Source organism: Choloepus didactylus, chromosome 22, assembly GCF_015220235.1.
Source record: "Choloepus didactylus isolate mChoDid1 chromosome 22, mChoDid1.pri, whole genome shotgun sequence".
NCBI classification, from domain to species: Eukaryota; Metazoa; Chordata; class Mammalia; order Pilosa; family Megalonychidae; genus Choloepus; species Choloepus didactylus.
Window position 1 is genome coordinate 11,747,462 of NC_051328.1, and position 251,050 is coordinate 11,998,511.

At 43.9% G+C, this 251,050-nt stretch overlaps 9 protein-coding genes, 1 long non-coding RNA gene and 1 pseudogene across 14 annotated transcripts; 9 read left to right on the forward strand and 2 right to left on the reverse strand.

Moving 5' to 3' along the window:
- Positions 1-18,016: 18,016 nt before the first annotated feature.
- LOC119518444 lies at positions 18,017-23,102 on the reverse strand. Its single transcript, XR_005213776.1, has 3 exons — positions 22,814-23,102; positions 20,338-20,676; positions 18,017-18,632 (listed from the first exon to the last, which is right to left on the reverse strand). It is a non-coding gene; the product is annotated as an uncharacterized LOC119518444 (long non-coding RNA).
- A 73-nt stretch (positions 23,103-23,175) lies between these two features.
- On the forward strand, positions 23,176-24,065 carry LOC119518442 (metallothionein-I, hippocampal). Its single transcript, XM_037815579.1, has 3 exons — positions 23,176-23,334; positions 23,599-23,664; positions 23,845-24,065. Exons 1-3 carry the CDS (start codon positions 23,307-23,309, stop codon positions 23,934-23,936), a joined length of 186 nt encoding a protein of 61 aa, XP_037671507.1. The 5' UTR covers positions 23,176-23,306; the 3' UTR covers positions 23,937-24,065.
- Positions 24,066-29,165: 5,100 nt separating this feature from the next.
- Positions 29,166-30,380, forward strand: LOC119518443 (metallothionein-I, hippocampal-like). The gene is made up of 3 exons (XM_037815580.1): positions 29,166-29,332; positions 29,906-29,971; positions 30,151-30,380. The coding sequence occupies exons 1-3, from the start codon at positions 29,305-29,307 to the stop codon at positions 30,240-30,242; spliced, it is 186 nt and encodes a 61-aa protein (XP_037671508.1). The 5' UTR covers positions 29,166-29,304; the 3' UTR covers positions 30,243-30,380.
- Positions 30,381-33,988: 3,608 nt separating this feature from the next.
- On the forward strand, positions 33,989-35,188 carry LOC119518645 (metallothionein-I, hippocampal-like). Its single transcript, XM_037815920.1, has 3 exons — positions 33,989-34,160; positions 34,717-34,782; positions 34,961-35,188. The coding sequence occupies exons 1-3, from the start codon at positions 34,133-34,135 to the stop codon at positions 35,050-35,052; spliced, it is 186 nt and encodes a 61-aa protein (XP_037671848.1). The 5' UTR covers positions 33,989-34,132; the 3' UTR covers positions 35,053-35,188.
- A 9,977-nt stretch (positions 35,189-45,165) lies between these two features.
- Positions 45,166-46,362, forward strand: LOC119518869 (metallothionein-I, hippocampal-like). The gene is made up of 3 exons (XM_037816290.1): positions 45,166-45,321; positions 45,891-45,956; positions 46,134-46,362. Exons 1-3 carry the CDS (start codon positions 45,294-45,296, stop codon positions 46,223-46,225), a joined length of 186 nt encoding a protein of 61 aa, XP_037672218.1. The 5' UTR covers positions 45,166-45,293; the 3' UTR covers positions 46,226-46,362.
- Positions 46,363-60,987: 14,625 nt separating this feature from the next.
- On the forward strand, positions 60,988-62,153 carry LOC119518870 (metallothionein-I, hippocampal-like). The gene is made up of 3 exons (XM_037816291.1): positions 60,988-61,125; positions 61,709-61,774; positions 61,953-62,153. Exons 1-3 carry the CDS (start codon positions 61,098-61,100, stop codon positions 62,042-62,044), a joined length of 186 nt encoding a protein of 61 aa, XP_037672219.1. The 5' UTR covers positions 60,988-61,097; the 3' UTR covers positions 62,045-62,153.
- Positions 62,154-64,941: 2,788 nt separating this feature from the next.
- On the forward strand, positions 64,942-65,504 carry LOC119518619 (annotated as a pseudogene).
- A 6,231-nt stretch (positions 65,505-71,735) lies between these two features.
- On the reverse strand, positions 71,736-72,940 carry LOC119518620 (metallothionein-2B). Its single transcript, XM_037815864.1, has 3 exons — positions 72,785-72,940; positions 72,150-72,215; positions 71,736-71,968 (listed from the first exon to the last, which is right to left on the reverse strand). Exons 1-3 carry the CDS (start codon positions 72,810-72,812, stop codon positions 71,877-71,879), a joined length of 186 nt encoding a protein of 61 aa, XP_037671792.1. The 5' UTR covers positions 72,813-72,940; the 3' UTR covers positions 71,736-71,876.
- Positions 72,941-77,856: 4,916 nt separating this feature from the next.
- Positions 77,857-79,561, forward strand: LOC119518623 (metallothionein-2-like). Of its 2 annotated transcripts, XM_037815867.1 has the most exons (4): positions 77,857-77,907; positions 78,385-78,526; positions 79,085-79,150; positions 79,330-79,561. In XM_037815867.1, the coding sequence occupies exons 1-4, from the start codon at positions 77,872-77,874 to the stop codon at positions 79,419-79,421; spliced, it is 336 nt and encodes a 111-aa protein (XP_037671795.1). In that variant the 5' UTR covers positions 77,857-77,871; the 3' UTR covers positions 79,422-79,561. The 2 variants fall into 2 exon arrangements, with proteins under 2 accessions (XP_037671795.1, XP_037671796.1); XM_037815868.1 differs by lacking the exon at positions 77,857-77,907 and having other exon boundaries at positions 78,266-78,526.
- Positions 79,562-121,870: 42,309 nt separating this feature from the next.
- NUP93 (nucleoporin 93) lies at positions 121,871-237,873 on the forward strand. Of its 3 annotated transcripts, XM_037815828.1 has the most exons (22): positions 121,871-121,970; positions 143,572-143,764; positions 151,078-151,195; positions 190,343-190,405; positions 196,125-196,253; positions 211,274-211,348; positions 213,768-213,857; positions 215,395-215,534; positions 222,670-222,802; positions 224,172-224,329; positions 225,425-225,590; positions 225,882-225,975; positions 226,832-227,023; positions 227,614-227,740; positions 227,846-227,918; positions 228,207-228,251; positions 229,815-229,931; positions 230,655-230,773; positions 232,764-232,881; positions 233,337-233,420; positions 234,858-234,986; positions 237,609-237,873. In XM_037815828.1, exons 2-22 carry the CDS (start codon positions 143,586-143,588, stop codon positions 237,717-237,719), a joined length of 2,460 nt encoding a protein of 819 aa, XP_037671756.1. In that variant the 5' UTR covers positions 121,871-121,970; positions 143,572-143,585; the 3' UTR covers positions 237,720-237,873. The 3 variants fall into 3 exon arrangements, with proteins under 3 accessions (XP_037671756.1, XP_037671757.1, XP_037671758.1); XM_037815829.1 differs by lacking the exon at positions 213,768-213,857; XM_037815830.1 differs by lacking the exons at positions 121,871-121,970; positions 143,572-143,764; positions 151,078-151,195 and adding an exon at positions 176,956-177,020.
- LOC119518605 (proteasome subunit alpha type-1-like) lies at positions 156,752-157,977 on the forward strand. Of its 2 annotated transcripts, XM_037815832.1 has the most exons (2): positions 156,752-157,322; positions 157,381-157,531. In XM_037815832.1, the coding sequence occupies exons 1-2, from the start codon at positions 156,856-156,858 to the stop codon at positions 157,529-157,531; spliced, it is 618 nt and encodes a 205-aa protein (XP_037671760.1). In that variant the 5' UTR covers positions 156,752-156,855. The 2 variants fall into 2 exon arrangements, with proteins under 2 accessions (XP_037671760.1, XP_037671759.1); XM_037815831.1 differs by having other exon boundaries at positions 156,846-157,977.
- Positions 237,874-251,050: the final 13,177 nt, after the last annotated feature.

The following is a 251,050-nucleotide window of genomic DNA, read 5'->3' on the forward strand; positions in this document are numbered from 1 at the left end:
GTACTTGGGTCAACCACTGTGCAGCTGAAAACAATTTAAGTGCTACATTGTATAACTATGATCAAATCTTTCATGCTCTGTCTGCAGGTTGATTATGCAAATTGAAATAAAATAAAAAATGTTCAAATGTTATGATTGTATAAATACTATTTACTGCAGAACCAAGGGTGAATGGATCCACAGAGAAGGAGATACAATCCCATCTTGCTAAACTTGGACCACTTGATGGAGCAAGTCAGAAAGATGTTTTCTTCTGAAACTTGCTCAGAATTGGGCCAGATTTTAGTTTGTTTAATATTTGGATTGTTATTTTCCTGAGTGGTTTTTTTGTTGTTGTTGTTGTTATTTTCTGGTATTTCTAATGGCCTTTTCCTCCCTTGTATGAGTACACAGGCCTAAATAACGTTTTTTACTCTGTCACTAAGATCTCCCATTTTTAATCATATGTTGAATTATCTTATATTCGTTGACTTCTTTCCTGACTTATTGAACAAATATAATTCTAGGGTCTCTTTTCATTGCTTTTTTTAGGTTAGATCCATTCCTTCTTGGATCTCATATCAACCTGTATTGTGGGCACCTTTTCATTTTGCTGTAGTGTATACTCAAGCAAATTTTTACCAAAAGGATGAATTAGGAAAAACTTTTGCGGTCTTTAAATGTCAAAAGAATTTTATTTTCCTCCCATGCTTGATTGATGGTTTGACTAGGTATCAAATTTTAATATTGTTTTCTCTTAGCACTTTTGAAGGCATTGGTCCAATGGCTGCAATGAACCCTAACACCAACTCTGACTCTCATTCTTTCGTACAAGACCCATTTTATTTCTCATTGGAAGCTTTTAGGGTGTTTAGCTTATCCTCGACACTCTCAAATATCCAGGATGTGTCCCAATATGGATTTATTCCATTCACCCTGCTCGATGTTTGCTGTGCCTTTTCATTCTGAAGACTTTGTCTTTTATTTTTCCCAGAAAAGTGACTATTATTTCTTTAATCATTTTCTCTCCTGCATTCTGTTCTCTCCTCTAGAACTTAACTATTAATGGTTACTGGCTTTCCTAGATCAATCTTCCATGTCTCTTACTCTTAATATTTTCTTATATTCTCACTTCCATGTATTTTTGGTCTTCATTCTTAGAAATTTCTCAACCTTTTTGTGATCCTTTTATTGATTTTTTTTGTCAGTCATATTTTAATATGTAAGAATGCCTTCTTCTCTGTTTCTTATCATAATACTCTTTTTCTTTCCTGAATCTCTCTGATGAGTTCAAATTAAAAAAAAAAAAATTATTGTTGGGCTTTCTGTTTCTTGAACTATTTCTGTTTCTTTGAGTTGACTGTGGACTCTGTGGATGTGAGTGGGGCTTGTTGGCTGTCAGACTTGGCTTCAGAGGGTCCGGTGGGGAGATGGCAGGCAGCTCCCACCCATCAGTGTCAAACATCCATCAGTGCCAAATCAAGAAGGGCCTCACTCTGGGCTGACCCGGTTCTGAGAGCCCTGTCCCCTCCTAGACTGGGTACTTCATTTCTTTGGAGAGTATTTCTCAATCTCAGCCTGGGGTAAAATTGTGACTCTGAACAGACAGAAGTGAAAGTGGCCAAGCCTGCCACGTGGCAGTTCTATAGCCAGACCTGCCCTCGGTTCCCACCCTGATTTCTTTTCCTCCTTCCTCTTCTGCCCTCCCAGCCTGACCACCTCCCCACAAACAAAACACGCGCGCGCGCGCACACACACACACACACACACACACACACACACACACACACACAGAGACTTCTCTAGTTTGTGATCTGAAATGTGGCTTCTTCTGCTCAGTTTTACCCATAAATGAAATTCAGTCTGCTGCCGTCTTCTGGAAATGTGTTAAAATCTCTGGCCCTCTGACGTACAAGCCAACTTCCCCCACACCCATTCTCAGCTCTTTTATTAGTTTTCTTCTTCATTTGTCTGTCTCTAGCTTCTTTCAGTGGATTTGCAGGAGGAAGGAGAGGTAAACCCACGTGCTGTCTACCAGCCTGAGCCGAAAGCCTGAGCTAGGCTTTGTATTGGCCTTATTTTTAGTCTTTGCAACAACCCTGCAGGATAGGAATTATTTTCATTTCAGAGCTGAGGAAACTGAGACTCAGAACTTAGTCAAGGATCTCTCGCCAAATTCAGGCAGGACTCGTGGATAGGGGCGCTTGAGTCTATGGGAAGACAAGCGGGAGAAAAGGCGGCTGGCAGGGGAAAGTGAGCAGACTGGTTATGCTGGCCCTTAGGGCTAACACCTGAGCAGCGTGAGGAGACACCTAGAAACAGACTTTGGCTCAAGAAAAGGAGGCGCTTTCTCACGGGCAGAGTCGCTGGAATGGGAGCGGGCTGTGTTCCTCCGCTGCCCAAAGCAGGGAAGAGACCTCCGCGAGGCTGTGCGGGGATCGCACCTGCTCAGGCCACACCTCCCCGGGGCGGGGCGCGCGGGCGGGGACTTGCTGTCGGAGCCCAGGTCGCAGGACGGGGAGCGAAGTCCCTCGCTCGGCCTTCAGGGGGCGCTCCAGGCCCAGAGGCAAGGGCCGCGGGATTGCTCTCTGCGCCCTGGGCAGTTGCACAAGGCCTGAGGGGACCGTTCCCATCCCTTGGGCTGGGGGCCCAAGCGTGCCCAGAAGGGGCGAGGACCCTCAGACCCTCAGACCCTCAGACCCAGCTGCTGGCAGGGGTAAATCAGGACGAGCTCTCCATGAGCCTAGCGGGCCACAAGTAGTGAAGGCCTTCGTGGAAACGGCCCAGGATTCACAGGACGTCATAAACAGGGGAACAAGGCTTTTAAAATAATTTGGCAATGTATGTCAAAGAAACATCAAATCGTTCCTCCCATCTGACCCAGGAGTTTCACTTCTGGAAATTTATTCTAAGGCATTTACCACAAATTTGTGGGGCGGGGAGGACCCTCCCTCACAAACAAGTTCATTGCAGTACTTTTTACAGTTATGCAAAACCGGAAACAAACTGATGGCGAAGTCTAGGAAACAGTTCAAGTAAGTTATGGCCCTTGCCACAGTAGGATATGATACAGTCATTAAAAATTCAAAACACAGGAAATGATTATGGTAAAACCTGAAATCAAGAACAGGCTACAAATCAGTTAGGCAGTAATTTATTTTTAAAGAAGCCATACAGAACACAAAAGACCAGAATGAAATATACTAAAGTGTCAACACTGGTTATGTTCAGATCATAGATTAAAAAAAACTTTTAACTTTTCCTTCTTTCTACTTTTCTGAATTTACTAAAATTCTCTTAAATAGCATGTTTGAAAAAATACACATTGTGGAAAGGAAAAAAAATACACACACACACACACACACACACACGCACACACACATACTTTGAACCAAAAATTCTTCCGTAAGGAATGATGTGTCCTAAGGAGAAAGAGCTACCAAGATGTTTATAGTGAAGATTTCAAAACAAGAAAAATGTCTCAAAGTAGGCAAGCGATTTAATAAATTGTACACTGAATCCATTAAAATAAAGTTGTAGAAGTGAAATTGATGTCATGAACAGACAGTCATAATCTCTGGATAAGCTATGGGAAAGGCATTTATAAATCATGGTGTACTGCAGGGTTCTGTTATATGTATTTTTTTTTTTTTTTCCAAAATTATCTAGCATAAAAAAGAAGGGAGAAGAGAAGTGAGGAGGAGACAGAAGAGGAGGGAATAGAGGGGAGCTAAACACAGGTGGGGAGCTAGGACCAGGTGGGGAGCTAGGACCTGGCAGGGAGCTAGACACGGTGTTTTTGAATCTGAAGCACAAATGGCCTGAATTGTCACATATACTTCCAAAGACAAGGAAAAGATAAAATGCTTGAATAGGGTGCATGACTGTGAAAGACACAGGCTGAGGGCTCCCCTCGCTCTCCAGGCAAGGGCCTCATGGTCCACCTTCCTTGCAAATTACTTCCCCAAGTCCTCTCAGATTTGAGACCCCAAACACCTTTGGCAGGGAAGCAGGGCTGGGCATGACTCTCCACCTTTGACAGAGGGGTAAAGAGGGGTCCAAATACGTCAGTGACTTGCCTAAGGGCACCCAGCAAGTCAGTGAGAAGTCAGAGATTGGAAAGCACTTCTTCTGATCCCCTGGCTCCCTTCCCTACATGCTTTAGCTGCTAAAATCTTTGCGGGTTTGTTATGAGGATAAAGGAGGATAAAGCAGGATAAAGCAGGATTTCTCAACCTTGGCACTACTGACATTTTGGATGGGATGATCCTTTGTCGAGTGGGCCGTTCTGTGCAATGTAGTATGTTTAGCAAAATCCCTGCCCTCTACACACGAGATGCCGATAGCACACACACAGGCGCACACACACACACACCCTAGCTGTGACAACCAAAAATGTCGCCAGGCATCGCCAAATGTCTCCTGGGAGCAGAACCATCCATAGTTGAGAACCACTGAAGTCAGGAGAGGTGGGAGAGAGCGAGAGCTGCCCCAGAGTCATTTCTAAGAGAAGGCCATGCTGCCTGTCCCCAACCCTCCCACCCACCCACCTCCACCACCTCCCCCCTTGGGACAGTAGTGGGATGGTGCAAGGAAAGGGGGGAGAAGGGAGACTGGTTTCTCTTAAAAGGCATGAATTTACTTATATGACTTCACTTACATGAAATAATGAGAAGATATAAATTCACAGAGGCAGAAAGAAGATTACAGGGCACCAGGGGTGGGGTGGGGGTGGGGCACGGGGCGTTCTTGCTTAGTAGGTACAGAGTTTCTGTTTGGGGTGATGGGAAAGTTTCGGTAATGGATGGTGGTGACGGTAGCACAATCTTGTGACTGTAATTAACACCACTGAATCGTATGTTTGAAAGTGGTTAAACTGGGAAATGTTATATTATATATACGTTACTACAATAAAAACTATTTTAAAAGAAAAGGCACAGAGGCTACCACTCCAGGCAGACTCCACCAGCATTTATCTTCCTATGTGTGGATTGTTAAATCTATCGGCTTCTCCTCACTGCTGTAGGCTCTTGGGGAAGGGGGCATTGTCTCACTCATCATTGTACCCGCTGTTCCTAGCACAATGTCTGCATGAAGAAAAGCTCAAGAAATGTTTGTGGCATGAAATGAAAGAAACCATCTCCACGTCACTCATCAGGCAAAGCAGGATAGTGGGGGCCTCAGGGTAACTTCATCAATACATATTTAATTCAGCCTGACTGCTTTCATGACCCAGCCTTCCAGGGGTCCTGCAAAGTCAGACCCTCTCAATTCTCACATTGCTTCATTCACTCAGCAGCATTCAAAGGAGACTTCAGGTGTGGGCAGGACTGTGCTAGGTACAGAAGAGGGGAGAGGGAGGAATCAGCATTCCCAGTCCCTGACTTTGGGGAGCTCAGAGTCTTGCAGGGAGATTGAATAACTCTCCAACAGGGTAGAAAATATCTAGACAAACCTCCACAGAAGTTCCCAGGAGGGGAAGTTACATCTGACTGCAGGCAGGACTAAGGACTTCCTGAAGGAGGCGGCGTGTGAGCAGGGCCTGGTAGGACAAGGGGGATTTTACACATGTGGAAATTGTGGGCAAGACATTACAGAAGGAGGTAACAGTCTGGGCAGAAGGATGGAGGTGGAGTGGATTTCTGGGGTAGCATGGATTACATTTGATTGGCACAGAGAGAAGGGGAACCGGCCATGGAAGAGTTACTGTCTATTGAGTACCTATTAGTGCTAAGCAGTTTGCATGAAGAATCTCTTTAATTCTCACCACAACCCAGCAAGGAAGGGGTATTATCCCCACTGTCTAGCTTAAGGATCCATGGGGGGGTGCAGTCTGGACTCAGTACCAGTCTGACACCAATGGCAGTTCTTAAATACTTCAGCTCCTACTTACTGCATCTAGGAAGAAGATTCTGGCAGCAGGGCCAGAGTGGTCTGGGTGTGGGGGTGGGCAGTGAGGGGTCCTATTGTGCTCCATTTATGAGAGCCTAGAAGCAAACCCCAGAGAGGTCCCAGAACCAGGGCAGAACCCAGAAGCAGGAGCCCTAAGGGCTTCTCCATGGGCCTCAGCTAAAGTGGGCCCTTTATCCCACAGCTTCCCGCCTCCAGGCCACAGAGCTCTGACCTCAGTCTTGTGCAAGAACCAAACTTCCACGAGGGGGTGGCCCTTGAGCCCTAACCCACCTGATGCTCGAATCATTCAGCTGCAGCCCAGGATTTGAGTTTAATGACTAATTGCCTAAGCCCCTCACTGATGAGAGGCGGCAGGCTGCCTCTGTCCCTATTATAAGGGCAGTTCAGCCCTTTGGAGAACGCCTGGTATGACAGCTCCTGCAGCCAAGAGCAAACTCTGGGAACTGAGATACTGATGCAGTTTGTAAGGTTAACTTAGCCACTTGATGAAAGGTGAAAGCATGGAGGCAGCCCTTCCCCTCCCCCACCCTCCAACACACCCACCCTACACATGACCAAAGAGAAGAGCAGCCATGGCCTTCAGAACCCACACCAAAGCCTGATGCCTGCCTAGGGAGGACACAGGAGGGAGAGGAATTAGAACCCAGCAGCTGAGCTAGATTTGAGCACTCAAGGGGTCAGTCTGGTGTAAGGGAGTGTTTCCCCAACTGCTCGATTTTAATTATAATCACATATCACCTGGTCTATTATTACACTTGGATTTATTTTAAAAGGAAATCTTGTATTACTACTTTAGAGGAGAAACTGAATCACTTGCCATAAACAGGAGGTAACCTTGGAGATAAATACAGAGAAAATAAAGCAAGGTCATTAAATTTCTAGCTAGATACTGTGGCATGCTGAGGCTCCCTCCCCGTCCCCTCCCTGACTCCTCTACTCTCTGTTACAAAGAAGAGAGTGGTGAGTGTAGAAGAAGCATGAAGACCTCCTAGCACCAAGCAGAGTCTCTTTGAGGTTATCAGGAAGAACGATAGAGAACTGAAAAGGGTAAATTCCCTTGTTATTATGTGATTCAAGGTTATTTTATAAAATCATCTCATTTTGGGAAGCCGGACCAGTGGAAACAGACTTGGAGTCCAGAGACAAGTTTCAAGTGCTGGCTTTGCTACAACCTTGCTGTGTAACTTTGGACAAGACCTCTGCTGTCTCTGGGACTCTTAATCTGTTACAATAAAGCAGACGGTGCCCATGGCATGGGTTGACAGACCCAGTCTCAGAGTCATCACTCAAACTCTGGAGCACGTGGGTCAAGGATAGGACAGGGAAGCAAATGGAGGATGAAACCGCAGTTGCATCCACAATCCGGTGGGAATAGGGAAGTCAAGGCCACAAAAGGCTAGAATTTAGGTCCCCAGAATTTAGTTGTTGCAACTCACAATGACTGCCCCAGGCTCAGAGACTTGGTCCCTTGCAGATAAGAGCTGGGTCCCCTGATGCTGTGGAGTGGGACCTGGTCCAGGCTAGGGACTGCTTGAGTGGAGAGCTGACCTTCACTGGGAGGTCTGAGGCCTCCAGGTGTCCTTGGATGCAGGAAATCACACGTGGGACTCAAGGCTGCCACAGGCTATGGAGGGCCCAACTGGGGTGTTTCCAGGGGCAGCAGATCTGCCTTATATTAGAGAGGAGGCAGGATGACATTGTAGACCAAATGTTTTGTAATTCCACACTGTGTAGTAGGTACTTAATAACTGAAATTCATGGTAAATTGAATTAAAGATATCAGGATAGTTCCCAGGAAATTACTGTTCGATAATTAAGAATTACTAGAGAAGGCGGCACCAAAGCCAGACTCAACACTGATTCACATTGCCTGGGTCTCTTCAAAGGATTCCCAATACCTGCATCTCCAGGTTCCACTAGGATGGTACTGAGGAAATCCATTTGCCCACTCCCAGCTAATGGAATGATTAAAGAATTATGCATCTTGATGCTTGTGAGAACCTACCTGAAAACAGGACAACTCAAGGTTAAGTGCTGTGGTTAGAATCTCCAGAAAGGAAACACAGAATCTCAGGAAGGAGTTGAAGCAAGTTTTAAAATAGAGAGGTATTGGGGCAGGCTGAATTGCATCATGCATCAATTCAAATCCTGCCTCTGCCTACAAGGCATCATTTAAACACTCCATTAAATGTGAGCCTCAGTTTCCTCACCTGCAAAATGGGGTTAACAATGCCTACCATAAAGGTTATTAGAAGGAATCAGTGAAATACATGGAATGTTAGAATTAGCAGTCATCTGGTCAACCCAGATGAACCATGGGGCATAATCTGGGGAGTGGGAGTGGGGAAGAGGCTTCTACCAGTTCATAAAGCTAGTTATTTAAAGAGCTGGAAGTTGAAGCAGACCCAGGGGGCTTTAAGACCAGTGCCCCTTCTTCAGCACCAGCTATACCTATGGACGCAATTACTCACTCAACATTCTTTCTGTTTGTAAATCCAGACCTCACTAAGAAATGACTTCATTTGTAGATAGCATGTATGCAAACTCCTTTGGCAGGCTTCTGTTTACCCAAGCTCCTAAAACCCTGGCCAACTATTCAGTTCCAGAATAGTAAATTGGGAAACTCTTTAAGGGCAATGCAGCAATTCTAATCCTGCCCTGGACCAATTTCAACCAGGGTGTGGAGCTTGCTGGGCTCCTTGCTTCTTTCTGAGATCACCTGGGGATTTTCTGTCTTTTAGTTGGCGTGGTTCTGAGTGATCTTGGTCCTCAGCCTGCTTGGTCCCGCCCGCTGGCTCTAACAGATAAATCCCAAACTAATTGAAAAGATGAAAGTCTCACGAACTCCCTTCTCCCAGGAAGCACTGGGATTGGTGCATGGTCCTGGAAGGGGAACAGATATCCATGACTCAGCTGGTCCAAGCTGACACCTGCCGGCTGGGGATGCCTCATTTCAGAAAGCACAGAGCTGAGGCCCACAATGGGCCTGAGTGTTGTAGCAGCTTTAGCTCTCTATTGTGTCCTCATGTGACTTTGACTCAGGGTCCTCATTTATAAATGATAAGGGCCTGCTCTCAGAGCTCTCCACATGCTATCCTATTGTAGCAAGGTATCGGAGATCTAGAGTACAAGGATCTGAGGGGTGTGCTATAATTTTAAACAAGGCTGTCATGGTAGGCACTTTTAAATAGGGCTGTCACGGTAGGCTTCAATAGAAAGTAAATTTTCAACAAAGACTTAAAAGCAAAGAAAGAAAGCCATGTAAGTATGGGGGAGGGGCATCGCAGTCAGAGGACAAAGATAAATAAGTTCAATCCATGAGAAATTAACAAGGAGGCAGAGGGGAATAAAGGTGGGGGAAAGGGGAACCCTTGGAGCAATACTCCTATATGAAAGGCTCCTCTGAGGCCATGGATGCTGAGAACTGAAGGATAAGAGGGCCCAGCCATATGAAGGATAGGTATAGCAAGTTTTAGAAGGATGGTGTAGTTTTCAGACCCCTCAATATCCTGGTCACCCTTGAGCAGGGTGCCATGGAGCCCCAGTCTCAAGGAAATCTGAGAGGCCTGAGGGAGAAGGGAGAGCAAGTGGCCTCTACTGAATCACTGGATATGTTGTAATACTCAAATCACTTGGCATGAAGGTTGGAGACAGAAGGCCTGAGGGCAGTGCAGGGTGCCCTTGGGCAAAACAAAACCAAAACCAAAAAAAATGGGTGGTCCTCAAGTTGGGGAGCACTGAGATTGAAAATCCCATGAAGCTATTGCTGACAACCAATTTGGGCTTCAAATTAAACACTTTGTATATTAGATGATATCTCCTCCTCTAATTCCTCTTTCTCCTTCTCCTCCTTTTTTCTCTTTCTTCAATTTTACTGAAACTTAGTCTCGTGGACCAACCCACGTTGGACCTTCAAAGGCCAAGAGAAACCAACCTGCTCAACTCCCAGTAGAGGCCATTTGGGGAAGGGTGGTGTTCCAACCAACATTTTAAAGTACTTACCAGCTCAGATTCAGAGCAGATACTCAGCAGTGCCCAAAGGACAGCTAGACCAGTTTTCAGTCTCTCCTTCAGAGACCCGGTACCCTCCTCCCAGGAAAACCAAAGTCCAGAAACTCACCAGATCCACTTTCCTTGGCAGGTGGCCTCAGGACCCTCTGTGGTTACTCAAGGTCAAAAGACTCCAAAGACGCCAACTCCCACAGGGCATCTCTCTTTTTTTTTTTTTTAATTAAATTCAGTTTTATTGAAATACATTCACACACCATGCAATCATCCATGGTATACAATCCACTGTCCACAGTATGATAACATAGTTATGCGTTCATCACCACAATCTATCTCTGAACATTTTCCTTACATCAGAAAGAACCAGAACAAGAATGAAAAATAAAGTGAAAAAAGAACACCCAAATCATCCCCCCATCCCACCCCATTTGTCCTTTAGTTTTTATCCCCATTTTTCTACTCATCCATACACTAGATAAAGGGGGTGTGGTCCACAAGGTCTACACAATCACGCTGTCACCCCTTGTAATCTACATTATTATATAATTGTCTTCAGGAATCCAGACTGCTGGGTTGGAGTTTGGTAGTTTCAGGTATTTACTTCTAGCTATTCCAATATATTAAAGCCTAAGACATGTTATCTATATAGTGCATAAGAATGTCCACCAGAGTGACCTCTCGACTCTATTTGAAATCTCTCAGCCACGGGGCATCTCTTAAAAGACCGGAAGTGGGAGTTGGGTGGGCTGGGAGGGGTGGGCCCTTTGAGAGAACTTGTAGAAGAACTTCCATTCTGAGTAGGCAGTGGGTGCTCCAACCCAATGCTGGATGGTAGCTCCTTCAATCCCCACCTTTCAGCCTTTTATTGCAGGGATCCTGCGATGACTTTCTTTTTTAACTCTCTCTGGAGATAAGCCTTGTCCCCATGAAGCCCAATGCAACTGTGTGAACCGTGCCTGTGCTGTATGTGGGGAAAGTGAGTGTGGCCTCCACATGGGACCCTCCGTGACTGCCACAGCTGAAATCCCGCCATCAGCATCCTTTCAGATGCTTATCCTTTGCTCCTCCCAATGCCCTGGGTCCCGGGGTTGAAGTGTCTTCATTTGCTAAGTGAGGATACTGAGGCTCACATCAAGGACGTGAACTGTTCTGTGTCCAATGGCTCATCAGTGTCAGAACCTACACTTTAACACAGGCCTTCTGGTTCTCAATCCAGTGCTCCTTTTTTGGCTTTATTTGACAGTTGCCTGCCATCCTCCTGTCTGGGGCCTGGCTTTAAAAATTTGCATCACAGGGTGAATTTCTTTATTGTGTTAACTCCAGTGAGAGCTGCTCTGGCCCTGCCTTCATTTTGGGGCCATCTTAATGCTCAGATTCACCTACCCCCAAAAACCTCTTCTGTGAAACCATTGGCAAGCAAGGCAGATATGGGGAAAGTCTCAGAGGGACACAGAAGAGACAGTTACACTATATTCCATACAATATCATTTTTAAAGTGCCTTTTGCCAGAGTTTCTCTCCTAGCTCTGGTCCCTTCTTCTCTCCTCTCCCCCAAACTTCTCCTTCCCAAGGGTTCATGGATGACCCTCTCTTTTGAAGAGCAATTCTCTCTCTCCCTTCTCCACTTACCCAGGTCTCATCCTAATGCTCACTCAAGGTCAGAAGACCCCAAAGATGCAGACTGCATCCTCCTCGGCAGCCCCCATGGAAGGCAGGAGGGAAGTAAGTAACAAGGAGTGTGGTTCCTGTCCCCTGTCACAGCTCTGGGCTGTGATGTCAGAACTTCAGCAGCAAGCTGGGGACAGGAGGGGAGACTTCAGGCAGGAGGTGACAGCCACCTTTTCCTTTCGTTCTGCGCCAAATCTTCTATCTAAGCATTTATCAATCCAAGCATGGGTTTGGGGTTTGAATCCTGGCACTGCCTCTTATAAACTCAGACACCCGACACCTTCTCTATACTCTGCACACCTGCTGGCAGGTTCCATACATTAGCAGAGCAGTTCTGCTTGGGCTCTCCAATCACGCTAGACTGGGCTTCAAATCCTGAATCTACCTCTTTCTAGCTGTGTAAGCTCAGGTAAGCTTCAGCCTCAATGAGGTTGTTTGCTTTTCTTCACAATGGGTCTGAGTAAGTCTTCTTACCAAATTAAATGCCTAAAACGCTGAGCAAGAATTCGGTAAATGATAGCTACTGTAGTCAAACCGCATCACCTTCTATGTCCAGTGCAGGGCACGGGAGGAGACGTTGGGTAACAGCTTGTTGAAATAATGAAAGAGATAGGATAAGGAGGCTGAGGTTCAGAATAGTGAATGAACTGTCCAAGGTCACGCAGCTACTATGGTAGGAGATACCACCCAGGACTTTGTTTCACCACTACTGTAGTTGGATAGAATGTTTTCAGTTAGGCACAAACCTTGTTTTCAAAGGATTTCTTATCTAAAACACAGCAGAAGAAACAGATAAAAGGAGAGTTGCTTCCTTCTGTGGCTGGAATGCAGCCTCCGTCTCCATCCTCACTCTCACCTCTTATACCCCACACCCTCCCATCCCAGCTGGTCACCCAGCCCTGTCCTTCAGGCCTCGTAGAACCACGCCCCTTCCTGAACTAAGGGCTGTGACTCTCTCCCTATTTGACAGATGAGGGAAGTGGGTCCTAGGCAGCATGGTGACTGATGAAAAGGCCAGCCGATTCTGGGTACCTGAGTTCCAGACCCCCACTCTGCCTCCAACTGGCTGGGACCTAGGCCTCTCCCCTCCTCCCTGGGCCTCACTTCTTATTTGTGTAATGGAAGGAAGGGAGTCAAGGATCTGATGGTGCTGGCAATGGGGTAGCAGGAACAGAAGATTCCCTCTTCCTGTAGCACGCTGTGGGTGCAATAGGGCCCAGATTAAGGGCTTTTTATGCTCCCAGATCAGTACCCCATTTGGACGAATCTGATTCCCTGAGAATTTTAAAATAAGATGAGCCAAAGGCAGAGAAGGGCTGAGAAATAGCAAAACCCCTTTCGCTGCCTCCGCTTGCACCCGGTCGCAGCTGCAGCGGCAGATACATCCCCAGCGGTACGCACGGCGGCGTGCACACGGACAGGCGGGCGGGGAGGATCCTCGGCACTGCACACCGCGGGGCCTGGGGTGGCTGCGCGCACACCGCGGGGAGTTGGGGAGGGCGGCGCGCCCCCGGCTGTGCACACGGCAGCGAGGCGGGGTGCGGGACACACAGACGGGCGCGGGCGGGAGCGCCTCTAGCCGTGCACATAGCGGGGTGGGTACCGCTGCCGCAGTGCGCCGGTGCCTGTGCACACAGCCTGGGAGAGCGGGGGCCGTGCGCAGGGACCAGCGCCGGGCGGGCTTTGCAGACGCGCCCCCGCCTCGGGGCTATAAAAGCCACTAGCCAAGCCTTGCGACCAGTTGCCCGGAGAAGCCATCTCAATCGCCTCCAGCGGCTGCTCGCCTCGACATGGACCCTGAGACCTGCCCCTGCCCTACTGGTGAGCCCCCACCCCCATTCTGCGGCACGACGCGCCACTTTACAAACGCCATCGCTGGGGGAAGGGAACCTTGTTTCTCCTGTTTAACCTCGTGAAGGGTGGGCATGACATTGTCCCAAAGGGCACGGAGATATGGCATCCCACCTCCTCCTGCTGGGCCTGGGACACCCTAAGTTTCACCACATTAACCCTCCCTGTGGCATGTCCCTCTCTAGGTGGCCCCTGCACCTGCGCTGGTTCCTGCAAATGTGAGGGATGCAAATGCACCTCCTGCAAGAAGAGTGAGTGTGGGGACCCCCTCTGCACCGTCCCCTCCTTTCCCCTGCGTCAGTGTCTGACCATGCAGAATACAGAGACCCCTAACCTAACCCACCCCCCACCGTTACATGGCTTCTTGAATCTTGCTGGAGACTAAAACAAAGATGCTCAGGCTCCACTTGTTGATTCAGTAAGCCTGGGGGAAGGTATTTTTATAAATTTCCGGGGTTGTGAACTGCTACTCTGATCCAACCCCTCCCCTCAAACTCCTGCTCTCAAGATCTCCTGTGAAAGCCATTAGTGAGGCTGAGGATCAGTTCTGGAGTTAGGGTCCCTTGGCCCCCTCGGGCCCCTCTCAGGCTTTGTGGATGCCCTCAATTTAATGTCCTTTCAAAGGCTCCCAGCATGCAGGACAGATATGCATGGGGGGCGGGGGTGGGAGGAGGTGGGAGGAAGCTCCCCCTTCCCTTATGTATAGGACTAGGCATGGACCCCCGACACCTGCACCCTGTCTGTTCCTGCAAGTCTGTCCTTCGAGGTCTCTTTCAGATGCCGTTTACCCTGTGATGCTTTCTCCTTAAGGCCTAGCACTGCTCCGACCTGGGTCTAACCCTGCCATCTCAGGGACTCCCCGGCACTTAACAGAGGAGCTGAGGGCTGGTTACTGCTCCCTCGCAGCAGCTCAGCATGCAGCTGGTGCAGCAGAGATGCTGAGTCAGATCAGGCATGAGACTAGGAAGGGCCAGTGACCCTGGCTGAACCAGGCTGGCTTCCAGCCACCAGCAGCGGTCCGTCTCTCACCTCCTCTTTGAGGGGAGTAGGTGGAGGGGAGGGAGGGGCTATCAGGCTGAGCGCTGACACCTCCCTGCCTCCCCCTTTTATCTGCAGGCTGCTGTTCCTGCTGCCCTGCCGAGTGTGAGAAATGTGCCAAGGACTGTGTGTGCAAAGATGGGGAGGGGGCCGAGGCTGAGGCAGAGAAGTGCAGCTGCTGCCAGTGAGGGTGTGCCCACGGAGTGGAACATGTAAATGGTGCTGGGCATCCCGGTGTGACCTCTGGCGAGTGACAATAAATCCTTTGAACAACATGAGCCAAGGACTGGTCTCTTCTTAAATGGGGAAGGAGTGGGGGGGGGGGGCTAATCCGAGGGCACCCCCAGTTCAGAAGGGAAATCCTGAGACTGGACCCTGGTTTCTTTGGGACTGGGACAGAGCTCCAGAGTACCTCCTCCCTCACCTTCAAATGCCACTAATCCTCCTGCTAAGTCATGCTTAACTCGGGGAAAATTGAGGAGACCACACCCATTTAGGTTTTTGTCCTTCTCCACCCTCAGCCTCACTTTCTTCGCCTGTAGAGTGGAGGTCGCAGGGACTTAGAACTGGACTCCCAGGCCCAAAGGCTTATGGTTTCCAGAATTTTCTATTTGCTTTTGCAAAGCTGCCTGTTTCCTTGGAGGAAAGACTAGGAGGCCCAAGGGCCTGTCTTGGCAAACTTGCAGCTGCGTTCCCAAGGCCACCTCCCTGAATAGCCTGTCTCCTGTATCTCGAAGCAGATTGTTCCAGCTCCTTTTCAGACCTTTTCACTTGGCAATTCCTCTCCATCCCCTTCTTCTTCAAGGGGAAGTAGGGTAATAGGAGCTTTTATCTGTGGTGGTTGCGCTCCAGTCCTTGACAAAAGAGAGCACTGAAATCTCCCTGGGTTGGCAAGGAAGGGAGACAGAGAACTAGGGGAGATTAAAAGTTCCCAGGCAGGGAGAGGCAACTCTAAGCATATCAGTTTTCTTCCTAGTTAGTTTTTCAGAACAGTCTGTTCAAAAGCCCACCAGGATGTTTTATTTTAACCCTAACAGGCTGAGTATAGAGAAGGAAATCGCAAGAAAAGCCAAGCCCAATTGTCAAAGGCACAACAAAAGGGCTTGCTCTAATCTGCTAGCCCTACTAAGTACTCAGCAGTGGATCTAAGGATCTAAGAAGTGGCATAGTCTCAGGAAAAGATCAAGGGGTCCAAAAACAGACCCCTGTGAAGCTGGTACTAAGAGATGATCAAATCAGTGGGGAAAGGAATCACCAATGAGTGGAGCATGTTGGGATACCAGTCTACCCCTTCACCTAGAATATAAAAAAAAAACAGGTCTCAATTAGCTGAAACACACAGAAGCAAAATTCAAAGCTATAAAAGAATGTGGAAGAGGAAAATAAGAGAATGTTTATTATTTTGGGATGGACAGCATCCTTTCAAATAAAGCACATAGAGGAAAAGATTGATAAATTTGAGATTCCTTTGTTAAGTCCCCTTCAGTACATTATCTTGTTTGATCCTTACAACTCCAGAAGAAAGGAATGATCATTATACCCATTTTGCAGATGGGGAAATAGGGCTTAGGGTAATTTGCCTGAGGTCACAAAGCTAGAATGTGATAGAACCAGTATTGAACACAGGCTGACACTAAAGTCTAGATTCTTAAACCCAGCCATGCATTGTTTTCTCACTGCTGACATGACTTGTGCTGCAAAAAGCCAAAAAAACATAAAAAAAAAAAAAAGTTAAAAGAAAAGATCATTGGGAGAAAATATTGAGTGTGGCTTGACTTGTGTTACAAAAAGTCAAAAAGCATTAAAAAAAAAAGTTAAAAGATCATTGGGAGAAAATATTGAGTGTGTGTGTCTGTGTGACAAATGACTAATACAACATATAAACAACTCATGATTTTAAAAAAAAGCAGAAAATTCAATTTTTAAAAAATGGGTGAATAAGCAATTTATGGAAAAATACACTTGAAAGGCCAATGAACAAATGAAATGATGCTCGACCTCATTTGTTAGGGAAGTGAGTATTAAAATAACATTTGGCCTATCAGTTTGGTAGAAGTGTAAAAGATTGTTATATTTTTATTAGGTGGAGGAAAAGGTCATGAACCCTCTGGGGAGGTGGAGGGCATTTATACAGTATTTACTGAAATTTGCAATGTACCCACTTTCAACCCAGGGAGTTCACTGTACCATCATTTGTAACAGCAGAACTAGAAAAAAGCTAATTGTCCTTCAGTAGATTATTTGTTTTTCTTATTCCTTTGTTTGGATAGGGTTTATTAATTTTCTTGGGGTATGGTAGGAACATGTTGGAAGCAAAGTAGTTATTTTATGTTTTCTGTTTGTCTTAATCCTTTGCTTTGTTTTGTTTGAAATGTGCGTCTTTTGTTGCTTGTTTTAATTTTTTGATAAATAAAGTTCAAAAGATTATTAGGAAAAGAATGATGAAGGGAAAGAAGGAAGGCAGGGAAATAACTAAAATAGGAGGGAAGGAAGTTAAAAGATAGTTAAAAGCCACTTTGGGCCGCTTATTTCTAAAATTATTCAGGGACTTCCACATTTACTACATAAAATTGTTTTTTGTTGTTGTTGCTATCTCGCCATGGAATTTGCTAAAAATCAGTCTCATCTAATATTTTCCTTTGGGCTACATGTTGCATATAAAAATAAATGTTTTCAAGTAGAAAAAAATGTACATAATGGGCATGAAACCCCTAAAACCCACCTCGCCTTATGCTGGACGCTGAGGGTAGGTGAGAAGACATGGTCTCTGCCCTGCGAGGAGCTCACAGACTGGTGCGGAGGGTAAGATAGTCCCAGGAACAACCAGAGAGGAATCCTGGATGCTTCAGAGCTGGAAGAAACTTACAGGTCCCGGCACCCAGGATCTCCTCATTCGAGAGACGGGGAGAATCAGAGAGGAAGGAGAGGTACAAACAAAACGCTCTGGTGGCTTTAGGAAGGGAAAGACCCCATCGGGTTGGGAACCAGGAAGACTCCTTGGAGGAGGAGACATTACAGGGCTTTGGGGGATGGTAGCGAGAGAGCAAGGAGAGTTGGGTGTGTTTGGAGAAGGGTGTGGGGTGGTCAGCCTGATCCTAGAGCAGAAGTACAAGTCTTGGGAACACAAGGCTGAAAAGGGAGGCTGAGGCCAGACTGGTGAGGAGGTGTGATGTGGAGGGAGTTCAGCTTGTCCCCGGATGTGGGCTTTCAAAGCTGGCTCTCCCCAGGCACCCCTCAAGAAGCTCCTCACGGCTGCTGGAAGGTTTCAATTTTCTACGTCCCTCTGCATTATTAAGGATCCGCCATGGGCTGGCACTGTGCCACATGCCAGAGCTAGGACAGTAAGCACAACAGACACAGACACAGCCTCATGGGAAGACAAAGGAGAAACAAAAAGCCACCAACAGCACTGGCTACCCTGGGCGGCGGTGGCAGCGTGGCTGAGTGCACAGGCCCCCGAGCCAGAATGCCTGCATGGCCACCTACTGGCAACATTACTTAACCACTCTGAGCCTCAGTTTCTCCCTCTGTAAAATGTGAATAGTAACAGTCCCTATTTTACAGGACTGTCGGGAGGATTAAATGAAGTCACTTATGAAGACTTAGCACCTGGCCCAGGAGATGCGCTATGTAAGTGTTAGCTGCTTTATTTCTAGTCACTGTGATTATAGTGAGTACTTCAGAGAAGGAGAGCACTGGCTGGTAAGAGAGGGACTCAGCCTATTTTGGATCCAAGAATGGTCTTTAAACCAAGACCCAATGATGAAGAGGAGAAAGGGATGCAGAGAACATTCTAGGCAAAAGAGCCGCATGTGCAAAGAGCCTGAAGCCAGACAACATCCCATTGCCTTCACCCCTGTAGTAGCCAGACTTTTTTTTTAATTAGAGAAGTTGTGAGTATACAAAACAATCATACATAAAACACAGGATTCCCATATACTGCCTTATTGCCAACACCCTGCATTGGTGCAGTACATTTGTTACAATTGATGAAAGTACATTTTTATAATTTTACTATTAACTACAGTCCATGGTTTAACTTAGGGTTCACTGTTTGTGTAGTGCAGTGCTGGTAGCCAGACTTTCAAGATGACCCCCAAGGGTACCAGCCTCCCAGCAATCACGTCCTGGTGTATCTCCTCCCCTTGAGTGTGGGCTGCACCTGGTGACTTGCTTCTAACAAACAGAATAGGGCAAAAGTGATGGGAGGTCACTTCCATGATGGGGTGACGAAAGACGGTGACTTCTCTCTTGCTCACTCTCCTTGGCTTGCACCCTCTCTTGCCCTCTCGCTCGCTCACTATCAAGTTACGAGCATCCATATGGACAGGCCCACGGGCAAGGAACCGAGGGAGGCCTCGGGCCCAGGATCAGTGAGCAGTGGAGGCCTCAGTGCAAGAGCCCACAAGGTCCTGAATCCTGCCAACAACCACCTGAGTGAGCCTGGCAGCAGATCCCAGCAGCCCTAGCCGACACCTGGAGGCCAAACACCCAGAACCAAAGAGCCCAGCTATGCCGTGCCCAGATTCCCGGCCCACAGAAACCATGAGATGTGTGTTGTCTTCAGCTGCTTTGTTTGGGGGTCATTTGTTCCACAGGAATAGATAACTAGTACAACCCCAAATGACGGCAGTGCCCGTAGAAGGAGGGAGAAAAACTAAGATTGGTTCCTGTGCTGGGAAGCAAGGAATCACAAAACCTCCTGGGAAGAAAGGACCTGACTTCTTCCTGTCCCTCTATCTAATGCTGGAAACCACCAGCCTCTGTTTCTATAGCTGTAGTGGTGGGGAGCTCACTATCTCCCAAGGTGGTCCCTTCCAACATGACTGGCTCTAATTGCAAGAAAGGCCTTTCTTACATGGAGCAGAAGCTGTATCCCTGCCGTCCCCAACCACTGTTCGGGTTCTACCCTTAGAACCACAGAGAACAAGCCTAGCCTTTTCTTGGCATGGCATAAAATATAGGTATGGAGTCAGAAAATCCTGGGTTCAAACGCCAGCTCTGCCACTCACAAGCTGTGTGACTCTGAGCTGGTCATGGTACTCTTCTGTGCTTCACTTCATCTGTAAAATGGGGATAATGACAGCATCTGCCCCATAAGGCTGTGTTGGGGTCTAAGTGAGACAAACCCATGACATCCTTAGCACAGGCCTGTGCAGAGCAGGTGCTCAATATTGTCCCCCACAACTACTATGGCAGATTCAAGACAGCTGCAAATTCATTGACTCTTCCCATCAAGAGTCAAATTCATTGACTCCCATCAAGTCCCAGATTCAAGGGCAGGCTCTGGGACTGCTTGATCAATAGAATGCAGCAAAAATGACCTTTGCTAGTGTCAGGCCAGGGTTTAGGAGTCTGGTGGCTACCACTTATGTCTCTTGGGATGCTTGCTCTGGGAGCCCTGAGCTGCCTTGCCAGGAGCCTGATTGCCCCGAGGCCACCAGCAGAAGAAGCCACAGGTGGGCTGAGACCTTCCAGCCATTCTTTACAAGTGAAGATGTATTGGGTTCTCCAGACAAGCCCATGTACCACCTTGGTCAATGATACATGAAACAAAAAAATGACCCACAAAACTGGGAGAGGGAATAAAACAGTTATTTTAAGCTGCTAAACTCAGGAAATTGTTGCATAGCTATAGATAATCCAAGCAACCACTGTTCAGATATGTGAAAGTGGGTGTTCTCTTCCAAATTAAACCCACCCATTCCCCTTAGCTGTTGCTCACATGATAGGGTCTTGAGTCTTAGGACCATTGTGCTCCACTGTCTTCTGGACAGTTGAGGCCCAACACTGAACACAGCCCTCAGGGCAGTAAGCCCAGCTGTGCCAGTTAGGACTCTACCCAGGATGGCTTAAGCGAAAAAGGAACAAATTTACTCACATATTGGCTTCAGGCATGGCTGGATTCAGGTGCTCCAATGATGTTGTCAGGCTCCATTTGCTTTGTGATGGCTTTATTCTCAGGGTCTTCTCATGGAGACAAATGGACTTAGAAACTCAGCTTCACATCCTCTCAGGTTCAAGTCCAACTGGAAAAAGTGACTGTCATTCTCCCAGCATTCCCAGCAAAAGTTCCATTGAATCTCTTTGGCAAATGGTTCCTTCTGACACAATCAGAGCCAATCACTGTGGCCAGGGAGATAGAATGATCTGGGAGCTCACAGAAGGGGCCCACACCATCCAAACCACATAGACTGAGGGTGGGGAGAGAGGGCTGATTCTACAAAGGAAAACCAAGGGTACTGTCACAAGGAAAGGATGAATGGATGCTGGGTAGCAGAACTGTCGGTACCCACCTCAGCAGTTAACAGGAGAGTAGAACATGACTCCCCTCGTTCTAGATGGCATACTTCGATTAATGCAAGACAAGACCACATCATTTCCTCATGCTGATGACTCACACCACATTTGCAAGGGAACGTGTTTCCTCCTATGTTACTTGCCCCTACCATGCCAGGGCTACAGACGTTTTAAAATCCTCCCTCTCTTCCTCTGTCTCAAGTGCAGTGAGGCTACTGGGGGCATGGAGGTGAACAAGACTAGCCCCATCTCCCCCTCCACCTTCCCTGCTTCCTCATCCTTCCCTTCGCAGAGCCAAGCTGATTCAAAGGAGGTGGCTGAGGCCCCGAGGCAAATTTTACTGCCAAACCCCAGGGCCATACCCAGTAGTTTTGAGGAAAAACAAGCCCTATTTTCTCTTCAAAGAGTTGGTTTGTTTCCCCTGAGTGGACGGGTGACAATCTGTTTTATTAGAATGCAAGGATTTTGCATACGATGTGTAAATAGCAACAATAAATCTCTGCATACTTCCCAGAGAGCACATCACCAGTGTTCTCGGAATCAAAGAAAGTTTGGGTTTGATCCTCAAATTCCAGAACAATCTGATCATTTGACAGATGAGTAAACTGAGGCTCAGAGGGGCCCTGGCACATACTGCCCCCATGTCACTCAGCAAGTGAGCACCAGAGTGACCGCTAGAATTTAGTCCTTCTGACGGCTCAACTCGCCTGCCCCACTTGACATTTTCACTTGAGTTAGTGCACAGGTCCCAGCATGAAGAGAAAAAGTTTTTACTTTCATTCTGCAATCAGCACTAATGCAAGGTGGGGGCTGGAAAGAGGAGTCATGGAGGAGATTATCCCATTCATTCATCTGACAAATTATTAAGCGTCTACTGCAAACTTAGCCCCTGTGCTAGGGGCTGGAGGCACAATTCCCGGGCAACGACTGCATCGACTGCTCTCAGAGTTTTCAGGGGCAGGAGGAGGGTGGGGAGGGCACAGTTACAATCCAAGAATCACACAAGTTCATTCATATTCCAGGCATGTAAAATGCCAGAAAAGCAAAGGACAGGATGTTTACCAGAGTGTTCCACGGGTGTCCTGGCCAAGCATGGGGGTTGGGATGGGTTCCCTAGAGGAAGTGACGTTTGAGTTGAGCTACGAAGACATTTCAACAGAGCTTACAGTAAGTGCTGCAAGGACAGCCTTCTTCCACCCACCTCCTCACTCAACGCCCCGCTGCAGCTCCCAGAGTTCCCTAAGCCTACCAGGAACCATCCCACAACCCGTTCCCTGACCCCTCTGATGACACACTCTGGACATTCCGAGGCTGCTGATTTAAGACCATTACACACACGGCCAGCCACGTGCAGACGGGGAAGACAGATGCGCCTCCCCAAAATGGAATTTGGATGACACCTCTGTTCTTCCCCTCAGCATCCTCCGAGGAAGAAAGTTCTTGTGGGGATTTCCCTCTCCCACATTTCAGGGCCACGTCAACTTTCCAGCCGAGGCTGGAACACGATCCTCCCCCTCTCCTGCCTGGCAATCACCTTCCCCAGCCTGGCCCAACAACTCCCAGGCTGGACTGGGTCTCCTTCTTTCTGCTCTTCCTACCTCTGAGCTCACCCTCTTTCCTGGCAGCAACCCTGGTATCGCTTTTTCTGTGGCTTCCCCCATAACAATGAACTTCCTGCGGCTTGGGGCTCCTCAAGACCTTATACTCCCCTGTGGGTGACATCTGCCCTTAAATGGCATTTATCCTCTGCTGGGGCCTCTGATTTTAATCACCAGCTTCTGCAACTAGCTCTGTGACCTCGGGCAAGTTGCTTAACCCCTCTGTGCCTCCATTGCCTCCTCTCTAAAACAGGAATAATGAATAGACCTTATCTCATGGGATTCTTAGAGGATTAAATGAGACCATTCACGTAACACGCTTAATACGGTCCCTGTCACTCACTAAAGCACTTAATATACAATGGCTATGACAGCAATAAACGGCCCACAGGTTTAATGAGGCTACACAAATTACTAAGCGCCAACTGGTGCAAAAAATGTTTTGTAACCTGGACCTACCTCCAATCGACTTTTCGTTCAAACACAACTCCTAAGACACGCTTTCATTCATCTCTAATCCACGGGTTCAAATAAAGGACACAGGGGAGGAGAGCTGTGGACACCGCGGAGGGCAGGGTTCCGGGCGCTGTGTGCTGGGCGCACGGCCCGCGCAGCCCTGCACACCGTGTCCTCCCTGTGCACCCTGCCCCTCCCGTGCGGAGCTGCCCCCGGCTTTGGGCGTACATTGGGCGGCTTCTGAGAATTGGCGCCCAGCGGCTCGGGTGCACAGCCGGGTGCGCTCGGCCCGGCCCGGTGTGCCGCGCAGACTGGCGAGTGACTCAGCGCGGGGTGTGTGCAGGCGGCGCCCGCCGGGGCGGAGTTTTTGCACTAGCCCCGGCTCCTTCCCTCTATAAAGGCAGCCCGCCTTCCGTTGTCTCCACCAGGCCTCCTCGAATCTCTACGAACCTTTGTGTCAACTACTTGGAGACTCTAACCACCGCTTCAACTCACCATGGACCCCAACTGCTCCTGCGCCACTGGTAAGGGTGCCTGGTCCGGGGATGGGGACGCCCGTGTGTACCGTCGAGCTAGAGAAGCAATCTGACTCCTTTCTCTCCCTGAACTTACAGTTTCAGAGTAATGATGGCCCTGTTCCAGCGCGTCTTGGTGTACCTCTCTCTTTTTGTTCTAGGTTATTTTGAACCGAGTTAGTGGTGGAGCTGGGACTCCCCGCCTACTCCTTGCACCCAGTCCCACGTTCAGGTTTCTAGGGACGGTTCTCACCTCTGCCTTTCTCCTTGCAGGCGACTCCTGCAGCTGCGCTGTCTCCTGCAAATGCAAAGAGTGCAAATGCACCTCCTGCAAGAAAAGTGAGTAGCATCCTCTCTTCCCGTACAGCGTCAGCAGTCCTCTCGCCGCCCTGAGGACTGTTGATGTGCCGCTTCCTAGTGGAAGGTGGCACCTCCACTGTGTCTCTTGTGGATGAGTGCGGGAACCCTCCTCTGTTCTGACTGCTCTGCTCATCTCCACCCTGTCTTTTCCTTCCCCAGGCTGCTGCTCCTGCTGCCCCGTGGGCTGTGCCAAATGCGCCCAGGGCTGCATCTGCAAAGGGGCATCGGACAAGTGCAGCTGCTGTGCCTAAGGGTGGGGAGAGCCCTGCTCCCAGATGTAAATAGAGCAACATGTACAAACACAGCTTTTTTCCATACAAACCTGACCCATTTGCCATATTCCATTTTCTATGAAATATGTGAATAACAATAAAATCATTGACTTTATTCTGGCTCTGGTTTGCTTTGTGTGGGTTGGAAATAAGGGACATTGTGCTGAGCAGGTCTGAGCTGGGCTGGGCTTGGGAATTGGATGTCCACGGACTTGGTCTGCACGGAAATGTTAGCCCTAACAGACGGGGCGCCTTGAGACAAGTCAGTTTACCTCTCTGAGGTCTACGGCTGATGGGGGAGAACTGCCCAGGTGATAGAAGCGGGTGGGGCAGGTACAGCCTCCAACCTGTTCTCATGTCAAGTGTTGCTGGCATGGAAACTACCCAATGTTTCATTTCATTCTTGTGATTCTCTGCCTAAATTCAGCCCCTCATGGGATGTTAGGCTTGAAAGGATCTCAGAAGGGATGGAATCCAACTCCCCACCTGCTTTTATCCCCACCTGCTTGAATCCCTACAATCTCAAACCCCCGGGGTGAAGGGCCTGATTTATTTCCTATCTGTCCCAGAGTTTAACTTCAGTAAAATGAACTAAAAATGAATCAGTTAGGAAAAAAACAACACAACATATAAAAATCTTTTTAGCATTCACAGACAAATTTCAATAAATATATTAAGAAGAACAAAACATATTAAAAAAAAAATTACCAAAATGACGTGTTTGCTCATTTAAAGTGTATGGCAGCCCAAAAACAGTTTGCAGACTGCCCCTGGAGTGTGGCCCACACAGACTTTGAGGAGCTCTGTCCCAGACATTCCCACCTAGGAGCCATCAGGCTTGACTTGCCCAGTGCCACTGGCAGGACACAATATTCCTAGGAGTTCCCTTGTTGGGCTTTGACTCTGAGTCTTTGGAAGCTCCTCTTAAGAGCAGCCTGAAATCTACCCCTCCTAATTCCAGCCCTTGGTTAGTTAAAACCAGCAAAGTGGCGAGGTATTTGGAGGGAATTGCCCAGCCCTTTCCCAGAAAGATGGAGGTGTACATGGGAATTGGTGCCAGAGGTAGTACTTCTATCCGGGCAGGGGTGATGGTGAATTCTGCAGACTGAGGGTGTGGTGGCGCCTGTTAGGCAGGAGTGAGAGGCCAGGGTGAATAGCAATTGGTGCTAACGGTTAGCCCCCTGGCTATTTGTTGATGGAATTCTATTTGATGTTCAATCAAAGAGGCAGATGAGTCATGTGGCTCAGGACTCAGGCCCATGCTTGCCCACGGTGCCCTGTGTGAAAACGGGGATTTCAGAGGCTAGCAGGGGCCAAGGGTGTGGGTCTCAGGCCGTCCACGCTCACAGCCTGTCCCACAACCTACTGGCTGTGCCACCTGGGCAAGTCGCTCACCTCAGTGAGCCCCCATTTCCTCATCTGTAGAACAGAGAGTATATTTCTATGTGGGGATTAAAGAAGATAGTGCCTGGATCCTGTCTAGGGCTTGATAAACAGCCATTATGGTCATTATTGTCCACATGGACTTTCTTGGAGAGAGAATCCACAAGCTCCTGGAAAGGCCAATCTGTTTGGAAGCATCACTCTTGGCTAGAGGCTGGATGTGGGAGTGGAGCTTTGCCAATCCCGTGCCAGGGGAAGTGTGGATAACTTCCTGCACAGAGCCCTCTGACAGAAGATGCTGTTCCAGCATTTGGAAAGACACAAAAGCCTTTCCCATTTTTCATGTTATTTGGTCTATATACAACTGAGTTAGGGACTGGAGTAATTATGCTGTCTTCCAGAGAGGTTAAGCAACCTATCCAAGGACACACAGCTCAGAATTCTTGACATGCTACACCTGGCCTCAAGTTCCAGTCACAGCTGATAGATCATGGTATCACTGAATGCTCAATTCTGACTCGCACAGTTCAGATCTGGAAAGACTTTCTGACATGGTTAAATTCCACCCCTGGCTTGAACAACGACAAACTGAAGTCCACGAATGGGCCCAGAGCTATGCCAAGGGATCCTGGCTCCCAGCTCAGTGCTCTGTCGCTGCTTCCTCTGGGCCAGGTCTTAGGTGTCCTCCTTTCCCACATGAAGTGGTGGTGGAGGGAGGAGGTGAGGGCGTGATGCAACAGGCAGCCTGCAGGAGAGCAGATCCCGCCCCTGTGACTTAGCCTCTCAGCAGCTCAGTCTCCTCCACAGGAAAAGGGGCACAACACTAGTGCCTGGGCTGTGAGATTAAATGAGTCAAACATGTGAAGAACTTAGAATGGTGCCCGGAACATGGTGAGGTCTCCATAACAATTAACTATTATTTTACTGTTATTATTCATAGCCTAGTGGGCATTTTTCTACCTCCAGATAAGTAAGGTTGGCCTGGCTGTCATGTATCATGTGTCATCTGCATCAACCATGTGAGCACATGACCTGTGTCCCAGATAGAGTTATCCATGCTCCCTACAAAATTGTGATGGGCACTAGGGATATAAAGCCATTGGCAAGACAGTCTTTGCCCTGGTGGCAGATATAGAAGGTCACATGCCATTTCTGTCACCCCCTGCACCATTATTTTTTTTAATTAAATTCAGTTTTATTGAGATACATTCACATATCATACAATCATCTGGTGTACAACCAACTGTTCACAGTACCATCATATAGTTGTGCATTCATCACCACAATCTATTTTTGACCACTTTCCTTACACCAGAAAGAATCAGAATAAGAAAAAGTAATAAAAGTAAAAAAGAATACCCAAATCATCCCCCCATCCCACCCTATTTTTCATTCAGTCTTTGTCCCCATTCTTCTACGCATCCATCCATACACTGGATAAAGGGAGTGCAATCCACAAGGTTTTCATAATCACACTGTCACCCCTAGTAAGCTACACTGTTATACAATCATCTTCAAGAGTCAAGGCTAGTGGGTTGGAGTTTGATAATTTCAGGTATTTACTTCTAGCCATTCCAATACATTAAAACCTAAAAAGTGTTGTCTATATAGCGTGTAAGAATGTCCACCAGAGTGACCTCTCAACTCCATTTGAAATCTCTCAGCCACTGAAACTTTATTTCGTTCCATTTCCATCCCACTTTTGGTCAAGAATATGTTCTCAATCCCATGATGTCGGGTCCAGATTCATCCCCGGGGGTCATATCCTGCCTTGCCAGGGAGATTTACACCCCTGGGAGTCAGGTCCCACATAGGGGGGAAGGCAGCGACATCACCCACTGAGGTGGCTTAACTAGAGAGAGAGGACCACATCTGAGTGACAGAGAGGCACTCAGGGGGAGACTCTTAGGCACAATTATAAGCAGGTTTAGCCTCCCTTCCCTGCATCAGTATTTTGCTTAACATTTTTCCTTTAATGGTTTGCATTTTCTTAAATATATTCATATGGAAAGTGAACCTGTTATCACTACTGAAAATGAGAATCAGTCCTACTTCCAGACATAGATGGGAAACATAAAATATATATGTGCATGTGTGGGTATTTATATACATATACATTTCTGGATCACTTTTGTTCCTGCCCAGGGTTGAGCTTGAAGCCAGCCCTTGTTTAAAAGATTTCAAGCAGTAGAGACGTGCTGAAGACACACCTGCACCAAGGAGAGGTTTTACCCTTGACCTTCTCTTTCCTTTTGAAGGCAGACTGGATTCAGATCCAGCAGCATCACTTCCTAGGTCAGTGATCCTGGCCAAGTTCCTTAAATCCCCTGTGCTGTACATTTCTCCTTAGTAAGATGGCTCATAAATAATAAATAATAGTATTTCCCTTTAGGGTGGTTGTGAAAGTTAAAAGAGTGGTTAAACCAGCACACACACACACACACATACACACACACACACACACACACACACACACCCAGGCTCATACTAAATGCTATGTAAACGTCAGGAAATTTGAAAGAGAAATAACCACTTTTCTTGCCGGTTCTGCCTATCACCTAAAACCATCCCTCCTCCGGGCGCTTCCAACGCTTTGGGAAACGCCATCCTGGTCTGGGGCGGCCTGTGTGGGGCCACCGGAAAGATTTCATCAAAAGAGAGCCGGGGGCAGAGGGGCCATTACATCCCTTCCGGCGCGGAGGATAGAATGGAGGCAGAGAGGCAGAGCCCGGGTTAGACTCAGATGCTGTGGATAAGAGAACCAGGGCGAGGCCCGGAGGTGGGGACGGGGAGAGGGAATGCGGGTGGGGGGCGAAGGTCACCCCGCCCGCTCCTCTGCGCACAGCTCCCTCTCGCCCGCTCCTCCTGGGCCGGGGACGTGAGCACGAGGCTGTCGCTGCACACGGGCTCCAAGAAGGGGCGAAGCTGAAGATAACCGGGGCGAGGGTTGGGAGTGTAAAACTTTTTAAATATAATTTTGAAACTGTAAGCAAACAAAAATTGTAAAATGTAACCTGCAAAGCTGAAAACAGGAAACATTGAAAGCTCCTATTCTCACAAAGGAGCAACTTGTAAATGTAAGGTCTGGAAACATATGTAAATGTAAAGTTTGCACCTTTACCAAGTGTCAACTAGAAAACAGGAAATAAATTACTGAGGTTCTCCAAACCTGTTAGATGACATGTAACTGCAAAGTTTGCACCTTGTCACCCGGCTCCTGAAGAAAACAGGAAAACGGGAAATAACTAAATTGACTCCCTCTGTCTCTAATGGGTTTAGCCAATTAAAGCATCACTGGGAGACTGCCACAAACCTCCCTTTTGTCTATCACTCTTGTTGCGTGTTGACTGAAAGGATTCTCTTTTTGTCTGTGAACCTGGGGATAAAACCGAATCGGAGAAGCACTTCGGGGAAGCAGATTTGGGAAAACTTCCCCTGCTTTCTGCCGGTGTATTAAACCACCTTTTCCTCTTCAGCTGGTTTCCGTGTGACTTCTATTAGCTAGGCCGAGCAACGGACCCATTTGGGAAATGCCCCTTCTTCAGGAGAACGCGAGGACCCTGGGGCTGAGTTCCCGGAACACTCGGGAGCGGGGACAGCCGGCAGCCAAGGGAAAATTGGGAAGGGGCGGGCAGAGTGTCTGGGACACCGCGTGCCACCAGGCGCACAGCCCCTCCCTCGCCAGCGGCAGCCAAAGGGCCCACCCACGCCCTGCGCTCCGGGGTGGGTTCCGGTAGCCGTGCGCCCGGCCCGGCCCGGTGCGCACAGCCCAGCAAAGCGCGCGGCGGGCTGCAGTGACTCAGCGGAGGCGGTGTGCAAGGGCCGGGGCGGGGCTTTTGCGCCCGTGTCGGTTCCTCGGGCCATAAAGCCAGATTGCTTTCTCCTTGGCTCCAACACGCCCTCCACTAGCCTAACGGTCCCTTCGTCATTTGCTTTTGGACCTACGGCCTCAACTCAGCTTGAAATGGACCCCAACTGCTCCTGCGCCACTGGTAAGGGACGCCTGCTTCTGGGCTTGAAGATGCCCCAGTCCCAGCCCTGGGACTGAGTATCTCTGGGTAAGGAGGAAGGAAGTTTTGAGTTTTGAGCTGAAGTGGATGGATGCAGGTCTAGTTCTTTCCCCTTTGCCTAGGGCCTCCAATTTCAGAGGATAAGGGAGTGAGGCTCAGAGATGTCCTGCTCTATGTCACCTAGGTGGTGAGGGGGCTGCTGGACTGGACCTAGAACTCAGTCCAGGCCCCTGAGCTCCCTGGGCTGGATAGGAGGTGGGGGACATTGTCCTCTTCAGGTTTAGGGCAAAAGTGCCTGGCAGTCCAAGCCTTCCCTGGCTGGGTCTGGTGCCTGGGACCTTCCTTGTGGGGTAAAAATAGGAGAGCACACTGTCCTTCCCAGCACAAGCCAGAAAAGGTGGGAGCTGGGCTTGAGGCTGCCCTGGGTGAGCCGGGAGCTCCCAAGCCTGCGCACAGCACAGGGCCCGGGTGGGGGGAGCATGTGCTGCTGATTGACAGCTGACTCTCCTGTGTCGCTCTTATTGCTCACGGGCCACTTTTTACTGGTCCTTGCAGGTGACTCCTGCAGCTGTGCTGTCTCCTGCAAATGCAAAGAGTGCAAATGCACCTCCTGCAAGAACAGTGAGTAGCATCCTCTCTTCCCCTACAGCCTCTGCAGTCCTCTCCACCGCCCTGAGGACTCATGATGTGCCCCTTCCTAGTGGAAGGTGGCGCCTCCACAGTGTCCCTTGTCCAAAAGCGTGGGAACCCTCATTCTCTGTCCTGAGTGCTCATCTCCACCCTGTCTTTCCCTTCCCCAGGCTGCTGCTCTTGCTGCCCCGTGGGCTGTGCCAAGTGTGCCCAGGGCTGTGTCTGCAAAGGGGCATCAGACAAATGCAGCTGCTGCCCCTGAGTCTGGGGAGAGCCCTGCTCCCAGATGTAAATAGAGCAACATGTATGAACCCAGATTTTTTTTTTCACAAACCTGACCCATTTGCCACATTCCATTTTTTATGAAATATGTGAATAACAATAAAAATCGTTGACTTTATTCTGGCTCTGGTTTGCTTTGTGTGGGTTGGAAATAAGGGACATTGTGCTGAGCAGGGCTGGGCCTGGGGATTGTACTGGAATCCAGAGACCTGGTCTGCACCCAAATGTTAGCCCTCACAAATGGAGTGTCTTAAGGCAAGTCAGGTTACCTCTCTGAGGTCTGTGGCTGTCTGATGGGGGGCACTGCCCAGGTGATAGAAGGGGTGGGGCAGGTACAGCCTCCAAGCTGTTCTTATATCAAGTGTTGCTGGCATGGAAACTTCTCAGACTCTCATCTCATTCTTGGGATTCTCTGCCCAACTTCAGTCCCTCATGGGATGTTAGGCCTGAAAGGAACTCAGAAGGGATGGAATCCAACTCCCCACTGTTTGAATCCCTGCACAAGGCTTCTCAGACTCCCCGTGGTGAAGGACCTGTTTTTGCTATCTTTTGCAGAGCTACACTTCAGTAAAATAAAATAAAAATGAATCACTAAGAAAGCAAAAGAACACAAAGTATAAAACCATGCTTGTATTCAACAGACAAATTTCAATAACTGTATTTTTAAAAAAATGAAAAATAGAATTACAAAAAAATCGTGTTTGTTCCTCTGAAGTGCATGGCAGCCCAGGATCAGTTTGCAGACTGGCCCTTCTGAGGAGCACTGTCCCAGATGTCCCTACGAAGCAGCCATTAGGTGTGGCTTGCCGAATGCCCCTGGCAGGACATTCAGTACTCCTGGGAGCTCCCTGTTGGGCTTTGACTCTGAGTGTTTGGAAGCTCCTCCTGAGAGGAGCCTGAAATCTGCCCCTCCTTCAGATTCCAGCCCTTGGTTAGTTCAAACCAGCAAACTGGCTAGGGATTTGGAGGGAATTGCCCAGCCATTTCCCAGAAAGATGGAGGTGTGCATGGGAATTGGTGCCAGATGTAGTACTTCTATCGGGGCAGGGGTGATGGTGGATTCTGCAGTTTGAGGGTGTGCTGGTGTGTATTAGGCAGGAGTGAGAGGCCATGGTAAATTTCTGTTAGTGCTAAAGGTTAGCCCCCTGGCTATTTGTTGAGGAAATTCTATTTGATGTTCAATCAAAGAGGCAGATGAGTCATATGGCCCAGGACTCAGGACCACGCTTGTCCACGGTGCCCTGTGTGGAAAGGGGATTTCAGAGGCTAGCAGGGGCTAAGGGTGTGGGTTTCAGGCCGTCCACGTTCACAGCCTGTCTCACCACATACTGGCTGTGCCACCTGGGCAAGTCACTCAACCTCTGTGAGCCCCTATTTCCTCATCTATAGAACACACAGTGTATTTCTATGTGGAAATTAACTGTGATAGTGCCTGGCCCCACAGCCATTGTGGTCATTACTGTCCACATGGACCTTCTTGGAGAGAGAATCCTGTGAAATCCCCAAAATCTCCTGGAAAGGCCAGTCTGTTTGGAAGCATCACTCGGCTGGAGGCTGGAGATGAGTGTGGAGCTTTGCCGATCCCGTGCCAGGGGAAGCATGGATAACTTCCTGCACAAAGCCCTCTGGGAGAAGATGCTGTCCTGGCATTTAGACAGATACAAGAGCCTTTCCCACTCTTCATGTCATTTGATCTTCAGACAACTGAGTTGAAGGCTGGAGTAATTATGCCGTCTTCCAGAGAGGTTAAGCAACCTGTGCAAGGTCACAGAGCTCAGAATTCTGACATGCTACAGCTGGCCTCAGGCTCCAGCTACAGCTGGTGGATCATGGTATCACTGGATGCTCAATCCTGCCTCTTACAGTTCAGACCTGGGAAGAATTTCTGAGATGGTTAAATTCCACACCTGGCTTCACTGATGAGAAACTGAAGTCCAGAGTGGCCCCAGAGCTATGCCAAGGGATCCTGGCTCCCAGCTCAGTGCTCTGTCGCTGCTGCCTCTGGGCCAGGTCTTAGGTGTCCTCCTTTCCCACATGAAGTGGTGGTGGAGGGAGGAGGTGAGGGCGTGATGCAACAGGCAGCCTGCAGGAGAGCAGATCCCGCCCCTGTGACTTAGCCTCTCAGCAGCTCAGTCTCCTCCACAGGAAAAGCGGCATCAACACTAGTGCCTGGGCTGTGAGATTATATGAGTTAAACATGTGAAGAACTTAGAATGGTGCCTGGAATGTGGTGAGGTCTCTATAAATATTAGTATTATTTTAGTTTTATCATTCATAGCCTAGTGGGCATTTTTCTTCCTCCAGATAAATAAGACTAAGCTGGCTGTCATGTGTCATGCCTCATCCTCATCAACCATGTGAGCACATGACCTGTGTCACAGACAGAGTCATCCACTCTCCCCAAATATTGGGATGGAGACTGAGGTTACAAAGCCGTGGGCAAGACAGTCCTTGCCCTGGTGGCAGACGCAGAAGGTCACCTGCCATTTCTGCCATCCCCTGCACCAGTATTTTAATTAACATTTTTCCTTTAAATGATTTGCATTTTCTTAAATATATTCACATGAAAAGTGCACCCTTTATCAATAATGGAAATGAGTCCTACTTCCAGACATAGATGGGAAACATAAAATATAAATGTGCACGTGTGTGTACTTATATCTATACATATTTCTGGATCACTTTTGTTCCTGCCCAGGGTTGAGGTTGAAGCCAGCCCTTGTTTAACAGATTTCAAGCAGTAGAGACGTGCTGAAGACATACCTGCACCAAGGGGAGATTTTAACCTTGACCTTTTCTTTCCTTTGGGAGGCAGACTGGGTTCAGATCCAGCAGCATCACTTCCTAGCTCAGTGATCTTGGCCAAGTTACCTAAATTCCCTGTGCTGTACCTTTCTCCTGAGTAAGATGGCTCAAAAATAATAAATAATAGAGCAGCTCCCTGTAAGGTGGTTGTGGAGGGTTACAAGAGAGGTTAAACCAGCACAAAGACAAGCATACGCGCGCGCGCACACACACACACTCATATTAAATGCTATGCAATTGTCAGGAAAATTCAAAGAGAAATAACCACTTTTCTTGCCGAGTTATTAAAGGCCGGGTCTGCCTGTCAGCTAAAAGGATCCCTCCTCTGGAGGCTTCCTGTGCTTAGGGAAACGCCTAGACTGGGGCGGGCTGGCTAGGCTGTGGAGGCCACTGGAGAGAGTTAAGCAAAGTAGGTCCCGGGCAGAGGGGCCATTACATCCCTTCCGGCGCGGAGGATAGAATGGAGGCAGAGAGGCAGAGCCCGGGGTTAGACCCAGATGCTGTGAACAGGAGAAACGGGGCGAGGCCCGGAGGTGGGGACAGGGAGAAGGAATGCGGGTGGGGGGCGAAGGTCACCCCGCCCGCTCCTCTGCGCACAGCTCCCTCTCGCCCGCTCCTCCAGGGCCAGGGACGTGAGCACGAGGCTGTCGCTGCACACGGGCTCCAAGAAGGGGCGAAGCTGAAGATACCCTGGGCGAGGGTTGGGAGGACGCGAGGATCCTGGCGCTGAGTTCCCGGAACACTCTGGAGCGGGGGCAGCCGGCAGCCACGGGAAAATTAGGAAGTTTCGGGCAGAGTAGCTGGGACACCGCGTGCTACACGGAGTACAGCGCCCACCTCCGGAGCGGTAGCCAAAGGGGCCACCCACGCCCTGTGCACCGGAAAGGTGCGCATGGCCCGGTGCGCACAGCCCAGGAGAGCGCGATGCGGGGTTCCCAGTCTCTGGGGACCAGGTGTGCAAGGGCTGGGGCGGGGCTTTTGCGCCCGTGCTGGCTCCTCGGGCCATAAAGGAAGCCTGCTTTCTCCTTGGTTCCAACACACCCTCCACCCTCATCTCAGCTCGAAATGGACCCCAACTGCTCCTGCACCACTGGTAAGGGACGCCTACTTTTGGGCCACAAGATGCCCCAGTCCCAGCCCCGGGACTGAGTATCTCTGGGGAAGGAGGAAGGAGCTTTTGAGTGTTGAGCTGAAGGGGATGGTTGTGGGTCTAGTACTTTCTATCTTGCCTAAGAGTCTTCTGTCTCAAAGGCTAGGAAACTGAGGCACTGTACTGAGGGGACTGAGGTTCAGAGGTGTCCTGAGCCACATCACCCAGGTGGTCAAGGGGCTGCTGGACTGGACCTGAGAGCTCGATCCAGGCCTCCTAGCCCCCTGGGCCAGATGGGATGGGGGCGACATTCCCTTTTCTGGGCTCAGGGCAAAAGTCCCTGGCCATCCAAGCATTTCTCAGCTGGGTCTGGAGCCTGGGACCTTCCTTGTTGGGTAAAAACACTGTCCTTCCCAGCAGGAGTGAGAAAAGTGGGAGCTGGACTTGAGTCTGCCCTGGGTGAGCCAGGAGCTCCCAAGGCTGAGCACGTGCTGACTGATGGTTGACTCTTGTGTGTCACTTTTATTGCTCACTGGCCATCTTTTTCTCTTCCTTGCAGGTGACTCCTGCAGCTGTGCTGTCTCCTGCAAATGTAAAGAGTGCAAATGCACCTCCTGCAAGAAGAGTGAGTTGCATCTTCTCTTCCCCGACAGCCTCTGCAGTCCTCTTCGCTGCCCTGAGGACTGGTGATGTGCCCCTCCCTAGTAGAAGGTGGTCCCTCCACAGTGTTCCTTGTCCCAAAATGCGGGATCCCTCATTCTCTGTCCTGAGTGCTCATCTCCACCCTCTCTTTCCCTCCCTAGGCTGCTGCACCTGCTGCCCCGTGGGCTGTGCCAAGTGTGCCCAGGGCTGCGTTTGCAAAGGGGCATCAGACAAGTGCAGCTGCTGTGCCTAAGTCTGGGGAGGGCCCCGCTCCCAGATGTAAATGGACCAACATGTACAAACCCGAAATTTTTTTCACAAAGCTTACCCATTTGCCACATTCCATTTTCTACGAAATATGTGTATAACAATAAAAACGGTTGACTTTATTCTGGCTCTGGTTTCCTTTGAGTGGGTTGGAGATAAGGGACATTGTGCTGAGCAGGGCTGGGCTTGGCGGGGGGGGGATTAGACTGGGAGTCCGGAGACCTGGTCTGCACACAAATGTTAGCCTTAACAAACTGAGTTCCTTAAGGCAAATCAGGTTACCTCTCTGAGGTCTGCGGCTGTGTGATGGGAGAGCACTGCCCAGGTGATAGAGGGATGTGGAGGTCCAGCCTCCTCCGTGTTCTCCTGTCAAGTGTTGCTGGCATGGAAACTTCCCAATCTCTCATTTTCATTCTTGTGATTTTCTGCCCAATTTAAGCCCCTCATAGGATGCCAGTCCTGAAAGGGACTCAGAGGGATGGAATCCAACTCCCCACCTGCTTGAATCCCTACACAGGGCTTCTCAAACTCCCCGTGGTGAAGGACCTGTTTTTATTTCCTATCTGTAGCAGAGCTAAACTTCAGTAAAATAAAATTAAAATGAATCACTAAGAAAACAAACAAAAAAAAAACACAATGTATAAAGCCCTTTTATAGTCAACAGACAAATTTCAATAACTAAATTAAGAACCAAATAACATATGAAAAATTAAAAAATGACAAAAATGACATTTTTGTTCATCTAAAATGCATGGCAGCCCAGAAACAGTTTGCAGACTGGCCCTTTTTGAGGAGCACTGTCCCAGATGTCCCTACCAAGGAGCCATCAGGCTTGGCTTCCTGAGTGCCACTGGCAGGACACTCGCTACTCCTGGGAGGTCCCTGTTGGGCTTTGACTCTGAGTCTTTGGAAGTTCCGCCTAAGAGCAACCTAAAATCTGCCACTCTTTCAGGTTTCAGCCCTTGGTTACTTCAAACCGGCAAACCGGTGAGGTATTTGGAGGGAATTGCCCAGCCCTTTCCCAGAAAGATGGAGGTGTACATGGGAGTTGGTGCCAGATGGAGTACTTCTATCTGGGCAGGGGTGATGGATTCTGCAGACTGAGGGTGTGGTGGCGCCTGTTAGGCAGGAGTGAGAGGCCAGGGTGAATAGCAGTTAGTGCTGACAGTTAGCCCCCCGGCTATTTGTTGAGGGAATTGCTATTTGATGTTCCATCAAAGAGGCAGATGAGTCATATGGCCCAGGACTCAGGACCAAGCTTGACCTCGGTTCCCTGTGTGAAAAGGGGATTTCAGAGGCTAGCATGGGCTAAGGATGTGGGTCTCAGGCCATCCTCACTCACAGCCCACCCCACCACCTACTGGCTGTGCCACCTGGGCAAGTCGCTCACCTCAGTGAGCCCCCATTTCTTCATCTGTAGAACAGAGTATATTTGTATGTGGAGATTAAATGAGATACTGCCTGGATCCTGTCTAGGGCTTGATAAACAGCCTTTATGGTCATTATTGTCTGCATGGACTTTCTTGGAGAGAGAATCCTGTGAAATCCCTACAATCTCCTGGAAAGGCCAGTCTGTTTGGAAGCATCACGTTTGGCTGGAGGCTGGCGATGGGAGTGGAGCTTTGCCAATCCCGTGCCAGGGGAAGTGTGGATAACTTCCTGCACAAAGCCCTCTGGGAGAAGATGCTGTCCCAGCATTTGGACAGATACAAGAGCCTTTCCCTCTCTTCATGTCGTTTGGTCTTTATACAACTGAGTAAGAGGCTAGAGTAATTATGCCGTCTTCCAGAGAGGTTAAACAACCTGTCCAAAATCACACAGCTCAGAATTTTGATCTTATGCTACACCTGGCCTCAGTCTCCAGCCACAGCTGGCATGTCATGCTCGATTCCACCTCTCACAGTTCAGATCTGGAATGATTTTTTTTTTCCCCTCGATCAAAAGGAGTTTTATTGTCTGGCCGTGCACAGAAGGACTGAAGCCTAAGAAAATGGCGAAAGCCTGAGAGAAGAGCACAGTAGGGCTTATAAACGGTGTTTGGCAGGAAGTTCTTTTTCCAGGGACAGGGAGGCTGGCAGGTTTAGGTTTGCAGTCTTTCAGTGGCAATTTGGGGAAAGTTGGTAGTCAGATTTCCATTCGCTAGTTTGAGACAGGGGCCTTGGGAGCCTGAATGTTTAAAATTTTAAATGTTCAGGATTCCTAAGGGTGGTGGTAGTGTCTCTTGAGCACCTGCAGGGTTCCTAGGGTGGGGGGTGGGGGTGACTTTATCTCTAACTTACAGAATTCCTAAAGGCAGGGGGATGTAGGGTAAGGGTCCAGGGCCTAAACCTCTGGTTCCAGGCTTTTTCTTTTATTTTTCTAGGGATGTTGAGGGACACAGGTTTGTTCTATATCTGCTTCAGGCTGATGGGGGGCATAGAGTTGTCCCTACAGTCCATTGCGGGGTAGTGGCTTGTAAGGGTGTTTTTGTTGGAGGAGTAGCGTTTCACCACCCACCTGGTTTGTCACGGCTTGAACAGTTCTGTGAATAAACCTGGTTAGAAGTTGAAAGAAACATGGTCCTAGAAGGAATGCAGAGGAGATGAGAAGTAGGATAGGAGAGAGCCAAGCCAGCATGAGTTGTTAACTGCATTTTTTTAGCTCATTTTATGATGTCTATATTCTCTTTTAAAGTTTTTAAGTTCTCAATTACTTAGTCATTTGTATTTATGTAAAAACAGCAAGTTTCATAAAGCAAAGTACAGGTTTCCCCAATTCGGCAAGGGAGAAGTTGGGTAAGGGCTCGAGCTTGAGATTTTTTTATCTACTCCCACTATGGGACAGGTTTCAGAGGAGAGAGGGCTGGAGTGAGAGGTTAAGACAGAATAGGTGGCTCCTGTATTAATTAAAAAATTAATGATCTTACTCCCCACGTCAAGAGACAGCTCAGGTGGAAGTGGCTACACTTACTGCGAAAGGCCAAGAAATAACTCATGCTACCCCGAAAATGCCATAGAACTAATATGGATGCCTTACACCTCGCAAAGCGGGGCTGGGAGACTGCGGCCCCAGTGTCCGTATTCTACATTGCTCTCAGGCGACAAGCCATTTCCTGGGCTCCTGTAGACGGGAGGGGGCCTGTAGATGCGATGGTACGAATTCTTCCTGGCATCTTGAACCCCAGAGGGAGGCCAGTTCCTTGCAGAGGTGAAGGAGCTGTGTACCAAACCTGACGGAGCCTCAGTGGTGAAAGGTGGCACTAACAGACAAGTCACACACAGGATTAAAAGTGCCCTAAAAAGGCAAACACTATGATGCCTCACCAATATGGACTATCTACAATGTGTAAACTCAGAATTGAACCTTAGAGCACAGCTTACCAGGGAACACTTACTGTAATGGTCCCTAAATTGTAAGTTTTTACAGCAGTCACATCTATTCCTGAACTGTAATGGGTGTCTCCAAACTCTGAGATGCTGATCCCTTTGTGTATAGCCTGATCGATCCCGGGAACTTTGGGTATATGTGTGACACCTGAAACTCAGAGCTAGAACTCAGCAGATATGAATGTCAGTATTAGCACATATAGCAACTGTTTAAAAAGCTGAAAAAGAGGCCAGACTTCAACTAGAGAGGTGAATGAAGCAGATGTGGTTAGGACTGGGGCAAATTGGGCCAAAGGGTAAAGGACAATACTGATTGTGTTTTAAAACTTCAAATTCTATGTGAGATCAAGGGAAGAGATGTTTCATTGGTGCAAGATCTATATTTCCCAAACAATTTAACTTGTATAGTTAGTTCAAATCCCATAATGACATGGAACTTTTAATAGGAAGTGAGATCTGGTAGGTTTGCATAGGTTAGTGTGAATCAGCAACATATCCCAAAGTCATTTGGACAGGGAGTAAAAATATACATGCAGGCCCCCCCAAGGAGCTGGTGGAAAATGCAGTGGTGTTGGGCTTCCTCACCTGGATTGTGGCTGATGTTCTCACAAATATTGAGGACTGGCAGTTTGATGTGCCAAGACCTGTATCATGGGAGTTGCCCTTATGAAGCTCGTTACTGCAAAGGGGAGGCTAAACCTGCTTGTGATTGTGCCTAAAAGTCTCCCCCTGAGTACCTCTTTGTTTAGATGTGCCCCCCCCCCAACTAAGCCAACTCAGCAGATGAACTCACTGCCCTCCCCATAGGTGGGATCTGACTCTCAGGGGTGTAAATCTCCCTGGCAACGTGGGATATGACTCCTGAGGATGAATCTGGACCCAGCATCATGGGATTGAGAACATCTTCCTGAGCCTTTTTGATACCTCAAGTTGCAGAGGTTTGACTAACAACGATTATTTAAAATATCTGCTTCCTTTTTTTTTCCTGAGATATAAAGGATTTATTTCTTATTTTACCTTTAAGATAACATACTGTACAAGTACCCCTTATGAACCTGTCCTGGCAGAAGATTAGAAAATTTGGACATATGGAATTTCAGACTCCATTTTCTTCTGCAAAAAAAAATCTAATTGCTTATGGTGTTCGTGCTGCTTTGTATATATATGTCCCCCAGAAAAAACCATATTCTTTGATGCAATCTTGTGGGGCAGATATGTTGGTGTGGATTAGGTTGGAACCTATTGGTTTGGTGTTTCCATGGAGGTGTGGCCATGCCTATTCAGCATGGGCCTTGATTAGTTTACTAGAGGATTATATAAGCTCAGACAGAAGGAATGAGCTTGCTACAGCCAAGAGGGACACTTGGAAGAATGCACAAGAGCTGAGAGAGGAGCTGCAACTTACAGAGACATTTTGGAGATGGCCTTTGAAAGCAGACTTTTGCTACAGAGAGCTAAGTGTGGACAAATGCCCCAAGAGCAACTGTGAGTGACATTCTGAAGAGAAGCTGCAGTGTAGAGAGGAACGTCCTGGGAGAAAGCCATTTTGAAACCAGAACTCCAGAGCAGATGCCAGCCATGGGCCTTCCCAGCTAACAGAGGTTTTCCGGACACCACTGGCCATCCTCCAGTGAAGGTACCCGATTGTTGATGCATCACCTTGGACACTTTATGGCCTTAATACTGTAACTGTGTAACCAAATAAACCCCCTTTTTATAAAAGCTGATCCATTTCTGGGATTTTGCATCCCCACAGCATTAGCAAACCGGAACAAACCCTTTGCTGGACCAGAGGTTGAACATGCTTACTTTCAGATAGAGATTCACATTTTTGGGGCCCAGTTTGGAGAAGCTAGGAGCTAGGATACATTTAACTTGTTCTCTGGGCAGCTTGCGCCCCTTTACTCCAGTGTATTGGCATGCCAGTATTTGTAAATTTTCATCCAGAGTGTTTCTAGTTCTTCTTTCATTATTTTCATAAGTGGCAGAAGGCTGCATCGGCCATTAAGGCTATTTTTTTTTTAAATCTGCACGCACAGCTTTTAAGAAACAGCCAGGCATTATTAAGCAGTGGTATCACTAGTTTTTAACATTTTGACCACAGAAATAAATTTCCCTTTCTGTAACTTTCTGTATGCATTTTAGAATTTGTACCACATTATAAAATAAACTACATTCCTTTTTCTTTCAATAAAAACATCTCTCATACCCTTTACATTTAAGTTATTAAAACAATCTTGGAAACTGTTCTTAAGCAAGCACTTTGCAACATATTATTACCATTAAAATTAAACTTGTAAGAATAATGCTAAATACTTAAAGCACTTTAGTTAATACATTATTGAAACAGAAATGCATAATTTTTTAACAAGAATTCCCAGGGTAGGAGTGAGACATTTTGGGACTATTAAGAAGGAATGGGAAAAAGGCATACTAGGGAGGGCATAAGGCAGTGGAGGGGTTTGCAGGGGCCTAGAAATTATACCATCTATTCCCATATAGAGACTGAGCAGTGGATCAGTGGCCTGGAGAATTTAGGCATGGCGGAGTAAGTGGCTTTTGTGTTTAAAAGGAATGAAACGTTTTTCTTGAGACTGAGAGCATTACCCGTGATTCCGTCAGTGTGATGGTGGAGACTGGAGCCTTCTGGGTACTTGGGCATGTTCAATTGTCCATGGTGAGCCTCAGGAGACTGGAGAGCTGGAGCCGTGGATCTGATTGGCTTTGGGAGTGTGATGTTCTCTGGCTGGGAGGGGCATGAGACCAGTCAGGTTTTCAGTGGCTTTGCTGTTTGCAAAGCGGACAGGGCTCCAGGGTTTTTCTTTAAGGCTTTTGCTAGTAACTGACAGGCTTGCTTTTTAGGGTCTGCCTTGGCTTTCGTTTTCTCCTGCACCTGCTGAGAACACTCCAGGTATCTATTATTTAACACCTTGAAGGTTAGGGTTTCTGAGTTTGGGAGCTGGATTTTAATTCTTGGAGTTTGCCACATATATCAGAAGTGGCTTGAGAAATGAAGTGCATATTTAGGAGTAGGGTAGCCTCAGGCTTGTCAGGCTGCAGATTAGCAAAGGGCAGGAGGGTGTTTCTGACATGGGAGAGATAAAAGGGAAGAGTTTTTAGAGCATGAATTTAGGTGCTGCTTAATTTGGGAAAGGTCAGAAAAAGAGAAGGGAACATGGACACTGATGGGCCCCTCCAGTCCAGACACTTCTCCCAGGGAGCGGACAGGTTGAGGTCGAGAGGAGCGGGTCCTTCCAGGAGAAGGAAAGTAGGATTGAGACTTTAAGGTAGAATTCGGAGATGGGGAGGGTTGTTTACCCACTGTGCTCTAACAGCAGTTTCAGCATGGCTAGGAGGGGCTGCATATGGAGGAGGAGGAGGAGAAGTGAAAAGGTTTTCAGCAGGATTGAAGAAAGAGTTGGGAGGAGGAGGAGGAGGAGAAGGATTTGATGAGTGGAACAAGTTTGGCAGAGAGGGGGGGCGCCCCCGCAGGTTGAAAAAGGCCTAGAATTATGGGACTTTCCTCAACTTGCAGAGACGCTGACAATAGTCTCCAAGGTTAAAAGGAATTTATGCATCAAGGGTTCCGTTTTTTGGCCAGGGGGATCCATTACCTCATTTGTATTGTGGCCAGGTGGAATTACAATAGAAAATAAGCCTCTTAGCTTTTAGATCTACCCTGAGGCTGAGTTCTTTGAGGTTTGGAAGTAAGCACTATAGAGGGGTGTTACTTTGAGGTGGGAATTCTTTGTTTCCCAAGATTAAATAGGGTAAGGAGAAATCCCCACTCCCAATCTTAGGAGGAGTCCAGAGGGCGTCCCCCCTTGAGAGTCCCCAAGCTCCAGTGCAGTGATGGGGGAGTGGATAGTGGCATCCCAGTGTCATACTCAACCCTAGGGTCTCGGACCCAACAGAAGCAGCTCTCACCTAGCACTAGGGTCCCGTGAATGTTGTCCCGGACAACACAGAAAGAGAGTGCGGGAGAAAAAGGAGGCGCTTTCCCCTTAACCTGAGATGATTCACCTGTCATGGGTGTTAAAGTCAGGCAAGTGTGTTGTGACCCTCCTTATGGAGGTTTCGTCTCTTTTCTCCACCCTGAGTTTTAGCACCAAGATGTTACGTTATTCAATCAGGGAGAAAAGAGACAAAAAACTCAATCTGAAGGAATTGTATTGTCTGGCTGTGTACAGGCGGGCTGAAGCCTAAGAAAATGGCGACAGCGTGGGAGGATGTTCTGAAATTGTTAAATTCCACCCCTGGCTTCCCTGATGAGAAACTGCAGTCAAGAGTGGTCCCAGAGCTATGCCGAGGGATCCTGGCTCCCAGCTCAGTGCTCTGTCGCTGCTTCCTCTGGGCCAGGTCTTAGGTGTCCTCCTTTCCCACATGAAGTGGTGGTGGAGGGAGGAGGTGAGGGCGTGATGCAACAGGCAGCCTGCAGGAGAGCAGATCCCGCCCCTGTGACTTAGCCTCTCAGCAGCTCAGTCTCCTCCACAGGAAAAGCGGCATCAACACTAGTGCCTGGCCTGTGAGATTAAATGAGTTAAACATGTAAAGGGATTAGAATGGTGCCCAGAATGTGATGAATTCTCCATAAATTTAACTATTATTTTACTGTTATCACTCATAGCCTAGTGTGCATTTTTCTACCTCCAGACAAATAAGACTAGGCTGGCAGACATGTCTCATGTGTCATCCTCATCAACCATGTGAGCACATGACCTGTGTCGCAGACAGAGTCATCCACTCTCCCCAAAACATCGGGATGGAGACTGGGGATATAAAGCCATCGGCAATACAGTCCTTGCCCTGTTGGCAGATACAGAAGATCACCTGCCATTTCTGCCATCCCCTCTACCAGTATTTTACTCAATATCTTTCCTTTAAATGATTTGCATTTTTATAATATATTCACACGAAAAGTGCACCCTTTATCAGTAATGGAAATGACTCCTACTTCCAGACATAGATGGGAAACAAAATATAAATGTGCACGTGTGTGTACTTATATCCATACATATTTCTGGATCACTTTTGTTCCTGCCCAGGGTTAAGCTTGAAGCCAGCCCTTGTTTAAAAGATTTCAAGCAGCAGAGAGGTATTGAAGACACACCTGCACCAAGGCAAGGTTTTACCCTTGACATTTCCTTTCGGAGGCAGACTGGGTTCATATCCAGCAGCATCACTTCCTAACTCAGTGATCTTGGCCAAGTTACCTAAATTCCCTGTGCTGTACCTTTCTCCTGAGTAAGACGGCTCATAAATAATAAATAATAGTATTTCCCTTTAGGGTGGTTGTGAGGGTTAAAAGAGTGGTTAAACCAGCACACACACACACACACACACACACACAGGCTAATACTAAATGCTATGCAAACGTCAGGAAATTTGAAAGAGAAATAACCACTTTCTTGCCTGGTCTGCCCATCACCTAAAGCATCCCTCTTCTGGGGGCTTCCTACCCTTTGGGAAACGCCTGGACTGGGGCGGGCTGGCTAGGCTGTGGGGGCCACTGGAGAGAGTTAAGCAAAGTAGGGCCCATTACATCCCTTCCGGCGCGGAGGATAGAATGGAGGCAGAGAGGCAGAGCCCGGGTTAGACCCAGACGCTGTGGATAAGAGAACCAGGGCGAGGCCCGGAGGTGGGGACAGGGAGAGGGAATGCGGGTGGGGGGCGAAGGTCACCCCGCCCGCTCCTCTGCGCACAGCCCCCTCTCGCCAGCTCCTCCCGGGCCGGGGACGTGAGCACGAGTCTGTCGCTGCACACGGGCTCCAAGAAGGGGCGAAGCTGAAGATAACCGGGGCGAGGGCTGGGAGTGTAAAACTTTTTAAACATAATTTTAAAACCTTAAGCAAACAGAAAACTGTAATATATAACCTTCAGAGCTGTAAACAGGAAACAATGAGAGCTCCCATTCTCACAAAGGAGCAATTTGTAAATGTAAGGTCTGGAAACATATGTAAAGTTTGCACTTTTTCCAGGTGTCACCTAGAAAACAGGAAATAACTAAATTTAGGAAACAGGAAATCACTAAATTAGTGAGGTTCTCCAAACCTGTTAGATGATATGTAACTGCAAAGTTTGCACCTTGCCACCCGGCTCCTGAAGAAAACAGGAAAACAAGAAATAACTAAATTGATTCCCTCTGTCTCTAATGGGTTTAGCCAATTAAAGCATCCCTGGGAGACTGCCACAAACCTCCCAGATATAAGGGCCTTTTGTCTATCACTCTTGTTGCATGCCGACTGAAAGGATTCTCTCTCTTTGTCTCTGAACCTGGGGATAAAACTGAATTGGAGAAGCACTTCGGGGAAGCAGATTTGGGAAAACTTCCCCTGCTTTCTGCCGGTGTATTAAACCATCTTTTCCTCTTCAGCTGGTTTCGGTGTGACTTCTATTAGCTAAGCCAAGCAATGACCCATATTTGGGAAGTGCCCCTTCTGCGGGAGGAAGCGAGGACCCTGGGGCTGAGTTCCCGGAACACTGGGGAGCAGGGACAGCCGGCAGCCACGGGAAATTTGGGAAGGGGCGGGCAGAGTGTCTGGGACACCGCGTGCTGCCTGGGGCACAGCCCCCACATCGCGAGCGGGAGCCAAAGGCGCCACCCACGCCGTGCGCCCCGTGCCGCGTTCTGGGAACCGTGCGTCCCGCCCGGACAGGTGCACACAGCCCAGCAAAGCGCGCGGCGGGCTGCAGTGACTCAGCGGAGGCGGTGTGCAACGGCCGGGGCGGGGCTTTTGCTCCCGTGCAGGCTCCTCGGGCCATAAAGTCAGATTGCTTTCTCCTTGTCTCCAACTCGCCCTCCACTAGCCTAACGGTCTCATCGTCACTTGCTTTTGGACCTCCGGTCTCAACTCAGCTCGAAATGGACCCCAACTGCTCCTGCACCACTGGTAAGTGACTTCTGCTTCTGGGCCAGAAGATGCTCCAGTCCCAGGCGCGGGACTGAGTATCTCTGGGGTAAGAAGAAGGAGGTTTTGAGTTTTGAGCTGAAGTGGATGGATGCGGGTCTAGTGCTTTCTCCTTTGCCTAGGGCCTCCAATTTCAGTGGGTAGGGGACTGAGTCTTAGAGGTGTCCTGCTCCATGTCACCTAGGTGATCAGGGGGCTGCTGGAGTGGACCTGAAAACCTGTCCAGGCCCCTGAGCAACCTGGGCTGGATGAGAGGTGGGGGACGTTGTCTTTTTCGGGGTTAGGGCAAAAGTCCCTGGCCGTCCAAGCCTTCCCTGGCTGGGTCTAGGGCCTGGGACCTTCCTTGTCGGGTAAAAACAGGAGAGCACATTGTCCTTTCAGCATGAGCTAGAAAAGGCCAGAGCTGGACTTGAGTCTGCCCCGGGTGAGCCAGGAGCTCCCAAGGCTGCGCACAGCACAGAGTCTGGGTGGGAGCAGTATGTGCTGTCTGATGGTTGACTCTCCTATGTCACTTTTATTGCTCACTGACCATCTTTTTCTCTTCCTTGCAGGTGACTCCTGCAGCTGCGCCAGCTCATGTAAATGCAAAGAGTGCAAATGCACTTCCTGCAAAAAGAGTGAGTAGCATCCTCTTCCCCCTACCACGTCCCCAGTCCTCTCCTTGGCCCTGTGGGCTGGTGATATGCCCCTTCCTAGTGGAACGTGGCTCCTTCCCATTTTTCCTTGTTGGAAAGTGCGGGAACCCTCATCTCTGTCCTGAGTGCTCATCTCCACCCTCTCTTTCCCTTCCCCAGGCTGCTGCTCCTGCTGCCCCGTGGGCTGTGCCAAGTGCACCCAGGGCTGTGTCTGCAAAGGGGCATCGGACAAGTGCAGCTGCTGTGCCTGAGTCTGGGGAGAGCCCTGCTCCCAGATGTAAATGGACCAACATGTACACTCCCGGATTTTTTTTTAACAAACCTGAGCCATTTACCACATTCCATTTTCTACGAAATATGTGAATTAGAATAAAAATCATTTACTTTATTCTGACTCTGGTTTCTTTTGCATGGGTTGGAAATAAGGGACATTGTGCTGAGCAGGGCTGGGCTGGGCTGGGCTGGGGGATTGGACTGTGAGTCCAGAGCCTTGGTCTGCACATAAAGGTTAGCCCTAACAGATGGGGCACCTTAAGGCAAGTCAGGTTATGACTCTCAGGTCTGCAGCATCTGTCTGATGGGAGAGCACTGCAGGTGATACAGGTGATAGAAGGGGTGGGGCAGGTAAAGCCTCCAATCTGTTCTCATGTCAAGTGTTGCTGGCATGGAAATTCATTCTCGGGATTCTCTGCCCAACTTCAGTCCCTCATGGGATGTTAGGCCCATGAGGGACTCAGAGGGGTTGGAATCCAACTCCCCACCTGCTTGAATCCCTACACAGGGCTTCTCAAACTCCCCGCGTTGAAGGACCTATTTTTATTTTCTGACTTTCACAGAGCTAAACTTCAGTAAAATAAAATGAATCACTAAGAAAGCAAATAACACAAAGTATAAAACCCTGTTGGTATTCAAGAGACAAATTTCAATAACTATATTAACAAAATAACATATGAAAAATAGAATTACCAAAAAATCATGTTTGTTCATCTGAAGTGCATGGCAGCCCAGAAGCAGTTTGCAGACTGGCCCTTTTGAGGAGCACTGTCCCAGATGTCCCTATGAATCAGCTATCAGCCTTGGCTTCCCGAGTCCCCCCGGCAGGACATTCATTACTCCTGGGAGTTCCTTGCTGGGCTTTGACTGAGTCTTTGGAAGTTCCTCCTAAGAGGAGCCTGAAATCTGCCCCTCCTTCAAATTCCAGCCCTCAGTTAGTTCAAACCAGCAAACTGGCTAGGGATTTCGAGGGAATTGCCCAGCCATTTCCCAGAAAGATGGAGGTGTACATGGGAATTGGTGCCCGATGTAGTACTTCTATCGGGGCAGGGGTGATGGTGCATTCTGCAGACTGAAGATGTGGTGGCGCCTATTAGACAGGAGTGAGAGGCCAGGGTGGATAGCAATTAGTGCTAACGGTTAGCCCCCTGGCTATTTCTTGAGGGAATTCTATTTGATGTTCAATCAAAGAAGCAGATGAGTCATATGGCCCAGGAGTCAGGACCACACTTGCCCACAGTTCCCGGTGTGGAAAGGAGATCTCAGAGGCTAGCAGGGACCAAGGGTGTGGGTCTCAGGCCATCCATGCTCATAGCCTGTCCCATCACCTACTGGCTGTGCCACCTGGGCAAGTCGTTCAACATCTGTGAGCCCCCATTTCCTCTTCTGTAGAACAGAGAGTATATTTCTATGTGGAGATTAACTGCAATAATGCCTGGCTCCTGTCTAGGGTTAAACAGTCATTATGGTCATTACTGTCCACGTGGACTTTCTTGGAGAGAGGATCCTGTGAAATCCCCACAATCTCCTGGAACGGCCAGTCTGTTTGGATGCATTACTCTTGGCTAGAGGCTGGAGATGGGTGTGGAGCTTTGCCGATCCTGTGCCAGGGGAAGTGTGGACAACCTCCTGCACAGAGCCCTCTGGGAATGGATGCTGCCCCAGCATTTGAAGAGCCTTTCCCACATTTCATGTCATTTGATCTTTATGCAACTGAGTTAGGGGCTGGAGTAATTATGCCATCTTCCAGACAGGTTAAGCAATCTATCCTAGGTCACACAGCTCAGAATTCTGAACTTACGCTACAGCTAGCCTCAGCGCCCAGCCACAGCTGGCTGATCATGGTATCACTGGATGCTCAATCCTGCCTCTCACAGTTCAGATCTGGGAAGACTTTCTGAGGTGGTTAAATTCAACCCATTGCTTCACTGATGAGAAACTGAAGTCCAGAGTGGTCCCAGGGCTCTGCTGAGGATCCTGGCTCCTAGCTCAGTGCTCTTTCACTGCTTCCTCTGGGCCAGGTTTTGGTGTTCTCCTTTTCCGCATGAAGTGGTGGTGGCGGGAGGTGAGGGCGTGATGCAAGAGTCAGCCTGCATGACAGCAGATCCACCCCTGTGACCTAGCCTTCAGCAGCTCAGTCTCCTCCACAGGAAAAGAGGCATAAGAATAGCGCCTGGTCTGTAAAATTAAATGAGTTAATACATGCAAAGAACTTAGAATGGTGACCAGAACTTGGTGAGGTCTCTGTAATTATTAGCTATTATTTTAGTGTTATCATTCATAGACTCATGGGCATTTTTCTACCTCCAGAAAAATAAGATTGGCCTGGATGTCATGTGTCATCCTCATCAACCATGTGAGCACATGACCTGTGGCCCAGGCAGTCATTCACTCTCCCCAAAACATCGGGATGGAGACTGGGGATATAAAGCCGTGGGCAAGACAGTCCTTGCCCTGGTGGCAGATGCAGAAGGTCACCTGCCATTTCCATCATCCCCTGCACCAGTATTTTACTTAATATTTTCCCGTAAATGATTCGCATTTTGTAAAATATATTCACAGAAAAGTGCACACTTGATCGCTATGGAAATGAGAATCAGTCCTACTTTCAGTCACTGATGGGAACTATAAAATATATACATGTATGTATGTACTTACATACATTAACATTTCTGGATCATTTTTGTCCTGCCTAGGGTTGAGGTTGAAGCCAGCCCTTGTTTAACAGATTTCAAGCAGTAGAGACGTGCTGAAGACATACCTGCACCAAGGGGAGATTTTACCCTTGACCTTCTCTTTCCTTTGGGAGGCAGACTGGATTCAGATCCAGCAGCATCACTTCCTAGCTCAGTGATCTTGGACAAATTACCAAAATTCCCTGTGCTGTACCTTTCTCCTCAATAAGATGGCTCAAAAATAATAAATAATAGTATTTCCCTTTAGGGTGGATGTGAGGGTTAAAAGAGTGGTTCAACCAGCACACACACACTCAAACTCATATTAAATACTATATAATTGTCAGAATAATTCAGAGAAATCACCACTTTTCTTGCCGTGTTATTTAAAGCCCGGTCTGCCTCTTAGCTAAAAGGATCCCTCCTCTGGAGGCTTTCTGCGCTTTGGGAAATGCCATCCTAGACTGGGGCGGGCTGGCTAGGCCGTGGGGGGCCACTGGAGAGGGTTAAGCAAAGTAGGTCCCGGGCAGAGGGGCCCATTACATCCCTTCCGGCGCGGAGGATCGAATGGAGGCAGAGAGGCAGAGCCCGGGTTAGACCCTGTTGCCCTGAGCAAGAGGAATGGGCCAGGCCCCGAGGTGGGGACAGGGAGAGGGAATGCGGGTGGGGGGCGAAGGTCACCCCGCCCGCTCCTCTGCGCACAGCTCCCTCTCGCCCGCTCCTCTCCGGCCGGGGACGTGAGCACGAGGCTGTCGCTGCACACGGGCTCCGAGAAGGGGCGAAGCTGAAGATAACCGGGGCGACGGCTGGGAGGACACAAGGACCCTGGGACTGAGCTCCCAGAACACTCCGGAGCGGGGACAGCCGGCAGCCACGGGAAAATTGGGAAGGGGCGAGCACAGTAGCTGGGACCCGCGTGCTGCCTGCAGCACAGCCCCCACCTCGCGAGCGGGACCCAAATGGGACACCCACGACGAGCGCTCCGGAAAGCTCCGCCCGGCCCCGCCACGTGCGCGCAGCCCAGCAAAGCGCGCGGCGGCTTCCCCGACTCAGGGGACCAGGGGTGCAACGGCCGGGGCGGGGCTTTTGCGCCCGTGCAGGCTCCTCGGGCCATAAAGCCAGAGTGCTTTCTCCTTGGCTCCAACACGCCCTCCACTAGCCTAACGGTCTCTTCGTCACTTGCTTTTGGTGCTCCGGCCTCAACTCAGCTCGAAATGGACCCCAACTGCTCCTGTGCCACTGGGAACAGACCCCTGCTTCTGGCCTGAAGATGCCCCAGTCCCAGGCCCAGGACTGAGTATCTCTGGAGAAGGAGGGAGGAGATTTTGAGTGTTGAGCTGAAGGGGATGGTTGCGGGTCCTGTACTTTCTCTCTTGCCTAGGAGCCTCCTATTTCAGAGGTGAGGGGACTGAGGCTCAGAGATGTCGTGTTCCATGTCACCTAGGTGGTCAGGGGGCTGCTGGACTGACCTGAGAGCTAAGTTCCTGGCTGTCCAAGCCTTTCTTGGATGGGTCTAGATTCTGGGACATTCCCTGTGGGATAAAAACAGGAGAGCACACAGTCCTTCCCAGCAGGAGCAACAAACAGCTGGAACTGGACTTGACTCTGCTGTGGGTGAGCCAGTTGCTCCCAAGGCTGCACACAGCAGAGCCAGGGTAGGGGGAGCATTTTCTGACTCAGAGTTGACTCTTGTGTGTCACTTTTATTGCTCACTGGCCATTTTTTACTCATCCTTGCAGGTGGCTCCTGCAGGTGCACCGTCTCCTGCAAATGCAAAGAGTGCAAATGCACCTCCTGCAAGAAGAGTGAGTAGCATCCTGTCTTCCCCTACAGGGTCCCCCAGTCCCTTCCATTGCCCCGAAGACTAGTGATGTGCCCCTTCCTAGTGGAAGGTGGCACCTCCACAGTGTCCCTTGTCAGCAAGTGTGGGAACCCTCATTCTCTGTCCTGAGTGCTCATCTCCACCCTCTCTTTCCCTTCCCCAGGTTGCTGCTCCTGCTGCCCCGTGGGCTGTGGCAAGTGCGCCCAGGGCTGTGTCTGCAAAGGGGCATCAGACAAGTGCAGCTGCTGTGCCTGAGTCTGGGGAGAGCCCTGCTCCCAGGTGTAAATGGGGCAACATGTACAAACCCGGATTTTTTTCCATACAAATCTCACGCATTTGCCACATTCCTTTATCTGTGAAATATGTGAATAATAATAAAAATAGTTGACTTTATTGTGGCTCTGGTTTCCTTTGCATGGGTTGGAAATAACGGACATTGTGCTGACCAGGACTGGGCTGGTCTGGGCTGGGGGATTGCATGTCTACAGACGTGGTCTCCATGAAAATATTAGCCCTAACAAACGGGGTGCCTTAAGGCAAGGCAGGTTACGTCTCTGAGGTCTGCACCTGTCTGATGGGGGAGCACTGCCCAGGTGATGGAAGGGGTGGGGCAGGTACAGCCTCCAACTTGTTCTCATGTCGACATAAGTGTTGCTGGCATGGAAACTTCTCAATCTCTCAATTCATTCTCGGGTTTCTCTGCCCAACTTCAGTCCCTCATGGGATGTTAGGCCTGAAAGGGACTCAGAAGGGATGGAATCCAACTCCCCACCTGCTTGAATCCCTACACAGGGCTTCTCAAACTCCCGGTGGTGAAGGACCTGTTTTTATTTCCTATCCATCACAGAACTAAACTTCAATAAAATAAACTGAAAATGTATCGCTAAGAAAAGAAAAGTATGCAAAGTATAAAACCATTTTAGCATTCAAAAGACATATTTCAATAAATATATTAAGAACATGTGTGCTTGGTATTAAGAGCATCTTTATCCTTGATAAACAGCCATATGAAAATGAGAGGTTTGTTCATTAAAGTGCATGGCACTTTACAAACCCTTTTCAGATTGGCCCCGATGTGGCCCACACACACTTTGAGGAGCACTGTCTCATACCTCCCCACCAAGGAGCCATCAGGCTTGGCTTGCCAATGCCCCTTGCAGGACACTCACTACTCCTGGGAGTTCCTTGTTGGGCTTTGACTCTGAGTCTTTGGAAGTTCCTCCTAAGAGCAGCCTAAAATCGGCCCCTGCTTCAAATTCCAGCCCTTGGTTAGTTCAAACCAGCAAAGCACCTAGGGGTTTTGGAGGAATTTCCCAGCAGTTTCCCAGAAAGATAGAAGTGTACATGGGAATTGGTGACAGATGTAGTACCTCTATCGGGACAGGGGTGATGATGGATTCTGCAGACTGAGGGTGTGGTGGTGCCTATTAGGCAGGAGCGAGAGGCCAGAGCGAATTGCAGTTAGTGCAGTTAGTGCAGGAATATTTAAAAAAATTTTTTAATTAAGATTTATTCACACAACATAAATCATCAAAAATATACAATCAATTCATCACATTACCGTCATATAGTTGTTCATTGATCACCCCGATCTATGTTTTTAACATTTTACTTGTGCTAGAAAAAGTGAAAATAAGAATAAAAAAGAAAAGAGTAAAAAAAGAACACCCAAATCGTTTCCCCCTCCCACCCTATATTTCCTTTCGTTTTTTGCCCAAGTTTTTCTACTCATCCATCCATATACTGGATAAAGGGGAGTGTGATCCAGAAGGCTTTCACAGTCACATTGTCACCCCATGTAAGCTACATTGTTATACAATCCTCTTCAAGATTCAGAGCTACTGGGTCGTAGTTTGATAGTTTCAGGTATTTACTACCTGAATGCATTAATTCCAATGCATTAAAACCTAAAAAGAGTTATCTATACAGTGCATGAGAGTGGCTACCAGAGTGACCTTTTGACTCCATTTGGAATCTCTTAGCCACTGAAACTTTATTTCATGTAATTTCACATTCCTCTTTTGGTGAAGAAGATGTTCTCCATCCCATGATTCCAGGTCCAGATTCCTCCCCAGGAGTCATATTCCACATTGCCAAGGAGATGTCAGATCCCATGTAGGGGGGGAGGGCAATGATTTCACCCACCAAGTTGGCTCAGCTAGAAAGAGAGGGCCACATCTGAGCAACCACATCTGAGATTCAGGGGGAGACTCTTAGGCACAATTATAAGCAGGCCTAGCCTCTTCTTTGCAGTAACAGGCTTCTTAAGGGCAAGTCCCATGACAGAGGGTTCGGCCCATCAACCGGCCAGTCCTCAATGTTTGTGAGAACATCCGCAACCATCCAGGTGAGGAAGCCCAACACCTCTGCCTTTTCCCCCAACTCCTCAGGCGGGCTCTGAGTTTAAAATTTTAAATGTTCAGCATTCCTAAGGGTGATGGCCATGATGATGGTGGCTTATTGCAGACCTGCAGGGTTCCTAGGGTGGGGGGTGATTGTGGCCTTATCTCAAACTTGTAGAATTCCTAAGCACAAGGGGTAGGGTGAGGGCCTGGGGCCTAAACCTAACATTCCAGACTTTTTCTTTTATTTTTCCAGGGATGGTGAGGGACACAGTCTGTTATTGCATATCTGCTTCAGGCTGATGGGGGGCATTAAGTTGTCCCTATGATCTGTTGCAGGGTAGTGGCTGGTAAGGGTGTTTTTGTTGGAGGAGTCGCATGTCACTGCCCACCTGGTTTGTCACGGCTTGAATAGTTCCATGAATGAATCTGGTTACAAGGTGTAAGAAACATGGTCCTAGAAGGAATACAGAGGCGATGAGAAGTAGGATAGGAGTGAGTCAAGCCGCCACGAGTTGTTAGGTGCATTTTTTTAGCTCATTTTATGATGTCTATATTCTCTATTTTAAAGTTTTTAAGCTCTCAATTACTTAGTTGGTTGTATTTATGGAAAAACAACAAGTTTCATAAAGCAAAGTACAGGTTTCCCTAATTTGGCAGGGGAGAGGTTGGGTAAAGGCACGAGTTCGAGATTTTTTATCTACTCCCACTATGGGACAGGTTTCAGAGGAGAGAGGGCTGGAGTGAGAGGTTAAGACAGAATAGGTGGCTCCTGTATTAATTAAAAAATTAACAATTTTACTCTCCACGTCAAGAGACATCTCAGGTGGGGGGTGGCTACACTTACTGGGAAAGATCAAGAAATAACTGATGCTACCCCGAAAATGCCATAGAACCAATGTGGATGCCTTACACCTCGCAAAGCGGGGTGGGAGACTGCAGCCCCAGAGTCAGTCTTCTACATTGGGCCCAGGTGACAAGCCATGTCTTGGGCACCTCTAGGCAGGAGGGGACCTGTAGGCTCGGTGGTATGAATTCTTTCCGGCATCTTGAACCCCAGAGGGAGGCCGGTTCCTCACGGAGGTGAAGGAGCTGTGTACTAAACCTGATGGAGCCTCAGTGGTGAAAGGTGGCACTAACAGACAAGTCACACACAGGATTAAAAGTGCCCTAAAAAGGCAAACACTATGATGCCTCACCAATATGGACTAACCGCAATGTGTCAACTCAGAATTGAACCTTAGAGCACAGCTTAACACGGGAACGCTTATTATAACGGTCCCTAGATTGTAAGCTCTTAGAGCAGTCACATCTGTTCCTGAACTGTAATGGGTGTCTCCAAACTCTGAGATGCTGATCCCTTTGTGTATAACCTGATCGATCCCTGGAACTTTGGGTATCTGTGTGACACCTGAAACTCAGAGCTAGAACTCAGCAGATATGAATGTCAGTATTAGCACATAAAGCAACTGTTTAAAAAGCTAAAAAAGGCCAGATTTCAACTAAGATGTGAATGAAGCAGATGTGGTTAGGACTGGGGCAAATTGGGCCAAAGGGTAAAGGACAATACTGACTGTGTTTTAAAACTTCCAATTCCATGGGAGACCAAGGGAAGAGATGTTTAGTTGGTGGAAGATCTATATTTCCTAAACAATTTAACTTGTACAGTTAGTTCAAATCTCATAATGACATGGAACTTTTAATAGGAAGTAAGACCTGGTAGGTTTGCATAGATTAGTGTGAAATAGCAACACATCCCAAAGTAATTTGAACTGAGAATAAAAATATATATGTGCAAGTCCCGCCCGAGGAACCGGAGGAAAATGCAGAGGTGTTGCGTTTCCTCACCTGGATTGTGGCTGATGTTCTCACAAACATAGAGGATGGGCAGTTTGATGTGCTGAGCCTTGTATCTCAGGACTTCCCTTATGAACCTCCTTACTGCAAAGGAGAGACTAAACCTGCTTATAACTGTGCCTAAGAGTCTCCCCTCTGAGTGCCTCTTTGTTGCTCAGATGTGGCCCTCTCTCTAGCTAAACCAACTCAGCAGGTGAACTCAGTGCCCTCTCGACTACATGGGACTTGACCCCCAAAGGTGTAAATCTCCCTGGCAATGCGGGATATAATTCCTGGGGATGCATCTGGACCTGACATTTTGGGACTGAGAACATCTTCCTGAGCCTTTTTGATGCCTCAAGTTGTGGAGGTTTGACTAACAACAGATTATTTAAAATATCTGCTTCCTTTTTTTTTCCTGAGATAAAAAGGATTTATTTCTTATTTTACCTTCAAGATAACATACTGTAGAAGTCCCCCTCATGATCCTGTCCTGATAGAAGATTAGAAAAGTTGGACATACGGAATTTTAGACTCCATTCTCTTTTTTGCTTTTTCTGGCTTTTATAAACAGGGTTTATTTGGTTACAAAGTTACAGTCTTAAGGCCATAAAGTGCCCAAGGTAAAGCATCAACAATCAGGTACCTTCAGTGGAGGGTGCCCAATGGTGTCTGGAAAACCTCTGTTAGCTGGGAAGGCACATGGCTGGCATCTGCTCCAAAGTTCTGGTTTCAAAATGGCTTTCTCCCAGGACGTTCCTCTCTAGGCTGCAGTTCCTCAAAAATGTCACTCTCAGTTGCTCTTGGGGCATTTGTCCTCTCTTAGCTTCTCCAGAGCAAAACTCTGCCTTCAAAGGCCGTCTCCAAAATGTTTCTGTAAACTGTAGCCCCTCTCTCAGCTCCTGTGTGTTCTTCAGAGCGTCCCTCTTGGCTGTAGCAAGCTCGCTCCTTCTGTCAGACTCCATTCTCTTTTGCAAAACAAATCTAATTGGTATGTGGTGTTAAAGCCAAGAGTTCCGTTTTGTGGCCATTTTTCCCACCTTTTAATCAGGAGCCACTGCTAGGGCAGTGGTAGCTGCTCTGCCCTCTTCTTTCCTTGGGGGTTGAGGGTGTTCAAGTTGCTGTTTTAACCCTGTCCCAGTTCGAATGTATTATGTTCCCCAAAGCGTCATTATCTTTCATGCAATCTTGGGTGGGCAGACCTATTAGTGTTGATTAGATTGTAATTCTTTGAGTGTTTCCATGGAGATGCGACCCACCCAACTGTAGGTGATAACTCTTAGATATTTCCATGGAGTTGTGGCCCAGCCCATTCAGCATGGGCCTTGATTAGTTTACTAGAGCACTATATAAACTCAAACAGAAGGAGTGAACTTGCTACAGCCAAGAGGGACACTTTGAAGAACGCACAGGAGCTGAGAGAGGAGCTTCAGCTTACAAAGACATTTTGGAGACGGCCTTTGAAGGCAGACTTTTGCTCCGGAGAAGCTAAGAGAGGACAAATGCCCCAAGAGCAACTGAGAGTGACGTTTTTGAGGAGCTGCAGCCTAGAGAGGAACTTCCCGGGAGAAAGCCATTTTGAAACCAGGACTCCAGAGCAGACGCCAGCCACGTGCCTTGCCAGCTAACAGAGGTTTTCCAGACGCCATTGGCCATCCTCCAGTTGGCCAGCTACTCGATTGTTGATGCATTACTTTTGACATTTTATGTCATTAATAGTGTAACTGTGTAACGAAATAAACCCCCTTTTTATAAAAGCTGATCCATTTCTGGGATTTTGCATCCTCGCAGCATTAGCAAAATGGAACAAACCCTTTGCTGGACCAGAGGTTGAACATGCTTACTTTTAGACAAGGATTCATATTTTAGGGTCCAAGTATGGGGAAGCTAGGAGCTAGGATACATTTTACTTGTTCCTTGGGCAGCTTATGCCCCTTTACTCCAGTGTATTGACGTGCCAGTATTTGTAAATTTTCATCCAAAATGTTTTTAATTCTGCTTTCATTAACTGCATAAACGGTAGACAGCTGCATCGGCCATTAAGGTTTTTTTCTTCTTTGTTTTGTTTTGTTTGTATCTGCGCTCACAGCTTTTAAGAACAGCCAGGCATTATTAAGTCGTGGTATCACTAGTTTTTACTATTTTGACCACAGAAATAAATTTCCCTTTTTGTAACTTTCTGGATGCATTTTAGGATTTGTTCCACATTTTAAAATGAACTACATTGCTTTTCCTTTCAATAAAAACATCTCTCATACCCTTTACATTTAAGTTATTAAAACAATCTTGGAAACAGGTCTTAAGCAAGCACTTTGTAACATACTAGTAAAATTAAACTTGTTAGAATAATGCTAAATACTTAAAGCACTTTAGTTAATGCATTATTGAAACAGAAAACACACAATTTTTTAACAAGAATTCCCAGGAGAGGAGTGAGACATTTTGGAATTATTAAGAAGGAATAGGAAAAAGGCATACTAGGGAGGGCATAAGGCAGTGGAGGGGTTTGCAGGGGCCTAGAAATTACACCATCTATTCCCATATAGAGACTGAGCAGTGGATCAGTGGCCTGGAGAATTTAGGCATAGTGGAGTAAGTGGCGAGCCCAAGCAGACTGGAGAGCTGGAGCCGTGGATCCGATTGCCTTTGAGAGTGTGATGTTCTCTGGCTGGGAGGGGCATGAGACTAGTCACGCTTTCAGTTGCTTTGCTGTTTGCAAAGTGGACAGGGCTCCAGGGTTTTTCTTTAAGGCTTTTGCTAGTAACTGACAGGCTTGCTTTTTAGAGTTTGCCTTGGCTTTTGTTTTCTCCTGCACCTGCTGAGAACGCTCCAGGTATCTATTATTAAACACCTTGAAGGTTAGGGTTTCTGAGTTTGGGAGCTGGATTTTAATTCTTGGAGTTTGCCGTGTAATATCAGAAGTGGCTTGAGAAATGAAGTGCGTATTTAGGAGTAGGGTAGCCTCAGGCTTGTCAGGCTGGAGATTAACATAGGGCAGGAGGGTGTTTCTGATACTGGAGAGATTAAAAAGGCCGAGTTTTTAGAGCATGGGTTTAGGTGCTGTTTAATTTGGGAAAGGTCAGAAAAAGAGAAGGGAACATGGACACTCATGGGCCCCTCCAGTCCAGACACTTCTCGCAGGGAGAGGACAGGCTGAGGTTGAGAGGAGCCGATCCTTGGAGGGGAAGGGAAGGAGGGTTGAGAATTTGAGGTGGAATTTGGAGATGGGGGAGGGTTGTTTACTGGCTGTGCTTTAATAGCAGTTTCAGTGTGGCTAGGAGGGGCTGCATAAGGAGGAGGAGGAGGAGAATCGAGAAGAAGGTTTTCCATAGAATTGAACAAAAGTTGGAGGAGGAGGAGGATATGATGAGTTGAACAAGTTTGGCAGAGGGTGGGGGGAGAGAGGAGCCGCGCCAGAGCAGGTTGGAAAAGGCCTGGACATATGGGACTTCCCTCCACTTGCCGAGACACTGACCATAGTCATCAAGGTTAAAAGGAATTCGTGGATCAAGGGTTCTGTTTTTTGGCCAGGTTGATCCATTATCTAATTTGTATTGAGGCAAGGTAGAATTACAATAGAAAATCAGCCTCTTAGGTTTTAGATCTACCCTGAGGCCGAGTTCTTTGAAGTTTGGAAGTAAGCACTCTACTCTAGCTGGGTGTTACTGTGAGGTTGGGATTCTTTGTTTCCCATGATGAGAGAGGATAAGGAGAAATCCCAGCTCCCAAGCTTAGGAGGAGTTGGGAGGGCGTCCCCCTTTGAGAGTTTCCAATCTCCAGTGCAGTGATGGGGGAGTGGATAGTGGCATCCCAGTGTCATACTCAACCCTAGGGTCTCGGACCCAGCAGGGGCAGCTCTCACTTAGCGCTAGGGTCCCATGAATGTTGTCCCAGACAACACAGACAGAGAGTGCTGGACAGAGAGGAGGCGCTTTCTCCATACCCTAGATGATTTACCGGTGATGGCTGTTGGGGTCAGGCAAGTGCATTCTGACCCTCCTTATGGAGGTTTCGTCTCTTTTCTCAATCTCGGGTTTCAGCACCAAGATATTAGCTTATTCAATCAAGAAGAGATGAAAACTCGAACAAGAGGAGTTTCATTGTCCAGCTGTATGCAAGTGGGCTGAAGCCTAAGAAAATGGAGATTTGAGATGGTCAAATCTGCCCCTGGCTTGACTGATGAGAAACTGAAGTCCAGAGTGGTCCCAGAGCTATGCCGAGGGATCCTGGCTCCCAGCTCAGTGCTCTGTCACTGCTTCTTCTGGGCCAGGTCTTAGGTGTTCTCCTTTCCCATATGAAGTGGTGGTGGATGGAGGAGGTGAGGGCGTGATGCAACAGGCAGCCTGCAGGAGAGCAGATCCCGCCCCTGTGACTTAGCCTCTCAGCAGCTCAGTCTCCTCCACAGGAAAAGCGGCATCAACACTAGTGCCTGGCCTGTGAGATTAAATGAGTTACAGACGTAAGGGACTCAGAATGGTGCCCGGAGCATAGTGAAGACTCTATAAACATTAGTATTATTTTAGTGTTATCATTCATAGCCTAGTGGGCATTATTGTACCTCCAGACAAATAAAATTGGCCTGGTTGTCATGTCTCATGTGTCATCCTCATCAGCCATGTGAGCACATGACCTGGGTCCCACAAAGAGTCATCCACTCTCCCCACAAAACTGGGATGGGCACTAAGGATATAAAGCTATGGGCAAGAGAGCCCTTGCCCTGGTGGCACATACAGAAGGTCACCTGCCATTTCTGTCATCTCCTGCACTAGTATTTTACTTAAGATTTTTCCTTTAAGTGATTTGCATTTTCTTAAATATATTCACATGGAAAGTGCACACTTTAACACTACTGCAAATGAGAATGAGTCCTACATCCAGACATAGATGGGAACCATAAAATATATGTGTGTGTGTGTGGACTTATAGACATACACACTTCTGGATCACCTTTGTTTTTGCTCAGGGTCAAGCTTGGAGCCAGTTCTTGTTTAAAAGATTTCAGGCAGTAGAGACGTGCTGAAGACATACCTGCACCAAGGGGAGATTATACCCTCACCTTCTCTTTCCTTTGGGAGGTAGACTGGGTTCAGATCCAGCAGCATCACTTCCTAGCTCAGTGATCTTGGCCAAGTTACCTAAATTCCCTGTGCTGCACTTTTTTCCTTAGTAAGATGGCTCATAAATAATAAATAATTGTATTTCCCTTTAGGGTGGTTGTGAGGGTTAAAAGAGAGGTTAAACCAGCACAAACATAAACACACACACAGGCACACACACGTTCACATTAAATGCTATGAAATTGTCAGGAAAATTCAAAGAGAAACAACCACTTTTCTTGTCGTGTTATTTAAAGCCGGGTCTGCCTATCACCTAAAAGGATCCCTCCTCTGGGGGCTTCCTGTGCTTAGGGAAACGCGTCCTAGACTGGGGCGGGCTGGCTAGGCTGTGGGGGCCACTGGAGAGAGTTAAGCAAAGTAGGGCCCTGGGCAGAGGGGCCATTACATCCCTTCCGGCGCGGAGGATAGAATGGAGGCAGAGAGGCAGAGCCCGGGTTAGACCCAGATGCTGTGCACAGGAGAAACGGGAGGCATCCCCTAGGTGGGGACAGGGAGAAGGAATGCGGGTGGGAGGCAAAAGTCACCCCCACCCCCGCTCCTCTGCACACAGCTCCCTCTCGCCCACTCCTCTCCGGCCGGGAACGTGAGCACGAGGCTGTTGCTGCACACGGGCTCCAAGAAGGGGCGAAGCTAAAGATACCCTGGGCGAAGGTTGGGAGGACGTGAGGACCCTGGGGTTGAGTTCTCGGAACACTCCGGAGCGGGGACAGCCGGCAGCCACGGGAAAATTGGGAAGGGGCGAGCACAGTAGCTGGGACCCGCGTGCTGCCTGCAGCACAGCCCCCACCTCGCGAGCGGGACCCAAAGGACAGCCCACGACAAGCGCTCCGGAAAGCTCCGCCCGGCCCCGCCACGTGCGCACAGCCCAGCAAAGCGCGCGGCGGCTTCCCGGACTCAGGGGACCAGGGGTGCAACGGCCGGGGCGGGGCTTTTGCGCCCGTGCCGGCTCCTCGGGCCATAAAGGGAGCCTGCTTTCTCCTTGGCTCCAACACGCCCTCCACTAGCCTAAGGGTCTCTCGTCACTTGCTTTTGGATCTGCGGCCTCAACTCAGCTCGAAATGGACCCCAACTGCTCCTGCGCCACTGGTAAGGGACGCCTGCGTCCGGGCCTGAAGATGCCCCAGTCCCAGCCCGGGAACGGAGTATCTCTGGGGAAGGAGGAAGGAGCTTTTGAGTGTTGAGCTGAAGGGGATGGTTGCGGGTCTAGTACTTTCTCCCTTGCCCAGAGCCTCTCCTTTCAGAGGTGAGGATCTGTGCTGAGGGGACTGAGGCTCAGAGGTGTCCTGAGCCACGTCACCCAGGTGGTCAGGGGGCTGCTGGACTGGACCTGAGAGCTCTCTCCAGGCCTCTGAGCCCCCTGGGCCTGATGGGAGGCAGGTGACTTTGCCTCTTCTGGGCTCAGGGCAAAAGTTCCTGGCCGTCCCAGCATTTCTCATCTGGGTCTGGAGCCTGGGACCTTCCCTGTGGCGTAAAAACAGGAGAGCACACTGTCCTTCCCAGCAGGAGGGAGAAAACTGGGAGCTGGACTTCAGTCTGCCCTGGGTGAGCCAGGAGCTCCCAAGGCTGCACACAGCACAGAGCCAGGGTGGGGGGAGCACGTGCTGATTGACGGTTGAATCTTGTGTGTCACTTTTATTGCTCACTGGCCATCTTTTTCTCTTCCTTGCAGGTGACTCCTGCAGCTGTGCTGTCTCCTGCAAATGCAAAGAGTGCAAATGCACCTCCTGCAAGAAGAGTGAGTAGCATCCTCTCTTCCCCTACAGCCTCTGCAGTCCTCTCCATTGCCCCGAAGACTAGTGATGTGCCCCTTCCTAGTAGAAGGTGGCGCCTCTACAGTGTTCCTTGTCTGCAAGTGTGGAACCCTCATTCTCTGTCCTGAGTGCTCATCTCCACCCTCTCTTTCCCTTCCCCAGGCTGCTGCTCCTGCTGCCCTGTGGGCTGTGCCAAGTGTGCCCAGGGCTGCGTCTGCAAAGGGGCATCGGACAAGTGCAGCTGCTGTGACTGAGTCTGGGGAGAGCCCTGCTCCCAGATGTAAATGAAGCAACATGTACAAACCCGGATTTTTTTTTTCATACAAACCTCACCCATTGGCCATATTCCTTTAGCTGTGAAATATGTGAATTACAATAAAAAACGTTGACTTTATTCTGGCTCTGGTTTCCTTCCTGTGGGTTGGAAGTAAGGGATATTGTTCTGAGCAGGGCTGGGCTGGGCTGGGCTAAAGGATTGCATGTCCACAGATGTGGGCTTCACTGAAATGTTGAGTCAGACGGGTGCCTTCAGGCAGCTCAGGTTACCTCTCTGAGGTCTGGGGCTGTCTGATGGGGGAGCACTGCCCAGGTGATAGAAGGGGGTGGGGCAGGTACCCCCTCCAACCTGTTCTCATGTCAAGTGTTGCTGGCATGGAAACTTCTGTCTCTCAATTCATTCTCAGGATTCTCTGCCCAAATTCAGCCCCTCATGGAATTTTAGGCCTGAAAGGAACTCAGAAGGGATGGAATCCAACTCCCCACTGCTTGAATCCCTACACAGGGCTTCTCAAACTCCCTATGGTGAAGGACCTGTTTTTATTTCTTATCTGTTGCAGAGCTAAACTTCAGTAAAATAAAGTGAAAATGAATCACTAAGAAAACAAAAGAATGCAAAGTATAAAACCCTTTTAGCATTCAACAGACATATTTCAATAAATATATTAAGAACATTGTGCTTGGTATTAAGAACATGTTTTTGCTTCATAAACAGCCATAAAAATGAGATGTTTGTTCATTGAAGTGCATGGCACTTTAGAAACCATTTGCAGACTGGCCCTGGTGTGTGGGCTACACACACTTTGAGGAGCACTGTCCCAGATGTCCCCTCCAAGGAGCCATCAGGCTTGACTTCCCGAGTCCCCCTGGCAGGACACTCGCTAATCCCTGGAGTTCCCTGTTGGGCTTTGACTCTGAGACTTTGGAAGTTCCTTCTAACAGCAGCCTAAAATCTGCCCCTCCTTCAAATTACAGCCCTTGGTTAGTTCAAACCAGCAAAGTAGCCAGGAATTTTGAAGGAACTGCCCAGTCGTTTCCCAGAAAGAAGATGGAGGTATACGGGAGTTGATGCCAGAGGTAGTACTTCTATCGGGGCAGGGGTGATGGTGGATTCTGCAGACTGAGGGTGTGGTGGCGCCTGTTAGGCAGGAGTGAGAGGCCAGGGTGGATATCAGTTAGTGCTGAGGGTCAGCCCCCTGGCTATTTGTTGAGGGAATTGCTATTTGATGTTCAATCAAAGAGGCAGATGAGTCATATGGCCCAGGACTCAGGACCAAGCTTGTCCTGTGTGAAAGGGGATTTCAGAGGCTAGCATGGGCCAAGAGTGTGGGTCTCAGGCTGTCAAAACTCACAGCCCACCCCATCACCTACTGGCTGTGCCACCTGGGCAAGTCACTCAGCCTCTGTCAGCCCCCATTTCCTCATCTGTAGAACAGAGAGTGTATTTCTATGTGGGGATTAAATGAAATAGTGCCTGGCTCCTGGCTAGGGCCTGATAAACATCCATTACAATCATTACTGTTCCTGTTAACTTTCTTGGAGAGAGAATCCTGTGAAATCTCCACAAGCTCCTAGAAAGGCCAGTCTGTTTGGAAGCATCAATCTTGGCTGGAGGCTGGAGATGGGAGTGGAACTTTGCCGATCCTGTGCCAGGGGAAGTGTGGATAACTTCCTGCACAAAGCCCTCTGGGAGAAGATGCTGTCCTGGCATTTAGACAGATTCAAGAGCCTTTCCCACTCTTCATGTCATTTCATCTATATACAACTGAGTTAGGGGCTGGAGTAATTATGCCATCTTTCAGAGAGGTTAAGCAACCTGTCCAAGGTCACACAGCTCAGAATTCTGACCTTATACTACAGCTGACCTCAGGCTCCAGCCACAGCCGGCAGGTCATGTTATCACTGGATGCTCGATCCTACCTCTCACAGTTCAGAGCTGGAAAGGCTTTTTTTTCTCCATCAAAAGGAGTTTTATTGTCTGGGTGTGTCCAGGTGGGCTGAAGCCTAAGAAAGTGGCGACAGCTCTGAGCCAAGGGAACAGTTGGGCCTATAAAGGATGGTTGGCGGGAAGTTCTTTGTCCAGGGACGGGGAAGCTGGCGGGTTTAGGTTTGCAGACTTTCAGCGGCTACTTTTGACAAAGGCGGGTATTTGGCAGATTTCCACTGGCTAGTTTGAGGGGGCTGGGGTTGGGAGTCGGGAAGTTTAAAATTTTAAATGTTCAGGATTCCTAAGGGGTGGCTTACTGCAGACCCGCAGGGTTCCTGGGGGCGGGGGCGGCTTTATCTCAAACTTGCAGCATTCCAAAGGGCAGGGGGTAGGGTGAGGGCCCATGGCCTAAACCTACCATTCCGGACTTTTTCTTTTATTTTCCTAGAGATATTGAAGGACACTGGTCTGTTATTCTGTATCTGCTTCAGGCTGATGGGGGGCATAGAGTTGTCCCTACAGTCCGTTGTGGGGTAGTGGTTGGTAAGGGTGTTTTTGTTGGAGGAGTCACACATCGCCGCCTGACTGGTTTGTCACGGCTTGAATAGTTCCGTGAATGCATCTGGTTACAAGTTGTAAGAAACACGTTCCTAGAAGGAATGCAGAGGCGATGAGAAGCAGGATAGGAGTGAGTCAAGCCGCCACGAGTTGTTAGGTGCATTTTTTTAGCTCATTTTATGATGTCTATATTCTCTTTTAAAGTTTTTAAACTCTCAATTACTTAGTCGGTTGTATTTATGTAAAAACTGCAAGTTTGGGGGCCGAAAGTGCCCCTCCCTGGTGGGGGCTGCTCATGGCGGTTCTGGAGTTTCCAGCATTTTTCCCAGTTGTAGTCCTGACTATGTCCAAGACGGAAGCAGCAGAGCTTGAGATTATTGCTGGTGTGAAATGACTGAGTACAAACTGGTGGTGTTTGGAACAGGTGGTGCTGGGAAAAGCACACTGACAATCCAGCCAATCTAGAACCACTTTGTAGATGAGTATCATCCCACCGTAGTGGATTCTTACCGAAAACAGGTAGTTATAGATGGTGAAACCTGTCCATTGGATATACTGGATACAGTCGGAGAAGAGGAGTACGGTTCCGTGAGAGACCAATGCATGAGGATAGGCGAAGTCTTCCTTTGTGTGTCATTAGCAGATATTAACCTCTACGGGGAGCAGATTAAGCGAGTTAAAGATTCAGATGATGTTACCTCTGGTGCTGGCAGGAAAGAAGTGTGATTTTCAAACAAGGACAATTGACACAAAACCAGCCCATGAACTGGCCAAGAGTTACGGGATTCCATTCATTGAAACCTCAGCCCAGGCCAGACAGGGTGTCAAAGATGCCTTTTACACACTGGTAAGAGAAAAACATCAAATCTGAATGAAAAAACTTGAGTTTTTCCATCGTCAGCAGTGATGATGGGACCCAAGGTTGTATGGGGTTGCCATGTGTGGTGATGTAACAAGGTGCTTATAAAGTTCTCTCATCAGAAAAGAGCCACTGTCAAGCTGCACTGAGACCAGGTCTTGCCCTCCCTGGAGAAGTCTTCCTGTTGCTATCTCCAGTTTCACAGAGAAGCTCCTGCTACTTCCCCAGCTCTCAGTAGATCAGTACAATATTCTTCAAGAAGTTCTCAGGATAACTACCTCCTCACTGGGTTGTCTGACCAGAGAAATGCACCTCTTGTTACTCCCCAGTATTTTCTGCCCTGTGTGTCCTCCCTACCCCCACCTCCCCTCCCCCATCTGCCACCCCAGATTTTTCATCTGAAAATCAATTCAGGCTCTGAAACAGAGAACCAAACTGTAGACATGAAATTCTGTTGAAAACAGTGTCTTGAGCTGTAAAGTAGCAACTGCTGGAGACTTTTTTTCTTTTTACTATTGAACTTGGAACTATGTTGGTTTTTGGAGAAATGTCATAAATTACTTACTGTTTTGCAGAGAATATGGTTAATGTTGCTGTTTGGTTTGTTTGTAATGTTATCAGCTACAGTCTCTAAATTGGCATCTGTTCTGTATTCATAAATACAAAAGTGAATACTGACTTTTGAGTCTATCCTAGTCTTCTCAACTTCATTTGACAACAAAGTGCTTTTTCCCTAGAAGAATTCCTTTACAATAAACTTCCTTTATGATACTTCAGTGGAGTTGATGTCTCAAAAAATGTTATGAAAATCAATGTCTGAGATATAGTTATGATCAGTCTGTCCTTTGAAGGAAAGATACATCTACATGGTAGCAGATGCCATTTCTTACAAGTATTAAGTTGGTCTTCCAGAGGCCTGTTTTTCGGGCTATCCAAAGAGAAAATGGAAACTGGAAACAATTATGAATAATCTCATTTAATTTTTACCTAATCTCCACATTTTTTTGTAGGTTACCTATAATTGTACGTTATTTGTTTCTTCTAGCTTACCAATAAACCTATGTTCGATGAACTTCCACTTTTATTCAAATTTGGGTCACACCAGAGAGCTCTACATCTGCAAGTGTTCAGATATTGTAAAAAAGTTGGGTGCAGTTTTGTTTAACATCTGTGATCAAATATTTTCAAGCCTCAAATGCAGTATATTAACAGACAAGTTACATCTTAACTGCGTATCATGGTATCTTGATGATGTATATAACTATTGCCTTCAGTCTCCTTCTCATCCCACCCCGTGCCCCTCACCCCAAATCAACAGGTACTTGATTAGTTATTTCATTTGGGTAAAGTATGGTGCTAAAGGACCAGGGTCACAGTTTCAAAACTTGAAGAAGCCAGTTAGCGTCACAAAGAGAGAAGTTCTTCCATATTAGCACATTGCACCAGTAATTCCAGCTAGTAGTTTTGCCAGATGCATGCTACAGGCCCTGCAAGGAAAGAGGTCACTTAGCACAAATCCTTCACCATGACTTGGTATTCTAAGGAAGGTCAGCTTAGAATTCTTTATGAATAAAGTATTTAGGCCTTTTTTTAAGCCATGCAGAAATTCTAAATTAAGCCAATAGTTTTTCGTGTTAAATATTTTTTTGAGAATGAGAATGCCTCAAATCAAAACTAAAAGGTTTTTCTTTATACGTAATGTCCTCTGATGGATTTAAAACAGGATTTTGATTAGTCTATCCATAGCAGATAATCAAAGCTCATGAGTTTGTTCAAAATAAGTAGTCTTTCAATTGAAATTGCTGTTTGAGAAAGGAATACAAAACACAAAATAGACTTGGATGACTTTTGATAAAAGAATAATTCCAAATGGCCACTCTCTGTTCTGATCTTCTAATTCTAAATACTTACTAGGGTCCTCCATCTAGTACGAATCTTCATTTGATAAGCAAACTCCATATTACCTTGAAAGGAATTCAGAAGAGGGGAAGAAACTACTGTGCCCAGAGTATAATAAACCCAGAGAGTTGTGCTCCTTAGTGCTGATTCTGGAAGCTTTCACAGCACCATTGTTGCCTGTAAACAGAAGCACTCTCCTTTATTTCTGCTCCTTTTGGAGCACTGCTCTGATGTTTTCTTGAGGCTTGATTAAGGCTTACCACCTCAACCAATCTTCTTTTTTTACAGTGTTTATATGACTGGTAGATTGTTATCTAAAAAGTCTATTAAATTTAATGTTAAATTAAGGAGAAAGAAATAGTTACTCATTTCAGGCTCTTGTGCCCTTATCTCCTTATAGTTTATTCAAGTATGTTCTAAGCACAGAAGTATCTAAATAGGGCCAAAAGTCAGACTTGAAAAGGTTCTTTCATTATCATCTTAAGAAGTTGAACTTAAGTGTGAGTTTTGGCACAATAGTGTGACAAAACTATAGTTTAAAAAAGCTGAATAACTTCAGTTAGAGTGATATAAAATGTGGTGTTTTGAATATTTTTGTGATTGCTGAAAACAATGTTAGGTTACCTCAAAATCTGAAAATCTCTTTCCCCAATTAAGTGCCTGGCCATCTGTCATAAATTACATATTCCTTTATGTATGTTGTTGTTTTTTTTTTAAGGTTGCAAGTTAAAGAGTAAAAATAAGATATTCTGTTTATCTAAACTAATCTGTTAATAAATCTATTAAGTACTATTTTACTCAAAGCTTACTATAGAATGTTACTTGGCAATAAAATATCATACTTATTACAATTAGCACTTTAGGAGTGTAATAGGTAAAAGTAATCACAATTTTATTTTAGTGGGCCCCATCCTTTCAACTGCTGTGAACTTTTTGTCTTAACTTGAAGGCAAGGACAGAGAAAAACTTTAAAGAGATATTTTGGGTTTCTCCCATTCCAGAATTTTTGAGCATAATCATATTTTGCTTCATATTTACAGTCATGAACACATTAGCTGGCAGCCACAGCTGAAAACCAAAAAATGGTGCATTCTGTTTCTTGTAATTCATCTTTGCTAATGAATTACAGGAAGCAAGGATAATTAAGTAGGGAAAATATTTTATTTGGGTGGTTGCTATAAACAAGGGACTATAATTCTTGTACATTACTTTTCACCTTTGCTAAGTTTCTCTAAGCAGTCTAATAGACCACAAAATTATTTTAAGATATTTTGTTTTCTATAAGAATTGTTATCAGAGTAGTTATCAGAGTAGTTCTCGTTATCAGAGTAGTTGCAGATATATTTCAAAATATAACATGATTTTAAAAGGCCTAAGAAGCACTTATATGAACTCTATTCTGGAGGGGAGGAGGCTCTCAATGGAAGTTGTGTGACTTTTATATTTCTGTGCCATCAAATATAGGCAAAATATCAATTAACCAATTCTGCTCTTTAAACGGGAACTATTGGCCTCCTTGGTTCTTAATAAAAGGGCTGATTTTAAGTTGACTATTTTATTGTAAATCAACCCATTCTGATTTTTAACATTTGAATGAATAGTTTTCTTGATAAGTGACTTTTTAAAAATGAAAACTGGAAGCTCTTTGCTTAAAAAAACCCAGCAAGTTTCATAAAGCAAAGTATAGATTTTTCATAATTTGGCAAGGAAGAGGTGGAGTAAAGTCTTGAGCTTTTTGAAGTCTTCCACAAATTTGGAGGGGTTTTTGGAAAATTTCTCCAGTTGTCTCTTACACTGTGCTAAGTTTGTTATAAGAAAAAGGACATGGATTATTTTAGTTCCCAGGTTCCTAGTTGCTATAGGTCTGGTGGGCTTAGAGGCTAGTCTTAGGGGATTTTTGTTCCTGACGCTTTTTGATGCCTCAAGTTGTGGAGGTTTGACTAACAATGGGTTATTTAAAATATCTGCTTCCTTTTTTTTCCCTGAGATAAAAAGAATTTATTTCTTATTTACCTTTAAGATAACATACTTTACAAGCTCCCCTCATGATCATGTCCTGACAGAGGATCAGAAAAGTTGGATATAGGGAATTTCAGACTATTTCCCTTCTCTTTTGCAAAATAACAAAAAAAACAAAAAACAAAAAAACCCAATTGGCATATGGTGTTAAAGCCAAGAGTGCCATTTTGTGGCCATTCTTCCACCTTTTAATTAGGAGCTACTGCTAGGGCAGTGGTGGCTGCTTGACCCTCTTCCCTCCTTGGGGGATTAGGGTGCTCAATTTCCTGTTTTAACTCTTTGCTGGACCAGAGGTTGAACGTGTTTACTTTTAGACAGGGTTTCACATTTTTGGTCCCAGTTAGGGGAAGCTAGGATGAATTTAAATTGCTCTTTGGGCAGCTTATGCCCTTTTACTCTAGTGTATTGGCAAGCATTTATATATGTATATAAGTACACATACATATATATATTTTATGAAACTTGCTGTTTTTAAATAAATACAACCAACTAAGTAATTGGGAGCTTAAAAACTTTAAAAGAGAATATAGACATCATAAAATGAGCCAAAGAAAATGCAGCTAACAACTCATCCTGGCTTGGCCCTCCCTTATCCTACTTCTCATCTCCTCTGCATTCCTTCTAGGACCATGTTTCCTACAACTTCTAACCAGGTTTATTCACAGAACTGTTCAAGCCGTGAAAAACCAGGTGGGCGGTGAAACGCTACTCCTCCAACAAAAACACCCTTACCAGCCACTACCCCGCAAAGGATCGTAGGGAGAACTCTACGCCCCCCATCGGCGTGAAGCATATATAGAAGAACAGACCTGTGTCCCTCAACATCCCTAGAAAAATGAAAGAAAGAGTCTGGAATGTTAGGTTTAGGCCCTGAGCCCTCACCCTACCCCCACACCCTTTGTAATTCTACAAGTTTGAGATAAAGCTACCTCCCCACCACCCCACCCTAGGAACCCTGCAGGTCTGCAATAAGCGATCTGCCACTGCCCTTAGGAATCCTGAACATTTAAAATTTTCAGCTTTTGGGCTCCCAAGCTCCCACTCTCAAACTAGCCGATGGAAATCTGCCAACTACCCCCTTTCCCAAAAGTAGCCACTGAAAGACTGCAAACCTAAACGTGCCAGCCTCCCCACCCCTGGAAAAAAAACTTCCCACCAACCATCCTTTATAAGCCCAACTGTTCCCTTGGCTCAGGGCTGTCGGCATTTTCTTAGGCTTCAGCCTGCCTGCCCACAGCCAGACAATAAACTCCTGGGCCACATGACTCATCTGCCTCTTTGATTGAACAGCAGATACCAATTCCCTCAACAAATAGCCAGGGGCTAACGCTTAGCACCAATTGCAATTCACTCTGGCCTCTCACTCCTGCCTAGTAGAGGCCACCACACGCTCAGACTGCAGAATCCACCATCACCCCTGCCCCGATAGAAGTACTACATCTGGCACCAGTTCCCATGTACACCTCCATCTTTCTGGGAAACCACTAGGCAATTCCTTCAAAATCCCTAGTCGCTTTACTGGTTTGAACTAACCAAGGCTGGAATTTGAAGGACGGGCAGATTTCAAGGCTGCTCTTAGGAGGAACTTCCAAAGACTCAGAATCAAATCCTAACAGGGAACTCCCAGAAGTAGCCAGTGTCCTGCCAGTGGTACTGGGAAAGCCACTCCTGATGGCTCCTTGGTGGGGACGTATGGGACAGAGCTCCTCAAAGTATGCACGCCTCTCACACTGGGGCAAATCTGCAAACTGTTTCTCAAGTACCATGCACTTTAATGAACAAACATCCCATTTTTATGGCTGTTTATGAAGCATAAACACGTTCTTAGTATCAACCATATATGACCTTAATATATTTACTGAAATATGTGTTGAATGCTAAAAGGGTTTCATAATTTGCATTCTTTTGTTTTCTTAGTGATTCATTTTTATTTATTTTATTGAGGTTTAGCTATGCAACAGATAGGAAATAAAAACAGGTCCTTCACCACGGGGAGTTTGAGAAGCCCTGTGTAGGGATACAAGCAGTGGGGAGTTGGATTCCATCCTTTCTGAGTCCCTTTCAGGCCTAAAATCCCATGAGGGGCTGAATTTGGGAACAGAATCCCAAGAATGAAATGAGAGTTTGAGAAGTTTCCATGCCAGCAACACTTCACATGAGAACAGATTGGAGGCTGTACCTGCCCCACCCCTTCTATCACCTGGGCTGTGCTCCCCCATCAGACAGCCCCAGACCTCAGAGAGGTAACCTGACCTGCCTGAAGGTGCCCTGTCTGTGAGGGCTAACATTTCGGTGCAGACCAGGTCTCTGGACGCCAGTCCAATCCCCCAGCCCAGGCCAGCCTAGCCCTGCTCAACAGTGTCCCTGTCCCTGATTTCCGACCCACGCAAAGCAACCAGAGCCAGAATAAAGTCAACAATTTTTATTGTTATTCACATATTTCATAGAAAATGGACTGTGGCAAATGGGTCAGGTTTGTATGAAAAAAGAAAATCCGGATTTGTACATGTTGCTCTATTAACATCTGGGAGCAGGGCTCTCCCCACCCTTAGGCACAGCAGCTGCACTTGTCCGATGCGCCTTTGCAGACGCAGCCCTGGGCACACTTGGTACAGCCCACAGGGCAGCAGGAGCAGCAGCCTGGGGAAGGGAAAGAGAGGGTGGAGATGAGCACTCAGGACAGAGAATGAGGGTTCCCGCACTTGCAGACAAGGTACACTGTGGAGGCGCCACCTTCTACTAGGAAGGGGCACATCACCAGTCCTCAGGGCCGCGGAGAGGACTGGGGGATGCGGTAGGGGGAAGAGAAGATGCTACTCACTCTTCTTGCAGGAGGTGCATTTGCACTCTTTGCATTTGCAGGAGACAGCACAGCTGCAGGAGTCACCTGCAAGGACCAGTAAAACATGGCCAGTGAACAATAAGAGTGACACAGGAGAGTCAACCATCAGGCAGCACATGCTCCCCCCACCCTGGCTCTGTGCTGTGTGCAGCCTTGGGAGCTCCTGGCTCATCCAGGGCAGCCTCAAGCGCAGCTCCCGCCTTTTCTTGTTCATACTGGGAAGGACAGTGTGCTCTCCTGTTTTTATCCCACAAGGAAGGTCCCAGGCTCCAGAGCAGCCAAGGAAGGCTTGGACCGCCAGGGACTTTTGCACTGAGCCCAGAAGAGGGAATGCCGCCCACCTCCCATCTGGCCCAGGGAACTCAGAGGCCTGGACAGATTCTCGGGTCCAGTCCAGCAGCCCCCTGACCACCTGGGAGACCTGGAGCAGGACATCTCTGAGCCTCAGTCCCCTCATCTCTGAAAAGGGAAATTCTAGGCAAGGGAGAAAACACTAGACCCGCATCCATCCACTTCAGCTCAAAACTCAAAACCTCCTCCCTCCTTCCCCAGAGATACTCAGTCCCGCGGCTGGGACTGGGGCATCTTCAGGCCCAGAAGCAGGCGTCCCTTACCAGTGGCGCAGGAGCAGTTGGGGTCCATTTCGAGCTGGGTTGAGGCCGGAGGTCCAAAAGCAAGTGACGAAGGGACCAGACCGTTAGACTAGCGAAGGGCGTGTTGGAGCCTAGGAGAAAGCAGGCTCGCTTTATGGCCCGAGGAGCCTGCACGGGCGCAAAAGCCCCGCCCCGGCCCTTGCACACCGCCTCCGCTGAGTCCGGGAAGCCGCCGCGCGCTTTGCTGGGCTGTGCGCACCAAGACGGGCCGCGCGCACAGTTCCCAGAACGCGGTCCGAAGCGCACGGCGTGTGTTGCACCTTTGGCTCTTGCTCGCGAGGTGGGCGCTGTGCTCCTGGCGGCACATGGTGTCCCAGCTACTCTGCCCGCCCCTTCTCAATTTTCCCGTGGCTGCCGGCTGTCCCCGCTCCCCAGTGTTCCGGGAACTCAGCCCCAGGGTCCTCGCGTTCTCCCAACCGTCGCCCCGGTTATCTTCAGCTTTGCCCCTTCTTGGAGCCCGTGTGCAGCGACAGCCTCGTGCTCACGTCCCCGGCCCGGGAGGAGTGGGCGAGAGGGAGCTGTGCGCAGAGGAGCGGGCGGGGTGACCTTCGCCCCCCACCCGCATTCCCTCTGCCCGTCCCCACCTCGGGTTTTCGTCCTTATTTCTCCTATACACAAGCATCTCAGTCTAACCCGGGCTCTGCCTCCCTGCCTTCATTCTATCCTCCACTCCGGAAAGGATGCAATGGGCCCCTCTACCCTGGGCCCTCCTTTGCTTAACTCCCTTGTGGCCCCCACAGCCTGCGCCAGAGTAGCATGGTGTTTCCCAAAGAGTGGGAGAGCCCCAGAGGAGGGATCGTTTTAGGTGATACGCAGACCCGGCTTTAAATAACACGGCAAGAAAAGTGGTTATTTCTCTTTGAATTTTCCTGACAATTACATAGCATTTAATATGTGTGTGCATGTGTGTGTGTGTGTGTGCAAGCCTGCACGCATGCTGAGTTAACCACTCTTTTAACCCTCACAACCATCCTAAAAGGAAATACTATTATTTATTATTTTTGAGCCATCTTACTAAGGAGAAAGGTACAGCGTGGGGAATTTAAGGAGCTTGGCCAAGGTCACTGAGCTAGGAAGTGATGCTGCTGGATAGGAACCCAGTCTGCCTCCATAAGGAAAGAGAAGGTCAAGGGTAAAACCTCCCCTTGGTGCAGGTCTGTCTTCAACACCTACTGTTTGAAATCTTTTAAACAAGGTCTGGCTTCAAGTTCAACCCTTGGCAGGAACAAAAGTGATCCAGAAATGTGTATGTATATAAGTACACACACGCACATATATGTTGTATGGTTCCCATCTATGTCTGGAAGGAGGACTGATTCTTATTTTCAGTAGTGTAAAAGGTTTCACTTTTCATATGAATATATTTAAGAATATGTACATCATTTAAAGGAAAAATGTTGAGTAAAATACTGGTGCAGGGGATGACAGAAATGGCAGGTGACCTTCTGTATCTGCCACCAGGGCAAACACTGTCTTGCCCATGGCTTTATACCCCTAGTGCCCATCCCGATTTTGTGGGGAGAGTGGATGACTGTCTCTGGGACACACGGTTGATGAGGATGACATATGAGACATGACAACCAGGCCAATCTTATTTGTCTGGAGGTACAATAATGCCCACTAGGCTATGAATGATAAAACTAAAATAATACTAATATTTATAGAGACCTCACCACATTCCAGGCACCATTCTAAATTCTTCACATGTTTAACTCATTTAATCTCACAGGCCAGGCACTAGTGTTGATGCCCCTTTTCCTGTGGAGGAGACTGAGCTGCTGAGAGGCTAAGTCACAGGGGTGGGATCTGCTCTCCTGCAGGCTGCCTGTTGCATCACGCCCTCACCTCCTCCCTCCACCACCACTTCATGTGGGAAAGGAGGACACCAAAGACCTGGCCCAGAGGCAGCAGCGACAGAGCACTGAGCTGGGAGCCAGGATCCCTCGGCATAGCTCTGGGACCACTCTGGACTTCAGTTTCTCATCAACCAAGCCAGGGGCAGAATTTAACCATCTCAGAAATCTTTCAAGATCTGAACTGTGAGAGGCAGGATCGAACATCCAGTGATAGCATGATCCACCAGCTGTGGCTGGAGCCTGAGGCCAGCTGTAGCATAAGGTCAGAATTCTGAGCTGTGTGACCTTGGACAGTGTTCTGGTTTGCTAATGCTGCCGTTTTGCAAAACACTAGAATGGATTGGCTTTTATAAAGGGGGTTTATTTTGTTACAAATTTACAGTCTTCAGGCCCCAGAGTGTCCAAGGTAAGGCATCAGCAATAGGGTACCCTCACTGAAGGAAGGCCAATAGTGTCTGCAAAACCTCTGTTAGCTGGGAAGGCATGTGGTTGGCATCTGCTGATCCCGGATTATCTTCCAGCTTCTCTCTCAGCTCCTGTGCATTCTTCAAAATGTTGCTCTTGGGGCATTTTGTCCTGCCTTAGCTTCTCTGGAGCAAAAGTCTGATTTTAAAGGCCATCTTCAAAGTGTCTCTTTAAGTTGCAGCACTAAGTTCCTTCTGTGTGTCAGCTCTTATATATGGCTCCAGTGATTTAATTAAGACCCACCCTGAATGGAAGGGGTAAAACCTTCATGGAAATTATCCAATCAAAGTCTTGCCCACAGTTGATTGAGTCATATCTCCTTGGAAACAATAAATAGGTTCCAACCTAATCAACACTAATATGTCTGCCCCCACAAGATTGCATTAAAGATCATGTAATTTTGGGGGACATAATACATCCAAACTGGAACAGATAGGTTGCTTAAGTTCTCTGGAAGACAGCATAATTACCCCAGCCCCTAACTCAGTTTTATAAAGATCACATGACATGAAGAGTGGGAAAGGCTTTTGTGTCTGTCCAAATGCTGCGACAGCATCTCTCTCAGAGGGCTTTGTGCAGGAAGTTATCCACACTTCCCCTGGCACGGGGATGGCAAAGTTCCACTCCCATCTCCAGCCTCCAGCCAAGAGTGATGCTTCCAAACAGTCTGGCCTTTCCAGGCGCTTGTGGGGGTTTCAGGGAATTCTCTCACCAAGAAGGTCAATGGGGACAGTAATGATCATAATGACTGTTTATCAAGCCCTAGCCAGGGGCCAGGCACTATCTCATAATCCCCACTAGAAATACAATCTCTGTTCTAAAAATGAGGAAATGGGGGCTGACAGAGGCTGAGTGACTTGCCCAGATGGCACAGCCAGTAGGTGGTGGGGTGGGCTGTGAGCGTGGACAGCCTGAAACCCACACCCTTAGCCCATGCTAACCTCTGAAATCCCCTTTTCACACAGGGAACATGGGCAAGCATGATCCTGAGTCCTGGGACATATGACTCATCTGCCTCTTTGACTGAACAACAGATACCAATTCCCTCAAAGAATAGCCAGGGGGCTAACCGTTAGCACTAATTGCAATTCACCCTGGCCCCTCACTCCTGCCTAATAGGCGCCACCACACCCTCAGCCTGCAGAATCCACCATCACCCCTGCCCCGATAGAAGTACTATCGGGCACCAACTCCCATGCACACCTCCATCTTTCTGGGAGAACGCTGGGCAATTCCCTCCAAATCCCTAACCACTTTGCTGATTTGAACTCACCAAGGGCTGGAATCTGAAAGAGGGGCAGATTTCAGACTGCTCTTAGGAGGAGCTTCCAAAGACGCAGAGTCAAAGCCCAACAGGGAACTTCCAGGAGTAGAGAGCCCTTGTTTTAAAGATTTCAAGCAGTAGAGAGGTGCTGAAGACACACCTGCAACAAGGAGAGGTTTTACCCTTGACCTTCTCTTTCCTTATGGAGGCAGACTGGGTTCAGATCCAGGAGCATCACTTCCTAGCTCAGTGACCTTGGCCAAGCTCCTTAAATTCCTGTGCTGTACCTTTCTCCTTAGTAAGATGGCTCACAAATAATAAATAATGGTATTTCCTTTTAGGGTGGTTGTGAGGGTTAAAAGAGTGGTTAAACTGCTTATAATTGCGCCTAAGAGTGTCTGCCTGAGTACCTCTTTGTTGTTCAGATGTGGCCCTCTTGCTCTAGCTAAGACAACTTGGCAGGTGAACTCGCTGCATTCCCCCCACATCGGACATGACTCCCAGGGGTGTAAATCTTCCTGACAACGCAGAATACGACTCCCAGGGATGAATCTGGACCTTGCATTGTGGGATGGAGAACATCTTGACCAAAAGGGGGATGCGAAATGAAACGAAATAAAGTTTCATTGGCTGAGAGATTTCAGATGGAGTCGAGAGGTCACTCTGGTGGGCACTCTTATGTACTATATAGATAACACTTTTTAGGTTTTAATGTATTGGAATAGCTAGAAGTAAATGCCTGAAACTATCAAACCCTAATCCAGTAGCCTTGACTCTTCAAGACAATTGTATAACAATGTAGCTTACAAGGGGTCAAAATGTGATTGTGAAAACCTTGTGGATCGCAGTCCATCTGGAGTATGGATAGATGAGTAGAAAAATGGGGACAAAAACTAAATGAAAAATAGGGTGTGTGTGTGTGGGATGATTTGGTTGTTCTTTTTTACTTTTATTTTTTATTCTTATTATTTCTGTTATAAGGAAAATGTTCAAAACTAGATTGGGGTGATGAATGCACAACTATATGATGGTACTGTGAGCAGCTGATTGTACACCATGGATGATTGTATGGTATGTGAATATATCCCAATAAAACTAAATTTAATTTTTTAAAAAAAGAGTGGTTAAAGCACGCTCGCGTGCGCGCGCGCGCGCGTGTGTGTGTGTGTGTGTGTGTGTGCACGCACACACACACACAGCTATGTAATTGTCAGGAAAATTTTAAAAGAAATAACCACTTTTATTGCCGTGTTATTTAAAGCCGGTTCTGCCTATCACCTAAAACCATCCCTCCTCCGGGCGCTTCCAACGCTTTGGGAAACGCCATCCTGGTCTGGGGCGGCCTGTGTGGGGCCACCGGAAAGATTTCATCAAAAGAGAGCCGGGGGCAGAGGGGCCATTACATCCCTTCCGGCGCGGAGGATAGAATGGAGGCAGAGAGGCAGAGCCCGGGTTAGACTCAGATGCTGTGGATAAGAGAACCAGGGCGAGGCCCGGAGGTGGGGACAGGGAGAGGGAATGCGGGTGGGGGGCGAAGGTCACCCCGCCCGCTCCTCTGCGCACAGCTCCCTCTCGCCCGCTCCTCCTGGGCCGGGGACGTGAGCACGAGGCTGTCGCTGCACACGGGCTCCAAGAAGGGGCGAAGCTGAAGATAACCGGGGCGACGGTTGGGAGGGCGCGAGGACCCTGGGGCTGAGTTCCCGGAACACTGGGGAGCGGGGACAGCCGGCAGCCACGGGAAAATTGAGAAGGGGCAGGCAGAGTAGCCGGGACACCACCTGCTGCCTGGAGCACAGCGCCCACCTCGCGAGCGGGACCCAAAGGGGCCACCCACGCCGTGCGCTCCGCACCGCGTTCTGAGAACCGTGCGCCCGGCCCGGCCGGGTGCGCACAGCCCAGCAAAGCGCGCCGCGGGCTTCGGTGACTCAGCGGAGGCGGTGTGCAAGGGCCGGGGCGGGGCTTTTGCGCCCGTGCAGGCTCCTCGGGCCATAAATCCAGACTGCTTTCTCCTTGGCTCCAACACGCCCGCCACTAGCCTAACGGTCTCATCGTCACTTGCTTTTGGACCTCCGGCCTCAACCCAGCTCGAAATGGACCCCAACTGCTCCTGCACCGCTGGTAAGGGACTTCTGCTTCTGGGCCTGAAGATGCCCCAGTCCCAGGCAAGGGACTTAGTATCTCTGGGGTAAGAAGAGGGAGGTTTTGAGTGTTGAGCTGAAGTGGATGGATGTGGGTCTAGTGCTTTCTCCCTTGCCTAAAGTCTCCTATTTCAAAAGTGAGGGGACTGAGGCTCAGCGGTGTTCTGCTCCATGCCACTCAGGTAGTCAGGGGGCTGCCGGACTGGACCTGAGAGCCTCCTAGCCCCCGGGTCAGTTGAGAGGTGGGCAACCTTCTCTCTTCTCGGCTCAGGGCAAAAGTCCCTGGCCACCTAAGGTTTTCTTGGCTGCTGAGGAGCCTGGGACCTTCCTTGTAGGGTAAAAACAGGAGAGCACACTGTCCTTCCCAGCATGAGGGAGTAAAGGCGGGAGCTGGACTTGAGTCTGCTCTGGATGAGCCAGGAGCTCCCAAGGCTGCGCACAGCACAGAGCCAGGGTGGGGGGAGCATGTGCTGCCTGACGGTTGACTCTCCTGTGTCACTCTTATTGTTCACTGGCCATTTTTTATTGGTCCTTGCAGGTGACTCCTGCAGCTGTGCTGTCTCCTGCAAATGCAAAGAGTGCAAATGCACCTCCTGCAAGAAGAGTGAGTAGCATCTTCTCTTCCCCTATCGCGTCTGAAGTCCTCTCCACCACCCTGAGGGCTGGTGACCTGCCCCTTCCTAGAGGAAGGTGGCGCCTCCACAGTGTCCCTTGTCAGCGTGTGAGGGATCCCTCATTCTCTGTCCTGAGGGCTCATCTCCACCCTGTCTTTTCCTTCCCCAGGCTGCTGCTCCTGCTGCCCCGTGGGCTGTGCCAAGTGCGCCCAGGGCTGCGTCTGCAAAGGGGCATCAGACAAGTGCAGCTGCTGCGCCTAAGGGTGGGGAGAGCCCTGCTCCCAGATGTAAATAGAGCAACATATACAAACCCGGATTTTTTTTCTTCATGCAAACCTGACCCATATGCCACATTCCTTTTTCTACCAAATATGTGAATTACAATAAAGTCATCCAGACCATTCTGGCTCCAGTTGCCTTGTGATGTGTTGGGAATGTGGGACTTATCTGTAGGGGATGCTGGGTTCGTGGAGATCAGGAGGAGGCAAGGAAAGTAGGGTGTGGGGTTCAAAGGTTTCCTGGAATCTTGCCTGGCTTGACCCTTCTCCTTTGCAAGCGAAGTTGGAGGGCTTCCTCTCACCTTCTGGAACTGGTCTCTGCCCTTTTTGAGTATCTGTGTCACTAAATGCTACCTATGGTGGACCTACTGTGTACACAGGGATTAGGTTCTCGGTGGTGAGTGAAAATGGCAAAGAACTTACAGACTTCTGGGAAGAGAAAGAACAGGAAGTCCTGTGTGTGTGGTGGGGTGTAGATGGGGGTGACAGGGCTGTGTCTGAGAATGAGACGGAAGGAGCCTGAATGCAGAGACCCCTCCACGGAGACCTGGGAGCTGCCTTCCTGGCCGAGGACACAGCTCGAGCAAAGCCCTCAAGTGGCTGTGTTCCTTGGCGTGTTCGGGGAAGTGAGGCTAGTGTGCCTGGGGGTCGTGTGTGAGGCGAGAGGCCCGAGGTCACTTTATCCCGGGGACAACAGAGACCGTCTCATTCCTATGAGCGACTCCGAGTCCGGTTGCCCAGGTGAATCACTTGGGAAGGTTGAAAAAGTGCTCAACACTGAGGCTGCTACCTGCCCTCAACCCCCGCTCCGATTTCTTAGGTCTGAGGTGGGCCCGGGGAACCTACATTTTTAACAAATACCTATGCTTGCAACCCACTGCGTTAGGTGGTCACATGGAATTGTCTGAGAACGTGAAATGCGTCTCTGCCATTTCGCCCTGGTCTCAAGGCCTGGAAATCTTCCCACCTAGCTGGTATCTGGAGCTAACTCCCCCAGCATGTGGCTGCCTGCGTGGAGAGCCGAGGGCACCCGGGGCTGCCGGCTCCTGCCTGGCTGCGGAGGGTTAGGTGGGCAGGCCTCGTCATGTAGGATGTGGCAAACGTCTGGCAGAGACCGCACTGGGCTGAGAGGCCGCCTCTGAGCCTCCCTCGGGCCTCGCTGCCTGGAAACGCCCCCAGTGTGAGTGGCTGCTGTCTGGTTTCATTTCCTAGTGAGCAAGCTTGGCACGGACCTCGTGGGACATGAGTGGGGTGCCTTGTGGGCACTGCCCTGTTTGTTTCAGACTTGGCCTGGAAGCTGTGGTGCCAAAGACACAAATGTACCCGCCGCCGATCTTTCATAACACCGCTTTGGGGAGTCGCAGCTGCCAAAACTCTCCTGGGACGGTACATGGTGTTTTCACCTAGCCTGACAAACAGATTCAACTGGCGGCTTTTATTTTCCAAGTCATGTGTGAAGAGGTGTTGCTTCATCCCTCACCCCCATCCCTGAGACCCATCTCCCCAAGGAGTGGGCAGGGTGTGACCATGATGGATGTCCATTGGACAGATAAATTTTTAATAGGTTTTTACTTTTTAAAATGTGATGTGGCTGCATCAGAATGCCTCATTTGATTCGGTGCCAAGCACGCCACAGGGAAACAGCCTGGTAAAGCATCAAGAGCGTCGGCTCTGGAGCCAGGCTGCCTGGATTGAACCATAGGGCCACAGCTCAGGCAAGCAGTGTGGCTTCTCTAAACCTCATTTTCTCATGCATAAAGTGGGATCAATAATAATGCCCATCCCAAAGGGTTGTTGTGAGATATAACGTGTCTAGGACAGTCCCTGGCACATATCAAGTGTTTCCTTGGGACCAGAGGCGGCGTTTGACAATCACTAGTTGATCCATAAATCTCTGCTGACTCAGTGAGCATTTATTGGACCTTTACTTTATGGAATCATTGTGCTGGGAATAGAGAGGGGAGATAGTGAAAGATCCAAGCCCTTTGCTGGAGGAGGGTTATTGAAGTCGTGGTTGAATTCAGGGAGCATTTGGTTACCATTTCAAGATGGAGCAGCTGAGCCGGGACACAGAGCAGCACCGAGTGAACGTCTCCAGCTCTAGGTGGACCGACCCCTTCTCCACTAATGAGTGGGGGACGTGCTAAGACAGTCTTGTGGCAGCCTTGGAGAGGCGATGATTCAGGCTGACCAGGAGGCCAGCAGAAAGCCCCGTTCACTTACTCACTCATTCATTCACTTGCATGGCCACTTCTTGGCCACAACTGATTGGAGCACCAGTGGGTGGACTGGACAAGCAGGATGCCAACTCTTCTGGAGGGGGCGGGCACGACACCCTGCCCATTCCAGATGCTCAGTACTGGATGAAGGCAAACTGAACCAGTCAGATCTCTCTCCTGAGATGTGTAAATTCCATGTGCAGGAGGCAGCAGGGAAATAAGGAGGGTCACTGGAGCTAATACTATAATGAGTATTATGTCATGGAAACAGAAAAGAACTCACCCTAAATGATAGCAGTGAGGGTAGTTACACCAAGATTTTCTGCTTTTCCAGGAAAGCTGCCTCACATTTCAGTCTTCCAGAGACCCAGAGAGGCTGAACATCTTCTGAGAAGGGTCCCACTGACACCTCATCTCCCTTTGAATTCTGAAGGCAAACCTTGCATCAGTCAGGGCCGCTGGGTGCCAGCAACAGAAACGAACTCTAGCCAAATTAGGTAGAAAAGAAATTCCTTGGAAGGATGTTGGGGACCTATGGAATTGAGCAGAAGGATGGAGAGCAAGGCTCAGAGAATGGGCAGGAGCTGTGGGCGGCCAGGCAGCTGGTCATCCCCGGAGAGCGGTCCACCTGGGCTACCATCACCCCCGCTCTTGCTGTGGCCACTGGCCAGCGATAGTCCGAAACTGTCCATCCAGCTCTTTTCCCTTTGTCCAAGGCTCAGAGTCCCAGAAAATCCAGCTTGTTGGGGCTAGATGGAAATATCTGGCCATTTTTGGATTCCTAGTGGAAGAGAGGGTCCTGCATACTCCTGTAGGTCCCTGGTAAGGGTCCCGGCAGGAAACCAGTAAGTAATTGGGGAGAGGCTGTGGGGGCAGGGCAGGGTGGAGCGAGTGTCTGGAAAGCACTCAGCACACAAATAGGGTGCCTGCCCACCGACAAAGGCCATGTGTGTGTGCCTCTTCCTTGTACCCTGGAGGAATGAAACTAATCTCAGGATGGGTTCTTCTCACAGGGCTTGAAGGAGGGAGGGGGGCAGGGATGTTGGTGCATTTTCCTGAGGGGCTCAGGATCAGCTTGTTTCAGAAGCCCTGTATGGGGGGGTGGTGCGGAGCATTTGAGGTCTCTCAGGGTGCCCGTGTGGAGGTGTGCCAGGCAAGTCTGTTCCGAGCCGCGTGGGGGTGGGGGAGAACCTGAATCACACGCAGCTGCCCAGGGGCCTCCGGGCTGTGGGGTGCTCCTGGGCTCCACCCAGCCACCACGATACCCACTTCCCCCCACCTCCAGCCCCACACCAGCTCCTTCCAGCCACGGCCTTTCTCCCTCCCTCTGCTGGCACCAGTGCTTTTGCCCCAGAACTCTTCTATTTAGAGGAAAATGTTGGGGGGGGCAGGGGGAGCAAGAAAGAAAGAGAAAGAAAGAGTGGGGAGGGAAGGTGGGAGGGAGGGAGGAAAGAACCTTGAGGGTTCTGGGAGGGTGGGGGGGAGGGTGGGTTCCACCTGCAGGGACAAACTTGGCTGGCTTTTTGCCTGGAGGCCAGCAGTGAGGATTTCCCAGGGCTCAGAACACCCACACCCCCTCACCCCCCAAGCCTCTGGCTGGTTAGACTTGGTAATTCTTGTGTCTTCCAGGCAGAAGGCCAATACAGGCCTGGGGAACCCGTGCTGTTATCGAGGCTGCTTGGTGGGCTAGCTCCCCGGGATTCCAGAGGTTGCTTCCCAAAGCTGGGAGATGGGGTCTGGACCCCATTTCCAGCCCCTCCCCAGGCCTGCCCAGTACACCCTCAACCTCCCTGAGGGGATGGGGCTACTGTCATATCTAGACCCCTGGACTCTATTCTGTCTCTGAGACCCGTCCCCTCCCATCACAAGCAGCACAAGGTTAAGCCAGAACCTAAACCAGCAGGTCAGTGACTGGATCACTCCCCAACCCCCACTTTCAAGGGGCCTGTCAGAGAGGGGGTGATGCTTCTCCCAGAGCTGTGACTCTGGGGATGGATTCAGGGCTTGTGATGAGCAGTTGTCAAGTTTGGCTGCCTGTCATACATTACCCCAATTTTCTTTTTGGGGAATTCCCTCTCCCCACAGCTTTGGGGAGTGGAGATCCAGGGTCTGGCTCCTGGTATAAAAGCTGGAGAGTCAGATCCTTGTGCTCCAGGAACTCAGCCAGTTGGCTGTTCCGTCCTGGGACTGACGCAGTAGAATGAGCCTTAGAGAACGTTCAGCATGGGCACAGGTCCCACCAGATTCTCTGGGGCCCGAGTCCAGGTCTACAGATCCTGCATCCCAACTCCGTGGTGTTTCCTGGGCTCCTGCCCTCTTTCCGAGCGTGGTCTACCAGCCCCCGATCAATCACTCTTCTGTAAATGACCCTTAGCTTCCTTCTACTGCCTGGAACCAAGGAGTCTGGCTCCTCCTTTGGTCGGGGAGGAGAGTCTTCCTCCTTGGCATCACGGGACCACCCACTGTGCCCGAGACTCACCACCAGAACCCCAGGCCTGAGACTCTGAGGCAGAATTAGATGGGGGACTGGATGTCACCTCCCATCCCAGGCCGTGTTCCTTCTTGCTTGGGCCTGTGAGACACACCCATGGGTGAGGTTTTCTCTGGGCATGAAGGCATCTCCTGCCCTTGGGTCCTGCCAGTCTAGACCCTGGGAAACTCTCACTTTCTTGGCAGAAGCAGCTCCTCGTAACCCTGTGGGTTGTATGAGGCTGGGTTCCTGATAAAGATGAAAGAACAAGGCAAAAACCCCCAAAGACAAACTCTTCTGGGGGGAAAGTGCCCAAAGAGGGCATGTGTGTGGGGTTCTTGGTGCCCTGACTTCCCTTACCCCTACCCCAATGTGGGCTCTTGCCTCTCCTGGAGGAGGGGACAGTACTAGCAAAGTCATGGAGATGAAAAAAGGAGCCTTGTTTGATAGGTTGCGAATGTCCTCTCCATTTCTTGGATAACGGGGAGCCATAGAGGGATAAGGAGGAAGGGAACATCATGATAGGGGCTATTCATTTATTCTTTCCTGGGTGCTTCCACTGTGCTGGGCTTTTGTGCATTATTCTGAGAATAAATTTCTGCTTCGAACCATAAAAAAATCAATGCCACAGATTGATTAATAGTGATGAGTAATACATGAATAAGATAGTCTGGACCTCCCAGGCTTCTCAGCTCAGTATGGAGGGTGGGGGAGTATCAGGTACACAATGCCGTTCAACCTAGGGTGAGGAGGAGGCAGCGTGGCATGGAGCAGACTGCAACCACCTCTCACCCCGCCCACTGCTACCGCGCTGGTCCCAGCCACCCTCTGCCCATCCCTGGGTTGCTCCACTCACCTCCTACCTGGTCTCCCCACATCTGCCCCAGTCCTCCTTGCAGTCCAGGTGCAGCCCAGCCAGGCACCTCCAGTGCTCAAAACCCTCCACTGGCCTCCCTCTCACTCAGTGTGAAAGCCAATTTAGAATCACTTATCAAAGTTCAGTGGAAAATCCCATAGATTCTGATCAGAAATACATTGAATCTACAAATCAATCTGCAGAGAATAGATAGCTTTAGAGTATTAAAAGTTTCTACCTACCCCAAATGGTATATCTTCAGGGGATTCTTGGTAAATGTTTAACAAATATGCTTACCTAAGTTTACTATAACTTTCACTGAAATAAAGGTTGTATAGTACATAATTTACACAAAGATAACCAGATACACGATACTCTTGATTGTGAAGCCCCTGGAGTCCATTGATTCTCATAGGATGCTTTCAGTGATTTTTGCTGAATTCTTGTATCTGCAGCCAACCTACTGTTGCAGTGATGAATGAGTGTAGTTCTGATATGAATGTTGGTTGATGTTTTCATTTACATTTACAAATAAGACAGCACCGTTGGCATTTTAAGTCAGATAGTTCTTTGTCGTGGTGGGGCTGGCCGGTACATTTATTTATAGGCTGCTTGGCAGCAGTCCTGGCCTCTACCCACTAGATGTTAGTATCAGTCCCACCCCCACCCCCTGTGACAACCAAAAATGTCTCCAGAATGCCAAATGTCCCCTGGGGGGCATAACTGCCCCTGGTTGAGAACTGGCTTATTTCACTGAATCATTTATCCAGTAAGTGTTTTTATAAGATCCCAGATAAGGATAGGGACATCTTAGGCAAGTTGAAAGCTGAATGCCATTTTTAAAAACCAGCAACATAATTTAGCTATGAATATCTAGAATTCTAAGAGTCCCCCCACCCTCACTCCCCATGCCACAGATCCCAGGTTTTGTGTTCAAATATGCAAGCCTCAGCACTTCATATTTTAAAAAGGGATTGACTTCACTTCCCGGACTTTTGCTGACCCCTGGTGGTCATTTCTCTTCATTGCAAGCTGGGTGAAATCCCAGTTCAGCTTTCAACCAGCAAATCAAAAGTTAAAAAATCAGACTTGGCTTTCTCAGATACTAGAAAGCAGTTCTGTGGCAGGACTTTAGGAAAGTAGTTTGGTATTGGAATTCGCATGAGCTGGTGTAAGTGGTGACCTGCCAATTTTTCTAGGGCCTATCTTAGTTAGAATTTTTAGGATACCCACTTTGTTTCAAGCTTTCCCACCTGTCCTACTGCTAAAAATCCTATTTGAAATATATTTATAGTTTGTGATCAAGTGCACTTGAATTCATCTGGTGAGGATATTTTTGAGAATTTCACACTTGGTGGTAATTAGACACCTTTTGGGGTGCCATAAAATGGGGGCATCTTGTATTAAAGCAGTGTTTTCCGAATTTGTCTGATCATAAGAAACATCCAAGATACTTGTTAAAAACACAAATACAACGCAATAGGCATAGGGGACCCTTCCCCCTTGTTGGTCATTGACAGCAAGGCAGTCTGGGAACCTCTGTGTCACGGTGTGTCAGTTGTCGCTATGGTGACGGGCTGCTGGATGCTACTGGGGATGATGCCTGCCTCCTGAGACTCAGTTTCCAGGCTTGTGCCACCTTCCTGTCCATCTGGGCATGCCCTTTGGCCTGTTCTCAACCCAGTTCTCAACTGGACCCATCCTGGTAACACATCTTGCTGTTCTTTTCAAACCCTCCAGTGGCTCGCCTTTTCTCTTGAGATAGAAGAAGTCACAGACCCTGTGTGACTCCCTCCCATCAGCCACATCGGTCTTGTCCCTGTTCCTCAAGATTATCAGGAATGTCCCATGTTGGGGCCTTTGCACCTCCTGTCCTGCACTTGGGATACTCCATCAGGCCGGCTCCCTCTGTCACCTGCCCTTCAGAAACTTATCCTATGTCCCTTCCCGGATTTATTTTTTCCTGAGCACCTGCCATTTAATCTCCTATATACATTTTTATCTTCCATATTTTTTTTTGATGTTTTGTCTACCTCCCCTAAGAGAATATACGTTGAGTGAGGGTAGGGATTTATTTTTATTGGAAAAATTCTTTATTCCTGCAGATATTAAATGGCAGGGTGTATACATAAGAAATAAGTCAGACAAGGCAACTGTGAATCAAAAATGCCTCCATGTCTTTGGAAATAGGAATGTTATCTTTAGAAAACCACTCATAGCTATTATATCGTTATCATAAAAATTTTTTATGATTGTGGTCAAAAAATGCTCCCCCTTTTTGACTCAGCATGTGAAGTAATATAATAACCTCACATCTTGGTTTTAGAGGCTCAGATGCGATCTGAACTATATTTTCCCTGCTTGTCGTCCTAAGGGTTTATTTGGTCAAAGAAAAAACAAGTGCAGCAAAGGGCAGTTGTAGAGCAATGATTCAGACTTCAGAAGAACCATGTTGGAGAATAAGTGCAGAGAAATGAACAACGACCGCTCCTCCGGCTTTAAAAACATTCTTAAGAATTTAATCATCCGTGGTTCTGGGGTCTGAGGGGCAGGTCCAGATGTGGCATCTGAAGGCCTGGGGTCAAAACTGTCGATGCTGCTTCCTGGGTGTGTATCTGTAGGCCAGTGGCTTATGTTGTTATATCCCAGGGCCCAGAACACTGCCTGGCACACAGTAGTTGCTCAGTAAAAATAATAAGTGAAAAAGAAGCCAGAGTTGGCCATGCACCATTGGAGGTGCTGGGTGTGGGAAGGGTGGCCAAAAGACCCTTGGGACTCACAGAGATCCCCAGGTGGGGAGGAAAAGGCAGACATGAAGGCCTCCCCTCTTCTGCAACAATGTGAATTCCACGAACACTTAAAGCCCAGGGGCAGGTCCAGAGCTGGGCCCTGCAGGGAAGTCAGAGACCAGCACACGGGCCCACCCTGGAGAAGGTCAGGGCCCAGTAGGGTGGACGGCTGCCCACACATCCATCTAATGTGGGCGGTGGGGTCTGTACCCTGTGAGGTCTGTCCCAAGGCCCAGAGGGCACCAAGGAGTGAGGGGCTGGGGACAAGGAAATCTTGGGTGAGGTCTTGGAGAATGAACTGGATGCAACTGGGAGGAGAAGGGGGGCATATCTTGGGACAGTGATGATATTCTTGTTTCTTTTTTGCTTTTCCCTCCCTTTCTCCCTCCCCCTACAGCAATTGCTGGAGGCATATATGCTTGTGGAAGAAAATTTGTGAATTATCGAGAACTAAGAAAATCCATCACCCAGAGATATCCTTGCTAACATTTTAGTGCCTATCCATGTGGTCTATTTTGGGCATTATTAATTTTTAAGTATGCTTAATGCACAGATATGTTCTTCTAGTAAAAAATTAAAATATTATAGATAGGTCTCAAGGCCCCTTTGACAGCCAGCTCCGCTCCTGCTTCCTCTACTCCAGCCCTCCTCTCCCTGAGTTCCATTCATCAGTGCAATGACTACCATTCCAGACTGTTCTTTATGTATGTAGAGACATGGAGACCAGATTTTCTTTTCTTTTGGTTAGTTAGAATCACATTGTAAATTCAGCTTTGTGGTTGCATTTTTCACTTTACATGTGAGTGCTTTTTCTGTACGTTTACCCAGGTACCTATAGAGAACATTATTTTGTGGTTTTAAAGACATTTTTTGAACCAGATTCCTCATAGTTTAGTGCAACTTGGTCATATATTGACTTAGGCAAAGGGGTTGAGAGCACAGACTTTGGAGCCTGGTTGCATCGATTTGTAACTTGTCTATCACTTCCTAGCTGTGTGACTTTGGGCAGGACACTTAACCTCTCTGTGCCTTATTTTTCTCCTTTGTAAAAGGGGCTCTAAGTAGTTAGTATCTCCCTTTCTTCACTGAGTTGTCATGAGGACAAGTGAGATAATACATGTAAACTATTAGGGAGATTGCCGTTTGGAGTGCTACAAATAAATATTAGCTCTAGTAATTTTGTTAATAATTATAGCACCACCTCAGGGTGGAGTGGTGAAGTAGTGTAAAAGCTAAAGTATAGGTTTTGCTGGTGAGATTTGAATCCCAGGACCACTACTGGTCTTGGGTAAGTTTTTTTTTTAACTTCTCTATTCTTCATCTATAAAATAGCTTACTAACAGTACCCACCTCACAGGGTGGGAATTCAATTAGTTAATGTGTCTAAAGTATTTAGAAGGATTATCATTTGGCCATAAAAAGGAATGAGGTACTGCCATGTGCTATAACATGGGTGAACCTTGACAACACTATGCTAAGTGAAAGCATCCAGCCACAAAAGACTAAATATTATATGATTTCTTTCATATGAAATGTCAAGAATAGAGAAATTTGTAGACACAGAGAGTAGATTAATAGTTGCTGGAGCTGGGGGGCTGGGCAGAGGGAACAGGAGGTGATAGCTAATGGGTACGAGGTTTCTTTTTGAGGTGATGAAAATGTTCTAAAATTGACTGTGGTGGATGGTTGCACTAAAAACCACTGAATTGTGCACTTTAAATGGGTAAATTGTGTGGTTTGTGAGTTCATCTCAGAAAAGCTGTTAAGAAAAAGAAGGGTACCTGCACTTAGTAAATATTAGCTAGTAATTTTCTTTTTATCTGCTTCCTCATTTTAAAGAATGAATGTACTACAGTTTTTAAAGCCATGTTCCTATTACTAGACACTCAAGCTGTTTACCCATCTCCTTTCCCACCCATGCTTCTTGACCCAGAAGTGGAATCACTGGGTCACTGTGTATGTACATTACAATTTCTTAATATTTTAAAAATGCACATATAGGTTTATTATTTTAAATTGTCAGATTAGTAGTTTAAGCCAATTTTTTTTCACTTACAGGTGAATGATTTTCAAATATCATCAAGTATTCTGCAGCATTTTCTTTATCCATCCTTTTATGAACATTCTATTATGGAAAATTTCAAACATATACAAAAGTAGAGAGAATAGTATAAAAAGAACCCCCACCCCCACCCATGCCATCCTCCAGGTTCAACATACATCTAAGTTCAGCCCAAGTTTGTATAGCACTTGTAATGACGGCAGAGGATGCAGTGTAAGCGTGTACCTTAATTTATTGAGCCCGTTCCTTATTGTTGGAAAATTAAGATTGTTTCTTATTTTTCCACTATAACAGGATTGTAGTGTCTCACTATTTGTAACGGAATACAGGAGTTTTTGCATTTCTGTTCTAGGCTTTGTGCTACTTGGCGCTTATGCAGACCCTCCCCTGGCTCCCAGTGCTGCAGGGAGTTGTCTTAAGTTAGGTTTCTCCGAGGCTGGGCCTGAGACAGGGATCTGGGTGTATGTGACTTGTTGGGGGAGGGACGGAAGCAGAATAGGGAAAGGGGTCAAGCAAGGATAACGTCCAGCATGGGGAAGCAAAAATCACACCACTGAGTTGTCCCGCTGTGAGGCAGGGGGTGGGCTTTTGTCGCCTCATGTCCATCAGGCTTTGGCTGTCCCAGGCATCTTTGGAGGAGGCAGAAGGTCACAGGTGTCAGGTGGTAGCCACAGCTTTCTGGGGTCCAGGTGCACACTCTGCCAGGGGATCTGGGCAGGGCCCGGGGAGACCCACCGTGGGAGGGGAAGGCCACCCACCACACTGGGCATCGGGAGACCCTCGGGCAGCCCCGGTTATGAGCCAGGCTTCATAAGACGCGCCTACGAGCTGAAGGCAACTCTTCAGAGCTCTTTGGATTAAACACAAAGATTTGGGGTTGGAGAGGGAGGAGGCAGGAAATGAATCTCTCCTCTTTTCATATCTGGCTGCAAGGTCCAGCTCAGGCCACGGCTGGTGTGGAATGAGATGAAAGATCAGAAGACACGCTTTCCAGACTTGGCTGGCCCTGGTGGTGAGACATCCATCCTCAATCATCTTTTGAGGGTCCATTCTCTCCCCGCAGGTCCAGCAATCTGTCTGATGTCCAGGAAGGCAAGGATGGGCGGGGGCAGTGGAGGATGAGACCAGCAGAGAGGCTGTAAAGATGAGAGTCCTAAACCGGACCGTCTGGGCTCAAATCCTGTGTCCAGGACTAGCTGTGTGAGTTAAGCAAGTTACTTAATCCCCCCTGGTGCCTTGGTTTTCTCATCCACAAAAAGGGGGCAATGAAATAAATGACATGTCAAGCTCTCAGCACTTAGGAGGTGCTCAGTAAACAGCAGCCGTTTCGGTTATTGCCAGTCCCGGGCACCATGTTCCTGTGCCTCCACCCTCCACCCGCCACCCAGGGCCACCCCCAGGGCCCACCTTCCACTGGTCATCTGCTACAGCTGCCCTGGGCAGCCTCAGTGAGGGGGCCCTGCCTGCACCCCAAAGCCCAGCATCAGGTGCCTTGTCCGTGCACATCCTCACATCTCTCCCTTCCGAGGGTGGCTTCTGGGGCACTGTGTGCAGGTGACAGGGCCTCTCCCCACCTCCACCCCCACCTGTGCTCCTCCGGATCTCAGGGACTTGCTCCCTTCAGAGACACGTGGTTGCCACCCGCCTACCCAGCTGGAGCTGCCCTGCCCGTCCTGCACCCCCACATCAAAAGACTCCCAGGGGCCAGTTTCTGGGCTTCTCCCCAGGCCTTTTGAATCAGTCCTGAGCTCAGGGCTGGTGATTCACATGCACACACACACACATACACAGACACACACAGGCAAACACAGGCATACATACAGAGAGAAAGACACACACACAGAGTTTATGAGGTAAAATTACGTTTACATTCAGGAAAATGCACAAAGCTGCACAGCTTGATGAGTGTTGACAAGTGTGCCCTCCATGCACCTAATACCCTAATCAAGATATAGAACATGTCTATCACCCTAGAAAGTTCCCTCAGGCCTCGTTCCAGTCAGTATCCTCTCCTCAGCCTCGCCAGGCAACCACTGTTCTGATTTCTATCCCAGAGACTAGTTAGTTTAGTCTGTTCTTGAACTTCACATAAACGGGATCACATGTGTGTTCTTCTTTGTTCTGGCTTCTTTTGCTCACCCCGATATTTTAAAAAATTCATTCATAGTGTTGTGTGTATTAATCGTTTATATTCTTGAGTAGTGTTCTGTTGTATGATTACACCACAGTTTGCACACACATTCTTCTGTTGGTGGACTTTTAGGCTGTTTCCAGTTTTGGGTTATTATGAATAAGCTGCTATGAATGATCTTGTATAAGTCTTTTTTGTGAACACATGCTTTCATTTCTCTTGGGTAGACATCGACGAGTGGAACGGCTGAGACTTTATTAGAATCTGCTAAACTGTTTTCCAAACTGGTTGTGGCATTTTATACTTCCAATATCAGAATATGAGAGCTTGAGTTCTTTCGCATTTCTGCCAACCTTTGGTATTGTCAATGATAAAAACTGTAACCATCCTAGTGGGTGTGAAGTGGATCTCACTGTGGTTTTAATTTTGATTTCCCTGATGACTAATGGTGTTGACCATGTTTTCATGTTCTATCCCCTGATAACCTGTTTCCAAATTCAATTCTCAGCATTTTCTCATTATAATTAATTTATATTAGTGAGGCCTTACAATATTTGTCCTTTTGTTTCTGGCTTATTTCACTCCACATACTGTTCTCAAGGTCATTCACCTGGTTGCATGCCTCACAACTTCATTCCTTCTTACAGCCACTCAATATTCCTTCTATGTGTACACCACAGTTTGCCCTTTCATTCACCTGTCGATGTACCCTTAGGCCACCTCCATCCACTGCAAATCATGAATACTGCCGCCATAAACACAAGTGTGCAAATGCCATAAACACAAGTGTGCAAATGCCTATTCGTGTCTCTGCTTTCAGTTCTTCCAAGCATATACCAAATAACGGAGTTGCAGGATCACATGGCAACCCTATACTTAGCCTCCCGTGGAGCCCCATCTCATCATGTCAAGTAGGTTGGACAAGTTGTGCTGGTTTGAATCTGTTATGTACCCCGAAAAGCCTATGTTCTTTTAATCCATCCCTGTGGGTGCAAACCTTAGGTTGTTTCCATGGAGATGTGACTGACCCAATTCAAGGTGGGTCTTAATCCTTTACTGGAGTCCTTTGTGAGAGGATAAAAGACAGTAAAAGGCGCCAGCCTGCCACGTTTGGCTGGACGCCCTATCTTGCAAGATTGTAAATAAATTCTTTTCTCCTCTAAAACCGAGTGAGCATTCATTCCCTTACAGGTACCGCTTTATTTCCGACAACATGGGGGCTCATCCGGGATCCGAAGCTTCGGAGGGGGACCCCCGAGGTGGACAAAGGGAAGGCGCGACCCGCTGATTGAGCGGTCTCGGACTCCGCCATTGGGGGCCCATCTCAGGCAGCTAAAGGGCCCGAGACCAGATGCTTGGATCTGCCAGTTGTGGATGAGAAAAGGGGGAAAAGGAAAAGCCTGCCTCTGGTTAACCAGGCAACTCCATGCACGGACCAAGGCACCGTGGACTGCTGGCTCAGACCCCGCCTCTTAAATTTGCTGCCCATTGACATCAGCCCGGCAGCTAGGTTCTGATCCAGTCATGGAGAGAATCCAAACTTCAACCGATCTGGAAGGAACCCTGTCAAATCTTGCTGACGACTGAGACGGCAGTCCGAACAGAAGAAAGAAGCCGGACTCATTACACACGAGTAAAGGGACCAGTGCCTAAACCAGACGATAAGTATCCAGCAACTCAACCTAAATCCTGGAAAGTGACTCCCACCTCAGATCCCCTAAGGATCACTCTAAATAGGCAGCCGTTCAAAGAACATACTAGGAGGGAGGAAAGGCTGAATTAAACCCTGTGTTTGCATTGTGCTCTGTGTATAGCTTAATAATGAAATTGCTTGTACTGATCATAATGTTCTATATTTAAGAAGTAACAGATTCTGCTAAGCTGGTTACAAGTGTAGTCAAAGGCTTAAAGTCTCAAACTGTACAATTTGATAGTTCTCAAGTAATTAGCTGTAAAAATCTGAAACATCAGCAACAAGTGAGGAAGAACATAAGCATTTATGTAAGCAGACTGTTCAAATAGAGAGCAAAATTATTGGAGGGTGAACATTTCAGAGTATAACTTATGAGTCATCTAACCCCTGTTATTCTTGAAACACTGTTTGGTAAACCACACAGTATGAGGGATGGGTCTTACCCAGGTTGAAGAAAAAACCATTAAGGGAAACTTGGCTGGAGTTTAACTCTCCAGTTCAAATTAACCCCGAGGTCATTAGAATACTTAAGGCCAAAGACTTAAAGCAAACCATAGAAATAGAGACAGGTTATGGAAATACAAATGCCTGGGTAGAATGGGTCAAATATACCATCCAGAGTCTAAACAAAAGTGACTGTTACGCTTGTGCAACCAAACAACCCACTGTTCAGATTATGCCCTTCCCCTTGGGGATGAAAAAGCATGAAAAGGAGTTTAAATGTATAACACTCCTCTTTCAAAATGCTACTCCTGGTGAAAGTTGTAGTACGTTGTCCTCCCTTTTCCCTCCAGTCCAGAAGGGAAGTGTCAAAGCCATACCAGCATCTCACCTTGGTCCCGGAAACCACTCTGCCTGTCTCTCCAGATGGGAAGAAGAGCTCCAGGATCTTGGTACCATGGCTTTGTGTACACAGGTGTGGAATGTGAGCAAGGATAGTACTGGCAACTTCTCCAGCCTAACTATACCCCGAGCAGACCTCTGGTGGTACTGTGAGAAGGGCATCCTCTGGGCAACACTACCTGAAAGGTGGGGAGGAACCTGTGCTCTGGTTCAATTGGCTATCTCATTTACCCTGGCATTTGAAAGTAATAAGAAAGTACCAACCCAAGGCAAAGAAAAAAAAAAAATGTACAAAATGTACCCGGTTCCTTCAATAAAAAAATGTTTGTAGATAGTATAGGGGTCCCCCGGAAAGTTCCTAATAAGTTTAAAGCTAAAAATGAAGTAGCTGCAGAATTTAAATCGTCCTTATTCTGGTGGGTCACCATCAATGAAAATGTAAATCATCAGCTAAAATTTATCAACTATACCAGAAATGCCATTAAAGGAATAGCAAAACAGTTAGATGCCACTAGCTGAATGGCATGGGAAAACAGAATGGCCCTAGACATGATGCTAGCTGAAAAAGGAGGCGTCTGTGCTATAGTTAGGGGAAATTGTTGCACATTCATCCCCAATAATACCTACCGCACCTGATAAAACTATCACCAAAGCCCTACAAGGCTTAACAGCCTTATTTCAGAAACTAGCAAAAAATTCTAGCATTAACAACCCACTCACAAAATAGTTAGAAAATTGGTTCAAGAAATAGAAAGGAATTGCAACGTCTATTTTAATTTTCCTTATTATTCCAGCCAAAATGTTTATAACAGCTGAGTACTACATCATCCCATGTGCCCAGAGGCTAGTTCAAAAACCCATCAAAACCACTCAAATGAAAAAAAAAAAAAATCCCTATAATGAGAAATGTAAAAAAGCCCTTAACAAATTTGAAAATCTAAAATGTAAAAACTAAAAGGGTTTAAAAAATAAAGAGGAGGGAATGTGTAAGAAAGGGATAAGTTTAGTTTTCACATAGAGACAGCATGGAATAAGGGAAATGGAGGCAAAACCAGTTTAAACAAGCCCCGTAATAAAGAGAAGAAAGACTCTGCCAGCCCCTTATATGAAAAAGTAACCATGGTTACTGGAATGTAAAGAAATATGAGGTAAAATCAGAGGCGGGAACTCACAGCAAAAAGAAAAATTTTTTTTAAACTAAATGAACTCTCTGGGATAGGCTGATCAGTTCAAAATCTCAATAATGAGCTAGTTGACTCTCTGGGATTGGCTGTACAAATTAAAATCTCAAAAGATGAATTAGTTAGTGTTCTCAGATAGGCTGTAACCTCTGTCGTACCCAGTCAATGGGGAAACAGGGGATGGACTTGCGAATTAGGAGTAGGAGATTTAAAGATTGCCATTCTCTTCCTTTGGCGCGCCAGCCTGCCACATGTTTGGCTGGACGCCCTATCTTTCAAGATTGTAAATAAATTCTTTTCTCCTCCAAAAAAAAAAAAAAAAAAAAAAAAGACAGTAAAAGCCCAGAGAGCTTAAAGAGAAATGTGTAGTGACATTTGGAGACAGTCATTGAGACCAGAATCAGGAGAGAAGGACAAGTAGATGTTATGTTGCTTTCCCGTGTGGCGGAGGAACCCGGATGCCAGCAGCCTTTCCTCAGAGAAGGTATCTTCCTCTTGATCCCTTAATTTGGACATTTCCAAGGCCTTAAAACTATGAATTTGTAAATAATAAATCTCCATTTGAAAAGCCAACCCATTTTGGTATAGTGCATTCCAGCAGCTTTAGCAAACTGAAACACCAGTATTATTGACTCCACTTGACACGTGATGGAACTGAGATTCAGAAAGCAAACAATGTGCCCACGGCTTCAAATGAGCCACAAGAGATGTCAGGATTCCATCCGGGACCCCTGACTTTTCAACCAGGGCACCATGAGAAGGCCTGGGAGCCAGGATGGTACAGTGAGACCGGGAAATGAAGCACTTCAGAGGGCAAAAGTTGAGTCCTGTTCCTCCAGCCACAATGGGGTGTGCTGGGGCAGGAAGAGGGTGAGGCAACTGAGGTGTCTAAGATGCAGCATTTAAGGAGGCGCCAACCTCAGGGGATGATCTTGTATTTGCATGACCCTGAGAGTGAGTGTCTCTTTAAGTTTTATGCTGTAGCTGCTGTGGATTGTGCAGCTCAACTCCTTCTTTAAAGAGCAGCTGCTCGTTCTGATATCAGTTCTGGAGGAGAGTGATACAGTGGCAAGACTCTGGCTGCAGCATTAGACCAATCTGGGTTCAAAATCCTTTTTTCGTTTCTTAATGACATGACCTTAGGCAACTTTCTTAACTAAGTTTCCTTTCCTCTTCTGAAAAATGAGGATACTGTGAAGGGCTGTTGGAGGGATTAAATTAAACAGCATATGAGGACACTGTGTTGAGTCAAATAAGTTGGACACATGGGGATGGGTACTGTATGATTCCACTTAATGAAATAGCTAGAAAAGGCTAATTGCTAGAGACAGAAAGTAGAGTACAGTTTACAGGGTGTGAGCAGAGGAGGAAGGGAGAGTTAATGCATAATGGGTGTAAGGTTTTTGTTTGGGGTGATGGGAAAGTTCTGGTAATGGATGGTGGTGAGGGTAGCCCAACACTGTGTGATTAATTCTACTGAATGGTAGGCTTAGGAGTGGTTGAGATGGGAAAGTTCATGTCGCATATATGTTTCCACAATTTAAAAAAAGAGAAAGAGATTAAAGAGGCAATAATGACTGGAGGCAATGCATGATCCCAGACTGGATCTAATAATGGAGGAGAAAAAGCCCCCCAAGGACATTATTGGGACATACAAAAGGATTGGAGGATGGACTGTAAACTTGATATCCAAAGTTAAATTTCTTGAACTTGATAACTGTACTTAAGGTGGTTACATAAGTAATATCCTTGTTCTTAGGAAAGGTACATGGAAATATGAAGTGTACAAGGAACATGATATAAATAAAACCTACTCTCAAATGTTTAGAAAATAGATAAGTAGAAAGATAGATAGACGATAAGATAGAATGATATTTAGTGAATGTGACAAAACCTTAAGTTAGTGGATCTGGGTATCTGGGTGGGGGGTATGTTGGAATTCTCTGTATGGGGTTTGTATTATTTTTGCAACTGTCCTGTAAGTTTGAAATTACTTCAAATAAAAAGTTTAAAAAAATGAAACAGCATAAATAATGTGTCTGGCACATGGAGGTCCTTTCCCCTAACTTTCCCTTCATTATAGTAGGGTTCTTCAGTGTTCCTTGTCCCAGAGACGCAAGACACCGTATTAATTCAAGATACATTAATTATTCACCAACTATGCCTAAAGAACAGTGCTAGTTTATTCACTAGATAGCAATAAAGCTAATCAGAACCTGCGTCCTGTTGCTCCAGTGACTCAAACACCCATGCTCCTGGCTTGCGAATGCGTGGCAGGGAGCAAAGAGCCCTGCTTGCAAAAATAGTCTGCCACAGGTGAAATGAACCAATGGGCTAAGGCAAGCTCAGTCAAATCCACAGCACAGATGTTATTCCTGTTCTCAAGTTGTTCATTCATTTGACAACATTTATTAAGTGCTTATTGTACACAAAGCTTTGCTAGAAATGAGCATTTTAAAGATTTTATTCATGGTAGTTAATTTCAGGAATAACAAAACAAAAAAATTGATTTTTGCCAGATAGATTTTACAAAAACACTTAGGAAAAATATTGAGGCCATATTGGAATAAGCCCCCTACTACAGACCTTCCGGTTCTAACTGACCCAAGAAACTAAATATCAGACTTTTCATGATACAAATTCAAATGAATTATAAAAGGTAAATGCCGTGAAGACTACTTACAGATCAAAAAGGCAAAGAAGCAAATCTTTCCATTAAAAAATTACATCGTTGGCCAGATGGGTAAAGAAAGTTTTGTACCCATCTCTTTCTTGAATTTTTGCCTGACTTTTCATACCTAGTTTTTCTTGTATACTCTAAAAAACGGAATGAGACATCCATGGACCAGGCGTCTGTTAGTTTTCAGAAGGGTAAACTATGGTTTTCAGAAGGGTAAACTATAAGGTTGATTCGAAGGAGTCTGGGCTCTGCCTGATGGCCAACATTTTGCGCTGTCAGTCTTATCTCTTGAGGAGGTGAAGTTTGGCCACCACTGTTTTAGGAAATGCTTTCGATGTCCAGTAACACCACACAGCCACGGAGATGGGCCACGTATTGGAACTGACACAGCCCCGCTTATGCCACGCACCCAAGTATTAACCCCAGTCTGGGCCAAATGCTTGCAGGTACCAATTCTACTTGAGAAGTTCATGCTCTGCCTTCAAGCATAGATGATAACCGAGGGACTCGGAGCTGCCATTCTGCAGTCTCCTGGTGGGTCACTGGAGAACTTTTTTCAACTAACACACACTGCGCGCCCCCTGGTGGCCGCAAGGTTGAACATGCTAAGTGGCTACTTCAATGGCTTCCAGTCTAGCCAAAGTTAAGGACAATTGCAATGTCCAGTGATGAGTGTGTGGGGCTCAGCAGCCTTGTCTCGGTGGGGCGGGGAAACAGCTACTCAATTCTGCAGTGTTATGGCTACAAGGCCTTGCCAGATATTAAAAACAGTTAACACTTATTGAGTACCTACTATAAGCAAGGCTCTACTCTAAACACCAAACGTGCATTAATTAATTTAATCCTTATAACAACCCTTCATGGTAGGTTATTATTATCCTTACAAGAATACCCACAATGTGAAAGTGGTCTTACCACCAAAGTAAACTGGAGTATTCTGGGGTATAGTCATCAAAGAAGGAAGAATGGAAGAATGGATGGTGGGGGCCCCCAAATCACCACTGTAGGTCCCCATACTTGTTTCCTGATGTTAATTTTCTCCTGAACTTGCAGAGGAGGATTAAGTCCTTTGATTTCTAAGAGTGGTAATAGCTAGAAGTCTGTTTCTGTTTTCTACTTTTCTCTCAGGGACATTTTCCTTTTGTCATTTAAGCTTTTGGTGTTTTTTCTTTTTACTTTTCTTTTTCTTTTTTTTTTTTTTCCTGCACCTCCAGCTGCAAATACGTTTAATAATCAACCACAACAGAGCTCCTGACAGATGGGCCTTGGAACAGATGGCTCCATTGAAAGGCAGCAATTGAAAATGGAGGATAATTTGAACCAATCAAGAAGATGGGGTCTCCTGGAGGCAAAGTCTCTACAGAAACCGAAACTATATCCCCCAAGCTCCTTTGGTACATTTTTCACCTGCAGATGAGTCTTCCTGGGGCTGGATCCAAGTTTTTTCAACATCTGGAATGTTTAAAAGGAAGAGAGAGAAGCCCTGGGGCCTTGTCAATCAAATTAGCTTTTCTTTTGGCAAATTCAACATCAGTGACAAACTGTGCAATTTGACATAAACAAAGTTGATAGATGTCGGCAAAGCTGTTTTTAAACAGCAGCAAGGGAGAGATGTGTAGGATGATCTTTTTTTCACTCAACAGTATGTTTAATGACAAATAAAACAACCAGATGTTTACAAAGTCCGCCTCCTTCACAATGTCATCTGATAGTCGGAGGCTGTTGAAGAATGAGAGTGTGGGATTTTTTCTAATCACAATTCAGAAAGTTGTCACTAAAGTCCTTTTAAGGACTTCATGGTGTAGCTCCTTATTATAATTCATGAAGGGTTCTAAGTTTGCTTCATTTTCCACCGTGGACTAGAGAGCAATGTCCTTGATGCCGAAAGACTTGAGGTTAGGCCTCGGTCTGCAACTATTTCCCTGTGTGTGGCCTTGAATAAGTCATGTAATCCTTCTGGACCTTAGGCTTTCTACAGGAGAGTTGGTGATATGGAGCCTGGCCCTGCTCACCCATGAGCTGTTGCAAGGCTCAAGAGGAAGAACAGTTGTGAATCACCTTTTCCTTAATTTAAAAATTATTTATCATTCTATTAAGAAATGATTTCACCCAGTAAAAATACACAAATCTATGTGTACAGCTCCATGAGTTGAGTTTTTACTTAGGTATATACTTATGCTGCCTCCCAGATCAAGATCAAGGATATTTCTGGTGCCCTTTCCCAGTCAATGCCTACTCCCCAGGAAAAATTATCTATCACCATGGATTAGCTTTGCCTGTTCCTGAGCTTGTGTTCTTTTGTGTCTGGCTTTCACTTCACATAGTGTTTTTGAGATCCATTTATAATGATAGAGGAATCAGTAGCTCATTCCTTTTTACTGCTGAATAGTGTTCCATTCATGACTATACCACAGTGTGTTTATCCATTGTCCTATTGATGTGCCCCTAGGTTGTTTCCAGTTTGGGGTAATTACAGTTAAAGCTGCTATGAACATTTTTGCACGTGCTTTTGGGTAAATGTGTTTTCATTTCTCTTGGGTAGGTATGTGAAAATGGGGTGACCTGGTAATAGGGTAGGTGTGTGTTTAACTTTTTAAGGAACTGCCAGTTTTCCAAAGTGCTTGTGCCCTTTTACATTCCCTCGGGCAGTGTGGGAGTGCTCCAGGCTCTCTCCATTCTCCCCCATGTCCCGCGTTCGTCCGCTTTAAACTGTGGCACCCTCTACGGTGTAGGGGCGGCACTATCGCTATGAGGGAGCAGGTGTAGACAGACAGAGGGTCTGGAGTCCTGCTGGACTCCCAGCTCTGCGTGCCATATGGTCTTGGGTAAGTTAACCCCTTAACCCCTCCAGCCTCATTTCCCACATGGGTAAAACAGGAATGTCAATAGAACTTCTAGCAAAGAGAGTTAAATGAGAAAATCTCTTAGAGACCTTAGTGCAGGGTATTGCAGACACTCAGTACTCAGTGAATGTTTGCTGTGCCTTTTATTTCTTTGTCTACTCTTTAACAGACTCCAGTTGGAGAGAATATCTTCAAGTGCCACATGTCTCTTGGGAGTGCCGACAGAGCCCAAAGATTACCATCCTCTCTATAGGATAGGAGGCGTCTAGCCTCCTTGACCAGAAATTCCTTCACTGCCCCAAGATGGGGTCCCCACAAGGACAGCAGAGGAGAGAGATGGAAAAGCCTGAGTCCTTGAGACTTTGAGAGCTGTTGCATCAACCAACCTGACACTACCTTACTGTTGGACTTCCAATTAAGTTGGATAATAAATGTCCTTATTGTGTGAGCCTATTTCAGTTGGTTATTTGCAGCTCAAACGATCGAGGATCCTGTCACTGAGCCTGGACTTGCCTTCAGCATCCTCAGCACAGGGCTTGGCAGGCACGCCCAATTGCCAGGCGCTGGCGTTCAAGTGGAAACCTATCTGCTATCCCTGATAATGTTGAGTCACCTTTGGTGCGGGTGAAATTAAACCCATCCAGAGAGCCAAGTAAGCAACTTCCCTTCTAAGCTTTAAATGATTTTTAAAGAACACTGCGGATAACTCAGCCACAGGCCACAAAGCCTTATATAATTTGCTGCCACCCACTAAGAACTCCATCTCTGGCAGCAGCAGCTCAAGACAGGGGGCAAACGGTGGAGCTGAATTCTGTCTGTTATTGCAGAAATATTTCTTGCTTCCGTTCCATGTACTACTTGCTGTGCATTATGGGGCATACCAACGAAGGAAGACATGGTTCCTGGCAGCAAACAGTAGGAGGGGGGAAGGGATAAGAATTCTGGGTAGCAAAAATAGCTAATATTCCACAGTGAAGGGAATATTGATGTATTTATTTTACTTTTTAAAATTGTCATATAATGAATAAAATATATGTGGTAAAGTGCACACATCTTAAATGTGCAGCTCAATGAATTTTTTAAAAGTGAATACATCCATGTACTCACCATTCAGATTAAGAAATAGAACATTAACAGACCTCATAAGATTCCCTCATTCCTCTTCCCAGTCAATAACCCCTCACCCATTCAAGATAACCATGTCTCTGACATCTGTCACCATGGATTAGTTTTCCCTGATTTGAACTTTATATATACCTTTGTGTTTGGCTTCTTTTACTCATCAGTATGACTGTGAGATTCATTCATGTTGTTTGTGGCTATAGCTCATTCTTTTCGTTACTGCAGTATTTTGTTGTATGAACACACCATAATTTATTTATCCAATATTCTCTTAATGGACATTTGGATTGTTTCCCTTTTCAGGCTAGTATACATAATAATGCTATGAACATTGTTGTACCTGCCTTTTGGTGAAAATATATGCAAACTTATTATGCTGGGGATAAGTAGGTAGTTAGGTAGAAAGAAAGATGATAGATACAAGGAAAGGAAGGAAGGAAGGAAGGGAGAGAGGGAGGGAGGGATGGATGGATGGATAATTGTTGGGTCACAGAGTGTGTGTATATTCAGCTTTAACAGACTTTACTGGTTTCCAGACTGGTTGTGCCCATTTATAACCCCTCAGCAGTATGTGATAGTTCCAATTGCTCTATATTCTTCCAACACTTGATATGGTCAATTTTAAATTGCAGCCATTTCCTCAACATCGTTAATTGTCAGGTTAAGTGAAAATGTAAACCACAATGAGATACTTTAAACAATTGTTAGGATGGCTCACTAAAAAAAAAAAAATCAAATGTTAGTGAAGATATGTTGCAACTGGAACTCTTATACATTGCTGATGGGAATGTAAAATGGTAAAAGCACTTAGAAAATAATCTGGCAGTTTTTTTACAAAGTTAAATATATATTTATCACATGATCCAGAAATTCCACTCCTAGATATTCACCTAAAAGAAATGAAAATATATGTTCACGCAAAAACCTGTACAAGATTTTTTTATAGCAGCTTTATTCATAATAGCCCCAAACTGGAAATAACCCAAACAACCATCACCAAATGAATGGATAAGTAAAATATGGTACCACAATATAATGAATACTACTCAGCAGTAAAATGAATGAACTACTGACAGAGGCTTCAACATGGATGAATATTGTGATGGTTGGGTTCATGTGTCAACTTGGCCAGGTGACCCAGCTGTCTGGTCAGGCAAGCACTGGCCTAACAATTGCTGTGAGGATGTTTGGGGCTGGTTAATAGAACAACAGGCTGGTTTGTTAAATCATCAGTCAATTGACTGCAGCTGTGACTGATGACTCACCAAAGGGTGTGCCTTCCACAATGAGAGAATGCAATTGGCTGGATTTAATCCAATTAATCAGTTGAGGACCTGTGGGCAAGACAGATAGAGGACCTTCACTTCTTCTTCGGCTGCCCAGTGAAGCATTTCCTGAGGAGTTCGTCGAAGTTGCCGGTTCGTTTCCTGAGGAGATCATCAAACATGTTCATCGAAGATCCCAGTTCATTTCCTGAGGAGTTCGTCGAAGTTGCCGGTTCATTTCCTGAGGAGTTCATCGGACATCTTCCTTGGAGTTGACAGTTTGCTGACTCCTCTACAGAATTTGGACTCGTGCATACTCACAGTTGCGTGAGTCACTTTTACAATTTGATAACCAGAGACACCTCTCATTGATTCTGTTTCCCTAGAGAACCCTAACTAATACAAATATAAAAAACATTATGCTGAGCTAAATAAGCCAGGCACAAAAGCTGTGGGATGATTCCATTGGCATCAAGTTCTAGAACAGATACCAGAGAAGTGGGGCGCTTTTGCTGCTGAGTTTGCAAATACCAAACATGTTGGAATGGCTTTTTAAATGGATAAGGGTAAGATTCTGGAAGAATTGTGAGGAGCTTGATAGAAAAGGCCTAAACTGCTTTGAAGAGACTGTGTGTGGAAATATGGACCCTAAAGATACTTCTGACGAGGACTTGAACAGAAATGATGAATGTGTCGTTGAGAACTGGAAGAAAGGTGATCCTTGTTTTAAAGTGGCAGAGAATTTGGCAAAATTGAGTCCTGGTGTCAGATGGAAAGAATTTGAAAGCGACAACCTGAAATACTTAGCTGAGGAGATCTCCAGACTATGTGTGGAGGACGTACCCTGGCTTCTCCTTGCAGCTTATAGTACAATGCAAGCAGAGAAAGAGAAACTTACTTAGAACTGAACTCTTGGGTTCAAAGAAACCAGAAGCTGATGGCTTGGAAAATTATGGGCTTCCAGGGGGTGGAATCCCAGAAGCTACAGCCCAACATGAGGATGTAACCAAACATGGAACCCAGCCACCATTTCAGTACAAGCCAAGATTGGAAAAGCAGTTAAGCAGAAAGGATTTGTGGAAAGTCCTGTTGTCTGATGGCTTTGACCCCTGTGTGCTTCATGAGAAGCCAATAGAAATTTTGCGAGATCTTTATAGACAGAGCCATCACCAGTCTGGACTGGAGGAGACAGACAAGGAACAAATTGAAGGAAAAATTTCTTCAAAGACAGAGCCATGGAGGTTGAGGTCTGGAGTCAAGAGGTCTTGGGCTGGGAGAGTGGAGCAGCCCACACGCATGGAAAGGGTGAGTTTGCCCTGGAGGTTGAGGGCGGGCCTTCCACCTCAATGCTCAGGAAGTGTTCTGCCACCTCAGGTCCCAAGAGGGTGGAGCACATTCCCAGGGAATTGGGGAGAGCCTAGCTGCCACCACACTGTTCTGAAGGGGTTGAGTGTGTGCCCTGGAGGTGGAAGGGAATCCGGGAGCTGCCCCGATGTTTGAGGAGGGTGGGGCCGAGAAGGTGGTCTCCCCAATGTGTGGATATGTTGGAGCACTCACCCATGCGTTTGGAGAGGAAAGGGCTGCTGCAAAGGCCCTTAGGAAGGGTTAGACTCCCGCTCTCTCAAGCCCCAAGGATGCAACATCGTTCTGTAAATGACTCTCAGACTTTGAAATCTAATGGAGTTTATCCTGCAGGTTTTAGGAACTGCTTTGATCCTGTTAACCCTGTTTTCCTCACTCTTTCTCCTTATGGCAATTTACAATGACAGAAAGCAAATCAGTTGTTTTCTGGGGAGTGTGTTAAGGGAATGGAGAGGACACGAAGGAACTTTTTAGGATGACAAAATGTTCTATATCTTGATTGAGTTGATGGTTACACAGATATATACATTTGTTAAAACGCATTTAAGTACATTCTTAACACAGGTACATTTTATTGTATGTAAATTGTACTTCATGAAAAAAATGTAGTCATCTTGGTCTGGTGGATCTATAGTAGTTTCTTTTTTCTTTTTTTTTTAATCATCATTTTATTGAGATATATTCACATACCACGCAGTCATACAAAACAAATCGTACTTTCGATTGTTTACAGTACCATTACATAGTTGTACATTCATCACCTAAATCAATCCCTGACACCTTCATTAGCACACACACAAAAATAACAAGAATAATAATTAGAGTGAAAAAGAGCAATTGAAGTAAAAAAGAACACTGGGTACCTTTGTCTGTTTGTTTCCTTCCCCTACTTTTCTACACATCCATCCATAAACTAGACAAAGTGGAGTGTGGTCCTTATGGCTTTCCCAATCCCATTGTCACCCCTCATAAGCTACATTTTTATACAACTGTCTTCAAGATTCATGGGTTCTGGGTTGTAGTTTGATAGTTCCAGGTATCCACCACCAGCTACCCCAATTCTTTAGAACCTAAAAAGGGTTGTCTAAAGTGTGCGTAAGAGTGCCCACCAGAGTGATCTCTCGGCTCGTTTTGGAATCTCTCTGCCACTGAAGCTTATTTCATTTCCTTTCACATCCCCCTTTTGGTCAAGAAGATGTTCTCCGTCCCACGATGCCGGGTCTACATTCCTCCCCGGGAGTCATATTCCACGTTGCCAGGGAGATTCACTCCCCTGGGTGTCTGATCCCATGTAGGGGGGAGGGCAGTGATTTCACCTTTCAAGTTGGCTTAGCCAGAGAGAGAGGGCCACATCTGAGCAACAAAGAGGCATTCAGGAGGAGACTCTTAGGCACAAATATAGGGAGGCCTAGCCTCTCCTTTGCAGCAACCGTCTTCCCAAGGGTAAAACTTATGGTAGAGGGCTCAACCCATCAAACCACCAGTCCCCTATGTCTGTGGTCATGTTAGCAACCATGGAGGTGGGGTAGGCGAATACCCCTGCATTCTCCACAGGCTCCTCAAGGGGGCACTACATCTTTTTTTTTTTTTCCCTTGTTTTTCTTTTTCTTTTTTTTTTTTTTAACTTTCCCTTCTTTTTTAAATCAACTGTATGAAAAAAAAAGTTAAAAAGAAAACAAACATACAATAAAAGAACATTTCAAAGAGACCATAACAAGGGGGTAAGAAAAAGACAACTAACCTAAGATAACTGCTTAACTTCCAACATGTTCCTACTTTACCCCAAGAAAGTTGCATAATATAGCAACATTTCTGTGAACTTGTTCCTACTATATCCATCAGAAATTAACAGACCATAGTCATTTCTGGGCATCCCCAGAACGTTAAATAGCTTATCTGTTCTTCTTGGATTATTGTTCCCCCTTCCTTAATTGCTCTCTACTGCTAGTTCCCCTACATTCTACATTATAAACCATTTGTTTTACATTTTTCAAAGTTCACATTAGTGGTAGCATATAATATTTCTCTTTTTGTGCCTGGCTTATTTCGCTCAGCATTATGTCTTCAAGGTTCATCCATGTTGTCATATGTTTCACCAGATCGTTCCTTCTTACTGCCGCGTAGTATTCCATCGTGTGTATATACCACATTTTATTTATCCACTCATCTGTTGAAGGACATTTGGGTTGTTTCCATCTCTTGGCAATTGTGAATAATGCTGCTATGAACATTGGCGTGCAGATATCTGTTCGTGTCACTGCTTTCCGATCTTCCGGGTATATACTGAGAAGTGCAATCGCTGGATCGAATGGTAGCTCTATATCTAGTTTTCTAAGGAACTGCCAGACTGACTTCCAGAGTGGCTGAACCATTATACAGTCCCACCAACAATGAATAAGAGTTCCAATTTCTCCACATCCCCTCCAGCATTTGTAGTTTCCTGTTTGTTTAATGGCAGCCATTCTAACCGGAGTTAGATGGTATCTCATTGTGGTCTTAATTTGCATCTCTCTAATAGCTAGTGAAGCTGAACATTTTTTCATGTGTTTCTTGGCCATTTGTATTTCCTCTTCAGAGAACTGTCTTTTCATATCTTTTGCCCATTTTATAATTGGGCTGGCTGTACTATTGTCATTGAGTTGTAGGATTTCTTTGTATATGCAAGATATCAGTCTTTTGTCAGATACATGGTTTCCAAAAATTTTTTCCCATTGAGTTGGCTGCCTCTTTACCTTTTTGAGAAATTCCTTTGAGGTGCAGAAACTTCTCAGCTTGAGGAGTTCCCATTTATCTATTTTCTCTTTTGTTGCTTGTGCTTTGGGTGTAAAGTCTAGGAAGTGGCCGCCTAATACAAGGTCTTGAAGATGTTTTCCTACATTATCTTCTAGGAGTTTTATGGTACTTTCTTTTATATTGAGATCTTTCGTCCATTTTGAGTTAATTTTTGTGTAGGGGGTGAGGTAGGGGTCCTCTTTCATTCTTTTGGATATGGATATCCAACTCTCCCAGCCCCATTTGTTGAAAAGACCATTATGGCTCAGTTCAGTGACTTTGGGGGCCTTATCAAAGATCAGTCGGCCATAGATCTGAGGGTCTATCTCTGAATTCTCAATTCGATTCCATTGATCTATATGTCTATCTTTGTGCCAGTACCATGCTGTTTTGGCAACTGTGGCTTTATAATAAGCTTCAAAGTCAGGGAGTGTAAGTCCTCCCACTTCGTTTTTCTTTTTTAGAGTGTCTTTAGCAATTCGAGGCATCTTCCCTTTCCAAATAAATTTGATAACCAGCTTTTCCAAGTCTGCAAAGTAGGTTGTTGGAATTTTCATTGGGATTGCACTGAATCTGTAGATGAGTTTGGGTAGAATTGACATCTTAATGACATTTAGCCTTCCTATCCATGAACATGGAATATTTTTCCATCTTTTAAGGTCCCCTTCTATTTCTTTTAGTAGAGTTATGTAGTTTTCTTTGTATAGGTCTTTTACATCTTTGGTTAAGTTTATTCCTAGGTACTTGATTTTTTTAGTTGCTATTGAAAATGGTATCTTTTTCTTGAGTGTCTCTTCAGTTTGTTCATTTCTAGCATATAGAAACATTACTGACTTATGTGCATTAATCTTGTATCCTGCTACTTTGCTAAATTTGTTTATTAGCTCTAGTAGGTGTATCGTCGATTTCTCAGGGTTTTCTAGATATAAGATCATATCATCTGCAAACAATGACAGTTTTACTTCTTCTTTTCCAATTTGGATGCCTTTCATTTCTTTGTCTTGCCGGATTGCCCTGGCTAGCACTTCCAGCACAATGTTGAATAACAGTGGTGACAGCGGGCATCCTTGTCTTGTTCCTGATCTTAGAGGGAAGGCTTTCAGTCTCTCACCATTGAGTACTATGCTGGCTGTGGGTTTTTCATATATGCTCTTTATCATGTTGAGGAAGTTTCCTTCAATTCCTACCTTTTGAAGTGTTTTTATCAAAAAGGGATGTTGGATTTTGTCAAATGCTTTTTCAGCATCTATTGAGATGATCAATTGATTTTTCCCTTTCGAGTATTTAATGTGTTGTAATACATTGATTGTTTTTCTTATGTTGAACCATCCTTGCATGCCTGGAATGAACCCCACTTGGTCATGGTGTATGATTTTTTTAATGTGTCTTTGGATTCGATTTGCAAGTATTTTGTTGAGGATTTTTGCATCTATATTCTTTAGGGAGATTGGCCGGTAGTTTTCCTTTTTTGTAGCATCTTTGCCTGGTTTTGGTATTAGATTGATGTTAGCTTCATAAAATGAGTTAGGTAGTGTTCCATTTTCTTCAATGTTTTGAAAGAGTTTGAGTAAGATTGGTGTCAGTTATTTCTGGAAAGTTTGGTAGAATTCCCCTGTGAAGCCATCTGGCCCTGGGCATTTATTTGTGGGAAGATTTTTGATGACTGATTGGATCTCTTTGCTTGTGATGGGTTGGTTGAGGTCTTCTATTTCTTCTCTGGTCAGTCTAGGTTGTTCATATGTTTCCAGGAAATTGTCCATTTCCTCTACATTCTCCAGTTTGTTGCCATACAGTTGTTCATAATATCCTCTTATAATTTTTTAAATTTCTTCAGGATCTGCAGTTATGTCACCTTTTTCATTCATTATTTTGTTTATATGGGTCTTCTCTCTTTTTGATTTTGTCAGTCTAGCTAGGGGCTTGTCAATCTTGTTGATCTTCTCAAAGAACCAACTTTTGGTGATATTTATCCTCTCTATTGTTTTTTTGTTCTCTATGTCATTTATTTCTGCTTCAATCCTTGTTATTTCTTTTCTTGTACTTGGTTTAGGATTGGTTTGCTGTTCATTTTCTAGCTTCTTCAGTTGATCCATTAGTTCTTTGATTTTGGCTCTTTCTTCCTTTTTAATATATGCGTTTAGTGCTATAAATTTCCCCCTTAGCACTGCTTTTGCTGCATCCCATAGGTTTTGGTATGTTGTGTTCTCATTTTCATTCGTCTCTATATATTTAGCAATTTCTCTTGCTATTTCTTCTTTAACCCACTGATTGTTTAGGAGTATGTTGTTTAACCTCCAGGTATTTGTGAATTTTCTAAGTCTCTGATGGTTATTGACTTCTAATTGTATTCCATTGTGGTCAGAGAATGTGCTTTGAATAATTTCAATCTTTTTAAATTTATTGAGGCTTGTTTTATGTCCCAGCATATGATCTATTCTGGAGAAAGTTCCATGAGCACTAGAAAAGTATGTGTATCCTGGTGATTTGGGATGTAATGTCCTGTATATGTCTGTTAAATCTAATTCATTTATCAGATTGTTTAGGTTTTCAATTTCCTTATTGGTCTTCTGTCTGGTTGATCTATCTATAGGAGAGAGTGATGTGTTGAAGTCTCCCACAATTATTGTGGAAACATCAATTGCTTCCTTTAGTTTTGCCAGTGTTTCTCTCATGTATTTTGTGGCACCTTGATTGGGTGCATAGACATTTACGATTGTTATTTCTTCTTGCTGAATTGCCCCTTTTATTAGTATGTAGTGGCCTTCTTTGTCTCTCAAAACATCCCTGCATTTGAAGTCTATTTTATCTGAGATTAATATTGCTACACCTGCTTTCTTTTGGCTGTAGCTTGCATGAAATATTTTTTTCCATCCTTTCACTTTCAGTTTCTTTGTGTCCCTGTGTCTAAGATGAGTCTCTTGTATGCAACATATTGATGGTTCATTTTTTTTGATCCATTCTGCGAATCTATATCTTTTAATTGGGGAGTTTAATCCATTTACATTCAATATTAAAACCATGAAGGCATTTCTTGAATCGGCCATCTTATCCTTTGGTTTATGTTTGCCATATTTTTCCCCTCTCTCTATTAATATCCTTTATTGTACCCATACTGAATCTCTTTAGTACTGAACCTTTCTCCAAGTCTCTCTGTCCTGTCTTTGTTTCTCTGTCTGTAGGGCTCCCTTTAGTATCTCCAGTAGGGCAGGTCTCTTGTTAGCAAATTCTCTCAGCATTTGTTTGTCTGTGAAAAATTTAAGCTCTCCCTCAAATTTGAAGGAGAGCTTTGCTGGATAAAGTATTCTTGGCTGGAAATTTTTCTCACTCAGAATTTTAAAGATATCGTGCCACTGCCTTCTTGCCTCCATGGTGGCTGCTGAGTAGTCACTACTTAGTCTTATGCTGTTTCCTTTGTATGTGGTGAATTGCTTTTCTCTTGCTGCTTTCAGAACTTGCTCCTTCTCTTCTGTGTTTGACAGTGTGATCAGTATATGTCTCGGAGTGGGTTTATTTGGATTTATTCTATTTGGAGTTAGCTGAGCATTTATGCTTTGTGTATTTATGTTGTTTAGAAGATTTGGGAAGTTTTCCCCAGCAATTTCTTTGAATACTCTTCCTAGACCTTTACCCTTTTCTTCCCCTTCTGGGACACCAATGAGTCTTATATTTGGACGTTTCATATTATCTATCATATCCCTGAGGTCCATTTCGATTTTTTCAATTTTTTTTCCCCATTCTTTCTTTTATGCTTTCATTTTCCATTCTGTCATCTTCGAGGTCACTGATTCGTTGTTCAATTTCCTCTAGTCTTGTACTATGAGTGTCCAGAATCTTTTTAATTTGGTCAACAGTTTCTTTAATTTCCATAAGATCATCCATTTTTTTATTTAGTCTTGCAATGTCTTCTTTATGCTCTTCTAGAGTCTTCTTGATTTCCTTCATATCCCGTACTATGGTCTCATTGTTCATCTTTAGTTCTTTGAGTAGCTGCTCTAGGTGCTGTGTCTCTTCTGGTCTTTTGATTTGGGTGCTTGGGCTTGGGTTATCCATATCGTCTGGTTTTTTCATATGCTTTATAATTTTCTGTTGTTTTTGGCCTCGTGGCATTTGCTGAACTTGATAGGGTTCTTTTAGGGTTTGTAGACCTATTGAAGTCCTTATCTCTAATTTATCAGATCTACAGCTTCGTGGAGTACACTTTCTCTAACTAACCAGCAGGTGGCGTCCACGAGCCACCTGTTCTCCACAAGCCAGTTCTCCCCTGCTTAGCCTTTTTGGTGAGTGGGGGAGTGAGTCTTGTGGGGTCCAATTGGTGTACCAAGCTTGCGTGTGTAGTTGGTGTTGCTTGCCCTGTATGTGGGGCGTGTTTCTGGGCAGTCGGGGAGGGGGGGTGGCCCTAACAATCAAATCTCCCTGATGATCCTAGAGTTTTAAAGCTGCTGCAATAGTCTAATCCTTCAGTTCAGTCCTGCCACAGTTTGTCTCTGCCACTGACCCACAAGTCTTTGGTATTGGCATATGGCTCCTGAGACTTGCAAGTGGGCCCCTCTTCCAGGCCGTGCACCCCGGGTCCTCTGTTGAGGGATGACTGTGCTATGTCACAGGTGAGTGCCGTCCCCCCAGGGCAGTTCTGGGCTGCTGGGCTGTGTAGGGAGGCTCCCAGTCTGCTCAAATGATGGCTGAATGGGGCTTTGTTAATTCACACTGCTCCACCTTCCCAGCTCTGGGACAATCAGCTGAGGTTGCAGGGAAGGCTAATGTCCACGCCCAGTTTTGTGGTGTGTACCTGTTATTTGAAGCACTTCCGTCACACTGGGTTGTCTGGGGCAGCTCTGGGCTATGGGGCTGGCGATGGGCAGGAGTGTTTCCTGTCCACCAGGATGGTGGCTGTGAGCGGACACCCCCCTTTTCTTGGGAAGTTGTGGTGTTTAGTGAATTTTCTCAGCCATTGGAGTATTGCCTTTTGTCTCAGAGCTCTCTTAGTTCTGCTCTTGACTTGACCTGCCCAAATTGCAAGTCTTTGAAGCTTTCTGTATTGGGATTCTTAGAGTAATTGTTTTCGAAAAAGAAAAAAGGATTAAAAAAAAAAAATTTCCTTCCTCAGAGATCTAATGGGTTATTGAAATGCTAATAGACAAAGCAACCAGGGCCATTAAGGAAAGGTCCACAGGGCAGAGAGATCAGCTTTTCTTCGGGATTTGCATATGCGCCTCAAGGCCTGAGCTCCGCCCTTCCCCTTTCTGTGTTCACCAGAACTCCAAAAATCCTCTGCTTTTATTTTGGAGTTTTTCACGTTATTTTTTTTTTTCTATGCCTGTCTCCTCTCTGCTGGGCTGGCAGCTCTCAGATTCTCTGGTGTCTGGTCTCAGTCTATCTATGGTTGTAGTATGAATCAGTAGAATGAGTTTCCGAGAAGGGCTACCACTGCAGTTCTCCCTTCTCCTTCCCGGAGCTGGCAGCCCCTCCTCCCACGGGACTGAGCCTGGGAGGGAGGGGCGCGGGTCCCCTGGCCGCAAAAACTTACAGATTTCGCTGATCTCAGCAGTTCGACATTTTCATGAGTGTTGTATGAAGTATGCCCAAAGTCAGATTGCTCTGTGGTGTCCAGTCCACGCAGTTCCTGGCTTTTTACCTACTTTCCTGGAGGAGTAACTAAAACTTACAGCTCACCAGTCTGCCATCTTGCCTATAGTAGTTTCTTATGGTGGACTTAATTTCCATTACCCTGATGCCTAATTATGTTGAGCACCTTTCCATATGCTTTTGGCTATTTTGATATACTCTATTGTAAAATACCTGTTCAAGTCATTTGCCCATTTTTAATTGGGTCATCTATTTTTTTCTTATTGATTTATGGGAGTTCTTTATATATTCTGGATATGAGCCTTAGTTAGATACATGTTTTGTAAATATCTTCTTCCAGTCTTTGGCTTGCCTTTCACTTTCTTAGTGGTATCCAATTTATTACTCTATTCCTTACAGCTAATGATTGTAGTTTCCTGTTTAAGAAAATTTTGCCAACCCCCCAGGACATGAAGATATTTTTACTGTTATTTTTCAGAAGCTTAATATTGTTTCTTTTCACATGCATGTCTGTGACCCATCTGGAATTTATTTTTGGTATGTGGAGTGCAGTAGGGATCAATTTTCACCCCCCACCCCCCACCCCAAACCAATAGATTCAATACCACTTGATGAGAATACCATCCTTTCTCCCTCTGAGACATGTAACATTGGGGCTCTCCATTCTGTTTCATTGGTCTATTTATCTATCCTTGTGCCAATATCATCCATTAAAATAACTGTAGATTTAAATAAGACTTCATATCTGGAGGTATAAGTACTTCCATACTTGCTTTGCTTTTATTCTTTAAGAATGTCTCAGGGATATTCTTGACTCTCTGTATTTTCAAATACATTTTATAATCCGCTTATCAATTTCCATTAAAAAAACATTTGTTGGGATTCTGGTTGGAATTGCATTGACTCTATAGATCATCTTGGGAAGTGTTTTAGTTTCCTAGCTGCTAAAACAAATACCATACAATGGGTTGGCTTAAACAACAGGAATTTATTGGCTCACAGCTTTGAAGACAGAAGTCCAAAATTGAGACATCAACAAGGCAATCCTTTATCGCAGAAGACTGCGGCATTCTGGGGTTGGCAATCCTTGGTCCTTGGCTCTTCTGTCACACAACAATGCACATGGCAGCCTCTCCTGGCCTCTCTCTCCATTGGACTTTCACTCTGCCTACAAAGAACTACAGTAATCTGGATTAGAGCCCAAGATGATTCAGTTGGGCCACACCTTAACTGAAGTAACATTTTCAAGAGATCTTATTTACAACAGGTCCAGACCCACCAGAATGTGGACCAAGACCAAGAACATGTCCAAACTGGTAGCACAATTCAAACCACATCAGGGAGAACTGACACCTTTATAATATTGAGTTTTCAACCCCAAAACATGACATATCCTTACATTTATTTTTGTCTTTAGTTGTTCTCAGTAACAACTTGTAGTTTTCAGTATTAAGTTTTTACCTGTCATTTTGTGAGATTTATACCTAGGTATATGACTTTTTTATGCTAACATAAATGGTATCATTTAAAATTTTTCATTTTCCAATGATTTATTGCTAATATAAAGAAATACAAGTAAATTTTGTATATTGATATGGTATCTTACAACCTTGCTAAACTCATTGATTAACTTTAATATTTTATCTGTAGATCATTTTGGATTTCCTTTTTATATAATCATCTCATCTGTATGTGACAATAGTTTTATTTTTTCCTTGCCAGCCTTTATACCTGCTATTTCTCTTTCTTGTCATATTGCACTGGCTAAGACTTTCAGTACAATGTTGAATGTAAATGTTAATAGCTGACATCTTTGCCTCATTTGTGACCTCAGAGGGAAATATTTCAATATTTTGCTGTTAAGTGTAATGTTTACTAAAAGTTTTTTGTAGATATCCTGTATCAGATAAAGGAAGTACTTATCTATTCCAAGTTTGCTAAGAGACTTTTTTTATCATGAAGGAATGTTGAATTGTATAAAATAGTGGGATTTTTTTTTTTGCAACTAAGATAAACATTTTTTTTCTCATTTATACTGTTAACATGCACAATTTCATTGATTTTCTAATGCTAAGTCAACCTTGTATTCTTGGCAAAAAAGAATACAAAAACCCTCATTTGAACATGGCATATTATCATTTTGCTATATCGTTATATTGGGTTTGCTAATATTTTATTTAGAATTTTTGACTTTGTGCACACTAGGGCTTTCAGGGTTTGGCATCAAGGTTAAGCTGGTCTCATAATTGGGAAATGTCCTCATTTTTTCTATTCTCTGGAAGAGTTTGTAGATAAGATTGGTGTCATAATTTCCTTAAATATTTGAAAGAATTCACCAGTGAAGCTATCTGGGCTTCGAGTTTTTGACTTGTTTGTTTGACTCTGGTGGGAAGTGGAGAGTGTGCTTTCAAATCCTGTCCCAGAGGCCTTGACCACCTGCTGATCCCTCACATCTCCATATGGCTACTCCTTCAGTGATTCAGGGCTCTGCTCAAATGCCGCCTCCTCACAGAGGTCCTCCACAACTGCCCCAGATAAAATGCTGTCCACACACCCTCAGCCACCCTTTCTATTGTTTTCATAGACTTCTCACTCCCTGAAATTAACCTTTTCAAAAGTGCCTCCCTCACGCTATACAATTTAACTTGTATGGTCAGTTTATTCAAACACCATAATTACATGGAACCTTGAATAGGGGGTGAGATCTGGTTGGTTTGTATAGGTTAGTATGAATCCCTGATACATCCCAGAGTAATTTTGGTAGAGAATAAAAATGTATTTGCAAAGCCCCCTTGAGGGACTGGGGAAAAACTGGAAACATTAAACTTCCCCACCTGGGGAATTCCTGATATTCTCACAAGCACTGGTGACTACTATTATATTAGGCCAACCCGTTGATCTTGGGGTTGCCCTTATGAAGCTTGTTACTGCAAAGGAGGGGCTAAGCCTACTTGTAATTGTGCCTAAGAGTCTCCCCCAGAGAACATCTTTTGTTGCTCATATGTGGCCTCTCTCTCTAAGCCAACACTGCAGGTAAATTTACTGCCCTCCCTCCTACATGGGACATGACTCCCAGTGGTGTAAATCTCCCTGGCAATGTGGGACATGACTCCCAGGGATGAGCCTGGACCTCGCATCGTGGGATTGAGAAAGCCTTCTTGACCAAAAGAGGGAAGAGAAATGAAACAAAATAAAGTTTCAGTGACTGAGAGATTTCAAATGGAGTCAATTCTGGAGGTTATTCTTATGCATTTTATAGATAACCCTTTTTATTAGTGTATCAGAATAGCTAGAAGGAAATATCTAAAACTGTTGAACTGCAATCCAGTATCTTTGATTCTTGAAGATGACTGTTTAACTATATAGCTTATATGGTGTGACTGAGTGATTATGAAAACATTGTGACTCACACTCCCTTTATCCAGTGTATGTACAGATGAATATAGAAAAGGGGGACAAAAAGTAAATGAATAATGGGGGGGGGGAGTAGGAGATGTTTTGGGTGTTCTTTTGTACTTTTATTTTTATTATTATTTTCATTTTTATTTCTTGGAGTAATGAAAATGTTCAAAAATTGATTGTGGTGATGAATGCACAACTGTATGATGATACTGTGAACAACTGATTGTACACTTTGGAAGACTGTATGGTATGTGAATGTAGCTCAATAAAATTGCATTAAAAAATGTCTTTCTTTGTATATTATCTGCCTCCCCTGTTAGAATGTCAGTTCCATGGAGCAGGAACTTGGTCAACCTGTTCCCCTCTGAAACCCCAGAGCTTGGAATATGGCAGGTGCTCATTTGAAAAAATATATTTTTTCAAGTAACCGAATGAATGAAAGGAGACCAGATGGAAGTCTTTCCCACAAAGTCACCAGAAGACAAGAACAACGATTAGAAATACTAACCATTGAACCTCACTTTTTTTTTAGTGATAAAAGTTGTCCAAGCTTTTAATAAGACTTACATAGAAACAAAAACCTGTGGTATAATCCTGTGATCCTTGCCAAGTTACAATGTCATTTTGAAACAAAAAGTAATCAATATAAAAATAAGACTATCAGCTTCGTCCTTGTAAATGGAACTGTTTAATGTTATTTTAAAAATGTATGGAATAAAATATAATCTGACAGTGAAAACATTCTTCTTAACACTGTTGAAATTACCACCCTATATTACAAGTGAGGGACAAGCACATTTGACTGGGAAAAGCTTACTGAACTCTGACTTACTGACCTTGTAACAAGTATATTAGATGAGCTGCTCCGAGGGTTCGAGTAATACATCTTTCAGGATTATTTTGATTGAAAGTGACAGAAAACCAATCTGCAATTGAGCAAAAAATGGATTTTTATGGCTCACACAACAGAACATTCCAGGGATAATGTTAGCTTCAGGCGAAGTTCGATCCAGAGGCTCATATGATGTCACTAGAGTTCATCCTCTCTCTGCCACTACATTGCTTTCTTCCATATTGGCCTCATTCCCAGGCAGGGTCTTTCCTCATGGGTAATAAACAATTAAACAATTTTTAAACGGTTAATTTCAGGGGGTACATATTCATAATTCCAATTCCAGCAAGGAGAACAATGTCAAAGCAGGACATCTTGAAAGTGCACTTTGTGAGTGACTCTGTTGAGTCACAACCTACCATTTGGACAGGGTGCTGTACTGCTCTGACCGGCTTGGCTCAAGTCACTTGCCTATCGGCTCTCTCCTGGCCACCATCAGAACACAGGACCTGAGGGTAGGGTCAGGGTGGGTCCCCACAGGGGATTCAGGTTGCTGACCAGGAAAATCTGCAGATGTCCACCAGAGAACCATTGTCTGGTACTACAGTCTAGGAATGCACATCCAATATACTTGATGAACTAATCTGAACACTGAGAATATTTGAAAGCATGGCAATTCAGCCAGACAAGGGTACAAAGTCTTGCATTTGTTTGATAGTGTCATTCAGGCAAAAAAAAAAAGAGGTAGAGTTATATACTTGGCAGGGACATAGGACGTGTAAAATCTGTATCACATATAAGGGCTCTACCAAAGAGTTCTTTTGAAAAAAGGTTCTGCTGTTAAGGGATGTTTGGAAATCAACAGGACTAAATGGGGGAAGGTTAGGATTCCCCACCCCCACCCCATTCCTTTTAAGTAGGAAAGAGCCTATAATTTCCCAACTCAGGCACAAGGCTCAGGTCTCATGGATGCTGGAACAATTCTCAGGCAAAGGCACTTGGAAGGTTCTGAGCCCAGTTAAACGTGATGTTCAAGAAAATTCTCTAAACTATATAACTAATTAGCACTCGGTTAGAAATAGCTCCAGAAATCACACCCATACAGACCTTCTCATCAGGAGAAAGAAACTCTTGTCTGTGGTATTTAGACAAAAAGACAGTTCAAGGAGTGAAGTTAGAGGTAAAGTTCAGAATCCTCAAAGGGAATTCTTTGGATTATATATCTGGGTAAATATTGGGAAGCTGATATTTGTTATAACTCTTGTGAACACAAAGCAAAACAAGACAAAAAGCAAGTTTTAGTGTATTTTTTTTCTGATTATGGGAGTAATGCAGAGTCATTTCATTGCAGAAGTTCTGGAAATGTACTAGCTTTTAGGGACTCACCTGTGGTGCTAACACCCAGGAGAAACACTGTCCCCATTTTGTTAAATTTCTCTCTCTTTCATGTGTATTTTTAACATGGTTGAAATCATAAATGATACTTAAATTCTGCTTTTTCCTCTTGGGCATTTTTTTCCTGTATTATTTTAAATTATTACTTGACACAGTCAAAATTTTTATTATAATGTAATATAATACCTCTGAACCACCCACCCACCCAAGTACTAGAACCTATGCAATACCTTACATCTTCCCATATCCCTTCCTAGCCCCAGAGAAAATCACAGTCTGAAATTTCATTTTTATCATTCCAATACTTTTTCAGTTTTATCACAAATGTATCTATGCAAAAGCAATATCTCATTTAATTTTACTTGTTTTTTAACTCTATTAAAATTTTTGAGCTCATACTATACTATGTATTCTTCTGGTACTTGCTTTTTTCGCTTAACATTAATGTTTCCAAGATTCATCTGAGTTGTGTTTGAGGCTGTAGCATTTTACTGCATTCAATATTCTATTGTGATAATACCCCACATTTTATTTACCTACTTTTTTGTTAGCGGACTTTTGGCCTGTTTTCTGTTCTTTTTGTTGTTGTTATGAAGTATACGGCTATGAAAATTCTTTTTTTTTTCAATTCAGTTTTATTGAGATATATTCACATATCCTACAATCATCCACAGTGTACAATCAATTGTTCACAGTACCATCATAGTTGTGCATTCATCACCAAAATCAATTTTTGAACATTTTCATTACTCTAAAAAAAATTAAAATAAGAATAAAAATATACATAAAGAAGAACACCCAAAACATTCCATCTCCCCCCTTCCTCCTATTATTCATTTAATTTTTGTTCCCATTTTTCTACCCATCTGTCCATACACTGGATAAAGAGAGTGTGAGCCACAAGGTTTTCACTATCAAAAGGTCACACCATGTAAGCTATATAGTAATACAATCATCTTCAAGAATAAAGGCTACTGGGTTGCAGTTCATCAGTTTCAGGTATTTCCTTCTAGCTATACCAATACACTAAAAACGGCTATTTATATAATGCATAAGAATAACCTCCAGAATGACCTCTCGGCTCCATTCATAATCTCTCAGCCACTGAAACTTTATTTGGTTTCATTTCTCTTCCCCCTTTTGGTCAAGAAGACTCAACCCCATGATGATGGGCCCAGGCTCATCCCTGGGAGTCATGTCCCATGTTGCCAGGGAGATTTATACCTCTGGGAGTCAGGTCCATGTAGAGGGGAGGGCAGTTAGTTTACCTGCCACATCTGAGCAACAAAAGAGGTTCTCAGGGGGAGACTTTTAGGCACAATTTTAAGCAGGCTTAGCCTCTCCTTTGCAGTAACAAGTATCATAAGGGCAAGCCCCAAGATTGAGGGCTTAGCCTTGCTATGAAGCTTCTTGTTTCATGTCTTCTGGTGTGCACATGTAAGAGTTTCTCTTGGGCATGTATTTAGGAGTGGAACTGCTGGATTTTATGATATGGAAATACTTAGCTTTAAGAGATAAATATCCTGATTTTTCATCTGGCAATGTTTCATGATCATTTGGCTATGTCATTAAGAATTCTTTATATGAAGGAAAAAAGCAAGGTAGAAGTATAAAGCATTATTCACATGCAAGACGATGCTTTTATTTTTGTGGATAATGTCTGACCACAGCAGGATTTGTATACATAGTTAACAGCTTTAGGCCATGGTCACATTCATACATACTGTCATTCAGCACCAATCATTTATAGGGAACCCACAATATGCTGGTGAGAGGAGGGAGAGGCCTGGGGAGAGCACTGTTTCTCTCCTCTCTGCTATGCTTGCTCTATTCCCCCATTAGGAAACGCCTCACCTCATTCTGTTGTCCCTACTCATCCTTATGGCTCACTGAAGGGGCCGCTTCCTCCAGGAAGGCCTCCCTGACTTTCTACCCATCAAATTAAGCTTCCTTACTGTCCTGTGCTCAGGTCTGTCATGCATTTACCACATTAAGTTGAAATACAATCTGTTTATGTACTTGCTCCCTCATTGGATCATAAGGGCAGGGCCTTAGTGATTGTTGATACATGGTGAGCATCTAATGGCTGTCGCATAAATGTACACTGCCCATCCCTAGTTCCATCATCCTTGCACAGTGGACAGTGGACAGTGCAGTAGTTCCTTAGCTCCTCCTTCCTGCCTACAGTTCATTCTCCACCCCGTGGCCAGAGGGATCTTTTACAAAGATAAGTCAGCTCATGCCCCCACCCCCTTCAAACCCTTCATGGCTTCCCATAACATAAGGAATAACTCTGACTTGCTTGTCACGGCCTATAGGACCTTCGAGGTCTGGCCCCAGTCTGTGAATCTTTCCCTACTGCCCTCACTCACAGTCTTCCAGCCACACCGCTTCCTCCTATGCATCAAACACCAAGGTGTTTCCCCTGTGAGTTTCTGCCCTTGTTCCCTCCGCTTGGAATGTTCTGCAGCCAGGACTTTGTAAAGCTGACCCTTTGTCATCATTCATGCTTCAGCTCAGCTGTCACCTCCTCAGAGAGGCCTTCCCTGACCACCCAGGTGCGCTCTCTCCCTCACTCTTTCTTTTCTTCATAGTAGTTATCTATTTACTTTTATTTTGTATTCCCCACCACCCTGGGAGCTCCGTGAGGGCAGGGACAGTGTGTGTCGCGGCCACCACTGTGTCCCCAGCGCCTAGAATAGTGCCTGACACATAGTCGGCGCTCAGAAGTGGGTAAGAAATCCGCGCAGAGATTTCTGGAACCGCTTTTTCCCTGCAGAGCGGATTCTCACCACGTGGCAGGGGTAAGGGCGGGATCCGCCCGGGTGCCGGGAGAGACCGCGCAGCCTCAGGCCCCGCCCATGTCCTTGTCCTCCTCCACGGGTCTCCATAAAGTTCTTCGGCGGCGCACCGCGCGGGGGCTTCTGGGAGCGGCCGGCCTCGACCAATCAGGAAGTACGGGCGAGCGGCGCGAGAAGCGGCGACCGGTTCTCAAGCCGGAGCCTGAGCGACGGAGACGGCTGCAGCACCTGGTAAGGGCGTCTCTGGCCGCGTCCTTCTGACCCGGGTCTTGTCCTTGAACCCGGGGTCCCACGACTGGGCGGAGTATCCCGACCCCACGCTCGGAGCCTTGCCGCTCACATTTCCCGTTCTCCTCATGGCATCCGGGCATGGCTGACGCCGGCGACTCAACGCCCTGTCAAATCGTCCCCCATTATAGCATCGGGCTGTGCCCGAGGAATGTCTGTAAACTACCCTCTTTCTGAACATAGAGCTTTGGCTTCCCGACCTCCCCCAACACCCGCCCCATTATAGCGCTCTGTCGCGACGCGCCACGCTCAATCCACCCCTTTCCCTGCAAACCCCCCCTTGGCTGAATCGATGCTCCCCCCCCCCCCATAACACCCAGTCTGATTACCTCGCAGACCGCGCCCAGCTGGCTCGCTGGCCCCTCGCGGATGCACCCTGTCGGGAGCCGTCGCCAGTCAAAGATGGGCGGAGGGAGACGTTCCTGTGAGCCTCCCCCGATTCTTTTGCTGAGCTCATAGCACCCCATCTATTGCAAAGGCGATGCCTGAGTTTACGGATCCTTTTTTTAAAAATTACGGTCTGACCCTAGGGGTCTTTCGTCAAAATTTGGACGACCCGTTGGCAGTGCTGGTGCCCAGGATTCGCTCCTCTGCCAGGTGTAGGAAGGAGGTTGGTTGTTTTTGCTGAGCTGTCTTTCGGCACAAGAAAGGGTCACCTTTTATATTCTGTCCCCCAGTACTGACAGCAGAACAGATTTTGGGAGGGTGGGAGGAGACATCGTCGGGCACCCTAGCATTTCTAATTTGTTTCAGCCATTCTCCTGTGTGCATTGCATTTATGTTTGTGACGTTTTCATTTTTCATTCATGGTAATTTCATGCAGTCTCATAGCTTTAAATTCTATATATTAGGCTATTAGATGCAACATTTATGTCTCCAGCCTGAGCCTGTCCACTGACCTTTATCGAATTGCTTACTTGATATCTCCTTTGACGTGGATGATTGGCAATTCAAACTGAACATGCCCATGTGGGGCTTGCAAGCTCCCCACGGTCTCCTTCCCTAAACTATCCTCTTGCTCTTTCTCATATCAATAAAATAAATGGCAAGTCCATTCTTCAGCTGGTCTGGCCAATCACTTTTGACTCCCCGTTGACTAACCTCTTTCTCTCCTGCTCCACATCCAATGCTTGTCACCCTGGACCAAGTCACCACTACTTCTTGCCTGGATTATTGAAATAGCCTCCCAAGGAAGGCTATACAATCATTATCAAAGATCAAGGCAACTGGGTTACAGTTACACAATTTCAGGTATTTCCTTCTGACTGTTCTAATACACTAGAAACTAAAAACAAATATCTATAATGATTCAGTAGTCATAATCATTTGTTAAATCCCAACTTCTCAGTTGCAACTTGGATCCTTTTAGAACACAGGACAGATCACATCACTCAAAAAACCCTCAAATGGGTCCCCATCTCATTAATAATAAAATTTAAAGAAAACCAGACTGCTTACAGTTAGCTATAAGGCATTTTACAGTCTAACCTACTGTTACTTTTCTGACCTCGTTTTCTCCTACCTGCCCCTTCCATGTGTCAGACATGCTCTGGCCTCAGGCCCTTTGCACTTGTAGTTCATGTCTATGTTGCTTGCTCCCTCACTTCTTTTAGGACTTTACTCAAGGGTCACCTAGTGAGGCTTTCTCCACCTTCCTGCCTTCCTTAACTGCTGGTTGTTGTTCTTAGCCCTTATGGTATACTTATTTGTGTATTGTTTGTCTTCCAACATGAGTTCCTTGAGGGAAGGGATTTTAATCGGTTTCATTCCCTGATGTATCCTCAGCATTTAGACATGGCATACAGTACATGCTCAATAACTGGAAGGAATGAAGGTACCTGGCACTGTTCTAAGCTTGGTGTACAGTGGTGAGGGAGAGGCCCGCTCTCATCGAACCAATGTTCCGGTGGAGGACACCAACAATAAACACACAAATATAGAATGTGATCATGGCCTGGGCTGTTTTACAAAGGAGGACAGGGATATTTGAACAGACACCTGATTGAAATTAGAACAAATCATGGGCATATCCAGGGCAAGAATATTTCTGGCACTGGCAGGAAGAACAGCAAGTTCAGAGACCCTGAGTGAGGACGGGCATTTTAAAATGTGGTGAACTCTAGCATCTGAATCTACTTCTTGATGGCCCATGGTGGAAAATACCATTGAGGGAAAGGTTGATATGGGAGGGAGGGGAAAGGGTCAGAGCAAAGACCTGGAGGTGAGGGGGCTCAAGGAATGTTCAGGGAACAGGTCACTTTAATTCAGCAAACATTTGTTTGGTGTCTATTGTGTGTCAGACTCATCGGCTATTGAGGATTCAGAATTGAGAAGTCTGTGAACCTTACTCTACAGGAATTTGCTGTCTAGAGAAGGAGACAGATGTGGGAAGAAATAATCACAACTCCTCAATTAGGGGAGAACAGCAATAGAAGGTGCAGAATAGTGTGGGAGGGGTTGGTGGAGAAGTTTGCCTGAGCTGAATTTGCAGGATATGTAGGAGTTCCCCATGTGGGCAAGGTGGAGAAGAGGACATGTTATAGCAGAATGGGCACTTGGTGTTGTGCAGAGATATGGAGGGAGGAAACTGCATGAGGCATCCCAAGGAGTAGAGAGTTGCTGGGGTATAGAGTTGGTTGGGGAGGAAGTAAGAGAAGAGGAAATTAGGGTGGCAGTGTCCATTCTATGGAGCGTACCCTGCCTAGCTGTGTGAAAGTGTCAGCACTTCTTCCTGTAGCAGAGAAAGATGGCCCTGATGGGCTTAAGGCAGGAAACCATTATAGAAAGAGCTCTCTGGCCGTAAGGAGTATGGGTTAGAGAAACGAGAAGGCTTAAACTATTGAGTAAATCCAGGAGAAAAGGGTCAGAGTGGGAGCAAGAGAGATGAGAGTCTCTTGCAAAAGGTTTGGGAGGTAGACCTGGGGATTGACTGGATGTTCAGGAGGTGAAAGGGGGCCTGAGGTGACTCCCTGGTGGTTTCTGGCTGAACTGACTGGTTGCTAATTATTTCACCTAGAATCCAGGGGGAGGAAGTGGCTCAGAGAAGAGAGAAGTGGCCAGTTTGGTTTGGAACATGTGTAGTTTGAGGCACCCATGGGTCATCCAGGTATAGATGTCAAGTGGATAGTTGGAAATTTGGGCTCAGGGGAGAAACCTGGGCTGGATATAGAGGTTTGTCTCTGAGCTGCTCTCCAAAATGTCACTCTCAACTGCTTCTTTTGTGAGTTCTTTTGTTTGTGAGTTCTTTTTTTTGTTCTTTTGTTTGTGAGTTCTTTTGTTTGTGATCCTTCTGTTTGTGAGTCCTTTTATAGGACTCCAGTGATTAAATCAAGACCCACCTTGAATGGTGGGGACCATATCTCCATGGAAATTATCCAGTCAAACATTTCACTCACAGTTGATTGAGTCACATTTCCATGGAAACACTCAATCAAAGGATTCCATCCTAATCAACACTAATAAGTCTGCCCCCACAAGATTTCATCAAAGAACATGGCGTTTTGGGGACATAATACATCCAAATTGGTACAATTGGAGTCCGTTGGATTTGGCAGTGAGGTCATTGGTGGCTGCAGAGGAGTTTCAGGGAATGGGAAATGGGCAAGCAGAAATCAGATTGCAGTGGGTGATGAATGAATGAGGGTAAGAAAGGATGGCTGTTCCTTTAAGCAGAAAGTGGGAGCTGGAGGAGGACATGTTTTGTTTTTTTTTTCCAATTTTATTGAGATATGTTCACATACCATACAATCATCCATGGTGTACAATCAGCTGTTCACAGTACCATCTTATAGTTGTGCATTCACCACCCCAATCTATTTTTGAACATTTTCCTTACACCAGAAAGAATCAGAATCAGAATAAAAAAACAAAAATAAAAAAAGAACACCCAAATCACCCCAACCCCCCATCCCACCCTATTTTTCATTTAGGTTCTGTCCCCATTTTTCTACTCATCCATCCATACACTGGATAAAGGGAGTGCGATCCACAAGAGTTTTCACAGTCACAGTCACCCCTTGTAAGCTACATTGTTATACATGAGGACATGGGTTTTAACAGTTTTGGAATTGTTTTGGATTTCCAGAAAATTTTCAAGGTGGTACAGAGAGTGTCTATATATCCCTAACCGGGTTTCTCCCATTGCTGAAGAATTATTTTAGGAAAGGTAAGGCATGAACTCTAGAAGGAGCCAGTGAGAACGGGAATGACAACAACTGTCATTTCCTGAGCTCTGACTGTGTGCGAGTCCCTGACAGGGGCTTTATTTGTGTAAACTAATTTCATCCTCACCGCAGCCTTCTAATGTCCAAACCTGCTCCTTCCCCAGTCTTCTGCATTTCAGGGAATGGTGCCTTCATGCTCCAAGTTGCTCAGGTCTAAAATATTGGCATTGCCCTTGACTTGTCTGCTCTCATTGTACATCAACAATTGATGTCTATATGCAGTCTTTTCCTAAAATATACACATGAGTTGGACCCATTCTTTGACTCTTTCACTCTGTCACCTTGGTCCAGGCCACTCTTAGGTGTCACATCTGGTGATACTATGGCTCCCTGAGTGATCTCCCTTTTCCTCCTTTTGCTTTCTCCTGCCCCCAGTCTGTTCTCCATGTAGCAGTAGGAATGAGCCTTTGAAAAAGCTCAATCCTTCAATAGTTCCCATCACATGTAGACTAAGATCCAAAGTCCTTACCTTTTCCTGTGAGGTTACATGACCTGGTTCCTGTCCTGACTCCTTCTACCACTCTCTCCATGATTACGTGCTTCAGTGGTATGGCCTTCCTGCTCTTCAAATGTGCCAAACACACTTCTGCCTTGGGGCTTTTGCATTCAGTCTTCCCTCCACAGAAACAGTCTTCTCCCAAATACCTGCACGGCTTACCTCCTTGCCTTTATTCAGGTCTCTTCTGAAAGGTCTCCTTTTTAAAGAGGTTTCCCAGAATACCCTAGCTAGAACAGCCTGCCTTCCACTCGGCCACATTTGCCTGCTTACATAGCACTTTTCAGAACCTGGAATCATGTCTGCTTGTTTAGGTGTTTATAGTCTGTCTTCTGACAGATAGAATGTAGGTCCTCGAGGCTGGGGACTTTGTCTGGTTTACCACCGCTCCATCCCCAGATCCTTGAACAAACGGTACCTATCACATAGTAGATGTTCAATAAATAATTGTTAAATGAATGAAGGAGGGAAGATAGGGCTTCTTGGGGGTTGAATCATGTTCCTCACCAAAGGCATGTTCACGTCCTAACTCCTGGTCCTATGGGTGTAAACCCATTTGTAAATAGGACCTTTGAAGATGTTATTAGTTAAGGTGTATCCAAACTGAATGAAGATGGCCTTAATCCAATATGTTTGAAGTCCTTATAAGAAAGGAAATTGGACATGGGGGGAAGGAGCCAGGGGAGCAGCCAGAAGCTTGAAGTCAGTGGAACCCAGAAGCAAAAGAAGACCATCATGTGTGTTGCCATGTGATGGAAAGCCAAGAACACCAAAGATTGCCCACCAGCCAGAATTTACCAGCCCCGGGAGGAAGTAAGCCTTGTATCCTCTGAAACCGTGAGCCAATAAATTCCTGTTGTTAAGCCAACCCATTGTATAGTATTTGTTTTAGCAGCTGGGAAATTAAAACAGTTTTTGGTACCAGAAAGTAGGGTGCTGCTATTGCAAATACCTAAACATGTAGAAATGGCTTTGAGTTTGGGAAATGGGCTGAGACTGGAGAATTTGTGAGGCACTTGGTAGAAAAAGCCTACGGTACTGTGAAGAGATTGTTAGTAGAAATACAGATTCTAAAGTTACTTCCAGTGAGGCCTTAAAAGGAAATGAATGTGTTATTGAAATCTAGAGGGGAGGTGATCCTTGTTATGAAGTGGCAGAGAATTTGGCAAAATTGTGTTCTGATATTGAATGGAAGGCAAAACTTGAAAGCGATGAGCCTGGATATTTAGCAAGGAGATTTCCAAGTCTGTGGAAGGTGCAGCCTGGTTCCTCCTTGCAGCTTATAGGAAAATGAGAGAGGAAAGAGATAAACTGAAGACTGAACTCTTATGCACAAAGAAACCCAAAATTGATGATTTTGATAGCTTGTCCAGATAGTGTGCTTGGAGACAGGGCTAGAAGTGGTTCTATCTGGACCACCCTGGGCTTCCGAGAAGTGAGTCCCCAGGGAACGGGATTTAACTGATCAACTTTTTGCTAAAGAGGGTACACCTGAAGATGGATCCAGTCAGCAATTTCATTGGAAGTCAAGATTGGAAATGTAGTTATCCAGGAAGGATCTGTGGAAATTTCTATTCTCTGATGGTTTGGACTCACTTGAACTGCATGCCTAAAGCCAAACATTTTTTGCAAAATTTATATGAAATGAAGCAGTACGTGAAAGGGACATAGAAGGGACAAAGTAAAGGAAGAATGACTTCAAGGACAGAACCATGGAAGCCAAGGTCGGGACTGAAGAGATCTGGGTTCAAGAGAGTGGGCCTACTCAGGTGTGCGCAAAGAGTGGGACCGTCCCTGTGCTTGGAGGGGCCAGGCCATGTGCCTTGGCACTTGGAGTGGGTGGGGCTTGCACCCCTTTGTTCAAGGAGAGTGCTGCCACCCCAGTGTTCGGAGATTGTGGGACGCTCTGGCGTTCGTGGAGAACCTAGCTGCCTCCAATGCTCGGAAGCTAGAACAGGACTGTAATCTTTGGTGGACCTTACAAGGCTAGCTAATGTAGAAATTTAGAAAATCAGGAGCCATTAGACATTTTTTTGGTAGAGTTTGAGGAAGGTTGTTCTGGCAGTCAGCAACTATGTATTGAGGATCTAGCTACTGTTTGAAGGCACTATTGGAGTTATTAAAAAGTGTAAAGCTATGAAATGTTTGAGGTTTTTGGAAGAGGAATATTGATATTAATAGCCAATAATATAAGGCAGGTAAATTAGTAGAAAGGAATTGAAATAAGGGGAGATTTCTGTGGGGTGGTTAGTGAGGAAAACCATTTGGTAGGTAGGGCTTGAATTGGTGGTAATAATAATAATAATTTTATTTGGCAGGTAAGGGAGGTACACTTATTTTTCTGTTTCACAGATGAGGCCCAGAGGGAATAATTCACTTGCTCAAAGTCACCCAGCTAGAGAGTGGAGGAGCTGGGAGGAGCTCAGGGGTGCAGTAGAATGTAGGACGATGGGAAAAGTGCCATATGTGAGGGCACAGCAGGGCATGTTCAAGGATGGTCAGGGGACAGAATAAATCAGGTGACTGGCACACAGGGTCTATCCTAGAAGGTAGAAAATCAAACGCAGGCCTCATCTGGATTCCTGAGAGTGGGGACTATTGAGGGTTTTTGAGCAGGAAAAACATAGAGAAAGTGATGTTGAAAAGGGTGAGGTGGTGTCAGAAAGCAGGGTGGTGTGGAGTGGGAGGGGCTGGAGGAAGGGAGACGGTGTTCTAGACCCTGTTGGGGACCTGGGCTCAGGAGGGCGGAGATCTGGCCTAGTGTCACAGTATGGGGAAGGAAACAACAGTTGGAGGACACTGCAAAAGTAAATGCAAGTGACCCTCACTGTCTAAATCTGTTTAGGTAAAGAGAGTTTGGATAGCAAGTTTAGAGTGCCACGTTATCTGAATCTGTAGTGTTTGGTTTCCAGGGTTTTGGATAGGGGTAGCAATAATTTGGATAATGAGGAATGCCTACTTGCTTTCTCTCAAAATATTTATTTACATCTGTTTGGTATCTGAGTCTGGGGTTGGGGTGAAGGATACTTGTAAATAAACAATCTGAGGTCATACACAGATTTAGTCAAAGCCAAGGTGAGTCAGAACTTAAGAGTGAGAAGCCTAAGAGTGGAAGAGTCAAGAGGGCAGCCGTGTTGCTGATGGTGTTTGGGGGAATGATGACTGCATTTTGAGACATGCTGGGGGTGACAGTTAAGCTCTTGAGTGGAAATGCACAGGCAGGGCCAGTAAACTCTGGATTGGGGTGTGAGTACAAGGGGTAGGAGGGGTGTGGATTTGGCAGCCATTGCCATCGAGGATTTGGGAACAGTGAGTGATGAGACAAAAACTCTGAAGTAGGGAGTTTAGAGCAGTTTAGGAATTAACAAATTATTAAAAATTATTTAAGGTTCCATATACTCATGGGAAAGAATTCAGACTGACAGAGGGGTCTAAAACGAAAAGAAAAAATCCCTTCCCAACCCATAGCTTTGCTTTCCAGAGGAAATGCTAAGTTAAGCTTCTTATTAAGTTTCTTACTTATTAAGTTTCTTACTATTCCCTGTAAAAACTATCTATTAATAAACCTTAAGTGTCCCACTCCATAAATGTTTACATATTTATTCACTCAAGTGACCATTGCCCAGATTGAGATATAGAACATTTCCAATACCCCAGAAAGTTCTATTCTGTTTGTTCCTAATTAATTACCCCCCAAGAGGATGTCAAATGTTGTGATTTCTAGCACTGTAGACTTAAGATTAGTTTTTCCTTTTCTTAAAATCTATATAAATGTAGTCAGATCATGTCTTTCTTCTGTACTTGATTTCTTTAGTTCACCATTCTATCTGTGAGATCCATCCATGTTGTTCCATGTGGTTATAGTTTAGTCTTTTTCATTGCTGTGTGGTACTCCAGTTATGAACATACCGCAGTTTATTTGTCCTATATATTTAGTCTTTTTTTTAAATGGGATAATTTTTTTATATTTAGTGGTTTTAAAATTATTTGGGGATGGGAATCCAGACTTTTGTTGAGGTCTTTGGAAAAGAAGTATTGATATTAATAGCCAATAATATGAGGCAGGTAAATGAGTAGAAAGGAATTTAAATAAGGGGAGATTTCTGTGGGGTGGTTAGTGAGGAAAACCATTTGGTAGGTAGGGCTTGAATTGGTGGTAATAATAATAAATATAGATATATATATATTTTTGAGTGGTTTACTGTGTGGCAGGTGAGGGAGGTACAATTATTTTCCCATTTCACAGGTCAGGCCCAGAGGGAATAATTAACGTGCCCAAAGTCATCCAGCTAGAGAGTGGAGTAGCTACTGTGCTTTACTTATAGTTTAAAAAAAAAAAAAGTGCACAAAACGTTGTGCATATAGTTCTGGGGATTCCCAGGGCCCCTGATGCTGGGGTCATGGCCTGCAAGACAAGAAGAAGCTTTGGTTTACAGCAGGGTCTCTCAGCTGGTGCTATTGATATTATCAGCTGGATAATTCTTTGTTTTGGGGACCATCCTGTACATTGTAGGATGTCTGGCAGCATCCCTGGCCTCTATCCTCTATCCCCCAAGTGTGTGACAACCAAAAATGTCTCCAGACATTGGCAGATATTCCCAGGGGGGCAAAACTGTCCTTTTTTGAGAACCACCGTTTAGAGAGAAGGGCCGGGGCCAGAGACCTTTTAGGGTGAGGTTGGTGATCTGCCCCTGTTTATGCCCATCGTAAGATGAAGTCACACTCATTCCTAAGGTTTTTTATACAGATAATTTCCATTACCACTGTGCCTGTTTGAATGTATTATGTCCCCCAAACGCCATTATCTTTGATGTAATCTTGTGTGGGCAGATGTTATCAGTTTTGATTAGATTTCTTTGAGTGTTTCTTTGGAGATGCGCCCCACCCAGCTGTGGGTGATGACTCTGATTGGATATTTCCATGGAGACATGGCCCCACCCATTTAGGGTGGGCCTGGATCAGTGGAGCCATATAAATGAGCTGATGGGCAGAGCGAACTCAGTGCAGCTGTGAGTGATGTTTTGAAGAGGAGCTACAGCCAAGAGGGACCCTTTGAAGAAAGCACAGGAGCTGCAGGTGAGAGACAGTTTGAAAACAGCCATTGAAAGCAGACTCTTGCTCCGGAGAAGCTAAGGGAGGACAAATACCCCAAATGCAACTAAAAATGACATTTTTGAGGAACTGCAGCCTAGAGAGGAATGTTCTGGGAGAAAGCCGTTTTGAAACCAGAACTTTGGAGCAGATGCCAGCCACGTGCCTTCCCAGCTAACAGAGGTTTTCTGAACACCATTGGCCATCCTCCAGTGAATGTAACGATTGCTGATATGTTACCTTGAACACTTTATGGCCTTAAGACTGTATCTGTGCAACCAAATAAACCCCCTTTATAAAAGCCAATCCATCTCTGGTGTTTTGCATTCCAGCAGGATTAGCAAACTAGAACAACCACTAAAGTCAGACTGCTCCTTCTTAAGGAAGTATAAAATGAGTTTAAGGACTGAATTAAAATATCCCATTCTAGTAGATTTTCATGGTAGGCAGGCCCTTAGGAATCACCGGAGCCAAGCCTCGCATCTCACTGGTGGTGACAGTGGGAACAGAGAAAGGGAATGGCCAGACCCAGGGTCAGAGGACTGGTGTGGGGCAGAACCAGGCTGGAGCTCACAGCTCTGGCATCCTGTGCCCAGCTTCTACTTGACTAGGCAGCTGAGAGTTCTCAGAAAGGTCCCTGCATGGATAATTTATGCATCTCTCTGATGCCAGATCTCTTATTTTTGCTCATTGAAGATGAAATAATACAAATGATCCAAGCATGATATTTAATGTATCAGGAAAGCTGATACTACACATCCTTAATGCAAACACTGAGTCATGGAATGTAATACTACTACTAAACCATCCAGGTCTTTAATTTCTCTTCTGTCTAGGTTAATTTATTTTAGTTCTTCGTTTTCTCCTGAAGTCTACCTTCTGAATAATGATTAGGTCTAACTCTTTTTTACTTAGCCTCACAGGACTATAAGGAATTATCCCACAACAAATTTTGTGCCATCCTCTTTCTCTTTCCTCCAGAGGCATTTGAAACAATGGATGCCTGTCAAAATACAATTTTTATTTTGGTTGTTGAAATAATTGACATCTGACAGATACAGTAAAAATTGGAATGGTATTGTCATCTAACCATGGTTTATGTGTTCAAAAGAAGAGAAGAGAGCAGTGCCAGTATTAAACTTTTGATACTTTGAGTAAGGCTTTTCTCATTAATCTTTTTTGTTGAAAGTTGAACACTGTTTTTGTGCCTTAATCCTATTACAGTCTAATTAATAAGGTTTGAGGGCAAAATTTCCACTTGAAATTAAATGCTAAATTTCTTTTGAATCACACCTTCATTGTGAAAATTTGAATTTTTAATAGAAACCATATTTGGCAGTGGGGAATATAACATACATATAAAAAGTGTAACTGCCTTCCTGAAGTTCTTATTGAATGATAGAGAGTTATGATTAAATAAGTTAGAATTTAGGATCAAATATTTACTGGAAGATGTTTTGAAACATCTTAAATGATAAAACGTTGCCAACTTGGCAACTTTGGAGAAAAGCTAAAATAGCTTTTTTTTTGGGAAAGCATGTTTATTAGTCAGGGTTCTCTAAGGAAACAGAACTGACAGGAAAGATATATAAACTTAAGTATTATGAAATTTTTAATAGGAATTAGCTCACGCTGTTGTGAGGATGAGCGAATCCAAATTCAGTAGTGCAGACTGCAAGCTGGGAACTCCGATGAAGCTTTTTAATGAATTCCCCAGGAGAAGCTGGTTGGCTGAAGTAGAGATGGAAATTCTCTCTTCTGCCAAAATCATCAGTTCTCCTTTTAAGCCCTTCAACTGATTGGTTTGAAGGCAGTCTCCTCAGTTGATTGTAGATGTAATCAGCCATAGATGTAATGAAGTTATTGATGATTTTAATAGATGAAAATATCCATACAGTAACAATCAGGCCAGTGCTTACATGACCAAATAACTGTCAAGTTAACTGTCTTTTCTGGTTTGCTAATGCTGCCTTTTTGCAAAACACCAGAAATGGATTGGCCTTTATGAAAGGGGGTTTATTTGGTTACGCAGTTACAGTATTAAGGCCATAAAGTGTGCAAGGTAATGCATCAACAATTGGGTTCCTTCACTGGAGGATGGCCAATGGTGTCTGGAAAACCTCTGTTAGCTAGGAAGGCACGTGGCTGGTGTCTGCTTTGGAGTTCTGGTTTCAAAATGGCTTTCTCCCAGGATGCTCCTCTCTAGGCTTCAGCTTCTCTCTAAAATGTCACTCTCAGTTGCTCTTGGGGCGTTTGTCCTCTCTTAGCTTCTCTGGAACAAAAGTCTGCTTTCAATAGCTGTCTTCAAACTCTCTCATCTGCAACTCTTCTCAGCTACTGTGCATTCCTCAATGTGTCCCTCTTGGCTGTAGCAAGCTTGGTCCTTCTGTCTGAGCTTGTTATACAGTGCTCTGGTAAACTAATCAAGGCCCATGCTGAATGGGTGGGGCCATGCCTCCACGGAAATTGTCTAATCAGAGTTGCCACCTACAGTTGGGTGGGTTGCATCTCCATGGAAACACTCAATCTAATCAACACTAATACGTCTGCCCACACAAGATTGCATCAAAGAAATGGCGTTTGGGGGACATAGTACATTCAAACTGGCACACTGTCTATTTCAGTTAAAACAAAATGCTGCCATAACCTGGCCAAGTTGACAGAAGAAGTTAACCATCATAGTGCACCCCTTGTCAATTTGCCATCTATACACATTTCCTTAAACCACACTTAGTCTCTAAATAAAAGCAGTAACAGTCGTATTTTCACCTAACAGTACTCATCTTGTCCTGAGTACAACCAGAAACACACTAATTTTCCCCTGAATAGGGTACAAGTCCTTGGGTAGTATTTACTCTGAAACATGTTATCCTATAACTTAAATACTGTAACATGAAGCTATTAAAACATGTCATATGATAAGAGGAAAAGATAGGGAAGAAAATAAAAGTATTTCCTTTATGTATATAAACAAAAATACTCCTTAACAAAACAAGGAGTAACCATTATAGTCCTCATTTCTGTAAAAGGTCAGGTGGCTGTAGCTCATTTTTTAAAAACATTTTTTATTGTGAAATATATATAGAGAAAAGTGATAAATTTTAAAATACAGTTTAACAGGTATAGAGCAAATTTCAATGTATAGTGTCGGTTACAGTTCCACAATTTCAGGTATTTCCTTCTGGCTGCTCTAATACACTAGAAACTAAAAAGAAACACCTATATGATGAGTCAGTAGTCATAATCATTTGTTAAATCCTAACTTCTCTTTTACAGCTCCTCCCTCTCATTTGATCATTTTCTCAGTTGTCAGGGATATTTGGGCAATGACTATTCTAATATCTTCATGTTGGAAAGGGATGTTGGCATTATGGAGTAGGAGAATGAAACTGATGTTCTGGGAGAGACTGGTACCTCTAAGTTTCAGGGCTTATATAGCATAGGAATAATCTGGAGGTTTTAAGTTTCTGTTTCAGGAATACTATTGGTTGGAGCTTGACATGCCGTGGCAATTTGTAATATCTGGTTGAAGCTTGTATGAGAGTAACCTCCAGAATGACTTCTCAACTCTATTTGAAATCTCTTAGCTACTGAAACCTTACTTTATTACATTTCTTTTCCCCCTTTTGGTCAAGAAGGTATTGTCATCAATCCCATGATGCCAGGGCCAGGCTCATCCTTCGGAGTCATGTTTCACGTTGCCAGGGTGACTTACATCCCTGAAGGTCATCCCACATAGTGGGGAGGGTAATGAGTTTATTTGCCGAGTTTGGCTTAGAAAGAGAGAGAAGCCACATCTGAACAACAAAAGATGTTCTCTGGGAGTGACTCTTGGGCATGTCTATAAGTAGGCTTAGCGTCACAGTTACGGAATAATAACAGATATACACAGCCATACATTAAAGAAAACCCCAAACATCCCATATCCCTTGTCCCCTTTAATTATTTACCCCTAGTACTGGTGTGGTACTAGTAAGGTATTGCTGTTAAATATAGTCCATAGCATGCAATAGGTAATTTTCCCGTATACCACTCTATTATTAACTCTTTGTACAAGTGTCATAGATTTGAAGTAGTTGATGCAAGAACTTATTTATATTTGTAGTATTAATTGGTGAGACATAACTTCAGATGACCCCTTTCAATCATTCTCACCTTCAATAGGCACTATACGTAACAATCCCAATAACAAATGACCATCACCTCTGTCCATGTCCAAACATGTAAGATCTACCTCATTAACAAATCTGTACATATTAGGTAACTGCTTCCCCTTTCCTAGTTTCTGTCTATCTTTAAGTCCCTGTATTCTATATTTTAAGACTCTGAGTTTACCTTTTCTAGGTGGTTCATATTAATGAAATTATATAATATCTATCCTTTTGTGTCTGGCTTATTTTACTCAGCATTATGTCTTCAAGGTTCATCCATGTCATGTGCTTCAGGACCTCATTTCTTCTTACTGCTGCATAATATTCCATTGTATGTATATACCATATTTTGTTTATCCACTCATCTGTTGATGACGCTTGGATTGTTTCCATCTTTTGGCAATTGTGAATAATGCCGCTATGAACATCAGTGTGCAAATGTCTGTTCGTGTCATTGCTTTCAGATCTTCTGGGAATATACTGAGTATCGGAATTGCTGGGTTGTAGGGCAACTCGCTATTTAGTTTTCTGAGGAATCACCAAATTGTCTTCCACAGCAGCCCTACCATTTTCCATTCCCACCATTTTCTCCACATCGTCTCCAACATTTTTGGTTTCCTGATTGTTTAATAGCAACCATTCTTATAGGTATGAGATAATATCTCATTGTGGTTTTGATTTGCATTTCCCTAATAACTAATGAAGATGAACATCTTTTCATGTGCTTTTTAGCCATTTGTATTTCCTCTTTGGAAAAATGTCTGTTAATATCTTTTGCCCATTTTATAATTGGGTTGTTTGTCCTTTTGTTGAGTCGTAGGATTTCTTTATATATAGTGGATATCAAACCCTTATCAGATATATAGTTTCCAAATATTTTCTCCCATTGAATTGACTGCCTCTTCACCTTTTTGACAAAGTCCTTTGAAGCACAGAAGCTTCTGATTTTGAGGAGTTCCCACTTATGTATTTTTTCTTTCATTGCTTGTGCTTTGGGTATAAGGTCTAAGTAGCTACCTCCTATTACTAGGTCTTAAAGATGTTTCCCTATATTTTCTTCTAGGAGTTTTGTGGTACTGGCTCTTATATTTAGGTCTTTAATCCACTTTGAGTTAATTTTTGTATAAGGTGTGAGGTCGGGGTCCTGTTTTGTTCCTTTGGATATGGATATCCAGTTCTCCCAGCCCCATTTGTTGAAGAGACTGTTCTGTCCCAGTTAAGTGGATTTGGGGGCTTGTCAAAAATCAACTGACCGTAGATCTGGGGGTCTATTTCTGAACTCTCAATTCAATTCCATTAATCAATATGTATGTCTTTGTGCCAGTAACCATGCTGTTTTGACCACTGTGGCTTTATAATAAGCTTTAAAATCCGGAAGTGTAAGGCCTCCCATCTCATTCTTCTTTTTTAGGATGTTAAAATAGCATTTTACAATGATACAAATCTGCAGGGTTTATAAAATACTTTCTGTGTATCACCAACCCCTTGAAGTAAGTAGGGATTATTAGCTCCCTTTTACAGATGAGGAAATTGAGAAGGAGACATTTGGATTTTATCCGAAGTGAACAATCTAGACTCAAACCAGGTATTTAGGTTCAAAGTCCAGTCTTCTCCCATTTCACCATTCTGTTTAAAATATGTTTATGGAATTTATTTTACTGTAACATTAAAATTTTAAAAAATAATCTAAGGAAGGAGGACTATTGTAAGTTGTACATTTTGAAGAAAAAGGTATGAGTAGCAACATCAGTCATTTCCTCTGATGTATTTAAATCCCTCCCCCCTACCCCTGACAACATCCAAAAAATACAGCACTGCTAACTGTGCATTTGTTAGGTTGCAGGATCTCTATAGTTGAAAGAGATGATATTTGGGTATGTGGTAAAATTAGAATTCCACAGTGAATGGTAATAAGTATTGTTTGATTATATGAAAATTCTGCAGAGGAGATTTGTGGAATGAATCGAGAGAGGTTCCTTTAACACTGAAAAAAAGACAGATGGCCTTCTCTTTATCTTTTCATTTCTCTCCCTCAGCCCTTTGTGTTTCTTGGGTGACTGTGCTGTTTGGATTGTGAGTGATAAGGGAAAGGAAAAATTTACATGGGTTTAACATGTTGCATTATACAGTGAGTTTCCTCTAGCATCCAGTGCGTTAGGGCAAAAGAACGTTTACAGGACAGATTTCACAATTTACAAAACAGATTTCTTCCCTCAAATACACTGTCCAAATAAACAGCTTAAAGAGGAAAGGGGAATGGCGGCAGGCCTGTTGTGTCACTCATTTAATCTTTGTAACAGCATTTTCACTGCTGAGGCCTAAAGAGGGTAGTTTTGCCAGGGGCACATAGCTAGTAAACACTGATCCAGGATTTACTTAACAGGTCTAGCTCAGATAAATGTAGGACAGAGGTTGGTGAACTATGGCCCGTAGGCCAAATAAGCTAAAAATGGTTTTTGCATTTTTAGATGGTTGAGGAAAAATCCATGTGATGTGAAAATTATATGAAATTCAAGTTTCAGTGTCTATAATTAAAGTTTTATTGGAGCACAGCCATGCTTATTCGTTTATAAATTATCTATGGCTGCTTTCAAGCTACAATGACAAAGTTGAGTAGTTGCAACTGAGACAGTCTGACCTGCAAAGTCTAAAATATTTATTCTCCAGCCTTTTACAGAAAATGTTTGCTAAGTCCTGCCATAGGCCACCAGTCTCCAGGACTAGAAACTGGGAAAGGGTGTGCTCATCAGGGTTAGGGTGGATGACTGGGGAGCACTTTCCTCTTTTCTGTCAGCTCTGAGACTCTCTTGGAAGTAACATGAGCTTAAGTCAAGAGAACTAGTGAGTAACGGCCATTTGTGGAATGACCCCAAGAAGACAGTCTTGAAAACACTCAGCAGTTCCCCAGCTTGGGAGTCCATGAAGCCCTGGGCAAAGGAAAAGGCTTATTCTGCTTGGGGCTAATGCTTTAAAAAAAAGTAAAGGAAAAGAAACTGAAGAACTAATAATTAATGCCAGAAAACAGATATGTAGATATTTTAAAACAGTAAGCATGACTGTTATAAAATGCCAGAAAACAGTTATGTAGACAGTTTAATACAATAAATGTGAATATTATAAGAAACCAAGATTCAGAGCCACCTGCAGAAGCCTGGAGGGGCCACTCTTTGAGCATACTGATTTAAAATGGCCTAGAAGTACTTAGCAATTTGACTATTTAAGTATTTACTCTTTTCTGGCTCTATTAAATATTTATTGTAGTTATATTGAGAATGAGGAAATAACCATATTTTTCATAATTAAGGCTCATATGTTAATGGTAAGTGAACTGAAATCATTTAGTACATTTTGCTCTGCCTTTACATTTAGTTCATCTCACCTTATATGCAATTTGGAGTTATTTTTTTCCTCATTTAAGAATGTTGGTGTGCCCCAAAGGGACATTTTTTGGGACACTGAATGACAGGTGAATGATCAGTATGAGGAAAGGGAGGCCCAGCCAACCTTTGATTTTAGCTCTAGGTAGGAGCTGTCTCTTTAAAATTGTGGGCTTTAATTTTTTCCTGTAGTTAATCCACTTATCATCCTCTAGGTGTGGTGAGAAGATCTGGACCACAGAAATTTCCCAAGAGCATTCCTCAATTTTAACATAGTGGGATGTCCTACTTTGGCCTACAAAAAGCAGTGGGTCATTGTCCTTTGTTTTTGGAGGGAGCTTTTTTGTTGAAGTATGATTCACAGTCATAAAAGTGCAAAAATCGTTAAGTCCATCTCAGTGAGTTTTCTCAGAGTGAACACACCGTTAACCAGCACCTAGATCAAGAAACAGAAAATTGCCAGCCCACCAGAAGCTTCTCTCACAGCCCTTCTGCCACTCCTCCCACAAAGTAACCATTTTCCTCCTGCCTTCTAACAACAGTGATAAGTTTGTCCTTCATTTTAAGGCTTTCAGTTGGTTGGATGGTTAAGGAGGTCTATGAAGTCTCAGTAGGACTCTGCCAAGTAGCACGAGAGAGTTTTGTCTCTCAGGGCCCATGTGCCCTGCGATGCTCACTGGAGCACCTGTCAATGTTTCTAAAGGCCTCTTCCAGTCACGCTCAGAGGCTCCAGGGCATTGCTGACAAAGAGGAATTCTAGCACTGTAAGTCTGTCCTCTCTAGCCTTTTCCTTTCCAACTGTTTTGCTGTGTTTGACTGCTCCATGTTCCAATTTCTGTGGGTCCCCAGTGTGGCTTCTTCCTGGCTTCCTCCTCCATTGTTCCCTACGGGTGCAGCTGGCATCCAGATTTTCCCAATGCAGAGCTTTGACTTCCCCCAGATCGTTTTAGTTCTGTCTGTTGGACAAAGCTCATAAGGTTATTTTCATGATCAGTTTTCAGTATCTTGGATCAGAATTGATTCAGTGGCTTTCCTCCTGTATTTTATGGCTAAATTAATATTTATTTTCTTAAAGGGATAAAAAGTCCCTACACTTACGAAATGAAAGATAAACTGAAAATTTTAATAAAATGGAATGATGACTCTGGTCAAAGTGTAGATTTGGAAACTCTAATAAAAGTTTTTTGTGAATTAATTTGTACTGGTTGACTTATAATGCAAGATAGATCCAGTTTTTCCTGAATATATTTATTACACACATATCATCTCTCTTTTTCTCTCAGGTGGGCATGGAAAAACTTACTTTCTTTGTACTTCTATCTTGTAGTTGTATAGCAAAATTCTTTCTATATATATGCATTTATTCTTTTGGGTTGGAATTATGTTCCACCTGAAAACTTGCCTATTGCTTCTAAAATACCACTGGTTTTTGTCTGGATATTTGGAGGAGAAGCACTAATCTGCATCAAGTGTGATCTGACTTTGTGCCATTTATGCTGTTGTGCCTTATGCTGTGCCGCCTCAGAAATGTTAAATATCAGTTGGTAGTTAGAAGGGAATGTTTCTGCTCTGGTCTCTCCTTGCCAGTGGGTACTGACTTGGCAGAGGAGTTCAGGAAGCCTTCAAGAAGGAAAGACATCCAACACACAGAACAATAAAATTCCTCCTGGTCACTCAAAAATTAGTGCCTACTGTGGGCCAGATACTGTTGGAGTGAACAAACCAGACAAGAATCCCTGACCTTGTGCAATTGACATTCTAGCAGGGGAGACAGTGCTGGGCATGGGTGTGGGTTGCACTTTAAAGAGCGTGTTCTTGGTTGGTTTCAAAGACAAGGTGATAGCAGAAACATGAGAGCAGTAGGGAATCAGCCATGAGCATATCTGGGGGTGGGGTTACTGGGGGAGTGTTCCAGGTAGAGGAAACAATCTAGTGCAGTGGCTCTAGGGCAGAAATATACCTGACCCTTTGGGGACCAGCAGGGAGGCCCCAGGGTGCCTGGAACCCAGAGAGGGAGGGGGCTGGAGTGAGTCTGAGAGGTAAGGGGGGTGGGATCAATTGTCTAGGGCTTTATTCTGTACTAAGGGTTTAAGCGGAGAAAGCATATGATCTAACTTAACTTTAAAAGGCTCCCTGGTTGTTGGGTTGAGAAGCAGGGAGGCCAGGGAGTGGAGGCCGCTGAAGGAGTCCGGGGGAAAGGCTTGATGTGGGGGGGTGGCTAGGTGGTGACGGTGAAAAGAGGCCGATTTTGGATGCATTTTGAAGTTAGATTTGAAGGGCTTTGTTGGCTGATTGGATGTGGGTTTTGAATCATCTTCAAGGGTTACTTTCTTTTTTTCTTTTAATATAGAAAAGTTTTGTTTTATCAGTTCTTTTTCAGGGAGTGCATAAGTTTTACTTATGAAAGAAAGTTGTTTTCTAGGCTCTGTTAGAGCAATTATTTTTATCTTAGAGTAAAAGAAAAAAAAATGGAGAGAAAAGGCAGTGTATTGCTTTCCTTTCTTCTTTTTGATGAGTGATCGTATTTCTGGTAGTTAGTAGAATGTTTGTGGCCTGGTAGGTTTCTGAGGAAAAGCATTTATTTCTCCATCAGACAGGAATAGTGGTTTAAAATTACTCTTCTGTTTCTTTCTTTCATCTTCTGTCCCTGAGAATACTTTCCCAGTCCTGCCATTCCCATTTTCCCACAGGTGGAACGTGCCAGTTATGCCTGATTGTGTTAGGTAAATCAATCAGTCAATAATGACTATCTGAAAACTTTAGGTAAAGAGTTATTGTGCATATGAATCTTTGCCTGAAGATGAAAGTCAACTTGGAACTTCATAAAGAATACCAAGCTATTTTCATATTTACTCCATCTGAGCTGTTTTTGTTTTAACCTTGTGCCCTTGCCTTTAAAGTGAATGTTCTCTAATGCTCATTTTAAAAAGTCCTTCTCCTGCTATGGACTTATGGCTGTAACAGTGCCCTTTGAACATTAACCCATGCTTCATAGCTGAGAGATAATTATGTATTACATTAACATTATAACTATAATTTTAGACCAGTGGGATTTCAAAAGTAAAATAGAAGTCACATGTTTAAAACAAAGGAAGAAAAGCATTATCAACAAGGGCTACTGTTTAAAGAATTTTGTTCTTGTTTTTTTAATATATAATTTTGTTCTTAGCTTTTCACCAATTAAATATTTTTATGGTGGTGATCTGTTTATCTTCTGTATGATTTAAAGAGTGGTAGGAGTTAAAACATAAGGGTCAAGACCCTTATGTGAGATGGTACAGTATATATGAGATTGATAATTGTGTGATGTCTGTTAAATATCAACACTGTTCAGAGGACTTTCCTCAATCGTTGGAGAAACAGGTGGTCTTGCTAATAATATTCCCAGTCTAAAAGCCAGCTGCTATTCATATTAGTATAATTGGTAACAGTAATTGTATTACAAAAAGTAGTAGGTATGGTAACAATTAAGTCTAATATCCTGAATGTCATGTGTAACAGGCAGACGCGGATCTCTACCCTCACTAACCTTGTAAGCTAAAGAAAGTGATTGGAGACCTGGACTTGAATTAAAAGGGCTGTCTTTTATGTTGGTAGAGGAGCAGGTGTGTGAGAATACCATGAGTTAGTCAGAGGTTTGTGTCTTTGGTCTTGGTTCAGCCACATTGCAGCAGAATATTCGGGCACATAACTGAGCTTCTGTAGACTGGAGTGCCTCTCTGTCTCCCAGGAACCTCACAGAGGTGTCTTGAGAATCACATGAGATAAGGGCCTTATTAATTGTCCAACACTCTGTGGGAGGTGGTGCTTTTCTAAGTTGGCTGGAGGAATAGGAGGGGGTGATTGTTCTTTTAAGTGTCACCGAGGTTGCCCGCATAGCTTCTATTTCCTTCTCTGCTTTAGGCCTGTAGAAAGAGGCAGGAATTCTGGTCTGTGGCTTAATGTATTTGCATTTGTTCTGGCAGCAGAAATCAGTCTTGGGACTGTCAATATGCACAGAAATGATTCTGTTTCTTCACAGTCTGACTCATTTTCTCTACCGGGCCTGTTCTTGGGCTATGTACAGGAACAAATCCTGCTTGTTGATGAGCTGTCTCTTTGTTTACAAAAATTCCTAGTGTTTTGTTAGCTTTTAACCGATTTAGGAGGCTTTTGAAGCCTATCGTTCTCTAGATTTAGGTCTCTTCTTTTCTCTCCCCTATCTAGGATCTGCATCTCCAATGGATACTGAGGGGTTTGATGAGCTCCTCCAGCAAGCTGAACAGCTTGCTGCTGAGACTGAGGGCATCTCAGAGCTTCCCCATGTGGAACGGAACTTACAGGAGATCCAGCAGGCAGGGGAGCGCCTGCGTTCCCGTACTCTCACACGCACGTCCCAGGAGACAGCAGATGTCAAGGCGTGAGTACTGGTGGGGAGGAGGCACTGGTTGTGTGTGGCTTGGGGGCAGAATCCATTTCTTCTTTCCTGCCTGGATCTGGATCCAGTCTGTCAATGATAGAACAAGCGAGATTGTCAGGAACACAGGGTGGTTTTGTAAACAGATCACCAGCCTTGCTTTGTCTCTCTACTTCTCAGGTTGTCAGCCTTGTCTGCCTGATCAAGCTGTGGGCCCATATCACAGGCAGAGGTGATGGGGGGGGGTGGTGGTGGGAGAGGGCAGAAGAGCTTTGTCATGCAAAAGCCGGTCACAGTGGTTCCTGTCTGGGTTTGCTGACTGTTGGGTCATAAATGCCTCCCATAAGTATCTTAGTAAATGTGGGCCACACAGGTAAGTGTTACCTTCAAAGCCAGAGAGCACTCAGTGATGGGAAAGTTTTTTAAGAGCACTTAGAAGAAATTGATGCGCAGTCAGTGGTGAGAAGCCATCTGAGTGAGGAGTGATTCTGTCTGCTTATTGCCAGTGACCTCAGAGGCTGCCTCAGAAAGACCTTGGAAATACAGTGCCTCCTGGTTGATCGTAGAACAGGAAAGTGGGCAAGCCCCAAGTGCAGCTGGAGAAAAGGGATGCATTAATTGGGCTGTTGGTTCTGCAGACTTGCATTTAGAGTCTCCACTGTGCTAGGCCTGAGCCATCTCAGGGACTAAAACCATCAACCATGAATTAGACATGGTTCTTGCCCTTACAGAGTTTATATTGGGTTGGGTCGGGGCGGGGAGGAGCAGGAAAAAAAACCATGCTGCTTTCCATAGGAAAGTCTCAGAAAGAGTTAAGTAATTTGGCCAGATCACACTGGTGAGCTAGGAGGATTCAAACCCAGCTAGCCTGACTCCAGGCCACATGTTCCTGTAACCCCTAATGGAAGGGCCATGGGATTATGGAGCTGTCGTGCCCTTGGTGGGTTATGGAAAGTCACAGAGATTCCAGGCAGGAGATGTGGGAAATTGTCAGTCATCTCCTCAGTCTTTATTCCTTCGAATTTGATCAAGACCTAAGTGCTGGTGTTAATGTAGGAATATTGTCTGTTTTGGGCCCTTCGTAAGTGTCATGGAAGTGAGTGTAAAGGCTACATTCTTTTCCAACTTGTCTTGAAAGCTGAATGTTTTGGCTGCTCTGCCGAGTCAGTAAGAGTATTGTGGAAATTCTTTTAGTCCTCTCTGGCTTGTTCTTTTTTAAAATACTCACTGTTGGCATTGGTAAAGGTAAGTCAGAGGAAACATGGCAGGAATTTTTAACTATCCAGCCTTGCAGCTAAATGCAGCCAACTGCGCCCTCACCCTGCTCCCCATCACCCTCAGCCAACTTTTAGACATTTCTGCTAACTTGCCCTCCTGCAGGCTCCCCAGCCACTGCTCCAGGCTGCCTGCAGTTACCCTTAGTTTTGAGCATGCGGGCGCCGTGCTTGTGTGCAGGGATGCTGCTGGAGTGAGTGGACTGTGATGCCAGCTGAGTTGCTATAGTTATAATTTAATTGCATCAGCTTTACAGCCTATTAAGAGCAAAAAGGGAAAATGTTTTCTTGGTAACAATTATCAGTCATGCTTTCTTTCTTGTAAATTTCCATTCTTCCTCATCTCTTTTTACCTTAAATTCATTATTTTCGGGAGGAGGAAGTTGAAACATTAAAAGAATGAGTAAAGGGTGGGGTAGGTGCTTAAGAAGAAACCAAAGGGCTGATGCCTGTATTTTTCCATCTTCTTGATAGGCAGAGACATGAAGTGTGATGTGAATATTTTAGTACAGGATGCGGGCAGAAGAGAGAACTGATTAGGAAAAATTTCTTATATGAAATAAGTTTTGAAACAAAATTCTATCATTGAGATTTTAGTTAATATTTGGTTATAGGTTTAAGATTAAATTGTTTTATGCTTTATTCATTTATTTGTTTAAATATACTTTGTTGGGTTTCTATTTTTCGGGAACAGATTCAGTAGCTTTTTTTGCATGTGTTTATTTGATCTTTTAGATGGGTAACTTTTTCATACGTGAAGAATACACATAACATGTGTAAGGGTGTAAATCAGGGGTTAGTAGACTATGGCCCATGGGCCAAACCCAGCCCACTGCTTGTTTGAAGTTTTGTTGGCATACAGCCACACTTACTCCTTTATGTATTGTCTCTGGCTGCTTTCATGATACAATAGCAGAGTTGAGTAGTTGCAACAGAGACTTTATGGCCTACAAAGCCTGAAATATTACCGTCTAGCTTTTTACAGGCAAATTTTGCCTTATTATTATTTGTAAATACTAATAAAATGAATGAATACCCAGGTGCAGCCACTTTGGGAAACAGTCCAGCAGTTCCTCTAAAGGTTAAGCAGAGTTACCATATGACCCAGCAATTCCACTCCTAGGTATATATATATATATATACCGAAGAGAAATGAAAATATGTCCACAAAAAATCTTATTCATAAATGTTCCTAGCAGCATTTTTTCATAATAGCCAAAAAGTGGAAACAACCCAAATGTCTGTCTATCAGCTGATGAGTAGATAAATACAATGTGGTATATCCATATAATGGACTACTATTAGGCAATAAAAAGGAATGAAGTACTGATATATGCTACACCCTGGATGAACCTTGAAGACATTATACCAAATGAGAGAAGCCAGTCACAAAAGATACATATTATGTGATTCCATTTATATGAAATGTCCAGAAAAGGTCAATCTGTATAGTCAGAAAGTAGATTAGTGGTTGCCAAGAGCTAGTGGTGGTGGGATGAGGGGACATGGGGAGGAACTGCTGGAAGGGTATGCATATATTTTTGGTGTGAGGAAAATGTTCTAAAATTGATTGTGGTGATGGTTGTACAACTCTGAATATACCGACAACCATTGAGTTGTACTCTTTAAATGGATAAATCCTATAGTGTATGAATTAAATCTCAATAAAGCTGTTAGAAGCAAGTGATACAAATGTATATGTATTCTTCTAGTTTGGTAATGCTGCCAGAATGCGAAACACCAGAAATGGATTGGCTTTTATAAAAGGGAGTTTATTTGGTTACCTGGTTACGGTCTTAAGGCCATAAAGTGTCCATCAACAAAGGGTACCTTCACTGGAGAAAGGCCATTGGCTTCTGGAAAACCTCTGTTAGCTGGGAAGGCACATGGCTGGCATCTGCTGGTCCCCAGGTTGCATTTCAAAGTGGCGTTCTCCAGAATGTCTACATCAGCTTCCAACGGCCACCTTCAAAATGTGTCTTAGCTCCAGCTAGCTATGAGCTCCTTCTGTCTGAGCTTATATAGTGCTCCAGTAAACTAAACAAGGCCTGTGCTGAATGGCTGGGGCCACACCTCCATGGAAATTATCTAATTAGAGTTACCGCCTACAGTTGGGTGGGTCACATCTCCATGGACACTGAACCAATAGGTTCCAACCCAATCCACGCTAATATATCTGCCCCCACAAGAATGCATTAAAGAATATGGCTTTTTCTGGGGAACATAAATATACAAACTGGCACATGTATTTAAAAAAGAAAGAAGGTATTTTTTAAAAAAAGTTTACCTATAGGAAGAGACGGGACAGGGCAGAGAGGATAAGAACTTTATTTTATGGATTTGACTTTGGTACTGTAAATATCTTACATAATTTTAAAACAAAATTAAATTTCAAAAAATGAATCACTGAAAACTGAAAGTAAAACAAATGTACCTCAGTGTTTATCCAGTTTGTGACATAACCACACAGAGAAACAGTTCCAAGCAATATCTTCATTAGTCTTCAGTAATTGTTTTGTTGGTGGAAGGGTTGTTATTGTTGGTAGAAGGGTTGTTATTGCCATTTTGAGACTGTTGTGTGTATAGTGTAAGATAAAGCAAATAAGTAATTATGTTGGTGATGTTGAGAACTAGGATTTTTGGTGTGGGAGAAAGGAGATACAGATGAAAAATCTATGAGATTAACTAAAGACTGTGTTTTTGACTTTGAATTGCAAGTATCAGTGCGAACTCATGGTGTAATTTATCTTAAGAAAACTAAAACAAAATTTCTGTCTGTTGAAAAGGCCTAGAAACAATGTAGCAATGAGCAGTCCTAGTGCCCAGATAGTGGTCTCTCAAAACCAGTTCCCAATTAAAGTAATCAGGGCTCTTTGGACAGTTGGATGGTTCCAGGTCTGGAGCAGGAGATATATAAGGTGAACATGGAACATCTTGTCATACCGGATAGAAAGGAAATTATCAAAGTCTATTTGAGTCATGTTGAAATAACTCAGAAACCAACTTGAAGAGGCTTTTACTGGCCTAAGATGAGACAGTTTGAGCATTGATAAGGATAATAACAGTGATGGATTGAAACCATCAAATATGTTTAAATTCATGAGTTCATAGTAATACTAAACCACATTCATTGGAGGATGCTAGAGAAACAACTCTTATTATTCGGGGTAACCAAAGAGTTGATGAGGGAAGTTTTCTGTGATAGAAGTATTCCAGCTAATGAAGATGAATCGACAGGATTAGAATACCACCATTTCTTGCAACCCCTAATGAATTAATAGATCTAGGTAATTATCAACAGCATCTTCTAATGTCCTCAAAAGAGAGATAAGCAGACATTAAATAACTCCTGATGGAAGTAAAAATAATCTTGCCCCACCACCCAAAATTTTTGTAAACTAAATCTGATCAAACCTTTGGAGCTTATTCTCAATTTACAGGAAATATAGAGAATAGAGGAACATGTTGGTGGGTTATGGAAAGGGGATGCAGTCAGCTAAACCTGTTCTGTGGGAAACCTCTACATCCTTGCTACTTTGGGTGTATTCCTTGGATCGACAATACAGCGTCTACCACGAGCTTGTTAGAAATGGAAAATCTCAGATCTCAATCCAGACCTAGTGAATCAGTATCTATAAAAAGTTTCCCAGGTGATTCATATGCATATTCAAGTTTGAGTAGCACTGCTCTATAGGACAAATAATCCAGTCTTCAACAACAACAAAATTGTAAGACAAAAATGAGATGGAGGAACAGCCTGTAGATTAAAAGGGATTTAGGAAACATAGAAGTCATTCACAAGTAGAGGACTTATTTGATCCCATTCACAGAAACACAGATTTTCAAATTATGAAACAATTGGGGAGTATGTGTATCTATTTCCAAATAATCTGGGTGGTGGGAAGAGGAAATTAGGTAAGGATGTAGATGAATTAGGTAGGGTTGGTTACGGCATAATTGTTGAAATTGGGTTATGGGTCCAAGGAAGTTCACCATTTTAACTTTATTTAAAAAAATTCAACAATAATTTAAAAAGGGCAGCAGCCACTAGAATGTCTGTAATCACAAAGACAAATAACAAGTGTTGGTGAGAATGTGGAAAAAATTGGAGCCCACATACATTTTTGGGGGGGAATAAAGTGGTGCAGCCGCTTTGGAAAACAGTCTGGCAGTTCCTCAAAAGCTTAAACAGAGTTACAATATAACCCAGCAATTCCACTCCTAGGTATATACCCAAGAGAGGTGTTCAGACATAAATTTATACAGGAATGTTCCTAGCAGCATTTTTCAGAATAGCTAGAAAGTGGAAACAACCCACGTGTCCATGAGCTAATAAATAAATAAATAAATAAATGAAATGTAGTAGATCATGCAATAGTATACTGTTCAGCAATAGATAACATATTGTTTGATTCCATTTATACGAAATGTCCAGGATAGGCAAATCTAGAGAGACAGAAAATAGATTAGTAGTTGCCAGGGACTTGGGGGAGGTTTTGGGGCACATGGGAGTGACAGCTGATGGGTACAGAGTTTCTTTTGGGGGTGATGAAAATGTTCTAAAATTTATTGAAGTGATGTGACTATACTAAAAACCATTGAATTGTACACTATAAATGGGTGAATTGTATGGTATGTGAAACTGTTATTAAAAGGGGGTGGAGGGCATTATGTAACACCTGTGTTACAAGCTCCATCCCAGACTAATCTAATCAGCATCTTCGGGAGGAAATGTAATGTGCAACCAGAATTGAGAACCACTGTATTAGAAAGTTAGCAGTTAGGATTGTTGGAATAGAGGGGCAGAATTGTCTGTTTCACATGGTAGGCTAGAGAGGAGGCTGGGATGGCATCATAGCTTACCTGTCTACATGGAGGAGACAAAAATCTACAGGGAGGATCCCTCTGGGTGTGTGTCATCTAGTTCTGTGATACTTATTAGGATAGAACTATACATGGGAAGTCCTCTCTCTTCTCCAATAAATTTGTTAGTTTAGGATTGAAAACTTTAGATGTTACACCCATGGGTGTTAGGGTTACTTGTGCTGCCAAGTGCTCTGGCTTCTTCTAAATTACTCAGAACAAACATACACTTTGTCAGTGGGATTTTTGGTACTCAATCATAACCCTAAAACAACAATTTAAAAAATTAGTATATTTCTCTTAAGTTTCTTTCTGCAAGAAAGTGTTCTGGATTATTAGTGAAAACCTGTGTTTTTTTCCTCTCTTTCATTGTCACATTGTTCCACATGAGTAGAAATAAAGTTTTCTGTATTATTCTTGTTTCTCTTCAAAAGAGTTTATCTGTCAGATGACAGCCTCCTCTACTATTGGGCTGGGTACCAGAGAGGGAACTTAAAGTTGTACTGGACATGGCATTTGACTTTTGAAGAGAAGCTCAAGGGGACAGTAGAAGGAGGTAGCCTGGGATTCAGGAAATGTGGGTTCTGGTTCGACTGCCCTTGGACAAATCATTGGCTACTCTGGACTCTTGGTTTTCCCAACTAAGTAATAAAGTTTGGTCTAGGTGATTCCTGAAGCTTCTAAAATTCTTTTATAGAGGTTTATAAGTATGGGATGGTGGTTAAGAGTGTGTTCTGGAGCCAGATGACCTGGGTTCACATCCTGGCTCTGTGACCTTGGACAAATTGGTGAACCTCTTTGCACCTTAATTCCCCATCTATAAAATGAAGATTAATCGTAGTATCTACTTCATTAGGTGTCTTTACTATAAAGTGTTAGGAGCATTCTGGCCTAAATTGTACTATCATCTATCATTTTATTCTAGACAAGCCCCTCACTCTAATTCAGACGTGAGCAGAACTCATACCTCTCTTACTACCAAAGGTTGTATGTATCTGTTATTTCCAGGTGATAGACCATCATGGAAAAGTAAAAAAAAACTCAACCGTAGAAAGTGTCTGGGCAGAATATAGGAAGTTTTCAATATAAGGAATACTCTCTAGCATTTTTATGAAGCATATTAGATGTTCTGATTTTATTTTCTTCACTTTTGTCTCCCTGCCTTATATTCCCATATAGGTCAGTTCTTCTTGGGTCTCGGGGACTTGACATATCCCACATCTCACAGCGACTGGAGAGTCTAAGTGCAGCTACCACCTTTGAGCCTCTTGAGCCTGTGAAGGACACAGATATTCAGGTAAGGGCTTCTAGGTGCCAGGAATGGTGCAGGTAGAGCTCTGAGCATGTAACCTGGACTGAAGTACCTGGCACTTTGTTGACCAGCTGATTTAGGAGTTCCAAGTTTCTTTGTTAATTTTCTTCCTCCCCATGTTAAGAGAATGGGAGACTCAGCTTTGGAGGTATAGTGGTGAACATGAACTTTTCAGAGTACTCTGTGAGACCGAATTTAAGAAAGCAATTCCGACCTGCACATTTTATATTATTATAATTATGAGAACAGATTTCTCTTCCTTTCTTGGGCTTAATCCAAGGCACAGAGACATTAATTGTAAATTTCTCTTGCCTTCTTTACTAGAACTCAAATAGTTTTATTGTTTGTCTTCCACATTTCTACATCTTGCTTGTATTGTTGGTTGGCAAAGAGCTGGGGAAAACTTGAGTACTATTTATTGAAATCTACTCATCGACTTCTAGGAAGTATTTGGCTGATGTAAAATAATGCAAAATGTTAAGGAAAAAAACTTTGGTCTGTTTAGTTTTGAGAAATTGGGACACCCTGTTTGTATTAAAGGGTACCATTGGGCACCATTTTATCACTGAAATGAAAGAATGCAAGGTCCTGCAAAGGCAAATCCTAATAGAAATGGGGAATAGTTATGCTATTTGGAGTCAGTTTGAATTAATACTCTGTCTCCCTACCCTTTCCAAGTATGGTTTTAGCCCATCCTAATTGTCACAATTGTATTTATTGCAACTAGTAAACTAAAACCCTATACTTTGAATTGAGAGTTGTATAACTATAGGTATTCATTGTTTTTCCTGTCCTTGATGTGCTCTCCAAAGTATAGAAATTCAGTTTTGTGCTCTAAATTATATTTGCCTGTCAACTTAAAGATGCCTTCTTATTTCTACATAGTCTTAAAATGGCATGTATACTTAAAAAAAAATTTTTTTTTTGAGTTACCCCACCACCACCAAATACTTGCAAATACTTGTAACGGGGGTGAGCTTTGGAGTGAATGGGACAGGGCTCAAATAATTTGAATAGTCACTGTATATTTTGAGGAGTATCCCTACTAGTGTGGAAAGCAATAACACTTGCTGGAAGGTTGTTTTGTTTTTTGTTTTAATATTAAAAATGTCAAAGAAGCTGATTATTTTAAAGATTAACCACTTTTTAAATTTCTTTGGCATACTTGAAATACGTATTTGGAATATTCAGCAACATTTAGTGATGCATTTCATGCATTTCACTTACGTGATACTCCATTTTTACTTAAGATATTTATGATAGGTTTATAAATATCTTGAGTCATGGTGATCATCTATTCTAATCCTCTATTTAATGTATGAACTCCCTGCTTCAACACCCCCATTAGATGGTTTCCTAGCAATACATGCTCAGTCATATCAAAGTGAATTTCTTAATTTGGAATGGGCATGGCTAAAAATGATGATCCTGTTCCACTGGGAAATCTTCATTCGAAAAATGCAAATGGTCAATTCAAGATAACTTTTGATGAACTAAGAATTGATCATCTAGACTTGAAGTAAAGGTTTAGGACTTAACTAGGTTTTTTTTGTTTTTGTTTTTTAATTAGAGAAGTTGTGGATTTACAGAACAATCATGCATGAAATACAGGATTCCCGTATACCAACCTATTATTAACACCTTACATTGGTGGAAAGAGTTACTAGTTTTGAAATAAGTCCTCTGTGAAGCAAAGGCTTAAAGGAGAAGCTTAGCTTTTGTCTAAAGGGCCTAGGCTTTGGCTCTAGTTTATTTAGAGGGATTGGAGTTTTTTAAGTTGTGTTGTGTGCCTCAGCTGACCTGTGCTTTAACTTGCTTTACACACAGTGGTATCATATCCTTGCCTGACTTCTTGTTTAGTAGCCAAGTATAAGAGCTAAGCCAGCTAGCACCTTAGCAAGGAGTGACTCTCCTTTGTAATCCTAATAATGCCAGGAGAGTTACCAGTGTCCCGTGAATGGTTGATTATCCAAGAAGAGTAAACTTGGGCATTTTAGGTGATTTGTTTTTAGAAAAGCCAGATATACTATCCGATGGACTTTTTTCCCCATTTATTTTAATAGCTGTATTGAGAAATACTTCATATATATGCATCTAATGGACTTTTCTATTTGAACTTTTGTTTTTTGACCAGTGCTTTTTTGCGATGAGAATGCACCATAGTCCCATGTGCTGAGTATCAGTCAGAGTGAATTTATTACGTCAATTTATAAGACCCTTAAAGTAATATTCATAAAAGGAAATGTTGATGCATCCTTTAACAGATAATGCCCAGAACTTTGTATTAGCCGTTGTTTGCGTTACTTATAAGCCTGAAAAGGCATTTTCCCATGTACAGATTGTCCTTTTCTATTTGGTAAACATTGATTTTGTTTCTCTCTCTTTCTAATGGAGCTTGAAATTAGTATGGGTCTTTTTGTTGTTTCTTTTTTGTTGTTTGTCATAATCAATGATGTTGGCATGCATTGAGAATGCATTTTAAAAAAATTGCTGTGACATATTTTTAAATCCATTTAAATATATATGGATGATGCTAGTAGGTTTTTAAAAAAATGTTTATCGATTTTATTTTTTTAGAAATGGTCATAAAGAATGCCTACAAATTTGTGTAATAGAGGTGAATAGCAATAACTATTAACAGGACATGATACTAAAATGACTGCCCTGATTTACTGTAAATGACTTTGTGGTGCTTTGGAGTTCAAGTCTTTTCTCAGAGATCCACTTGCTCACTACTGTCTTTGGAAAAAAAAAATTGAGGGTAGATTGCATATCTTTACTATGATCTGAACAGATCTAATGTACCATGGATAATGTGTTTTATATAATAAAATGCAAGTTTATACAGTTCTGTTATATTCTGGGCTTTTTCACTAGATTGCATATATATTTCAAGAAGGTTGTATAGAAATAGCCTAAGTTGGCCATAAAAATGGGGTGCAGTTTCGAGCATTAGGATATAATATTTCCAAATAGTGTTGGACCAAAGCAATAATATCATTGTTAAACTTACTGTATTCATTTTGTAGAGCTGCTGCAACAAATTACCACCAATTTGGTGGTTAAAACAACGAATTTATTCTCACACAGTTCTGGAGACCAGAAGTGTGAAATTAAGGTGTTGCAGAGCTACACTCTCTCTGAGGGCTCTGAGGGCTAATCCTTCCTTACTTCTTCTGGCTTCTGGTGGCTCCTGGTGTTCCTTGGCTAATGGCAGCATAACTCCAGTCTTTGCCTCTGTCTTCACATTGCCTTTTTCCCTGTGTGTCAAATCTCCCTCTCCTTTTTCTTATAAGGACTTCAGCCATTGGATTTGGGGCCCACCCTAAATCTAGGATGGTCTCATCTTGAGGACCTTAACTTAATTACTTCTGCAAAGACCCTATGTTCTAGTTTGCTAATGCTGCCAGAATGCAAAGCACCAGACATGGATTGGCTTTTGTAAAAGGGGGTTTATTTGGTTACACAGTTACAGTCTTAAGGCCATAAAGTGTCCAAGGTAATGCATCAACAATCGGGTACCTTCACTGGAGGATGACCAATGGCATCCAGGAAACCTCTGTTAGCTGGGAAGGCATGTGGCTGGCATCTGCTCCAGGTTCTGGTTTCAAATGACTTTCTCCCAGGATGTTCCTCTCTAGGCTTCAGCTCCTCAAAAATGTCACTCTTAGTTGCTCTTGGGGTGTTTGTCCTCTTTTAGCTTCTGCGGAGCAAAGTCTGTTTTCTAAGGCTGTCTCAAATGTCTCTGTAAGCTGAAGCTTCTCTCTCAGTTCTGGTGCATTCTTCAAAGTGTCCCTCTTGGCTGTAGCTAGCTTGCTCCTTCTCTCTGAGCTTATATACTGCTCCAGCAATCACGCTGAATGGGTGGGGCCACGCCTCCATGGAAATTATCTCATCAGAGTTATCACCTACAGTTGGGTGGGTCACATCTCCATGGAAACACTCAAAGTATTCCAATCTAATCAGCACCAAAACGTCTGCCCCACAAGACTACATCAAAGAATATGGCTTTTTCTGGGGGACATACTACATTCAAACCGGCATATGCTGTTTCCAAATAAAGTCATAATCATTGGTACTGAGGTTTGGGAGTTGGACATGTCTTTTTGGGGGAAACAGTTCAACCCACCATACTTTTAGTGTCAGAAATTTTAATGTAATTAATGAAACATCTTCAGATCTAACACTGTTTCATAGCCATGTGGAGTGCTGGGATTAAGCATCTATCCTCAGTCATTTCAGTGATTACAAACCTTGACCAGTGTTGGGGATTGAATTATGTACCCCCCAAAAAAGACATATCCAAGTCTTAATCCACATTGCTATGGATGTGAACCCATTTATAAATAATATCTTTGAATATGTTAAGGTGAGTCAGGGTGGGGACTCATTTGTAAATAGGATCTTTGAAGATCCTATTTAGATGAGGCCAAATTGAATCATGTTGGGCCTTAATCCATATGACTGGAGGCCTAATAAAGAGAGGAAATTCAAACACAGTCAGAGAAGTTGGAGAAGGCCACAGGAAGAGACTGAGAAAACGGGTCATCATGTGATGGAGGCAGAGATGTAAGCCAGGGAACCCCAAGGATTGCGGCAAGCCAGCATCAGAATGCTACAGACTCCTGGGAGAAATCATGACCTGTTGAGACCTTGACTTTAGGCTTGTAGCCTCCCAAACTGTGAGACAATAAATTCCAATTGTTTAAGCCAACCAGTTTGTGGTATTTGTCATGGCAGCCCTGACAAGCTAAGATAACCAAATGTCTGATTTTATGCTTAGAATCCTCTTTCAGGCCTTTGGAATTGAGACTGACCACCCAGAGTTCAATATTAGTTACTTTCTTTAAACAGGCTAACAATCGCAATGTGTTTGAGAGATTTATGTAGAAACATTTTCAACTAGAAGCCATTTGCTTTTTAAAGTACCAAATTTTTTATTAGGGTGATATAGGAGAATCAAATAGAGACATTTTTCCAAAGGTAGAAAGAGCTACATGGTGTGTGTTTTGTGTATGTGTGTATGTATATACATGCACATATACATATATGTATACATATACATACTCTGTACTTTTTTCTCAGTGTGACTATTGCCTAGCCCTTTTTCTTTAATACTTTAGGCCTTTGATCACTGTCTTCCCTTAGCCTAGAGTAGCTTGTATGGAATGTCCAAGCCCTAATTTGAGTCTAAAACTCAGGTTTTCCTTAGATGTGACCTCTTGCATAACTTCTCAAATCTCTTCTCCCCACAGACTCCAAATATAGTATATTGGCTTTACTGCTTAGGAAAAGACAAAACTTTCCTGAATGTTCCCCCACAAAGTAAAAAGGAATCTAGATTATGGTGTTGGAATTTACTTAGCAGCCAATTCTAATCTTAGATAAGTGAAAATTTAGCTTTCTACCAAAAGAAAGAAAAAAGACCCTATTCTGAAGGTCTTCATAATCTGCCCGAATTTCTGGATGAAAGGAGGATAAATAACTGAAAGAAGTTTAGAGTCAGGAAAACTGATCTGTCACATATAAGACTAATGTTGCAATGATAATTGACTTTCTAAAAATTTGTTTTGCTTTCCACACTATAACTTTAATAAAATATTCATTATTTCCTTTTTCTGTCCTTGGCCTTGGAAATGTAGAGTATGCTCAAACCACCCTTAGCTTATCTTTTAAATAGTCAGAGGAAACAAAATGGCTTTGGTAAGTATAAAAATGAATCATTGGTGAGCTTTGCTGGAGGCCTCAGCCAGTCCCGCGCGGGAACCATGTTTCGCAACCAGTATGACAATGATGTCACTGTTCGGAGCCCTCAGGGCAGAATTCATCAAATTGAATATGCAATGGAAGCTGTCAAGCAAGGTTCAGCCACAGTTGGGCTGAAATCGAAAACCCATGCAGTGTTGGTTGCACTGAAGAGGGCACAATCAGAGCTTGCAGCCCATCAAAAAAAAATTCTCCATGTTGACAACCATATTGGAATCTCAATTGCGGGGCTTACTGCTGATGCTAGACTGTTATGTAATTTCATGCGCCAGGAATGTTTGGATTCCAGATTTGTATTTGACAGACCTCTTCCCGTGTCTCGTCTTGTATCGCTAATTGGAAGCAAGACCCAGATACCAACCCAACGATATGGCCGAGGACCATATGGTGTGGGACTGCTCATTGCTGGTTATGATGATATGGGCCCTCATATTTTCCAAACCTGTCCATCTGCAAACTATTTTGACTGCAGAGCTATGTCCATTGGAGCCCGTTCTCAGTCAGCACGTACTTACTTGGAAAGACATATGTCTGAGTTTATGGAGTGTAATTTGAATGAACTGGTTAAACATGGTCTGCGTGCCTTAAGAGAGACACTTCCTGCAGAGCAGGACCTAACTACAAAGAATGTTTCCATTGGAATTGTTGGTCAAGACTTAGAGTTTATGATCTATGATGATGATGATGTGTCTCCATTCCTGGAAGGTCTTGAGGAAAGACTACAGAGAAAGACACAGCCTGCTCAACCTTCTGAAGAACCTGCAGAAAAGGCTGATGAACCAATGGAACATTAATTGATAAACCAGACTATGTGTGTATTATCAAATATGTAACAATGCAGGAACATGTACCAGAATGACAATAATCTATACTTTGAACCAAAAGATGCTGAGTGGTGGAATGGTTTGTTTTAGGAAGGGAGTTTTTTCCAAGTAACCTAACTGAAACCATATAATGGGGTGCTTTTTTTCTTTGAGAGGGGTTATATAATAATTTTCTAGAAAGTATAGGGTATCTGCACTACTGTTTTTATATGAAGAACCTAGTGTCTTTGTGGTTTTAAATTCAACTGTGAAATAAAATTGTTTCACTTGGAAAAGAAAAAAAAAAAAAGAATCATTGGTGCTGTAACCCCTTATCACCTAAATTGTTATTTTCACAGTTTATCTTTTAATTTTATTTCTTCAGAATTAAGACACTGCTGCTTTGCTGCTTAAATGTGGCTGTATATAACAACTAAGGGGAAAAGTGGTTGTGTTGCTTGCTAATTGTTTGTTGTACTGGCAAGTTGTTGGTGGGGAATTGGTTCCAGAAAGACTGTGGCAGTTTGTTGGAAAGAAGGTCTGACTTGCCTAGAATGATTAGTGTGCTAATAGCAGCTCTTCGGGAATATTACCGGCAAAATATTCATGGTGAGAAAAAAGTACAGAAAAAATTCCTGAGTTTGAATAGTTGAGGGAAAGTGCAGTCTGAATTGGGTAAACAAATCTTAGTTTTAGGAATGCTTTTAAAGAAATACACTTGTCATTTTCATCTGTTTCTAGAAATTGAAACTGCTAAGCTGGAGTCTTAAGGAGAGATCGTACCTGAACTGCTTTAGTGAATCTGTGGCAGAGCTGAGGTTCATTCCTACAATTTCCATGTGTTTGCATACTGATAAGTTGTATGGCAGTTCTGAGAAATGGTTTGAGTTGGCAAAATATGTCTATCTTCTATCTTGTTTATGCTCGTACTTTTCTTTTGAAGGCTCTTCTGCACATAATGGTGTTAGCCCAGACTACCCCAAATTGGATGATCAGAAATGTTGAATTGATGGTCTCTGAAGGAATAAGACTTTGCTCTTTAAATGTTTTCACATAATATAAAAATATAAGAGACCATTCCATGGTCTCAAACTATTCCATGGATTGTTAAACATGTGTTTATCAGTCTCCTTGGTTATATTCCTCTTACCCCTCAGAGTCAACGGGAAGTTCACGGTAATGTTTCTTTTGAGTTTTTTTGGAGGACTTTAATGTGTACTTGAATCTTGCCTTTTCCCAGCTTATAGCAGCGGCCTATCCTGGACTTAAAGCAACGTATAGTTAATGCTCTTGGGTTCACTAGCAAATGAATCTGATCATCACAGGATACAACGCCTGTTAGTTTGAGAGAAGTCCTCTCCTGGAATACCAGGTACATTTTAGGCCAAGATTAGGGTGTAGTGGCTGGACTGCATGTGGAAAAAGACACACCTTTCACGGTGCCCTATGTTCTGATTCAGGGACAGTTGTGCCACGCTCTTTCCCTTGTGAACACAATGGTGTTTGTATCATCCCTACTTAATAGACATATTTGCTGTTTCTTGTCATTAAACCTTGACCCAATGTAAATCACAGAGCTGGTAAAACAAAACAAAACAAAACAATAAACTTGTAAAATTTTATTTTTTTTTTTCACAAAGGCCAAGCTAATGTGCCATCCTGTCTTGTGTTTATAATTAGATAGCCTGATTCTGATTGCTTGTGGTAAGTACCGAAATGATTTACTTTTTCTGCTTGTTTGTGATAAGGGAAAAGGATAGGCATTGTGGTCTGGTGACAAAGGATGCAATTACATAAAAGTACCCTGTGAATGGAGTTAAAAATGGTGACTTTGGTATAAAAATGGAAATTAAAGGCACTGTCTGTGGAAAACGTGAAAAACTGCTTTTTTTGTGAGCCAAGGATATAAGATTTCAGCCTTTTTATTTATCCATTCACACTTACTCCTGAATGCAAGGCTTTCAGAACAAGCAAGTAAATGGGTGCTGAATGCATTCTGAGCAAGCAGGAAATGACAGGCTTTTTTGTCTTCTCAGAGGTTTCTTATATCCTGCAGTGAACAAGGGAATATCAATTACCAACTTAAAGAAGAAAGAAAGAAGTTGGAATGATTCTGTAAGAGTATTTTTGGAACAAGCCCATGGCTAAAATATTTATCCATCATTTTAATAGCATACTTCAAATATTGGCCAGGCCCTGATATCTTTAAACTGGAGTTGAGTCTTCCCCTCTCTCTTTCACGAGCCATATCTTAATTTGCCAATATCTCTTCCCTAGCATTCCGTAGATGGGGAGCATATATTGTCATCTTTAGTCTGGCAATTTTAAATTAGTTTCAAGAACAGAAATGGGTGTGTCTTTTTATCTGCTGAACTATTTGATACTGGACTGTATGTGATTTAAATGGGGGTTAAAACCTCATTGAATATTGAATGCATCACTGTAGACCAGTCCGTCATTCCTTGGCCCAGTGTGCCACTTTGATTTGCTTGCCGCGGTGCTCTGTGATCTCTTTTTTCCATTTTGAAAGATTCTGTCCAAAGCTTTTCAGACCTAGGGCTCAGGTTGCTAGTTTCTCCACTGAAACACATTCTGTGAAGGAACTGGAGAGGGGCTCAGATTAGGGAGACTTAGTTTTGCTTCTTTTTGTTTATTTGTTGGGGACCAGCAAAAAAAGCTGAGTGGCAAGGTGGGTAGAATCCTCTATTTTGCTACAGAACTCTCAGAAAAAATGTGTATTGCTTTCTATGTAAGCCTTTTCCTGTTCACAAATGCTCAGCTACCAGCTTGCACTTTCAAATATGGCAAGGTCGAGCGAGTTCCTCAAGCTCAGGTTGCGGCAGCTGAGCTGGTGCTAAGGTTGTCTGTTTCACAGTCACTGGTCTGCAAACTAATGATCAGTGGTGGTGCACGTGCCACTTTAATTATCTTGGAGGACAGAAGGGTGAGCCCTTGCTTTGCATTGTGGAGTGGCTGTGAAGCTGAGATGCCATCACAAAATCCTGCCTGTGCTTTTCAGAAAACTGCAGCACTTGAAGCACTGCAGCATAATCTGCTGAGCAGGACTGGGTGTGACACAGCTTCAGGAAATTGACAGAAGGAACCATTGTCTTATAAAACATATTTATAACTAGGACTGGGCCATTCATGTAATTTACAAAACAAAGAGGAGGATTAGGTCAGCAGAAAGAAAGTGGGAGTATGGATTTACAGGTTAATTTTTATTGTTACCACCTGATTTGGTTTATTTCTTTAAATGACATGAGCAAAAGGGTATGAGGGAGTGTTTCCTCCACTCTTCCCTTTTCTTTAAAAAAACCTCTATTTTGAAATGCTGTTTGTTGTCTTGGGAACAGGTAGAAACAGACATGGATGGCTGTGATATGCTTATTTGCTTAAGGTACCAAAATGCATTGGTGTGATATTTTCTGAGAGTACTTTCCCCTCTCAGAATTCTGAGTGTGAGGTTCTCGTATATCCATGATGCATATCAGTCTGTCTCAGTAGGACCAGTCTCTAAATGAGCAGGGCCTGGTGGATCCGAAGGTTTATAGGTGTTCACTGTAGCACTTTGTTCTCTGATGAGCTCCCAAACTGCCCAGGTGTCTTTGAGTTGTAGGAATACGGTGCTGGGTGTTGTTCATTGAAAAAGCACTCCCTGAATCAGTGCTTCTCAAATGAGTTTTTGTTGTTGCTGTTGTTTTTTAATTTCCTAGCCATTGCAGAGATACTTTTACGAAATACAATAAAAATGAATTACCAGGGAAAAAAGTGAAATAAAAGACATGCAAAATACAAAGCCTAATTTTTTTTATTACTCAGTCAGGTTGCTATAAAAGTTTCTAATTGTTTATTCTCAATGTTTGTACTTATCTGTTGCAGACGGGGAACAAACCGTTTATGGACTGGCACTTCTTAGACTGTACTTTGAGTAGCACTAATTTAAATAGTTATGTTTGTCTTTTCTTTTTTTTTTTAAAGTGATCCCTGCTGTTGCCATGAAACCTGGTACCAAAGACGAGTTCAAACTCCTGTCTTCTGTTTTACCCCAGCTAGAAAAGGGAGGCAAAGTTAAGGTTTACTGAACAATTACTGTGTCAAGATCGTGTGCTAAGCACTTTCTGGGCTCCCTCACTTAATCTTCCCAGCAATCCTCTAAGGCAGATACTATTGTTAACCCCATTTCACGGATGAATCTAAGGCCTACAGAGGCTAGATATGCCAAGCTTCAAGTCCCAGACTGCTTTAGAAAACAAGTGAATTTTCAGGATGTATTTGAAGGAGGAAAAGTAGTGGAAGTATGAATAAAAGTAGAATTAATTGCTCATTTAGAACACAGTGCCAGAGAAAGGTATACCAGCTTTTGAATGGATGTTGGGGGCATTGTTCTTATTTACATAAGCTTGGTGGTAAAATAATGTTGATTGAAGGAGAAACTAGAGCATGCTTTCTAAATCTTGATACAAACTCCTGCTGGTTTTAGGGGAGATGAGTTTTGCAGGAAGGCCAAACTTGTTTCAACCGTTTATCTCCTCTATGTGCTTGCTTTTCTTGCTATAGTTTTCAGCTTGCCGAGCTGTCAGTTTAATTTACTGTCTAAAGCTCAGCCTGTTATTTCTCAGGTTTGCTGCCCTGCAGGTATACTGTAGATTTCTGTGAAATCCTGGAGCAGCTTTTAGTTTCAAAATGCCAAGGCTTTGTGCTTGTGAAAATAGGTTGTGTTCAGCTCCTTCTTGATCATGTTTGTTTTGTTTGCTTCTGAAGCCGAGCTTGAGTTAGAGGGATGATGCTAGAAGCAATTTAAAGGGTGCATCAAATTTTTACTGTAATACTGAACTATTGATTGTTGGCTTATTTGTAGGTTTAATGCAGACCCATTTCCTTACTTAGCGTCTCACTGGCCATTAAGCCCTGGCAGTGTGCCGGAATGTTGAAATCTTGCATTGTATAATATGATTTGGCTGTCTAAGGGCATTATGTGTGTTTGGTTTTTAAAGACACAGACAAAGCCTTCATCTTTGTGTGTCCAGAATACAGGAAAGAATTCCTCTATAGCAAAATTATTCACTTCTGAGAGATAGCGTAAAGGTGAGGAGCTCTGATATCCAGCAGAACATTAACTTGAAGTCAGGCAGATTGGCACTCTTTGAGCTAACTGGGTCTTGTAATAAATGCAAGATAATATAACAGGATCATGAAGAAAAGAGAAGCAAATAACTGAAAAAGGTGCACTGGTGAGTATGCCAGAGAGGGTCACAGTTAAGCATACCTTTCTTCCCCCCAGCACTGGCCTGATGCCCCTCTCCTTAAACGGAGTGGAAATTAGAATCTAGCCAAGGGGCTGGTTCAGGGACCGCAAGTGAGCTGGGCAGTGGCTCACAGTGATGGCAGGAGAAGTATTCATTGCTGCCACAGACTTTTTCCCTCTTCTTTCATAAGCCAGCACCTCTTGCCTGGAATAGAGGGCTAGCTCTTACTTGTGGAAATGTTAAATCTGGGATTTTGAGAGTGTGAGTGAGAACTGGGTAACTTTAGGAGAGAAAATTCACCTTTCCCGCCCTAATTACAAAAGTAAGATATGCTTAACTTGGAAAAAAGAAAATCACAAAGAAAGCAAGCCTGACTCCACTGCCCAGAGGTAATCAGTGTAAACATTTTGATACTTCTTAACTCTAGTCTTTTATCCATTACACAAAAAGAACACACATATTCATTCTCAAATAATTGTTGAGTGCAGTATATGCTAGGATAAGACACACAAGGGCCTTCTCTCAAGGAACTTACATAGGTGTCAGGGGAGATGGATGAAAAGCACATCAGTTTAGCATGGTAATTTAAAATAGTGATGAGTGCAGTGAGGACATAAAATCGGGATGTCCAGATAGTGATTGAGTGGTGGGAGGACGGGTGGTAGGATCTCCTTTGCTTGGTGTGGTTGTCAGTTACATCAGTGGCCTCCAGAGAACCCCACTTCCCACTATTCATGCCCTGTGTAGTCCCTTCATCTTGAATCTTTAACCAGAACATTATGGTGGAAGTGCCACCATGCCAGTTCTGGGTATAAGCCCTAGAGGGCCTGGCAGCTTCCACTTTTGCCCTCTTGGAAGTCCTGAGCTGCTATGTGAGACTTCCAGTTACTTGGCTGGAGAGGCCCTGAAATGACTAAGTCCCACACTTGTGACCCCTATAAAGCTGTGTGAGCCACTCCCTAGCCAACTGTTCAGAGTCATTTTAGCTGAAGTGCCGGGTAGGTAGGCTAAGAAGCCATTCTTGAAGTTTCGGCCCCAGCAGGCATAACATGAAGCAGAGACAAACTGTCTCTGGTGTGCCCTGCTGGAATTCCTGTCCTACAATTTATTATGCAGCACTACAGAACCAAAACAAGTGGCTAAGGAAAACTTCTTTGGAGTTTTTCCTGAAGACAGGAATAATGACAAGGAGCCAGCCTTGCAAAGATCTGGAAGCTGAGCTTTCCAGGCAGAGGGAATAGTCATTGCAAAGGCCCACATGTGTATATTTTATCCAAATAGTATTCCATATGTAGCTTTTGTGGCATGCGTTTTGCTCTTTAAAACTTGGTGTTAATAAACATTTTCTGTCTCAACAAACATTCATCTGCAACATGAGTTTCTCTGCCTAGGTAGTGTTCTACTTAGTGGTACATGTGGACGTACCCCTCTTCATCTAGTTAAATCACATCTTCCCTGTTGTCCCTTCAGGCGTCTTTTCCTCAGGGAGGCCCCTTTGGCTTTTGTGACTACTTCATATCCCTCTGGTATGTGTTGTCATAGCACCCTGCAATTCTCTATATCACTTACCACCTTTGTGGTTGTATGTTGTAGATGTCACTGGCCCAGGGTCACAGGTGATAGAGCAGGGACTCTAACGCTGGCCGCTGGCTCCATGGTGCTTTTTCCTTTTTTTTTTATGATTTTTTTTTTTTATTAAATTCAGTTTTATTGAAATACATTCACATACCGTACAATCATCCATGATATACAATCCACTGTCCACAGTATGATAACATAGTTATGCGTTCATCACCACAATCTATCTCTGAACATTTTCCTTACATCAGAAAGAACCAGAACAAGAATAAAAAATAAAAGTGAAAAAAGAACACCCGAATCATCCCCCCATCCCACCCCATTTGTCCTTTAGTTTTTATCCCCATTCCTCCACTCATCCATACACTAGATAAAGGGGGTATGATCCACAAGGTCTTCACAATCACACTGTCACCCCTTGTAATCTACATTCTTATATAATTGTCTTCAGGAGTCCAGACTGCTGGGTTGGAGTTTGGTAGTTTCAGGTATTTACTTCTAGCTATTCCAATACATTAAAGCCTAAGAGGTGTTATCTATATAGTGCATAAGAATGTCCACCAGAGTGACCTCTCGACTCCATTTGGAATCTCTCAGCCACTGAAACTACTTCGTCTCATTTTGCATCCCCCTTTTGGTCAAGAAGATACTCTCAGTCCCACGATGCCGGGTCCACATTCATCCCCGGGAGTCATACTCTGCGTTGCCAGGGAGATTTACACCCCTGGGAGTCAGGTCCCATGTAGGGGGGAGGGCAGCGAGTTCACCTGTTGAGATGGCTCAGTTAGAGAGAGAGAGGGCCACATCTGAGCAACAAAGAGGTACTCAGGGGGAGACTCTTAGGCACATGGTGCTTTTTCTTGACTGCTTTACTGCCCTTCAAAGTTATCAGGACAGCTACCGTTATGGTAGTGTCGAATTGTTTGGATCAGGTACTTGAGACTGCAGAACATCTTCTGTTTGAAATGACAAGGAAAAGTGATTTATTTAACAGAGAGGTGAAGAATTAATATATGAAGCATGTGAGAGAAATAGAATATAAAAATGACTCTCATGGGTCAGAATTGGTCAATTCCTATGAAATGATTTATAGCCTTTTCCTTTAATCTGTAATGGAAAAGTTTCCTAATGTGTGAAAAGGGATATGGGACATGTAGATTTCATGAGCAACCATTACATCATTTCATTATCCCTCTCAAACCCTTTAGAAAGCTGCTTCTGTGACTTTGTCCTAATTTGGAAGATTTAGGGAGAACGTTCAGGAATTTTATGTGGACTTTGAGGGGCCTATCATAATAATCCTTCTATTTGTCTAATACTTTTCAGTGGACTCTGTCCATTATTCACCTTGTACTTTCCTGCAGTGTTTGAGGTGGGTTGAGTGGGTATTGGCATCATCCTCATTTAGGAAGGGAAGAAATTGAGACCAAGATACAGAGTTTACTTACTATCAAAGGTGGAACTTGAACCTGGATAATTTTTTAGGGAAGCTTCAAGGATTGAACTGGTTGGATAAATTCCGCATTATTTCTTTTCTGCAGTTAACAGTTTTTTCCTTGTCTTTTCTTTTCTTTTCTTTTTTTTTTTTTTTTGCCATCCAGTCGGGTTTCTTAATGTTTTTGGCTCTGTCTTTCCTCCTGGACCTTTTCCTATCTGTTTTCTTTGAAATGACATTTCCATTTATTCCTTTCTGTGTGAAAGATTTGCTGGTTAATTAAATCGATTGTAGGAATGAAAATGCTACTTGGAAGAGTAATTTGGTATTATTTACTTCTATAGACTATTTACTGAGTGGTGATAAACCTCCTTTTTTCCAAATGAGGTATACTCTGGAACAAAAAGTGAAACTAATGTTTGTTGCTGCTGCTGACAGTTTACATATGCCCTTTATGTGAAAGGGCTCAGGGTTTCTTGAGATTCATACAATAGCACCCATCAGTTTAGCTTATGCTATCTGCCTAGGTCATTGCTGCCAAGCAAATGCAAAGTGGCAAACCGGAACAAATGCTGTATTTGGAACTTTAGGTAGAGTAGACTGTCAGGATTTAGTGCCAATTGGGAGAGAGGTTTGTTATTTTTTTTCTTGTCTTTTTTTTTCTCTTTTTTCTTTTCTTTTCTCCTTCCATTACTTCCTGTCTTTCTTTCTTCTCCATTCTTTTTTAGTCTGTTTTTTTCTGTTTGTTTTTTGCTTGCTTGCTTTCTGTCCTTTTTGTCCCTCCCTTTCTCTGTTTACCCTGACCCCACCCCACCCCCCACCCCTCTGCCTTTTAAGGCTATTGGTCATCCTGGAGCCGCCATTGCTAAGGGGAGTGTACCGGATGTACCAGATCCCTCGGAAGTATTGGGGATGGGAGGAGAGGCAGAAAAAAGGTGGAGACTCACTGTTGTGTAGGAAGTATTTTATCTTTCTTCTGATCAGGTGTTAGCTGTGAAATTGTGTTTGCTAGAATGGCCCCCACAGCCTGGCAGTGTGCACCCCCTGAGGCTGCTGTGCTCTGCTGAATGTGGCCGCCAGGGTAGGCCTCTGCCTTGTTTCCCCTCTGCCCCATGTGCTCTCTTTGCTTGTGTTTTCTCCTTTTGCAAACTTCAAAGAAGTGGAATTTAGTTTATTCATCTAGCTAACCTGCTTGTGTTCTGCAATTTTATTATGTATTCTGCAGTGCATTTCCTTATTTTTGACCCTTGCCTAAAACATCTAGTAATTTTCTACTTTTGATTTTTGGTGCCTGACTCAGCTTGGTATTGAGGGTCTGTCAGAGTTTTCTGTTATAATACATCGCAAACCAGGGCTTTGGGTGGGCTGTTACAACTTACTTGTTTTTTGAAGATGAAAAGCCAAATCCTAAGTAGAAAGGAGGAGAGGGAAGAAAATAGCCAAGGAAAAGGGGATATTTGGTTGTTTCTCACATGTCAGGAATGAAATTGTAAATTAATCTAATTCCAATCTAATATTCACTTTACCATTTGTTCATATTCACTCTACTGTGTCACTCTTGGGAGAGAGGCGTGTTATGGAATGGGGTTTATTTTAGAGCAGCACACATTTTGAAAAGCCCTTTCAAATCATGTAGGTTTTTCACTGGGGATTAGGAATGGAAAGGATCCACAAATCTCATCTTTCTTGGTCTTTTGTATTGGCCTTCAGCTTCAGGTTGGTTGTAATTTTCTTATCCATTGCTCTCAGGGCCAGAAGGGCAAGAAATTTTTGGTTGGTGGTTCCAAAGTGTGGGACCCAAACCAGTATCAGCATCACCTGAGGACTTCTTAGAAATGTGAATTCTCAGGCCCCAACCCAGACCTACCAAATCAGAAAACTCTGGGGATGGGGCCCAGAATCTGTTTTTTGCTTTTTAAATAAATATACCATACCTACCAAACATACATCCCTGCCCCCTCTCCCTGCATAATCTGCATTTTGATAAGCCCTTTTAGGCTTGTCCTGACAGACTCTCAAGTTTGAGATCCACTGGGTTAAATGATTACAGAAGTCTAGCATAGGTAAATCCTGGATTTCTAGGGGTCTCTGCCCACTTTAAAATTCAGTCCATCTGTGGACTAACACTGTTTGTAGTGAACTTAAAGTAAACTAGCACCAGCCCATGAAGCAGTGTTTTTATTTTTTAAGTGTTTGAGGCCATAAAGAATTTGTTACCTTTACCCTTGTTTTTAATCTTTGCTTCATCAAGGACACAGAGGTCAATAAAATATATGTTAAACACACATATACACACACATATATATTTAAAAACTTATGACTTACTGTTGGTCAGTTATTATTTTTTCGCCATGGAGGCATTGAGTCTGATAATGAGGCTGTAGCTCCAGATACATTGACTGACCAAAAAGGAGTCAGAGCCCAGAGGGGAATGAAGAAGAGAGAGAGATAGGAAAGGGAAGTGAGGGGATTAATAATTCCATCTTGGTTAATCATCATTATCCTCTCTGATTGCTGCAAGTGGATGTGCTACTGCTTCTACAAACGTAAATAATTCATGGATGGACTGTGCCAAAGGGAGGCCTTAAATCTGGGCTCTCAGCAGATTAAATACACCGTCTGCCATCAGTTGGAGCCAGGAGAGATGAAGGATGAACTTGTTTTTATTCATTAACCTGATTTCCTCTGCCTTTCTCCCCAGCTCCTCTCATTCCCTTTATTTTGTTTACTGTTTCGTTTGCTTCTATCCATCCTCCCCTATATTAAATGAGTGCTGGGGATCTAATGACATTAGATTTTACTTTTCCTTAGCTGCTAGTAACAACAGATGCCACATGAGAAAGAGAGTGACAGAATAAGTTTTTCCTTGGAAATGTCTAAATCAGTCTGCATATTTGAAAAATGTATTAAAATATGCAGCCTGTGTTTTAGAAATCATCTGAAATGGCTTCTCTTTGTTTTTAATAATATCCTATAGTATAGGCAGTTGAAAGTATACACAGGCTTCCTACTTCATATAGGACTGATGGTATTTTCCGATTTTACAGATGAGGAAACTGAGGTATGAGAGGTGAATGACTTATGTAGACTTGTTACCTAGAGCCTAGTTCTTTTGACTCCGACTTCAGTACTTTTCCACCAGACTTGATTACCTCTTGATTTTAGAAATCATATGTAGGTAGCCTTACAGGGCACTTCACCAGATTAAGTTCTAAAGTAAACTTTCACAGTCTGAAAAGGCCACTGACAATCTGCAGTTGTATAGAAACTTCTAGAGCTTCTGAATAACAACCCTTGACAACTTACAGGTGAATCAGTAGTCATGTGTCAAACATTTGCTCTGTACCTGATGCTTGGTTAAGTACCCTAAGTGGACACAATATAATCCCTATCCTTACTACATATTCAGTATTTTAAGTCTCCTGGAGGGGATTTGGCTACTCGAAACGCCCCAGGTATTGGCTTGAGGATGTGAGATGACAAAGTGGTAGTACTGGAAATGTTTTGGTTTCCTCAGTAGTTTGCTGGAGGACATAGTGGTAAGAAGCATGTTAATAAGCCTAGAACACTGTTTTTAAAACAATTTCCACCCATGTGACTGCTGGAAGGCTGGTGGAGAGGAGAATGGTGCAGGAAAGGGGGGAGGGTGGGTAAGCAAATTTAAAAATCAGCCTAATTAAAGAAAAATGTTTCAGAATTACAGGTCTGCGCCCCTCTTTTAGAGATGAGAAGGGGTGCATTGCAGGGATGAAACCTGACATGGTATTGTGTGAAGCAGCGTGAAGTGGCCAAATGGGAGCTCAGGTTCCTAGACAGAGTGTGCCCCTCTCTCTGCCTTGACTGTCTGTCGTGGTCTGAAGAGTTGGGTGATGAAAGGCAGGGGCTCGTCTCACTGCCCACTCCTTCATGTAGGACCGACATCCGGCGGGTCACCACCGTATGAGGTCTCTCACTACCATATTTGCTATTTTGAATTCATTTTGTTGTTATTTCTAATAGAATTTCTACTCTGGTTATTTTCTTTTATAGTTTTTTTCCCCCTTAAGGTTTGCATCTTTGAATATAACTTTATTACATCTTGGTGCCAAATTTTATTTATTGCTTTGAGAAATGCCAAATTCAATTTTATAATAGGGACTAATGAGGAAATAGAATCCTTACAATTTTCCTTCACAGAAAAATTTCAGGAACCTATATTTTGTATGTCAGTTAATATGAAATCTGAGCAGATAACAAAATAAATACAGTTGGTTTTTCCCTTGTTTAAGTCATTAAGGGTTGGGTAATTTTAGAGATCCTTTTCTTTACATTGAGCAGTCTTTCATTTTATTTGTTTTTTATCAATATGTGACCTCATCAGTATTTTAAAACTGTAGAGTAAGTATTTGCAGAAAAAAATTACATTCAAATTAAGGTTTTAGTGTCTTTTCTCTTAAATAATAATAAAATGATAGATTCTGCTTTAATAAGCAAATCCAAACTCTGAAAATCTGGATTTATAAAAGTAGTCTTGGGTTATGTTTAGTTTTATTATCCTTCAAATAGCAGCTTCCCTACTGAATTTAAAATAGAATTTGTTTAAAAGAATTATATTCGCAGTCAACCTGCAAGTAATACATCTGTTGTGTAAAGTACATTGGTAACAAGAACTAGCAAGCTAGAAGCTGTTCTTTTGTAACTACCATTATCCCCCTTGTAATAACTTTAAATTCCATGAAATCTGGGGTTCGGTAGAAGACCTAAGCATGTGCCAGAACAGTTTTTCTGAGTACAGTTTCCCATGACTGCTGTGCAGAGAGCTCTGTAAGGAAGCAAGAAACCAGGGCCTGGGCTGCTGTGTGACCTTGACCAGAATCTGTGTTTCTCTGTGTCTTATTTGTTACATCTGTGCTACATGGGAAAAATGAATTGCCTCTGAAACTTTATGGCTATGACCCTGATGAGTCTTTATATACTTTATTATATCATTTTTTATTGAGGAAGAACTTCTTCATATACTTTATTTTGCAAGTTATTACCCAAAAGTTTCATTTGTTCCCTCTATCCAACTACTAAGGCTAGATAGATGCTGTGACTATGTGTGTATGAGAAAGAGAAAGGGAGAGAGGGAGAGGGAGGGAGGGAGGGAGGCAGATAGAAAGAAGAGAACTTTGCTCATTATTACAGTTTCTGAAGCCTGGGAGGCTGTAGTGGATTGCCTGGAGGACTGTTTGAGGAGAGACCTTCCCTTCTCCTGTTAGTAACTGCTTTTACTGGGAAACTGCTTCCCCAAAACATGTTTAAAGTGCCAGTTATATTCTAAGATTCCTTTCATCCTCATGGATTAACACCTGCATGCATTAAGTTTCCGGCTTACCTCTGAACCTTGCTCCCACTCGGGAGCAGCAGGAACTGGGCAGCTTCTCTCTGTGCAGACATCTGAATGCCAAGAGTTTTCTTTTCTGTATTGTTTCTTGACCCCCTGGGCAGACACACAAGTTTGCATATGAGTAAAAATAAACACATGCAGAAATTGTGTCCTTTTTATTGACTACCTAAATCTAGTGGTCCTCACTTAAAAACAATAATCAGGATGAAATGCCTATGATAAATTTTTCACTTTCAGCTGATTTGTAAGGACAGATCAGCTGTGTGAATGCTACATCACTGACTTTGGCCCAGGACCTTCTCATTTTTCCCTGACCCTCCTTGGCTCTGGATGCAAAGTTGAGAACGAAGCCGACTTTCGGAATTGAAACTGTTGGGAATGATGCTTAGTCACTAAGAAGGCTTGGCTGCCTCTGCACATTGGCCAGGAATCATCTCAGCATCTGTCTTACTACCCAAGGCTGGAATTGTCCCAGGCAGCTGAAGATGTTTAAAAGAACAAACAATATGCAAAATAATATTTAGCTCCCCTTTCAGTAGTTGCCTGCATTTACCTGGGTGGGGCCTGGTGAACACTAATAAAAATCAGTGAAGTGATTTTGTTGAGTGCCATTAAGAACAGCAGCACTGTGGAAGCACTGAAGGTAATTAGAAGAAATGTAAATTCTGGATGTTGCCTGCTGGAAGTTCATTGTCTTCTACCTGGGAGTGAAAACTAACATTGTAACAGAATCAGACTGTCCAAGACAGTGTAATATGATGGGCAGAGTTACCTAGGAATGATGTGAGACTAAATGCTGTGGGAATTCAGAGGAGAGGAAGGGCATAGTGGCGAGTGATTTCTAGGGTAGTCGGGGAAGACCCCCTGGAATAGATAGGACCTGAATGGGCCTTGAAACACCAGATGGGTGTGGTTTGCAGTAAGTGAAAGAAGGGAATGTGAGAGTAATAGCTTGACCAAAGTCTGGGAGGTAAGAGCAGAAGTTAGATACTGAGAAGTAAAATCTGTCAGGGAGGGGGCGTCGAATGCAGAAGATGGTCTGCTAAGCTGTGGGGTTTAGGTGGTAGGTGCTGCTGAAAGTTTTGGAGCAGGTAGATGTCGAGACAAAAGGAGGGAGTGTGTGGCAAGGTTTATGTAGGTTGGCTTGGTCCCGGGAAAGGTAGTGACTAAAGTTTCATTCAGAGGCGATTATCCAGCTATAAGGGCCGGATGAGGAAGGTGGTGGAGAAAACAGAGGGAAGGATGTGTGAGAGGCATTTGGAATAAAACATCTGCTGCACTTGGTGCCTGATGTGCTTAGGAAGGATATTCCCAGAAATAACATGCGGTTTGGAGCAAAGAGAAGGATTGGTGCAAATGGTTGAGGCTGAGAAATTGGAAAGATTAACTAGATTGAGAGTTGAGATTTCATTTCAGTTTTTGATGTTCTGACAAGAAGTCACTGTGGAAATGCCCCTGAAGTTTTTAGAGACAGGGTAAGAAATACAGCTCAGAAAATATCTCTGGATGGAATTTTCCAGAGCCATTATCCTAGAGATAAGAGTTGTGGCAGTAAAAATTAATATACTGGGGTAGGGGTAGGGGGTGGGGAGTATAGCATGGGGCAAAGGGCCAAGGTCTCAGTGAGGAGAGAGAAGCCTGGAGGAGGCTGTCAGGGCAGCCTGGGCAGGGAACTGGGATCCAGCTATGCCTCAGAAGGCTGGGGGTGGACGGTATTTGTCTCACCTCATGGGTTCTCTCATTCTTTACTGTTTCGTGCATTTTCCCATCAGCAATATTACTTGATCCTCCCAGCAACCCCGTGAACCTGACAGAGGCAGAACAGAGCCTACCATGAGATCTGTACAAGTTTGATTTCTGGGTAAAGCCCTGCATATAGTCATTGTATCTTAGGGCTTTCCAGTTGTTTTGAATATGATAATTTTACCTGGCAATTATCATAATTCTTCTTGAACCACAGAATTTCAATGATTTCCTTTTTTGTTATTATTATTATATCATTTATTAATGGTAACATGTTGAAAAAAAAGAGTTCTGATGTTGTGCCTTCAAAAATGCCTCCTCATCCTTTTTCAAGAGGGAGTTGTAAGAAAATTGGAACTATACTTCTTACTTCTTTTTTTTCCTGCTTAGAAATCTATCATACCAGTGAGGGAAAAGGTTAGAGATTCTGTGGAATCTGGACATCTTAACTTGGAGGCAGTGTTCTTACTTTTTTAGTAAAAATCTTTGTTGGTCAGATTGCTATACTCTGGTGAGAAGTTTTTTGCTGGGTTATTTGAAAGAATCTGTAGAGAGATGGAAATAGAAATAACATAAACTTGAAACATTTTTTGTTGCAGATTCTCATTACAGTGAATTTTAAGGGGCCATTGAAAAGCATGCTTGGTTGGTGTTTTATATGGAATACTATCTGAAATGTCAAGGCCTCACCTGAAATTTGGAGCACTTTCAAAAAATACACAATGACTTTAATTATGTTGGTCATTGACGTTTGAATGTTCAGATTTTTGGTGTGGAGTGTGCAGGTTTAGCTGCTCTGGTAGTTCCGAAGGGCAGAGGACTTTGAAAGATGGCGTCCATCCCCTCAGGTAGAAAGGATCCGACATCATCTCTGCGTTTGTGTAAAGGAGCCCACTTTTCTCCTTTATATTAATAAATGCTGCACCCACATGTTTTCTACTCTTCTCTCTCTCTCTCTCTTTTTTTTTTTTAGGGCTTATGGCTTTTATATTTGTTTTTGTCAAAACACAAAATTAAATAAGGGGCTACCAAATAGTCATTTAAGAATGAATACTTTATGTTCAGTTAGTGATAAAACAATAGGAGAAGCAGCTCCTTTGTGAGGTGGCCTCTTTTGGGTGTTTTTATGGCCTCTACATACATACTGATGCATCTTGGATTCATAAGCAGTTCAGTTAACACATCTCTGCTCTGAGGTCCTTTACAACCAGAATATTCTGGGACTTTAAGCCAGCGTTTCATTTGATTTCCTTGGAATATACATAGATAGGAGGATGAGGGGGATCTGAACTAGTTTAGGATTTCTTCTCAGCATAAAGGTACTCTTGTTTTAATTTATTTGTTAGCAGTACTGAAGGAGGAAAGTGTCTTAATAGTGACTCAGTGTGTTTTTTTTTTGTTTTTTTTTTTTTGTTTAGTAATTAAGGAGCGTTTTCTCACTCCCCTGTAGTGAACCTCAGATGTCTCTCTCAGGAACAGGTTTTAACTATCATTGAAATGGTTTGACTTTAACCACTCTAGGGTCTTTGGTTCTTTTTTTTCTTGCCCCTTCCATCCCCAGGCAGAGACACCTATTGTTGCATATCCACTGTGCTCCAATACAGTATTTATTTGATCAGAAACAGAAGAGTTGGCTTCTTGCACTGGTTCAGAAAAAGGTTCCCTTGGATTGCTTTTGTTCAGTAATTGGGGCATAAGCTGAGCCTGGTTAATTTCAAAGCTACCCCGAATACACGCAGATTCTACCCCCCTCCCTCCTTGTGCAGTTTCTGAGCTGTCAGTAGTACCTAAGTATTGGGTCTGAAACAAAAAAAAGCTTGAATTGTTGAGTGTTAGCTACAACTACGGTGACATCTGCTATGGCACCAGATAGCACTGTTGGTACAGTTAATTTTGAGTTAGGGTAAGAAACAAAACTAGAAAGCTCTTTAGTTTTACAGTGCTCATTAACACATGCACCTCCAAATTATGCATTTGGTGCTATCACAATGAATAAAACAAAGGAAATCATGAATTGATTTTTATGTTAGTCACGTAAGTTCTTTCATTGTTATTCACTGTTCAGACATCAGTGTGTTCCTATGTTCATGTTTTTTAGTTTTTTTTTGTTTTTGTTTTTAAGTAAGGCAGGGCATTGGAAACATCTCAGCTGTAGGCATTTAATTCACAAAAGTTCTAATCTAAAAAATATGTTAATTATGCTAGTTGGGTTTTTTTAAAAGCAAGGAAGTCTGTAACTTATTCTGTTTAAATGCAAAAATGAGAATGGTAGGTGAATAATAATCTTAAGTAACTAATTCCAGATGCTAAGTAGCCAAGTTAATATTTTCATAAAAATACATTATGGTATTGGCAAATATCATATGTCCTTCATCTTCTTCAGTTGTGTTACTGGTTTTGCAACCAACAGATTGTAGTCTTTGGGTTTGTGGTTTTTGAAGATGGATGGAATGGTTTTTTTCCTCAGTTTTTCTTTTGCATCTGCAAAAGATGGCCCCAGTCACCTGACTTGTCTGACTTTAGACATCGGGTACCTGGTTCTTAGTGTGGTTTCATCTTTGTTTTTTTTTTTTTTACTAGCTTTCCTGTAATTGTATGGTTGTTTGCTGCATTGCATTTCCTTTAGTGACAATGAAAAACACATTAGTATTTTGATGTAGTTTCTGATTTTCAGGTTATACATTAAAACATTGAGGAAATAAAATCCCTTTCTGAGAAACACTTCTAAAATAATTGTGGTAGAGTGAGAATATTCATTACTTACATATCATATATTTTTCCCTAAATGTTGTACAAAGAAGTGGCAGTTGAGCTGAGCATATGTTAATAAAGGGTCTGCATTTTCCTGTGTCACTGACAGTTTCATTGGCTGTATATTCCTGAAATGCAAATAACCTCTGTTCTGTTCAAAGCTATAATTAATCTGAATAGTTATTTACACAGTATCAAAATCTTTTAACTACTCAGGGGCCAGACATGTAAGATACTGAATTTACTGTTCTGTTTGAAGGACAGTGGAACTGACAAGGGCATAGTAAGTCGAGGTGCTTGTGTACGTTGGAGCTACACATTCTGTAAGACTAAAATGGCAGATTCTGTCTGCTGCTGTATAAAATCTTTTAAATACCATTTATTTTAGAATCATGGCATGTGCAAATTCCTGCTGCTCAGTTAAGGGACTAGCTTCACAACTGGTGTTACAATCTGTGGCCACAGCACTGCATCACAATGCAGCAAATGCATTTTCCACATTAACAAAATATGACAGCTAAAGCGATTATTAACCATGCAAGATGTCGGAAGTCATCAAAAATTCACATCAGAGTAATTGCAGTGGCTTGGGTGGAAAAAAAGTATCATAGCATTCCTTGCCTACATGTTTTCTCTCCCCCTTTTAAATCTTAACTTGGTACGGTCCGTTAACAATAAAATACCCTCTGTAACCTATAAACTGTTACTCCCATCAGTTTGTTCTTTCAAACTGATGGCTGACTTCTCTGAATTTGCATACAGCAGCGCAAATGATGATGCTCTACCTCGGGGAGCTGCAGTGCACCTTTTTAAGAGCACCCTGCAATCTCATTGTCTAATTGGACTGTAGTTCTTCGGTCATATCAGCACTTGCAGGGTGTTCTTTCCTCTCCTCCTCCTCCTCCTTTCTTCTTCTTCTTCTTCTTGTTCTTGTTCTTCTTCTCTTGCTCTCTCTCTCTCTCGCTCTCTATCGCCTGTTCTCTCTCAATTCAGGCAGTTTGGGATGGGAAACTTGATCACTGGTTCTGACCGAGCTCATCCCACATAGAAGGTATGGAAGAGCTGCAGTGACTGGCTGCATCGCCCGGTCTGTAACTCCTTAAATTTGAGAGCTCAGGTAGGATTGCCTACGTTTTGTAAAGAAATTAAGGTAAATGAACTCTGGTAAATAGAGTGACAGCATGTTGTTGCAGTACCTGTGAAAGACAAAGTCATGGATTGCTTTTAAAATTTGAGATAAATATGGAAGCAGGTAACTCATTTAATAGAAAAAGAACTTGATTCTCCTGAGAATTGTTCAGATTTGTACCTTGCCATTCTAATATATATATATATTTTTTAAAGAAAACAAACCTTTTGGGTGGGGCAGAGAGGCATTTGCTCAAAGATTTGAATGGTTGGTTATTTAGGATTTTACAGACTTCATCTTTAAGTAATAAATAGTGTGGATTTTTCCTTAAGATTTTTGAGAATGGTACAGAATTCTTGTATGAGGTGAAATAGTAAAATGAAATTTTTTTTCTTTTCTCTGACAAAACCATACCCTTATTTGGGATTGTTTGTGAGTGTGTGTGTGTATGTGTGTGTAGGATGTCTTAGCAATTAATTCAGTTATTTGTGTTTAGTGACTAGAAAAAAGTACTATTAGAGGTATTTGGAATTATCTCACAGGAAATGTTTTAGCATACTTTGAATGAGAAAAATTAAATAGTAACAGTAAAGATGTAGATTCTTCAGTATTATCAAATGTTGGCAATTTAAATTGAGTGTAAGTTTTTATTCCTTACATAAAAAGCCTCAGAAGAATATGATATGAATCCTTTAAGAATATTTCCAATTTTTGGTTTGGAGAATATGATTTGTATAAATGAAATGAAAACTTCCTAAGTCATGTAAACATTATCTGAAGGGTAATAAAATTATAAGTGTTGCCTGTAACACTTTTAATACCTTGATTAATATCAGACAAAATGATTTTAATTCGTTGTTAAAAAGTAGTTTGCTTGTTGTCCCTTAAAAACAACAACAACAAAAGACAGTGATGTATAGCCTTTTATCCCAAGGAATGTATTTGTATTGTGGAACCTCTAGGGTCTGGACTTCTTTCTGAACATGGACTTGGAAATTGTTCACCTAGTTGAGGGATTTAGCTCCAGAGGTGTGGGACATTTTTTACTTGTAACAATAGGAAGGCTTGAGGAGCTGTCAAATGGGGAACGGAGGAGAGCTGGTCAGGGGAGGGAGAGGAACTGTGAGAATTTGGCCACAATTAAGATTCCCTTAAAACTCTGACCCAGTACAGCACTGCAAAGAATTGATTTCTGAGATGAGACAATGAGCTGTGGTTTGCATTTTGTAAAGATGGAGGAAACCTCTAACACTGACCCTGGGTGGGAGATGACTCAATTATCCATGCCTTGGTACAGTTGCAAATTATTTTCTTTTTTCTGAAGTGGTTGGATGCCAGCGCCTTCATCTGAGCTCCTTAATTTAATGTATGGAAAATGTCTCAGCCACCATTTTTAACAATTAGCTGTATCATGGTCGAGGTGAGCTGGGTTCTGAAGGCAGCTGCAGGGCCGTTTCATTTACATTAAGCGCTATGGCATGAGAGCTTTATTGCTATAAAACTAAGAAAATGAAATTGCACACTGCTTAGAAGAGTTCTCTAGGAGGGTGAGGAACATTCCCAGGAAGAAAATGGAATCCTTTTGTCTACAGTAAGTATTTTTTCCTACTCATAGTAGTGAGAGGTTGCAAATTTGTCTTCAGCTGGATGGGCAAATAGACTTTAAAGATGAACGCTGCAAATATGAAAGATGTAACATGGAGGTTCTTGGATGCATTTTTGTTTATGTATGTGTTCGAAATCAAGCATGATATATATAATTGAAATATGGGTTTAACAAATAATTTTAGCATTGGCTTTTAATTAATTATTCATTAGTAATTTGAGTAATGAGAAGAGTGAATGTATCACTAGTCAAGGATGGAAATGACACTTGAGAGAAAAAAGAAATCTAAAAGTGGTGTGTTTAAAAAGAATTCAGGCTTTTCACTGTCTTTTACAAACAGTATGTGTGATTTCCATTCCTGAAGAGAATTGCTGAAATGTTTATTTTTTTATTTTTTTAAGAAAACACTTCCATGTTAATGATCTATAATAGCTGTTTAAAATACGTAAGAAAAAATGTTTTTAGAAAACAAGGTTTTGTCTAAAAGATCACTCTTATTCATGGGGATAATTTTTAATGCTTTCTGCTTAATAGTTGTGACTTCAAAGCTACTTGTGCAAAACTCTTGTTTGTCATTGTAAGCTTATAAATCTTGATTCTTAAAATTAGTTGGATTTGACTCAGCTTATTCCTTTGTTCCTTTATGCTGTTACTAAGAGGAAACAGTGGATTTTAACTTTGATTTGTGTCTTTATCTTTCTTGAGGTACTTAACCTTGAAGAATTTATAGTAAGTGCATTTTACAGTAAACTAGACCATGAAGAATTTGTTCAGAATGCTGTAGATGCTCTTTCAGGAGTTGAATCTTCCACAGACTGGATCTCTGAGAATCTTTTTAACTTGATATCAAATTTATGAAGCCAACTGTTTCTTCCAGTTCGTGTTGCACTGGAAGAATGCTGTTTTCTCAAATTAGTCAAAGAATGTAGTCAACGAAGGCTGTTTTCTCAAATTAATACATCTTTGAAAAGGCTGAATTTCACATCAGCCTTTTCTTTGAAATAGTAAGGTTTGGTTTTCCTAAGCCCTGGTTAGAATCCTACAAAGATTCCATGACTCTGTGGCACTAATATTAGCTTGCCGCTTAAGAGCCTAGATCTCAATATCATTTTTTTTTCTTAAAAGGAAAATGTTTCATACATAATTGTTCAGATAATTGGTTGAATGCATGAGGATTCTTTTCCCGTGAATTTTACCACGGCTTGCACCATGAAATAAAATGGGTTTAAGGAAAGCAGATAAGAACTCAATTTTAACTGCAGCTTTGCATGCATAAAATGTTTGGTTTGATGGCATGAAAGGATGTCAGAAAACCTTCCTTTGAAAATTCTAACGTAAAATTGGTTGAAGATTCTGGTTTTATTTTCTTTCCTGGCTTTATAATAAGCTGTGTACTAAGTACCTTTTTAAAACTGTAGGGAGGTGGCAGAGACTCAGTTGCTTCCCATTTTCTTTGCCTCCACCATGGTCTACTCTAGTTTTGACTGTTGGGAAGAGGCTCTTCTTCCTGGTACTTGTGGGGGATTCCTGTATCTCTTCAATCTGGAAGCTCTTCAGGTTTTTGCATGAAATTTTAGCCTCACTTGTAGGAAAGAGTCAGGGGCTGGTACTTTTTGTTACCAAAAAAAAAAAAAAAAAAAATGTATTTGTATCAAATCTTTGATTGCTATGGCAGTGCCATAATATAGATAAGCAAGCATATCAACCAGCCCACTGGGAAACGTGCTGTGGCACTAAGATGGCAGTGAGGAAGGAATAAAATGGCGCCTCCAGAAACACTGTGGTAAGAGAGAGACCACAAGAGTTATTTTCCTCCAATGAAATTTGAAGACACCTTTAGTAGCACTGCCTTGCCAGTTTACAGTTACTTTTAATTGTGTTAGAAGATAGAAATTTTGAGATTTTCCTGTAGTAAGGTCTTAATGCCATATCTAGATAGCTTTCAAATGTTGCTTTCAAGAAATTGATGGCAAATATAGATAGAATAAAATTTCAAATAGATTATTTTGTATTAACACTTCTAAAATTCCTTGCTTTGTGCCTTCTTCTTGTTTTACTATAGAAACTTACTCCTTCCAATGTAGGACAGATTTTTAGAAAACGGAGGACAGGGTGCTGCTTCTTTATGGCAAGGTGAAACTAGCATTCCTAAGAAAATATGTTATTTGTCTTTGATTCTGTTTTTTGTTTTAGCTCTTTGTGGGTTTTGGTTATTTTACATATAAATATCTCTAGGCTGCCTTCAAAATCAAAGCTCATGTATTTCTTTTGTGGTCCAAAGTATGGATTATTTTAGAAGTGGACTGTAGTCACAGTGGTAATGACAATGCTAACTTCTCACCTCCCTCTCAAAGAGTTGGAATTTCTGGAGGTGGAACTGGCCTTAGAATTCGTGTAATGCAATCAGCTCATCCTGTAGTTAATCAAAACAGGGTTTACTGCAGTTAAATAACTTTCTCAAGGTCATACATCCAGGAAACGGCTGATTTTGCCCTAAATCCAGGCAACCTTACTCCTTATTTTTGCTGTGCCACACCTCTTTCTGCATTTGACTTGGTTTCTTCCTCTTTGGGGGCTTACTGATGACCGATGGACCTAATATATTGAGTTTTCAGCTAAGTCTTTGGCTAAGCAACCTAACTCACAGAGATGTTCCTTTCCAGCTGTGCCAGAAATGACTTACTGAGCTGTGTGTGGAATCTTTCTGGGCTTGAGTTGCAGATGATATGCATTTATAAATTTATCACTTATAAACAAACATTTTAAAATCACACGTCCTACAAGTCGAGTCTTTAAGGCTAATGTGTTGGCACGGCATAGAGGGTGAAGTGTTTGTCTCCTGGGGTGGAAAAGGACACCAGCCATCTGGTGTGAGCTGGGATAGAGCTGGGCATTCTGACACATCCTCCCAGCAGGTCACTCTTTTCACGGTAGATGTAAGGGGTCCCACAATGCAGAGTCACCCCTTCTCCTCCTCTAGGTGAAAGGTTTTAGTTCCCTGTCGGTTTCTGATAATTTGTATTTGAAAAATGATCTTGCCCTCCATTGTTACTTGTATTTGCCACTCCAGCTAAGCAATGTTTCATGTTTTCTGTACCTGTGGTGACAGTGGTGAGTTGTGCAGTCTGCAGTATTCTCTCAGCTCTGACAGGGTAAAATCAAAACGTTTCCAAATTTAATTAAGGTTTTAGAGAAAGTGTGAAATCACAAGTACTGTTAGCAAAGGATTGCCTTGACAATTTCCATTTGAGACAACTTGAAGTTATAAAAAGGAAGGTCTCTTGTTTGCTTTAGTGGCCCTGAACAAATAAATTTTTGAAAAAGAATTCTCAATAAGAGGAAACTGCAGCAAAGCCAAGACTCTTCTCTCTGACAGCATGAATATTGGTGCTCCCATCCCATCAGCATAAGCAGCGCTGCATAGCAGGAGGAACTGTGATTTTCGACTGCAGTGTAAATGACTGACACCGTGTACCAGCAGGGAATTAATGTGAGACATGGTCCCCAAACATCATCTTGACTAACAAACAGTGTTCCTTGTGCTTGCTAAGTAGAACTCGAGGCTTAATCCTGAGCGCTGTAGAAACCAGCCTGGCAAAAGCTGCTCAGTTCCCACCTCACAGTCTCAGAGACACACCCACTGCTGTCTGTTCGTTCTCACAGCCCCAAATTCCTGCTTTTGTGTTCTGTTTCCAAAGGGAAAAAAGACGTTAGATATGTTTTGATATAATACAGGGTGGCTTTAATGTGTTCTTTACGTAGGGCTTGCGGGCAGTCAGTGAGTAAGGATGCTAGCCATGATAAAGGCCATAATTGATGTATTCCCATTTTTATACTGCAGTGCGATTTTAGTACCCAGAGTTCTTTGGATGTGGACTAATCCATCTCCAAGATGGAAATCAAGTTCCCCAAAGACATATTAAAACAATTTTATCGCCCCTTAATGTATTCTTATCTTCCCATCACCTTAGAGTGACTATGGGATTAATATTTTTTAGCAGTTTTTAGATGAATTCAAAGCTAGATTGAAAAATTTTCTCTTTAGATTCCTCCCTTTTCTTGTATCTCCAAGGGTCGGCCCTGGCAAGTGTGCTATTTTTGTTTGTTGGTTGGTTGGTTTGGTTTGGTTTGGTTTGGTTTAAGTTGGGGGGAGAAGGGTGTTAAAAAGGTCAGTCCTTGGTTTCTCTGATGGGGCCAAGTCAGCAGTCTGAGAGCATTTGGCCAGCTGCTATTCCTCTGGTCTTCTAAGAAGCCCTGATGCTGCCCTTACCCCTGGATGGCTAGCAGGGGCCCCACCTCTGCAGTGTGGCACATCTTGTTGCATCACAGCCCCTCTCTCATTGGGATGTGGGTTCTGGCTATCAGCACTGCCTGTCCTTGAGACCTCTTGTGACTGGAGAAGACAGTTGCATACACAACCCGAAAAGTATTTGCGGGGCTTTGCTGGACTCGGATGGGAGTAGGTTGTGCTAAAAAGCACTTTTCCCCTATGGGTGCCTGAATGGCCATCAGTTATTATTTTATTCATTTACATATGCCCTTAATACCTCTCTGTACCCTCTTCTTCCCCACTGGGGTCCCCAGAACCTTTCAAAAACTGAGCTGGACAGATTACATTCCTTTTCTGGGTGGCCAGAGAGAGAGAGACAACAGGTAAAAAGAATGCCCTGGGCCCCTTAGAAAGGGCAGAACTGGCTTTGCAGCCACAGTACAGAGAAGATTTAAAAGGCCCTCACAGAATGTAGCCCTTAACCTTGGCCCTGTTCTTCAAGTGTGGCAACCTGATGTGCTAAGCAGCCCAGCTTGAGGCCTTGGTGGCAAAATAAGAGGAGGCATCTGGTAGTTATGTGCCTACACTGTGTTAATGAGGGAGGTGTGCTATGCATCCCTGGAACGGTACCGCAGAAATGCCATTCTTGCTTATGACTTCCCTACAGCTTTCCCTCCTATGTCATGGTGAATCCCACCCCTTATGTTCTTTACCCAATGCTGACAATCTTCGAAGTTAGATTTTTGTTCTGTGGTGGTAATTTTTTTTTCTTTTCTTCTCCTCCTTTCTTCTTTCCTCTTATTCTTTCTTTTTCTTTTCTCATCCCCCTCTCTTTTTTTGGATAGTAGGGAGAGATCCTGAAGGAATTTTGGCATTTCCAGGGGGCATAGGTGCAGATGGAATTGTATCACAGCTATATTGGCACACCTGGAAGAAGACCATGCCAGGACACTTAGGTCAAAATGCTGCCTATGAGACCCTTCATGGGTCTGGGAGGAGGCATTGTCTGTAGCCTTCTCAGGTTTAGAATTTCCTTGCACACATTGAGTTGTCTCTTGTACCTCTCAGAATTTGTAGACTGTCCTGACAACCAGTTTGAATTGTGGTTTCAAGTAATTTGTTTTGCGTTAATGGACCCAAATCCATCAAGTAAAATTGCATGACCCTTCATTTAGCCCACTAGCAGAGACCATGTACAAAATGGGACTCAGCAGCCTGACAGTGACAGATCGCCTGGTGCCCACTCAACACCATGTCGTAGTGCCAAGGTCTGCTACCTGTGGCTCCAGCACCGATGGATCTGCAGAGCCAGCAAATGGCGGAACTCCACGGCCCCTCTTGCAGTGTCTGCTGCCACCTGCTGAACGAGAGCAGCTAGGCTTTTGCCTAAATGCATCTTGAGAAATCATGCAACAGCATTAAAAATATATTACAATTGGCCATGTCAGCTCTGTCAGCTTAGCACTGCTTTTTGCAAGGGTATTTTTGAAGAGATATATATATGTATATGTATATGTAGATATATGGTATGTATATCTAGGTATATGTGTGTGTATGTACATAATGCAGTCTGAACAAATGATTCAAAATATTAAAGGTTTTGTAAAAAAAAAAAAATTAGAGAATAAAGCCTTTTCCTTGCAGGAGATCTAGACTCATGGGCCAAAAAGCTGACATTTTTTGTATTCTTATTTTATTACATTAAACATTGGTCTAATAAAATAATTGAACATGCTCTAAGACCATATGAAAGCTTCCCAAGTCTTAAAATATCCCAAATTTTAAATTTCCCTGTCCATTGTTTGGATTTTATCAGTAATGAAAATCTCTTTGCACTTGAAAAATTCCTTGGAGGTGTTCTTTATGTAAGCACCACAAAAGGGAGCTAATGAAAAGCATGTCCACACCATCTGATAAGCCAACGGCTCTCTGGCTCTGTGTACTACTGGCAGCCTTTTTGTTGTGCTCATCTGAAAATAGTATCTTACTTTGTCCTTCCTCACTTTCTCCTTAGGTAGGTGTTCTACCTTTGTAAAAATTTCACCCAAGAGAAGGTTTCAGAAGAGTTCATATGTTTAGACTCAAAGTTCTAAAACAGAAATTGGGAAGAAGTTAAATTTGGGAGAAATTGAGGGGCAAGGACTAGGTTTATATAATAAGCCTAAGCGAAATAATGGGCACAACTCACACGCCTGTCTTTATAGAAATTGGACACTCTATTTCACTAAATAAAGTTCTATGAATGCTTACAGTGCTGTATTGGAATTCTTGTTTGATCTTGGAGCAGACCGGAGGGTAAATATTCTGTTTTTTAACTCTATGTTTCCCTTCTATTTTTATTGTCTTTCTAACCATTGCTTGTGTCTTGGCAACATATTTTTTCAACCTCTCTGACCACTCCTAAGGTCATTGCTCACCCTATGTTAATATTATTTTGATTTTCAGTTTTGGTTTGCACATTCCTTATTAATTTGTATGTATTGTATTGGTATTTAATGAGAGAAGATACAATATTTTTATAGCACCTACCATGTTTTTTCGTGTTGTGTCAGATACCTTCTGGTAGAATGTTCAGTAGGAGTTAGCTGCCATTTGTACTCTGAGACCCGAGGTCTGCATGGTGATTAAAAAGTAAGCTAACTTCATGCCTAATCTTTCTCAAACTGAGCCGTTTACGCTCCAGTTAGGCCTTTAGGTCCTTGAAATGTGACTACAGGTTTGATAGAATCACCATACCTCATTGTGGTTGCATTTTGGTTGTTCTTGGCCAGTGTATGTTGCAAGGTAGCCCACTTCCTCTGCTAAAAATGAAACACGTGGCTGGAGATGCTGCTTGGGTAGCTGTACGGTGTTTATTGTTCCACAGCAATGATAGTACCTTGAAACTTTTATAGTTTTTTATTGTGACCCATAGTAAGAAATACATTTTACTTCATGACCCAGTTCTTACATATAAACATAAATAATTGAAACAGAAGTTTCACTAAATAATATTTACCCATACCACATATCTCTGTTCTATTTAATTTGATTTTTAAAATGCTGGTTGGTTTCAAACCCCAATTATGGGTTCTGATCCACAATATGAAAAACATTATTATTCCAAAGAGATGCCAAAAACTTGACATTCTGGTCTCTGTCCTCCCCTAACTATGTAAGGTAGGGGGAAAAAGCAATGGATGTGCAGCATAAAATACCTATTTATTCCACTTTGATGTACTGCCATGAGAGACAGTGATAGAGGGGAAGAGGCTAAACTTCCTATTACTAGTGCTGGGATAAGAATTAGTATTGCTCTCTGAGCCTCAAATTCATCACCTGTAAAGGGGACCTGATAATATCTGATAAAGAACATAAATTTAAGGGTATTTTGCTTTCCCCTGGTCTCATCTTTTTAGAAAGAGAAAGATAGTTTTTATTTTCTTGATTTAAAGAAGTTTACTGTTACCATAGTACCGCAGAAACAGTAGGTCTTTTGAAAATCAAAAGTGGGTTTAAATCCTGGATCTGCCTCTTCCTGGTCAGGAAACCTTGGTCAAGTTAGTTGTTTAAATCTCAGTTCCTTCCCTGTAAAGTGGGGCTGGAAGAGTGGAGTAGTGGTGTTTCTTCTTTCATACTGTTAAAGGATTAATAATAATGTCTCTGAAGTGCCTAAAGCAGTGCCTGGCACTAAATTACTCCCTGAATGGAATATTATGTATTATAGAAAGCTTGAAACCAAAACACAATAAAGGGCCAGTTAGAGGGTCTGTTTCTAGGGCTCTGGCAGTGAGAATGCGGTGTACAGATGGGGAAGTCAGGAGCAGTCATCTTACCTAGCAGGCCAGCAGATGCCTGTGGATTGTTCTTTATTGACTGGACCAGCAGTGGCAGTAGAAGGGTCGGGGTGGGGGGTTAGAGCAATTGAAAAGTACTTATAGGTGAGATGAGGGGATATTAGTGATGGGAAGCTCTGACGCTTGCGGTTAGATAGCTGGCATTACCATCGGTTGTGGGAAGTGAGCCTGGGGCCTTCTCTATGCACGGGGGTCTTCACTGAGGCAGGAGCCCTGCCCAGTGAGGGATGGTGCCTCCAACTTCATCCTTCATTGCCCAACTCCCCTTTCCAGAGAACCCATTTTCTGATAAGCTATATAAGTATATCCCCAGGGTGAGGGGATGAGAGGGACCTCACTGGAGGAGGGTTTGGAAGGACCGGAAACACACAAGTGAAAGAAGGAAGTCAAGAAATAGACCTTTGGGAAATACGGGCTGTGGCAGGTATGTTTCTGGCCAGCTTTTTAGTTCTTTAAATTCCAGCAGGCTGTTTTCCTTTGAGGTGTGTGTTCTTTAAAAGAAACTGCCGCTAGATGGCACACAGATCCCATCACTATTCTGACTGTGCAAATTACTATTTTTTTTAAAGAATCGTTTCAAAAGATAGGCTATTAATATATTGTATTATAAAAATAAAATGATGCATAACCTTTTTAGCATCTCATTTTAGATGGGAATAAAGAATGATCTATTAAATTCAAAATCTGTATATTTTGTGGGCTTAGTTTATGCTATGTTTTAAAAGCCTAGTTTTTGAGGTACATAATAGTTAAGTCTTTGCTTGTATGTGGGTGATGTCTAAAATCGGAGTCTTAGGTACAAATGGTTCATTTGATTTATTTTGTAAGATTTTTGGAATGTAGCTTTATAATGGATATTTTGAAGAATAAAGTCATCTACCCCAAAGCAATAATATATTTTTCTTCTTTTTCTTTCTTAACCATTATTTGAAATTTCATCTCTTATTAATTTGGTAATTGTATTTATTACTGAATATTATATTGTTTTTAAACAAAAGCTTCTTATTATTGCTTTGCATTAATGTTTTATGTGTGTGTTATATGTGGATGTGGGTGCAGTTAAAGAATGGGATAAGCTGGTCATGGATGGGGAAGGGTTGAGGAAGCCCAGAGAAGGGGCAGGGGAGGTACAGAATATCCCACTTAACCTAGTCTTCTCTATCTCACCTTATATGACTGAAGTCTGCCTCCTGCCCTTCTCCCTCAACCAAAATGATGAAAAATAAGACCAGGCCTTGTCAGACTGTGGTTATCACATCCTCCTCTCCCACACTTGGCTTGTTTAGACAATCAGCTCTGCATAGCAGCAGCAGCCACAAAAGGGTGTAGCAGAGCACAATATATGCCTGTGCTTTGTTTGGAAACAGCTAATCGATCATAATAGGTCCTTAGCTTTGTTTGTAAATGTGACACTAAAGCCCTTAGCTTTGGCCGTTGAAGATCCCTCGGTCAAAGCAATGAAAAAGAGCATTTATGATGAAGGTTTATTGGGTTGATGTAATCATTTGCTGTGAAGAGTATAAACAAGGTCCCTTAGAAATCCTTGCCATTTATCTGGTATCTGGCTCTGCTGGTCAAAGTGCAGGCAGGCACAGGATGACAAGCTGCCCTCTTCCAAATGGAGCACATGGAGTCCTAGCTTTTTGTGTTCCGGTTTATTGAGGCCATTGATTACCAGGTAAGTGGCTGATGCCTCTCCCTACCCCCACTCCACCCCCATTCCCAATTGTCAATATAAACATTTTACATCCAGTATAATTCCAGCAACTCACATTTTGTGAACAGAGTGGATGCTCTATATCAACTTCTGATTTCTTTTCTCTGAAGACTGGAGTGGTACGTAGGAGTGTCTTCACATTGTGTCCTCAGAGCCATAGTGAGGACTGCCCTGGAGGAGTCTTTGAGGGAGCTGTTTCCTGGGCTGCTGACCATTGGCCCTGTCCATCCCAGTGCATGGTCCAGTTTGGAGTGTGACAGCAGATGAGGGGTGGGGGTCATGGGTCAGTATGTAAGGGATCTCTGGGAATCTATGAGATTAGTAATATTTTATTTAAATTTATATCCCCAGTCTTATCTCCCACCCTATCCCCCAATTTTTTAAAGAACCAGCAGCCTCATATCTGGGACTTTTTGAATATAGTATATCAAAACATTAAAGCTACTAAAATATAATGTGATCAAAAACGAATTAACCATGACAGTAAGTATCAAATACAAAAAAAAAAACATTCAAATAATGTGTTTTAATTCAGCATGTCATTTAAAAGCTTTAGCTTAATTCTATTTTGTATTATATTCCCCCAAGGAACTCCTTAAAGAAAAAGAAACATGATTCGGAAAAAATAAGTCATGTATAATCGGACATATGTAAATGCATTGATAGTTTGATTGACGAGCATGTACCATACATTCCAGAAGATAGGTGGATCTGATGTACAGGGTGGTTTGAATTTTTCCATATTACAACTAAGACGTTGATCTCTACCTTTTACTGATGGATCATCTTCCATGTCCCTACTTGGCCCCCATGCCCCAAGGTATGGAAAAGAAGCTTCACCTTTGTCTGAAGGGCAGAGTGCTGGCATGGATACAGGCATGGAAGTCCACCCTGTCTGTCTGCCTGTAGTTGTGGCCATCTGTCAGGACACTGTCTTGCCCTCCTCAAGATTGCAGCCCAAGCAAATTAGGGCAATGAACAGCAACAAGGAGGCCACCCTGGGCATCTCTTTAATGTCACCAACAGACCTAAATCTAATCAATTCTAATAATAGAGCTATATTTATTGAGCCTTGGACCAAGAACTTGGCTACATCATCTCTTCTAATATTCATTTTACACATGGCCATACTGAGACAGAGTTTGGGTGACTTGACTAAAGTCATGCCATTTAGTAATGGATGTACCATTACTCCAAAGCCTGTGCTCTTGCCTTGGTATTGCTGTGGAGTTGCATTTTGTGGATCATTAACCTGTGTATGTTAAACTAGACTTGTAGACCATCACCTCTTCACTCCACTTAAACAAGCAGTGGATGGCATCAGGCCTGAAACAGGTGGTGCTCGTTGGCAAAACCCAGAAGAAATGTGTACATAAATTATTTTTAGGGTTTCTCAGCCATTGGCAAACAAGTTGAAAAGCACCCAGACAAGTGGGTGGTGATGGCTTCTTCAATGATAGGAAGAAATTGAAGAATTAAGTGAAGGCAACAGAGAAATACAGGCTAAAGAACACTTAGGGGAACTGTGACTGGCTACATAGCCAAAGCTTATAGCTATGTTATGGGCCATGTAGAAATTTTGAAGAGCAGTTTTGACTCTGTTCCCTTTTTACATGTTTATGGGATGGAACCCAACCCTCCTGCTTGAAGGGGTCTTTACCTTCTAACAATTACCATGTGCTCCCATAATGAAAGAAACTAGAAAGTATCTGTACAAACCACCTATTTTGATGTTTTCAAGTTGAGAGAATTTTTGGGGATTGGAGGTAGGCAGAGTAGCAAATATCCTTATGATTGTTCCCTCCGCCCCCCACAGTATACTTTTGATTATTTGGAGATTAATTTTAACCTCAGTTATATCATTTTTTCCCTTTTTCATAGGGCTTCCTAAAGAATGAGAAGGACAATGCCCTGCTGTCTGCCATTGAAGAGTCCCGGAAGAGGGTAAGAAAATGAACCAACCAGTAGATGAATACAGTTTGAGGTCAGCATGTATTCCAGAGAAATGCAAGTTCTGGAATTTGGAGTCTGTGTCTCCGGCCCACCTCTCTCCTACTTAGAGTTAGTTCACCACAGGGCGTTCTGCAGAAACCGTTTTTGAGAAATACCATGCTCATGACTTCATGTGCATTTAGTGACCAAAATGCATCTGAGACCCTGATCGGAACAATTAATATTAAATTAATCTCAAAATCTAAGGGCCAGAAATTTCTTTGGTTTCATTGTTATAAACGTTGTTTTGGTTTCTACTGATTCTGCAGTTTGGAAAAGTAATTATGATCACTGATAATGTTCCTCAATTATTTTTTCCTTTTATCACACAGTTTGACTTTCTGTACCACCTTTTATATTAGTAATTTCTCCAAGCTGTTAAGAGAATATAACTAGCTTGATGCTTGAAAGGATGATAAATAAGTCAGCCAGAGCAGCCATTATATATGCAATGATATATATATTTATTAAAACCTTTTTATTTTGAAATAATTTCAAACTTGTAGGACAGTTGTAAAAATAATACAAAACCCACACAGAGAGCTCCAACATACCCTCCACCCAGATCCACCAACTTTTAACATTTGCCGCAGTTTGCCATATCATTTTACATACCGTCCATCTATCCATCACCTCTCTCTCTCTGTCTGTCTACCTATTTTCTAAACATTTGAGAGTAGGTCTTACACATCATGCTCCTTAAACACTTAATACTTCAATGTACATTTCCTTAGAACATAGATATTCACTTATGTAACCACCTTAACTACATTTATCAAATTTAAGGAATTTAACATTTACATAAAGTTTACAGTCCAGAACCTACATTTTAATAGGAACCCCATGTGATTAATTTCACGTTAAAGTTGAAGAAGCACTGCCCAATAGCATTTAATCCCATTGATTTGGGTTTTTAGTTACTCTCAATTTAACAAATCCTAATTATCATAGGCTCCCTCATCTGGTGACTCTTGGCTTCTCTGGTTCCGTGGTCTTGATTAGGCTCTTTTTGTTTCACCAGAAATACCCCACTACCAACACACACACACACACACACACACACACACACATTCCTTTCTTCTTACCATTGACATCTGGAGATTTCTCATTTTCCTTGCTGACCTCTTTTTTTTTTTTTTTTTTTAATTAAATTCAGTTTTACTGAGATACATTCACATACCATACAGTCATCCATGGTGTACAATCAGCCGTTCACAGTACCATCGTATAGTTATGCATTCATCACCACAATCTATTTCTGAACATTTTCCTTACATCAGAAAGAATCAGAATAAGAAAAAAAATAAAAGTAAAAAAGAACACCGAAGTCACACCCCCCCCATCCCACCCTATTTTTCATTTAGTTTTTGTCCCCATTTTTCTACTCATCCATCCATACACTATATAAAGGGAGTGTGATCCACAAGATTTTCGCAATCACACTGCCACCTCTTGTAAGCTACATTGTTACATAGTCTACAGGAGTCCAGACTACTGGGTTGGAGTTTGATAGTTGTTTCAGGTATTTACTTGTAGCTATTCCAATACATTAAAACCTAAGAGGTGTTACTATATAGTACGTAAGAATGTCCACCAGAGTGACCTCTCAACTCCATTTGAAATCTCTCAGCCACTGAAGCTTTATTTCGTTTCATTTTGCATCCCGCTTTTGGTCAGGAAGATATTCTCAATCCCACGATGCTGGGTCCAGATTCATCCCCGGGAGTCATATACCTGCATTGCCAGGGAGATTTACACACCTGAGAGTTGGGTCCCATTTAGGGGGGAGGGCAGTGAGTTCACCTGCCGAGGTGGCTCAGTTAGACAGAGAGAGGGCCACATCTGAGCAACAAAGAGGTACTCAGAGGGGTCGGGGGGGACTCAGTCACAATTATATGCAAGTTTAGCCTCTCCTTTTGTGCAACAAAATTTTGCAACACGCATTCCCTCAAAATGCTTGAAGTTGATTTACTTTACTGATATGTGTTATCTCCATTTATTTTGGACAAGGATCAAATGATCAAACCTTTCAAAACATCCCATGATAGAGTTAGAGATTTTCAGGCCATTGGGGTCTTTGGGGAGGAAGAAGAAAGGTTAGTTCTCAAGTGGAGTTGGTTGTAAAATGCAGCTTTCTCCAGGAAGGAGGCTGGAAGGGTACCTGCTAGTCTGCCAGCATTGGCTCTCTGCAAGGGGGAGGAGAGATGAAGAGGGACCTCTCTGTTCATTTACTTCTAAATTATTTAACCCTTATATCAAATGAAGATGAATTTATATATTACTTGTGCAGTTTAAAAAGAATAAGGCTTCACATTGTGCTTTTTTAAAATATTCTATGAAGGTGAAAATGTTCTCAGTAGTGCTGATGTGAGATATGACAGCAGAAGGGCTTGCCAGTTCTAATTTATAAGAATGTGTTCCAAGGGCATTACTTAAATGAGTGATACATTTAATTATCAAAGTAAAATTCCCTAAATTTCATTAATTATATTTTGGCAATAGTACTTACTCCTAGAAATAAAGAAATTCACTTGATTCAGACTTAAAAATGAAAAGAAAAATTTTTTTTTTTCCAAACTTTGAGTAACTAGCATCTATTCTCCTGCTGCAAAGGACCAATGAAATTTAATTAGGATTGTCAAATGCCGCCCAGCCTTATTAATCCATTTATCCTGTGGAATGTGTTTCTGGAATTGGCAGCCTCTGAGCATTGTGCCATACTGAGACTAAATGTGCAGCCAGCAAAAACATCTAAGTGACATACCACAGTGCAAAATGTGTGCATATTTGTTTGTGAGGGAGACATTCCCATGTTGGGAGGTGGCCTGGTGCTGGTGGGGGGAGACCTTTGACTGCTCTGGACATGGGGGGCTGCTGATGAGCAAGAGTCACTTACAAACAAAAGGTGAGCACTACCTGGCATTTCGGTGTCAGTTTCCTGTTTGAATAACTTGCCAATGTCCTGCGGAAATGCCAAGGAAACAAACAAGCTACAAAACCACAAATGTGTCCTGTCTTTTCCCATTTGGTGCATCCCAGCAAAAACAGAACAACATTATCAGAACATATGTAGATTTTCTAAAAGTCTGCAACAGCTCGATAATAAGTGGGTGTGAAGTCAAAGCATATTGCCCTCTTCCCTTATGAAAATGGGGTTCAAGTACTCCCCACCTGTTCTTAATTCAGTTGCCGAGTTTTCTCTGTGCTTCGCTTTTTCTTAATTGTGCTTAAAGAGAAAAATTTTCCACATTCAACAATAACTTGAAAAATTCGGATTTAATTTCTAATAGTTAAATTGGCTGTAGTTAAAACAGCTGCTTTGTTATTTTCTGTGGTTTGTCTTTCTATTCCCAGGCACCTGCCTTCCCTTTTATTTTTAGACTGCTAGTGCCCTTCCAGTTTATCCCCTTTTTCTTTTTTTCCTTTGAGTTTTTTTCTTTCTTGTCCCTGCTAGTCCCTACCCCTCACCTTTTCTCATATTCTCCAGGTTCTCCTTTTCACTTCTTAGTTGAGTAGCTCTGTGGATTCTCTCTCATTAGCACCTCTGGTTGATTTTCTTCTTTGCACCTAATCCAATAGGTTGGTTGTTCAGATGGGGGTGTAAAAGGAATAGGCTGGAATAGGGCAGATGGGTGGCTGATCATCCCTGATTAGTCGCAAATTGGATATCCCATTATCTGTAATGTAGTTAAGGTAAGTTGGGGGTGGGTGCGGTGGCATCACATGGTCAAGGGAAGAAAATTTTAATGCTGGGCTGTTTATTTTTATTTGAAGCTCTTTATCACACCAGTGATGAATGGAACCATAGTACCTCCCATAATGAGTAGCCTGGCATAGTTCTCAGATACAGCTGACAACTGGAGTCCCAAAAGCTGCCAGTTTTCAAAGTACTTTCTGTGATAGTAAAGCAGGAGTTCTTGGCACACAGGTGGACAGCCTAATTTACAGAAGGTTGCTAATTCCCTCTGTTATAGTTCTGACCCCTACGTGATGCAGGAAGTCTGCCCCCACTTCTCACCGTCAGTTGTCTGGGTGGTGTGTTGTCTGTTTTCTTTAATTGCCTTTGCCCCTCTGCATTCTTTATTAGCCATCGTCCTTAAGAAAATCTCTAGTGACAAATTAAGTGGCTACCTTTGTGGTAGCCACAGCTTAATCTGGTGTCACTTCCTGTTGTAAGCTCTGAAAGCTACATGTATGACTGCTAGTCCTCCCAACCTTCATATTTCTGCCCGCCCTGATCCTGGTGCCACATGGCCCTCCATTTTCCCTTGCTGGGAGAGACTCAGGGCTGAGGCAGTGGTTGGTTTGACCACTAAGTAGAAAGTGTTTTGGAAGAAATTGTGGTTCACTGTGCACTATTTTCTAGATAGTTTCTGGGGAAACTACCCCTCCTCCCCACCTTTCTGTTCCAAAATCCTTCTGTCTATTCAAATACATAACCTGCATATTTAATTTCACTGATGGGACTAAAAGGCAAGGATTTTTCTGTTTATTTTTCAACCCTGGCTAACTGACTAGTATCGTCCATTCTGCCTGATTCTCAGTGAGATGACCAGGTGGAAGACTATTTTTAAAGTTTGTGATTGTCATTTTTCCCTATGTCTTCAGAATATACTTTAGAAGAGACCCATTCATTAATACATGGATCAGAATCAAACTGCAAATGTGCCAGTCTTCTTCCTGATTATTTTTGTCTTTCATATTTTAATAAATATTGATTCAAACTCAGTGTTCCTACAAACATCCCATTTGTAGGAAGAGTAAAGGTGATTTTTCAAACAGTTCCCCAAAGCTCATATATATGGATATTATCAGTATGAATTATCTGCATTGCCAGAAATAAAGCAGGCATTACTAATACTCATTCCCTTGGTACTGCCTAATTAGATGCCAATCTGATTGTAAATGAAATGGCTTTTTTGAAAAGTGGGCTTAAGCTGATGGGAAACCTGGTCTACCAATTAAAGAATAATAGGCTGTGCATGCTCACAATTCAGTATATCTCTGTAAGTTGCTTTAATTTCCTCAGAGTTTTCTTTTTTTTTCTTTCTCCCTTTTTCCTTTTCTTTTCTTTTTTCTGTTTTCTTTTTTCTTTTCTTTCTGTGCCTTTGTTTTGGCAACGATCTGCACTCTTACTGGTAGACAGTAGTGAGATTTGTCAGATTTTTCAATGGTGCCTTTGAGTAGATTGGTAGAAAATTAAATCCTAGAAGCTCTTTGATTTTCTTTCATTGGTTTGCTTCCTCCTATGAAAATATTAATGTTTCTTAAAAAATAAATAAAATCACTGGGAGAATTTTTTTATCTTTGTCTTTTCTTGTCTTGGATGTTTATTAAATCTTAAAATACCATTGATTTTCAATCTATCATTATTTTATGTGTAACAAAGAAAAACTACCGCAGTTTAAACTATGCCATGCTGTCCGTTGTAATAAGCAGCCTGATTTCAGAGGTTTAAAAAAGGTGTTTGTCTTAGAAACAAGGAAAGGGTATGTTGCAAATAGTTGTCAGTAAATTCTTTAAGGATAACTTTTAAAATGGATTGTTTTTGCTTTATGTGTGGAGATGTGGTAGGTCTTGGGGGACTTTTCATTTCTGTTGGCCTTTAAAGGAAATCATGTTCTTTGTTCTTTCGTTGGGGTCATTGCTCTGTGCTCCTCATCCCTGACAGACCTTCAGCATGGCTGAGGAATATCATCGAGAGTCAATGCTGGTGGAGTGGGAGCAGGTGAAACAGCGAATTCTCCATACCCTGCTGGCCTCAGGGGAAGATGCCCTTGACTTCACTCAAGAAAGTGAGGTAGGTTGAATCCAAAAGAGCTGCGACTATTAGTAAAACTGTGAGGCCAAAGAATACTTACCTACCTGACTACCAGCAGTCTTGATACAGCTGATCACTACCTCCTTCTTGAAACACTTTCTTTTCTTGGCTTTCAGGACACCACATTTGCCTGGATTTCCTCCAACATGTCTGGCTGCTTCTGCGCAGTCTCCTTTGCTGAATTTTCCTCAGACCCCCTAACCCCTGGATGTTTGTGTGTCCCAGGGATCAGTCCTAGACCTCTTCTGCTTTTTTTTCTCCTTGCCCTGTGGTTCTCATCTGAGCTTGTGGCTTTAAAATACCAGCTATATGCTGAAGACTCTCAGATTTACATCTGCAGCCCCGAACTCCAGACTTATATAACCAGTTGATTTCTTGCCTCCACTTGGGGCTTGTTTTATGTCCCAGCATATGATCTATTCTGGAGAAAGTTCCATGAGCACTAGAAAAGTATGTGTATCCTGGTGATTTGGGATGTAATGTCCTGTATATGTCTGTTAAATCTAATTCATTTATCAGATTGTTTAGGTTTTCAATTTCCTTATTGGTCTTCTGTCTGGTTGATCTATCTATAGGAGAGAGTGATGTGTTGAAGTCTCCCACAATTATTGTGGAAACATCAATTGCTTCCTTTAGTTTTGCCAGTGTTTCTCTCATGTATTTTGTGGCACCTTGATTGGGTGCATAGACATTTACGATTGTTATTTCTTCTTGCTGAATTGCCCCTTTTATTAGTATGTAGTGGCCTTCTTTGTCTCTCAAAACATCCCTGCATTTGAAGTCTATTTTATCTGAGATTAATATTGCTACACCTGCTTTCTTTTGGCTGTAGCTTGCATGAAATATTTTTTTCCATCCTTTCACTTTCAGTTTCTTTGTGTCCCTGTGTCTAAGATGAGTCTCTTGTATGCAACATATTGATGGTTCATTTTTTTTGATCCATTCTGCGAATCTATATCTTTTAATTGGGGAGTTTAATCCATTTACATTCAACGTTATAACCGTGAAGGCATTTCTTGAATCAGCCATCTTATCCTTTGGTTTATGTTTGTCATATTTTTCCCCTCTGTCTATTAATATCCTTTATTATACCCATACCGAATCTCTTTAGTACTGAACCTTTCTCCAAGTCTCTCTGTCCTTTCTTTGTTTCTCTGTCTGTAGGGCTCCCTTTAGTATCTCCAGTAAGGCAGGTCTCTTGTTAGCAAATTCTCTCAGCATTTGTTTGTCTGTGAAAAATTTAAGCTCTCCCTCAAATTTGAAGGAGAGCTTTGCTGGATAAAGTATTCTTGGCTGGAATTTTTTCTCACTCAGAATTTTAAATATATCGTGCCACTGCCTTCTTGCCTCCATGGTGGCTGCTGAGTAGTCACTACTTAGTCTTATGCTGTTTCCTTTGTATGTGGTGAATTGCTTTTCTCTTGCTGCTTTCAGAACTTGCTCCTTCTCTTCTGTGTTTGACAGTGTGATCAGTATATGTCTCGGAGTGGGTTTATTTGGATTTATTCTATTTGGGGTTCACTGAGCATTTATGCTTTGTGTATTTATGTTGTTTAGAAGATTTGGGAAGTTTTCCCCAACAATTTCTTTGAATACTCTTCCTAGACCTTTACCCTTTTCTTCCCCTTCTGGGACACCAATGAGTCTTATATTTGGACGTTTCATATTATCTATCATATCCCTGAGGTCCATTTCGATTTTTTCAATTTTTTTCCCCATTCTTTCTTTTATGCTTTCATTTTCCATTCTGTCATCTTCGAGGTCACTGATTCGTTGTTCAACTTCCTCTAGTCTTGTACTATGAGTGTCCAGAATCTTTTTAATTTGGTCAACAGTTTCTTTAATTTCCATAAGATCATCCATTTTTTTATTTAGTCTTGCAGTGTCTTCTTTATGCTCTTCTAGGGTCTTCTTGATTTCCTTTGTCTCCCGTACTATGGTCTCATTGTTCATCTTTAGTTCTTTGAGTAGCTGCTCTAGATGCTGTGTCTCTTCTGGTCTTTTGATTTGGGTGCTTGGGCTTGGGTTATCCATATGGTCTGGTTTTTTCATATGCTTTATAATTTTCTGTTGTTTTTGGCCTCGTGGCATTTGCTGAACTTGATAGGGTTCTTTTAGGATTTGTAGACCTATTGAAGTCCTTATCTCTAATTTATCAGATCTACAGCTTCGTGGAGTACACTTTCTCTAACTAACCAGCAGGTGGCGTCCACGAGCCACCTGTTCTCCACAAGCCAGTTCTCCCCTGCTTAGCCTTTTTGGTGAGTGGGGGAGTGAGTCTTGTGGGGTCCAATTGGTGTACCAAGCTTGCGTGTGTAGTTGGTGTTGCCTGCCCTGTATATGGGGCCTGTTTCTGGGCAGTCAGGGAGGGGGTGGTGGCTCTAACAATCAGATCTCCCTGGTGATCCTAGAGTTTTAAAGCTGCTGCAATAGTCTAATCCTTCAGTTCAGTCCTGCCACAGTTTGTCTCTGCCACTGACCCACAAGTCCTTGGTATTGGCGTATGGCTCCTGAGACTTGCAAGTGGGCCCCTCTTCCAGGCCGTGTACCCCGGGTCCTCTGTTGAGGGATGACTGTGCTATGTCACAGGTGAGTGCTGTCCCCCCAGGGCAGTTCTGGGCTGCTGGGCTGTGTAGGGAGGCTCCCAGTCTGCTGAAATGATGGCTGAATGGGGCTTTGTTAATTCACACTGCTCTGCCTTCCCAACTCTGGGACAATCAGCTGAGGTTGCAGGGAAGGCTAATGTCCACGCCCAGTTTTGTGGTGTGTGCCTGTTATTTGAAGCACTTCCGTCACACTGGGTTGTCTGGGGCAGTTCTGGGCTATGGGGCTGGCGATGGGCAGGAGTGTTTCCTGTCCACCAGGATGATGGCTGTGAGCGGACACCCCCCTTTTCTTGGGAAGTTGTGTTGTTTAGTGAATTTTCTCAGCCACTGGATTATTGCATTTTGTCTCAGAGCTCTCCTAGTTCTGCTCTTGACTTGACCTGCCCAAATTGCAAGTCTTTGAAGCTTTCTGTATTGGGCTTCTTAGAGTAATTGTTTTAGAAAAAGAAAAAAGGATTAAAAAAAAAAAAAAAAAAAAAAAGGGCCTTCCTCAGAGATGTAATGGGTTATTGAAATGCTAAGAGACAAAGCAACCAGGGCCATTAAGGAAAGGTCCACAGGGCAGAGAGATAAGCTTTTCTTCGGGATTTGCATATGCGCCTCAGGGCCTGAGCTCGGGCCTGAGCTCTGCCCTTCCCCTTTCTATGTTCACCAGAACTCCAAAAATCCTCCGCTTTTATTTTGGAGTTTTTCTTGTTGTTTTTTTTCTCTATGCCTGTCTCCTCTCTGCTGGGCTGGCTGCTCTCAGATTCTCTGGTGTCTGGTCTCAGTCTGTCTATGGTTGGAGTTTGGATCAGTAGAATGAGTTTCCGATAAGGGCTGCCACTGCAGTTCTCCCTTCTCCTTCCCGGAGCTGACAGCCCCTCCTCCCACGGGACTGAGCCTGGCAGGGAGGGGCGCAGGTCCCCTGGCCGCAAAAACTTACAGATTTCGCTGATCTCAGCAGTTCCACGTTTTCATGAGTGTTGTATGAAGTATGCCCAAAGTCAGATTGCTCTGTGGTGTCCAGTCCACACAGTTCCTGGCTTTCTACCTACTTTCCTGGAGGAGCAACTAAAACATACAGCTCACCAGTCCGCCATCCTGCCCACCGTACTCTCTTGCCTCCACTTGGATGTCTTACAGCCGTTTCAGGCTGAACATGTCCGGAATTGAGTCTTGACAGCACGCGTACCCACACTTACACACATATTCATAGCCCTCTCTTCTCACAGTGTTCCCCTTCTTTATAAATGGCAGTCTGGTCTTTCACTTGAAAAAAACCTCACATTCACTTTTGCCCATCTCACACCAAGTCTCTCTCATATGTTGGCAAATCCAGTTCGCCCTACCCTCAAAATATACTTAGAATCCAACTACTTCTCACCACCTCCACTGTTAGTGCTCTGGTCCAAACCACATCATCTCTTGCTCTGATTATTGAACTAGCCTCTGAACTGGTTGTTTTAGTTATTATCTATTGCTGTGTCACCTTAGTGGCAGAAAACAAGCATTTATCAAATCACAGTTTCCGTGGGTCAAGAACATGGGATCCACTTAGCTGGGTAGTTCCAGTTCAAGGTCTCATGAGGCTGTAGTCACCTCAAGGCTCAAGTCAGGAAGGGTCCACATCCACATTCACCCATGGGGCTGTTGAGAAGCCTCAGGTCCTCTCTGGCTTTTGGCTGGAGACATCAGTTCCTCGCCATGTGAGCCTCTCCTTTGGGCTATTCATAACATGGTGGCTTGCTTTCCCTAGAGCAAGTGCAAGGGGTCTGAGAGGGGGAAACCACAATCTTTTTATAACTTTTATAATTTAATCTCAAAATTAATATCCCATCACTTCTTGTTTGCTAGAAGGGAGACACTAAATCTAACCTATACTCAAAGAGAGAGTGGATTACACAAGGGCTTGAATACCAGGAGGTGTGGAGGTCATTGGGGGCCATCCTAGAGTCCCTACCACTCTGGTCTCTCCCGTGTCTGCCTTTGTACCCTGCTACAGTCTCTTCTTGACACAGCAGCCAGAGTGATCCTATTAAAACACAGGTTAGATTGTGTTGCTCCTCTGCTCAAACCTTCCAGTGACACCTTTCTCACTTGGAGTGAAAGCCAGCGTCTTCACCATGACCTGTAAGTCCCTATGTGACCTGTGACCTAGTCTTGTTGCCTCCTTGAGCCCGTCTTGCACTGCTCTCCCTTTTGCTCTTGCTGCTCTGGCCTAACAGGCTCCTTACTGTTCCTTGAACAAGCCTGAAGGCTTTCTTCTACCTCCAGTCCACTGGGCTTGCTGTTACTTCTGCCTTGAATGCTCTTTCCCCAAGTATCTGCATGGCTGTCTCTGTCTCTTCCTGCTGATATTTACCGTGTGTTACCTCAGTGAGGACTTCCCCAAGCCCATTATCTGAAATCTAAGCCAATCGCTCCCCACTCAATACTTCTCATATCCCCCTTGCTCGCTTTATTTTTCGTTTTTCTTACTTCCTCCCACCTACCATAGTATGGTTTATGTCTTTATCTTGTTTATTGTCTGTCTCTCACACTAGAATGTAAACTCCACAAAGGTAATGATTTTTGTTTCTTGTGTTTACGCCTACATTTCCTGTCCCTAGGAGAATGGCTGTAACATAGTAGATGCTCAAGAAATACTTCTTGAACGAAGGATTTGGCTATAGTTAATTTCGTGCTAACTGAAGTATAGGGGTATGTTGAAGCAGCTTGATTTTAGAGTGGGTATGTTAAATAGGCTTTGTCTTAATTGCCAGTGTTTAATTGATTGGAAATACAGTAATAATACCTTAAGGATTTTTCTCCTTTTTTAGAAATTTAATTTTTTTTTAAAGAATGCACTATATTTACATGATTCAAGAATTAAAACACCATGTTCCCAAGTTGTTTAACCCTGCAGACCTTCAGTGTCTTCACTGATGAAATGGGTTTATTGGGAAGATTAGTGTTAATGTACAGCACCTGACCTATAATGGCCTTTCCTTGCTGCTGTTTTTAAAAAAAAATAGTTTCAGGTAATTTGGAGGTAGAGATTAAAAATTATATTACATTTTCAAATTGAAAAGCCAACTTGGGTTTTCAAGTAATATTACCAGTGCTTCCTTACAAGTCTTTTTCCCAGTAGCTCTGTTTCATGAATAGTGAGCATTCTTTTCCCACATCAAGATTGGAAAACTGATGCTTTGTAGACCTTCAGTCTGTTGAAGTCTGGGTCAGGGATGGGTAGCTGGGTAACTTGTACATCCTTCTGATTTAAAAACCAGTTTTTCTATTGAATTTGCCCTAAAATAAATGGATGCTAAAATCATGTGTCTTAGGAAATTGCCCATTAATGGCCCTATTCCACATTTCTTGATTAAATTGTGTCCCAGCCTAAATCAGAGTCTTTGGGAAAGGAGAACCAGTGTATAAAATTCTTGGCCAGACCTGTTTCTTTCTCTGTTTTTTGTGAAGCTGGGCAAATAACTAGAACAGCTCATGGTTTTATAAACTTCATTTTTTAAAATGGTGTTAATAGGTTGTGGTCTGTATTGGGATTTGGAAGTAATTAAAAGTTGTTAATGAGATCTTCTTTCTCAATTGCTCTTCTCTTAAAAATAGACTAGTTTATTCCATAGACTCTTCCCTGACTTCAGGAATCTTGGAAGAGAATTATAGATGCTTTTGCTATTCTCTATTTTGACATCTGGCAGGGTGAACAGCTTTGCTGTAGAAGCTGAGAAGTGGTACAAATGGTTGTCTCTTCAGGTTATCCAGAGACTTGCCATTTTCTGGAACCTTGTAGTTTTTTTTTTTTTTTTTTTAAGTTTTTTCCTGAAGTATAACATACATGTAGAAAAGTACACAAATCATAAGTATACAGCTCAGTGAATTATCACACAGAACACACCTATGTAACCAGCACCCAGGTGAAGAAACAGAACATAACTGATATCCCCTTGTGCCTCTTTCCAATTGCTACCCCTCCATCCCCCGCATACACACACACAAAGGACCCACTATCCTGACATGTAGCATCATAGATTAATCTTGCGTGTTTTTTAACTTTATGTAAATGAAGTCATTCAATACATACGCTCTTGTTTCTGGCTTCATTTCTTAACATTCTGTATATTTTTGCACATAGTTGTAGGTTATTCATTCTCCTAGCTGTACAGTATTCCATTATATGAATAACTGCAATCTGTTTTTCCATTCTAGCGTTGATGGACATTTGGATAGTTTCCAGTTCTTGGCTTTTATAAATAGTGCTGTTGTGAACATTCTTTCTGTGTGTTTGTGTGTGTGTGTGTGTGTGTGTGAACATATGTTTGCCTTTCTGTGGGGTATACCTAAGAGCAGAATTGCTGGGTCTAGGGTATGCATATGTTCAGCTTTAGTAGATACCGTCAAACAGTTTTCCGTGATGGCTGTCCAATGTACCCTCCCACCAGCAGGATGTGAGAATTCCAGTTCCATATCCTCTCCACACTTGGTATTTTCTGTCTTTTTTAATTTAGCCATTGTGGTGGGTGTATGGAACCATTTGTTTTTTACAGATTTTTCCATATTATTTCTTTCAAGATGATGTAAAGGTGATATCGCCACTTGGGCAGATACTTTCTCCACTCTCTTTACAGGAGACCACAGTGCGAAGGCCAGAAAAAGGGGGTTGGAATTCAACAGGCCTGGGTTCCTAAGCCTAGGTTTCCTCACTTTAGAATGCCTCTCTTGCAGAACTGTCAGAAGGAATGTAGATAACATATGTTTAGTGTCTAGCCCAGAGCCTGGCCTAAAATGTACACTCACCAGTATCTGTAGTAGTTGGTAGCATTGTCAGGCTACAAATGATTAAGTTGACTTTAGTCATTTTAAGACGGATCTTTCCCTTTTTAAGTGTTTCTTTTGATTTATAAGGCATCACTAGAAATGAAAAGAAAATCTTTGGTCATAAATTAAAAAATGATTAAAAGGTATGATTTGATATCTAAAATGTTCTTTTCTGGGTACCTTATCAGGAATAAGCTTGGTGTAATCCAAAGAGTCATTAGTTAGGAAGAGACTCCAGATCATTTTGCATTGATCTTACATTTGAAGGAAAATGTCCAAGTTTGTATAATTTAATATAAAAAGGGCCTCAAGACGGGTTTTTTTGTTTGTTTGTTTGTTTGTTTGTTTTTAATTTAAGCAAAAATAGGCTAGGATATGATGGTTCCTGAAACATTTTTTCCCCCAAGCCTTCCTATAACAAAACAAAGGGATTGATAATATCCATTCCTGGCAAGTTTTAATAAAAGAAGTGATACTTCAACAGCATAAAGTCAGCTTGGGAAATTAATTTCCTTAGGATATCATTGAAAAAAGAGGTTTAATTTCTAATCGAAGGTAGGCAATTTGAAGATTGTTAATAACTTCATTTGTGGTCTGAATAAAAATGATGTGCTTCGAAGCAAGAAAGAGACTCCTGGCTAAGAAACTCATGACCCAGTTCCTGTGTTGGCGAGTGTGAAGGAGGGCACCGCTGCGCTGCACTGCGTGTGCAACAGTATGTGGGATTTCAGCAGTGTTCGGAATACTTAATGTATCTTAGCCAGCTTTTAAAACACTATTTAAAGGTGAACTTAACCTCATTGTAGTCTAGTGGCTGCATTGGCCTTAGACATCTTCTATCAGTGTTCCCTTAATATATTATCTGGAAAATGACTTCACCTTGCAAGCAAGAGGCTTGCTAGGGAAGCTGAACTGTAGCTAAATAATTACAGAAAATGATGGTAACATTCTGTACCGTGGCATGTATTCATTGTATGTTGATAACTACTGACTCAATATTTCATAAATTCCTAGTCATATATCTTTTCTACATTTTAACATCTCTGAAATCAGCGTGTCTTTGATTCAATAGTGTGTCATTGTTTCATCGACAGCAGTTTTTCCTTCCCAGTTGTATGCAAAATAACACAATGTCTGAACAATAGATGCTGTACTTAGTTTGACAGAAGAGAACAAAATATGGATTGGCAGAGTTTGTGTTTGAAACCCCAGACCAGATGATTCCAAACTGCATTTTGTGACTCCCTGACACTTTCTGAGGAGTTGGGAGGGTGGCTGCTCTGCATGGAACTATTTTATAGACTGGAGTTTGAGTGGGATTTCAAGTACAGAAAGGGCTCTGCAGCTCTTTCAAAAAGAAGTTAGGAAAAATAAAACTCATCAGGCCCTTCGTTTTCTCGTCATGATGGATCACACATAGTTCACAAATGCCTCCTTCTGGCAGTGTTCAGCTGGTAGACGTATGTAGACCCCTGTGTGAAAACACCGCTGCTCTTCTCCCCCACTCAAAGGCAACTGCTGTCGACGGTGCACATCCTTGCAGGTCCCTCTCAGCTACTGATGATTACATTTATGCGTGTATGTGTATCTTAACAATGTATTTTCAATTTATCCCGTAAATGACATCATTCTATATATTAGGTTTATAATTTAGCATTAATATTTAGATTTTTTTTTCCTGCTTAATGTATTTTAGAGCTGTTTCGAGGTCTCTGTCATGTTTTAGTGGCTGTAATAGTGGGGCCAGGTATTCTTCTCACTTCATCCATGAGAAATGAGGCTCTAGAGAAGTTAAATGTTATTACCCAAGTCATTAGTTGGGTGGCATTTAGAACCCAGGTCTTCTGGTTCTGAGTTGGTTTATTTCTAGTGTCCTGGGCTTCATTGTACAGATTTTATAACCAGCTATTGTAAATTAATCACTGTAGGTCCATAAGTCAAAACATTCCACTCAAAAACTAAATTCTCTTCCTTCTGTATTACTTCTAATTCTATGCTTGTTTTGCTAGGTACATTTCTTTTCCCCTAATGAGTATGTAAACCCCTTGGAAAAAGAATTTTATTCATCCCTGGATATGCTTTGCACAAAAGTAGGTGCTTAATATAAGTTAGTAAAACTGAAAGAGAAGCCTTGCAGTCCCCTTCTGCCACTCTCCACCATGTCCTACCTGTTTCAGAATGTTCTCTGAGGATGGCTGTTTTGGGGACACTGTCTACCCTGAGAAGACCCTTCTCATATCTGTGCTCCCAAGGGCTGCTGTTTCTCCATGTATCTTCAGCCTCCTGGGTGAGCCCCTGCTTTTCTCTCTAGCTCTACCCTCCAGTCTTCACTGCGTTTCTAGTCTCTGTTTCCTGTTCTTGTTTGCTGCCCACTATGGCTCTATCAAGCCCAGGACAAGGAACCTAGAGGTAGGAGGAGTGTGGAACAGTATTCCCATGCACTCTGCTGGCAGCCACTTTCCTAGCCCTCAGGCAACTCCTGGCTTTGAAATTCCAACTGAATGTTTGCCAGGACCTCTGCTCAGGAATGTGTTGATGGATAATTGACTTTATGTGTGGTGGAATAGAGACTTGGCTAAGGGCAAATGAAGGAGAAGTACTTTTGAAAATAGGAACATTAGGCAAAATTAATTTAAATGGAAATTCAGAGGCTGAAAACCAACTACTTTTTAAATGGATAATTTTTAAAATTAGGTTTTTAGTACTGGAAAGTATTTCTCAAGGCTGTTCACGTGTGTTTGGCTGAAACCAATTATATACTAGCAGAAATTCTTTCTCCTTTCATTCCTCTATGTATCCCCTCACCCAACTAGTTTACTGGATTTGACAGGCTTGGTGTTTTGTTCTTTAAAAAACTGTGGGATCTACAGCTTTCAGATTATTAGTTCTGTTCCAGAAAGGTGGCTGTCTCATAAAATAGTCCTCAATTCATTGTTACTGGGAACACTCAGAATTAGTCCAGAAGTAGAACATACACTGGTGGTGGTGGTGGTTCCACTCAAACAAGGAATGTGTTTCCATGTAGAAAAATGAGATGAGAATTTTCAGCCAGCACAAGTAAAATATTTTAGGTCATGTTTCCATAGTGTCCATTTCTAACCATTGTTGTTAAACATAAGATTTGTTCCAATGTTCATAATGTTTTGTTTTTTTGTTTATACATCGAATAATAGCTAGCATTTATTGAGTGTTGGCTATGTGCTGAGCACTGTGCTGAGCTCTTTCTACTGACTCCTCACAATAGTGCTGTGAGATAAGTGCTACTATTCTCCACATTTAATCTTCATCACAAACCTATGTGATGGGGGTACCACAGCTAAAGAAACCGGCTCAGAAGTAATATGTTCAAGGTGACGTAGCTGGTAAGGGGTGGAGCCAGGATTTCTAGCCCCTCCTCTCTGGTCCTGTGATGGTTGTCCTCGGGAGGTTGCTCAGGCTTCCCTGGGAGGCAGCATAGGGTAGTGGCTAAGGGTGCAGAGGGTGGCGCCAGATTGTGAATTCAGACCCCAGCTCTGCCACTTCCTGTTGGAGTGACCTTGGGCAAGTTGCCTAACCTTTCTGTGTGCCTTGGTGTCTTCACCTGTAAAATGGGCATAATAAAAGTACCTACCTCACAGGATTGTTGAGACATGGAAATTAAGATACTGCTTGGCACACAGTAAGTGCCCAATAAGTGTAGCTATTGTTATATTTGTTGTAACCTGGCAGTTTTTATCAGTTCCCTGAGTGTTTCAGTTAGGAATGCTTTCAACTGTGAGTAACAGAAAACTAGTGTTTGAATGGCTAGAGTAGGGGTTTATTTTTCTTATGTAAGGTGTGGGGAGCATTGGCCTTATTTCACTTGGTCTGCAGTGCCCATCAGGCCCAAGGCCTTTCAGTCTTTGTACACCACCATCCTTAGTACATCGATTTATTTCAGGTTTGCAGGATGGCTGCTGTAGCTCTAGGCATTACATCTGCATTTAAGGCATAAAGAAGGGGAGAAGGGTAAAGGCCATGCCAGGCTCTTTTCTTCCTCTCTTATCAGCAAGAGCAGAAGCTGTCCCTAAAGCATGCTAGCAGATTTGTTCTTTCATTTCATTGACAGGACTAGGGCACATGGCCATTCTTAGCTGCTGTGGAGACTGGGGAAGTGTGTATTCAGTGGGGTGTAGAGGCCGGCTCATGAGACCCTATTGTTAAATTTTCAGGTAATTTACAATCTAGTTGGTATCACCTTAGATAGCTTAAAATTTGCCCCAGTAGGAGTATTTACATCCCAGAAACCAGTCAGCTGTGCATCAAGAGCCTGTTGGTGAACATTTGCCAGCATGCCAGTGGGAATATTTAAGTCCCTAGTGCCCTCTTCTCTGTGGAGAAGGGGCAGGGAGTGGAAGTGAAAGGTAGGGAATGGGAACGGTAGTTGGGTCAGTCAGCCAGCAGCACCTCCCAAGGTCAGTGTTCCGGTTGGCTAATGTTGCCATTATGCAAAATACCAGAAATGGATTGGCTTTTGTAAAGGGGATTTATTAAGTTACAAATTTACAGTTCTAAGGCCATAAAAGTGTCCAGACTAAGGCATCAACAGATGATACCTTCACTAAAGGATGGCTCATGGTGTCTGGAACACCTCTGTCAGCTGGGAAGGCACATGGCTGGTGTCTGCTGTTCCTTTGCTGCCAGGTTGGATTTCAAAATGGCTTTCTCCAAAATGTCTCTGGGTCTCTCTTAGCTTCTTCGTCTCCTATGCATCTAAGTGTCAGGGTCCTCTCTTAGCTTCTCCAGAGCAAACTCTGGGCTAGCATCTCCAAACCTCTCCAAACATCCCCAAGTATTAGTGTCAGTGTCAACTCTTAGCTTCTCTCCAAAATGTCCTTCTCAGCTGCTCTGAGCTCCTTCTCTTTGTGGGCTCTTTTATAGGACTCCGGTGATTAAATTAAGACCCACCCTGAATTGGGTGGGGCTCATATCTCCATGGAAATAATTTAATCAAACATTTCGCCCAGAGTTGATTGAGACACATCTCCATGGAAACACTCAATCAAAAGACTCCAACCTAATCAACACTAATATGCCTGTCCCCACAAGATTTCATTAAAGAATATGACTTTTGGGGGGGTCATAATATATCCAAACTCTTATGACATCTTTGCACTTAAAGGTTATTTTGTCCAATATTTGTATAGCTACCCCAGCTTTCTTTTGATTGCAGTTTGTATAGAATACTTTTTACATCCTTTCACTTTCAGTCTCTAGTGTTGCAGGGTCTAAGATGAATCTCTTGTGAATAGCATGTCTATGTGTCATACTTCTTAATCCACTCTCCCAGTCTGTATCTTTTAATTGGAGAGTTTAATCCAGTCACATTCAGAGTATTACTGTGAAGGGAGTTCTTGAATCAGCCATCTTTTCCTTTGGTTTTTGTTGTTTTATCTATTTTTTTCCCTTTCTCTCTTTCTTTCCTTTAATTTATGCTCACTAATACTCTTCAGTTCTATGCCCTTCTCCAGACCTTCCCTTCTTTCTTCTCAGCTGGTGGAACTCCCTTTATTATTTCTTGCTGCACAGGTCTCTTGTTAACAAATTTTCTCAGCATTTGTCTGTGAAAATTTTAAGCTCTCCCTCAATTTTGAAGGAGACCTTTGCTGGAGAAAGAATTCTTGGCTAGCAATTTTTCTCTTTCAGAGTCTTTAATATGTCATACCACTGCCTTCTCACCTCCATGGTGCCCACTGAGTAGTTGGTACTTAGTCTTATGTTGTTTCCCTTGTATGTGGTGAATTGCTTTTCTCTTTCTGCTTTCAGAACTTTCTCCTTCTCCTTAGATTTGACAATCTAATCAGTACATGTCTTGGAGTAGGTTTATTTGGATTTATTCTATTTGGAGTTCATTGGCATCTTTGATTTGCATATTTATGTCGTTTATGAGGGTTGGGAAGTTTTCCCCAACTATATCTTGAAACACTCTTCCTAGCCCTTTACCCTTCTCTTCTCCTTTTAGGACGTCAATGATTATTACATTTTTTCACTTCAAGTTATCCGTCATTTCTCAGATCCATTTCTAGTTTTTCTATTTTTTCACCATTTGTTCTTTTGTGTGTTCGCATTGTCTTCTAGTTCACCTGTTCTTTCTTCTGCCTCATCAAATCTGCTGTTGTGTGTTTCTAGTGTATTTTAAATTTGATCCACAATGTCTTTTATTTCCATAAGATCTGCTGTTTTTTTTAATTTCGTCTTTCAGATTCTTCTTTATGGTCTTCTAGAGTCTTCTTGATTTCCTTTATGTCTTTCACCACCTTATTGAAATTGTTTTGGAGACTTGTTTGTACTTCTTTAATTAATTGCTCTAAATTTTGTGTCTCTTCTGACTTTTTAATTTGTTCATTTGGCTTGTCCATATCTTCTAGATTCTTCAAATTCTTTGTGATTTTCTGTTGGCTTTGGGGCATTTGCTTGTCTTGATAAGGTTATTTTGGGAAATCCAGGATTATTGTGCATTTATATATAATTTTGGAGAGCTACAATGTGCTGGAGTGCAATATCCCTGTCCTGCCTGTAGGTGGCGCTCTCAAGTTGGTCTGTCTCGAACTTCTGTGTGTTGGGTGGAGTCTAAAACTGGGTGGGGAACCAATCAGTGCACTGTTCTCTGTGTGCACAGGGGACTGCTTGCCCTGGAGCCGTGACGTGGGCCCTGGAGCCTGATGTGGGCCCTGGGCAGTTAGGCAGGGTGTTGCTCAAGGTCATCCTGCAGATCAAACTGCCTGGCTCCCTGCGCCCACGAGGCTCAGGGGTGTGGGAGGGGCTCCTGATGCTCTGGTATGGCGTCTTCTCCTTTCCCCACCTCTCGCTGGTGCAACCCCACCCCGGAGTTCCAGGGTGGGAAGAGCAAACACCGCTTCCTGGGTTCCCTCATGGGAGCTCCTGGCTACCTGGCTTTGGAGGATCACCTCTGCAGCTAACGTCCAAGGTAGGTGCACGCAATTGCAGAGCCACTGTTTACTCCTTTGCCCAGAAGTCATCTCACCACTGCTGGCCTGAGAGGTGGACCTGGCCAAACAAACTCACACCGTCCCTCGAGTTGTTGTCTCTTGCGTTTTTGTCCACGTCCCCTCCACATACTGTGAGGGACCCTTTATGGCCAGTCACACCCGAAAACCACAGTCCCAGGTGTTCTCCAACCCCTCTCTGGTTTCTTTCATGGAGGAGTAGCCTGTTCTGCCTCACCTACTCCGCCATCTTCCCAGAAGTCTCTGTCTTGAAAAACAAGCCTGAATGAGGAGAGAACTTCAAGATAACAGGAAGTCCTAACCAAACAACTTTTTCTCTTCTATTTTTTTTCCCCTTCTGCTTTCTTCTCAATTCTAGCCATTTCTTTGCCTATTTTGGGTTATAAAAGTCCATACCACTATTCTCACTCTGAAATGGTCTTGGAAAGTGTTTTTTTTTCCTCCCCTCCAGTTCCTTGTTGGTGAATCTTCAGTAAACTCACTATCTCACCAAAGCAAAGAAATGTGTTTCTCTGTTTGATGCAGGATCAGGCAGGCCTGACTATTTAGGACTGTGCTTTCTGACTGTAACACTGTTCTTAATCAATTCTGAATGTCTCTTAATTGGCAGCCAAGTTACGTCAGTGATGTGGGACCCCCAGGACGAAGCTCCCTGGATAGTATCGAGATGGCCTACGCCCGGCAGGTGAGTGTCCTGTCAGGAAGATTTAGTCTAGGAACAACCTTTGCAAGCCCTCTGGGGAGCAAAAGGGAACGAAGACTTCACGTGAAAGTCAAGCCCTGAAAGCAAGCTGGCTTTGGGTTCAGAGGACTGTTTAATATTTTACCATATAGGTCCCTGGAGAGTTCTAGCAAATCAGGTAATAGAATCCTTCTATTTTGATTTGGGGAAATCGAGATCTGCCCTCTAAACTGACCAAGGCCTCTCATTCTGTATTTGGCAACAGCCCCATGTGCCCTAAAGCCTCAAGTGACTACATTGCTTAGCAAATGGAGTTCTGTATTAACTGCATTCCTTGGGAACTAACTGACTTGGGGGTATTACCAGAAATCCTTCTTTCACACCTTGTTGTTGAGAGACATTTTCTAAGTTCTCTTCTCCCTTGGTAAGCACAGTGTATTCAGCGTTAACTTAATATCACTATTGTCTCAGAGAAACTCTTGATATTTGGGGGTTAATGGTTCTGGTTGTGTATCATGCCTACACAGAAGTTTGGGTGTGGATTACTCTGAGATAAGTGCAGGGTCTCTATTGGACCGAAACTGCCCTGAGGACTCCACATACCTCGGATAGACTCTCTGAATGAAGCAGTGTTGGCTGACTGTGTTTTATTGTAATCTGCCACTTACCCCCCACAAAGTGTCCAGAAGGGAGAATATTTCTGTTTCTTATATTGAGAATGGTGGGTTTCCATCCCTTTAAGATTGTCCTGAACCAGCAGTAGATAAAGAACATCTGCTCAGCCATTACCAAACCCCATGATCCTTTGAGGGGAGCACCTTGGTACCACTTGTGGCCTTCAGCGTTATCCCTCTCCTTTCCTCCCTCCAACCTAGAGTTGTGGGGTAGTTGGAGGCAAAAACAGATAGCAGCTGTGGAGATGAGCAGGGGCAGTTTCTCACTGTTACACTCTGTGCCTTTTAACAGAAGTCTTTCTCTTCAGCTGCCAGTTAATTAGCAAATGGAGTTCTACATTAACTGAATTTCCTGCTGGGTTGATGGTATTATCAGAAATCCCTTTGACCCCTTGTTGTTGAGAGAAATTTTCCAAATGCTTTTCTGAGGGCTCTTTCCTTCAGCGTACCAGTGCTACTTCAACTCCAGACAGCTGAAGCCAGCCTCATCAGCTTCTCTGCAGACAAGCCCCCTCCTTCCAACTCCCTCGTGCCCTACCACTGGGCCTTTGTTCATTTCTTTCTGCTCCAGTTGTTAGATCTCTTTCTTCCTTACTTCCCCTCCATATCTACGTCCTTTAAATTTCACCTTCATTATATGTCTGACTCCTTCCATTGCCACCGTCACCACCCAGAGTTCAGGCCTAATGAAATTATAAGCTCCTTAGAAGAGAAATGATGTATCTTATACATCTGTAAAGACTAAAACTTCGTAAAACTAACGTTTTATAACACTAGGACACCATAATGTCATGTGTCAGTTTACATGGCTGTCTTCTTAAACCCTTGAGCGTGAATCTTTATATCCTCTATTGAACACCATTCCTAGCAAAGGGAAGGCCCCTAATAAATGCTCGTTGAGTGAATAAACTAAACACCACCTTATAGTTTAAAAACCATTTTATTTGATCTTTGTAACAGTTCTGGAAGTTACATGATACTGTCTCCCATTTAAAGTAGAGGAAACTAAGGTTTGCCTTTTTCAGTACTTGGTGGAGCAAGGACTTCAAATACAAAGTGAAATCTTCCACAAGAGTGGAAGTATTAGTTATTAACATCATTATTTTAGTTCCTTTAAAATAAAGTCCAAAGGAATAGTGGTTTTGTCGTATACTAATCTCTTCATAGTTTCTTTTTATTGAAAAAATTTTACCTAAAGATCAAGGATTCTTTACAAATTTACAGCAACTGCTGTTCTAACACATGTGGAGGGCTGTGACCTGATACTCTGTACTCTGTCTGTGAGCCCTGGACCAGGGGCTGTTCGGTCCTTTTTTTCCAGAAAGGTTTCCAGACTTTCCTGGGTTGTTGGGGAGCAGCAGTAGGAGTCCTTCCATTGTCCCAACTTCCCCTTTGGTTCTCGCTCGCTGGGAGTAAGGGTTGCTGGACAGGGAAGCGGCAGAGTTGCCAGGGCCCTCCTTCCCCAGGAACAGCCTGTGCCCATTTTTCAGGTAGTAGGGAAGGCCAGGGTATCAGTTAGCTCTGGTGTGGTGCTGCTGCCCACAGATCAGTCACAGAGCTGGAGAGTGGGCCTGGAGGCATTGCTCTCCAGGCAGTGCAGGTAACTTGGCCACTCTGAGCCAGTAAAATAGGGTGAAGCTTCTGCTGACAAGGTGACAGAAGCTGGCCTCTGAAATGCCTTATGAGGTTTAAAAAAGAAAAAGTGAAAACAGAAATTGTGCCACTCACTTTGCTTTTCATCATTCCAGATATATATCTATAACGAGAAGATCGTAAATGGGCACCTGCAGCCTAACCTTGTGGACCTCTGTGCTGCGGCTGTAGAGCTGGATGATAAGGTGCTGCCCAGGAGCCAAACCCAAGTAGCAGCGTGGGGCCCAGTGTTCAGATGGGATTAGTAGTTTGCTCACGTGGCTGAAATGAGCTGAAGAGACTCCATTCTGTGAAAGAAAATGTTAACTCTTCAGAGTTTCATTTTAAACCATTTGGGGTTAGTTTTTTGGTGAGGCGCTCTGTCTTTGATGACTCTTCAAAAGGCCCAATCAGATCAACTAATGGTCACAAGCATTCTCCTCAAGTCGTATTTGTTCTGCAGTCCTGTCAGCTCTGACCACCGCTTACCCATTTCCTTTCCTTAGACACAGACTAAACGGGTCTAGTAATGAGAGCTGAATCGTAAAGGGATGTGGTTTTCATGCTGGTGAGCCCCTTCGAATGCTGCTCGTTCCTTTCTTCTCTGACCTGCCTCCCTCCTCCCCATCTTTTTCCCCCCTCCCTCAACTCCTGTTCCTGGCTGGTTTTCTCCCCATAGAGATAAAAATTTAAAGAGTGGGTGAATGGGTGGGTGAGTTAGTGGGTGGCTGGGAGGAAAGGAAAAAGGAGGGAAGGATATTACAGAGCCAAGCCCCCATACATGGATTTTTTTGTCTTTTCAAAAATGAATCTAGCTATATTTATTTATCTATTTAGTTAGTTTAAATAGTAAAATATAAGGCAATGTAAACAGGTCTAAAGAAGAAACTGAGAATTCACCAGTCATCTCGCCAACTAGAAAGAATCACACTTTGCTGGATATTCTACAGTTTTAATTTTTGAGAGAGACAATGAAAACATGATTTCCTCTATTCCTTTGGAAAATATGTAAACCTGCTTTTTTGCAGTTGATGCTATCTTCCAAGTATTCTTAACTGTAGACTGTTACCAAGGATTTGAGGAACACATTTAAAGAGACATTTACAGCTAGGAGGATTCTGGGGAGAGGAGTACCAGCTGTGTGGTGGTGGCGCAAAGGAAGGAATGCCTGCTCCTTTCCTGGGAGGCGTCTTTTGGAGGAAGAGAGTGGGAAGGAAAATGGGAGGCTGTAACACTCAGAAAATGGGGTAAGAGCAGCAGCCCGAGAGTCTCTGGGAGGACAAAACCTGTATTATTTGGGTTAAACTCTTATTTTAAGCCTTAAGAGACTCAAATGACCTTGTAAGGACTGAAATGCAGCTACTTGAGTTTAAGCTCCTAGAGCTTTGGATGATTACAAATGTATTCACTCTCTTGTAAGGCATAACCCCCTGAGATTCAGTGTTCTTGTTACTTTTATGTGGTCTTAATTATATAGGTGGTTATGTCAGACCTGGAATAGTAATTGATCTGAAAACCAACCCAGGGGCTGGGGTGGGGGTGGCGCTCGTTGGCCAATGGAACTCTGGTGACAGGCAAGGGCAGAGGGGCCTCGTCCACACCGAGCTTATGCCTGCGGGTCTTAGAAGACAGTACACTCGCCCCCTCCTCATCCTGCCTGCCTTTGAGATCAGAGTGCCTTGAAGAACCAAGCAGTTTCTCTAGCCCTGCAGCATTGTTACATGCCATCTCATTTATGTGCAGAACATCTCTGACATGTGGACCATGGTAAAACAAATGACAGATGTGTTGTTGACACCAACAACTGACGCCCTGAAGAGCCGCAGCAGCATGGAGGTGTGCATGGAGTTTGTGAGGCAGGCCCTGGCGTACCTTGAGCAGCGGTAAGGAAGCAACAGCACAGGGGGACTGGCTTACAAACCCTTGCAAGTCAACCGTTTGTCACATCTAAGTCAGTCCTTGGACTAAGTGCTTTGTAGCTGGTATAATTTAAACAAGAGGTGCAAACAGTCTAGCAGAATTATTTCTGCAGTGGTATAAAATCACACTTATGAAATCATGGTAAGGGGGAGCGCTAGTGGACTTCTCTTTTTCTCTCTCCATTCTCTGTCCCTCAATATGGAGACGTGATTATTAGGCCATAATGCCTTTGGTCAGACTCCTGTGTCCTAATGTGCTTCAGCCATTTCTCCCTAGACCATTTTGTTTTCTCTTAATTTTTAACTTTTCTAACTAACCCCAGCAATTTTACTACCTTAAAGCCATAGGAAAGCGCCTTCACCCTGTATTTTCCTTCTGGCAGTACTCAGTTAATCCCTTCGAGTCTGCATCCTTCCTAGCTGCTAATTGTGATTTGTGCCTGGGCTTCTTTGCCAACCCCTCACTAATCAGAGTTGGTCATTGAGGGGTTTATAGCTGTGCCCTTGTATCCTGACTATTGTCCCCTTCGTTAGTAGGGCCTGTGCCATTCATGCCTCCCTGTGGCCACTCCTTCCAGCTCTGAATTAGCCAGCAGGGGTTGTCATGAGTGTGCAACAGACCCTCTTTATTTCAGAGACAGGGTATTGGGCCTCTCCCTGCTGGCTCAAGAAGAGAAAGCCAAGTTGAATATACTAAGGGCTAAATTGCAGCCCTTTGCCACTGAGTTTCTGCAGCTGCCAGTGGCTTTATAGCATGGTTGCCCTTTGTCAACAAAATAATGCTTCATTAGGAAGTTGTAAGATTTCCTTGTTTGTAACTGAGGCAATTCAGACTCAGTACAGCAGAGAATAGGTTTTTATACCAAATTTTGCATTAATTATACAGTAGCTACATGAGAGGAACACATCAGGCATATTAAACTCACTAGACTCCATTCCTTTATTAAGAAAGATCTGAAACACCAAGTGTTCTTGTTTTTTTTTGTTGTTGTTGTTGTTCTTTTTGTTTGTTTGTTGGATGGTTGGTTGGCTGGTTTTTTTTAATGCTTTTAGTATAGGCACAAAAGGGTCTATAAAATATTTTATTAGGCTTTGGCTAAATTTTTGTCATGTAAGTTTGGAGTGTATTGATCTCTAGCCATAAAGAACCTCATGTATGGAGTATGGTTTATTTGCTACAAGTCAATTTATTTTACAGTATGTAAGAACCTTCAGGATTTAAAAAAAAAAAAATGAATATAGGTATATGACTGCTCCTGACTGCTTTTTCCTTGGTAAACCAAATCCTTAACATTGGTGCTTAACTTCACCAGAGGTACCAGGCTGTTGTATTCCTTGGCATGATAGCTCCGGTAAAACTTCCCATTTTTTACTTTAGTATTTTTAAAATTCTCTCTCTCATTAATTCTTTTTTTTTTTTTTACATTTTATTTTGAAATAAATTCAAAGTTATAGGAACAGTTGCAAAAACAATACAAACCCCATACACAGAACTCCAGCATTCCCTGACCCCCCCCATACCCTGATCCACTAACTTTAACATGTTGTTACACCGCTATTTCTTTCCATCCCTCCTTCCCTCTCTCTCTCTCTCCCTATCTGTCATCCATCATCTATTGCTCTGTCTTCTAAACATATGAGAGCTAGCTGCACACATCCTTGAACAAACACTATATATACAATTCCCATGAATAAGAACATTCTTTTATGGAATCCCATTAAGCACAGCTAAGAAGTACAAGAGATTCAACAATGATACAAAGCTTTCATTCTATATTTCCTTTTCCTTATGTCTCAGCTGTGTCCCTTTGAGCCTCCTGTCCTCCATCCTCATATCCCATCCAGGGTCATCCTTGGCATTCAGTTGTCATCTATTTAGACTGTCTTTTTTTTTTTATTTTTTTTTCTCAATTGTGGAAACATATATACAGCCTAAATCTTCCCATTCCACCCCCTTCCTAGCATTCCATTAGTGGGATTAATCACATTTAGAATGTTGTAATGCTATCACCTTCCCACCATCCATTACTAGAAATTTCCCTTCACCTCAAACAGCAACCCTACACTCATTTCTTAACTCCCCTTTGCTTCTTCCCCCATTTCTCTTAACCCATACTCTACTTTTCATCTCTATGGTCATATTCTCTGATAATTTCTTTGTGTTTACTGTGGGGCTTAAAATTAACCTCTTAAATCCATAACAGTCTTGTTTTTCTTTGATGCCAACTTAATTTCAATAGGTCACATAAACTATGTACCTATACTCCTCCATTCCCCCACCTTTATATAGTTCTTTCAAAAATGACATATTTTACATTGAGTTCAAAACCACTGATTTGTCATTAGAGTTTGTGTATTTATATCATGTAGGAAGTAAATAGTGGAGTTACAATTCAAAAATTATTGACTTCTATTTGTATTCCATTGTGGTCAGAGATAGTGCTTTGAGTATGTTCAATTGTTTGTTGTTGTTGTTGTTTTTAATTTATTGAGGCTTGTTTTATGTCCCAGCATATGGTCCATTCTGGAGAAAGATCTGTAATCACTAGAGAAAAATGAGTGTCCTGGTGCTTTGGAATGTAATGTTCTATATATGTCTGTTAAAATTCTCTATATATCTCTCTCTCCTTTCTTTGTTTCTCTGTCGGTAGGGCTCACTTTAGTATCTGAAGTAGGGCAGGTCTTTTATTGGCAAAATCTCTCAGCATTTGTTTGTCTGTGAAAAAACTTAAGCTCTCCCTCAAATTTGAAGGAGAGTTTTGCTGGATAAAGTATTCTTGGTTGGAAATTCTTCTCTCTCAGAGTTTTAAATATGTCATGCCACTGCCTTCTCGCCTGCATGGTGGCCACTGAGTAGTCACTACTTAGTCTTATGTTGTTTCCTTTGTATGTGGTGAATTGCTTTTCTCTTGCTGCTTTCAGAACTTGTTCCTTCTCTTCAGTATTTGAGAGTCTGATCAGAATATGTCTTGGAGTGGGTTTATTTGGGTTTATTCTATTTGGAGTTCTCTGGGCATTTATGCTTTGTGTAGTTATATTGTGGTTTGGGAAGTTTTCCCCAACAATTTCTTTGAATACTCTTTCTAGACCTTTACCCTTCTCTTCCCCTTCTGGGACTCCAACGAGTCTTAAATTTGGACGTTTTATTTTATCTGTTGTATCCCTGAGATCCTTTTTTATTTTTTCGATTTTTTTCTCCATTCTTTCTTTTGTTCTTTCATTTTCTGTTCTGTGGACCTCTAGGACACTGAGTCATTGTTCAACTTCCTCTAATCTTGTATTATGAGTATCCAGAGTCTTTTTAATTTGGCCAACAGTTTCTTTTATTTCCATAAGATCTTCTATTTTTTTATTTAATCTTGCAATTTCTTCTTTATGCTCTTCTAGGGTCTTCTTTGTGTCCCTTTTATCCTGTTCCATGGTCTTCTTCATGTCCTTTATATCCTGTGCCATGTTTTCATTCCTCGATTGTGATTGTTTGATTAATTGTGCCAAATACTTTGTCTCTTCTGATATTTTGAGTTGGGTGTTTGGGATCGGGTTCTCCATATCGTCTGTTTTTATCATATGCATTAAGATTTTCTGTTGTTTTTGGCATTTGCTTTGCTTGATAGGGTTCTTTCAAGTTGTTAAAAAAAATACCAATCTAATTTTTCAGAAATACAAGTTGGTGGTGTTCACTTTCTCCAGCTAACCAGCAGATGGTGTCTGTGAGTCACCTATGCCCCTCAAGTCAGTTCTCCCCAACTCTGTCTCTGTGGTGTGTGGGGAAATGATTTTTGTGGGGTTCAGTTGGTGAACTCAGTTTGGGTTTGTTGTTGGAGCTGTCCGCCCTGAACGTGGTGCGTGTGTCTGGGTGGTCAGGGAGGCAGGGCCGCTTTAATATTCAAACCTCCCAGGTGTTCCCGGAGATTCAAGGCTGTTGTAAGAGTCTAAGCCTTCATTTCAGTTTTGCCCCAGACCCTCTTCTGTCACTGATCCACAAACCACTGGCATTGACGTAGCGTCCCTGGGTTTTCCGAGCGGCCCCCCTTCTCAGCTGATCTTCCAGGACCTCTGCTGAGGGAAGGCTGTGCTACATCACTAGTGCGCGTCATCCCTCAAAGGAAGCCCTGGGCCGCTGGGCCATGCAGGGGCGCTCTCTGCCTGATGAAAAGATTGGCCTATAATTCTTGACTGGTGTAAGTTCTGAATGAAAGGCAGGTAGTAGAGCTGGGACCCACCCCTTTCCTCTTAGAAAAGATAGATGCCCTAGGGGGAGGTTATTAGCATTTCAATGGTCTCTCCCTGCCTGTGCCACACCCCTGTCTGGGTCACAGAACTGGGAACTGAGAATGGCCGAGGCTTTCTCCACTGAGTCGAAAAAGGAACAGAGCTAGTCCGAGGCAACCCTCTGGCTCTCCAAGGTCAGTCATCACCCAAAGCCTCTGTCTACTTGTTGGGGATTCGTACCTCTTAGTGAGCAGTTCACACTCGCTAATTAAAACACCAGTTGGGGCTCAGCTGAGCTATATTCGCTCTCTGGCACCACGAGGCTTTGCAGATCAGGCTGTGGGGGAGGGGTCTCCCAATTTGGATCTGCAGTTCTTACTTACAGATTTTATGCTGTGATCTTGGGTATTCCTCCCAATTCAGGTTGGTGTATGATGAGTGGACAGTCATGTCTGTCCCCCTGCAGTTATTCCGGATTATTTACCAGTTGTTTCTGGTTTTTTTTAGTTGTTTCAGGGGGACTACTTAGCTTCCACTTCTCTCTATGCCACCATGTTAGATCCTCCTCTCCATTAATTCTTTTAGCAGCATTTCTTGGAACTATTTGGGAATTTCCTGCCCACAGCTATTTTAACCTTCCTTTTCATTCTGGTTTCTCCGATGACATCCTTTTTAAAGATTCATTAACCCCTTTTGGTAAAGGAGATATTTTAGAATAATCATACTCCATTTCAGAGTATTTTTGCTGATGCTAATCCACTGAGAGTATACATATAATATTTCAAATGATGTGATGCACCAGCTGGCAAAGTAGACCCATTCTCAAATTACTTGTCATGTATCAGGCTGAAAGTGTAGAGAAAATGTAGAGTTCCCTGCCACTTTCCAAGATTTGAAGTAGGATATATATTTCTTAGTCCTTAGGGAATTTAGGCTTCTTCTTCATCCTACGCCCTTACCAGGACCTGAGATGTCTTAATTCAAATTGGGAAAGACTGCAGCAGAAATCTATTTGTCCTGGCCGTGACAGGACTCTTCTGTCATCTCTTATGCAACTTTTGCTTTTAAATACTTCTAGTGATGGAAAACTCATTATGTTTGTTAAATTACATTTTGTTTATTTTTCATAATAAAAATAATATGTTACATGGTTAAAATAGGAAACTTTGAGTTGTGTATTTGTTACTACAATTAAAAGTTTAAAACGGTGATATATGCTTATTATAGAAATTTTGGAAGATGTAAATGGGTGGGTCCTCTATACGTCCAATGACTCCTATTAACTTGTTATATTTCCTTTTTTCTTGTTTTGATGTAGGCATATTTTGTTTGATTTTATTCTTTACAGTTATGATTCAAATGTGTATAATGTATGGTTTTATATACTTTGTTTTTAATTCTTTGTCAATATCATTTTTCAATATTTCATAAAATTCTGTTGCTAGTCAATTTTTTGTAATTGACATTTACTGTCAGTTTTTTTTCTCTCTCTAATATTATACTTAACCAGTGTTAAACATCTTTGTGTATATGGAGCACCTGACTTTTTGAGGCAATCCATTTTGTTTTGGACAAGAAACATGTTTAGAATGTTTTTATTATATTAACACCGTATTTGGATATCTGTAACTTCAATCATTTTGATCTAAGTATGGAAGCACTTTAAACCACTGGAGGAGTTTAAGAAACTTGCCAGCTAATAAATGATGGAGTTTCATCAATTTGCAACCACCTGTGTAATAATTGATTCAGCAGAGATCATCAATGGAAACTAAAACCATTGGGTGAAAAGAATATTACATACGATTTCCAAGTATTACCCACAGATAACTTATTAGTCATAAAGGGGAAAGAAAGTTACTTTTACAATGGAGAAATCTGGCGGGCAGCACTTTTTAACCAAGTGATCAAACCTAGTGTTACCAGTAATGGGGCAAGATGACATTACCTCCCTCCTAATGTGATAGAGTGGGAAGTATCAGTGTCACCTGAGTGGATTCTTGGTTTAAAAAAAAGTTGACCCTGAATCAAACCATTTATCCAGATTGTGGGACATGCTACCACACAGCTGGCCTGGATTCTTCCAAAAATGTCAATATTATCAAAGACAAAAATGGTAGTAGACTTATCCCAGGATAAGGGAAACTAAAGTGGTATGACAACTAAGTGTCATGCATTTACTTGATGAGATCCTGGATTTAAAAAAAAAAAAGTCTAAAGAACATTATTAGAGAATTTTGAATATGGATTACATTTTAGATAAATATTATATTGATGTTAAATTTTTTGGTGTCATAATGGTATTGAGAGTATATAGGAGAATGTCTTAGTTCTTTGGAAATGCATGATGAAAGAAATACTTACAGGTGACGTAGCACCTGATTTCTATAACAGATTTTCAGATGGTCCAGGACACACACATATTTATATGGACAGAGAACGAGAACACACATAAAAATGCTAACAATTGGTGAATCTAAGTAAAGTGTATATGGGCATTCACTGAACTATTCTTTTAACTTTTTGTAAGTTTGAAATTTTTCAAAATAAAAAGTTTATAAAGCATCCACTAGAACATTAGATGACTGTACCCTAGAGCGATGATTATTCTGCACACAACCCCTTAATGCATTTGACGTCCACACTTGTATTCCTCCAAGGATTCTTTTGAGTATATGTTGTGTTAAAAACTTTCTACCAGTGATCTCCTGCCTTTGAAAACATAATGTCGTTTGCTTCATTAAGGATGTATCATTTCCTCTTCTATGTTAGGTTTGAAGTTCAGTTCCTGCCCTGTGCAGTTCACAGTCTAGTGTTATGGATATAGACACAGATGTGGGTGATGTATGTCTTCAACTTCCCGTTTTTTCCCTTTGAATTTTTCCAGTTATAAGAATTACACTCTTGTGACTGTCTTTGGAAATTTGCATCAGGCCCAGCTGGGCGGAGTGCCCGGAACTTACCAGTTGGTTCGAAGTTTCCTGAATATTAAACTTCCAGCTCCTTTGCCTGGACTTCAGGTACTGGCAGTTTTCTCTCTGTGGTCAGTTACTGTCTTTCTCTCAGACAGGCATTTTCTGTTCAGATGAGGTTATGTGTGGAGACTGCTATGGAGAAGAGACCACAGGAGTGAGGATAGAAGCTGGGAGGCCTCTTATGAGGCTAGCAGTGTAAGCGTGTGGGTGAATGATGGTGGTGGCTCAGCCCACAGCGGAGGGAGGAGCAGGGGGAAGAGGGGAGAGGAGAGATGTTTTCACTAGTGCTGACAGGACTTGCTGAAGAACTTGGGTGTTGGTGTAAGGGGCAGAGTCAGAGATGACTTCTGAGATTGTTGGTACAAATGGCTGGAAGAACCGAGTTGGATCTGGTTTCTAGGATGTGGCCCCTCTTCTCAGCTCACAGTCCAGTTTGGGGAATTATCTTATAAAGTTAGTTATCATACAGCATACAAAGTGCTAGACTCGAGTTTTATAGCAAGGAGGCTGGCTCCACAATGGAGGTGAAGACTAGAGGTTCAGCAGCCTGAGGTCTTCGAAAAGGGTATTCCGTGAGTAGGGAACCACATGAACAAATGGGTGTGTAATGGGGCTTGGCAAGCATGGGTGGCAAAGGCCTTGAGTGCCAGACTAAGCACTGTGGGCTTAAACAGCTCTAAGGGGTATAAGTGGGAAAGTGACATAATCAGATCTAGGTTTTTGACACAGTCCTTCAGTGGTGGGGGAAAGGTGGGAGGGCCAAGAAAGGAGGTCTGTGGGTCACCGCTCTGGAGAAGTTGGGGAAAAGCAGAAAGAAGAGGGTTACCACAGGTCTGCTATGCAGACAGTTTACAAAGCTGGATTTAGGATCAGCTGTAGTACTCAGGAGAGCGTGAACAGAGCTGCCTTCTGGGATCCCTGGTGCCTAGAACAGTGTCTGACACAAAGGTGCTGGATAAGTGAACAAACGATGAACAGATAAATGGAAATGCCAGTCACCATTTAGCTAATCATTAGTAGTTAGAGTTTCATAAACTCAAGTGTGATAATGATAGTCTCCTATTGGTCAGTGAATGTCTTTAGCCATTACTTGTGGGGGTTGCAGGAGTGAAGACCCATAGGTTATCATAGAACATGTCACTCCACTGCAGCCACTGGGATTCCAAGGAGAAATCATTAGATTGGCTTTGAATCAAGTGGGGTAGCATGGCACTTTAGAGGAAAAGCTCTAGAGCCAAACTGCCACTTCCTGTATCTCAGTTTCCTCACTTGTAAAACTGGGAGGGAGGAGGCTGTTATTGTACTTGATTGTACTGTGAGGATTAAGTGATTTAATCCTGAGTATTGGGCGCATAAGAAAGCCATCAGTTAGCATTTCTTTGTCTGCTCATTTTGAACATCTTTACTCTTTTAGGATGGAGAGGTGGAAGGCCATCCTGTGTGGGCACTAATTTATTACTGCATGCGCTGTGGAGACCTGCAGGCTGCATCACAGGTGGTTAATCGAGCCCAGCATCAGCTGGGAGAGTTTAAAACCTGGTTCCAGGAGTACATGAACAGCAAGGATAGAAGGTACAGTGAGTGAGGTGATGTTCCCAGAAGAAGCCATACACAGTCAACAAGGTGGCCTAAGATGACATTGTTCTTATTTCCCTGTACATAGCTCAAAATAATTTTCTGCCTGGAAAAAAATGAGGTTTAGAAAGCAAGTAGAACTATCTTGGGAATAACAATCGAAACACTAAAAGAGAGTCCCATTCTGACAGATATCTAAACCTGAATGCATCTGTGCTTGGGGATTTTTCTGTTCCAGTGAGGGAGCCTAATTTGATTTATTCTACCAATCCATGGCACATCAAGGATGCTTTATAGAATTTGTTGTATTACACTTTACTTGTTAACACTCAGTGCTTCTCGGGTCTACCTAATGTCAAAATATGTCATCATGCACTTCGTAGCTCAGAGGCTGGAATTAGAAGTTATTAATCTTGAAATATAATCACTGAATTAATTCACTAAGTTTTTTTTTTTTTTTAGCTCTCTTGTATTGAGGAACTGCTCAGCATTCATTTTCTCTGGGTCTTGTTGATGTAATTAGACTTAAGTTCATATTAGAATCCAGTTTATATATATGTGGAGTTATATATGTAAAGTGGTGGTTACCCTAGTTACACCCCTGAAAAACTAGGGCTACTTTTCTTGGCAGCCTTAATAATGCCCTGTCAAGAGATTGTCTTAAAGCACAAGCCCCATTCTTGTTCACATTAGAGTATAAAGTAGGGTAATATCTTTGAGTGCAAGTAGTTTACTTGGGAAGCGATCCCATATGGGTAAGGGAGTGAGGAGCCGAGAGGGGCCTGAAGACAGTTGAGAGAAGGACTCACTCCCGGCAATCACTGGTTGAGGGCTGCTGGGGCCTGGGTGGAGTATTATTTCCCCAGTGTTTCTGACCTGCTCCAGCAGGCAGAGCAGGCCTCAGTGACCAGAGAAAGTCGGCAGGTGAAGAGTCACAGGTGCAGGTATGAAGGGCTATGGGTGGAAACAGCATCTGTTACTCTTGATGATGAAGGAAGGCTTCCTAACTCTGCTTGGGACCTGGGGTGCTTTCAGATGCCTTTGAAGGTCTTCAGTGAGTGCCTGTGTCTCTCTCTCCCCTCGTGTCTTTAGATTGTCCCCAGCTGTGGAAAACAAGCTCCGGCTGCATTACCGCCGGGCCCTCAGGAACAACACGGACCCCTACAAGCGGGCCGTATACTGTATCATTGGCAGATGTGACGTCACTGACAACCAGAGTGAAGTGGCTGACAAGACCGAGGACTACCTGTGGCTGAAGGCAGGCGCTGCTTCCCTTGCCCACACAGGGCTTTAGTCCTCTTCCCTCTGCTCATGCTTGCACACAGCTTTTAGCTGCTTAATGCATGAATCCAATACGTTGATCAGGGCCAGTGGATTTCCCGTCTCTTGGCCCCATTTTTTACTGTGTGATTCCCAGCCAATAACCACAGCCATTAGTGCAGCCTCCAGCTCACAGCACCAAGCCTGGCTGCTGAGCAGCTACAACGTCTGCATGCCCTGGCTTGGGAAGTCGTTTGTACCAATGCATATGTTTCTCTTGGGGATTTAGTTGAATCAAGTGTGTTTCGATGATGATGGCACCAGCTCCCCACAGGACAGGCTCACTCTCTCACAGTTCCAGAAGCAGTTGTTGGAAGACTATGGTAAGGTATCCTGAATGTAATTACCTTCTCTTCTCTTTTCCACCTAAGGGAGCTACTTGGTTTTACTCTGGAAAAAACCTTCATTTCTGAATGTAGTCTCTCCTTCAAAAACCCCTATGGCTCTTAAAAACAGAATAAAAAGATTATTTCAAATTAGAGTAGAGGCCATGTGGCCTAAAGAAATGTATATGACTTATACAGTCATATACACTAAACTGTTTTCTCTAATTCTTGCCCTGCCCTGATAAATACTTGCTTGGGGAGAGATGTAGAGAGGACTTGGCTGTTGCTTCCTAGTAGATCTTGACAATGACTATTTCTTTTATGATATATATATATATCTTGTAAGACAATGACTATATCAAATTAGGGATAAATAATTCTTTCTTTCTTTTTTTTAACCTCCCTCTTTGTTTAAAAATTCTGGGAACAAAAGAAGATTCCAAATAATGGTTAGCAATTGTTGAAATCAGATTTCTGTGAATATGAGTGAACTAAACCTTCTTTGAAATCATTTTTCCTCCCTTTTGAGTGGCTCTTATCAGAATAAAGGAGATAAACATCAGCCTTTGTAGTCTAAGTCCCTAAACTCTGTTTCTCTCCTACCTAATGCAAGCAGTTTGGATTGTACAGTATAATCCCAATGTGCCAATTATATTGCGAGGTCTCGAGAAGGTAACAAGTATTGCTTCACATGGCAACTCGTTGTGCCTGGGGCCCCTTGATTAAGACAGCCTTGGACCAGCAAGTCTTATTGTGCCTAGCAAGTCCTTTAAGCACAGGGCTTCTGCCAGGGGACTTGGGGCTGCCACTAGGCATCTTCCTTCTGAGTGGGCTTTATCTCCTCTCCCCCTAGGCGAGTCCCACTTCACGGTGAACCAGCAGCCCTTCCTCTACTTCCAAGTGCTGTTCCTGACAGCACAGTTCGAAGCTGCAATTGCCTTTCTCTTCCGCATGGAGCGGCTGCGTTGCCATGCTGTCCACGTGGCACTGGTGCTGTTTGAACTGAAGCTGCTTTTAAAATCTTCTGGACAGAGTGCTCAGCTCCGTGAGTACTTGTGATGAGCTGGCCAGTGGTGTAACTACAACACATCACCCACTGGATGACGGTGGACACATATAACTGCAACCAATAAGGGTTTGGGCAAACAGTTCCAACCATTTTAGAGCATTGTTGGCCATTGGGGAGAAGCAGTCTCTGGAGTCATGAGCCTGGATCACATTAAGGCTCTGGCTTAATGGCATTGGAGACTGCAGTCATTGTAGGTGCATAGCTGCCTGGGGGCGGGAGGTGGTGGGCAGGGGAGGAGAGGAGGTAAATGTGGATGAGTGGCTGTGGGGCCCTGGTAGTACAACACAATCACCCCAGAGCTTGTGCTGTCTGATCGGTAGTTGCCATCTTGTCATTCAAAGATCAGCACACCAGTAATTTACTACAAAATTCTGTTTTCTTCACTCAGTGGAAGTAAATTGAGGACAGAGTGGGGAAGAGGATTGGCTGATACTTAAACTGGCAAACCTTTGCCTGGGTTGCGGGTATAGATGCTGCTGGGTCTTTGGATTCAGCTTTGTGATTCCTGGGCTGCGTGGGTCAGAGGGGCAGTGTGGTTGTGACCCATTCTGTCCCCCACGGTGTAGTTAGCCACGAGCCCGGCGACCCTCCCTGCCTGCGGCGGCTGAACTTTGTGCGGCTACTCATGCTCTACACCCGGAAGTTTGAGTCCACGGACCCGAGGGAGGCCCTTCAGTACTTTTACTTTCTCAGGTAAAACTTGCTCCAGCTAATTTTTATTTCTGCCATCTGAGAATGACTGTTCGAGACCTCACTTGAGCCCATACCAGAAACTATATTGCTTTTGTCTCCTTCCAGGGATGAGAAAGATAGTCAAGGAGAAAACATGTTTCTGCGTTGTGTGAGTGAGCTTGTGGTAGAAAGTCGAGAGGTACGTCATGTGTCCTTGTCTCTCCCACCGACGGTGTCCAGTCCACGTGTTCTTAGGCCAGGACAGTCCTGCTGCTTGCCTCTGTACGGTTCCAGTGGATGTGGCCTGGCAGTCTTCCAGAATTTTGTTTGGTTTCTAACAATCAAAGTATTGATTTCAGTCTCACTTTTCTAGTATGGATAAGACTTCTCCCACCTTCCCTCTTTTCTTCCCATTTTGTCTCATAAAAATTGTGGTTTATGTGTATATCCTTATCCAGGAAATTAAATAAACTTTTTGTCTCCACAGTTTGATATGATTCTCGGGAAACTAGAGAATGACGGAAGTAGAAAGGTGGGTTAAATGCATACTGAGAGAAGTGGTAGCTTGCAGTTGGGGATTTATAATTATCAGAAGAATACAGTTAGATTTTAGGATGCAGGGTTGCTAAAGATATAAATCTTAACAAAATTGCTTTGTGTTAAAAACAGAGAATGAAATTATGAACCCAAAATGATGACCTTGATTTTGCTCACATTTTCTTAAAATGTGCAAATTTGTGTTTAGATCGCTTTCTTCATGGTGTTCAGAACACTCATCTGTTCACACTTGCCAGTTTTTGAGCTGAGAAGGCTACATTTCTGCCATTCTTGGCTTGGAAACTAGGCAAGAAAAAGAGACTGATGATTGCACCCACTCTCCCCAGATGGAAATTTGGAAGTGCACTTGAGTTCCCTCAAAAGGTAGTTTTGGAGGGCTCAAATTCTCCATCGACCCCGGAAATGCAGCTCCTCCCTTGAGCTCAGGGATTCTCCTGAGATCCTTCATGACCATTGGGTGGCATAGTGGAAGGGACAGAGACCCTGGCTTCAGAGACCAGGATCTTGACCCCGACTCGGACCACCCTCCCCTTCCCCCTACCTCCTGTGACCTTGGGAAAGTCACTTGTCCTCTCAAGGACTCACTTTCCTCATTTATAAAAATAAGTGATTTGGCCTCAGCAATCTCAAGATTAACTCAAACTGCTCACACCATCTCCAGCTCAGAAGAGAAAACAATGACAATGCTGATGACAATGGCCTATGCCTATCTAGCAATGAAAGTTGCCAGTCACTGTGCTCAACACTTTACCTGTCTTTTCTTGTTTAATCACTGCAGCAGCCTAACAAGGTGGGACTGTTATTATTCTGTTTTCCATATGAGGAAATGGAGATGAGAGGTTAATTACTTTCTCCAAGATCATACAGCTAGTGAGAAGGGGAGCTGGGATTTGAACCCAGGCCTTCTTGTCTGGGCCCATGCTCTTTGCTGATCTCCTGTGTTGCTTTCAGGGTGCCAGCTCTGAGCAGGGGTCAGAAGGGCCAGAGTCATCATGTGATCTGCATCAGCTTGCCCATTGTTCCCTAGGTCCTGTATCATACTCACCTGACATTCAGTTGCTGTTGAGTGGTGATAGTGATTTTTTTTTAATAACCTGATCATGTTTTCATCACTGAGTTTCTTTTGCCATCTGTCTTGGAAATCTGAAATCATTCAGATATTTTCTCTAAGCCTCCTGATTTTCCCTCTGGTACCTGCTCATCAACTAATTTAAAATCATTGATGATTTCACCCACTCTCTCTGGGTCATTTTAGAAAATTAGAAAACACGGATGTCTTATTGCTGACTCCTCTGTGCTTCTGGGGAGTTGGCCCCTTCAAATGTAATTTGCTTGATCCCTTTTATATTTTTAATAGGACTGTGTATCTTCAAGAAAGCCACAGTCCAGCTTATGAAATATATGTATTGCCCAGGGCAAAGCATTTTCAGTTAAAGTATTTTTTGGATCACAGTTGCTTCTCTGTGTTGAAAATAACAGTTCTGTGCACTTGTCTCTCTTTCCCCTCTTCCTCCTCCTCCATTATTTGTCTTGTCAGCCTGGAGTCATAGATAAGTTTACTAGTGACACCAAACCTATTATCAACAAAGTTGCTTCTGTGGCAGAAAATAAAGGACTGTTTGAAGAAGCAGCAAAGCTTTATGACCTTGCCAAGGTAAAATATGCCCTTTTCCTTCTTTTGCACTTAATAGATTTGTTGGCCTTTTGGCATTAAATGCACAAACATTCTGAAGAGGCCGTCGTACTACCCGCCCTGCTGGAAGCATTTTCTTCTACTACGTAGGCAGTTAATGGTCCAATCAGGGTGCAATTCCCATTTTACAGAATTATTTCTGCCCATAAGGTATTTCTGACAAAACAAGAGTTACATAATAAAAGGGTATCCTGCAGGCATTGAACCGTAATCTCATTTGGCAGCAGAATAATCATCCATCACATATAAATCATGAAAATGCCACTGTGCCTACCTTCTGGGCAGCCACACTGGTGAGCAGTGCATGTTAGAGGATAATGCTACAGTTGAGACGTTCTGAGAGAATTGGAATTAGTATTTACACCTAGCTGCTGCTGATTGTATGACCCAAAAAAGATCGCATTCTCTCCTTTATCAGCTGAGAAAAGTGGGCAAAGAGGATACATGTGTTGTTTTAGTTTAAAGAATGTTTTGATTGAAGTATAATTAACATATAGAAAAATATACAGATCTTAAGTGGACAGCTCGATGGATTTTCATAGGTATGTATCTGTATAACCACCACCCAGATCAAGATTCAGAACATTTCCATCCATTACCCCACAAAGTTCCCTCTTTTGATTTGGTTATTTAGTTTATTTTTCTTTCTACTGATTATTTCCTTAATTTAAAAAAATTAAACAGAATGCTGACAAGGTGCTGGAGCTGATGAACAAGCTGCTCAGCCCTGTCGTCCCCCAGATCAGTGCTCCACAGTCCAACAAAGAGCGACTGAAGAACATGGCGCTCTCCATTGCGGAGCGGTAAGGCTGGGAGCTGGCTCTGGGGAGCCCTGGGGGTTCCTCCTGGGCCTCCTGGGGTTGACTCTCCTGGGTTTGACTGTGACATAGCTGAATTGGGACAAGGGTGGGAAGTGTTTCTGAAAACGCTATGGTATGAGGATTTGATTTTATGACCATCATAAAACAGTGACCTTAATTAAAAACAAATATGTAAATTGTGCTTATGCCAAACCACTGATCCTCACAGCACCCTTTGTCTCTTCAGTGACACAGGCCTGTTACCTGTGTTTTCATAAGTGACCTGGCTGTGTGACCTAGTATATGCATCCCTTAACCCTCTTAAGGGCTTTGTTTTCTCATCTGTAAAATGGAAGTGTAGGGCTAGATGCTCACTACCATTTCTTTTATCTCCTCTCTGCTTCCTGTGTCAAAACATCCTTTCTTGGGTTCTTGAGGGCCTGCCCAGCACTTGGGTACTCTTGGTATGAATACAGAACAAACCCTATTACATAAAACTTCATAGGTTGTTCAAATCATTTAATGATGCTAGAATTTTATTGATCCAAAGAATTGGTTCATTAGCTGGGGCTCCGAAATATTTCCCTTATAGTGGAATCTTCCTTGCAATAGACTTTCCTATGATGGGGTTTGACCTGTGTTGATAAATAACAGTGTTCCTGAGTCTTATTCTTTTCCCTCTCTGCCTCCCTACCCCCACCTCAACCCTGACAGCCTCAAGCATGGCCATGTTATGTATTCAAGAACAGGTTCTTATGCTTCTTATGCTTTTACTGCATATGTATGTGTCCATAATCAATGTGTAATAATTTGTGTGTGTGCTTTAAATTTACATAATGGTGTCATTACTGAGTGTAACATTCTGCCATGTGTTCTTTTCTCTCAGTACTATTTTTGAGGTCTAGCTATGTTGATACATATGATTTTATTTTTAACTGCTGTATATTGTTCCATCATCTGAATATTCCCTAATTTTGTCATCTGGTTCAGCACTGATGGACCTTTGGTTTTCACTAGCAGTGCTCTGGTGAACATCCTCCTCTGTTTCTTTACACACAGAGTTGCTCCAGTAGTGGACTTATGATGGGGCGGGGCAGAGCAGGGTACAAATGTTCCGCCTCATGTGGTAACATCAAACAGTTTTCCATAGTGGCGCTACTAATTTACTGTCCTGCCAGCAGTGTATGAGAGTCCCCATTTCTCATGTCATAACCAACACTTAGTACTGGGAGATCTGTAAAATTTTGTGCATGAGAGTCCCCATTTCTCATGTCATAACCAACACTTAGTACTGGGAGATCTGTAAAATTTTTGCTGAAAAGGTAGATATGAAAGATTGTCTCAACATTTTAATCATGCATCTTAGGTTTAATTCTATGCATTATGTTCATCTCTATACTGTTATGTCAGATGTACTTTTATCAGCCATTGCAAAGGCATTTTAGAACAAAGCTGATGATGAATGGGTAGGGGAATTCTTAAAGTTGGCATGTCCAGTGCCACTCTACTCCCCGGTGAAAAAGAAGAAGAATTTTCATCATTAACTGAGTTAACCAGTTTAACTTCTGAAACAAAGTATGTCACTTTTTGCACTCTGTTCAGAGAAAACTCTGGGTTGGGTTGTTTTCCTGGGGTAGCACAAAAGAACACTCTGGCAAAAGAGATATCTGCATTTAGCAAACAATCCCCATGGGTGGCTGCTGGGCTTTTTGTGCCCATCAGGACCTCCTTTCTTCCCTGGAGATGTGGATGCTGAAGTGGTGGCTAAGGCTGCAGAACTATGCTTTGTGCAAGATATTTGTAGGTGGATTCATACCGAGTCCACCATCAAACTCTTAGATATTTCAAAATAAGCACTATTTTCCACCTTTTAATTCCCCTCACCCAGAGAGACCAAGAAGTTTTGATGCTTTTCAGACTCTGTAGTTATGGACTGAATGAAAATTCATAATATGCTCCCACCCCCCACCCCACCCCTTTTTTTGTCTTTCAGGTACAGGGCTCAGGGGATAAGTGCAAATAAATTTGTGGACTCCACATTCTATCTTCTATTGGACTTGATTACCTTTTTTGATGAGTATCACAGTGGTCATATTGACAGAGCCTTTGTTGTAAGTTTCAGGAGGGGTATTTGAAGTGTATGTTAATGTATGCCCTTGAAAATTCAAAATACTTCACAGAAATAATTTAAAACAAAGGATATGTTGCCAATGTGCCTGTTAAATGAGGAAGAACAAATATGATCCTGGGTACTTAAAAGGCATTTCTGTTTGTTTGTTTTCCTTTCTTTTTTCTATTCCTTTCCCCTTTAATCTGAAAACAGAGAGGTTTCTCAAAGATATTTTAGATCTCTGAATTTTAAAATTGCTTCAAAAAATGAGGATAAGAATTAGGTTAGCCAGCAAGTTGGAATCAAGCCTTCGTGCATGTTGGGGACAGTAGCACTTTCTGTTAAGGAACCCTTTAAGAACATCTTAGACAGTGGCTGTATGTTTATGGAAGGGGAGCGATTGTTATGTTTTGTGTCATCTGGGATTGGTGGTGTTTTGGTTTTTCTTTTAAACAGATAATCGATCGTTTGAAGCTGGTGCCCCTGAATCAGGAAAGTGTGGAAGAGAGAGTGGCTGCCTTCAGAAATTTCAGTGATGAAGTGAGTCCTTTTCTTCTTTCTGAGTTACAGAATTCTTTTTCCCCACTTTTGTCGAAAGCTTTTGATTTTAATGTAGCTAGTAACTTCACGAGTTCCAGTTACTATAATCATACAGAGTGGGTTTCCCATGTCTGGTCTAATTTTGTATCTCATGGGCTGGTATTTCTCTGAGTGCTTGTATCCCTAACAGATGTCCTGATTCAGAAAGTATAGTTGCTTTGGTGAGGAGATATTTTCTTAGGAGAAACAGATTTCTGGTTGACCCTGTGAGGTCTGTTTTTGTTCTTTAATATCCACTTTTTCTGGAAGATATTTTAGTGCTCATCGCCTATCTTTAAGTAGTTCCATAGGATGTATGAAACACACATCATGATTCACTGCAATCCATCCCCTCCCTGAACTGTTTTGTCTAAAGAAATAAGTGAGCCACTGTGGACTAACCATCCCACGAGTCCTAGAGCCACTGTCCGGAGAGCTACTGGCACGTGGCCAGCCACGTCTAGCCCAGGACTGCTCAATTGGGCTGCACACCAGACTCAAAGGAGAATGTTAAAAAATCCTTCTGCCCAGTCCTCACCCAGAAATTCTAGTTTCCCTAATCTGAGCTGTGGCCCAGGCCTCCCCTGATCATTCCTATGTGCAGCCCGGATAAGACTTTTTCTCTAGAACTGCCAACACTCAGGCCAGTCGCCTGGTTCTGGAATGTCACTAATGGTGTTTCAGTTTAAAATGGTTACTTGTTAAACAAATGTCTTTTATGAAAAAACATGTTTCTATTTTAGAGTAAGAAGTAGGGCCAGGTTTTGCATTTGTGGAGGGACAGTTTATGGTAGTACATATAGATTAGAGATCTTGCCCCTCATTGATCCTCCCTGCTATACCTGATTCTATTCTTAGTCGCTGTTCCTTTGTTGCTTTTTGTCTTCCCCTGGCTACATCATTCATTGCATCTTGGGCTGACGTAGTGGGCCAGGACCTGCCCCGGTAGACATTCCACAAAGACCCTGCCAGAGTTTGCAAACTCAGGCCATGAAGTCCAATGGAAACAGTCTAATGTGACAGGGACTATAGGGAAGCGTGTGCATCCTCCCCTTCTGACATTCAAATCTCAATTATTTTGGTAATTACTCTGCTGGCCAGTCCAAACCTATATGTGGTCAGCATGCTTTTGGCTTACTGCCCTCACACACGAGAAATGGCATAAAGAAGAGAGCAGGAAGAGTGAACCCCACCCCCACCCCACCCCCTCACCGAGCAGCATTGCCTGGCATTTGCTGTCACCCTCACCCTTGACACTTCAGCGCCACTGGCTCCTTTGTGGTGACTGTGTGGCTCTCTGTCGGGATGTGATGTGACCATGCCCATCCTCCCTCTGCCTGTTGGTGACCCCAGGGACTTGGTTCTTTTTCCTTACTCCATGTGTTTCTCTCTGTGTAGATCAGACACAACCTCTCAGAAGTGCTTCTCGCCACCATGAACATCTTGTTCACACAGTTTAAGAGACTCAAGGGGACGAGTCCATCCTCAGCATCCAGGCCCCAGCGAGTCATCGAGGATCGCGACTCTGTAAGATCCCGGTGCTCTTGAGAAACCTTGCTGAGAACCACCTTTCTGGTTTGCTGTCCCTTGCGCTCGCATGAGTCTACATGACTGGAAAGAGTTCTTTTCCTTAAACCGGCAACTGGGTAAATCTTTTGTCATGAGGCTCCCAGATTTGAACATTAATGGGATTGCTGCTCTTCTCAAGCTAAAGAAAAAGAGGTGCAGGATCTGTGAATGTCACCATTTAAAAGAAAAAAAAAAAAGTCAAACAGAAGGCTCTTTTGATTCCATGAGAATTTCTTGCTCATTTAAAAATACAAGGTTATTTTGTGAGTTTCAGCTTATCATTGAGGACTTTCATCAAAGCCATCCTTTCCTTCTGATTGACACATTAATTTCATGCAGACCCTTGTTTCTACTCTCATCTGAACCTCACGGTTTCCCTCCAGAAGTAACCAGGGCAGGTATTGTTATCCCTATTTTACAGCTGAGAAAACTGAAGCCTGGAAACAGGAAACAATTGCTTTTGAGGGCCCTCAGGTGGTAGGTGAAGGAGCCATGTCAGAGGGTGGGTCTTTCTGACACCTGGGTTAGTCCTGTTTCTGCCGCCATGGACCTCCACAGTGCATGGGCCTCACAGAGTCCAGGTAGATAGGTCCTGGGACTCACATGGCCTGTGTTGCCCAGTTGATTTAACAAAAGTATGAAAGTATTTGACCTGATTAAAGCAGGAGAAGGATAGTCAGATGCTGTTTTTAAATAGCCTTTCCCTTAACTTTTCCACTTAATTTTGACAAGGCTCTCAGGATTGTGTATAACATCAAAACCTGATTTTGGCAGCCAAGAAACTAGAGCCTTAACATCCTGTGTTCCACCTCCGAGGATACCTGTTGGCTCTCCCCACCATGACCTCCCATAGGCTCTGTCATTGACAAAACTTCTGCTTAGTGAATGAGGGTGAAAAATTCCACTTTTAGGAATGTGAGTAGCAGTGCTCGGGAGTATTCCCTGAGTGGTAGGCCTGTCCACGTGTGCCCCAGGGGCAAGCAAGAGCCTACACGGCAGAAAAAATAAATGGGCTCACCATGCGTAGGCCTCGGCAGGTGTCTGTTTTTATAATGAAAGAAACCCATGCTGTGATGTTTGTGACTACAAGTCATTGAAATAGTGGGCGTCTCCTGGTGCTCTGTGCTGCATAGTCAGGATTGGGCTTGCCTGCAGAGAGGGATGATGGTGGCCTGGCCAGCCTGTTCCCCACATCTGAAGGGAGCTGTCTGAAAACCAGCTGAGCTGCACCTTCTGTGCATGTTTTAATCTCTCTGTCTCTCTCTTTTTTTTTTTTAGGTATTTAGCTTTTACATATCATGAGTAAAGCCATTCTCCTGTCTTCTTGCACACCACTTTCCTTTTTCTTTCCTTTTCTGAAAGGCAGGATGGGTAGGGTCGAGGAAAGTCATAGGTGAAAAACCACTTGCCCTAGAAGTGATTGCATGGTTTAAAGAGGAGTCCTGCTCAAATAAGGGGATGGATCCCTTTGCCTGAACATCCCTAGAGCTCATTTAAGGTAACTTCAAGTCAGACACAAGAGCCCATGCATTTTGATGCACTTTTAAAGAAAATCGAATGCATACTTTCATCACAAAGTAAAGATTTCTTTTGATTTGGACATTAATAGGGACTTAATACTTGCTGATTTATTTCAAATATCAGGTGAAAAGCATTTGCCTTTCAATTTTCTTCTTGGAAGTTCCTTAAGTATTAAGTAAGCTTAGTACATGACCGTCAAATTTTCCTTAAAAGTTCTTGTTACTGGTCCAGAGGAAGTATTTGTAGACTCTCTATTCCAGGTACAGTTTCTTTTCTTGCTGGTACAAGCATCCAACACACCGCAAAATAGGGCAACCTGAGACCCCAAGCCCCAAATATATCTCTCTTGCCGTGATGATCTGAAGCTGTTCCCCTAAGTTTCTCTGTTCCTTTTTCATTAATTTATCTAAACCTGGAAATCAGAGTGCAAATTGTCTTTTGTTCTGTTATTGGAAATATCTGGATTTTAATTCTTAGGGCCTTCTTTTTCCCTCTGAACAATCCAGGAATTCCATAATTATTATTGCCTGGGAATAGAGGGCCAAGCACTTACGTCAAGAAGGGAGAAACAGAAGGAATAAAAGGAAGGTGAAAGGAAGAGCAGGGGAAAAGAGCTGGAAAAGGACTGTACCTGGTCCCAGCCATTGCCTCTGGTGTTGCAGGTGCTTTGTGGGGGTCCTAGAAACTCAGATTCCATGGAACAGATGGGAAAAGCCAGATAGGAGAGAGAAAGATCCAAAAAGAGGGGCAGGCAGTTCTGAAGCACGGGGCTGTGTCAGGAGCTAGTCGGACATGTCAAGGCAAGGCTGCTTTCTTGGCCTTTTGCTCAGTAGAAAGACTTGATGCCCTGTGGAACTGGGGTCTCCATGGACAAGCTTTGCTAGCTCTGTGCCCTGCTGGAGGAATATGAAATTGGAGGGTAAGACTGTGACCCACTCATTCTTTCCCCTCAGTCCCTGACACTGAGGGGAAAGAATGGAAGAGCTGGTGATCATTCTGGGTACATTGCCCTGATTTGAAAGTTAACCTTTCTTCTTCTCTTCCTCCCCTTTCTGTCAGCAACTCCGAAGTCAAGCCCGAGCCCTGATTACTTTTGCTGGGATGATACCCTACCGGACATCTGGAGACACCAATGCAAGGCTGGTGCAGATGGAGGTCCTCATGAATTAAGTGCAGTGTGTTGGGCAGTTTGTAGGACTGCACGCTGTCAGTACAGCAGGCGCATGGGCCACTGGGTGGGTGGAGGGTGCGGTTCTGGTTTTTTTTCTGTTGTGTTTAGTTTTGTTTTGTTTTTTTGTATTATGTATTTTTGTCAACACCAATAAATTCCTTTGATTTGTATTTCTTTTAAACATCCTTTTATTTTTATTGTTTTTTTTTTTTCCTTTGAAAATTTTGTTTAGATTTTCATTTGTGTACTGGGTAGAAATGCCTTCACTAGTTCTTGGGCCAAAGATTGATAGACTATATAGGCATTTGTGATTTGGTTAAAATTGACCTTAAGTGATTAAAAATTCATGCAAAAAGAGCAAGGAAATGAAGCCATTGGGAGTTACTATTATTTAGATAGAATTCCAAAGCAGGGTCATGATTCATTTTTCATATTATTTGAATGTGGAAGCCAACTTCAGCCTTAGGTTTGTTGAGATTTGTTTGTGAAGCATGGAGCTCTCTGTGTCCTCCCTCTTCTCTGAGGTGTATCTTGGTTCCAGGTGGTCGAAACCTCCCCAACTCCTCTACTCTAAACCCAGGATTAAATAGTTTGCTTTTCAGTTGAAATCCTACTAGGGTTACAGATATGCATGGAAAAAGATAGCTTGAGGGAGGGTTGAACATCACTGCTGCCCCACTTAGAGTCGACTGCTCATGCTATGAAAGCCTCTTTGAAAGCATTTTGAAACCCCTCTTCTTTTTTCTGATGGTCGCCTCCTTTGCTTGGAAGTCCTCTGCCCCATTTGTCACACTTATTGGCTGGGCAGGCTCATGGGCTACATTCTGAGCATCTGACACCCTGTGACATCAGCACTGTGGACATTCAGTCCCTGAGTGGTGTTCATTCCTGTTGTTGGCTCTGTTTCTCCCAGCACCAGTCCCAAAGCCCTGGACTAACTCTGGAGAGGAAATGAGAATGAGTGTTTGTTCCAGAATGGGCCAACTGGGGCCCCAAGAAACCAGACAGGGGTCCGCTCTGCCAGTTTTGTGGACTGCTCCTGAGGCTGACTCTTTCCCAGGAGGATGTTAAGATCCCCAAAATGTCTCCAAAGGTGCTTTTTGCCCCTGGAGAGAAATCCCCTTGTTCACAAGGTATGGTTACCCTTGCTGTCCTCCAGTTGTTAAAATAATTGTTACCTTTCCTTGGAGGATCCCTTTTAAAGAGAAATTGCTCATTTATAGGTAATGGGATCATCTGCTGTTCATCACTTGGCTTCCATATTTCATCAAGGATATCGCCAAGGGTCAGCAGGGCTGTGTTTGGCCCATCATCCTCTAGTCCCTTCTGTTCCCCTGGAGCGCTCACCTTCCATTGAGCTTTACTAAAGTCTCAGAAGATGAGCCCTGCAGGGGACTTGATTCAGCGAGTTGTGCCCTACTTATGTATTTTTAAACAAATCATTTGTTTCAATAGTGCTGTAAAAAGAGTCCTCTGTGGACTTTTCATAAAGCGTAACTCAGTGTTTTGTTTTTTAATAGATCTTACCGGCAAATAGAAATAGAACAAATGAGAGAAATCTCAAGTTATATAAATATATATTTTCTCCCTGGCCCACGAGGAGTAACTGTGGATTTGCCTTTCCTTGTGGGATCGTGTAGTTCCGCCTGCACAAAGTAAAAGTGCGCACGGGCCCTGGGGAAGTGGATAAGGTCCTCCCCACTTTGGCCAATAGATGAGACATAAAATCAGAAGGGATAGAAAAGCAACCAGACCTTTAACTGCCCTGGTCAGGGAGCAGTGTAGAGTTAAGAGGAAAGTGGTCAGTGGTTGACAGTTGAGGATGCTCAAAGTGAGACATTTGTAGGGGAAATAAGATAACTAGGTTCATACCAGAAGGGCCAGACCTCATGGAGCAAATCCCAGGACTTATCCTACAAGCTGATTTCTGTGGTAAAGCACAGCCTGCTGGGTCTGCAGAGACTGAGGCTGAGTTTCCAAGGCCATGACATCAACAGGTTCCCATGTACCCATGGTTACCGTTTGTGCCCAGACTTCTTGACCTTGTGACAGGTTGTTGGCTTAAAAAGTCGTCCTCAGCTCACCCATTCAGGGGACTAAATCCTTTCCCTAGACATTGGTTCACATATCCACCCTTTACCCAGGGAAAGGGAGAGAAAGTGGCACTAGGAGTCTTTTGTCTTCTGGGGACAAGATTCCAGTCTTTCTGATGAAATCAGGGGCACTTAAGAGACTGACAGGGTCAGTGACTGCCTCAGAGTGGCTCACAAGAAACTCAAATGAAGTACTGACTTGATCTGGATGCTTTTCAGAGGCCTCAAGATTTCATTTCAAGGATTTGATTCCTTTGTTTGTTTGTTTGTTTGTTTAAATAAAACAACTCTGGCTGCCCAACTTCAAAGGGAAGACCGATGTAGAACTGGTGAGCGCCCTTAGAGCAAATCTGGATGGTCTCCTCAAAGAGCAGGAAGTACCCGTTCACACTGGGGCCAGAATGTAAACCCATTCCTGCCCTCCAAGAACTTACAGTCTAAAGACTTTTAATGACAATCTTGACATCCACTGTTGTGTTTTTTTTGAGACATCTTTTCAGTCCTAGGGTTTAAATTACTTTTAGCACCAAACTATAGAATTCCTCCCACAGTGTTCAGCATTTGCTGATTAAAAAAAGAAAAAATAAGGACTGTTCTTTGCTCTTTGGGATCTTACCCCTGCCTGCTTTATTTGAATAAACTCTCCTGGCCAAAACCCTTGATTCTAAATTTAGCAATATTATGTGCACATTTGCCAATGTCCTACTGATTTAGACTGTATCTCCACAATACTTGTTTCTCCTTAGGCATCAGAACCTTTGTCTAGCCTGATAGGTAGTTCACATCACTTGCCAGATTTCTCTCATGCTGCTCAGGAAGTGATTCAAGCACACTGAATGCTGAGTTAGAGAATAAAACCCTCGACTGGCACATTGCCCCAGGCCTGGCAAAGTACCAACAGGCCCCGCACTGGCTATGGACTCTTGCTTCGGCTCAGTCATCCACAGAGATAGATTGAACACTGTGTCCAGCCAACTGGGAGGTGTTGCCCAATGGAAATGTGCATTTTATGTTATCATTCAAGGTGCTCATTTTGTATTAGAGAAATGCTCTAGCATTTCAAGAATACCAGGAAGAAGTCAGTGACTTGAGGAAGAGGAACTGTGTAGAACTTAGGGCAGAAATAAGTTGTTTCGGGGGTCCTGAATGTCCCCCATTCTTCATTCTTCTAGGCAGAATTCAGAAGTCACTCACCTTCAGCCATCTTCTGTTAGTTTCATATTATAGTAGACCTCACAGGGCAGGGAGGGGAGGGAAATTAATGTCTTTCTGCCACTTGTTTCCAACTGAAAAAGTCAGTAGAGAAAGCTTACAACCACTAGCTAAAATGTTTTGAAAATTTCCAGTGATCTGGGCTTCCCCTAGCCTTGTTAGCCTGTTGTGACTTACGCTATGGTCCAGGGCCTGGCTAAGCAGGGCCCATATGTTGTGTGTCAGTGAAGTTCAGTTCAGCAGATAACAAAGCACCTGTCACGAGCGGAGCCATGCTAGGGAGCTGGGGGTATTCAAGATAAATCAAGCATTGTTCCCAACCCAGAGCTGTTAAGAAGGCTAAGAAAATAAGCTTTCTCTTCTATTCTTCTTTTTGCCAGGATCACCTAATTGGAAGTACTTGTGGTTGTAAGTTGCTAACACAGGGAAGGAGGAACATTTTCTGTTCTAACCTTGGTTTTTGACACATACGATTCTCCTGCCCTCTCCTGAGTATATAGCCTGTGCAGTGATTCTGTCCTCTGGCCTCCCTGTGCCAACCCGCCTCCTCACAGCCTCTGTACCAGCTCCACGGTGCCTGATACAGACTCTCTTTCAGCTTGGGGGCCCTTAGTAGGTGTTCAGTCTGAAAGGGGGAGCAGAGGATTATCTCCTGGGTCAGATAAAACAGTCAGAGCTGATCCTTCAAAGAAGGAAACTTGCAGAGCTGTAATCAGCAGGGAAACCTTGAGGGGAAGGGGGTGAAATTTTGCTTTACTGTTAACAACGATAAAGGCCAGAGCTTTAAAAAGGTAGGGGTGGGGTGGGGTGGGGAGACTGGCAGAAATCCAGCACTGCATTGGTGTACTCGATCCTCAGCATTGCGTCTGCCTTTGGGGTCCTTGAAAATCTGTGTCTTGAGGATGAGAAAAGGGAAAAAGTTTGCCACAGGCTGTGGCTTCTGTTCTTTGAGCAGGAAGTAGGAAGTCAGTGAATCCAGAGGGGGCTTCTAGTTGCCGAAACAGACATTCTGCAGCCCTTTGGCAGCCCCAGCAGAGCCAGCCTGGACAGACATTTTGGGGACTTCCAGGGCTGTGTGGCCTCCAGGTATGGCCCTTCATCCAGGCCAGATTTAGCAAATGAAAATCCAGGATACCAATTAAAATTTGAATTTCAGATAAACAACAAATAAATTTTTAGTGTAAGTATGTCCCAGTTTTATCTGGCTACCCTAAGCAGGCTTGCCTCGGCTGGCACTAGGTCCTCAGGCCAGGCACAGGCTGCTAGGAGCTCTCCAGCTAAATTGGATTACCCTGATGTGTTGCACTGTTTACGCATCTGTGAGCAGCGGAAATGACGGTGAGATATGAAGTCCCTTGAGAGAGGGCACTAGCTGGCATTCAGTATTGAAGAACCAGAGGCAGAGTGAGTGGGATAATTGGCCCCAGTTGACCTGGCTGCTTCATCTACTGAGTATTTTTCCATCAGGAATTCCAAATGCGCACTTTATAAAAAGGGAAGCAAGCAAAATACAACTTTTCCTCAGCCAGTAACTTTCTTTAGAAACGTCATGGGGGAGTTCTTTGCTTTATTCAGTTGGCTGATTGTTTCCCTTTCTTTTGTCTTTGCTTTTCTGATGTTGCTCTGTGTGGTGTTTGTGGGTAGAGGGGAGGGATGGGGGAGAGTCAGTGTGTGTTCTTCATGTACCTTTCTGTACAGTAACTTCTGTGTTTACTCTGTTTAGGATGGTTCCTTCACCACCACCCCTGTCTGTAGCCAGTAAATTTGTGGAATGTTCTCCCAAAGTGCCATGTGCCACCTTTGTTCAGTCCAACAGTGGAGAGGAAACATCTCTCAGGCCTCCTTTCCTGAGGACTGTCCTTAGCTGAGGCACACCCTGGGGAAGCTCTGCAGCCCAGCCTGGGGACTGCTCAGAAGGCAGCAGAAGTGCCTCTTCCCAGCCTCTGGGGGTGAATGAGCCAGACCCCTTCACTCCCTGCAAGGAGGGCTCATGGGTCTGCTCTATCCCAGGGTCTGGGAAGTCCCCAGAGGTCTCTGTAAGTACCAAACTCTGGACTCTGAAGTGTTGCTCTCCCTGCACCAGCCGCAGAATTCAGCCCCCTGACTACTCTGAAGGGTCTGAGGAAGGTCAAGGGTCTGGCTGGAGGTGTGGCGGGACAAGTAATCAAGAGCATGTTGGTGATAGACCCAGCATGTAGTATGCATTCTGGGACTGGGAGCTGTTAAAATCGGCTAGTTTATTTTGGATCCTCAGTGGAAAGCATTTGAAATGAGGGTTGAGAGCAGGATTGGGGACTCTGTTTTGGTTGACTGGTGGGAGAGGCTTGGGCCTGATCGTGGGACAAATGTGTGTTCTTAGACAGTGTCGGCTTGTGTTGCTGACCGGGAAGGGCAAGATCTGGGTCACAGAATTTGTTTGGGGATGTGCAAATGGCCGGGGAGTTGGGGGGAGGGGGGAGTTCATATCTCTCACCTGGTGGAACTTGCCCTAATAGGAAGCCCTAATGGGACCCGGCTCAGCTGCACTGGTAGACATGGAAGAGTTTCAGCCCATTCCTTTTGCATGGGGGCCCTTGACTTGTTCAGGCCTCTGGGAGGCCATTTCCTGATGCAGCACCACGTTTCTGAGCCTCACATGGTGCCTGGTGTCCCATCACAGCGTTTAATGGTCTCCTTTGGGATTCTGCAGCACCTCCTGGAGCAAGGGCTGAGCCTGTGGAAGGCAGAGGGGAAACTATTGACAGGGGTCGGGCAGATGAGGAGAGGGCTCTGGGAGGAAAGGTGGCCCTGTTTGTCCAGCTCTCTTAGACTTGGAGGCCTTTCAGAGGGGTAAAATGGCACCCAGGTGCCAAGAAAGAGACCTCAAGTCTGAGGACTCACAGTGAGAAGTGAGGCCCCCGGAGCCTGGGAAAGCTCCATGTTGGCAGTGCTGCTGTGGGGAAAGACACTTTCATTGGGGGGAGGCCGGATGGCAATTCTTTTTCTCAGTTGCCCCAAATGTCTCTCTCCCAAACAGCACCAGCCCGGAGGCATCCCCCTCACCACCCGCTCATCCTCCCACACTTGGCGTGGGCCTCCGCAGTAAGAATTTTTGCTGATCAACTGACAGATCAGCTGGCTTGTATTTTTAGGAAAATCTAAACCAAACCGAAAATGTGCTTCATTTCCTCCAGTACAAGTGTTTGGGATGTGGCCCTCTGGTGGCTGGCAGCGGTAGTTAGCTTTAGAAAGCACAAACTGCCCAAGAAGGACTTCAGAGACTTTGAAAACTGATTTCTGAAAGTGAGGAAGCTCACCAGCGATGGTGCTTGGGCAAGGGAAGGGGTGAGGAATATTGGGAAACAGCCTCAAGACCAAAGGCAGGTCCTAGCCAGGCAGCAGCCCCACAAGGCTTCGGGGCCTGGCACTTTGAGACGAGCACACACTTTGGAACAGGACTGAAAGTTGGGGTGAAATCCCTTCCTCACCACTGGTAGTTGCCTGACTGAGGGCAAGTCACTCTTCTTCTCGGAACCAGTTTGCTGGTGTATAAAGTGAGGACACCAGTTCCTATTCTATCAGGCTGTTGGAAAGATTAAGTTAATTTGTATAAACCACCTACCTATTGCCTGTCACACAGTGGGTCCTCAATAAGGGTTGTTTTGCCAGTCTTCCCCCAGCCTCACTCAGGTGGGTCTCTAAGGCAATAGTGTGTCCTCTACCATTTAGCTTCAGCCTTTCAGCAACAGGTTATTCACACAAGTGCAGGTGGAATCAGCCCCACCCCATACAGGGCTGCTTTTCTGCAAGAGACAAGACTAAACCAAAAAGTTTGCTATGAATGGACAGACCTTGACAAGTCAAGTTCAGCTTGCCGTTTCTGCTTATTCAGTGACTTCTAAATGAGAACGCAGTCAACAAATGTTTGAGCACTTGCCCTGTGCCAGACATCGTGAACCAAACTGAGGCCCCTGCTCTCTAGGAGTGTATGTTTTACTGGGGCCTTTTCCTATAATAGGGGCTCTCTCTCCCCACACTGCCTGGAAAACTTCACTCACTCATCCGTTCAGCACCCCTGAGAGTGGGGCTAAGGGCTCTAGGGAGATTTTTGAGACTGGGGCACAATCCCTGATTTCTTAAGCTCAGTTTGGTTGGGGAAAAGGGAAAAGCAGGTATAGGTGCGTATGCAGACATAACTATAATAATCTGGATGAAATGGGAGCCCAAAGGCAGGCAGGGGTTGGGGGAGCCATCTGCAAGTGACCAAGATTTGGACCTGCAGAAATGGAGGAGCACCGTGTGGGTATGGCTGGGGTGCCTGGAGATGGCCCCGCCTGCCCAGGATGCAGTGAGCCCCAGCTCCCTTCTTGGCTCGGCCCCAGCTGGTCCACTCCTCACACCCCAGCGACATTAGGCAGCTCTGCATCTCTCCAACTTTGAAGCAGGAGAAGCAGCAGGACTCGGGTGAGTTGAGGGGCCCTGGGGCCAGGCAGAGACCTGCCAGGCCTTGTGCTCAGCCCTTCCGCAGCCAAGCAGCAGCCTGACTCTAGGCAGCCACCTTGTTCCAGAGGTGTGGGGAGGGGGTCTGCCTGGAGGTGTCCGTGGCCCATGGGGCAGACAGCTGGGCAGGGGGTGGTCTGATTTGGGAGGATGCACTTGTCTGTACAAACCAATGATAATAAGGCTGCTTATTACCCTGGTCCACACCCAATGAATCCAGCAATGAGCTGATGGCCAGCTTATGTATCAATGTGTGTTCCCAGGAGGAAAAAGCTCTTTAAAAACTTTTTATAACATTAAAAATAATTTTTTATAACTCTAAACCAGCATTACCTTTATCACTAACAGGCAGATTCTGGACTGCACATATGCCTTCTTTCCTTTTATAGCTCCAGCTCTGCTCTTTCCAACCCTGACCACATATTAGAATTCAAACTACTGCTTTCCAAGCCCCTGCCCCCAGAGCAGCTGGTTTAAGTGGCCTGGAAATGGCCTAGGCACCAAATGATATTTTTTAAAAGCTCCCCAAGTGATTTTCATGTCTCATCAAGGTTAGAATCTTAGTCCTGACCAAAAGCAGGGACTGAGAATTCAGCCCCTGGGCCTCACTAAATGTGGACCACCCCATAAAAATTAGAATGTCTGAGTTGCACTAAATGGGAAGATGAAAACTTCCACCTAACGATTAGGGGGGAAAAATGCATGGCTTCTATATTGTGCCTAGGCCCACTAGGGTCAGCTTGCTCCTGTGTGCGCACTGGGGTCACCCACCAAGATCAAAGACAGCTGTCCAGCCTGGTCTTTGATGTGTTGGTTAACCAGCTCCAAGGACATCAGTTGAAGAGCGTCATTGTGTATGTGGGGGGGGGGGGGGGGGGGGGCACGTTTTCCAGGAAATCACAAGTGAACAAATATCTGACAACTCTGGCCCCAGCCAGTCCCTGATTGAATCCCTGCCCCTCATCAAAGATCCTCTTTCCTAGTGCCCCCCTGCCCCAGCCTTCCTGGGTCCACCACGGGCAGGCATGTGCCTTGATTGGGGCTTGTGCCGTGCCCCTTCAGTACCTGGGGCTGCTGCTAACAGAGCTCCTGAGAGGAAAGTCCTCAAATTTCCTACCCCTGCCGGAGTTCTGAGGTCTGCCATGGACCCAGGTCTGGAGTGGAGGCTCCTCTTGCAAGCAGCCCCTTCCTGCTTGAGACAAATGCAGCCCAAGTGGTGGGTGCCATCTTGCACCAAACCCTGGGGGTGCTGGGTGATCACTGGCAGAAGACCCTTTGGAGCTCAGCTTTGGAATATTAAGGAGGTAAAGGGGCCAATTGACATGGGAGGGCCTCTCAGACTCTGGGCTTCTAGGACTCCCTGAATTGTCCTGCTTTTACACATGGCTTGTGCCACAAGCTGAGTGCTGATGACTGCAAACAGCCAGAGCCAGTCTGCATTTCTGCTTTCTGATCCTGAGCTCCTCTTTCCCCTGACTCCTCCCCATGCCCTCAATCTTTTTTTTTTTTTTTTAAATAAATGAATCTTGGCAGCTGCCCTTTATCAGAATTACTACGTTTAACAGTTGGGAATGAGTTGGTTTTCCCACCTTTCTTTTCTGATAGCCAAGGGCTGAGACAAAATAAATGAATAAAACATCATTTATATTTGCAGACCACCATTAATGTCCTTCAAAATGCTTCTTTCCCAAGCTCCCTCCCTTGATCATCAAAAAACTCACTGACTGAGTGGAATTATCTCCATTTGATGGACAATGAAACTAAGGCACATAGGGATGGGCCTGAGATCGTAAGGTAGGTGATGCGGAGCTGGGACCCAGTCCCAGGCCTCGTTTGGCTCATGTCCTTCCAGCTCCTTCCATGTGGTCATGGCTGGGCCCACCTTAGGGGTGGGATAGGGAGCTGAGCTCTTCAAAGCAGCTCTGCAAATTCTGGCCTTCCTGATTCTTGCTCCTGGAGCAAGTTTGAGGCTCCCAGTCTTCAAAAGAACCCAGTAAAGAGTGTTGTAAAATACACTGTGGAATTTAAAACTCAAGTGAAATGACCATGCTTCCCTGTTGCTTTCAAGAAAAAAAAAAAAAGTTTACAGTAAAGTTAGAAAAGCTAAAGGTGTATTTAAAAACAGAAGACTGGTGGCCAAGGAGGTGTCCTTGGCCATTCTGAGAGAGAGAGCACATTGGCAGAGCCCGGGGTGGAGGAATGCTTGGTTATGTCCATTCCTGTGGGCTGAACTTTTGTTAGAACCATTGCATTCTTTCCATCGGTTCAGTGGCACCAAGCTCAGGCCACTCTTTGTGGAAAAGTTTCTGGTTGAAGGGACAAAGGGTTGATGGAGATTTAGTTTCTTTATGAGAAGAGGAGGAGGGAAAAATTAAATCTCATTCTTTTATCAAATAGTAACAACTGATCGTGATTCCCATTTTTGCCTTGGCTGTCAGGAAGCTCCAAGCTAACATTGGGCCTCTCTCCTTCCTTAAATGATGACTTTTCTCTTCTTACTTTTATTCTAACTGTGCTATTTCATATATCCCACTCCACCCTTGACCCCAGCCAGGGGAAGTCATCCCTTCTATGACCCCATGTCACATTTTATCTAGGGATATGCCACTTCATCCTTGCGTTGTGGCTATTGTTGGTCTTAACTCCTCTGATGGACTTTGAGTTATGCTCCTTAAGGACAGTGACTATGTCTTGTTCTTCTGTGTATCTTCCAAAGCAGCCAGATTGTGTCTAATAAATTGTGAATATCTCAGTTCCTTGTGGAACGAATATTGGATAAATAGGTTAAAATCAAAGTCTGACCATGAAGGAAAAAACCAGGAGTCTTTAACAATGAAAATGTTGAATGATAATGTTAACTTATCATGCACGTTTCCCTTTTTGCTTTAGCAGCCAGTAGCTTCAAAGTACTTCAGTGTGCAACTGCTATAATATTGCCTAGGTAGAAAAACCAGGATTGTAGCAGAAACACCACATTCTCCGCAGGGCTCAGGGAATCCTGGCTCCTCTGTCCTGGTTGGCAGAGAGCTGGCTCTCCCAAGGCTGCCGCACTGTTGGGGCTTTTGTGTCTGCTCTCCTTTTCCCACTACCATCCAGTCTGTGAGCCCCTTGTGGGCAGGGACCCAGGCCCCGTCGTTTGCAGCCCTAGGCCCTGGGAGCAGCCTTCAGTCAGCGAGGATGTTTGCAGGATCGGTCTGGAGACCCGCAGAGTCACGCCCCGGAGGAGGAAGCCGCTCGAGTTCTGGTATGGTTGCTGCAGCTGGTGTTGTGAATCAGGCCGACGAGCAGCGCATCCTCTTACCCGGCTATTTCACGACACCAGGGTTGCATCATACCCATCCTCTCCAGGCGAGCCTCGCGGGACCGTCGGACGCATGGCTTTGGGTATGGGGCGGGGTCTGTGTGTGAGGTTGTTCCCTTTAGCCCACTGAATCTCCATCCGGGCTGCTTCTCAGTCACCTGGGGAGCTTTTAAAGGATACTAATGCCCCCTCCTCACCCCCCAATCCCAGAACTCCCCAACCCGAGATCTCTGGGTGTGGGGCTGCAGCACCAGCATTTGTTAGAGTTTCCCGGGTGACGCTCAGTTCTCCACACACAGTCAGGGGCGAGCCCTGAAGCTCGCAGCTGGGGCTGAGTTGTCCATTCTTGCCTGACTGTTGCTGTAGCCTCCTTCTGGCCCTCCCCGACCCTATTTCCTTCTGCTTTGCATTGTCCACCACACCACGGCCACCCAACCAGCTTCCCAGAACCAGATGTGATCTGATACCCCAGGGTGAGGACTGGGCTTCTTACCCTGGCATTCAAAGCTCTTCCGGCCGGGGTTCCCAGCTCAGAAATGGCACAACCCTCCCCACTCCCATCCATCTGCTGCTTCTGTTGGCTGGGCCTCCAGAATACAGTTGAAGTCCCAACACTTCCCGGCATCCCACCACACCCACAGCTGTTCCCCTGGCCTGCCCGTCATATGCTCGCAGTGGCCCCTGACTAGTCTCTTTGCCCTGCTCTGTGTCCCTCAGTCTGTTCTCCACACCACAGCCAGTGATCTTTGAAAACTATAAATCTGTCCATGGTGCTTAGTCCTGCCATGTCTCACACCCCTTCGGTCCCTCTGCTCCAGCCACACCGGCTCCTCACTGCTCTTGAAGCTCCTGCCAAAGGGCCTTTGCACTTGCTGTGCCCGGTGCCTGGAACATTTGCGCTCCCACTGCTCCCACGTGAGGGCCTCCTTCTCATCGCTGGAGCTCAGCTCAAATCTCATGCTCAGGGGGCCCTAAGTGCCCCTCCCTGCATGCACTGTCCTCCACTCTGCTTTTTCCTGATTGTTTTTATGACAGTTACAATTAAACAACGCTTATTTATTGTCTGTCTCTCCCACTAGAATGTGAGCTCCAGGAGGGCAGGGCCTTTGTCTTGTTCCCTGCTGCTGTGCCTCCACTGCCTAGCACAGGGCCTGGTATTCAGTAGGTGCTCAATAAATTGTGGAACGAAAAATTTTCTGAACCCTTTCGGCCTCATCTCCCCCCGTTTCTTTCCTCCTCCTCATCCCCACAGCAACACAGGCTCCAATCCCACCCACCTCTTCTCTGGGACTGACCATGCTGTTTCCGAACTCCATGCCCCCCACATGCCATTCCTTTACCCCATAATCCCCGCCATCTTTCTTCACCTCCATCATCCAACTCCCTTCTCCCTTTCCTGGGCAGCCTCCCTCCTCTGCTCCTGCCCGCCGATTGCCATGATCTCCATGATCTCTCTGCTGGTCTGTCTGCCCGGCAAGGGTGTGGGTTCCAGGGCCAGGAACACAGGAGGGGCACAGTAAGAGCTGAGGTGCCTCTGAGGCCACAAAGACAGGAGGCCCTGAAATTCAGAGGTTACAGCACGCCCTACTGCCCTCGCCATTTCAGCCCATTCTGTCCAGTTTTGAATCTCGCCATTCCTTTGACTGCCCCTGTTCAGCTTCCTGAGAAGCCAGAGATGCAGGCTTAGTTTACGTGGAGCCAGGCGCTGACCCTGGACAGGTGAGCAGCTACCGACACTGCTGCGGGCATCGTTTCTACTTTACTGATGAGGAAACTGAGCTTGCTGAAGTTAGGGGACTTGCTCCAAGTCACAGAAATGGACAATACTGGGAAGCTTTGCTCAAGGGTCCCCAGACTCAGACCCTAGGGGCTCTGGGAACAACCTGGCTAGGTTCTTCTGGAAGCTGGAGTCCTGGGAGGTGGGGACCATGTGTGACCCACAGCCTTATTCCCTGTCACGAAGAGTGCCTCTGGGAGCTTTTCTGAAACTGATTAAATTCCACCCAAGCGCACAACTCCCCTTTCTTGGGGGTCTGTGCTTTGAGACATGATGTTCTGACAATCCTTTCAGCTTGTGCCATTGGTAAGCCCTCTGAGGGGCTCTGCTTAAGCCCCATTCCCCTAGAAGGATGCTGAGGGGCAGTATAAGTTTCTTGAAGCAGCATATGTTCCCCTCCAGGGCTGGAAGAGACCCTGGAGCCGACCCAGGCCAAAGTTTTGCAGAGGCAGGTGGAAGTGACTTGCC

Coding starts and splice junctions, on each gene's coding strand:
- LOC119518645 (XM_037815920.1), top strand. CDS start 34,133: ATGGACCCCAACTGCTCCTGCACCACTG. Junction 34,161..34,716: donor CAACTGCTCCTGCACCACTG/GTAAGGGACGCC, acceptor TCTTCCTTGCAG/GTGACTCCTGCAGCTGTGCT. Junction 34,783..34,960: donor ATGCACCTCCTGCAAGAAGA/GTGAGTTGCATC, acceptor TTCCCTCCCTAG/GCTGCTGCACCTGCTGCCCC.
- LOC119518869 (XM_037816290.1), top strand. CDS start 45,294: ATGGACCCCAACTGCTCCTGCACCACTG. Junction 45,322..45,890: donor CAACTGCTCCTGCACCACTG/GTAAGTGACTTC, acceptor TCTTCCTTGCAG/GTGACTCCTGCAGCTGCGCC. Junction 45,957..46,133: donor ATGCACTTCCTGCAAAAAGA/GTGAGTAGCATC, acceptor TCCCTTCCCCAG/GCTGCTGCTCCTGCTGCCCC.
- LOC119518623 (XM_037815867.1), top strand. CDS start 77,872: ATGCTGTGGATAAGAGAACCAGGGCGAGGCCCGGAG. Junction 77,908..78,384: donor AACCAGGGCGAGGCCCGGAG/GTGGGGACAGGG, acceptor GCGCCCGTGCAG/GCTCCTCGGGCCATAAATCC. Junction 79,151..79,329: donor ATGCACCTCCTGCAAGAAGA/GTGAGTAGCATC, acceptor TTCCTTCCCCAG/GCTGCTGCTCCTGCTGCCCC.
- LOC119518442 (XM_037815579.1), top strand. CDS start 23,307: ATGGACCCCAACTGCTCCTGCGCCACTG. Junction 23,335..23,598: donor CAACTGCTCCTGCGCCACTG/GTAAGGGTGCCT, acceptor TTCTCCTTGCAG/GCGACTCCTGCAGCTGCGCT. Junction 23,665..23,844: donor ATGCACCTCCTGCAAGAAAA/GTGAGTAGCATC, acceptor TTCCTTCCCCAG/GCTGCTGCTCCTGCTGCCCC.
- LOC119518870 (XM_037816291.1), top strand. CDS start 61,098: ATGGACCCCAACTGCTCCTGCGCCACTG. Junction 61,126..61,708: donor CAACTGCTCCTGCGCCACTG/GTAAGGGACGCC, acceptor TCTTCCTTGCAG/GTGACTCCTGCAGCTGTGCT. Junction 61,775..61,952: donor ATGCACCTCCTGCAAGAAGA/GTGAGTAGCATC, acceptor TCCCTTCCCCAG/GCTGCTGCTCCTGCTGCCCT.
- LOC119518605 (XM_037815831.1), top strand. CDS start 156,856: ATGCTCAAACCACCCTTAGCTTATCTTTTAAATAGTCAGAGGAAACAA.
- LOC119518620 (XM_037815864.1), bottom strand. CDS start 72,812: ATGGACCCCAACTGCTCCTGCGCCACTG. Junction 72,216..72,784: donor CAACTGCTCCTGCGCCACTG/GTAAGGGACGCC, acceptor TGGTCCTTGCAG/GTGACTCCTGCAGCTGTGCT. Junction 71,969..72,149: donor ATGCACCTCCTGCAAGAAGA/GTGAGTAGCATC, acceptor TCCCTTCCCCAG/GCTGCTGCTCCTGCTGCCCT.
- LOC119518443 (XM_037815580.1), top strand. CDS start 29,305: ATGGACCCCAACTGCTCCTGCGCCACTG. Junction 29,333..29,905: donor CAACTGCTCCTGCGCCACTG/GTAAGGGACGCC, acceptor TGGTCCTTGCAG/GTGACTCCTGCAGCTGTGCT. Junction 29,972..30,150: donor ATGCACCTCCTGCAAGAACA/GTGAGTAGCATC, acceptor TCCCTTCCCCAG/GCTGCTGCTCTTGCTGCCCC.
- NUP93 (XM_037815828.1), top strand. CDS start 143,586: ATGGATACTGAGGGGTTTGATGAGCTCCTCCAGCAAGCTGAACAGCTT. Junction 227,024..227,613: donor TGGACAGAGTGCTCAGCTCC/GTGAGTACTTGT, acceptor CCCACGGTGTAG/TTAGCCACGAGCCCGGCGAC. Junction 227,741..227,845: donor CAGTACTTTTACTTTCTCAG/GTAAAACTTGCT, acceptor GTCTCCTTCCAG/GGATGAGAAAGATAGTCAAG.